Genomic DNA, 287373 nt, shown 5'->3' on the forward strand with positions numbered 1-287373 from the left:
GCTATACAGCATAAATCTTGCTCTCAAAGAGCAAATCATTTGGGATGATTTGTTGTCTATTCATGTATTCCACAGACATCACGTTGATTGTGGAGCTTTGATCCGCTGCTTCTGAGGTTGTTGGGAGAGATTTCCCTTTCTCTTCTTTGTTCTCACAGCTCCCAGGGGCTCAGCTTTGGATTTGGCCCCGCCTCTGCGTGTAGGTCGCCGGAGGGCGTCTGTTCTTTGCTCAGACAGGACGGGGTTAAAGGAGCCGCTGATTCGAGGGCTCTGGCTCACTCAGGCCAGGGGTGGGAGGGGCACGGAGTGCGGGGCTAGCCTGCGGCGGCAGAGGCCGGCGTGACGTTGCACCAGCCTGAGGCGCGCCGTGCGTTCTCCCAGGGAAGCTGTCCCCGGATCCCAGGACCCCGGCAGTGGCGGGCTGCACAGGCTCCCCGGAAGCGGGGCGTGGACAGTAACCTGTGCTCGCACACAGGCTTCCTGGTGGCTGCAGCAGCAGCCTTAGCGTCTCATGCCCGTCTCTGGGGTCCGCGGCCGTAGCCGCGGCTCGCGCCCGTCTCTGGAGCTCCTTTAAGCAGCGCTCTTAATCCCCTCTCCTCGCGCACCAGGAAACAAAGAGGAAAGAAAAAGTCTCTTGCCTCTTAGGTAGGTCCAGACTTTTCCCCGGACTCCCTCCCGGCTAGCCGTGGCGCACTAGCCGCCTGCAGGCTGTGTTCACGCTGCCAACCCCAGTCCTCTCCCGGCGCTCCGACCGATACCCGAGCCTCAGCTCCCAGCCACGCCCGCCCCGGCGGGGGAGCAGGCAAGCCTCTCGGGCTGGTGAGTGACGGTCGGCCCTGATCCTCTGCGCGGGAATCTCTCCGCTTTTGCCCTCCGCACCCCTGTTGGTGTGCTCTCCTCCGCGGCTCCGAAGCTTTCCCCCTCCACCGCCCGCAGTCTCCGCCCGCGAAGGGGCTTCCTAGTGTGTGGAAAGCTTTCGTCCTTCACAAGCTCCCTCCCACTGGTGCAGGTCCCGTCCCTATCCTTTTGTCTCTGTTTATTCTTTTTTCTTTTGCCCTACCCAGGTACATGGGGGGTTTCTTGCCTTTTGGGAGGTCTGCGGTCTTCTGTCAGCGTTCAGTAGGTGTTCTGTAGGAGCTGTTCCACGTGTAGCTGTATTTCTGATGTATCTGTGGGGAGGAAGGTGATCTCCGCATCTTACTCTTCCGCCATCTTCCCGGAAGCTCCCGACCTCCTTGCTTTTAGAAGAGGAAGCTTCCGGCTGCCATCCATCTCAGGCTTCTGTGCAGAAGGGAAACACACTTTACCTCAACTGACTACTTGAGGGTTTCTTTGATCCCGGGAACTGAGATGTGTGATCCCCTTCCCCATTTCTAATCAGAATGTTCTGTTTTTTAAATAGCTGTGAAACAACGGATGGCTACAAGGTAGAAAAAGAGAAACAAGTTGAAACTTGAACAGTGACGTTTCTGAGATTCTGATGTGGCAGAGAAATGGATCTGGTTAACCATTAGCCCAATCCCAGGCAGAAACCATGTGAAGAGATGCTTTCAGCCATGGACTTTGGGCATAACCACAGTGGGGGTCCCTGGTCCGAGGAGGCTGGGGTGGTGGAGGATGGTGTTGCCTGGTGATGGGAGACCAGGGTTGGAAGTAAGTGTGGTATCTGGACTGGCTTGAGCGTTCTGGCCAATCCTTTTCACCTGAAAGTTTCCCCCACTTGACCAGGGTTTACTGGTGTCTCTGAGAGCCTGTAAGATCTATGGATTAGCACAAACATTTCCAGAGAAGCCCAGTAATTTTCACATCATAGCATTAGTGAGGCATTACATGACATATACTGTAATGTGAGTTGAAAAAAGACCAGTCCCAAGAATGTGAAAGAGAAGAACCAACTGGCTTTTGTTCCTTCAGTTATGACTTGTTTCTGCATTTTCAAAATGTTCCTATTCAAGCTCATAAAGGTATCAACAAATCAAGTTTTTTTTTTTTTTTTTTGAAGGGACTATATTGGCCACAATTCTTCTTTGATTCTGTCTCCCATTTGAGTTCTCCTGGGCATCCCCACAACGTAGCAAGAGATACGGTTGTGCAGAAACTAACCCGTCAAGAGGCTTGTGGTGTGTGTTTTAAATAGCTATGAGAATTTTTAAGTTCCTTTTAGAAAATAAGCAGCTTCTGCCATCCACCTGTTCACTTTACAATTCCTTCCTCCTGTTTAATGTGTTACTCTCTTTCCTTGTTCCCCAACCCGTGGCATATAGTCTGACACGGAAATGCTTTACATATTTATTCTGTCGGGTTCTGTTTCCTCTGAGATTGGAATTTCATTTCAGGCTATGCCTTAAGGAAAAAAGTCCATCCCTAGTTCCTTCTATTTGAAAATTTCAAATAGAAATAGAAATTTCATTTCAGGCTATGCCTTAAGGAGAAAAGTCCATCCCTAGTTCCTTCTATTTGAAAATTTCAAATAGAAATTGAAATTTCATTTCGGGCTATGCCTTAAGGAAAAAAGTCCATCCCTAGTTTCTTCTATTCCTATTTATATCTTCTTTTGCCCCCAATGTACTTTTTCCCCTAGTTCTTCTTCCCTCTTCCTTGTGTCTCTTATAGTCTCTAGGTCAAATGGACTCTTACTGAGTTATTTTCTCCTTTATCCACCTTCCCTCTACTTCACTCATGTAATCTGTGAGGAAGATGAGTTATGTTGTGAAATGATACACAGCTCAATTTCTGACACCAAGAATTCCTTTCCCTTTTGAATCCAAAAGTCCAGAGCAAATATAGAGCATAAATTAACCATCTATCAACACAGACAACAGAGAAATTTCCCCCAAACACTGCACCAATTGTTAATTCGTTTCTACCTTGCATATTTGCACTGGGGAAGAAATTTTTAGGCCCATGGTTGACAGGTGAAAGAACAAGAGGGGCTTCTGTCCCCATCAGTCCCCTGAAAGGGCTCTTGTCAAGGTCTCCTGTGACCCTTGTGTTGCCAAGTTCAGTGGTTACTTCTGTGCCCTCATCTTACCTGACCTTCTACCTGTGTTGCCTTACTCATCTTCTCCTCCTGTCCTCCACCCTCCTGACCACTTCAGCTCAATCTTCCTGGCTGACCCTCCCTTCTTTACTTCAAAGGTCCATGTCCCAGTGTCAGGCCCAGGCCTTCTCTGTTCTCTATCAAAACTCTCTCCTTGGGGAATCTCATCTTTTTTTTTTTTTTTGCGGTACGCGGGCCTCTCACCGTTGTGGCCTCTCCCGTTGCGGAGCACAGGCTCTGGACGCGCAGGCTCAGCAGCCATGGCTTACAGGCCCAGCCGCTCCGTGGCATGTGGGATCTTCCCGGACCGGGGCACGAACCTGTGTCCCCTGCATCGGCAGGCGGACTCTCAACCACTGCACCACCAGGGAAGCCTGGGGATCTCATCTTTAAATGTCATTTGTATCCTGAAGACTTCTAAGTATAAATCACCAGTCCCAACCTCTCTCCAAAGCTCCAGACTTCTAACAAGAAGACATCTGGTTGCGCAGACATCTCTGAACATTTCTTCTTGATATTCCCAAGAGGTTACCTGACATCTCCTCTTGGTTATGCATCTCGAATTGAACCATGACCAACCCAAACAGAACTCTATTCCCACTGCCTCTCACCTCCCCAAACTGCTTCTCTGTCATCCTTTCCAGTAAGTGGCATCACCATCCACCCAGTTGCTCAGTCTGAAGTCACACCCCACCCTGACCTCTCACCCATCACCAATTAGCTCTACCTCCAGAATACATCGGAAATCCATTCACTTTTCACAGCTTTACCACCCTTGTCCACTCCAGTCTCTTTTATTGTGTGCATGGCTGCGATCATTTCCAAAGAGGTCTCCCTGTTTCTATTCCTGTCCTCATTGTGGTATTTTCTCCATACAGCAGCCTGAATAATTTTCAAAAATGTTAATCAGGGGACTTCCCTGGTGGTCCAGTGGTTAAGACTCCGAGCTCCCCATGCAGGGGGCCCAGGCTCAATCCCTGGTCAGGGAATTAGGTCCTGCACGCAACGAAGAGCCCGCATGCCGCAACTAAGACCTGGCACAGCCAGAAAAAAAAAAAATTAAAAAATTAAAAAAAATGTAAATCAGGTTGCATCATTCCCCTTCTTAGTCACCCCTCGTGCTGTCCTGTATGCCTGCTCCACCCATAAAACACCCTCTTCTTCTTTGCCTTGTCTAGTACTTTACTTCCATTGTAGTCCCTGACCTGCTGAAAAGGTTAAGTCTCTTTATGCTATCTGGTTCCTTTTTCATAAGTAAAATGAGGACAAGAATATTTACAGATCTGAAAATCCTTTAAAGTATTTATTAATGTACATGTAGAAAGCTTTCTAGGTAACTCTCTCTTTTTTTCGAAACATGGAGGGTGGAAACTTTAAGACTAGTGGTGTGGTTTGCTCCTATTATCTGACCAAGGATACTGGACAGAGTTGAGAAAAGTAGTGAACTTGGGGAGACACAGATGGAGAATAAAATGGGAAAGTAAAAGATGGTACAGGGGTTAGAAAGAGGTGGATGCTGAATAAAATTTATCCTTTATAATTCATATTATAGTAGAATTGTATAAATTGAGTTGCAGTAGAAAAAGGAGTAATAAAATGATATTAATTAGCATCAAACTAATAATTATACTATGTCTCCCTGAATTTCTATAATCTTTCTGCAAAGAGCTAAAAATGGTTTAAAAAGCTCTAATAATATTATATTATTGGGCAATGTGTCTATAATAGACACTAATTGTATGGTATTAAGCCAATCCACAGAGCTTTCTAAAGGTACAATAGACTAATAAAACACTAGAAACCTAATTGCTACTCTTAAGAATTTAGAATTAAAATTAGCTTAATGATAGGAAAAATTTTAATAGGGGAAAATTTCCACAGAACACTCGCTCGGATGTAGTTTTTCACTGTAAGGAAATTTAAAAAGATCAATAAAAGCAAAGTAAGTACTCAGACCTTGTTACACAAATATCACTGTTAAGTTCTTTTTCTAAGCTATCTTACTGTGTGGTTTTCAGAGACTTTTATAAGTCAGCCACTAGAGAGCAAACTTCTTCTTTCTATCAAGCTGTAGTTTTATTTAAAAAAGTACACACCACATATATTTTGGCACTCTTACTATAACATATTATCTCAGACTGTAAAATCTGATTATATAGCTTTTGGATGCCTGGGGCGGTGGGCGTGGAGGATGGAAGTGGGGAATTTTAAGACCTTTGTATTAAAAACATAAGAAAACACAAGATAAGGTGTAATGTTGAACTACTTTCATGGAGTGAAAATGAAACCTTCTGCTAATGGAGCAGAAAGTCTTAAGTTTCATCCATGTAATAAAATATGATAGGCATTGTTTGGTCTGACAGGCATCCTGGGCCTTTCTTCCAGGTGGGGGGTCTCTAGGGAGCTCAAAGAAATGGTATTGTTTCCAGGTGAAATGTGGATAAATTACATTGTCAGTTACCTTTACAGCCTTTAGTTCCAGAGGGCTGAGCCAGGCAAAAGAAAGCTGCCAGTTGAGGAAACTTCTCATCTATTGGACTAATTCCTACTATTGACATTACTTCCAAAGGTCAGTGTGGTCCCCAAAGATAAATATGCAGGAGGATCCATCCACTAAAAGGTTCCAGGGAACAGAAAAAGGAATCAAGGAACAGTGGGGAATTTACTGCACATAGAAACCCCAATTTACCAGTCCCCAGAAGGTATTTCTCAGCTGGCTTTTTGGCCACGACTGAGAAATAAAGTGAGTAAAACTGCTTTCTCTTCCGTTTTCTGTAAACAGTTGACCTTGCCCACACGACCCTAGGAACTCATGGCTGAACAAAGTCTCTGGAATCAAATTTCATCTCTGTTGTCTGGGCTTTGGGATTGTTGAGGATTTACAGTCTAGAATTTGGACTTCTGGGGTATTTTTACAAAATAACATTTAGTAACTACAGTTAGATTATAAAAGATATCCAAGAAGGGAGATTTCAAAACCTTCCAGGAAACACTGGGGTTTATAGGCCATTCCAGTTAGGTTATAAATATATTTTTAGATTGAACTGACTCATGTGAAATTGTCAATATTTGAACAATTTGGCCTATAAACCAGCCATTTCACAGGGTTTGACCTACTACTGTATACTACAAGGCCTTCTGTGGAGAGGCCTCCACCCCACTGCTCACCACTCAATCAGGCACAGCCACCACGTGCTCAGTGAAGTCCCAGCGTAGCTCAGCAAAAACAAGCAGGGAACACTTCCCTTGCCAGGCACTGCCATGAGTGCCGTCAGACATTAAGAGCAAGCAGACCAGTCCTGTCTTTGCAGAGCTTATGTTCTAGTGTGAGATGCAGGCATCGATTGCTCACTCTAAGGAGAATGAGACCGTGCTATGTTCTCTAGAGTTGAAGTACTGTGGGAATAGGAAAGGGGCTGAGATTTGGTCCTGACTGGGGGACTCCAGAAAAATTTCATGGAGGAGGTGGCACACCTGTTTGGGGGCTAATGCTTACCTGAAAGAGGCGGTTTGAACTGGAACTTGAACGATGCCTTAAGATCGTTCTTAGAATTTCTCTCAGATATTTGTGGCTGTCATTGTTATTATTACCAGGTGGTAAAGTCTCTGAGGGCAGGGGTCTCTCTGGAAAAACACGGAACCTGGCACAGTATGGAGGCTCTGTTTCACGCTCCGGAACCGGTGCATTGTAGTGGGTGAGAACATTTACCTGGGAACCAGACTGCCTTTAGTGGCTGTGTGACCTCGAGCAATTTAATCAACTTCTCTGTGCCTCAGTGTCCTCACCTGTAAAATGTGGGTAAATAATAGCACCCATTTCTGGTCTCCTCTGGAATGCAGAAACCACTGGGCATTTCCACAGGTCTGTGGGCAACCTAATAAAACTTTTCACGGACACAACAAGGGACCCCCCAAGGAAAGAACTCCAGCGAGCTAGACTCGAGGAAGAGGGAGTCAGACTGGCAGGTTGACTCACTAAAGCCACAAAGAGTGAGGGGAGTCAGGCCAGGACATCTGTCTCATGAAATGTTTTCCTTTGGTGCAGTTCTGTGCACTGATTCTTGCAGGGTGTGTGTGTGTCTGTGTCTGTAAACTTTAGGTTTACAAGCAAATAAATGAAATCCCAAAAGAGCTGTTTTTACCTAAATCTCTCTAAAACCCCAGGGCCTTGGTGGAATTTTTCATAGCCCTTAAGCAGTTGATAAGGGGCTGCTTAAGGGCTGCTATCAGGATGGGGGTAGGGTAGAGGGCAGCTTTCGTGGATTGACAGTTCCAGAGGCCACAGTCCAGCACTGTCACCTCTGAGACCCCAGGGCTTCTGCTGGGTGGCAGAGATGCCTGGCAGATCCTTACCCAGTGGAAGCAGCAGCCTTGTCTGATACCACATGGGATTGTTCTTGGACATATTCAAGACAGCCCCTGGGAAGGCCTAGCAATTTGGTGGCCCAGGGTGGTGGGGAGGTGGGAGCTCCTTGAAAGAAGTGTCCAGAAATAGCAGGGTGAAAGGGCAGGGTGAAAGTCAGCTGAAGGAAGGTTATGACCCAATGTTGCCCAGTTTGTATCTTTCAGGCCGCTGTGCTCTGGGACACATCAGTCACATGTGAATCCCTGCTTGCAGTTTAGCAATGTCAATTGTAACTGAAGGTCAGAAAAGATTTTTTTTTTTTAACATCTTTATTGGAGTATAATTGCTTTACAATGGTGTGTTAGTTTCTGCTTTATAACAAAGTGAATCAGCTATACATATATCCCCATATAGAAAAGTTTTTAAAAAGTTCTCCTTGTGCCTAAGAAAATAATATATCTTATTGTGGATAGTTCCAAAAATATAGAAAGCTACAAAGTTAGATTAAAATTTCCCTTAGCTTATCATGCAGTGATAACTACTTTTTTTCTTCCATTTTTTTAATTTTTTTAACATCTTTACTGTCGTATAATTGCTTTACAATGGTGTGTTAGCTTCTGATTTATAACAAAGTGAAACAGTCATACATATACATATATCCCCATATCTCCTCCCACTGTTTTTTTTCTTCTTCTACTTTTCTTTTAATATCTTTATTGGAGTGTAATTGCTTTACCAATGGTGTGTTAGTTTCTGCTTTATAACAAAGTGAATCAGCTATACGTATACATATGTTCCCATATCTCTTCCCTCTTGAGTCTCCCTCCCTCCCACCCTCCCTATCCCATCCCTCTAGGTGGTCACAAAGCACCGAGCTGATCTCCCTGTGCTATGGGGCTACTTCCCACTAGCTATCGGTTTTATATTTGGTAGTGTATATATGTCCATGCCACTCTCTCACTTTGTCCCAGCTTACCCTTCCCCCTCCCTGTGTCCTCAAGTCCATTCTCTATGTCTGTGTCTTTATTCCTGTCCTGCCACTAGGATCTTCAGAACCATTTTTTTTTTTCTTTTAGATTCCATATATATGTGTTAGCATACAGTATTAGTTTTTCTCTTTCTGACTTACTTAACTCTGTATGACAGACTCTAGGTCCATCCACCTCACTACAAATAACTCAATTTTGTTTCTCTTTATGGCTGAGTAATATTCCATTGTATATATGTGCCACATCTTCTTTATCCATTCCTCTGTCAGTAGACACTTAGGTTGCTTCCATGTCCTGGCTATTGTAAATAGAGCTGCAACGAACATTTTGGTACATGGCTCTTTTTGAATTATGGTTTTCTCAGGGTATATGCCCAATAGTGTGATTGCTGGGTCGTATGGTAGTTCTATTTTTAGTTTTTTAAGGAACCTCCATACTGTTCTCCATAGTGGCTGTATCAATTTACATTCCCGCCAACAGTGCAAGAGGGTTCCCTTTTCTCCACACCCTCTCCAGCATTTATTGTTTCTAGATTTTTTGATGATGACCATTCTGACTGGTGTGAGGTGATAACCTCATTGTAGTTTTGATTTGCATTTCTCTAATGATTAGTGATGTTGAGCATCCTTTCATGTGTTTGTTGGCAATCTGTATATCTTCTTTGGAGAAACGTTTATTTAGGTCTTCTGCCCATTTTTGGATTGGGTTGTTTGTTATTGAGCTGCATGAGCTGCTTGTAAATTTTGGAGATTAATCCTTTGTCAGTTGCTTCATTTGCAAATATTTTCTCTCATTCTGAGGGTTGTCTTTTCGTCTTGTTTATGGTTTCCTTTGCTGTGCAAAAGCTTTGAAGTTTCATTAGGTCCCATTTGTTTATTTTTGTTTTTATTTCCATTTCTCTAGGAGGTGGGTCAAAAAGGATCTTGCTGTGACATGTCGTAGAGTGTTCTTCCCATGTTTTCCTCTAAGAGTTTTATACTGTTTGGCCTTACATTTAGGTCTTTAATCCATTTTGAGTTTATTATTGTGTATAATAATACACAATATAGTGTGTTCTAATTTCATTCTTTCACATGTAGCTGTCCAGTTTTCCCAGCACCACTTATTGAAGAGGCTGTCTTTTCTCTATTTTATATTCTTGTCTCCTTTATCAAAAATTAGTTGACCATATGTGCATGGGTTTATTTCTGGGTTTTCTATCCTGTTCCATTGATCTGTATTTCTGTTTTTGTGCCAGTACCATACTGTCTTGATTACTGTAGCTTTGTAGTATAGTCTGAAGTCTGGGAGCCTGATTTCTCCAGCTCTGTTTTTCTTTCTCAAGATTGCTTTGGCTGTTCGGAGTCTTTTGTGTTTCCATACAAATTATGAAATTTTTTATTCTAGTTCTGGGAAAAATGCCATTGGTAGTTTGATAGGGATTGCATTGAATCTGTAGATTGCTTTGGGTAGTAGAGTCGTTTTCATAGTGTTGATTCTTGCAATCCAAGAACATGGTATATCTCTCCATCTGTTTTTATCATCTTTAATTTCTTTCATCAGTGTGTTATAGTTTTCTGCATACAGGTCTTTTGTCTCCTTAGGTAGGTTTATTCCTAGGTATTTTATTCTTTTTGTTGCAATTGTAAATGGGAGTGTTTCCTTAATTTCTCTCTCAGATTTTTCATCAGTAGTGTATAGGAATGCAAGAGACTTATGTGCATAAATTTTGTATCCTGGTACTTTACCAAATTTATTGATTAGCTCTAGTAGTTTTCTGGTAGCATTTTCAGGATTCTCTATGTATAGTATCATGTCATCAATGCAGTGATAACTACTTTTGATGTAAATGTATTTTGATGTATTTCCAGCCAGATTTTTATCCTGGTGAAAAACATGCATATTTGGAATTTGCTAAATTTGGTAAATTTATTTAAATACTTATATATTGCTATAAAAATTTTACCAATTTTTATCCTCGCTTTTTCAGTAAATTTATGTTTTGAATATTTTCCCACATTAACTACTATTGAAAATATTATTTAATACATATTTCCTTATATAGGTGGCTATAAATTTTTAAAGTCATTTTAATTTTTATTAAAGCATAATATGCAAATTTTACATGCAGATATTCTACAAAATGTAACATGGCTAAATGACATAAAGAAAGAACAATCCCTTCTCCAGTCACCTTTGGCCATTTATCCACACCTGCTTTGTCTCAAGAGGCACCACTTTCAATACTTAGATAGCAGCTTCTTTTGATATTTACCTCCATATTTACAACCAATATTAATATCCTATTATGTCTTTATTTACCAAATTTAATACTATAGTGAGGACTTTTGCCCTCTCTTTCTTCCTGATGTAAACATTTTAATTTTTAGCTAAATACAGATTCAGTGTTTTCATGATTAGTATGTGAATATTGTTCACTACTGACGTAAGTAAAGTGCTACGATTATTTTTTTCTTGTGTATTTTTTGTTTTTTCTTGGAGTTAATAATTGTCATTTTCATTTGCTTAAATTTCTTTGACATGTGTAAGTCTTCCTACTTTCCAATAGCCCTGTTAAATGGCTTTCTATACAATTTTCCACATGATTAAACTTGTCATATAATTTATCAGTTCTATTTTATCCTGTAAAAATTCCTTCTGAAGCCCTCTGACCTCCTGCTGCATTCTGGACTGCTTCTCCCTAAGCCAGCAGCCTCTAGATATTTTAAATGTTGGACTGTTATAAATTTTTAAAAAAGCATATACCTCCAATATTTTTATAATTTATTTGTTTATATCTGTTTTTCTGTAATAGTGTGTACATTATGAAACATAAATAAAGAAGAAATTTTAAAAGACAAACATTAAAATAAATAAAAAGAAGATATTATTTCCTTCTTGTGCCCCAAAGTTTGTCTTTTGCTCAGTGAGGGGTGAGACCTCTGCTCTAGGCTTACTCACAATAATTGTCCTGGGGCTTTCTTTTCCATCAATCTAGGAATTCCTTTTGGCTATTTCTTGTGTTGGACCTTGTTTCTTGGATTCCATACTTCGTCTCTCTGAGTTCTCTCTGATGTTTGGATGAAGCATATCTTCTGGTAGCTTTCTAAGAAAAGGTGCATGGGAGGTTAATTTCCTGAGTTTTTGCTTGTCTAAAAATGCTTTATATAAAAGAGTGAAGATACAAGCTACAGACTAGAAAAAAATATTTGCAAAACACCTACCTGCTAAAGGTCTTGTGCCCAAAATATACAAAGAAACTCTCAAAACTCAGTTTTCGGACAGCAAGTAATCCAATTAAAAATGGGCAGAAGATCCAAACAGACACCACAGAAGATATACAGATGTTAAATAAACATGAAAAGCTACTCAACATCATAGGTCATTAGGGAATTGCAAATTAAAACAATAATGAGAAGCCACTACACACCGATTTGGCCAAAATCCAAAACATGACAAGACCAAATACTGTCAAGGCTGTGGAGCAGTAGGAATTCTCATTCAGTGCTGGTGGGAATACAATATGGTATAGCTACTTTAGAAGACAGTTTGGTGGTTTCTCACAAAATTAAGCATAGTTTTAGTATACAATGCAGCAATCACTCTTGTTGGTATTTACCCAAATGAGTTGAAGATTTATGTCCACACAAAAATCTGCATAGGAATACTTATAGAAGCTTTATTCATAATTGCCCAAACTTGGAAACAACAAAGACAGACTTCAGTAGGCAAATGGACAAACAAACTGGGGAATATCCATACCATGACATATATTTAGCAATAAAAATGCCTATCAAATCATGAAAAGACATGGAGCTAACTTAAATGCTTACTGCTGAGTAAAAAAACTAGTCTCGAAAGCCTACATACTGTCTGATTCTAACTATACAACATTTTGGAAAAGGCAAAACTATGGAGGCAGTAAAAAAATCAGTGGTTGACAGGTTCAGATGGGAGAGAGGAAGGGATGGTAGGTGGGAGCATAGGAGATTTTTAGGGAAGAGAAACTATGTGATACTGTAATGGTGAATAGATAACAATATACATTTGTCAAAAATAGAAGTGTGCAACACAAAGAGTAAACCCTAATGTAAACTATGGGCTTTAGTTAATAATAATGTGTCAATATTCATTCATCAATTATAACAAATGTACTGCACTAATATAAGATGTTACTAACAGGGGAAACTGCGTGGTTGGGGTTGGTGGGGAAAAAGAGTATGTGGGAACTTTGTAATTTCTGTTCATTTTTTCTATAAACCTAAAACTGCTCTAAAAAATAAAGTCTATTAATTTAAAAAAGTCTTTATTCTCACATTGGATGTATGATTTGATTTGGATAGAGAATTTGAGATTAAAAAATTTTTGAGGCACTGCTCCATTGCCTTCTAAATTCAGTGTTGCTGTTAGAAATCTCATGCCATTTTATGTTATGATCTGTGGAATAATCTGCTCCCCCCCACCCCATTCCATCCCCCCAGAACTTTTCAAAATCTTCTCTGTTTTTAGTGATCTGAAATTTCGTAATGATGCAGGTCTTTCCTCCATTAACTTCATTGGCTTTTGTTTTTTTAAGTTATCTTTGTTGGGTATACAATCCTTGGTTTACATGTTCTTTTTAAAATATTTTATTTTATTTTATTTATTTATTTTTGGCTGTGTTGGGTTTTCATTGCTGCGTGTGGGCTTTTTCTAGTTGTGGCGAGTGGGGACTGCTCTTCGTTGTGGTGTGTGGGCTTCTCATTGAGGTGGCTTCTCTTGTTGTGGAGCATGGGCTCTAGGCATGTGGGCTTCAGTAATTGTGGCACACGGGCTCAGTAGTTGTGGCTTGCGGACTCTAGAGGGCAGGCTCAATAGTTGTGGCACACGGGCTTAGTTGCTCTCCAGCATGTGGGATCTTCCTGGACCAAGGCTCAAACCTGTGTCCCCTGCACTGGCAGGTGGATTCTTAACCACTGCACCACCAGGGAAGCCCTCATTGGCTTTTTAAAACATTTTTATTGAAGATAGTTGATTTACAATGTTGTGTTAATTTCTGCTGTACAGCAAAGTGATTCAGTTATACATATATTAATTATACATTCTTTTTCATATTCTTTTCCATTATGGTTTATTACAGGATACTGAACATAGATCCCTGTGCTATACAGTAGGACCTTGTTGTTTATCCATCCTATATATAATAGTTTGCATCGGCTAATCGCAAACTTCCAGTCCTTCCCTCCCCCAACCCTCTCCCCATTGGCAACCACAAGCCTGTTCTCTATGTCTGTGAATCTGTTTCTGTTTTGTAGATAAGTTCACCTGTGTCATATTTTAGCTTACATATATAAGTGATGTCATATAGTTGTCTTTCTCTGTCTGACTTTCTTCACGTAGTATGATAATCTCTAGGTCCATCCATGTTGCTGCCAATGGCATTATTTCATGCTTTCATTGACTTTTTAATCTGGAGACTCATGCCTAGTAGTCTTAGAAACTTTTAAAATATTATTCCTTTGATAATTTCCTCCTGCTTTTTCTCTTCTCTCCTATTAATCTGGACCTCTGGATTGATTCTCTAATTTGCTTATCTTTTCTCTTTCAATACATATCTCTGGTTTTTGTTACTATTGAACTCCCTGTTGTTTCCTAGACCTTATTTTCCAATCTTCTAATTGGATTTGTCATTTATGCTATCATTTTCCCTCCTCTGAAGCAATTAATGTAGTATCTTTGAAATTTTCTTCTGCTTTCTGCATTGTCTCTGTGTTCCCCATACCCCACTGATTAATTTTTGTCTCTTGTGTTGGAGGCTTTCCTCAAATGTCTGGTATAGCTTGTCTGTCCATTTGTGGTTAAGAATAGGGCACTAAAAAGCTGATTGGGGGGCTTCCCTGGTGGCGCAGTGGTTGAGAGTCCGCCTGCCGATGCAGGGGACACGGGTTCGTGCCCCGGTCCGGGAAGATCCCACGTGCCGCGGAGCGGCTGGGCCCGTGAGCCATGGCCGCTGGGCCTGTGCGTCCGGAGCCTGTGCTCCACAACGGGAGAGGCCACAACAGTGAGAGGCCCACGTACAGCAAAAAAAAAAAAAAAAAGCTGATTGGAACTCTGTGTGCCTATGTGGGGCTGATCAACTGGTAGATGGTGCATGAGACAATTGGTGGGCATAGAGATTTTTAACTGAACTCCCAACATGTTAGTATGTATTGTCTCTTCAGGTTCATTTCCTCTAGAGAAGGGTAATACCATCTCCTGCCTTGGGGTATAATACATGAGCCTGATGAGTTGGCAGTGGGCAAGGCTGTAGTTTCAGCATCCAGAATGCAGATTTTCACTTGGTCCCTCTGTTTTCACCTTAGTCCTGGGTCTGTACTGTCCTCTCTGCCTGGTTATTCTTGTCTGGAGAATGTCTAGTTCAAGTTCCCCAAATACTGTAGGGTAAAGATACTTAAATTTTCTCATCGTTGGCCAGTGGGAGCCTCTTCAGCACTACTTCTGAGTCTTTTTGACACTCTGCTAGTCTTTGGTAACATTCTTGCTTTCTGTTATGACAAGATGTTCCAACATCAACTTCTATCTTCTTGAGATGGAATTAAACATTTTCTCCAAGGATTCTTGGTTCCTGTTAGTCAAAAATGGTATTTGGAGACAAAGCCCTGGTGCTAGGATACTCATTGCTACCAAAATAATCATTGTGGTGGGTCTTTTCAATGGGCAGATCTATGAAATATTCATGTTTTTTAAGGTAAAATTAGGAACTCATAATGATATTTCCAATTCAAAATCAGGACAAGGTTTTACTTAATATATCTGATTTTACATCTATACTTTTTCTCTTCTACACTGAGAATCCTGGCTCTCAATGTCACTGGAAAGATAGAATCAGAATGTCATATAATTGCACGTTTGTTTTTTCTCCAATGTACACACAGAAGAGTGTCAGAATATAATACAAACATTACTACCAACACAATGATTATTGAAAATAGCTTAAGATATTTTTTGTATTTCCTTTTGTTTTTACAGTCTTTTCTACTATTTATGAACAGTCACATTATTATGCTTCAAAGTCATTTGAATTGGTTGTTTTCTATATGTCACCAACCAAAAACACATTTGGGTTCCTTTTTTTAACTTCAAAAAGTGCTGTTTTGAAAGTTAATTTTGTTTCATAATTTGTAAGATATTTACATGGTTCCAAAGTCAAATCCTACAAAGAAAGATATATTCAAAGAACTTTAGCCTTTATCATGTTCTCTCAAACCTATTCCCTCTCTCTGTTTCATAAGTAGCCACTTGTTTCTATTTTAGCATATATATGACTATATATTTAAATATATACATTTAAAATACACACATATTTAATATATGCATATATATGTATGAATCTATATGTTTGTGTGTATATGGACACACACACACACATATACATACAGTTGGCAATCCATACCCACAGGGTCTGCGTCTGCAGAGTCAACCAACTGTGGAGTTAAAATATTTGAAAAAAATGAAAATTCTAGAAAGTTCCCAAAGCCAGACTTGAATTTGTACAACAGCCCAGACCCTTGCCATCCTGTGCTTGAATAATATGACAGTTTTCTTCTCCCTTGACTTCCCTGCCTCCAACCCATTCTGCGTTGGGTTTTCACTGCTGAACGCGGGCTTTCTCTAGTTGCAACGAGCCGGGGCTACTCTTCATTATGGTGTGCAGGCTTCTCATCACGGTGGCTTCACTTGTTGCGGAGCACAGGCTCTAGGTGCGTGGGCTTCAGTAGTTGAGGCTCGAAGGCTCAGTAATTGTGGCTCATGGGCTCCAGAGCGCAGGCTCAGTAGTTGTGGCGCACAGGTTTAGTTGCTCTGTGGCATGTGGGATCTTCCACGACCAGGGATTGAAACCATGTCCCCTGCATTGGCAGAAGGATTCTTAACCACTGCACCACTAGGGAAGTCCCCTTTGGTAGTTTCCTTATTTTTTTTTTTATTTAAAATTTTTTTTATTTTATAATGGACTATAGTTGATTTACAACACTGTGTTAGTGATTATTAATAATGATATTTTATAAAATTCCAGCAAAGATGATTAGGTTATTTTTTTTGTTTGTTTTATTTATTTTTTTAATTGTTTAACATCTTTATTAGAGTATAATTGCTTTACCATGGTGTGTCATTTTCTGCTTTATAACAAAGTGAATCAGTTATACATATACATATGTCTCCATATCTCTTCCCTCTTGCATCTCCCTCCCTCCCACACTCCCTATCCCACCTCTCTAAGGTGGTCAAAAAGACCCGAGCTGATCTCCCTGTGCTATGTGGCTGCTTCCCACTAGCTATCTATTTTACGTTTGGTAGTGTATATATGTCCATGCCACTCTCTCACTTTGTCCCTGCTTACCCTTCCCCCTCCCCGTATCCTCAAGTCCATTCTCTAGTAGGTCTGCATTTTTATTCCCATCTTGCCCCTAGGTTCTTCTGACCATTTTCTATTTTTTCTTTTTTTTTAGATTCCATATATATGTGTTAGCATACGATATTTGTTTTTCTCTTTCTGACTTACTTCACTCTGTATGACAGTCTCTAGGTCCATCCACCTCACTACAAATAACTCAGTTTCGTTCCTTTTTATGGCTAAGAAATATTCCATTGTATATATGTGCCACATCTTGTTTATCCATTCATCTGTTGATGGACACTTAGGTTGCTTCCATGTCCTGGCTATTATAAATAGAGCTGCAACGAACATTTTGGTACATGGCTCTTTTTGAATTATGGTTTTCTCAGGGTATATGCCCAGTAGTGGGATTGCTGGGTCATATGGTAGTCCTATTTTTAGCTTTTGGAGGAACCTCCATACCGTTCTCCATAGTGGCTGTATCAATTTACATTCCCACCAACAGTGCAAGAGGGGTCCCTTTTCTCCACAACCTCTCCAGTATTTATTGTTTGTAAATTTTTTGATGATGGCCATTCTGACCGGTGTGAGATGATATCTCATTGTAGTTTTGATTTGCATTTCTCTAATGATGTTGAGCATTCTTTCATGTGTTTGTTGGAAATCGGTATAACTTCTTTGGAGAAATGTCTATTTAGGTCTTCTGCCCATTTTTGGATTGGGTTGTTTGTTTTTTTGATATTCAGCTGCATGAGTTACTTGTATGTTTTGGAGATTAATCCTTTGCCAGTTGCTTCATTTGCAAATATTTTCTCCCATTCTGAGGGTTGTCTTTTCGTCTTGTTTATGGTTTCCCTTGCTGTGCAAAATCTTTTAAGTTTCATTAGGTCCCATTTGTTTATATTTCCATTTCTCTAGGAGGTGGGTCAAAAAGGATCTTGCTGTGATTTATGTCATAGAGTGTTCTGCCTATGTTTTCCTCTAAGAGTTTGATGGTGTCTGCCCTTACATTTAGATCTTTAATCCACTTTGATTTTATTTTTGTGTATGGTGTTAGGGAGTGCTCTAATTTCATTCTTTTAAATGTAGCTGTCCAGTTTTCCAAGCACCACTTATTGAAAAGGCTGTCTTTTCTCCACTGTATATTCTTGCCTCCTTTATCAAAGATAAGGTGACCATATTTGTGTGGGTTTATCTCTGGGCTTTCTATCCTGTTTCAATGATCTATATTTCTGTTTCTGTGCCAGTACCATACTGTCTTGATTACTGTAGCTTTGTAGTATAGTCTGAAGTCCAGAAGTCTGATTCCTCCAGCTCCGTTTTTCTTTCTCAAGATTGCTTTGGCTATTCGGGGTCTTTTGTGTTTCTATTCAAATTGTGAAATTTTTTGTTCTAGTTCTGTGAAAAATACCAGTGGTACTTTGATAGTGATTGCATTGAATCTGTAGATTGTTTTGGGTAGTAGAGTCACTTTCACAATGTTGATTCTTCCAATCCACGAACATGGTATATCTCTCCATCTATTTGTATCATCTTTAATTTCTTTCATCAGTGTCTTATAATTTTCTGCATACAGGTGTTTTGCCACCTTAGGTAGGTTTATTCCTAGATATTTTATTCTTTTTGTTGCAATGGTATGGTAAATGGGAGTGTTTTCTTAATTTCACTTTCAGATTTTTCATCATTAGTGTATAGGAATGCGAGAGATTTCTGTGCATAAACTTTGTATCCTTCTACTTTACCAAATTTATTGATTAGCTCTAGTAGTTTTCTGGTAGCATCTTTAGGATTCTCTATGTATAGTGTCATGTCATCTGCAAACAGTGACAGCTTTACTTCTTCTTTTCCGATTTGGCTTCCTTTTATTTCCTTTTCTTCTCTGATTGCTGTATCTAAAACTTCCAAAACTATGTTGAATAAGAGTGGTGAGAGTGGTCAGCCTTGTCTTGTTCCTGATCTTAGTGGGAATGGTTTCAGTTTTTCACCATTGCGGACGATGTTGGCTGTGGGTTTGTCATATATGGCCTTTATTATGTTGAGGAAAGTTCCCTCTATGCCTACTTTCTGGAGGGTTTTTATCATAAACGGGTGTTGAATTTTGTCGAAAGCTTTCTCTGCATCTATTGAGATGATATGGTTTTTCTCCTTCAATTTGTTAATATGGTGTATCACATTGATTGATTTGTGTATATTGAAGAATCCTTGCATTCCTGGAATAAACCCCACTTGATCATAATGTATGATCCTTTTAATGTGCTGTTGGATTCTGTTTGCTAGTATTTTGTTGAGGATTTTTGCATCTATGTTCATCAGTGATATTGGCCTGTAGTTTTCTTTCTTTGTGACATCTTTGTCTGGGTTTGGTATCAGAGTGATAGTGGCCTTGTAGATCCTTGCTGGGTAGAGTAATCTTGGTTGTAGGTTTTTCTCTTTCATCACTTTAAATATGTCTGCAACTCCATTCTTTTTTTTTTTTTGTGGTACGTGGGCCTCTCACTGTTGTGGCCTCTCCCATTGCGGAGCACAGGCTCCGGACGCACAGGCTCAGCGGCCACGTCTCACGGGCCCAGCTGCTCCGTGGCACGTGGGATCTTACCAGACCGGTGCACGAACCCGTGTCCCCTGCATCGGCAGGTGGACTCTCAACCACTGCGCCACCAGGGAAGCCCAGCCACTCCATTCTTGCTTGCAGAGTTTCTGCTGAAAGATCAGCTGTTAACCTTATGGGGATTCCCTTGTATGTTATTTGTTGTTTTTCCCTTGCTGCTTTTAATATGTTTTCTTTGTATTTAATTTTTTATAGTTTGATTAATATGTGTCTTGGCATGTTTCTCCTAGGATTTATCCTGTATGAGACTCTCTGTGCTTCCTGGACTTGATTAACTATTTCCTTTCCCATATTAGGGAAGTTTTCAACTATAATCTCTTCAAATATTTTCTCAGTCCCTTTCTTTTTCTCTTTTTCTTCTGGGACCCCTATAATTCGAATGTTGATGCATTTAATGTTGTTCCAGAGGTCTCTGAGACTGTCCTCAGTTCTTTTCATTCTTTTTTCTTTATTCTGCTCTGCAGTAGTTATTTCCACTACTTTATCTTCCAGGTCACTTATCCGTTCTTCTGCCTCAGTTATTCTGCTATTGATCCCTTCTAGAGTATTTTTAATTTGATTTATTGTGTAGTTCATCATTGCTTGTTTCCTCTTTAGTTCTTCTAGGTCCTTGTTAAATATTTCTTGCATTTTTTCCATTCTATTTACAAGATATTGGATTATCTTTACTATCATTATTCTGAATTCTTTTTCACGTAGACTGCCTATTTCCTCTTCATTTGTTAGGTCTGGTAGGTATTTGCCTTGCTCCTTCGTCTGCTGTGTGTTTCTCTGTCTTCTCATTTTGCTTAACTTACTCTGTTTGGGGTCTCCTTTTTGCAGGCTGCATGTTCGTAGTTTCCATTGTTTTTGGTGTCTGTCCGCAGTGGCTAAGGTTGGTTCAGTGGGTTGTGTAGGCTTCCTGGTGGAGGGGACTAGTGCCTGTGTTATGGTGGATGAGGCTGGATCTTGTCTTTCTGGTGCGCAGGTCCACGTCTGGTGGTGTGTTTTGGGGTGTCTGTGGCCTTATTATGATTTTAGGCAGCCTCTCTGCTAATGGATGGGGTTGTATTCCTGTCTTGCTAGTTGTTTGGCATAGGGTGTCCTGCACTGTAGCTTGCTGGTCGTTGAGTGGAGCTGGGTCTTGGTGTTGAGATGGAGATCTCCGGGAGATTTTTGCCGTTTGATGTTACATGGAGCTGGGAGGTCTCTTGTGGACCAGTGTCCTGAAGTTGGCTCTCCCACCTCAGAGGCACAGCCCTGATGCCTGGCTGGAGCACCAAGAGCCTTTCATCCACACGGCTCAGAATAAAAGGGAAAAAAAATAGAAAGAAAGAAAGAGGAGAAAATAAAATAAAATAATTAAAATAAAACGTAATTATTAAGAAAAAAATTTAAAAAAATTAAAAAAAAAAACAAAAACGGACAGACAGAACTCTAGGACAAATGGTGAAAGCAAAGCTGTACAGACAAAATCTCACACAGAAGCATACACATAAACACTCACAGAAAAGAGGAAAAGGGGAAAAAATAATCTATCTTGCTTTCAAAGTCTACCTCCTCTATTTGGGATGACTCGTTGTCTATTCAGGTATTCCACAGATGCAGGTACATCAAGTTGATTGTGGAGCTTTAATCCGCTGCTTCTGAGGCTGTTGGGAGAGATTTCCCTTTCTCTTCTTTGTTCGCACAGCTTCGGGGTTCAGCTTTGGATTTGGCCCCGCCTCTGCGTGTAGGTCGCTGGAGGGCGTCTGTTCTTCGCTCAGACAAGACGGGGTTAAAGGAGCATCTGATTCGGGGGCTCTGGCTCACTCAGGCCGGGGGGGAGGGAGGGGCACGGAGTGTGGGGCGGGCCTGCGGCGGCAGAGGCAGGCATGACGTTGCACCAGCCTGAGGCGCGCCGTGCGTTCTCCCGGGGAAGTTGTCCCTGGATCCTGGGACCCTGGCCGTGGCGGGCTGCACAGGCTCCCGGGAGAGGAGGTGTGGAGAGTGACCTGTGCTCGCACAGAGGCTTCCTGGTGGCGGCAGCAGCATCCTTAGCGTCTCATGCCCGTCTCCGGGGTACACGTTTTAGCCGCAGCTCGCACCCTTCTCTGGAGGTCCTTTAAGCAGCGCTCTTAATCCCCTCTCCTCGCGCACCAGGAAGCAAAGAGGGAAGAAAAAGTCTCTTGCCTCTTCGGCAGCTCCAGACTCTTCCCCCGAGTCCCTCCCGGCCAGCCATGGCGCACTAACCCCTTCAGGCTGTGTTCACGCTGCCAACCCCAGTCCTCTCCCTGCGCTCCGACCGAAGCCCGAGCCTCAGCTCCCAGTCCCGCCCGCCCCGGCGGGTGAGCAGACAAGCCTCTCAGGCTGGTGAGTGCTGGTCGGCACCGATCCTGTGTGCGGGAATCTCTCCGCTTTGCCCTCCGCAGCCCTGGTGCTGTGCTCTCCTCTGTGGCCCCGAAGCTCCCCCCTCCGCGACCCATGGTTTCCGCCCACGAAGGGGCTTCTAGTGTGTGGAAACCCTTCCTCCTTCACAGCTCCCTCCCACTAGTGCAGGTCCCGTCACTATTCTTTTGTCATTGTTTATTTTTTCTTTTTCCCTACCCAGGTACATGGGGGAGTTTCTTGCCTTTTGGGAGGTCTGAGGTCTTCTGCCAGCGTTCAGTAGGTGTTCTGTAGGAATTGTTCCACATGTAGATGTATTTCTGATGTATCTGTGGGGAGGAAGGTGATCTCCGCGTCTTACTCTTCCGCCATCTTGAAGCTCCTCCCAGCCTTTGGTAGTTTCTTGAGGTACAAAAATAAAATCCATATTTCTTAACCTGTTCAATGACCCCTCCCTGCCACTCCAGTTTTATCACCACCCTTCTGACTCATCTATGACAACTTTTGGTTTCAATTACTGTCCTGCAATCACAGTTTTCACGTTTCCACCTCCAGTAAGCAATTTTATGTCCCTGAAATGCCCTTCTTTTCTTCTTTGTGCATATAAATTACATAGATTTTCAAGACTATTTTTGGTTATCTTGTAGAAGCAGAACAGGATGGACCCATCATCCAATATTTGGTTCCCACCTGAAATACGGTTTGGATGTCAAGACTGATGATGTCATGCATGCACCGAGAGGTATGTAAAGGTTTATTACTCATACACTGGAACTTTCTATGGGGAGCAAGACTGACTCTGCTTTTACTGTGATTAGGGAGTGGGGTTGGGATAGGATAAGGGATCCCACGTGGGCCAGGGCTTGTGTGGTTTCAACTTACGGGCAGCACCAAAGGAGGGAGCAATCCAACTTTCTTATCAGCTTGCCCAGATGTGGGGCAGAAGGGATCTGGAAGTGATGGGGCTTGTAAGCTCTCAGCTGTCATACATCAAAGATGGAGTCAGACTCTATTACAAAGACCCAACCCACATCCCTCCACGCTCCCCAGTCCACAGTCATCACTCTTCTTCTGAATTCCTAGCATTCCGCATTGCTGCCTCATACTGCTATTTACATTTCCTGATATTTGACTTATGGAAATAAGTCTAATTACTTTAGATTACCTCCAAAGGGTGAATCCCTCTTAATGAAAAAGAGTACAGAATAGGTACGAAGCCTTGGAAGGGGCTGCACTAGACAGGGGCCCTGAAGGTTAAGCTTCATCAGCTGCATGGTAAATCTGCCTCTGCATTCCTCTTATGCATTAAAAATAAACATTCAAAAATATGACATACTGTACATTTCACTTGTTATTGGTTACAGTTCTATGAGTCTGTACATATACATAGATTCTTTTTTTATTCATGAAGTTCTTTATTCACAGTAAGAATTAGTGAATAAATAAATATTGAATTTCTCACATGTAACCAGGATGTACAATAAATCTCTCTGAATCATATTCTATTTTGCGTTTAATGTCTAGTATAAATTTTTAAATGAGAATCCAAAACGAAAGTTTTCTATGCTAAACTAAATGGAAGACTTTGTTCATGAGGTTGGTTGAATGTTGATAAGTCACTGTCATATGACTGTTTTTAATGGACTACTTTGATAATACTTCTGTAACTTTCTAAGATGAGACACATCTTTCCCTCATCTCTCGCACTGTTGACCCAAAACTTGGTCATGTTGGGGGATGCATAGATTCTTGTACCGCCTGTGACAGGCAGGATACAGAGCAAGGCCAACACCGCAGGGAAGCCCTGTGCTGTCCCTCCTTATTCAGACCCTCCCCCAGCCCTTCTTGTATATTTGGATTTTGCCACTATGATGCCTTGCACCTGCAGGAGTTTGTTGTTGTTGATGATAATGGTGAGAAATGACATTCTGTTTTCCAGCAGGAATAGCTTATTAGTGATGAACAGGGGCATTAAGCATATTCTCTGATAAGGATTACATAGGAAGCCTTCTATTCGGCTAAGTAAGAATTCACGAATTTAAAAAAATGACGATGTTTTGGTTTGAGGTCCTCAGTGATGAAATTCATGAAATTCAACTAGTTTTAGATCCCTCCCTTTAGTTGACATTTGTCTCAATTGGTACAGCATAATGCCTTGAACATATACATGTTTAATAAATAGTTGGTGATTTAAATTAGTGGGCTAGCTGGCGGAATCAGAGGTTACCAAGGCTAAACTCCAAGCAACATTCCTTTAAAAGTACACCTTTTCTTAGTGTATATTTGTGTGTGTAAATACATTTATGAGTTTACAGACAGATATATTTCCTCTTCTTTTAGAGTTCTAGAAACAAGATCAGGAATCATGGTACTACAGATAAGATCCTTTAAGGAGTGCTGGCTTCTCAAATCTAGAGAAAGCTAGGTCTTTTCAAATGAAGCAAGTTGAGAAGGGAGAAGAAAAAGTCTTTTGCTGAGATATCAACTGAAATACATAACTCCTTTGTAGCCTAAATGCCCCAGTATCCCAAATGCTTCCGTGTAGTACAGATCACATCAGTTTTGCCCAAGCTCATCTGCAACTGATGAATACCTAATCTACTGTTTTGACAGAACTACTACTCCTGGACCCTAAATTGCCACTTAATCTGAAATCAAAAGTGGCTTTCCAAACCAGGAAGGAGGAAACAGAAGGCTCTTCTACCTTCCTTAATGCCTGATGATGAACTGTTTTCAGATATCACTGTGTACGTGGCCTTCAGCAGGAAATCATGGTGCCTGGGTTTGCTCACTGCAGAGCAAAGAAGGGTCACACAACTGGGTGTCCCAGATAAAAGTCCAGTTAGTCTCAAAATAGCGGCTCACAGAGTAAAGAGAAGAAGCAGAAGGCAAAGGCTTTAGCTTGCGAGCGTATCTTCCTTCCCCGTGATTAATTGTATTAACCAAAGACAGTTAATTCAGACCAAGAGGAAGGTCAGGAGTTGCGTTGCTTTCTGTCTCCCTGCCACGCCCTTCTGTCTTGCCATCAGAGTTTTGTCAACAACCAGGTAGTTTGCTTGTTTAGTGGGACTACAAACAGAAGCACTGCTAAGAATTTCAAAAAAGGCAGTCTTGGCAGCAGCTGGCAGCCAGCCAATGTAGAGTTCTCTGGAGAACCCAAGACATTTTTACGCCCATCTCTAGGCCTGGGGATTTGAAACAGTGTGATCATTCCCAGAAGAAGACCACAGGTTTACAAAATGCTGTCTTGTGTAATAGTGCCCTATTACGTTTTTTAAAAAAAATTATTTAATTAACTAATTTTATCTTTGGCTGCATTGGGTCTTCGTTGCTGCGCCCAGCTTTCTCTAGTTGCAGCGAGTGGGGGCTACTCTTCGTTGCGGTGCGCGGGCTTCTCATTGCAGTGGCTTCTCTTGTTGCGGAGCACAGGCTCTAAGTGCACGGGCTCCAGTAGTTGTGGCACGCAGGCTCAGTAGTTGTGGCTCGTGGACTCTAGAGCACAGGCTCAGTAGTTGTGGCGCACGGGCTTTGTTGCTCCGCGGCATGTGGGATCTTCCCGGACCAGGGGTTGAACCCGTGTCCCCTGCATTGGCAGGTGGATTCTTAACCACTGCGCCACCAGGGAAGCCCCCCTACTACGTTTTTAAAAGTTGGCTAACAGTTGTTTTATTCACCTTTCTGTGAAAGATTTATCTGTATAGACCAGGCTCAGCTGTGGATTATTTCCTATTGTGTCTAAAATGATAAGACTAGCTATTTCTTGTGTTCAACCCTTGTGGGGAATTAGGTGGTCATCCCTTTGCTTCTTTGGTTTCACTTTGCTTAATTCCCAGGCATTTACTATCGTCCAAATTGTGTTTGATTAGCATAAGCTATATTTCCCACAAGAGTTTTTCTAACACATTTCTTCTGCAATCCAGTCCCACTTGGACACAGTAAGCCTCTCTTGTTCATCCAGTATGTCATTCAAATAGATACCAAAGAGAGATGCATGCGATCCTTGGCGCTTGGTGATGACAAAGGAGTGAGTCTGCAGGATGCGGTTTAGAGACCAATGCAGGAACAGTAAACAAAATGGCAGGAGAGGCAGCAGAGCCCTCCCGACTGCTGACCTTAAAATCCATGAGGTCAGTGCTCTGTTTAGGGACAAAAACTGGTAACAAGGGAGTTGTGATTTTTTTTTTTTAAAGAACAAAGTGTAAAATTCGATCAAATAAAAGAAAACTTTATTGCGGCATTTAAGAGAATCTCTTGGTTATCCAAGGACAGAAAGTGCAGAGTGAAGGCAGTTCCTATTCAAGAGCTGCATGGCCTTTGTGTCTTGTGGTGCCTCTTTGTGTGTTTTGTGACTTTTGCCTGAGAGCGGCAGATTTTTCTGAAACTGTGAGAATCCTTTGAGATGAAAGTTGAAGTTGGGACTACCAGCCCAGGCACCCTAGGAATTGCAGCCTCTGTTTGAAGCTTTTCAGACTACATGGCAAGTAGGAATCTGGACTGCAAGCCATGTGAGGACTGGCTTAGGGCTATGAACACTTAACTATCCACTCAGCACCAAGATCCAGAGAGACGTCATCCTTGCTGCCACTTTCTGTAGAATGGGGTTTATTTCTCACTCATCTATATGTGCACTGAAGGTGTGGCCCTCTGGGGTTCCAACATTATGTGAGGGGTCTTCAATCAGATTGCCCACCTTAGGTGGGTCCCTAGCTCACTGCAGAAGCTCAAATGCTCCAGGGTTCAGCAGAAACTTTCAGGGTGAAAGCCAACTTTGGTATTCACTTACCAACCAGGGTCCCTGCTCTGATTGCATTTTGGGGATCCACAGAAAACTTTATTTTATGCCAGCTCATTTAAAGAAATTAAAAAAAAATTAGCTGCTCTTTCAGTTGTCTCAATCAGGGAGTGTTTTGGAAGATCAGGAATTAATCTCACAGTGTCTCTACTTCTCTATGAATATCTCTCTGTGTTCCTTTCTCTATTAGGTCAACTTCTTTTTAGTCTTCCAGAATTCCAGCTTATTGTGGTTTGGATAACTAATGCTTCTTCAGTTCTGGTACTACTTCCGTTTCTGCCCTCACTGCTATTTGCCCTGTCACTCCAGTTCCCAAAAGAAAATTAACAAAGAAATCTAAATTTCAAGTTGAGCCATTCAGGTTCATAGGTCGTTGGTCACTGCTGTTGGGTCAGAGTCCACCCTGATTTCTGTCAGGTGTGGTCAGTGTGTGTGTGTATGTGTGACGTGCGGGTGGGGAAGCAGTGGTAGGGCCGTGTGTTACAAAGCATGGCCACCATTCCTTAAAAGGGCTGTGGGCAGATGATTTCCCATAGAAGAGGGTATGGGAAGGAACCATAAAACATTTCTAGTATAAAACCTATAAGACCAATACTCCTTCCTCCCCCTCCCCTGCCTTAAAAACAACAACAAAAAAGATTTGTATGGATCCAGGGCAGAGATGATTTCTATCAAATCCCTTCTTAAAGTGAGATGGATGGTTTTTGCGAGGTGATAACATGACAGCCAAAGAATTCTGCCTTAGGACTTGGTATCAGTGCTGTGGCCCTTAGTATCAGTGCTGTGGCCCTTAAACCCAACTCTCTGTTGATGCCATTTGAAAGACCATGAAATTATTGCAGATACCCATGAGAACCAAAATAAACTCACCAAAAGCAGTTTAGGAACTACATTAGCAACTTTTATTAAGTAGTCTTTTCAAAGTATTAACAAATGTCCAAGAGCTCATATAAGATGCATATTTGTATTTCCACACTAGTGCAATAATGAAATAAAATAATGTACAGCATCCGTCCCATCTCTCCCTCCAGCTACTGCCACTTTACAGCTAAACTAGTTGAAAGAGTTGTCTATAGGCACTGCCTGCACTTTTCTACCCTCCCGTTTTCTCCTCAGGTCACTCTAATTTGCACCACAGTCCTTGGCAGAGCACAGCAACTTCATGCGAACAGGGACCCATCTGTTTCGTTCACTATTGTAGCTCCAGTGGTCTCAACAGTGCCTAACACACAATAGTCTCTCAATGGGTATTTGTTAAAGAAATGATAACTGTAATGGAATATTAACCACCCATTTAAATGAAGATATTTATGGAGGGTTTTCAATAATATTAGGAAATGTTTTGATAAAAGCCTAAATAGGAAAAAGGATAGAGAATAACATATTTCACATGATCTCAGCTTTTACAATGCATGGAAAAAAGACTGGAAGGAAATATGCTAAAATGTTAACAGTGGTTCTCTGGAGTGGGATTATACATGATGAGTGCTTTCTTTTTGTCTGTTTTTTTTTTTCCATTCTGCCAATCTCTAATAATGGTAGTGTATATCATTAAACAAAAATGAAATCTAAGCAACAACATAAAGGACATGGCTTAGTATTTCAATGTGCCTTACTTTCAGGCTCAAACAGCAAATACTATTGTACTTATTGAAGGTAATGTACTGGATAAGATCACATTTGAGGAGTACAGATTAATTGTTCAGGTGATAATGGGTTTATTGTTACCTATCATTGTAATAATTTCAGTCTCATCTTCTAACCAGACAACAACCACTTTACCTCAAGACAGTGGTCACAACAACAAACGTATATTTATTGGGTGGTCACTATGTGAGGCACATACATTATCTTATTTAACTATCACACTAATCCTCTACAGGAAGTATGATTATTCCCAATGTTCAGATGAGAAAACTGAGGCTAAGAGTGTGTATGGAACTGGTCCAGGATCACACTGCTAGTAAATGATCCAGATCTAGTTCTTAACCAGAGCTCTTGGGATCATGGCTTTTCTCAGCATCCTTCCGAGTAGTTTATCCTATGTGCGGAAAGAGGATGCCAAATGCAGCCTATAAACTCTACCCCGAAACCTACTGTTGCAGGAATTTTCAGGCTGCTGCACACATTGCTGTAGGTGTGTTATTTTCCCACCTCGGTTGGCAGAAGTGACAAAAGAGTTTATGGTTGGCTTGGATCAGGCTGGGTATTGGGCTAAAATGAGACACACTTAGTGCAAATGATTTGAAGAGTTGTCATAGCTGAGGAATGTATAAAGCCAAAAATATACTTTAAAAAATCTGCACTGCACACAGATAAATGGCAGCCACACAGGCTGAACTAGACCAGGACACCACATATGGGCTGCTAGGGGGTCCAGATGTGTGGGAGGATGTGTAGCATAGCAGCAGCGGCCATGACCCTTTCCCTCACAGTCTCTGGGCATGACATTAAAAAAGAATAGAACTTTCCTCTTTTTTTTTTTCCAATTGAGAAAGTTACATGCATATGGTAAAAAAAAAAAAAAAGGTACCAGAGAAAAATACAGTGAAACATCATCCTCCACCCACAGCGCTCATTTCTTCTCCCCAGAGGCAACAATTGTTACCAATTTCTTAAGTGTTCTTGCAGAAGTATTTTATGCATAAAAGTATATACTCAGCATTTATGTCTATGCTGTTTGAAACGCACACTCATGTTATCAAATATGGATATTTACCCTCCATAAATATCTTCATTTAAATGGGTGGTTAATATTCCATTACAGTTATCATTTCTTTAACAAATACCCATTGAGAGACTATTGTGTGTTAGGCACTGTTGAGACCACTGGAGCTACAATAGTGAACGAAACAGATGGGTCCCTGTTCGCATGAAGTTGCTGTGCTCTGCTAAGGACTGTGGTGCAAATTAGAGTGACCTGAGGAGAAAACGGGAGGGTAGAAAAGTGCAGGCAGTGCCTATAGACAACTCTTTCAACTAGTTTAGCTGTAAAGTGGCACCTTTACAGCTAAAGGTGGGTATGGGAAGGAATCAAACCTTCCATTTCTCCCCTTAATACATCTTGAAAGAGCTACCATGTATAATTGTGTACAAGGCACTTTGCTAAGGGGTGGGTGGGGGGCGGAGATTCAATAAACGGTGTTCTCTGGCAGGAGCCTGGGGCTGCCAGGAAGAGGAACCCTTTCCTTAATTCCTACACAGTTACTATCGTGAACTCTAGAACTTGTCTAGATCAGCACACATACATCTACTTTACTCTTTTTCGTCACTACAGAAGATTTTGCTGTACCAGATGAACAGTACTTTAACTAGTTTTCAATTGGTGGACATTTGGGTCCTTTCCAATTCTTTGCTTTTAGGAAAAATACTGTAATGAATTTCCTTGTCTAAACATTTTTGTGCACCTGTGTGAGCGCATCTGAGGGGTAAATTGGGTATGCCATTTTTGAGATTCTGAAGCATTTGGTTTCAAAGAAACAAAATACATTGATTTGAAAAGACCTGAACTCCAGAGGTATTTCTTCTTTAATTTTTGTAAACAATATTTCAAATTCTCATCCATGGTCAGCCTTGATAATTGACTTCCAGCTGCCAGGGGAGGAGTGTTTGATTTCTTCCCTTGGGTCCTAATCATCCACAGCAGGTGCCTTTTCTCTCTCGAACCTGCCCTCACCACCTCCAGAATTGTCCTCACCACCCCCAGAATTATTTCTGTCAGGAGGATCCTAGACTCCAGCAATGCTCTCTCTTGTTCTTACTCCCTGAAGTACAGAAGAATCCGAAATTTTCACCAGATTTTCATGGAAGGGTGTGGTTCATTCTCACACTTCTGAAGCCCTCAGTTTTCCTGCTATTAAATATCAATAAATCTTCTGACTCTTCAAAGTACAGACAGTACTGAAGTAAAGGGATTTACGTGACAGAATTTTTATTCTTAAGGACAGTGTGGTGTAGTAAACAGAACAGGGCTTTCCAAATCACAGAATGGGGACTAGAATCCTAGATCTGCCCTGCTTGATAATGGATGTGTGTAAGGCCATTCGCGTGTAAGTTGGCAATCGGTAACTGGAATTAACAATGGTGACGGTGATCATGATGATGATGATGATGATGGTGACGATGATAGCGATGTACTCTATATGAATGAATAAGGAAACAGATATGTCCCGAGCACTGTGCTGGGTGTCCTATAGATGTTAACTGATGTCCACTCCGTATAGTAAGTATCATACCTTCATATTAAAGACAAGGCCAGTTTGGGATTAACATATGCATGTTACTATATATGAAATAGATAACCAACAAGGACCTACTGTGTATAGCACAGAGAACTATACTCAGTATCTTGTAATAACCTATAAGGGAAAAGAATCTGAAAAACAATATATGTATAAGTGAATCACTTTGCTGTACACCTAAAACTAATACAACATTCTAAATCAACTATATTTCATTAAAAAAAAAAAGACAAGGCCAGAGAGGCAAAATAACTTGTTCAAGAATTCAGAGCTACTAAGGGGCAGAGCTAGTATACAAGCTGCACTCTTTCTCGTGTGAGCTGGTATTCCTTTCTAGATATGTGTAATACAACTTTTTTTTTTTAAGGGAAGTGAGCAATGTTTTAACGATGTTCTGAGTCATGAGTTGTATAGGTTCATTCTTTCTGCTTTCCAAAGCCTGTTTCTTTTCAACTTATTTGCATATAGCATTTGGATTTTAAGAGTAGTTTTGTTGAGCAGCAAGACAAAAGATGCATTGTTAGGGGGACAGGTTGACTAACAGGGTTTGGGGATATGAAGAATTAATAAAGAAGTCCTCGTGAAGGAACCTTTGACCTGCAATTCTATAAAAATGTATTGTCAGCATGGAGAAGTGCTTTGCTGATCTTCTCTGTAGCCTTGAATATTTTACTGTCTGTTTTACTTCAGCCCTAAAGAAACTTTCCTATTTTCTTTTATCCTCTGTATTCATCTTTCCACCTATGAAACATATCGGGTCCTTAATTCCTTTCTCCATTGCTAAGCTGGAATCTAGACAGCTTATTTCTCTTATCTCTTTCTAACTCCACGGTGGTAGATTTTCTTGTTTCTTACCTTTTTTGAGAAATATGACTTGTAGGATACGTTTTGGGGTGGCAGGAAGGTAAGGCAGCCTTGGGGAAAATGCAGACGTGAAGCTTTGCCTTTTGGAAAGTGACCTGTTTGGGCAACTGTACTCCTGACAGTGGCCTTGCCTCTGAACTTGACCATTGGTTATGGTGTTTTTGTAAGGCTGTTTGAGAGAATCACTTGTGTATGCTATTCAACGTGAAGGTGTTCTCATTTACACTTTCTGAACAATATCTTCCTTCTTTTTACATGATCTAGCCATGTTGTTTGGACTAAAAGATGAACATTTACCATTTTTGTCCTCCCTATTCTTACCAAACTCAAGTTCACGTGCCCGATGCACAGTGAGGCCAAATAATACTGAAACGTCGGTGTTTGGAGCAGAGAAAGGTTTATTGCAGGGCCATGCAAGGAGAACCGGTGGCTCATGCCCCCCAAAACCCCAGACGCCCTGAAGGGTTTCTTCAGCAAAGCATTTTTAAAGGCCAGGTCAGGGAGGGGGGGGTGGGTGTCACAGGATATGTGATTAGCTCATGCACAATTCTCTGATTGGTTGATGGTGAGGTAACAGGGCAGTTAACATTATCCTGAGGTGCCCAAAGGTCTGGGGGCTCATGATCATCAAGTAGTTAATTTCTTCCATTTGGTGGTGGTTTTTAGCATTTGAAAAATTCAGGAAATATGCATGAGATACTATTATCTGGGTAATTCAGAGAGGAGCTACAGCAGAGGATATGGGGGAGGGATCTGTCCTGAAAAGGCCCCATAGAGTCCTGTTCATTTACACTAATGTGAAAGTTTACCTTTCAGTGTGTATCCATCCAGAAAACATTTATGAGGTGCCCACTAGGTACACAGCATGGGTTGAGGGGGGTGGCACCAGAGATGGTCCCAGTTTATTTTGGGCAGGGTTGCCAGATAAAACACGGGATGCTCAGGTAAATTTGAATTTCAGATATACAACAAATCATTTTTAAAGTTGAAGTATTCTCATAGAAAATTTGGGACACACTTATACTAAAAAATGACTTCCTAGTTATCTGAAATTTAAATTTAACTGACATTCTGTACTTTAATTCGCTAACTCTGGCAACCTTAATTAATCACATGACAGTGGGATAAATGCTATGATTGGGATGCTCTAAAGCATTTCAGCCATTACCTCTGTGGTGTTTGCAGAGAAGAAACTGGCCTGGAATGGAGGGGCAGCCCGGAAGAAGGATATGTCTCCAGGCTGATGAGTCAGGGAGCTGGGATTCTCATAGTCTGTTTTTTTTTTAATATCTTTATTGGAGTGTAATTGCTTTACAGTGCTGTGTTAGTTTCTGCTTTATAACAAAGTGAATCAGTTATACATATACATATGTTCCCATATCTCTTCCCTCTGCGTCTCCCTCCCTCCCACCCTCCCTATCCCACCCCTCAAGGTGGTCACAAACCACCTAGCTGATCTCCCTGTGCTATGCAGCTACTTCCCACTAGCTATCTATTTTACATTTGGTAGTGTATATATATCCATGCCACTCTCTCACTTTGTCACAGCTTACCCTTTCCCCTCCCCATATCCTCAAGTCCATGCTCTAGTAGGTCTGTGTCTTTATTCCTGTCTTACTCTAGGTTCTTCATGACCTTTTTTTTTTTTTCTTAGATTTCATATATATGTGTTAGCATACAGTGTTTGTTTTTCTCTTTCTGACTTCACTCTGTAAGACAGACTCTAGCTCCATCCACCTCACTACAAATAACTCAATTTCATTTCTTTTTATGGCTGAGTAATATTCCATTGTATATATGTGCCACATCTTCTTTATCCATTCATCTGTTGATGGACACTTAGGTTGCTTCCATGTCCTGGCTATTGTAAATAGTGCTGCAATGAACATTGTGGTACACGACTCTTTTTGAATTATGGTTTACTCAGGGTATATGCCCAGTAGTGGGATTGTTGGGTCGTATGGTAGTTCTATTTTTAGTTTTTTAAGGAACCTCCATACTGTTCTCCATAGTGGCTGTATCAATTTACATTCCCACCAACAGTGCAAGAGTGTTCCCTTTTCTCCACACCCTCTCCAGCATTTATTGTTTCTAGATTTTTTAATGATGGCCATTCTGACCGGTGTGAGATGATATCGCATTGTAGTTTTGATTTGCATTTCTCTAATGATTAATGATGTTAAGTATTCTTTCATGTGTTTGTTGGCAATCTGTATATCTTCTTTGGAGAAATGTCTATTTAGGTCTCCTGCCCAATTTTGCATTGGGTTGTTTGTTTTTTTGTTATTGAGTTGCACGAGCTGCTTATAAATTTTGGAGATTAATCCTTTGTCAGTTGCTTCATTTGCAAATATTTTCTCCCATTCTGAGGGTTGTCTTTTGGTCTTGTTTATGGTTTCCTTTGCTGTGCAAAAGCTTTGAAGTGTCATTAGGTCCCATTTGTTTTTGTTTTTATTTCCATTTCTCCGGGAGGTGGATCAAAAAGGATCTTGCTGTGAATTATGTCATAGAGTGTTCTGCCTGTTTTCCTCTTATTGAAGAGGCTGTCTTTTCTCCACTGTATATTCTTGCCTCCTTTATCAAAGATAAGGTGACCATATGTGCATGGGTTTATCTCTGGGCTTTCTATCCTGTTCCATTGATCTATATTTCTGTTTTTGTGCCAGTACCATACTGTCCTGATTACTTTAGCTTTGTAGTATAGTCTGAAGTCAGGGAGCCTGATTCCTCCAGCTCCATTTTTTGTTCTCAAGATTGCTTTGGCTATTCGGGGTCTTTTGTGTTTCCATACAAATTGTGAAATTTTTAGTTCTAGTTCTGTGAAAAATGCCAGTGATAGTTTGATAGGGATTGCATTGAATCTGTAGATTGCTTTGGGTAGTAGAGTCATTTTCACAATGTTGATTCTTCCAATCCAAGAACATGGTATACCTCTCCATCTATTTGTATCATCTTTAATTTCTTTCATCAGTGTCTTATAATTTTATGCATACAGGTCCTTTGTATCCTTAGGTAAGTTTATTCCTAGATATTTTATTCTTTTTGTTGCATTGGTAAATGGGAATGTTTTCTTAATTTTACTTTCAGATTTTTCATTACTAGTGTATAAGAATGCCAGAAATTTCTGTGCATTAATTTTGAATCCTGCTACTTTACCAAATTCATTGATTATCTCTAGTAATTTTCCAGTAGCATCTTTAGGATTCTCTATGTATAGTATCATGTCATCTGCAAACAGTGACAGCTTTACTTCTGTTCCGATTTGGATTCCTTTTATTTCTTTTTCTTCTCTGATTGCTGTATCTAAAACTTCCAAAACTATGTTGAATAAGAGTGTTGAGAGTGGTCAACCTTGTCTTGTTCCTGATCTTAGTGGGAATGGTTTCAGTTTTTCACCATTGAGGACGATGTTGGCTGTGGGTTTGTCATATATGGCCTTTATTATGTTGAGGAAAGTTCCCTCTAAGCCTACTTTCTGCAGGGTTTTTATCATAAATGGGTGTTGAATTTTGTCGAAAGCTTTCTCTGCATCTATTGAGATGATCATATGGTTTTTCTCCTTCAATTTGTTAATATGGTGTATCACATTGATTGATTTGCGTATACTGAAGAATCCTTGTATTCCTGGAATAAACTCCACTTGATCATGGTGTATGATCCCATTAATGTGCTGTTGGATTCTGTTTGCTAGTATTTTTTGAGGATTTTTGCATCTATGTTCATCAGTGATATTGGCCTGTAGTGTTCTTTCTTTGTGACATCTTTGTCTGGTTTTGGTATCAGGTTGATGGTGGCCTCGTAGAATGAGTTTGGGAGTGTTCCTCCCTCTGCTATATTTTGGAAGAGTTTGAGAAAGATGGGTGTTAGCTCTTCACTAAGTGTTTGATAGAATTCGCCTGTGAAGGCATCTGGTCCTGGGCTTTTGTTTGTTGGAAGATTTTTAATCACAGTTTCAATTTCAGTGCTTGTGATTGGTCTGTTCATATTTTCTATTTCCTCCTGGTTCAGTCTCAGAAGGTTGTGCATTTCTAAGAACTTGTCCATTTCTCTAGGTTGTCCATTTTATTGGCATAGAGTTGCTTGTAGTAATCTCTCATGATCCTTTGTATTTCTGCAGTGTCAGTTGTTACTTCTCCTTTTTCATTTCTAATTCTATTGATATGAGTCTTCTCCGTTTTTTTCTTGATGAGTCTGGCTAATGTTTTATCAATTTTGTTTATCTTCTCAAAGAACCAGCTTTTAGTTTTATTGATCTTTGCTATCATTTCCTTCATTTCTTTTTCATTTATTTCTGATCTGATCTTTATGATTTCTTTCCTTCTGCTAACTTTGGGGGTTTTTTGTTCTTCTTTCTCTAATTGATTTAGGTGCAAGGCTAGGTTGTTTGAGATGTTTCCTGTTTCTTAAGGTAGGAATGTATTGTTATAAACTTCCCTCTTAGAACTGCTTTTGCTGCATCCCATAGGTTTTGGGTCCTTGTGTCTCCGTTGTCATTTGTTTCTAGGTATTTTTGGATTTCCTCTTTGATTTCTTCAGTGATTACTTCGTTATTAAGTAGTGCATTGTTTAGCCTCCATGTGTTTGTATTTTTTACAGATCTTTTCCTGTAATTGATATCTAGTCTCATAGCGTTGTGGTCAGAAAAGATACTTGATACGATTTCAATTTTCCTAAATTTACCAAGGCTAGATTTGTGACCCAAGATATGATCTATCCTGGAGAATGTTCCATGAGCACTTGAGAAAAATGTGTATTCTGTTGTTTTTGGATGGAATGTCATATAAATATCAATTAAGTCCATCTTGTTTAATGTATCATTTAAAGCTTGTGTTTCCTTATTTATTTTCATTTTGGATGATCTGTCCATGGGTGAAAGTGGGGTGTTAAAGTTCCCTACTATGATTGTGTTACTGTTGATTTCCCCTTTTATGGCTGTTAGTATTTGCCTTATGTATTGAGGTGCTCCTATGTAGGGTGCATAAATATTTACAATTGTTATATCTTTTTCTTGGATCAATCCCTTGATCAGTATGTAGTGTCCTTCTTTGTCTCTTCTAATAGTCTTTATTTTAAAGTCTATTTTGTCTGATATGAGAATTGCTATTCCAGCTTTCTTCTGATATCCATTTGCATGGAATATCTTTTTCCATCCCCTCACTTTCAGTCTGTATGTGTCCCTCGGTCTGAAATGGGTCTCTTGTAGACAGCATATATACGAGTCTTGTTTTTGTATCCGTTCAGCCAGTCTGTTTCTTTTGGTGGGAGCATTTAATCCATTTACATTTAAGGTAATTATCGATATATATATTCCTATTCCCATTTTCTTAATTGTTTTGGGTTTGTTATTGTAGGTCTTTTCCTTCTCTTGTGCTTCTTGCCTAGAGAAGTTCCTTTAGCATTTGTTGTAAAGCTGGTCTGGTGGTGCTGAACTCTCTCAGCTTTTGCTTGTCTGTAAAGGTTTTAATTTCTCCATCAATCTGAATGAGATCCTTGCTGGGTAGAGTAATCTTGGTTGTAGGTTTTTCTCCTTTATCACTTTAAATATGTCCTGCCACTCCCTTCTGGCTTTCAGAGTTTCTGCTGAAAGATCAGCTGTTAACCTTATGGGGATTCCCTTGTGTGTTATTTGTTGTTTTTCCCTTGCTGCTTTTAATATGTTTTCTTTGTATTTAATTTTTGACAGTTTGATTAATATGTGTCTTGGCATGTTTCTCCTTGGATTTATCCTGTATGAGACTCTGTGCTTCCTGGACTTGATTAACTATTTCCTTTCCTATATTAAGGACGTTTTCAACTATAATCTCTTCAAATATTTTCTCAGTCCCTTTCTTTTTCTCTTTTTCTTCTGGGACCCCTATAATTCGAATGTTGATGCATTTAATGTTGTCCCAGAGGTCTCTGAGACTGTCCTCAGTTCTTTTCATTCTTTTTTCTTTATTCTGCTCTGCAGTAGTTATTTCCACTATTTTATCTTCCAGGTCACTTATCCGTTCTTCTGCCTCAGTTATTCTGCTATTGATCCCTTCTGGAGTATTTTTAATTTGATTTATTGTGTTGTTCATCATTGTTTGTTTCCTCTTTAGTTCTTCTAGGTCCTTGTTAAATGTTTCTTGCATTTTCTCTATTCTATTTCCAAGATTTTGGATCATCTTTACTATCATTATTCTGAATTCATTTTCACGTAGACTGCCTATTTCCTCTTCATTTGTTAGGTCTGGTGGGTTTTTACCTTGCTCCTTCATCTGCTGTGTGTTTTTCTGTGTTTTCATTTTGCTTATCTTACTGTTTGGGTCTCCTTTTTGCAGGCTGCAGGTTCATAGTTCCCGTTGTTTTTGGTGTCTGTCCCCAGTGACTAAGGTTGCTTCAGTGGGTTGTGTAGGTTTCCTGGTGGAGGGGACTAGTGCCTGTGTTCTGGTGGATGAGGCTGGATCTTGTCTTTCTGGTGGGCAGGTCCACGTCCGGTGGTGTGTTTTGGGGTGTCTGTGGCCTTATTATGATTTTAGGCAGCCTCTGTGCTAATGGGTGGACCTGTGTTCCTGTCTTGCTAGTTGTTTGGCATAGGGTGTCCTGCACTGTAGCTTGCTGGTTGTTGAGTGAAGTTGGGTGTTGGTGTTGAAATGGAGATCTCTGGGAGATTTTCGCCATTTGATATTACGTGGAGCTGGGAAGTCTCTTGTGGACCAGTGTCCTGAAGTTGGCTCTCCCACCTCAGTGGCACAGCCCTGATGCGTGGCTGGAGAAGAGCCTTTCATCCATATGGCTCAGAATAAAAGGGAAAGAAAATAGAAAGAAAGAAAGAGGATAAAATAAAATAAGATAAAATAAAATAAAGTTATTAAAATAAAAAGTAATTATTAAGAAAAAAAATTTTTTAAGTAAAAAGAACAAAAAGACAAAAACGGACGGACAGAACCCTAGGACAAATGGTGAAAGCAAAGCTATACAGACAAAATCTCACACAGAAGCATACACATACACACTCACAAAAAGAGGAAAAGGGGAAAAAATGTCTTGTTCCCAAAGTCTACCTCCTCAATTGGGGATGATTGGTTGTCTATTCAGGTATTGCACAGATGCAGGTACATCATGTTGATTGTGGAGATTTAATCTGCTGCGCCTGAGGCTGCTGGGAGAGATTTCCCTTTCTCTTCTTTGTTTGCACAGCTCTCGGGGTTCAGCTTTGGATGTGGCCCCACCTCTGCGTGAAGGTCACTGGAGGGTGTCTGTTCTTCGCTCAGACAGGACGGGGTTAAAGGAGCCGCTGATTTGGGGGCTCTGGCTCACTCAGGCCAGGGGGGAGGGAGGAGCACTGCATGCGGGGTGGGCCTGCAGCGGCAGAGGCCGGCGTGACGTTGCACCAGCCTGAAGCACGCCATGCGTTCTCCTGGGGAAGTTGTCCCTGGATCCCGGGACCCTGGCCGTGGCGGGCTGCACAGATCTCGGGAGGGGTGTGGATAGTGACCTGTGCTTGCACACAGGCTTCTTGGTGGCGGCAGCAGCAGCCTTAGCGTCTCATGCCCGTCTCTGGGGTCCGCGCTTTTAGCCACGGCTCGCGCCCATCTCTGGAGCTCCTTTAAGCAGTGCTCTTAATCCCCTCTCCTCGTGCATCAGGAAACAAAGAGGGAAGAAAAAGTCTCTTACCTCTTCGGCAGGTCCAGACTTTTCCCCGGACTCCCTCCCGGCTAGCCGTGGCGCACTAGCCCCCTGCAGGCTGTGTTCACGCCGCCAATCCCAGTCCTCTCCCGGCGCTCCGACCGAAGCCCAAGCCTCAGCTTCCAGCCCCGCCCGCCCCGGCGGGGGAGCAGACAAGCCTCTCGGTCTGGTGAGTGACGGTCGGCCCTGATCCTCTGCGCGGGAATCTCTCCACTTTGCCCTCCGCAGCCCTTTTGCTGTGCTCTCCTCTGTGGCTCCGAAGCTCCCCCCTCAGCCACCTGCAGTCTCCGCCCACGAAGGTGCTTTTAGTGGGTGGAAACCCTTCCTCCTTCATAGCTCCCTCCCACTGGTGCAGGTCCCGTCCCTATCCTTTTGTCTCTGTTTATTCTCTTTTCTTTTTCCCTACCCAGGTACGTGGGGAGTTTCTTGCCTTTTGGGAGGTCTGAGGTCTTCTGCCAGCGTTCAGTAGGTGTTCTGTAGGAGTTATTCCACGTGTAGCTGTATTTCTGATGTATCTGTGGGGAGGAAGGTGATCTCCGCGTCTTACTCTTCCGCCATCTTCTCGTGTCTCCCATAGTCTGGTGAGGGATGGGAAAAATCAAGCAGAGTTTTGTGAAGACACTGTGTCGTCTCATATACAGATTAATTAAAACTCTTTCTGCTCCAGCTCCCACCCTCAAAGGCAACCCTCAAGAAAACCACTGGTGTTGACATTTGGGTGCCTCCTGGGTCAGGTATTTAAATGGCAGTTTAGTTTCTGTGGCCTTTGTGTCTGGCTATCAAAAAACTGGTGAACAAGTATTTATGTGTTTAGTAACTATAGTACTAAAAAGACTATTTTTTTAAATTAATTAATTAATTAATTTTTATTTTTGGCTGTGTTGGCTCTTCGTTTCTGTGTGAGGGCCTTTCTCTAGTTGCGGCAAGCTGGGGCCACTCTTCATCGCGGTGCGCGGGCCTCTCACTATCGTGGCCTCTCTTGTTGAGGAGCACAAGCTCCAGACGCGCAGGCTCAGTAGTTGTGGCTCACGGGCCTAGTTGCTCCGTGGCATGTGGGATCCTCCCAGACCAGGGCTCGAACCCGTGTCCCCTGCATTGGCAGGCAGATTCTCAACCACTGCGCCACCAGGGAAACCTAAGAGTGTATTTTTTGATGATGCAGGAAGGATGGGGGGAAAAGCAAGGGACAAAGGGTACAAAGTAATCAAACAGATTCCTGCTCTTGATAGTCTGTTGTGTGCATGTGTGTGTGCGTGTGTAGGGGGGTTGTGGGTAGGGTGGGGGTAGAGCAGGTGCAGGTGGAAGTAGGGCTTGGGGATGGGAGAACCAAGAACCAAAGACTAAAGAGCCATGCTATTTTAAGCAATGTTAAAAGAACCGAACCAAAGACCTGGAATTTGTTTGCACAGGGTTTGACCTTGGTACTTCAGTGTTAAGTGCCTTGAGTAGGTCTCATCCAGCAAAGTTGCCTGGAGAAGATGAATTTGAGTTCGGCCTTAAAGGTCTGGAATTTGAGTGGGTGTAGAGGAGGGAAAAAGGCACTGTCCACAGGGAGAGTCACACTCAACCGCATATTTTAGTCACTGTGAACGTGTGTGTGTGTGTGTGTGTGTGTGTGTGTGTGTGTGTGTGTGTAGGATCACTGGGGTGGGCTGGTATGAAGGTGAGAGGGTGAGGAAATCAAGATGACTCCCAGATTTGGAAGTGGAAAGGTTATTCATTAACTGATTAGATTTCAGACTCAAGGAGGAAGCAAAAAGAATTCATCACACCAAACAGAAAAACTGATAAATGGAGATTTCTGGGGCAGGTTGGTAAAAGTTGGGCAAAGCAGTGGTTTGAGTTGAGATAATGTCTTAGATAACTCAAGAGCTGTCCCACTTTTGACTGAATTTCTCAAGAATTAAGAAAATTGCTTCACAGAAATTATGTTCTTGCAATCATATTCTGCCAGAGGCTTCCAGCAGGTGGTATATTAGGAAAAATATTTACATAGAAGAAGATAAAGAGTCATTTTATTTTCCTCCTAATCCATGTTATACCTTAATTGCCTTATGGAAAAATCCTTTTTGTTTGGCCCTCTTTCTTGCACGGAAATACAGATCATGAATGCTGGAAAATTGAACCGCAGTCTTCTGCCGCAGCAGGAAAATGCATTATTGTTGGGTTGGTTGTTTTATTAGAGATTTCTGCAGAGGCTGAATATCTTTATCTAAAATTCACAGGAAAGCCTCAGGCCAAGATTCTAAAAAATGAGAATTACTTACCTGGAATCTCTTTAGTTTACTTTTTTTTGCCCCTTTTCTATCTCCCTTTTCTTATCTTGCTGGTTATTTTAATGTGGCTCTGTATAGTCATAATAATTTCTACCCATCTACTGTTTTAACCACGCTTAATTCAATAGAGAGAACTTGTTTGATTTTTTTTTTTTCTTTGTGGAAATCAGGAAGGGTAGAAGATTTTTCACCCAAATACACTTTTTCCTGAATTAAGAAGGAACAATGGTCCTGAGTTCCCAGGAGAAGGTAATTTGGAGTAATCCAGACTCTAAGGAGTGTTTCAGTGGAGGCATTTTCTCTGCATGCTGATTCCCGTTCTTGTAAGTTATCTCTTTATTGCAGAACCACAGACCTTGAAAGGGTCTCCGGAGGATGTGTTGGAATGGCTTGTTGCCTCCGGCAGGCACAGACCACAAGGACGGTGTGAAGTTAGATTCTTGGCCTGAATAAACCATTCCAGGAAGTACTCCATAAGCCTTTATTGTTCATAAATTTAAGAAGTTCTGTTAGAGATGGCCTGCTAACTTTTGCTGTCAACATTTATAGCCAGTTACTATATCACCCTTAAAAGCTCATCACAGAACCATTTCTAGAGATGTATGCTATCCAGCACGGTGGTTGTTTTAATCACATTCTACTTTTTTATGTACCCTTAAAGTACATAAAACCACATATTATGTTTCCAAAGATTTGCATCTTTGTGAGAGTTAAAATTGCACCTACGCATTTTTCTATCGCTTTGTTTGTTACTGTTTTTTTGTTTTTTTTTTGTGGTATGCGGCCCTCTCACTGTTGTGGCCTCTCCCGTTGCGGAGCACAGGCTCCAGACACGCAGGCGCCCAGTCGCTTGGCGGCATGTGGGATCTTCCAGGACCGGGGCACGAACCCGCGTCCCCTGCATCGGCAGGCGGACTCTCAACCACTGCACCACCAGGGAAGCCCTTTGTTACTGTTTAATACAAAGCTCATATTTACACAGGCAAAGCACATGTAATCACTGGTAATTTAAGCTTATAAGCACGTCACTTGACAAACACAAGTAACGGAGGAGAAATGATTTGGGGGAACTTGTAGTACCCAGAAGATTTCTTTAAGTCTTCTTTTTTAAAATAAGGAAATAGTTTCCTGTGTCCAGTCTGATTATAGAAAAAAAAAATGCTGAAGTTGGCCTTCAACCTCCCTAGCCTCTTCTTCTCTTTCAAGTTTCTTGAGACTCTCTTTTCAAGTATCCAGTGCCCCGGGGAGCTCTGTATTCCAGTTTTCAAATGAATGCCTGGCAAGGGTCCTGCCAGTAATCATTTACATCGTAGTGTAAATAAGGTGAAATTCAAAGAGCTGCTTTAAGGGGCTGTTGCTATTTCGAGACCTTCTATTTGTGGAATATGTTTAGGCAATTCTGGTGTCTCTGAGCAAGTGAGGGAAGTGCTCTGGGGGCTCCTGAAATCCCAACCCACAACTGGCCTTGCTTTCCTCTTTCTTTTCCTCTACTTTAAGCCACGAAGGGAAAACTATTTGTTGAGTCCTATCTACTAGCTCTAAGAATCTCAAAGCTATTTCTTGTTCTGTAGTAACAGTCCAGGTGTATGTATACTGTTTACTAGATGGCAGGCACACTGAGTTAACTCCACTGACTCACAATGATCCCACGGAGGATAATTATTATCACCCTATGTATGGGTGAGGAGATTGAGGCATGAAAAGGTAAGTAACTTGCCCAAGGCCAAGTAGGTGGAGCTACTAAGTGGGCGGAGCCAGGTTCAATCCAGACAGTCAGTAGGGCTCCAGAACACTTTGCAAGCTGCCCTTCCAGTAGCTATCTACTCTGATACCTTTAGTTTTTGCCCACAAGTGTTACTTTTATTATGTTGCATGATCTCCAACATTTTTAAAGTATTTTTCACCCAAAATAAATATCATCCTATAGTGAGTATCTAGTCTAGGATATACAAAGAATTAGTTCCCAGCCCTTGTATGTCAACTCCCATTACTAGAGTCCAGTGTCACTGGTTGAAATTTTCTTACAGAAGCCCAAGTTCTATTGACCAGAAACAGATGACATATCTAATTTTTAACTTTTCAGGAAAGGTATTTCATACTCCACTATGAGTTTGTGATCCATGATGACCCTTTCTGCCCAATCTATTTTTTTTTTTAAGATTGGAAAGCTATTTGTTAAATTTTTTATTGTAGTAGAGTTGATTTCAATGTTGTGTTAGTTTCTGCTGTACAGAAAAGTGAATCAGTTATACATATACACATATCCACTCTTTTTTAGATTTTTTTCCCATATAGGCCACTACAGAGTATTGAGTAGAGTTCCCTGTGGTATACAGTAGGTCTTTATTAGTTATCTATTTTATATATAGTAATGTATATATGTCAGTCCCAATCTCCCAATTTATCCTCCCTCCCTTACCCCCTGGTAACCATAACTTTGTTTTCTATATCTGTAACTCTATTTCTGTTTTGTAGATAAGTTCATTTGTATACTTTTTTTAGATTCCACATATAAGTGATATTATATGATATTTGTCTTCATCTGTCTGACTTACTTCACTCAGTATGACAATCTCTAGGTCCATTCATGTTGCTGCAAATGGCATTATTTCATTACTTTTTATGGCTGAGTAATATTCCATTGTATATATGTACCACATCTTCTTTAACCATTCCTCTGTCGATGGACATTTAGGCTGCTTCCATGTCCTGGCTTTCGTAAATAGTGCTGCAGTGAACACTGGGGTGCATGCATCTTTTTGAATTATGGTTTTGCCCAATCTATTCTTCTCTGGCTTTGCTTTATATCCCCAAACCTTATATGGCAGACTTGGCATTTGTGGAGATGACAGTAGTGGTATTGTCTCTGTGTGTGTGTGTGTGTGTGTGTGTGTGTGTGTGAGTGACCCAAACAGGAAGTCACTTGTCATTTTACTGAAGCAAATATTTGAGTTTCAAAGACTGCAAGGCTAGTGTCCAGAACCTGTCATGTAGGAAGTGCCTGTCCTGTCCTAGAACCATATCCCAGTGGGGATTTGTTTTATCTAAAGGGATATTTGCAAATTTGGGAATTTGAGAAGGTCTCAACAATCATCCCTCACTAATATCACAAGACACTGTACTGAAATCACAGTTTTCAAGTATATTCTGTTTTTAACGGACTATTTCTCTAATGTTTACCATTGCTTTTTTGTTATTGTTTTAGTCTGAGTAAACTTTACTGAATATAATATATTAATATGATCAGGCTGCTATAATAAAATACCATAGACTGGTGGCTTAAACAACAGACATTTATTTCTCATAATTCTGAAGGCTAGGAAGTCCAAGATCAAAGTGTTGACCCATTCAATTCCTGCTGAGAACCCTCTTCTTAGCTTGCAGACAGCCACCTTCTCACTATGTCCTTACATGGCAGAGAGAAAGGGAGACCAAGCTCTCTGTTATGTTTTCTTATAAGAGCACTAATCCCATCATGGGGGCCCCACCCATATGATCTCATCTAAATCTAATCACTGCTGAAAGACTCCATCTCTAAGTTCCATCACATTTGGGGTTAGGACTTCAACATATGAATTTGGGGGGAGGGGACACAATTGAGTCCATAGCGTATAACATAAAATACTATTGTAAGTATATGAATTGTAAGTATACAACTCAAAATATTTTCACAAAGTGGCCAGACCTGTGTAGCCAGGGTCTAGATCAAGAAACGGAATATTGGGCTTCCCTGGTGGCGCAGTGGTTGAGAGTCCGCCTGACGATGCAGGGGACACAGGTTCGTGCCCCGGTCCAGGAAGATCCCACATGCCGTGGAGCGGCTGGGCCTGTGAGCCATGGCTGCTGAGCCTGCGCGTCCGGAGCCTGTGCTCTGCAACGGGAGAGGCCACAACAGTGAGAGGCCCGCGTATCTCAAAAAAAAACCAAAACAGTGTTGTTTGCAATGCTTTATATTTGGAATATCTCTTTGTAAAAATATTGGTCTTAATATATTTTCATAACTTGCAAGTTTGGACTTCTCTTTGAGTTTTTGTGTTTAGATTTGCTATCACAGAATCCATGTTTTTAACGTCCAGGAGAGAACAACAAGTTGAATGACCCACGTGCTTCCTACCAGGTAGTTTTTTGGGTGTCTGAGATTTGAAAATGTGCTTCACTTCGATTAGAAGTGTGTTCTTGTATTTTCTATTAACCAAGTACCAGATAATTTTTAGACACATCTTCTAGGGGTGAGTGAGTTTTCTAGGAGTGGCTGATTCATCTTGGGATCCCTGCTGAGATGGTCCTTAAGAAATTGCAGCCAGTGAGGAACTGCTCTGTTTGGCATGGAATCAAGACCACTTTATTTCTCTTGGACCAAGAAACTAAGACCACACATGTGACACGCACACACCCACACCCACACCCACACACACACCCAAAACAACAACGAAGAGAAGAGAATGCTTGCCAAGCAGTCTAGGCTTGAATCAACTGCTTCTCAGTAGACTCCATGCCCTAGAAGGCATCTCCACCATACTCTGATTCTCTTGACCCATCTTGGTTCCATGATGGACAGCAGGTTTGCTATTAGAGCTCTGTTTTAGCTCTTGTTACTAACTTACACGTGGTTAATTTTGACTGTCCTGCTGATTGGGGCATGTGTGCTCAGCTGTGGTAGTCACATGCTTGTCAGAGGAATGGAAAAACAGGGCATTGAGTGGTGGTTTTCACTGTGGATTCAGAGATCAGAGACTCTTTAGGTAAATAATTGTCAAGCAACAGACAACTTTTGTGAGATGAATAAATATGGCAACTTAGATTTTTATGAGCTACTGTAAATCTTTTCTGCATTGTGCTTTGAAAAAATGTTTTCAGATTTTCCTCCTTCCCATAGTCCATTAAATACTTGGAAATAATTGACTTTAGATGAATAAGCATAGCTTCTCCAGCTTATTTGTTTAGAGAGTTGTCATCTCAAATCACATTTTTCGGTTTCAAAGAAATAAAACAAAATTTACATTTGGGAGTAATTTGTCATAAGCCAAAGCAATAGTCTGCTTGGGTTACATTTTTTTTTTCTCTCTCTCTCTCTCTACAGACCACCTGTATTTCCACTTGGAAATTCACACACTGTTTCCTCTCAGAAGAGTTTATCAGTAGGCAGAAGGTAAGAAGACAAATTAGCTTGCTTTGAGAGTATCTCTCAGTTACTGCCGGAGGGTGGGGAGAACTGGTTAAACCGTGGCCTCCTGATAGTGGATCTGAAACGCTAGTATTCATGAGAAGAACCTGATATAGAAAATGTGGTTTGTGAGTCCCACCTACAGAGATTCTGATTTCTTGGGTCTGGGGTGAGCCTTGGCAACCTACACTTTTTAGCAAGCACCCCAATAACTCTAATGTGCATGGTCCAAGACCACATAATGTGGAATACTGATCTAGAGCCTCTCATAGAACATGATGTCAGGGTCCTGAAGCAGGCGAGAAGACTGGCCATTGTGAATGACATTAATATTGTGATTAAGAGAAAAAATGTCTCTTTAGATCTAACTTTCTAAACTGTATCCCTCAGGCTGGATTCCCTAGGAGGAGAGCCTGAGACCAGCGTTTGGGTGTATGTGATTCATTGGAGTGGTCTCAGGAAAAAGAGAATAAGGGAAGTAGCACAGGGCAAGGCAGAGCACTAAGCAACAATGTGGTCTCAGCTGGAGGCCAGCTTTAACTTGATCCCACAGGGAGCTCTGGGCATGAATTGCGCCACATGGCTGATCCCACCTCGGGGAGAGAAGGCTAGCTTTTTGTACCCCTTGTCAGCCAGTCACTGGTTGTGAGCTACCCTGGAATGGGTGATATAATCTCTTGGATAAAGTGATTCCTATTCTGCAGAGGGCAGTTCTCCAGGGAGGGAGCCTCTGGAGCCATTAGTAACCAACACTCATGGCAACTAGGGAATGGATGCACCAGCCAGGTAAAAGGGATCCAGGAGGGGTACCAACAGCATCCATTACATTATGACAACCTGGAGTCACATGAGAGGCCTTTCACACTGTGGTTCCCATTCTTGGTCACCTTGGCTACTCTTGCTGTCATACCTTATATGCTTGCTACTCTTACAATGCTTTTTATAATTACAAGGGAAAACGTGGGCAGCAGATATACTTGGCTTTTTGTTTTTCTGATATTTTCCCTCTGGTGCTTTAGTAAAAATTGTCATCCTGCAGCAAAGTGGAGAAAATATGGCAACCTCCTTTGTCAGTTTTTTCTCCTATTCCCAATAAAAGAAACAATGACTTCAGATACTGAATTGTGAATCCTCAGGCTGTTGTGAAATCTTAATGTGTTTTACCCGAAACTCCATTTGCAGATGATTGTGTCTCATGCTTCTTGTAACAATATTGTTTGTGGAGGATGTTCCTTTGTTTAGGACTTTCAATGAGAAATATGCTGTTCTGGAGACGATTGAACTGGCTGTCGTTGGTTACTTGGCTTTATTAAATAAAACTGCCTCTTCTAAACTATGTTCTGTGGAACGTTAGTGTCTTTTGTACTGTGTTCTGTAGAAAATAAGTCCTATGGTCAAATAATTTAGGAGGCGAGGCACTCTATATACTATATTTCCTTCTAAGAGATTCGCAAAGCACTTTGGCCTGTTGAAGGCTCATATCCTGCAGGAAAGAAAACTACATTTGTTTGGCTGATTATTTCCCAAACCTATTTGCGCATGGAGCCGCTTATCATGGCTACCTCCTTCCTTTTTATTTTTTTGGAATACACATTAACCGCTTACAGAACTAATGTTCCGTAGAACGCAGTTTGGAGAATACCGAAATAAAACTTTATTCCTCATCATGTATTATCAGGGCTTTATAAGCAGCAAAGAACTGGTTCCACTCTTTCATCTTGTAAAACCAGCCTTGATATCTTATCTACATGCAAGGCGAGTGCAAAGCAGATGTGGGGATCAGAATAGTCTTTGGGGAAAAGGATAGGTTATTTGTTTGCTGTGCTGAAGGGGCCATAAAAACAGTAATATACTTAATGAGGCCTCACCATGGATATATTAGTTTCCATAAAACATTTTATTTAGCCTAACATACCAGTACATAATGGCCAGTGAGTTTCACAAACAGCTAGTCCCCAGCCTCTAATGTTTACGAAGCGTCTGTTCTTTTTGGAGTGACTTTGCCAGGGAGGGTCATGCAAGATTAAAAAGATAAGAGTATTAAAAATTCAGCCAAGACACACCAGGACTGCCCTGATGATAATAACTATGGTGTAATGTTTCTCGATTTATATAGATTCCCCATCCTGTTCTCAGTAAAAGATAACCCAGCCATTTCCCAACAATCTTTCATTTAAAAATTATTTGGATTGTCATGGGTATATGGCATTTCCTTTTTGCATAAGACAAACCCTCTGTGAGTTGAATTTTTCTAAGAAATTTTGAATTGTAAGAGACAGAAGTGAATGAATATTTATTTAAAGGAAATATTGTAAGTCCTCACGTATACAGTTTACAGAGAACTCCCCCCCCCCGCCACTATCACTTTTGTACTTAATAAAAACCCTGTGAGAATGGCGGTATTACAGGCACCACAAGTGGCCAAGGACTCTTGGAAAGCTGGCCAGAGCAGCCTTACAGCGTTCAGAAACTTTATTTGTATTCACCGTAACCATTATCCTAAGCGACAGACTCTCCTGGGTTTGATTTCTTGCTCTGTAAGAAAATTCTAGAAGGAAATCACAAGATTTTCTCTCATTTGCTCTTACTTCCTTCATGCTTAGTTATGTTCAACCAGCTTATCCTCTAGACTCAGCCACAATCTTACCGTTTCCTAATCCATTGCTTAGCAATAGTCACCTCTTGGATCGTGAGAGGTGGTAAGATTCTAGGGTATGTGTGTGAGTGTGCAAACATTTAGGAACTGGGGGGGATGAAGTACTCAGAGACCATATTTAGACAGAGTTCTGTATTCCCTGCCGAGGAATGTGGATTTTCTCTAATAGGAAGCCAGAGGAACCTAGGATTTTGGGTGCCTTGGGCAGGATAGAAGAGGGTTTGATAACACAGACCCCAGGGAGGAGGCTGTTAACATGAATACAGTGGACAGATGATGAGGATCTGGGAAATGGATTTGGCTGAGACAATGGAGGGGATTCCTGAGGTGGAATTGACCAGTCTGGGAGGTGAGGGAGACACAGAAACTAAGGATATAAATGAGATTTCTAGTACTGGTGACCTCTAATGCTATTATCAGAGAAAAGAATATGGGGGAGAGAACTGGGTTGGTACAGTGGGAGTGTGGGAGAGTCAAAAAGATAGAAGTCACTTTAGGATATGGTAAATTTGAAGTGAAACATTTAGAAACGTTTAGAAAGCAGCTAACACAACACTGTAAATCAACTATACTTCAATTTTAAACAATTAAAAAGAAAGAGAGCAGTTTGAAATATCACTTCAAATCACAGAGAAAGAAAACAAAACCTGATATTTAGATCTAGAGTTCGACAGTGTTAAAGACCCAGGACATGGACAAAAGCATCCAGGAAGAGGGTGGCTCCAGAATGAATCGGCCCACACAACTCACATAAGTTAGAAATGTCATGTGGTTTTACAGTTTGTAAGTCAACTTCATTTCATACTGAGCACCCCTCCTTCTAGTCCGGGGGGAAACTTAATTTCATTTATTTGAGTTTCCCTTCCTCTTACGCTGTGCTGAGGCACCAGGGTGCAGAGCAGTGATCTGGTCCTTTGTCATCTCTCAGGGAGGTTACTGCCGAGGCTGTCATCCTTCCTACTAGATCCGTTTTTCTCTGCCATGGCTATGCCGTGTGATGCTGCCTGTGGTTTTGTCTGACTAGCTTAACCTCCACCCAGCCCTTCCACTTGCACTTTTGCTGTCAGGATTGTGGGAGCATGAGGGAAGCATGTCTGCTCTGGGACCCTTTGGTATCTTTCTTCCTTCCTGTCCTTCCTCTAGCCCAGGGACATCTCTTTCTCGGGCAGAGAAGGAAGAAGGATGAAGCCCCCTTCTTCTCGCTTCTCACACACTCTCCCATCTTCTCCCCAAACCACCAAGTTCTCTTAAAGGCTTACACATGTTTTTGTGTGTTGGGGAGAAGTCAGAAGGACTTGCGCTATTTCTGCTTTTGACCCCAATGCATCCTTCTGGAACTTGTGGCATATCAAGACTGCTACCAGCCTAAACTGGAGGATGGAAACATACAGATACAGAGAGAAAAAAAGATTAATATCTGAAAATACTGTCTCGCCACAGCGTTCAAGTGAGAAAAGAAAACAAGCAGGCTGTGTGTTACAGAGTGTAGAGCCAAGAGAGAACAGAAAGATGACATCCAGGGAAGAAGCCAGAAAGCTCCCAGAGGGTACAAGAAAAGCACCGCTCTCGGGATGCCAGAACACAAGGCCTGGCCCCGGCTGTGTTATAATGGCACAGGTCAGAGGAGGGCAGGCGGGTTCAGAGCCCAGAGCTTTAAAGTATGCCTACAGCCCCGCCTGTGGTTGCGAGGAAGCGTCAGTCAGCTTGGGTTCAGATGGAGCCACGTCCGCCGTGTGCATAATTATGTCATGTCCCTTAAGTGTTTTGCTGCGCTTCTCTGTTTCTCCAGTGGTCTCCCTCCTTGGACTACAAGTTCCTCAGGGACAGAGCAATGCACATTCTTATATTCTCAGCCCTGAGCACAATGTCTGACACATAGTAGATTCCTTATTCAGATTTAATGAATGACTAAGAGCCAAGGTTTTCCAAGAGGGTCAGCATTTTATCTGCCCAGCCGTGGGGCTGAAATAAGCCAAGATCTCAGAGGAATTTCCCTCTGTTGCTGTGCTGGACTAAAGCAAGAGATCTGACTCCTACGCTGATGAGTCTAGTAATCTGTTTTCCTTGTGTCCAGAGATAATGGTCCCAAGGTACCCATTGGGAGCTGTTTGTTTAGGTCCAGTGGAGTGAAAGATAGAGTTTGAGCATTTACTGTTTTTACCCTCCCATTTGTATCCTAATGTAGACATTGGGATCATTATATATTTGAGAGAAAATTTAGATCATGGGTTCAATTCAGAAATAAAGAAATGTGTCACAGGTCTACATATTCCCTGCACAAGGCATGAGAGAAATTGCTGTAAAGAGAAGGACTCTAAACACCCAGGTCTTGTTTTTTAAGATCTTCCAGTCGAGTAGAGTAGAGTAAGGTAAGTCAAGAAATAGCTATAATTTTGGAAAAATAAATGTGCAAATGTTGAAAAAATAAAGTATTGGAGGACAGAGGGTTTCTACTGAACTCAAATCACAGATTACACAGAATTTCCCATTTCTTAGGTATCCCATTGAAAAGTTATTTCACGGAACCTTGCAAAGTAGAAAGACACTTCATTTTTATGGTATACTTACCCTCTGCAAAAAAATCTTGGAAGCACAAAATAAAATGTACAGGTGGGGTCTAGGTTATACCAATGGTTATATACCAACAAAGAAGAAAGGCATAAGGAAAGGAAGGAAGATTATTGAAGAGGAGCCAGGACTCACTGTTTCCATTTATGGTGAAGTGTATGATTTTTGCCAAGGGATTACACACAGCAGGCTGACTCATCTTTTAGCTTCTAAATCAAAGTTGGAGAGGTGCATGGTTTGGAGCCATTTCAGCTGTGTTTGAAGTTGCTCAGAGACCCTTAGGTGAAGGGTGGTATGTAAATCTGAATATTCTTGTTATTTCATTATTGTTGTGATGAGTTATGTTGTCAGGAATACCAGCTGTTGGAATCAGGCTGGGGCCACAAAGAGGATGCACAGTCACCTAAAGCTTGTATTTCACAGCTGTAACCACCCCGAAGAACTTCTGGCAGAGGATCTTCAGCTGTAAATTTATAACCTTCACAGGCATCCAAGCTTTGTTGAAAAAAATCCCTCAAAAATATGTTCTTCTAAATGTCTGGCTTCTGATAGAATCTTATTTATGTAATTTTAGTATGCATGGGTGTGGGGAAGGGGCTGAAAAGGAAGGAGAGAATATCAAAAGCACTTTGAAGGACCTGTAGATTTTTCTTTGTTTTTCTTTCCCCCTAACAAACCAATTTTTGGGTTGCTTATGAAACTAGCCTTTTGGGTTGAAAGAGCTAGTGAAGTCATATTTATTGAGTGCCGTCATATTTATTGAGAGCCGGCATATTTATTGGACCAGGGCTGGTGCTCTGGGGACTACAAAATAGATGTCTAAGGTTGACCCTTGCGATTTTGGAATGTCTAGCTAGAGGAAAAAGACCAAGCTGTGAAAAACAATAGGAGACCTTCCTTAGAAGAGGAACTATCGTTGAATGGTGGGATGTGATTTGGAGTATCTGTGCTAGAGAGGGCAGGGTAGGGGCTCAGATGAGGTCTCTGAGAGGCTCCCTGCTGTTCTAGAAATGGAAATGACCCTCAATGGGGAAAATCCCCTTTGTTCATTTTAACAACAGAACCGCCGGAGGAAGGCAAGAGGCACGGAAATGCTGCCCTGCCGCCCAGGAGGTGATGGGAGCCTCCTCCTTGGTACCCAGGCACCCAAAGCACACTGTGGCTTTGGCTGCAGAAGCTGAGGATGTGCCCAGGTGCCCAAGATGGAGGATCTGGCCATGGGGAAAAACAGACACCAAAGCTGAGAGCTCATTTCACTGGGATCCCTTGCTCTTCCTGGTGTGAAACCCAGACAGTGGAGCTGGCAACCATGGTCTTGTCCGCTGGTCACAGCCCCTTTCTCAGACTTAGTGGAGCTGTCTGAGGGGTGGCCGCTCATGAGTGGTGACCTGGGAGCTTTTGGGGGTGGGTTGGGCAGCATTATATTCTCTGATTGGCATCTGGGAAGACCGCCCATGGCAAGGGCACTCCAAAGTGATCAGGTTAACCTCTCTGCCCAAGCCGGCACATCTGGACCCTATCCAGGAAGATTTGTTTTGCCAGGTCACCAGCCTCTGAGGGTAACAGGGCCACGTGAGCACATTATACCTAACTTGCCCGTCTCGCTGCATCTGCTCACGCGGCTTACTGGGTGACTGCCAAATGCCCCACAGGGATCTTGGGAGTCCTCAGGAGGTGCCTGTCATGTGCTCATGAGCAAGGTCAGTCAGCAATCACTCAGTTTCTACATCGCAGACTCCTGCCCTGATCCAACCAGGGCAGTCACGGCCACTTCTAGCACTTGTCTTCCTCTGGACACCGCCCCACGTGCTGGAGCTCCCAAGATGCCCGGCTGCGGAGGGGTCTGCCCAGGGATCTCCCCACTTTCGGGGCACATGCTGTTAGAGGGATTCCAAGGTAGGACTGTCCTTGGGCTGAGTGCCCCTGCGGAGTTCTCAGTGAATTAGCTCTTGTGGTTTTCGCTTGTATTAATACTTCCCTTTGACATGGGCCTCAGACAGAGGCCAACAGGGATTTGGAGTGAGAACAGTTCTGAGGGGCATCCCGTGTGCTGTGCATCTGGTGTGCTCTCCTTGCCTTCTGAGGACCAAGGCTCTGCCATTGGGTCCAGCTGGCTGTGCCTGGGTCCCCCCCTCTTGGTTCAGATGTCCTACCCAGGAGACTCCTCAGCCCCTCAACCAACTAGTTCACTAGACAGCCCCTCTGAGGAGGACATAGCTGGGAACTCACTTTTTTCTTCCTGAGAGAGAGAGGACTAAGGCTACTTTTAGTTTTGAAAATTATTTTAAAAATTAATATTTCAAGTAAAGTAAAATGTGCATGATGAAGCCTTAAAATGAAAAATTAGTCACCTGCTCTATCCCATTCAATTCCAGATCCTAACCCCAGAGGTGACCATTGTCAAATCCAGCTGTTTCTTCTGGTATTTATCATCATGTTTCTAAGTAATATGTTTATATCACCCAGTTTTTTTTTTTTATTGAAGTATAGTTGATTTATAATGTTGTGTCAATCCCTGCTGTACAGGAAAGTGACTCAGTTATACACATATAGACATTCTTTTTTTATATTCTTTTCCATTGTAGTTTATCCCCATATTTATCACCATCAGGATATTGACTATAGTTCCCTGTGCTATACATTACGGCCTTGTTGTTTCTCCATTCTAAATGTAATAGTTTGCATCTGCCAACCCTCCCAAAAACCCAGCTCTTTCTAGCTTACTTCACCTAGTATGATCATCTCTTGTTGCATCTGTGTTGCTGCAAGTGGCATTCTTTCATTCTTTTTTATGGCTGACTAATATTCCATTGTATATATGTACCACATCTTCTTTATCTGTTCCTCTGTCGATGGACATTAGGTGGTTTCCATGTTTTGGCTATTTATATCACACAGTTTTGATTTCATAGTTTTGGACATCATCCCTTAATTTCTTGTCATAGTAAATGAGAGCTTACTGTTGTGTACACATCCCCAGTTCCTATTCCACCTGCCCCCCATGGCAGTATCACGAATTTTGCTTGAATCAATTGTCAGGGCTTAGAGTATTATGACTTGCAGTATGGCGGGCGGGGGTGATACAGGATTCCAATCAGGTTGTGTATAGATTTGGCCCAATGTCTTGTTTTCATCCCTGACATGCCCTCTGCCTCCTATAACCTGGGCCCCACGTCACACACGTCTGTAGTTCTGGGTATCAGGTGATCTCACTTCTTTTCGGTATTCCCCTCTGTGGAAGCTAAGCTGTGCTTTCCTCCTCTCTGCTGAACCAAAACCACACGTCCATCCTTTGACCGTTTTTCAAACATGCGTTGAAATTTCTCATCTGTTGACATCTCTTCGACTGATCATTTGTTCTTTTGGGCTAAAATCTTTTAAATGCCTTTACTGTCGTTTGCTGGAGCTTAGGATACAGTCATAGGTAGTATCAATCTGCTGTGTTTAGTCTGCTCTACTGCATTTTGGAGACCTCCTCTGACTCATGTTCTGTTAGAGTCCTAGTTCCTGCTCACTTCGAGCCTAACTGTGTGACATTGAGTAAAACTCTCGGACCCTCTGGGCTTCAGTTTCTCACCTGTATAGGCAGCTATAAAAACTTGTAAACAGCAAAGCGAGTGCCCGTTTTGTCAAGTCTGTGTTGCTGTGTGACTGAAATGAGATTGGGTACGTGGGAATGCCCTGGAAAAAACAAAAGTGGGATGAAAATTAAAACCATTGGGAGTAAAACTAAGAAACAGAGAGAACCTCTTTTTGCAAATGGCAAAGGGCCCCTTTTTCTCAGATATCCTGGCCTTCCCAGTGTTGATGTGCACCAGCATACGCATAGGGGTGTTCATCTAATAACGTTCCACTTGTTTTGATCCAAATTCCTTCTCTCACTTCGGCAAAGCTCACCTTACCATGGCTTTTTGTTTCATCCCCTCCATCATCCTTGAATACCTCGAGGAAGGTATAAGATGTCTCTAGTGTTCCTTGGTCCCAGTTTGATCCCTCTCTTAAAATTTTTTCTACTTAATTGCAAATTTATGTCCCAGCACTGTAACTCCATGTCCTCCTACATTGTCTGTTGGGTTATATTACTTGTATAGATCAAGGAAAACAGAGAGAAATAAAAATGAAATGTTAAACACAGCCGTAATTTTATAACATAAATTGCAACTTGCTAGAATCTACGGCATTAGAAGGCTGGACCTTCACAATGGATTACTGTGAGATTGAAATGCATAATAGGAGGAAGTGCTTTGTCAACCATCAAGGTCTATAACAAACGTAAGAAATTGCTGTCATCATTTTCCATTTCTCTGGGCCTTAGTTTGCTTGTCTGTGAGATGAGTTGTTTAGAGTCCTGGTTCTACTACTATGGTGATTTAAGCCCCCTACAGCTTAACCCTCCCGCTGATGGCAGCTAAAACCTCAGGATAAAATTTTTTTAAATAGCTACCTGAAGACTCTGAAAAGCCTTATATATAGTTGAACTAGGCAGTCAGCTACAGGGTATGATTGAAAAGGGACACCAAATACTCTGCAGCCCTACTGACCTGATCTATAGGTTTTCTGTCCAGTTCCTGAAAACCTGTCTTGGAGGTTAACTTTTAGGTATAAGGAAGCAAAAATGTCAATGTTCCTTGGAAAGGTAACACCTCTGGATGCTGCTATTAATATTTCATTATAAGTTAGTTCAGCAGAGAGGACTTGAATCCTGTGAACAAATCCAGATATGAGCTCTGTTTTACCTGTCCCATAGAGCAGAAGCACCACAAGAGGACACTGTTTATGGCTCCTAGGTGCGAAATGCAACAAGATTTAAAAGTCCTAGAAGTAATGTTGTCAATTACAAGTTGGTGACGTAGTTCCATCAAGTAGGCCTTTTCCTGCTGAAAATTAAAAAAAACATTTTCTGTGGTTTTTCCAAAATAAAAATTTTATTCTCTTGATATTCTAGCCTTGGAAAGTAGGGCTCCATTTAGAGAGAGAATTTAAGGAATCCCAGAGCTTCCAAACTTTAGGTGAGAATTAAAGTATTCTTTATAACAATGCCTAGTAACATTACTTTATGTTTTTGTAAATCCAAATGGTTTCATGCCCTCTCCATATTGAAAAATAACAATATTAGTCAGTGTTTCTCATCTTTATCTCTTATGTCAGAAGATGTTGAGGTGGCTTTCATTATATGTTGTTCTCATTGAATAGAATTTTGTTTCCCTATTTGTGTTTTAAAAAGCAAATAAAAGCTGATCCAACAACCAAAAATCAAAGTCATCCACCACATCAACAAGCCAAAGAAGAAAAATCATATTCACCGATAGGAAAAAGTGTTTGACAAAATCTGATACCCACCATGATAAAAGAATCTCTCGGCGAATTGAGTAGAGGGGAACTTCCTCAACTTGATAAAGCACGGCTACAAGAAATCTCCAGCATGACACGGTGTGGTTCATGGCTTGGCCGCGCTAGCTATTCCACCGGGAGAATAGTGTGTCGGTGCTGTGGTGGCAGGGATGGGGGTAGGGAAAGCACTGAGCATTGTTTTGGGGAGATGCTGAAAGTGGAGAGCAAAGCATTGAGACGGTGATGGTGAGCATTGGGTCAAAGTCATACCAGAGTCACAATTTTCCAGGAGCCACCTGGTAAGGTTGTGGTATTGATGTTGCCCTCTGGTCCATAGACATAGCCGTGCCTAGACCTGAAGAAATAATGCCAGTAAACACGTGAAGTGGAAGGGCTAGTCATTCTTCTAGGTCTATTTAGCTGTCCCTTTTCAGGATTGATTTGGCCAAAGGATTCTGCCTGTGTTGTCAGTATTCATAAGCACCAACTTGAAAATAATAGAGATTATATACTCAGTATTTGACACTGATACCACAGATATTGGCCTAACGGTGTTCAATTGTGATACGTCTGATACAGTTAAGCCTTCCCCCTTCATGGTTTGTGTTACAGTAGCTGTTGAATGTTTTCCCTAGATTTTGCTGAACCACACCTCTTGTCCACCCTTCTAAAATCTTATCCTCATTGGTCCAGAGGGATGTTTTCAACTCAGAAGCTCCATTTTTACATGAGACTAAAACTTCACACCTTATTCTTCTTCTTTAGTGTGATTCACATACTGGCTTCAAACTACTGCTGTGTGATGATTTACACCAAAGAATGCTTCATAAAAATCAATAATAATATATTTTATAGCAAGTAGACTCTTTTAACATATCATGTCTGTAGGAGAGCATCAAGGTAAACAGGGAGTGTTGACATTACCAGAATTTTAGGAGATCTGCCAAAATATAAGCATAGAAACCATAGGTGGGGCAAGTTTTCCTTGTCTGGAAATCAATTATGTCACAAGAGGAAAGAGTAGATGGCTTTTTCCTATCACCTCCAAATTTAAGAAGACAGCGTCCCAACTCTACATACTCCTTGGGAATTCTCAGCATGACTGAATTTCAGGGCTTTGGTTTCATTCGTGCTCCATAAGTCACTACCAAGATTTTAATATCCCGAGTATGAGAATCAGCTGTAATAAGTTGGAGCTGTGTTGTCTGGCCGCCCATGTCCCCAAGATGGCAAAAGCAAATTGACTTTCTTCTTTGCTATTATTTTACTTAAGGCAACCTTTAAAAATATGTGTTAGTTTTACTTTAGCCTTTGAAAAGAAAAGAACATAAACCAGAAACTGCACTTGCTACCAAAAGACATATTTAAACTAAAAGGAATATGGAAACCACTGATTTAAATCTGATACTCTCTCATAAACACACCAGATGTTTTATATACCAAATTATCTCTGGGTGCTGAAATCTAGATCTTCTGACATCCAAATATTGCTATTGCAAGTGTTGAAATACTCCCAAGTTTAACATGTGTAAGGAAACCAAACCTTTCTCCAGATAAAACTATGCAATCTCAAACCCTCCGAAGAGCTATGCTTTATTTAAAGGATTGTAAATGTGCAGCAAGGCATAAAAAAACGCCGTATGACATAAGGTGTTTAGGTTATAGTTAACATGTTTATTTTCAGAGGTTCTGCAACATTAATCCATGGCAGGTGTGCGGCCTATGATTTAAAACAACTTTATTTCAAGCCATTCATATCACTGCTTAAGAGATGACTTCATTCTTCCCAGTTACCATATGTCTTAACCATGCAAATGAGAAGGAAAAGAACATCTGGTCAACCATTGTTGTCTTGCCTGTCATATAGGACATGTGGCATTGCATGTGTTTCTCATCGACTTCCTTCGGGACGTCAGCATGGCCAATGGTTTCATATTTTACACAGCTGGTGCATTTAGGACATACCGTCAATCTTAGCTCGGTAGCATCCTTACACCTTTGAGTTTTTATTGGGCTTTTGGTGATGAATTCCATTTTTAGATGCTGCAAACCTCTCTCCTGGAGCTTCAAGTGAGAGTAGCATATTTGTGTAACGAGATCTCTATATAATTTGACAGTTTATGGGTAGAAATGTGGCCTAGGAAGAGACAATTCTCTGGAAATTATGAATTAGGATTGCAATATCTTAGTGTTAATACTAACTTTATTTTAGCATCCTTGGGAAAAATTCACTGAGCTCTGTATATCTTTATTTGATCCCTTGTAAAATGTAAAATAGTCACCAAATCAACCTGACATTGTGCTAATCATTGGATGAGGCTATAATACCCATGCATGTCATTATGTACAAAGCAAATCCCTTCTTCTTTTAGGGTGCATGTTTGAATGATCATCTTAAAAAGCATGATTTGAGAATTACAGCACAAATTTGGTAACATATTTAATCACTGTGCTACCTCCCATTTGGCCAATTTGGTTATATTCTTGCTTGCCCAGGGCTTTGACAGCAAGTCTAGGCATCTGAAGTTAGAGTTTCTTGGGATCAGTGACTCATTCTTTGCCACTGCTAAATCCATCACGTGAAGGAGTGTTTATTCAGGTGAGGAAGGCTTAGTCCTAATCTAAGAAAAGCACACAGGTCATCAGGATAACAATTAATATCTCTAAACTTACATGTTTTTTACTTTTCTGAACTGAAGACAGTTTTATTGCTTATTTTTTCTAAGTCCGTGTCTTTCTTGAATCATGCCCAAGTAGAGTCATTTCTACAATGTGAGGAATAACTAAACTGGGAGCTTTATTTTCAGGTACAGATACAAATATGGATATATATATGCATATATACATCTCAAAAATTAATTTAAAAGTAAGCAACAATGCAGATATTCAGAACATGTTTAAATCATGGCCAATATAAGTATAGCATGCATTTTCTTTGTTATCTCTCTCCCATTAATATTCACACGATTGAACAAAAAAGGGGTTTTCTTTTTTTCTTCTGCGTAATCAATTCTTTAAGAAGCTGTGAGAGCTGGACTGTACTTTCTTTAGCGTCTGAATTCCAACCAGCACACTGGGGGCAGTTAAATAATAAATAATAACAAATACTGGGTTTATTGACTCCTGAACCCTTGAATCAATCAATTAATCATGATATTATGGCAAGATCAAAGGGATAAAATTCCAAAACTGACTGCAAGATGCAAATGGATAAATCTCCCAGCGGGAATAATTGCAAACCATTTTGATCAAATATAAAATGATGATCAATTATGCTCTTTAGGGTTCAGTAACTTAGGTTTATTTAAATGCTGTAAAGTACATCCCTCCAGGATCTAATGATCTCCTAGACATCACTCGTTAGGGTAAAGCATTGTCGTCTAATCACCCTAAAGACTGAAGCTACAGATTCACAGTGGTGAGCACCATCTATATTTTAAAGGATAATTTCCCTGAAAAATGTCCCCTTGCAATATACGATTTGGATTTTTCAGTAAGTCTTACAACTTGGTCAGTTTCTGTTGTTTGCATCAAAATTAACTTTCCTTTTCCTAGCCTCTAATCATTGGCTAAGTACTAAAGGAAGAGATTTTATGTGAGCATTTTGATCAGTCTACAAGAAACAATGTAGTTGGTACTAAGAAAAAGAGTGAGTCACCAGACAGAGAAAGTTCTGCCCCAGGTCAGAACTTGCAATATACAGTAATAACACTCAGCCACAATAATGTGCCCCAAAGGTCTCTCCTATGGCCACCAGACTCCAGAATCATAACTGCTGGAGGTTTATGCTGGCTGCTGTGGATTTGCTTTCTGGGTTCACTCGCTCACCCCTTGAGGAGTGTATCAGACGTGTAGTCCTTACCCAGGGGAGATTCCTCTGAGTCCAGAGAACCCCGCTGTGTATTGCCAGGGGATGTACTCTTTCCAATAGCCTGCTCAGAACACGAGCAGCAACCCTAGAAAGAGAGTTTCTTCTGGATAACTGAGATGCTGCCTTTAGGAAATCTATTGCCCCTATGATTCTGGGGTTGCCTTGTTGGATAAGGACCTCTGTGGGAAGTCTTATTTTCAAGGCCTCAGGAAGTTAGAATTCAGGTTAAGATCTGGATGTTGTATTCTGGGGTTTTTCCCTTTTAAGGGCTGGATTGAATTAATTCATTTATCAACAGACATTGCTGAACGTCTACTGTGTGCTGGATAGTATAGATTCAAATAGGAATAGGATTTGATCAGTGTACTTTGGGATTTATTGAACCATCTCTTAGAGTCGAGCGGTACTTTCACATCCATTATCGCCTTTAATCAACCGAGCCATTCTCTGAAGGATGTATCATAGTTTAAGATAAGGACAGTGAGGCTCAGTGAGTTGACGTAGTTTGCCTAAGGTTGATTAGTTAGTGTCAAAATAGGGACTTCACAGAGTTCTGCTTCTTTGTCTGGTGTTCTTTCTTCTACATTATAGCACAGATTTCCCCTCTGAGTCTTGGTTTCTTCTTCCATAAATTAAGGCAGAGAGATATTTTTTGTCAAATTATCTTCTTTCTAAACATTCTGTGTTTTATGCATAACCAGTATTTGGATGTAAGGAATTAGGACTTTAATCTCAGTGCCTTGTCACCTCACTCAAACACCTTGGGGCTTCATTGTGCCAGCTGGCACAATGCCTTCCCAATCCTGCGTTTCCTCAAGTCCGGTGGTGTGTGTATCCCTGAGAGCTTCTTGGTGTTCGTCTCCCATGACCTGCCAGAAGACTTCTTAGGAAGGGGTCTGGTTCTGAAGACCTTTCCTCCCCTCCTTTTATAGTCTGTCCCTTTCCCAGCTCACAAGGATTGGGTGGTTAGTTGATGGTGTTTGCTAGGGATCTCCTAGCCCTTCTCTTCCTGAGACATCAGAACCACAGCTCTCTTCTCTGTGAGTTTCTCGTATGCCATCCCAAGATGCTGGGAGAACAGCCTTTCCTGGGGTGAGCACCATCTAATCTCTTGTTATAGGTTGAATTGTGTTCCTTCAAAATTTTATATGTTGAAGCCCTACTCCCCAGTACTTTAGAATGTGACCCTATTTGGAAATAAGGTCAGTGCAATTGTAATTAGTTAAGTTAGGAAGAGGTCATCCTACAGTAGGATGGGTCCCTAATCCAATATGATGGTTCCCTTATGAAATGGGGAAATTTGGACACATACACAGGGAGAGTGCCATGTGAAGGTGAAGGCGGAAATCAGGGTAAGGCAGCAGAAGCCCATGAACAACAGAGATGGCCAGCAAACTCGAGAAGCTAGCAGAGAGGCATGGACCAGATTCTCCCTTACAGCCTCAGAATGAACTGATTCCAGATGCCTAGCCTTTAGAACTACGAAGCGATAAATTTCTGCTGATACTTTGTTAATGGCCGCCTTAGCAAAGTAATATACCCCTTATGTAATAGAACTAGCTTGGAGAGAAAGCACTTCTCTTGGCTCAGAATGATATATCCCTTAATTCTTACCATTAATGGAAGAATGTCCACTCATACCTTTCTACCTAGGCCATCAGTTGTCCTCAAGTGACCAAGTAGCTGCCCAAAGCCTTATGCAAATGACCCAGAGCACTGGCCCTCGCTTCCTCTTGTATGTCTTCCTAAGACCTGCACATAGCGTTCCCTAAGGCCTTTCTGTTATGCTTGGACTCCACAGGCCTTTGGCTCCTTGCAGATTTAATGATGATAGTGCTTCATTTAGTGATGACTTAATTCTCAGTGTGCTTCTCATAGGAGAAAGAAGAAGGCTATGCTTTGATTTGTAAAATCTGTTACTGTTTGAGATGCTACTTTCCTCTCAACTACAGAACACCAATGAGTGTCCTTCATTTCCCTCCCAAATGAGCCCAGGGCACCCTGCCTCCAGCTTGATTAAACTTTTCATTCATCCATCCTTTCATACATCAAACATTTACCAAAGATCAACTACATGTTGTCAATATGAAGAAGTGAGCAAAGACCTGCCCCTGCAGAGCTCCCAGTCTAGTAGGAGAGACACTCAAAGTCTCGCGGGAGAGTCAGACACAGAAGGACTTGTTCTGTAATGACCCTGTGGTAGAGTATTTTACCTTATGAGGCAAAAGTGGCTAAATATCCTTGGAAGAAAAGGTTTGGAAGTCTTTACAGAGGACGTGACTTTTGTAGAATGAGGAAAGGATTGATGGCAATTGGAGGAAAGACAGGAGGGGGCACAGGATGGGGAAGGGATCCGAGGTCGAGACAACATGGGGAAGGCTCCCTGCCTTGAAAATTCTGGCTCTGTGTGGCTAGAGTGTATATAGGACGCATAGACATAGGTTTGGTAGGAGAATGGGGCTCAAAAGTGAATGTGGGGATCAGTAGTGGATGGTTTTCCACACCTTGAGTGGAATTTGAAATAATAGGAAGCTCCTGAAGGTATTTGTGATTTGGAGCAGTATCATCAGATTTGTTTTTTTTAAATGATCATTCTGGAGGCAGAGAAACACATGATTTAGAAAAGGTAGAGATTGGTGGCTGGAGACCAGTAAGGAGGCTGCATTTCTTTTTTTTTTTTTTTTTTTTTTTTTGGTACGCCGGCCTCTCACTGTTGTGGTCTCTCCCGTTGTGGAGCGCAGGCTCCAGAGGCGCAGGCTCAGTGGCCATGGCTCACGGGCGCAGCCGCTTCGCGGCATGTGGGATCTTCCCGGACTGGGGCATGAACCCATGTCCCCTTCATCGGCAGGCAGACTCTCAACCACTGCGCCACCAGGGAAGCCCGAGGCTGCATTTCTTGAATTAAAAAATTAGAACACGGTTCAACAAGTACTAATGTGGTTGTGGACACAACGGGACAAAGTAGTTAAAATCGGCATTATTTAGAAATACTTACAGAAGCTGTACCTAGGGGCAATGCAGGAAAAAGAGAATGAAAGTGTAAAGCAGGGCAGTGCAAGTTGGAATGGAGAGAGAGGGAGGCATTTATGAGTTAAAAAGGACAGAATAGATGATATTTAATTTTGGAGTAAAGAAGAAACAGGAGTCAAAGGTGGCCTCCAGATAATTTATTTGTCCATAAAGATAATAGCAGATGGAGATACTAAGATAAGAAAAAAAGGAATGAATTTCCTGAGAATGCTAATGGGTTCCGTTTTGGAAATAGTGAGTTTGAGGTACTTACAGAGGATATCTAGGGAGAGAGAACTCTAGGTGGTTGGAAATATTGGACAAGAGCTCAGAGGGTGTGTTTAGAAATAATTATAACAATAACAATAAAATAATATCTACACTTTATTGGACTCTTATGATATGCCAGACACTGCTGCTCGGTCCCTTGTGTTCATTATTTCATTTAGTTCCTTCGACAGTCCAGTGAAGGATTATCTTCTTTCTATAGGTGCAAAAACTCACAGTAGTCAAATAGCTAGTAGGTAACAGAATTGGGATTCCAACCCAAGTCTGTCTGTGTTCTCAACCCCTCCCTCTATAGCCACTACTGCATGCATGTCTGTGATACTGTCCAGATAAGGCCATGCAGTGCCCGTCCATGGAAGGGAATCCAGAAATATCTGCTAAATAACTGAACGAGGCTCTGGGTGCCACCTAGGTGAGTTCCAGGAAGAAAAGGATTGCACAATTGATTGAAAGACACCAACAAACAACAGACACCTCTAGTGAGAACACAGAGTCAGCTGCTACTACATGCAGTGGGAACACAACAGCCTTCTCCCTGTCAGAGGGACAAGTCTCCCTGGCCCTTACATCTCACAGAATACCCCACTGAAGATGGTTCCACCTAATGGGCTGAGGATCCCTTTGGATGTGGAGTCCTCCAAGACTCCCTTTGTGATTCTCATGAAGTGATGTGTACTGTCTTGCCCTCCTAATCCCCAGCCATCCAGAAGATCCTCTACAAGCCTGTGGTTCCAGGGAAAGCAACAATTAACAACCCCAGCACTTTTCTGGAGAATGAAAAAACTGAAATTAGGTTTTCCAGATCAGTTTTCCTGAGGTGTAATCCCCTAAAAGGCCCAAGCTTCAGCCCTGCCTGAAGTCTATTCCTACTTCCTTAACCTACCTATGTTGCACCAATAGAGGTAAACACACAATACCACATTCCTTTAAAAGGGCCAATTTATTAAGGATGCAGTGGACCAAAAAAACCCAAACACGGCACCAAGTTTTGCCTCTCTTCCAATCTCTCACCTTTGATATGAAGGTATAATAGCCAACTCTCTGTGTATCTTTGATCAGCTGGATGTAGCTGGTAATATACATGATAGTGAATTCTCCCACTGACTGTTCAAGGGGATAGCAAAAGAGGCAAGTTAGTCTCCAACTGTCATCATCTGAATAGGCAGATTTAGATGCACATTGTGGCAACTCTCACTTGGGATTCAAACCTTTTTTAAAAAATATAATTAATTTTTTTTATACAGCAGGTTCTTATTAGTCATCCATTTAATCCACATCGGTGTATACATGTCAATCCCAATCTCCCAATTCATCCCACCCCCACCCCCCACTTTCCCCCCTTGGTGTCCATACGTTTGTTCTCTACATCTGTGTCTCTATTTCTGCCCTGCAAACCGGTTGATCTGTACCATTTTTCTAGATTCCACATATGTGTGTTAATATACAATATTTGTTTTTCTTTTTCTGACTTACTTCACTCTGTATGACAGTCTCTAGGTCCATCCACGTCTCAACAAATGACCCAATTTCATTCCTTTTTATGGCTGAGTAATATTCCATTCTATACATGTACCACATCTTTATCCATTCGTCTGTTGATGGGCATTTAGGTTGCTTCCATGACCTGGCTATGTAAACAGTGCTGCAGTGAACACTGGGGTGCATGTGTCTTTTTGAATTATGGTTTTCTCAGGGTATATGCCCAGTAGTGGGATTCCTGGATCATATGGTAATTCTATTTTTAGTTTTCTTAAGGAACCTCCATACTGTTCTCCATAGTGGCTGCACTAATTTACATTCCCACCAACAGTGCAAGAGGGTTCCCCTTTCTCCACACCGTCTCCAGCATTTGTTGTTTGTTGATTTTCTGATGAAGCCCATTCTAACTGGTGTGAGGTGATACCTCATTGTAGTTTTAATTTGCATTTCTCTAATAATTACTGATGTTGAGCAGCTTTTCATGTGCCTCTTGGCCATCTGTATGTCTTCTTTGGAGAAATGTCTATTTAGGTCTCCTGCCCATCTCTGGATTGGGTTGTTTGTTTTTTTAATATTGAGCTGCATGAACTGTTTATATATTTTGGAGATTAATCTTTTGTCCATTGATTCGTTTGCAAATATTTTCTCCCGTTCTGAGGGTTGTCTTTTTGTCTTGTTTAGCGTTTCCTTTGCTGTGCAAAAGCTTTGAAGTTTCATTAGGTCCCATTTGTTTATTTTTATTTCCATTTCTCTAGGAGGTGGGTCAAAAAGGATCTTGCTGTAATTTATGTTATAGAGTGTTCTGTCTATGTTTTCCTCTAAGAGTTTGATGGTGTCTGGCCTTACATTTAGGTCTTTAATCCATTTGGAGTTTACTTTTGGGTATGGCATTAGGGAATGTTCTAATTTCATTCTTTTACATGTAGCTGTCCAGTTTTCCCAGCACCACTAATTGAAGAGGCTGTGTTTTCTCCATTGTATAATCTTGCCTCCTTTGTCAAAGATAAGGTGACCATATGTGCGTAGGCTTTTCTCTGGGGTTTCTATCCTGTTCCATTGATCAATATTTCTGTTTTTGTGCCAGTACCATACTGTCTTGATTACTGAAGTCTGGGAGCCTGATTCCTCCAGTTCCATTTTTCTTTCTCAACATTGCTTTAGCTATTTGGGGTCTTTTGTGTTTCCATACAAATTGTGAAATTTTTTGTTCAGGCTCTGTGAAAAATGCCAGTAGTAGTTTGATAGGGATTGCATTGAATCTGTAGATTGCTTTGCGTAGTATACTCATTTTCACAATGTTGATTCTTCCAATCCAAGAACATGGTATATCTCTTCATCTGTCTGTATCATCTTTAATTTCTTTCATCAGTGTCTTTTAGTTTTCTGCATACAGGTCTTTTGTCTCCCTAGATAGGTTTATTCCTAGGTATTTTATTCTTTCTGTTGCAATGGTAAATGGGAGTGCTTTCTTAATTTCACTTACAGAGTTTTCATCATTAGTGTATAGGAATGCAAGAGATTTCTGTGCATTAATTTTGTATCCTGCTACTTTACCAAATTCATTTATTAGCTCTAGTAGACATGTTTAGGATTCTCTATGTATAGTATCATGTCATCTAGAAACAGTGACAGCTTTACTTCTTTTCTGATTTGGCTTCCTTTTATTTCTTTTTCTTCTCTGATTGCTGTGGCTAAAACTTTAAAAAGTTTTGCATATTGTTGAATAATAGTGGTGAGAGTGGGCAACCTTGTCTTGTTCCTCATCTTAGTGGAAAGGGTTTCAGTTTTTCACCATCGAGGATGATGTTGGCTGTCGTTTTGTCATATATGGCCTTATTATGTTGAGGTAAGTTCCTTCTATGCCTACTTTCTGGAGGGTTTTTATCATAAATGGGTATTGAATTCTGTCAAAAGCTTTCTCTACATCTATTGAGATGATCATATGGTTTTTCTCCTTCAGTTTGTTAATATGGTGTATCACATTGATTGATTTGCGTATATTGAAGAATCCTTGCATTCCTGGGATAAACCCCACTTGATCATGGTGTATGATCCTTTTAATGTGTTGTTGGATTCTGTTTGCTAGTATTTTGTTGAGGATTTTTGCATCTATGTTCATCAGTGATGTTGGCCTGTAGTTTTCTTTCTTTGTGACATCTTTGTCTGGTTTTGGTATCAAGGTGATGATGGCCTCGTAGAATGAGTTTGGGAGTGTTCCTCCCTCTGCTATATTTTGGAAGAGTTTGAGAAGGATAGGTGTTATCTCTTCTCTAAATGTTTGATAGAATTCGCCTGTGAAGCCATCTGGTCCTGGGCTTTTGTTTGTTGGAAGATTTTTAATCACAGTTGCAATTTCAGTGCTTGTGATTATTCTGTTCATATTTTCTATTTCTTCCTGGTTCAGTTTCGGAAGGTTGTGCATTTCTAAGAATTTGTCCATTTCTTCCAGGTTGTCCATTTTATTGGCATAGAGTTGCTTGTAGTAATCTTTCATGATCCTTTGTATTTCTGCAGTGTCAGTTGTTACTTCTCCTTTTTCATTTTTAATTCTACTGATTTGAGTCTTCTCCCTTCTTTTCTTTTTTTTTTCATTTTAACATCTTTATTGGAATATAATTGCTTTACAATAGTATGTTAGTTTCAGCTTCACAACAAAATGAATCAGTTATATATATACATATGTTCCCATATCTCTTCCTGCTTGCGTCTCCCTCCCTCCCACCCTCCCTATTGCACCCCTCCAGGCGGTCACAAAGCACCGAGCTGATCTCCCTGTGCTATGCGGCTGCTTCCCACTAGCTATCTACCTTATCCCTTCTTTTCTTGATAAGTCTGGCTAATGGTTTATCAATTTTGTTTATCTTCTCAAAGAACCTGCTTTTAGTTTTATTTATTTTTGCTATCATTTCCTTCATTTAGTTTTCATTTCTTTCTGATCTGATCTTTATGATTTCTTTCCTTCTGCTAACTTTGGGGTTTTTTTGTTCTTTTTTCTCTAATTACTTTAGATGTAAGGTTAGGTTGTTTATTTGAGATGTTTCTTGTTTCTTGAGGTAGGCTTGTATAGCTATAAGCTTCCCTCTTAGAACTGCTTTTGCTGCATCCCATAGATTTTGTGTCGTTATGTTTTCATTGTCATTTGTTTCTAGGTATTTTTTGATTTACCCTTTGATTTCTTCGGTGATCTCTTGGTTACTAAGTAGTGTGTTGTTTAGACTCCATGTGTTTGTATTTCTTACAGATTTTTTCCTGTAATTGATATCTAGTCTCATAGCGTTGTGGTCGGAAAAGATACTTGATACGATTTCAATTTTCTTAAATTTACCAAGGCTTGATTTGTGACCCAAGATATGATCTGTCCTGGAGAATGTTTCATGAGCACTTGAGAAGAATGTGTGTTCTGTTGTTTTTGGAAGGAATGTCCTATAAATATCAATTAAGTCCATCTTGTTTAATGTATTGTTTAAAGCTTGTGTTTCCTTATTTATTTTCATTTTGAATGATCTGTCCATTGGTAAAAGTGGGGTGTTAAGTCCCCTACTATGATTGTGTTACTGTCGATTTCCCCTTTTATGGCTGTTAGTATTTGCCTTATGTATTGAGATGCTCCTATGTAGGGTGCATAAATATATACAATTGTTATATCTTCTTCCTGGATTGATCCCTTGATCATTATGTAGTGTCCTTCTTTGTCTGTTGTAATAGTCTTTGTTTTAATGTCAATTTTGTCTGATATGAGAATTGCTACTCCAGCTTTCTTTTGATTTCCATTTGCATGGAACATCTTTTTCCATCCCCTCACTTTCAGTCTGTATGTGTCCCTAGTTCTGAAGTGGGTCTCTTGTAGACAGCATATATATGGGTCTTGTTTTTGTATCCATTCAGCCAGTCTATGTCTTTTGGTTGGAGCATTTAGTCCATTTACATTTAAGGTAATTATCGATATGTATTCCCATTTTCTTAATTGTTTTGCGTTTGTTATTGTAGGTCTTTTCCTTCTCTTGTGTTTCCTGCCTAGAGAAGTTCCTTTAGCATTTGTTGTAAAGCTGTTTGGTTGTGCTGAATTCCCTTAACTTTTGCTTGTCTGTAAAGGTTTTAATTTCTCTGTCAAATCTTAATTAGATCCTTGCTGGGTAGAGTAATCTTGGTTGTAGGTTCTTCCCTTTCATCACTTTAAATATATCGTGCCACTCCCTTCTGGCTTGTAGAGTTTCTGCTGAGAAATCAGCTGTTAACCTTATGGGAGTTCCCTTGTATGTTATTTGTCGTTTTTCCCTTGTTGTTTTTAATAATTTTTCTTTGTCTTTAATATTTTTCAGTTTGATTACTACTTGTCTTGGTGTGTTTCTCCTTGGGTTTATCCTGCCTGGAACTCTCTGTGCTTCCTGGACCTGGGTGGCTATTTCCTTTCCCATGTTAGGGAAATTTTCGACTATTTTGTCTTCAAATATTTTCTCCGGTCCTTTCTCTCTCTCTTCTCCTTCTTTGACCTCTATACTGTGAAGGCTGGTGCATTTAATGTTGTCCCAGAGGTCTCTTAGGCTGTCTTCATTTCTTTTCATTCCTTTTGCTTTACTCTGTTTCACAGCAGTGAGTTCCACCATTCTGTCTTCCAGGTCACTTATCCATTCTTCTGCCTCAGTTATTCTGCTATTGATTCCCTCTAGTGTATTTTTCATTTCAGTTATTGTATTGTTCATCTCTGTTCTGTAATTCTTCTAGGTGTTTGTTCTTTAATTCTTCTAGGCCTTTGTTAAACATTTCTTGCATCTTCTTGATCTTTGCCTCCATTCTTTTTCCGAGGTCCTGGATCATCTTCCCTATCATTATTCTCAATTCTTTTTCTGGAAGGTTGCCTATCTCCACTTCATTTAGTCGTTTTTCTGGGGTTTTATCTTGTTCCATCATTTGGTACATAGTCCTCTGCCTTTTCATTTTGTCTATCTTTCTGTGAATATGGTTTTCGTTCCACAGGCTGCAGGATTGTCATTCTTCTTGCTTCTGCTGTCTGCCCTCTGGTGGATCCAAACCTTCTAGTAATCTTTTTCCTGACCCCTATATTCAGAAATGGGGCCTGGAAGTTGACTGATCAGAAAAGAGGGCTTTCTTCTTACAACTTTATTTACTCATAAGGTCTACTTGTTAGAAGTGCACATGCACCTTCTTGTGATTCAGTTGCTTTCTAGGGTGGAGGGGCTGAGCTACTCAAGTGGGGCCTCAGGCCTCAACATCAACATCACCTGGGAAGTTGTTAAAAATGCAGAATCTCAGGCTCTGACTCAGACTTGTTGAATTAGAATCTGCCTTAGAATGATCTCAGAGGATTAGTATGCACATTAACATTTAACAAGCACTCGTTTAGAGAATCCAAATTCAGAGATATGAGAAATTAATACACTCTAGCAATCAGGAGTGGCCAGCACAAGCTCATTAACTTTGTTTCATCACTAGATCTTCTATCCATAAAAACATCAGTGTACATTCTCCTTTCCTCACCTTTTAAGACAAGATAATCACAATCAGAACTTTATGAAACCCTCTACACAAGCAAGTAACTAGAAATGAGATTTTCATTTTGAGGTTGTGAACATCGATATCCAGATTCGTTGTTTCCTATTCAAATACACATGTCTAAAATTCTATCAGAGTTACCCAGTGTTTCTTAAAAACCAAGGGCAGATTGTCTCTGAAAAGAAAATAATCATGTTTTATTGTTAAGCAACTAAAATCCGTTAAGCAACTAAAATCCGTCCAGAGCCTGTGCTCCACAACAGTGAGAGGCCCGTGTACTGCAAAAAAAAAAAGGATGTTCCTTTTGTAAAGCCCCATTAAATATATATTTCCTTTTCTTGACCTTTGTACTCATTTCATGACTGAAATAGGATTCTATAAATGAATAATTATAATGTATTTCAAACAACTTTGAACTATAATTACTATTATCTCTTAGCTCCCCAGATGATTAATTTTGCCTTGAATCATAGTGACCTGAGATTTTAAAAAATTAAACTAGTGTTTTTTTATAGGCTTTGTAATCAGAAAAGCATCAGCACACATGTACAGATTACATATATAGCCATAAAAGTACACAGTATGTGGCTTATGTCAGAATTTCCCTGAATAAATATTTATTTGAACTTGTAAGTTTATGGTATTTATGACCCTCAGTCTTTTAGGAACAAGTATTTATATGGTCATTGGAATCATTCACTTACTTTTGGTGAAAATAACAGGAAACTCTGGGATAATTTTGTGATCTAGGGTATTGGTTCTCAAATTTCAATGCGTATATTAATCATTGTCCAATCTGGAGAGAGAAACAACACATTCATTCAAACAGAGAAAGTTTAATATAAAGAATTATTAACTAGTAATGGGACATAACTACTAAGGGGCAAAAAGAACTCTAAAGAAGACAAGAATGACAAATATAGGGGCAGTCAGTAGCTCTAGGGTTGAGGCAGAGTACACAGGGATTGAACACATTCCCCCATCACTAAGGCTGAGGGTCAGACTTCTCTGAAGAGGGTGTAACTGAGGTCCATTGGATGGTGGAGAAGTTCACTGAGGTATCACAGGCCAAGTGAGTGGAGTGACAGTTCCACTCAAGAGTATCTGCAAAAACTTCAAAGTGGCTTGAGAACTTGCATTCATATAAATACTAGAACATTTAAACTGCTTCACTAACTTCTAGGGGTTTGGGGAGCTTTTATCGATATTGGAATAATAGGAAAAATGTCTTACATTTGTGTAAAACTTTATGCAGATTGTTCCATGTATGTTTTCTCATTTAAAACCCACAGGTCTATATACTTTGATAAGGATTAGGGCCAAATTTCTTAGAATGACTGATATGCCTTCAGAGCATGAATTTAACATATTTCTCTAGACTCATTTCTCATCAATTCCTACGCTCCATTCCTAAAAGTTATAACAGATGCTTTCTTAATTCCCGTTTAACCCCCTCATTGGATTTGTAATAGTCCCCATTCTTTCTTTAAAACATACTAACTGATGTTTATAGCCTGCAGAACATACCTGGCTAGCAGGAAACTCTCTAGTATGCGCTAAACTCCTGCTTCTACCAGTTGGAGTTGTATACTCACGAAGAATCAGATGAGTGTGTACATGTGCTCCCAAATCTGTTGATTTAAGTTAAACTTATTATTATAATTATGTAATTCAGTGAAAGTGAATGTAAAGCATTATAATATTAGTACAAAAAGAGAGTATAATATTAGTACAAAAATATTAGTACAAAAAGCATTATAATATTAGTACAAAAAGAGAGTTGCGTGTAAGAAGTACAATTGAGAATTTCTGGTTCCAGCAAGCTGGCAGGCAAAACAATCGGAAAATTCTCCTTCTAACAGCTTCTATACATGTTGGATAAAATACAATAAAAATTATTAGATATGTACAATTGCATTTATGAGAAAATGTAACCCCAGTTCCCAGGGATAAAGAAGGAACTGTTAATTAAATAAGATGAGTTTGAGCTGATGTTTATTCTTTTTTGGAGGCTGGGGAGCATGGCTTTAATTCCTACAAGGGAGAGGAAATGAAGCTAGTCCTGGATAACCAGAGAGTTCAAAATAAAGCCCTTGTATAAAGCCTGGATTTTGAAATCCTGCACCTTCTGTGTAAAAGTGGACTAAAAATCCACACACCAACATAAAGAGATGATGAGAAAGCTATCTGTCTTTAGTGAAGGAAAGAAAGGAAAATCTCTGAGAACCTGGTTTCAAGGTTTGAAATGATAATATCCACATGTTCTGGGCACCCTCAAGCCGAGAAATTCTGTGAAAATTTTAAGAAAATTGCTGTGAGCTAATGATGTCCCTGGGATACTTTAGAGAAGCAAACACAAAACCACTTTGGAGAAACATACTTTCACTCCGTGGAAGAGGATTTCAACAGAACTTGCTGAAGATGAGGTCACAATCCAAGATCACAGAACAGATGAGAAAACAACAAACCATGAATGAGAGCCACCCGGCACAATAAGTAGAATGAATCTCCCAAACCTGGAATGGGAATGATAAAATAAGTACATTTAAAATAATTACAAATGCAGAAGAATGCATTAAAATCACGAAAAGTAAGATACAATGAAAAGACCAGATATGTTTGTAAATAAATCAAATAGACCCCCTAGTAATGACTACTATGGTCATTGATGAAAAACCCAGTGGCTGAGTTGTGAAGGGAATGCTTATTACAGTATTACTCTATCTGTGGATCGTGTGCCAGTATAGGCCTGTTAGTGAACCCCCAAGTGGCATCTTCTGCTTTCTTCTGCCCTTTTTATGTTCTGCATATTGTATGAGTACACAGGGGTATAAAGATTATTCTAGATAGAGTGTGTTATTTAGGTTTTTAAGCTTGGTTCCTTAGCGTTTGGGACCCAGACATCAGAAGATGTATGCTAGCTGAGAAGGAGAGTTACCTTCCCATTCATGGAGTCCAGTGCTGAAAAACCTAGAGATTCATGCCTATATAGGTTGTACCATGACTAGGATCACTGTGGTGCTAAGATTTTAATTGATAAAGACATAGTGAGACCCAAGACTATTGGTTTGCCTACAGTGAATGAAAAGTTGGACCTGTACTGTGTCCAACCTAGCTCTGTAACTTAGAGAAGACATTGAAGCTCCAGGTGCTGTCTCATCCCATTGGAGTATGGTTGTTTGGAGTTTTTGAGAAAGTATGGCAGCTGTTTCCTACGGGCACTTGAGGGATTTTTGTGCAATGCAATGTTTAAGCAGTTGGCTTTTCCTCAGAGCATACACGGAATTTTTTTCAAAAAGTTTACCATAACGCTATAGCACTGAATGAAGCATGAAATCTTTACTTGTCATTCTCAAATGACAATGGCTGAGAAGTTGAATGTAAATAACATAGAGTTAACTACAGTAGCTAGGCAAGAAGTTTCAAATGGAAAATATAAAAGAGAAATTTTAAAATATTGAGGGTAAAATGAGAAGGTCCAATATAGGTCTAAGAGTTCCAGAAGGAGAAAAGAGGGAGAATAGTAAAGAGGCAATATATAAAGATACAATGGCTGAGAATTTTCCAGAATTGCTATAAGAATATGAATAATGTCAGAAGCACAATGAATGTAAGACAGAATAAATACAAATAAATCCACAGCCATACACATTATGATGAAGCTTAACTCTACAAAGAAAACATGGAGATTTTATAGGCAACTAGAGAAAAAGTCAGCTTACAAGAGGAATGACCATTAAACACACAGCTGAATTTTTAATATCAACAACTGAAGTCTGAAGCCAGTAGAATGATATATTAAAATGCTGAAAGAAAATAATTGTTATCTAGAATGACCACACTAAACTGTCACTCAAGAGTGAGGACACAATTAAGACATTTTCGGAAAAACAAGATGGAGTGAATCTAGCACCCATAGATCCTCACTACAAGAACTTGTTAAGGGTATATTTTAGTAAGAAGAAAATTTAACCCAAACGAAGGAGGGGGAAACAAAAAGCAATGGTGACCCAAGAAATTGATAAAATTTCAATAAAACTAAACAAGTGCTGACTGTATAAAGCTATAATAATAATGTTGAGTATAAATGGTGGTGAGGCAGTGGGGCAGCAGAGTTTAAAAGCAAGGTTGAATTTAAATACAGGGCAAAAATAACAAGTAAGATTGAAAGTGATCTCAGAGTTAAAATATTCTAAGTTTCTTTCTTTCTTTGGGATGAGTGAAGACATATAGATTAATTTTATAGTTAATATTCCCATATATATTAAAATATGAATAATCATTAAAATAACAATAGATTGTATAGCTTCCAAACTAATATAAAGAATAAGACAACCAATTCAACAGAAGTTAAGAAGGGAAAAATAGGAAGTTCATCAAAACTTGTTTAATAGAAATTTGAAGATAATAGAGTAGAAATAAATGGAAATATTTCAATATTACACCAAATACAGATGAACTAGCTTAGTAACTAAGAGCAGAGAATCTTGGATAAGGTTTTTTGTTTTTTTTTTAATGCAGCTCTGTAATATTTAAAAGAGACTCACCTAAAACTTGACACAGAGGGCTAAAATTAAAGGATAAAAAAATGTATTCTAGGTCATACTAAATAAAATTAAGTTAATATAGATACGTTAATAACAAACACTGTTTAAGAATTAAGAGCATTACTCTTTAGTTATTAAGAATTAAGAGCATTTTACATGATGATAAGAAAGAACATTTCACTTGGAAAATAGGTCAATTCAAGACTTGTATGTACCCAATATCATATAAATGGGGGAAAGGTCCCCAACTCATTTTTTGAGGCTAGTATATTTTTGATAGCAAAATTAGAAAAGGACAGCATGTAAATAGGAAATTATAGGTTATGTTCACTTATGAACAGAGATGAGTATAAAATATATAATAAATAATCAAATATAATTATCTCAGGAATATTCAATATATAAAAATTTTACTGTAATATTAAGGGATAACAACCATTCAGTACCTCAAATATTTGCAAAAAAATTCTGGAAAAAATATCAACACTCATTTATGGTAAAATCTCTTAGCAAACTAGAATAGAACAAAACTTCTTTAATCGGATAAAGGTATCTAACAAAAATATATAATGAATATCATTCTTAGAAGTATTCTGGGTGAGAACAGGACAAAGATATCCTCTATTCTTGCTCGTATTTAGCATTGTATTAGAAGTCCTAATTGGCACAATAAGAGAAAAAAGAAGATTGATTGGCATTTGCCATTGTTTTCAGGGTCTATATAGAAAATGCAAGATTTTACAAACCATTAGAATTAATCAGTAAGGCAAATATACTGTTTGATTTATCAACAATATCAAAACATCAGAAGTAATGCCTTTATCTCATCAAGTAATAATTAGAGAATATAATTTTAGAAGTATGTTATTTGTAATTGCAAGAAATACTCTAAAGAACCAAAGAATAAATATAAGAAAAGTCATTCAAGACGACTATAAAGAAAATAATAAATTTTATTGAAAGACAACAAGGGAACCTAGATGAATGAAGAACCATATCATGTTTCTGAATGAATAGATTTGGTATGATAAAGTCTCCTCTAATTAATACCTATATTCAACATGATTACAAAATGAGCAGGATTTTTCAGGGAACTTGGCTATCTGATTCAGAAACTCACATAGAAGAGTAAATGAAAAAGGACAGTCAAGACAATTTGGAGGAAGAGGAATAACTAGAGGGAGGGATATTATCTGTTATCAAGATTTATTGTAAAGCTCTAGGAATGAAAAGAGTGGTATTGATATATGGATAAAAAAATTAGACCGTTAGACCTCGAAATAGACTTAAGTATATATGAGTTTGGTCATTGACATTAACAGCATTACAAATAAGTGAGAAAATGTTAATTCTTAAAAAAAAGTGGTGCTAGGACAACTAGATATCTACATGAAAAAAATTACATCTCTATGTCATAGCACACACACTCACACGCACACTCACATGCACACACACAGATGGATTAAAGACCAAAATTAGATAAGCAAATATTAAACACTTTAAGAAAAACATGTAGAAGAGCTTCATAACTTTGGTATAGGAAAGATTTCTTGAATAAGACACAAAAAAATACAAGCCAAAAAAAGAAAAGATGGTTACAATTGACTACATTAAAAGCTAAAACAAAATTGAGAAGACAACCCAGCATCTAGGAGAAGATATTTGCAGTGCATGTAGAGATTAGGATCTAAAGTATATTAAGAAATCATAACTCAATAAGAAAAAGACAGAAAATAACTATGAGAAATATGGAGAAAAGATATAACATGTAATTCACAGAGGGTGAAACCTGACAGGCCAATAAACGTATAAGAAATGTCCAACTTCTAATTACCCGAGAACTTTAAAACAAACAGTGATATACATTTATGTTATTACTGAGATTAACAAAAATGAAGAAGTCTGATAACTCCAAGTATTTGTGAGGTTGTGGGACCATTGCTGGTGGAACAATAAATAGGACAGCTACTTTGAAGAACTATTTGGAAATATCAAGAAAAATTGGAATTGCATAAACTCTATGACTCAGCAATTCTACCTCTAGGTATGCACGAGGGCTACGGCACAGCAGAAACCTTGGAGCTGGGCAATGGACAGCCCTTCACGTCAGAACAGATCTCACAAATGTGCATAGAGACGATTCTAAAGAACTGGAGGAAAAACTAGGGATTTGAAGCTCATACTCATTAGAAATTGTTCTTCTGCTTCCACTCAGTTTTAAGAAGTTGAAACTGGAAACTATAGACATATTTTGATATTTATGTAAGAAATAAAATCTATGACCCCTATCAAAAGGCATATACTGAAGAAAAAAGTTTCTTGCCCTATATCAAAAGAATGAAGAATACATATACCTTGATATGTTTATATAAGAATGTAAAAGTTCTGAACAAAACAAAATGCAATGTTCCTTTGTTTTACAAGGTAGTTGCATTCCTGGAAAATTAAAAAATATTCCTGGATATTTGAATGATACCAAAAAAAAAAAAAAGAAGAAAACATATCCTTTGTGGTTTATATGTAAAACCAAGTTAAGATCAAGGCTCAAATAATTATAAACAAGTTTTTTAGCTCCTAAATGCCTGGCATGATACTTGACATTTGAGTCATGTGAGAAGCAGTACACTTCTTTGCGTGGGGAATTGATCCAGGGTAATGATGGTTCGCTTCCCTGACCTCTACCCACTAAATGCCAGTTGTGCCCCAGTCACTGAGATAATAAGCCCCCTAGACCCAGCTCAAGCATTTTCTCCTTCCTGGAGAGCTCTTTTATTAATAATTTCTCTGTGCCCCTGAAGTGCATGTGACCACTATAACACTGAACCTTTTGTATAACAATGAGCTATTTACATATCTATTCTCTCCTGCAGACCATGGTTTCCCAGAGGACTGGGACCACATGTTATTTTATATATCCAGAGCCTAGAAGTGCACAATAAATGTTTGTTGTATGAACATAATTTAATCAAATCTAGCCTTTTGGGTTTGAGTTTCCAGCTTGTCATTGGAGTGCTTGCTGCCTGTCTTTTTTTTCCCCTTCCCAAGTTTTTAATCTATAAAAAAAGAGTCATTTAGCAGAAGCCGTCTTCATTTTTTTTTTTTTTAAAGTCTATCGTGTACTGCTGTACCTCAGATCAGTCCCTATTAACTGAATGTCTTCATTTACAGAGCAACTAGGGTAAAGAGTGTGGTGGCTCTTGTTAGGGAACTATGTAAATATATCTGGCCGACATTTGAGAAATACTGGAAGACCTAGATCTTGCATGCATTCTTTACTCCTCTGTAGGGCAGACACCCTTTATGTTTCCCCCTTCTCTTGGCTATATCTTTGTCAAACAACTCTCATTTGGCCAGTTCCGGTCCAACATTCGTCATAAAGATATACCCTGTGGATCTAGACAAGACTTCACATTCTAAGGTACATGGATTGATGGGATGGTCTTACTAACGGAAATAAGATTTTTCACAATCTTTAAATCATAAGTGGCATTCATTGAACACAAGAAGAAATCAAGGGGCTTCATGAACAGATTTATAAATTTTCTTCTTTCTGCATTTTAATTATACTGGCATTTTAATTACATTGTAATTGCATTTTAATTGCATGTATTTGTATAAATTAAAAAATAATTAGAGCTCTGCAGCACTATGGGAAACTAATTTATGCATATAGACCTTTAAAAATGTACACGTGAAGAATGATTTCATAGCTCTCACGATGTTAGACACTTTAAAACTGTCCTTACTGAAAGGTCTATAGCTATCTAGATGGATGTGCCTTTCCTGTTCTTTCTGTGACTGAGAGAGAGAGAGAGACAGATCTAGAGCTTGAATGGAGGGCAGTTCTTGATATTTATGGGACTCCCAGCTTGGAAAGTCCTTTACATATATATGTTTTATGCAAGAATTACACTGTATGACTCCTGTATGAATATATATATTCTGTTTTCTGCTAGGAGTCAGACATTGTATTTCTTACATAAATCGTATATATATTGAATACATTTATATATATATATATATTATTTTTTCTAGCTTAGCCCTGAGAAGTTTCTGTGCTCTGATTGCATGTGGGTGGTAAGGACAGAGGATGAGTCACTAAATGAGGACAACAGAACCAATGAATTTTTAACAATACTCCTGACACAGGTTATCATGGCAAAGCATATGCGAGATGTACGGGCTATTCATTCAACAGGCATTTAATGAACGCCTGCTGGGTGTTTGGCACTACTGAAGTATGGCCCCATCCCATTTCATAGGTCATTTACCCCAAAGCAATATGGATTTTCCAGCTTTTACTTCCTTCTCCTTACTCAATGTCTTAGCTTCCATCAGAAACCTGAGCATTACATGATTTTGGCAAATTGTGGATTGGGCTCCCTTATATCCTAGTTCTCTGCTGCTTCAGAGAGAGCCCTCCCTTCATCTACCCAATATCCCAGAGAGTTCTTAGTGGCAGGTTTATTGCTTAAAAATTGCATTTTTATCTTTTTGGAAAGAAAAAGTCTAAGAAGGCTAGTAACTAAGATTGTATTATTCCCTTGCCTTGAGATAATGGCACCAAAAGCTCTTGTAAGCAAGAGGACCCAAAGTAAGTAAACTTCCTGTCCTCTCCTATCTCATGGTCTGTACTTGAGTTGTTTTCTCTGCCTGCTTCTGGGCGATCCTCCTACACAAGCAGCCTTCGTTCCATCCCTCCGAAGAAAACTTCTGAGTGCCCCATGTAGAATTATTCCTTCCCTGTCTTTTGTTCTTATAGCACATTCTGCATCCTTCTCTTTTGTAACACTTAGGTTAGAGTTATATTTTAATTGGCAGTACCTGGAGGTCAGGGACGGTGTCTAATTTCTTTTTAGCCACCTGAAGGATTCAATGTTTGGCTTTGTCTCTGATAGATATAACCTGAGTTTGGGATTCAAGGGTCAAATATCTTCAGGGGTGTGTGTGTGTGTGTGTGTGTGTGTGTGTGTGTGTGTGTGTGTGTGTGTGTGTGTGTGTGTGTGAGTGTGAACTACAAGCCCCTATTATAATTTTCTATGATCTTTTATCACAGGAAAACACAAGTCAGTCAACATTCTCAGGGAAATTTGTGGGCTCTCTTCTGGGCTGTAGCTGGGTTTCCTGGCCTTGTTTGTTTTGTTTTTGTTTTTTTAATGGGGCTGCTCTTTGCAAAAGGAAACTCATCAACTCTTAAAACATTTTGCAGCCAGATGGTGTTCCAGGCCTTGGAAGCACACCCCTCTCTAAAGGGCATATGATGGGGAGAGAAATGGAAGGGAGTTATATCTCCTTTGGAAGTTATCGTTGGGCGTGTCCTGGAGAGAAGAGAATCCAAAAAGGAGTACTTCCCATTCGAGCTTGGTAAAGCTTATCACAAGAGCCTTCTGTCCCTTGCAAACACCAAGTCAGAGTAAAGCAACTCCAGGCTCTTGCCCTTTGAACTGAACCTTATTCAGATCTCTGAATAGATACTGGCCCTGAGCTTCAGAAAGACTGTGTTTACCTTTGGCCTAGCTAACTACATGAGTTAGGGTAATGCTAGTTGCTATTACAAATAGAACCCAAAATGTGTTATATCCCAAACCAACAGAAGTTGATTTCTTGTTAAGGTAGTACCAGTCCCAAGCAGTGGTTCCTTGTTGATCCATGACTCCTTTATGAAGTGATTCTGACCCAGGCTTCTTCCATCCTGTGGCTCTGTCAACCCATAGGGGTTGACATCTTCCAGTCCTATCCAGCCAATGGAACTGGAAAGGGAGTGAAGGTACAGTAACTGCTTACAAGCCTTGGTCTGGAAGTGAGGCACGTCATTTCTGTTCACTTTATATGTCTCCAGATGCAAGAGGACTGGGAAACTAGTCCCTGATTGGGCAGCTGCTCTCCAGAGACCACTCACAGCTCTGTACCCTAGAAAAGGGATTCTGAGTTTAGGGTACAGTTAGCTGCTGGGGTAGATCTGCTGCTTTTTTAGGGCAACACCATTTGTCCAGTGGCCCAGATGCTCATCTTGCATCAAATGGTTGTCTGCTGCTCTCTGCCACCTCATTACCGTTGAACCACTGAAGCAGCTTAACTTCTGCTTTCTAACAGATAGTTGGAAAGTGTCCCAAAAGTACTTCCAGGTCTGTCTCCACCTGTATTGAGCAGAGTGGGGAAGAAAGCTGACCTCTCTAATAGATACTTAATAACGGGGCTTGGTGGTGCATTTCTCACCCTTATACCAGGCAGTGCTCATCCCTCCCCTTCTCATAAGGGGCACAGCCCAGTACATCCACTGGTTCTCCCATGGCTGAGACTGTGGGGCGAGACACTTTCTAATAAATTTCACCAAAGCTTATGGTGCCTCATTTAAAACAATTGCCTTGGCAGAAGGCCTCTGCCTGTCTCCTCCAATCAGAGCTCAACACTGTGGACCCTTTAGTCCTGGAGTTTTCTTGAGCAGACTTCTTGTGAAAATGATCCTGGGGCCCCTGGTCCTGATCTCTCTGTCCCTTTTCTCCTTAGGCATCCTCTTTTTACAAGTATTGGACCTCACAACTTTCAGCCTCTCTTGGAGGTTTGATTTCATTGAATTTTAGAGTCTTCTTGAGAACAGGAACATGTTTTGTGGTACAGAAAAGAACATATTTCATAAGAATTTTACTGAGCAAATACTATGATCTATGTGGCATGAAAAAGGCTATGGGATATATGAAGAAACATAATTTATGGTCTCTGCTTATGAGGTTCTCATAAGTTAGTTAGCAAAAACTGCTAATCACCCAGGAAACAAACAAACAAAAAAAATAGTGTCGTTGTTAGGGAAAACACTGACTGAAACCACCCACACTGGCCAGGCACCACAGTAACCATTTGCATGAGTTATTTTACGACAGGAGGTCCTGGTAAGGAACACGGAACTAACAAGCCACCACCAACCCGAAGAATTCGGGAAAGGTCAAAAGGAGACGCCAGTCCATATGTCCTGCCAACTTCCCAGAATCCTTCTCGCTGGAACCCATCTTGGCTGAGCGATGAGTGCGCCACCAGGAAGGACCCTGAGTCAGAGTGATTGGAAAGTAACCCCATTACAATAAAACACGAGACTGCGAGCCACGTGGCAGAGCAGTTCTCCTGGGTTCCCTTACCCCACTGCTCTCCACCTGGGTGCCCCTTCCCAGTAAAGTCTCTTGCTTTGTCAGCACATTTGTCTCCTCGGACAATTCATTTCCAAGAGTTAGACAAGAGCCCACTCTTGGGCCCTGGAAGGGGTCCCCCTTCCTACAACATAGTAACAAGGTACGAATTCTAGGGTACCACCCAGGTATAAGATGAACTGAGGGGAGGCATCTTTATTAAGTATCCTTCTGACAGTCTTCCTTGCCATCCTTACTCTGATAAAATGCAGAACTAAGGCTGTATTTTGCCTAACCTTTCCAAGTCTGATTGAAAAAGAAAAATTTAAACTATTGCTGTTTTTTATCTTTCAGCTTTATAAAGAGTGTTCATTTTTTCCAACTCTGAGAAGTGTACCAAATTATTTTGCACTGAAACAGTTTTTTCAGGATTACATATACGTATTTATTTAATTCTTGCTCATGGTAAAAATGCAAACTGAATTAAAGAGTTTACAGTGAAAAATAAGTTTCTCTTTGACCCTGTACCTCAGAGTTACCCAGACTCTCACTCCTTGAGTATAAATGCTGGGCCCTTCGTGATTCATTTTTTCCCAACTTCTTTCTCTCCATCTGCTAGGTCAGTAGTTCTCAAGTTTTATTGTGCAAAAGGAATACCTGGGGGAACTTCTTAGCAATGCAGATTCCCTTTTTCCAGAGATTCAGTGGGTCTGGGTGAGTTCAAGGAATTTGCTTTTGTACCCTGGTAATTCTGAAGCGGGTGGTGCATGGACCCTACATTAAGACACTTCTAGAAAAAAATTAGGCTCTCACTGTATCAGGGACTAATCTGGTGAAGTCACAGGCTGTGGTAGATTTTACCTATTCCTATCATAATGCCATGTTCACTTTCCCAGTCTTTGACCTTCACTGGGGTTACTTTCCCTTTGGTTTCCATAGTGATGCACAGAGGTCTTCCATGTGTAATTAGCCTAAGGATGTTGATTTATTCCATTGCCTCTCTCTGACTGCCTCACTGCTGAGCTGTGGAGTGTCATTAGCTAGACTGAGAAAACTCAATTAGTTTTTGTCGACGGAAAAAAAGAAGTGCACAACCTAAAAGTTGAGATTTATGTTTTATTCGGCGGACAAAACTGAGGACTAAAGCCTGGGACACAGCATCTCAGATAACTCTGAGAGACTGCTCTGAAGAGGCAAGAGAGAGGGAGCCAGGATGTACAGGAGTTTTTGCAACAAAGACCAGGTAGTTGGAACATCAAACGATTACTGGGAATTCAGGAAAACCGGATTATCTCAAGTTAAGGAATTTAGTGCTTTTCTATGTACGGGAAGATGCAAAGTCTGGGCTCATTGAAGTCATTCCTTTTATATGCACCTCAGCTATCTGGGGCCAGTATCCCGTGCTTCGCGTCCTGAGTGTCCTCAGCATGCACTGTCGGGTGTGGCTACAGCGGCTGTCCGCTAGATGTGGCGGAGGGCATCCTGCCTGCATCCTGAGTTGCCTCAGGGCTCACCGTCAGGGCAGCTCTAATGTGATGGCTTGATGGCTGCAACATCCTTTGTTTACTGATATGACAGGTGGCATTTTTAGTTCACATCTTCTCTCTTCCTCCAGTTATATGATTGCTGTTAGCATTGGTTTTCTCATATCTCTGATGAACAGGTAACAGTCACAAAACCGTAGACTTTGGCGAGGTTACAGTAACTTGGACATTGTTTCAGCCAATCTGTAGGTGGGGAAAAACTGAGGCCCAGAGAGATTAAGAAACATAACCAAGGTCACAAAATAAATTAGTGGCAGAGCTGACCAGAAACCTGGTTTACTAATTCTGAATCTGGTGCTTTTTTCTCATCTTAAAAAAATCTCTGCTAAAATCACAGGGTCCCTGAGAAGCATTCAGACGGTTCCTGTTCCCCAGTCCACCTACCACCTTGAAATATGTCCTTCTGTACCCTGTCTCTCCCCCACCCTCACTATCTCCTTGAGCCACACTAGCCCTGGTTGGGTTGTCTCATTCAGGAGGGCGATAGTGCGAATTATTTCCAAACGCTTGAACATGGCAAAATCTCATCTAGTTGAACCTCAGGTCACCAAATACAGCAATTTTGAGTGGAAAGAGCTGTGGTTACGTTAAGTCTCTGTGGGAACGCAGGAGCTCATCATTCTTATTCTCAGCTTCCTCCAACAAAGAACCAAGGAACAGTCCTTATTACTTTTCAGAGGTTGCGGGAGGGTTGAGGTCACACAAAGGTTGCTTGGCTTGCAGTCTCATCCCGCCTCTCCTGCTATTGACAAGGCATCGGGTGGTTTAGAGACGGCTGCCTCCCTTTAAGGCCTATTTGCTGATGTTTTGAGACATTTATCCAATCTCAAGAAACTCAAGGGACCCGATTTCAACTTTGAATTATATATTATCCATATCTGGGATGGAATGGGCAATTTTAATGGAAAAATCTCATCAGTCAGGCCAGGGACTGGGCAAGGCTTTGATTTATATGCTTGTTGAAAGCATCTATATGGATGTAAAATTTTTACAGTTCTATGAATTTAATAATATTTTAACCTGAATATGATTCTTGACACACACACACCCCACACACACACACACATCCGTGTATTCTTCCTTCTTTTTTAACCTTTGGTGAAATATTAACTTACTCTACCATACATTTGATAACATCCCCAGAGATTAGCCCAGAGAAATATCAGGATGCCCTTGGAGGAATGTCTGTCTTGATGAGAACAAGAAAGATTCCAGGAAAAAAGGCTCAGTTCCTGAAATAAATTACAGTAACTTCAGGAAGGCAATTAAGTATCTGTTGAAAGATACATTTACTAGACTAGTGACTTTTCCCACACTTCCATAATTCAGATACAGGAAATTTCCATAATTCAGGAAAAGGAAATTAACTGGGGCTTTTGGATAGAAACAGTGAGAAATGGGAGTTAGTTAGCATTTACAAGCCTATAGGCACATATAGTTTTATGCTTCTGTAATTAGAGCTGTTGGTGAATCACTCCAATACCCTGATTGCTTTAGTTGCAGTCTTTCAAACAGGTATTTACCTTAAGCTTGAAGATAGGTATAGGCATGAAAACAATGCTGTCTTATTTAATCTGTTGTCACATGTAGCCGGTAAATCAGCTTCTCTCTAACTGTAAGATAAGGATCGATGCTATTTTGTTTGTGTATGTTATTCTTGGAATTCTGCACCCCTGGGAAAACGTTGTCAAAGGTTGCATTAGCCATGCAGTGAGGCGGGGACAGCGAATCCAGGCACACACTCAAGGTAGAAAACCTGCCATAAATGTCTGCTGCCATTACTCTATGCATCAGTGCTTATAATTTCTAAGGAGCAAAACTGTCCATTGCTATTTTTAGTCCACTTACTTTCCTTTGAGGATAATGGTCATTATTCTGGCATTTTGTTTCTTAAATACTTCCCCCTGCTCTGGAAATCCAAGTAGACGATTAGTTTTCCATCCAAATGTTTTCATACCTTCTGCACAGTTGGGCTGGGCTCATGTGCATTTAGTTTTCTTGGGAGGGCTAATGATTTGATTTTCAAAAGGTCAGTTGCTGACACACAACCTATAAAATACTTAGCTGTCCAAGGTGTTTTTCACTCATTCCTCAAACACTGAGTTTAGTTTTGGTCTTTTTAATTCACTACTGAAGATCAGTTGCCTCAAGGAATTTCAATATTACATTACAGCATAACAAACTGTCCAGTATCACACTAATGGCCTATTTAGGAATTAAATACTTTTTTTCTGGTTTTAAGCAATTTCTAATTTTGATGCGGATCAGTCACCCTCTATAAGGATGGAGTTAATAAGTCCCTGAAGGGACACATCACTAGCCAGGTCATAAACATCATGCACGGCTTGCTCTTTCAGCCATAAGGCAGGAGGAGAACAAATGCATCTATTTTCCCCCAGCATCATATTTGTGGTCTGAAGGTGCTTGAAAAATTACAGTCGTTATATTATTGTTGTTGTTGTTATTTTTTGCAACGTTTCTGAAATCTGGGTCGGTCTATCTATCTATCTCTTTGGTACTTTTCTCTTTATATCTCTTCCCCAAGAATTTCCTCTCTAAGATGTCTTCTCTCAAAATGATATCCAAAACAGAAGGCAAGTGCTGGGGGTGAATATAATATACTATTTGAAACTTGGCCATGTAAGCCATTGTCCGGAAAATTCAGGCAAAAGAACTAGTTAGCGAGGGAAGAAGTTACTCAACATATTTGTTTTGGCTGCTCACAGCGATCAGGTTTGTGGAATAATAGCTTTAATTCCTTGTGATAAAACATTCCAGTCCTCTCCTATTTCTGTATTGTAAATGTCCCCCAGTTTGACTAAGACAAAATTGATCTAAACGCAAATGTGTTTGCTTTGTCCTTGTAAAATGTGCATGTGTAATGAGCACCTCGGGGATGGATGGAGAGAGCACAGAGCAGCAGAGGAGGACATAAGAGTGGGGTGGGCTGAGGGCAGGATTTGGGATCCCACCTTGAAATCAGATGATGGGAAGAAACTGAAAAAACATCTTAGTGCTGGGAGAAGAGAAGGCCAGAGAGTGAGGTGCAGGAGACTTGCTAAAAACTAGAGATATAGGTGGGGAGGGGGGCACATGGCCTAAAGATGTTCTCCTCTGCAGGAGGAGGGAGGGGCATGTATGATTAGGTGGCTGCAGGGAAGCACCTTGGATTCAGATCACTTAAAACCCAAGCAGATTCAAAAGATGTTCAATGTCGCTAATCATCAGGAAAATGCAAGGCAAAGCCACAGTGAGATATCACCTCACACCTGTCAGAATGGCTATCATCGAAAAGTCTACAAATAACAAATGTTGGTGAGGTATGAAGAAAAGGGAACCCTTGTACACTTGTATTCCCTTGTACAAAGGGAATGTAAATTGGTTCAGCCACTATGGAAAACAGTATGGTGGTTTCTCAAAAAACTAAAAATCAAACTACCATATGATCCAGCAATCCCCCTCCCAGGTATATTAAAAAAAAAACCCCAAAAAACCCCAAAACACTAATTTGAAAAGATACATGCACCCCAGTGTTCATAGCAGCATTATTTACAATTGCCAAGATATGGAAGCAACCTAAGCATCCATCAACAAATGAATGGATAACAAAGATGTGGTACATATGTATATACAATGGAATACTACTCAGCCATAAAAAAGAAGGAAATTTTACTATTTGCAGCAACATGGATGGACTTGGAGGGTATTATACTAAGTGAAATAAGTCAGACAAAGAAAGAAAAATACTGTATGATATCACTTATGTGTGGAATCTAAAAAATACAAGAAACTAGTGAATATAAGAAAAAAGAAAAGGACTCGCAGATATAGAGAACAAACTAGTGGTTACCAGTGGCGAGAGGGAAGGGGGAAGGGGCAAGATTGGGATAGGAATTAAGATGCACAAACTATTATGTATAAAATAAGCTATAAGGATATATTGTAAAGCACAGGGAATAGAGCCAGTATTTTATAATAATTATAAATGGAATATAACCTTTAAAAATTGTGAATCACTATATTATACACCTGTAACTTATATAAGGTTGTACATCAACTATAACTCAATTTTAAAAATCCCAAGCAGATTCAGAAAGGACTTAATTTTCTCCAAGGAGAAAGGAATTAATGTTTGCTGAGCTCCTACCAAGGAGCCAGGTCTTCCACAGATATTATCTCATTTAATTCTGCACAGCATCCCTATGAAGGGAATTACAATAATAATAGCTAGCATTTTTTACGTGCTTACTATGTGCCCCACAAAGTGCTAAGTGCTTGTTTTCCATTGCTTCTTCATAACAGTCCTTTAAAATTGGGGAAACAGACTTCAAAGACGAGGATAATTTACTCAAGGATGCACAGTTAATCGAACTGCAATTGATATCCAAATACGTCTGGCCCAGGGCGCAGACTTCCTGGTTGACCATGACGCTTCTTCAGTGAGTGGAAAATCCACTGGAGATGGAAGAGTTTCTATCTGTTAATTTGTGATACATTGTTTCTTGTGGGTAAGCTAGGTACCTGCCATTTACTTGGTTATGCCAAGTCTTTACCTAAACTCCTCAGAATGAAGTCAAGGTAGTAGTCAAAGGATGTTCTTCAGTAGGGTTTCTGTGGCTTACGAAGAGGCAAGGGCAAGGAGTGGAAATATTTGGCCAGGCTCTAGCCCTCAGTTACCTCCTAATGATAAATAATCAAACACACAAAAACGAAAGACTCCAAACCTTTAACCCTTTGAGTGGTAGTGATGAAAGGAATGTTAGGAGACTATGGAAACCCTTGACTAGATCATACTTTGGAAAATGTTATTTCATTCAGCATCCCGTGATGCCTCTGGACTTCATAACTGCCATGTAATGATTAGTCTAATTCTGCTTCATAACTGTCTCCAAATGTGAGGAGAGGGTCTGGGCCTCTGAAGAGGAGGGCTTTTTGGAGCATATCTTTGTGTCGAGCTTGCAGATGGATTGGCCCTTCCACACAGCCTCCCAGGCTACTACAGCAATATTGGGAGATAGAGCCTGCGGGGGAGAGAGTTCAAAGACACCAAAACCCGTGGGCTTGAGCAATGCAGCCCTGCTCCCCCCTCCCCATAGATTCCTGTGGGATTAAGAAAAACTTTCATCACTGGATTTCCTGGGCTTCTGATGATCCAGGATGTGGTTGCGATACGGCAGAGCGTGGTTATTTTGAAATGTGAGGTTTATGCTCAACTACCTCCAGGAATTCTCAGTGGGTGGCATTGCCTGTGCCTTCTCAGACTTATATGGGAAAAGAAGTGCGTTCAGAAAGAAGCTTTGTCTAGAAAATGCAGTCTTTTCATGATTAAGTTATAATTTTTACAAATGAGACACAGTGTCGTCAAGCTATAGTATGTAATGGTTTTCAGCTAGAATTTTGTGATGTGCTTTTAAAAACAGACAAACAAACAAACAAATATATCAGGTCTATAAAATGAACTTGCTAAATCCTGAACTCTTTCCACCTTTGTTTCCCCTTCAAAATGCCTCAAACTTCATGCTATACTTTTAATTTATGATAAAGATTTTACTGCTTGACATGTTGGCAAAAAGAAAGAGGTGGCGTATGAGCTAAGACTTCCGGTTATCTGGGCATTAATTTAGGCTAATTTTCTAAATTTCAAGCTGTACCTAACGCCCCGTCTGCCACACGAAGTGGGAAGCCACAGATGTCCTCTGAACAATTATTTAAAGGTAAGGAGTTTCAACACCTCCTTAGTTGAGAGAACATGAGAAGACCACCTGGGCATATAGAAACCATCTTCCATTTCAAAGTGGAGTTTGAAAACACAAAACACTCTAAAACATACCCTGAAATCATGCAAGAAAAGTAAGTTTTACTTCAGAAATAATTAAGAGTGAAAATAAATATGCCCCGGTTAAAACCAAGGAGCTGGTTGGCAAAGGAGACGAGTAAACTGCTATCCAGCTCTTAGACGTGTTTATGAAAGTGGGACAGGGCAGGACAATGCCAGCGAAACTGGGCCAGACTCTAGCTTCATAACCAGAGGTTGTCTGTTGTGACAATCTTTTTTTAATGAGGGCTCAAAAGTGTAGCAAAAAATGATATTGGAGGACAAAAGAAAAAGCCTCTAGAACCATCTACGTGGTAAAATGCCAGATACCGTGGCTTTGGCAATAATAGGAATTTTTTGTTCTGCCACTTTCTGAGTTAATTTTCTTCTCCTCTTGAAATCAGGAGGAATTACAAAAATCTTTTATATCAGATTTGCAAATACCAGTAAGTTACCCACCCCCACTCTTTCTTTATCAGCTTGCACGGTAAAATGAATAAATTCAGCATATTTTCCTGTTCAACAAGCATAAATTATTACTAACTGTGGAGAGAGGCTATTTGAAAAGCTGTTTTATTTTATAGAGGAGGCTTCTTTTATCTATACAGGATTCTGTTTGAAATCAACGTAGATACTGTGTCACCTTTGTGACCTCAGGAAACTGAACTATGATGACATATTTCCATTCTAAAGAGGGCAATGAGAAGATTCACGTGTAAACTGAATAAACTCTGCTAATCTATTCCTGTTCTTGGATCAGATTCCCAGTCTTTGAAATACTAGGAGAATCACCAGAGCATTTGTATGTGATATGACACCATCGCAAATTATCTGAGTGGGTTCTAACTGGCAGACTTCAGCCCTGGATGGGGGGGAGCCCTTCCAACCAAAATGCATTACATGTCTTTCATACCATAGCCCTTTAGTAATGGGCCGTTGCTCTGTTATTTTGGCCAGCCTTTCAGCTCTAGTGCGGTAAGTCATGACTTCCTTCAAAGGCGCTCTGTGATTCCCACACCTGAAAGGGTTGTAGCAATTTGGTAAAGTATCAATTTGAAGTAGCATTAACAAAATGTGTATCTGTCCAATCACTATAGCTTTTATTCGCTGCCAGACGGCCAGGAAATTCACAAATAGTTTTCATGAGGTAGCACATTTCTTCAGTCATTTAATCTGATGCCTGTCTTCTGCCTGGTGCTTTCATCATCAGAAATTGGGCATTGAACCACTGAGGCTGGCATTTAGCATTAACATGCTATATTGTACCCCTCACCATTTTGCTATTTCTTGGTTGCTTTTTCATTTTTTCTATTTATTTATATTTTTATTTTGGAGGAGTGCAGAAAGCATCAATGATTTCTGAAAACGAACATTTCTTTTTACTGAAGTATAGTTGATTTACAATGTTGTGTTAGTTTCAGGTGTACAGCAAAGTAATTCATATATATATATATATATATATATATATATATATACCCATACATATATATTTTTTCAGATTATTTTCCATTAGTTTATTACAAGATATTGAATATAGTTCCCCGTGCTATATGGGTCCTTGTTGGTTATCTATTTTATATATAGTAGTGTGTATCTGCTAATCCCAAACTCCTAATTTGTCCCTCCCCCGCTTTCCTCTTTGGTAACCATAAGTTTGTCTTCTATGTCTGAGTCTGTTTCTGTTTTGTAAATAAGTTCATGTGTATCCTATGAAAATGAACATTTTTAGTGAAGCCGCTCTGGACTCTGACTTCTAACTATTTGGGCATTTGTGCTAAAGAAAGGAGATTGGGCATTTTGAACCTTGTGTGGTAAGGCAGACGAGAATCCTGAATCAAAGCTTCTTGGCTGTGAGCAGGGCTGACTCACACCCTTGGCTCTTCTACTCAGCAGGAAGCAGCACTCGGGGGAGCCTGACTCACTTGCCAGGCGGCACGTGCATGAGGTTGAACAGTGAGACCAACTGCCGTGTTGGTTGTTCTCTCCGTGAAGAGAAAAGCGTGTGAAAATTATTCATCCTCATATGTTAGGTCTTAAAATAGTTTGCTCTGTTGATCCATTTATAAGAAACGTGCAACCACTTTTCTCAGCCCGCCTGGGTGAAAGGTCATATGACCGAAAGCACTTTGTGGTAGGAACACATGAAGTTTAAAATGTTGGGGTCGATTTTGACTACTCTCCCTTTCTTGCCTGGAAATATCTCTTCAGTCACAAAATAGTTACCCCTGAACTTCCTTATTGTGGAAGCCACCCCATAACTCAATTTAGGCCTTTATAACCTCTCACCTGTATCGCTGCCATGGCTTTTAAAGGGCATGAAGTGGTTAGGGTTCCTTGGTTGCAAGCAACGGAAATCAATTCTGGCTAATAGAAAGGAATTACGGGAAGGATACACAGAACCAGCAGGAGATGGGCAACTGGGTTTGTGAATACGTAGGAACAAGGCATCCCTGGAAGCCAGGAATCAGGAAGCACAACACATGCTTCACAGCAGGTTGAATCTGATTGGGGTGAGGACGGCCGTGGCCATGGATGACGTGCAGCCATTCCTGCTGACCTTGCATCATTGGTTTAGAGTCCAAAGGACACCTTTGTCCCTGGATGTGTTGGGGAGAGAAGAAAGAAAATCTGATCCCATGGCTTCCTGGGTCCCTGGAATTAACGTCCCTCTAAGAGGACACGTAACACATGCTGGGATGAGGTAAGGACCAAAAATAAAACTGGAGGGTCAATAGAAAGTGGGAAAGGATACTAGGTGACAAATATCCATGAGAAGGCATTTTCTCCCTCCAATACCTCCACTCTCCAACTCCTTTCAATTTAACAAACATTTACTAAGTATCAACCCTGCACAAGGTGCTGTATTCGGTATCAAGCATTCTGGGAAAAGGAGTCTTCTACACTTTGCTACCAGTTGTGTTGGCGTTTAATGGGGCCAGTTACTCTGATGGCTTTTTTTAAAGACTATTTTTTTTAGAACAGATTTAGGTTCACAGTAAAATTGTAAGGAAGGTACAGAGATCTCCCATATAATCCCCGCCTCTGTGTAAGCACAACCTCCCCAATATCATCATCCCCCACCAGAGTGGTACATTTGTTACCACTGACACACTTACATTGTCAAATCATAATCACTCCAAGTCTGTAGTTTACATTAGGCTTCTCTCTGGGTGTTGTATATTCTGTGGGTTTGAACAAATTAAAAATGACATGTATCTACCTTTATAGCATCATACAGAGTATTTACACTGTCCTAAAGATCTTCTGTGCTATACCTATTTACCCCTCCCTCTCTCCAACCCCTAACCACTGAACTTTTTTTACTGTCTCTACAGTTTTGCCTTTTCCAGAATGTCACATAGCTGGAATCATACAGTGTGCAACATTTTCAGATTGGCTTCTTTTACTTAGTAGTACGCAGTTATGTTTCCTCCATGTCATTTCATGGCTTGACAGCTCTTTTTTTAAAGTGATGAATAATATTCCATTGTCTGGATATACTACAGTTTATTACTCCATTCCCCTACTGATGAGCATCTTGGTTGCTTCCAAGTTTTGGCAATTATGAACAAAGCTGTAAACATCCACGGGCAGGTTTTTGTGCAGAGGTTAAGTTTTTAATTCCTTTGGATAAATACCAAGAAGCTTGATTGCTGGACCATGTGTTGGGAATATGGTTTTGTAATCCCATGGTTTTCATTGAGGAGAGGCGATAAAGAACTGGCCACCTCTGACATGCATTCCAATGCTGTCTTCTGAGATTATCTGAAGGCTTCCTCCTGTGTTTCCCATCTGCATCTCTCTCTGGAGTTCTTTCACCCTCTAAAGTGCACTCCTCCCCTCCCTTCCCCTGTGTCTTGGTCTTACTCTCAGCTACCTGTCAAACAATATCATTAAAGTGTTAGTTGAAGGCAGACGTAAGGGATCTCACTGGGATGCTGTAAATGTTCTGTATGTGGATTTTGGTGATGGTTGCCCATCTCGGTAAATTTACTACAAATCAATACATTTTACATTTAGAACAGGTGAATTTGACAGCATGCAAACAATACTTTATTTCAGTTGTTAAGGAAAAAAGATGTCAAGAGATACTGAAGACTGGAAAGTGCACTCCCTTGCTTGGAAAAACCTTTTGGAGGGGAAGCAGGTGATGGAGAGTGGTAGAATGGTGAAGGCGGGGTTTGACAAGCCCGGCCAGGGCACAGATGGGGCTGGGACTAAAGACAGACTCACACAGTGTTGGGGAGCAGCCTAACTGGTTACTTCGTGATCATTCTGCTTCAGGGAACTTGGGGCTCAACAGGTGTTCACAAGAGGTACCTTGATGCGGGTCCATGAGCTGAGACTGGGCATCACACACTGAAGGAGTCTCTCAGGAGGGGTGCAGAGCAAGAGGTGTGGTCTATCTCTTGTGAGAGAGGACTGCTGTTTTGTGTCCCCCCTGTTTCCTCCCAATTGTGCCCCCCTTATCTCTGGAAGTTCACATGGGAGGAGAGGATCAGTGGAGGTATGGCATACTCCCCCTCCCCGCAGAAGGTTTCCAGTCCCTGAGGTCTGTCATAAGAAAAGGAAAGATAAACTGCCTTGTGGGATTAGAAGGTTTGCTCCAAGGACTCTAAATCCCAGAGACTCCATGACTCTGACTTGGAATCCTCTTCTCCACATGTTGTTTCATGGCCCAGAGACCATTCCATTGGTAGGATTATTTGTTTCAGCAGATGTCTCTGTGCTAGAAAGTCTGTCAAAATCTACCGTGCTTATCACAGCCAATCTTAATGATTTTTCCTGGCTTTTGGGGTCCCCAGCAACTATCTCCATCTTAACTCTTGACATTGGCTTCTCTGCCCGTACCGGGTTTTCCCTCTTCCCTCTTATACCATGTTCAGCCTTCACTGTTATGCTCTTCCTTGTCTGTGATGATTTCCCTTTACTTCCTTCTCAGGCTGGGTGAGGTGCCACTTCCTCTAAAGATCTTTCCCTGACTATTTCTATCCCACAATATTCTTCTATTCCTCTCAACCTAACAATGATTATAATCTGTATCACACAACTTGAACTTGATTATTCTATTATTCTGTATTTTTCTTATTTTTTTTCTTGTTAAATCTTATGCAAGTTGATGTCCCACCCTACAGAGGTAGGAACTCTGTCTCTTATTCTTTGGTATCTCCCACAGCATGCAGAGTTGTGTTAAGACCTTAAAAATACCCTGTTATTCTCTGCTGGGCTCCCTAGATTTCACTGAGCTGTTACCCTGGGGCTGTGTGATAGCCTTTCTCAAAGGCCACTCTCTACCTCTATGTTTACAGTGATTTCGGGGAGGGTACTAATTAATGACCTCTCTGCCATGGTTTAATGGAGAATACAGCTTCTCTCTTCCCCAATAGGTCTGCATCACAGTCAACCCTTCCTGATTTTCTCCACTCTCCCACCTGCTCCTCCCCTTGGGTGAATGAATGGCTAATAGAAATGGACAAAGCTTGATAATCCTTTCGGCAAATTATAAGAGGATGGACTTGTGTTCCTCAAAAGAAAATGGACATAGGGACGTCCCTGGCGGTCCAGTGGTTAGGACTCCACGCTTCAACTGCAGGGGGCATGGGTTCAATCACTGGTTGGGGAACTAAGATCCCTGCATGCTGTGCAGCATGCAGCCAAAAATAAATAAAATAGTAATTAAAAAAATGGGTATATGTCCATGTCTCTCAAACAACAACAAGAACAGCAAAACAAACCAAAAAGGAAATGGGCTCCAGCGTCTCTCTTTTCATTGCCTGCCCCTTGCTCAGTGAGAAAGGCCACTTCCCACTTGCTTTCTCCACTCAAAGCAAGGTCTTCCTATACTGATGATGGTGTTGGAGGGAGATGGGCATTTTCACTTTCTGTTCCAGCGTTTCTACCTACAACTAACTAAGAGTCTAGTCAGAACTCCCCTTTCCCATCGGCTCTGCCTGTGCTCAATTTGGAGTAGGAGATATGAAGCCAAACTACATGCTCCAATCCAGCTGTTCCCAGGAAGCCTAAACCTCCAGCAAGGGGTTATTTAGGTGGTTGCTTAGTCTATTAATAACACCGATATTGGATGTTAATGCTTGAATTCTTGTTCAGATGTCTTTTCTGGCATCTCCACAGCAGTGGAGTGGAAGATGGGTGACTGTTAGTTTGGGAGCCCTAATGCTACCTTAAACCCTAATATGAGATAAGTCCAGGAACTGGGTTGACCAGATGGTCGTGTAATTTTAGCTGAGAATGGCCTATCATCTTAAGTAGGAGTGGTCCACATGGCATTGGAGGATGCATATATGTGTGCGTGTGGTAGAGCTCTCTTTCCCATAGCTATTCAGAGCATCTGTGGGCTGAGATTCTCAAGCAGGCCATCAAAACTGCCAGACCATAAAAGCCTGCATTGGCTTTGGGGGGACCCTGCCAATTTGTGCAACATCTGATAAGATGTTCCTGAATTTGTGGTCATCTATGCTATTTAATTCCCTTCCAAACCTCTTGGCCAACATTTGAAACATCTTCCGCATCCTGATCTCCCCCAGCCAGTGTGGAAACAGCTGACAGTGACCTGTCGTTAGCAGCACAGTGCTGGAGAAATGAGACCCAAGGTTAGCATCCTTTTCAGACGTGAGGATGCATTTCAACATACATGCACAGGCAGTAGAAATACACCCAAACCGGTATTGTCCCAAATCTCACCCCTACCCATTTAATCTTTGGAAGTGGGGCCAATACCTCTCTAGCTTAGTGGTTTTGTGTCTCGTGGCAGTCATTTCCTATACTGGAAACTTCTCCGCCTCTCTCCCTTTCTAGTGGCAGACACACTAATGACTGGGATTGTTCAGGATTTCTGTGAGGCCCCTCTGAACTCTGTACCTTCTCCCGACCCCAGATGGTTCTACCTGTAAAAGAGAGAGACGGTGGGATAAAGCATGGACCCCGGAGTGCCTTTCCAGCAGGAAACACATTACCAAGCTTTGTCGGCCTCCTGGCTGAGAGACCTGTTTGTTTTCATTACTAAAACTCCATATTCATAAGCAGAAACATAACAACAACAACAATCACAATAACACAAGACTGTGCGCAGCCAAGTCTTCATTTCCCGATATGGAGGAGCAAAATGCACCCTCCCGCGCTGGCCCCCTGCTTGCATGGAGGTGAATGAGGTTTGAAAGCCCTTTGATTCTGAATGAGCAGCAGAATGAAAGGGGCTGCACTGGAAGTGGGGAGGCTGAGCCAGCTTGCTGGCCCTCCAGCATCCTCACTGAGCCCAGCGGTGAACCTTTTGGCTCTGCCACTGGCCTGCTAGTTAAATGCGACCACTGAGCAATCACTTGACAGGATTTCCAGCTTATTAAAAATGGAGCGTGGCCACCAGGGATTTAAACAGAATGGTAATAAAAGAGAACCTAATAAAAACTTAAAAACGTGCCCGTGCACATTTCAAGGGAGTGCAGTCTTAACACCACCGCCCTCCCCTGCCCCCCAAGATTAGGAATTTGAAGACCCGGGATGAAGAAATGAAACTAGAGCTATAACACTGAATTGTTCTCCCTGCGCTTTTTTTATTTTCCAAAATTGTTTTTTCAGTGAAGGAGCAGTGATCGCTTGTTAGGTTGCTTATACCTAATTTACATTTTATATATTTCGAGATGTAGGCAGGCAGTCGTATAGATCAGTAAAGGAATATAAACATTCAGACATTCAATAACCAAACTGTGTCTTCTAATTTTAATGAATGAAGTATGTGGCACATGTAGGAAAATCATACTGTCAGCTTCTATAACCTTGGATGGCATAGATCTTATGACAGGATACCATTTATCTGTCATTGCCCTCACCTGCTAATGAATAAAAATATAAAAAATACTTTTTCTGCAAACCTCCTGATACTGTCTTTTTGCTACTTCTCTGGTTTCTTCGTAGGTAACCTTAAGAGATCTGGTTTTCAGTGTAATGATTGAAACATGTAGGATGTCCCCCAATTTTATTGTATAAGTGACTGTTTCTTGCTGCCTATTATTCAGCTACCTTTTATACATTTTCACATTTTCCTCTGGAAGAGCAGTGCTGGCTCCCCTCTTCTGGAGCACTGAGAGACTGTTGGTGCCGTATTTATTACACCTGCTTCTCAATGTGAGTAGGGTTACAAAGAGGTCAGCATAGTGATTATTGAGTCACCCTCAGATTGGCCGGTGGTGACTGGTAGCTTCAGCAGAACATCTAGGAGTCAGATTCCAGAAGCCAGATTTTCCTTTCAGGCAGCAGGATGCAGTGGAGAGAGCGGAACACCAGCAGGCATGGGACCCACCTCGCTCTCCCTCTTCTGCTAATAACTGTTTCACTTTAGACAAGACCTTTCATGTCTTTGTCCTTCTATCTCTCCATCAGGGACATGGGGGTGGGTGAGGGAGGGCTTGATAATCTCTAGGCTCGGCTTTGACACTGATCATTTGATTAGAGAATCAGAAAAACCTGAGAGGCTCTCCCAGGCTCGGCTAGCTCACTGCCTCATGTGATAGCAATTCTGTACCCACAGCACTCCAGATAAAAGGCAACCTGGTCCAAATCAATGATAAAATGATAACTCATTTAGGGAGTGCTTTGTATGTGGCGACTAACACATATAACTGAAAGAAGGATCTCCACTTATTTTCTGCCCAAAGACTGAGGAAGAGGCTCCGTGCCCCTGATGAACCTAGGGGCAGGACAGGAATAAAGACACAGACGTAGAGAATGGACTTGAGGACATGGGGAAGGGAAGGGTAAGCTGGACGACGTGAGACAGTGGACTTATACACACTACCAAATGTAAAACAGGTAGCTAGTGGGAAGCAGCCGCATAGCACAGGGAGATCAGCTCGGTGCTTTGTGACCACCGAGAGGGGTGGGATAGGGAGGGTGGGAGGGAGACACAAGAGGGAGGGGATGTGGGGATATATGTATACGTATAGCTGATTCACTTTGTTATGCAGTAGCAACTAACACAACAATGTAAACAATTATACTCTGATAAAGATGTTAAAAAAAAAAAGCAAGGGGCTGCGTGGAGGTTTGTTCACCGTTATATTCCAAATGCCTAACAAGGTGCTATAGGAAGTGGATAAATATCTGTTGAATGAATGAATGAATGAAACATTCATAGGGTCTTTGTGTGGTTAAGGATATTTAAGAAATCTCTGGCTTCCTAATGGGTCAGTTTCTGATCCCAGGAAAAGCCCAGTGAGACATAATTTGTAAATGAGGGAAACAGCTAGGGAGGGAAAGGGAAAGGAAAGGAATTAACATTGCTCTGAATAATAATATGAATCTGGCTGCATTGTGAATTAAGACTCAGGAAAATATTTCTCTTCTTCACCATTGGCAATTTCTGAGAATGAATGTTGTGTGTATGTGTGTGTGTATGTGTGTGTGTGTGTGTGTGTAAGGAAGAGAGAGACAGAGGCAAAGACAAACAGAGATCCAAAGTTACCTGCTGACAGCGGGGATAGGCGTGTCTTCAGCTTCCCTCTTGAAGGGGAAGCTACACCTATGCTGTGTTCTGTTGCATGGCTTAAGCATGTCAAAGCCCCGACAGACACACACCTTGGGACAAAGACCATTGTTCTCAGACCCGGGATGTACTGCTGCAGGAGAGGGGAATCCTGTGTGTAGAGAATGGGGTTTCTCAAAAGGTGGTCAGGGAGGAGAGCAGGTTAGAAGGAAGTTGCCTTTGAAGACAGGGGAACATGGGAGCAAAGTTAGGATCTAGGATTTCCTGAGATGTCACCGTGAAAAGCTGAACTTCTTGCGTATTCTGGAATATCAGATAATTTATGTTTAGTGCAAGGTTGAAACATGTTCTTTTCTTTCTGGTGAAAATTTCTCTTAATTATTCTAACCTTTCAAGAGATTCTCACATTCCCACTCCTGCCATTTCAGGAGATAAGGAACAGATTAGGAAAGAATAGAAAAGTGCATTTTTATTAAAGAGAGCTTTCTTATTTGTTTGCTTTATTACTTACTTACCAAAGAAGCAGAATCCTACAAACTCAACTTTGATACTTACGAAGGTCCAGGGAGGCCCAAATGCAATGAATCACTGTGCCCAAAGAGTGCCTGGGTTGGTTACCATTTTGATCACAATACTCTTTCAAAATCAATGCCTATAAATGAGTTTCACCAAATTTTTGAGCACCTAACATTTTCATGGTGTAATTAATGTTATAGTTGTAGGAAAAGCAGCTGTGGCTTCTTCAAGGACCATGCGAACTCAAGCAGTTACTATTACTCGAGGATCATTACTTGCCCAGATAATCCTGAATGCCTCTTTGGCCGTAATTGGTTATTGAATTGGACCAGAATTAACAACAAAAACAGCGCAGGAAAATAAAGACCAAAGATTTTTTTCTCATTTGAAAGGAAATATTTTGGAAAACAGGAAGATATTTCTGGTGTGTCTTGCTTTTCTGGTCTCCTCATTCAGTAGGTCATCCTGAGCGCCACAATAATTGCTGCTCACCCATGGATTATGAAGATTTGGAGAGGAGAAGCTGCCAGTTTAGAAAATTCTGCTCTTGCCTGGTAAACCAAGGAACACACAGTGCTGGTATCTTAGAGTGCCATTCAGGCATGAAAATAGAAATTAAGTGAGGCCTGGACACTAAAAGCTGCTTTTTCCATCAGGCAAAACCATTCTTCTATAATGGTTCAACTTCTGAAGCCAGAAGTTGTTTAAGTTAAGAAAAACTGGTTTGGGTTGTTTCTTGATTTTTGTTGGCGTTGCTGCTAAGATGGCTTTATATTCCTTTAGAAGACATTACAGCCCCATCTCCATAGCTTAATTTGAATATATTTTTTCAAAGGAATGAATTAATGCCCTGTTTTGTTTATAATTATAAGGATCAATGGCTGCCCCAGGGCCCCATAAAGCCAGGGGTCTATTTATTGAGGAAAAGAAAACAGAAAAAAACAAGCTGCTTTGCCTGGAGGGCTTCCACAGGCTAGTGGTTTGAGAGTGGCTTCTCTCTCTAATGAGCATAATATTAAACTTAGGTGGCTTCAAGAGGTTTTATTTTGGCAGTATTTGAACTATATATACAGACATCTGCAAATGCTAATCATCTGATTTTGTGGGCACAAAGCACTGTTTGTGCTCATACATATGCTGACAGAATTGGTTTTATGTACCTGCTGCTTCTGTCTCAGCTTCCTTCTATCTTTTTATTTTGTTTTAATGTGCAGGCATTTGCTGAAGTGTAACCACTCAGAAAGCATCTGGGCTCACATGGACTTTAAAACTGAACGCACATTTTAAGTTTCTCACCTCTCAATCTGGATTAGAAAAAAAACGAATCCATCACAGTAACCAATATTAATGGTTCTTTCACATTCCAAAATGCTTACATGTGCTCCTTGATTATAATCCTCAATTGGGAGTTTGGCTCCCTGCTTTGTCTCAGATTCCCAGGGGCCTTACAATAGCGCTGCGCATTTGCATAGCACTTTTAAAGCTCCTTTCAAATCATTAATTAATTCATTCATAAGATGTCTTTTCACGACTCCCATTTAATGCCTCCATAAGCAAACGGGGCCAAGCAGAGGTTAAGTGACTGGCCCGGGGCCACCTGCGGATTTGGTTAAGTCCTTTCATTCATTTTTTTTTTTTAATTTCCAGGAAATTAAAATACATTTTAATTCCAGTGTTCATCCAGATTTGCAACTTCAATGTGACACTATCAGGATCAGTCAATGAACTTGGACAATCTGGGGAGATAGTTGCTCTTTGGGGAGCGTTAGGTTTTCAAGTAGAAATGAGAATGCTGTGACTTCTTAAGGACATGGCTACCTTCCTGATCCACAGGCTCAAGCCAAGCCTTAGAACAGAGCTGAGGTCTCCAACCTTTTCTTGATAAGGAGCTATTTTTTGAAACGTTAAGAATTATTGCCCAGGAAGGAACTGGGATGCTGATAGTGCAAATTGAAGACGGGCCAGGAAAGGCTTTGCGTCTTGGTCTTCTTCCCAGGAGACCTTTCCAAAGAAGGGAAAACCGGGGTGGCAGCTGGAGTGCAGAGCAGGAAGGTAAAAGTTTAAGATTGATAATATGCCTTTTGCCGCTGGTGAAAATAGGAATGAGGGAACGCAGGCTGGGAAGGCTTTCCCAAACTCTCACCAAATGCCTAAGAAAATCGTGCTTTTCCTCTCTGTGTCACCCCTGGGCTCTGCCTGCGGTACTCCACGGGGCTTCAGTAAAGACCTGCTTCATTGGCTGTTACCCTGAGCTCAGAATAGCGTCTGAGTTGGGAAGAAAAGCTGTTGCTCTGGAAAAAGAGCAAAGAGAAGGAGGAAAACAGAGACCCAGCTCGAGGAGGTGCGTCTATGCTGGGGAAATGGACCGGAGAGAAGAGGCCAGCTCGCAGCGAGTAATAATCACTTCTGAGATAGTCACTAGGCGGCCTTTACCCTAGTGTCCTGAAAGTACTAATTGGGACGTCGTCTTGGTTTCCTGGAGCCTGCTATAACAAATTACCACCAATGTGTGGCTTAAAACAACAGACATTTATTACTTTAAAATTCTGGAGACAAGGAACCCCAAACCAAGGGGTAGTCAGGCTCAGAGGGAGAATGGGTTCCATGCTGGCGTCTGGTGGCTGCCGGCAGCCATCTTGGCTTCTGATGTATTACTCAATCTCTGTCTCCGTCTTCTCCCCGGCTGTCTTCTCTCTGTGTCTGTGTGTCTCAATCTGCCTTTTCTTTCTCTTATAAAGACTCTAGTCATTGGATTTAGGGCCCCCCCGCAAGTCCAGGATGATCTCACCTCTCCTTAACTTAATTGCATCTTGCAAAAATCCTATTTCCAAATAGGTTTCCTTCGCAGGTACAGGGTGAGAATTTGGAGGTATCTTTTTGGGAAACAACAATTCAACCCAAGACAGACGTCGTCCTTCAAACCTTGGGTCTGGGGAGGACCTGAACATTCTCTAGATACTGCACACCTGGGTGTCTCCTGTGACTCCAGACAGACTGACAATGAGATTTTCTGGAGGCAGGGCTGACAAATGCTTCCTTCTGCTTCTCTCCTGTGCTGTTCTATCCACCCAACTCTCCAACCAACTAGAGGGAGGAATTGCTTGGAAGCTCCCAAGAATCCTCACTGCATCTCGTGTGCACAAGAGAAGGGGCTACTATGTCATTCTGTTCACGAGACCAGGCAGACACCTTCCCTTCCTCCTGGCTCTAACTCTGACTTTAGGTGCGTGGTCCAGCAGGGAAGCTAGCTCTATGATTCCTGGATATAGGGGCCTTGAGGTTAGAAGATCATTCTTTCTTTGACCATGGTAATGCATAGGACACCAATTTGGGTCCTCTGGAAGTATCTTTGTATTGTCCTGATCCTCCTGTTTCGTCCCCAAATACCCCAAATCTGCTCTTTGGGGAGTTCCACAATCCTCCCAGCTACCCAAGTTAGTAACTTAGTGCTTCATCCTGGGATTTTCCTTCTCTCCTGCCCTACATCGAATCAGGCCCTGGGTCATGTTGAGTCCCCAACTTTCTATTTCCTAAGCCATGCCCTCCTTTTCATCCTTTTCATCCTTTTCAGCCCTATTATCTTTCAGGCTCCCATCACAGTCTTGTGAACTATTAACTTTGGCTGTTCATCTGGCTGGCTTGCCTGCAGCCAACCCTTCCTTTCTATCCACCTGCTACTCTACTCTCCAGCAGTGTTGACGCTTCTGCCGATTTTCAGGTATTCTCTTCCTTTAAATCTTCCAGTGGCTTCCCTGGCCAGATTAACGTCCAAACTCTTTAGCAGGCTACAGAGTTCTTTATGGCAAACTCGACTGCTATCCTCGAACCAGACATGCCTTCTGCTGAAAGGACCTCTGGGTGCTCCAATCTAGGTGCCTATGTACATAGCTGACAATGCCTCCACACAGCCCAGCACTTTCTCCGTGTCCTTTTGCTGCTAAACAATCAGCAATACCCAAGAGACTTTACTTTTTAAACCCAGGGCATGAATATTTTGTGACCTATTTGACTTTTAAAAACTTACCCTCTTTTTTCTTCCCCTGAAATCTCATCTCCCAGAGCCTACAGTGTGTGCTGGACTGGGTTTCCTGCTTGGCAGTAGAAATCTTTTCCTCTGAGTGTTCAATCATTGGTCCCTTAACCTTTGCTTATTTGAAAATTTATCTCTAAACCCTTATAGTTCTTCCATTTTCCCCAAAGCTTTCTGGGTTCTACGTATTCAAAATTTTTTGGAGTTCTCTGAGCATTCATGCTTTTATTCCTCCATGCCTTTGCCCATGCTGTTCCCTCTTCCAGGAACACCAAGTGCCCTGTGCATACCTGAGTCTCCTTCAAACTTAGGGGTTAGGTCTTCTGACTCCCCCAGGCAAGCTGAGGACCTCCTTATGTGGCATTCCCAGAGAAGACTAGGAAACACTGAGAACAGAACCTAGAACATCTATCCAACCTTAGAGTGGAGTTTTTAAAACTGTGTGTCAATATCCCATTAGTAGGTGGTGAAATCAATTCTTAAAATGCGATAGCACAGAAAATATCAAGTACATTGCATTTAGTAAGGGTCTGGTGTGTGGACTTTTGCCGTTGCTGCTACTGTGTGTATGCGTGTGTGTGTGTGCGCATGTGTGTTCTGTGTCTAGGAATATTTCTCACAGTAAGTCATGGGCACTAGACAGTTACTTGAGTGGCAGGATCTCGCCTGCATCATCTTTGTATGCCTTGGCCCTGGTCCAGTGTTTGCAGAGGGTTGACAGTCAGCAAATGTCGGGTGAATGAAGTGACTCAGTGCAGCTGTGAGAATCCTGCACAAAGTTCTCAACGCATTCTCAGGAGACCAAGAGGAGTCGTGACAAAACACTGAGGATTCTAGAACCACTTGCTGGCCCTACCCATGTCTGCAAATAGTCAAAGCCAGAGTGTGGAGTGAGTCATGCCTGTGTCTTCTGCGGGTTACAACTCAGCTCGTATTTATTTAGCATCTACCTCTTTGCCACATGCCATCTCATTTAATCTTCGAAAAATGCTGCAATCACGAAATTCCTTCTTTTAGTGTGTGACACTGCGGCACAAAGAGGGTTAAATGTTGCTTCGAGCTGTACCACAAACAAGGGCTGCTTGAATTTGCACCTTCTATCACTGAGGTGAGAGTTTGCTCTTTTGTATCAGGAGGTGTGTAGGTCAGGAGTGTGGCAGCTTCTGGAAGGCTGTGGAGGAGAGTTAGTGTGGAGGAACAGGGCAGCAGGGCCACTTACTCAGTTGCAGCGTTGAGGAAACAGCCGCGCAGAGAAGGAAAACATTACCACACATGGGTGACAAAGACTCGTAAGGCCTGCGAAGAAGTGGTGTGAGTAGGCGTGTCAAAGGACCATTAACCAAAAAGCAGAAGACAGGGCTCTCTAAGTGCGACGGGAGGGATTTGTCATACGGTTGTACTGTCACGGATGGGAGCCATCGGCAGCTGTGCCTGCTGATCATACATTAAACACGCTGTTGTGGGGAGTGATTTGGGAGCCTGGTCCCTGAAGCTGTCTCCTGCCTGCCTTCACCTGCCTGCTCCCTCCTCCCCCCCTCCCCCGCCCCCCAGCCCGCTCCTCCCCCCGCCCCCCAGCCCACCTCCTACTTCCATCTGGATGCCTCCGAACAGATGTGGACAGAGCCATATGCTCCACGGCTCTGACTCACGCTGCTGTGCTCCTAGGTTGGCTCATGTTGGCTTATGCTTAGTGTTTATTGTTATCATCTCCAAGTCAGATGGTGCTGATGGTTACCGACTTGCCCAGTACAAATCTCTGTCCGTCAGGAACCTGCATGCAATGAAGGGAATTCACTGAAAGACGAATACAAAATGCTTGTACTTATTCATCTAAAACAGGCAAGTACACACCAAAAAGAACGAAATAATGCCATTTGCAGCAACGTGGATGGACCTAGAGATTATCATACTATAAGTAAGTCAGAAAGAGAAAGACAAATACCATATGATATCACTTATATGTGGAATCTAAAATTTGACACAAATGAACTTATCTGTGAAACAGAAACAGGCTCACAGACGTAGAGAACAGACTTGTGGGTGCCAAGGGGAGGGGTGGGGGAGGGTTGGATTGGGAGTTTGGGGTTAGCAGATGTAAACTATTATATATAGAATGGATAAACAACAAGGTCCTACTGTATAGCACATAGATCTATATTCAATATCCTGTAATAAACCATAATGGAAAAGAATATGAAAAAGAATATATATATATATATATATATATATATATATGTGACTCACTTTTTTCTTCACCAGAAACTAACACAGCATTTTAAAGTAACCATATTTCAATAAAATAAATTTAAAAAATAAAATGGGCAATTATAAGACTGTGTCCTTGGCTCTGTCCTGTTGAACATTTTTATCAGGGACTTGGATCAAGACACAAAAGACCCGCTGATCACATTTGCAGTTGGCATGAAGCTGGGGAGGATGGCTAACAGGCTAGCTAAGAAGACCAGATTTTTAAAAAGATCTTGACAAGTGTAGCAAAAGGCCAAAACCAACACAAAAAATTTAATAAAAGAAATTTAAGGTCCTGCACTTAGAGTAAAAAAAAATCTGCTTTAAAAGCACATAGGAGGGAAGGAAGAGATCTATCTTTGTAACAGTTCTAAAGAAAACAAGTAAGGACTATAGCCCCAGTATGAATTAACCACAAAGGGGATGAAAGTTAGGTGTCCAAATAGAAGCACAGTCAGCGTCCTTCCCAATGAGCCCTGTGCAGGTCCAGCCACATCTGCAGGACTTTGGGTGTCTGCCACATTTAAAATAAGAATCAGAGTATATGTCACTTATTGACTGAAAATTCTTTTACCAAATTCCTCTTCAAAAATTACCCGAGTAACAAGGGTTAACTGCAGCTAATGAAACATGATTAGGTGTATTTGAAAAACCAATATTTTCTCCTTCCAACATCCCCTAAACCAGGTAACTCATGTAAATCGCCTCTGGAGCATTTTTCCACACTGTTATTCATGCTGATGTAAATACATCAAAACAAATCCATACGCATATGAGATTTTCAAGGGAATTGTTTTTTGTAAAGCGGATCTTGCAAAACCCATTACTCTCCAACTTTCTTTCTTCAACTAAGGATACACCATCAACACCTCTCTGGGTTAATATGTATAGATAGATCTAAAGTATTAAAAATAATGCTTGATAGTCTATGATACGGATGTGCTACTATTTATGCAGTCTTTCTCGCTGTCACATTTTAAGAGGCATACTGGCAAGTAGGGGAGGGGATAGCTCTCCGGGGTGGGAAGATGGAAGATGGGGCTAGAAGCCATGACATACAAAGAAGGAAGCATCCAGAGATATTTAACTGGGAGAACGGTAGGTGGGTGGCTGAAGGGGAGGGTGGGTTGAGGTCATTCATTAACACTGGGGTTTTTCTCAACTGAACTGGTAAGTCAGAGATTCCACGTTTAGTGTTGGGTTGCTTGTCAGGACAGGGCTAAGGAAGGGGAGAGGGCAGGGACCTCCGGTGGTTGGAGGGATGCACAGAACAACAGCTTTGGGGTTCACAGGCCGGCCCACCCCCATCCCCGGTCCCCAGAGAGCTGGTGGGCACGGAGCAACCTCCTCAGTGAGCACATTATAAAAACATTAGGCGACAATAATAAAAATAATGACATTAAAGAGAAAAATCATTGTAGAAAGCAAACAAACCCAGCCCTAGAGCTGAGACGGGCACCGGCTGGGATGTTGGCATGCTCCGGAGAAATTTGATTTTGATGAATTTCATTGTCAGTGTAACGGGGGCATGAATCACCCTCCTCCGCCCTTTCTCGTCACACCGCAGATTTAGGGAACGTGGCATTAGAGAGATAAAGAGGTTCTCAGACAGCATCAGCCAGGAGCCCCCTGGGCCCCGTGGCAGCGCTGGACGCAGGCAGGAGGCAGTTCTCAGCGGTTATGGGTCCATAAATCTGAAGGCAGTTGAACCCCTGCGGGGTCTGAAGCAGTCAAGCCTGAGACCAGAGCCGGAGCTTTTCGGGCTCCGCAGCCTCCCTTTCCCCCCTCCCCCCCGCCGCCCCACAGACCACCTGACTGAGGGCTGAGGAATGAGTCTCTCACTGTGAAGCAAGGGGGCCTGGCAAAGCCGGTGCTGGAGAGAGGCAGCTCCCAGCGGGCTTCCAGGCTGCATCTCCTCATTCCCCGAACGTTCTCTCTCGAGGTGCGGGGAAAGCCACTTGCCCCGGCAGAGGCACACGGCCGGTGCCAGCCTGGGTGCTGCAGGCGGCCCTGGGCAGATGCTTCCAGCCTGGTGGTCGGGAGTCCCTGCCACTCCTGGAACCATGCTCTTGCTTTATGTTTTAATGAGCATGTAGTTGATCCTTCACTGGGTGCCAGGCCCCATGCCAGGCTCTTCACGTGGGTAAACTGCTCCATCCTCCCGCCCATCTGGCAGGTACTGCTATGGCGTCACTCAGCTGGCCAGGCCTTGAACTCCAGCATCTGTACCCTTTCCATGAAGAATTGATGATGGCATGGATGCAACTAGAGATGATCATACTAAGTGAAGTCAGAAAGAGAAAGACAAATACCATATGACATCACTTATATGTGGAATCTAAAATATGACATAAATGAACCTATCTATGAAACAGAAACAAAATCAAGGATATAGAGAATAGACTGGTGGTTGCCAAGGGGGAGAGGGTTGGGAGAGGGTAGGAGTGGGATTTGGGGATTAGCAGATGCAAACTGGTATATATAGAAAACAACAAGGTCCTACTGTAGAGCACAGGGAACTATACTGTATTCAATATCCTGTGATAAGCCATAATGGGAAAGAATATGAAAAAGAATGTATATATATGTATAACTGAGTCACTTTGCCGTAGAGCAGTAACTAACACGACATTGTAAATCACCTACACTTCAATAAAAAATAAATTAAAAAAAGAGTTGATGATGGCATTTCTAAGTGAAGTAAGTCAGACAAAGGTCATAGGATATCACTTACATGTGGAATCTAAAAAAAATGATACAAATGAACTGATTTACAAAACAGAAATAGACCACAGACATAGAAAACAAACTTATGGTTACCGAAGGGGAAAGGGGAAGAGGGATAAGTTAGGAGCTTGGGATTAACAGACACACTACTATATATAAAATAGATAAACAACAAGGACCTACTGTATGGCATAGGGAACTATACTCAATATCTTGTAATAACCTATAAGGGAAAAGGATCTGAAAAAGCACGCATATCTGTCTATCTATCTTGATATATATCTGAATCACTCTGCTGTATACCTGAAACTAACACATTGTAAATCAACTATACTTCAATCAAAAAAAAAAGTGTTGATGATAGCACATTGTAATGGGAAGGGTCCATGAGAAGTGAGCCTTCTTAAAGCCCCTGCTTTCTTTCTTCTGATTATAAACCCAACCAATTTCATATGTTCCACTTCAAAATGCTCAAGCTACCCTCATTTACCTAGAGTTCATCACAACCCTCAAGGTTGCTTAGGAAATGGCGGACCTGTTTTGTTCATACCAGTGCATCAGACTATTACTATCCACACAGGTAACTGAAACAGGACCTGGAAATTAGAACTAGAAAAATCCACAGGGTGTATGGAGGGAGGTTGGCTGCCTCATGGTGGCATTTTTCAGATAGCAGGTCCCACTGATGTTTTTTTTCATGGAGAGGCAGTGAGGAACAGTGGCCAGGAATAGTCATTCAACTTGAATTCTGGAGTCTTATGACTTGGTTTTACCCGTGACATTGAGTTACTTAACTGTGTACAAGATAGTGATAATAACAAGATGAAATGAGATCTTGTCTATAGCGTGCCCAGCCCAGCGCCTTGCACCAAGTAGGTTCCTGTAACTGTTGTCTACTGTGGGTGTTATATTGTCCTTGGGTACAGAGATGACACTGCAGAGGCACTATCATTAAGATGTGCACTTGGAGTTGTTTTTCCTGTTGTAGGAATGTGCTGTAGTCAATCCATTTTTGCTCATAAATCTGGCATCTGTTGGGGAATCATTTGGAAACTGCATGGCCAGGGAGGAGAGAGGCATGTCAGGTAGGAAATGATCCCAGCCTATGAGATCCAGGAGAGCTGGTTCCCAGTCCCGACTGGGAAGGATGGATGCTAAAGAAACAATAAACAAGGTGCTTTAACCTACTGTAGTTCCTCTGTCCTCACCTGTAACGTGGGGATAATAAGTATTTATCTCATATGGTGTTGTTTTTTTTTTTTTTTTTTTTTGTGGTATGAGGGCCTCTCACTGTTGTGGCCTCTCCCGTTGCGGAGCACAGGCTCCGGACGTGCAGGCTCAGCGGCCATGGCTCACGGGCCCAGCCGCTCCATGGCATGTGGGATCCTCCCGGACCGGGGCACGAACCCATGTCCCCTGCATCGGCAGGCGGACTCACAACCACTGCGCCACCAGGGAAGCCCTCCTATGGTTTTATAAGAATGAAATGTGATAACCCTGTTTAGTACAGCGCACCACAAGTAGTCATCACTCCATAAATGTTAACCAGCACTATATATTATTATCAACATCAAAATTCCAACTTTGGTGTCCCCATTTTAAAAACAGAGAAACTGAGATACAGAAGAAAATGGCTTGCCCTCGATAACCCAGAGGGCCAAGTACAGTGCCAAGAGAAGAGCTGACATTTTCATTTCCTGTTCAGATTTTTAGCTACAGCATTCACAGAGGCTTCTGTCTGAGGGCCCAGGGGTTTAGACATTGTTTCAGCCTATTTTCAGCAGGCAGAGTTCGGCTGGGGCTCAGGCAGCCGGACAGTGAGGAAGAATTGTCTGAGATCCTCGGGAACGAGCTCTTCTAGCCTTTGAGGAAGAAATGAGAAGCACTCTTGAACCACTCTTCGACAGGGCTTCCATATACAACGTCTTTGAGCCTGTGGCTCAGGAGAAGAGAGCAGGGGAAGCTATTCAGGAGGGAAATGATTTTACATAAAAGTCATGTTTGGCAGCTATCACAGTGTGCAAGAAATAAATACTTCTTAAAACAGAAGGCGAAGGCACGTGTCTCTGGAAGTTTAGAAATGTTCCTAAGAGTGATCTAGACGAAGAGTCTATGGGAGGAGACATGAGAATACTCTGTACAGAATCATTCATGCTGAACGTGAGCTCAGAAACCCGAACTTGCTGAGGTCCTGATGCGCGCGCAGGAAACCGCTGAAGAAGCCCATCGGATCATAGCTACGAGCCTAGACTTGTTGCCCCCAGATTGATACCAGTATCCCTATAGGTAGTCCCCTTACGTCTTGGTGATTGCATCTACTGTTTAATAAGCTAGTAATCAATGATTTTTAGGGTTTATTATTTTCATATAAAATTCCAGAAAGAAAAGAAGTAAAAAAAAAAATCCTCGACATTTTTAGCTTAGAGAGTGTTTGGAAATAAATGAATGTGTATTAAACAATATTTCTGATAAAAGTATTTTTCCTCTCCTTTCATCCTTCTGTTCCTCCTTCCGTCCCTCTCTTTATTTTATTTCTAGAAAGAATGGCATAGTTTGCCTAAACACCCAAATAACCCTTTCTCACTTTATCTGACCTATTCATCTCATGCATGTGTTTATTATAAGTATGGAGAATTTTCCTGCTTTCTTTCTTCGAAGCGTCCTTTTGTGGGTGTTTGGAGGATTGCGTGGTTAAAGAATGTTTTGAGAAGGACTAAGGAGTCCGATGCAGAGAGTATGGCCTTGGGGAGGGACTTCTCTGTGCCTCAGCTGCCTCGTCGCCACCACCGACACGTGGTAAGAATGAGCTAGTTCACATCCCAGACTAGATTCCTGGGTCCCTAGGAACGTCTCCTGTGAAAGGCCTCCTCCTTCCCTTTCTCCAGGCACAACACGGCACTCCTGAGGCACTTTGGAAGCAGTGACTTGGGAGACCAGCAGGTGGCACACGGGAACCAGAATACACACGCCTTGGCTCAGGACAAAGAGACGGGCAAGGAGGTGGATGTAGTGCGAGGTCAGCTGGCTGACTTCCTCAGTCTTGAGGTGTTGAATGCTGTCCACGAAGACCACAAAATCATGCATGACTGCAGGACCTAAATGATTGAAAGGCAGGGAGGACAAGATAAGAGCAACACTAAAGGGTGGGGACGTTATAGTCCTTCTTTTAACCTCTCCTAATCCTCTCTCTTAGCCTGAGTTACCTGCTACGAGGATTGTCCTGCTAAAGGACAAAACATGATTGTCCTGCTAAAGGACATGGGGTAGATAAAGCAACACGCCTAGTGTGAAGAGCTCAACATCGGTAGCTGTAAAATAATTATAATCTGGTTGGTTTGAACACAATCCGGTGGTATTATTTAGGCATTTCTGATTATATAGTGGTTGCAGTTAGGTGTTTCTGACTCATTGATCTGTTCATTCATTTTTTTCGACCAAAGACTGTATGTGGAACTCCTACTCTGGACCTGGCACAGGGCTTGGGCACATGAAGGTAAATAAGACCCAGGTTCAGCTCTCCAGGAAAATAAAGCAATTCACTTGGCTAAATTGATAGAAAGGTGGGTGGTGGATTTCATTTAAAACCAGCAATTTAACCTGATAACCAGTACACTTAACTGAGTAGGTCAGTGTTGGGATAATGGTTTGGACGGTGGGAAAGTTAGGACAGGAGCATGAGGGAGAAAAGGACCATGGGGCCATTTATAAACCAGAAGATTCAGTTATACATATACAGATATATGTTCTTTTTCAGATTCTTTTCCATTATAGGTTATTACAATATATCGATATTGTAGTTCCTTGTAATATACAGTAGGTCCTTGTTGTTTATTTTATAAATCAGTTAATCCCCAACTCCTAATTTATCCCTCCCTCACCCCTGCTTTCCCCTTTGGTAACCCAGAATCATTTCTTATATTAAAATAATCAATATGTTCACACATTTTATTCAACCCTCCTCCTTTAGTTGGATTTACTGTCAACTCTTTAGCTTGTAGAAAACAATATTTTGAGGAGATCTAACCTTTTAAATAATATACGTGGTACATGAAGCGTTAATTTTACAGAGAACAGTGCTCAGTTTTTCCCTGTTTCCAGAGTAGGAGAGGAGAGGAGCCTTAACTAGAACAAGGGGAATAGAAAGGATTTGTTGGCACTGAGAACTGTGAATCGCCACGTGCTACCCCCCACCCAGAAGATGGGCATTGTTTTGGTTGAAGGCCTTTCAGAAAGCAGAGATTGCCATCTATCTGGGTGAGTTGAGATGTGGGTCTCTCAGGGAGAAAAAAAAAAACAGATAAGAGTGATGTTTCAAAGACTCTGTACATACTCATGATGAACAGAAACTGTATCAGGAAGCTAGATACAGTTGGCCCTCCATTTCTACTGGAATCCCCATCCGCAGACTCAACCAATCGTGGCTGGAAAATATTAAAAAAAAAAAAATTCCTGAAAGTTCCACAAAGCAAAACATGAATTTGCTACATGGCAACTATTTACACAACATTTACAACTATTTACATAACATTTGCATTGTGTCAGATATTATAAGTAATGTAGCCATGATTCAAAGGATGCTGGAGGATGACTTTAGATTATATGCAAATACTGTGCCATTTTATATAAGGGACTTGAGCATCCATGGATTTTGGGCATCCAAAGCGGGGGAGGGATCCTGGAACCAATCACCTGCAGGTAACTGAGGGACCACTGTATGGTGATGCTCTTGGGGTAAATAATGAAAAATTATGGAATCTATTTAATTCAAGGGACATAGGTACTGAGCACATTTTCAATGTGTGCCTATAGAGCTGAAATTTAAGGTGATTAATAGAAATATTAGTTTCATTTTGTGTTTTATAATCAGCAACTAAAATCTTTTATGAAATATTTCAAGCATTCATGAAATACTATAACAAATCTCAAACATATCAAGTATCAAATAACCATGTTCCTACCACACTATTCTTTCAAAGTTTTAAACTTGGCTATATTTCCTTTAGGCATTAAAAAAATATAACTTTACAGATTATATGGATACCCTTTGTGTACCCCTAGTCTGGAAGCATGTATAGATGCTGGTAACCCCACTATCAGGGATAGAGCAGAAGGAATTCCTGAGTGAGGTGGGATGTAGACCAGATCACCTCTAGTTGGCAACTTCTCACTGGTGGGGTAGATGACCTCATGTCTAAGCTGGTAAAGACGGTGAATTCCCAAATGAAATCTCTGAAATATACCAAGTTCTTACAGGCTCATCACAAGGCTAAAACCAAAGTTTGCACAAATCATTTGGAAATGATGCATCCAAACACAGGTGATGTTCTTAAGTAAAAGTGGGCCACCTCGTACATGCTGCCTTTGCAAGCCTACACCTAAAGTGGCAGAAAATCTCTCAGACGTTTTATGATGTACAGTGTGGATGTTACTTAGAGAGCAGAGGAAAAACTGCATGGGACTTAAGGATCACAAAGTGATTTTTAGTAAATATTCAATGACTGTGAGAGAATTCTGATAAAGATTCAAGGTAGAGAACTTGGTGCCTGAATCCTAAGACGGAAGCTTCCTTCGGATGGAATTATATATGCAAAGATCAGTAGTGTGGGAATAATAACCAGATTTATTAGTATCTGAGCAAACTCATTTATAGCATTACCACCCCATTTGCCCTGAGCAAGATATCTTTGGCTAAATTGAACTGGAGCATGTGACTTAGGCTGAAGGCCAAAACAGGGCCAAAGATGACTTCTTAACAGGAAGGGCCTGCCTGTCCCAATTCCCGCATAGAGTTGGGAGAGCAGGAAGAGGGTAAGGAAACCCCCCAGGTCTGCCCTTGAAGGCTGGGCCTTCCTCAGCTGCAGCAAGCAGAGCTCGCAGCCACCTAGCATGTGTCAATGCAGTGGCCCTACCCAATGGTTTAGCAACTCTTCCTCCTTCGTAAATGAGCGAGTAACACGGGGTGGCAATAAGGACTGTGTATATAAGTCAAGACAGAAAAAAGGGGATGGGAAAAAGTTCTCCCAACCAAATGTCCCCCTCGACATTCCTATCCCCATTTATGTAATCCAGAGCACTGTCCATCTGATTAATCTGAACATAAACTAATAATAATAGCTTCATTTTGGCAGCCTTAAATGAAAATGGACTCTGGATGGAGAATTTGTGATGATTATCCCTGATTTCCTCAGTTGAGCTTTAAAATTCTCAAGTTGGATCCAATTTCAGATAAGGACTGAGGGTGAGAAGAGAGGTTCAGAAGTCATAAGGCTCCCTTCCTATTTCAGTGCAGGTGCATTTCCTCTCCAAGCATGGTGGAAAAGTACAGGCCAGAGTGAAAATGTGAAATATTAGAAACCCTAATGGCTAGGAAAACAGGGTAAAGTACTGGGCTGAGAATTCTCTCTCAATATGACCTAGACTCGCAGTGATTGCAGAAATAAGTTTCAGGAAAGGCAAACAAGGTTTGTGTCATGCATATGACCATCCACCAAACCATCAAACATTTGCCTTGCCTGTGATCATGGCATTCAGTCATCCGGGGAGAGGTGCATCTAACAACAGATTGACAAGAACAGAAAAATAATTTTAAAAAGTAGTCAAGGGAAGCTAACTGTCTTTATGAAAACAGGGGCTTCCTCTTCTCAGGTCATGTTGCCTCTTTTCAGTCTAGACACCAGATGCCACTGTAGCAATGCTGGGCCCGCACCATATTCATTAGCACCCTCAAACCCTGGACTTCATATGATAATCAGTAGTGCCTCTAAGTTACTTAGAGTTGATGGTAACAGGAAAAAACGTTAGTCTAGAAGCAAACAAAGCCACCCGGAAGGAAGCCAAAGCTGGGGGCTCTCTGTGATTGATCTACCCACCCCCACAGATCTCAGGACCCCTAGGCTCCTGCAGCTGACCACAGGCACCCGAGCATCACCCCACAACCCCCGGCTTTCCAGGGCTGGCTTCCTCTGAAGGCAGTCATCCACATATCATCCCCCCTCTGGTCCCCTACCACCACTGTGTGCCCTATCCTTGCCCAGCCAGCTTGCCTGGTCCTCCCCCCACCCTGCCCTCTGCCTCTTGACACTGAATTTCCTGATCACACACACCTGCTTCCACCCCAGCAGACATCGTAGGAGCAGAAGCATCATAGCTTCCCTCCTCCTCTCCACTTGGGCTCTGAGTTTTTCTTCTAGAATAATTTCCTTAGAGCAGTATTTTTGTGGATTTGTTATAAATGCAGAAGTCTCCTGACCTACTCAGAATCTCTGGTGGTGGAGCCTGGGAATCGGCACTTTATCCCATCCTCCCAGTGATGTAAATGTGCACAGAGGTGGGAGAAGCCTGGCCCTGGGAACAGTTGGGGTTCCCCCACCCCAGTCCCATGTTCCATGATGCAGGCTGTACCACAGTGACTGCTGTCAAACACATTGGTTCGTTCTGGAGCTGAAGGGCTGTTCCAAAACCTGTTATGAACCTCCCCAGCCTAGGAGACAGATCATTTCTTGAGAGAAATATTTCTTGTGACTTCTTTGACTCTCCATTCTCTCCTTGGCATTAGCTCTGAGTGTTTTTCTTATTCAGGTGTTATGGACTGAAATGTTTGTTCCCCCCCATACCCTGAAATTCATATGTTGAAGCCTTAACCCCCAGTGTGATTTCAACCAGAGTGGAGATGGGGCCTCTAAGGAAGTAATTAGGGTTAAATGAGGTCATAAGGGTGGGGCCCTGGTCCAATAGGATTAGTGTCCTTATAAGAAGAATAACCAGAAAGCTTGTTCTCTCTCTTTCTCCTTGCCCATACACAGAGGACAGGCCATGTGGGCATACAGGAGGAAGGTGTCAGGAAGACAACTCTCACCAAGAACTGAATTTGCAGGAACCTTGATCTTGGACTTCCAGCTTCCAGAACTGTGAGCAAATAAGTGTCCATTGTTTAAGCCATCCAGTCTGTGGTATTATTTTTGGCTGCCTGAGCAGACTAGCACACCGGGTATATTCCCAGTAACATTTATTGAGCACTTGCTATGTGCCAGACAATGCATTAAAGGCTTTCCATGTATCAATTTATTTATCCTTATAACAGCCCTATGGAGCTACTACTCCATAGAGTAACTACTATCAATATGTCGACTTTCCAGATGAAGGAACAGGCTCAGAGAAGAAAACTTGCTCCAGGTAACACAGCTAGTGGTGGTGGAGTTGGGATTTGAACCCAAGTCAGTCTAACACCACATTTCTTACTTTACTCTGTTCTACTCTCTCTCCCAGGAGATCTGGATCCTAAACATTGAGCCAACCAAAGCATGGAGTCCTATAATTTTCAGAGTACTTTTAAACCTTTTCAAACTAAAGATTCCTTTTATTATTTCTTCTCACCTGTCATTCATCTATGTGTATTTTGATAGATTACTAATCCGGAAATTGATAGGAAATCCATAACTTTCTATGGCTTTTTGAAATATTGAAAATAACTCATGAGCTTCTACTATTTCCTTAAACTCCCAGGAGTTTGAAAACCTAATTATCACCCTCATTTTACAAATAAGGAAGCAGAAATCCAGAGAGGATAGTGGCTTGCGAGTTACAGAGTCAGGAGCAGATCTCGGGTTTCCTCCTATCCAAGAGCTCAGTATCCGATATCATGCTAAATCAATCAGTTCGTCATTTAAGTTGTCACTGAGCACCTACTTATGCCTGGTAGACAAGACTATGTGAAAGGTACAGAAAAATTATAGCGATAGCTTCTGTATTTGATAAATTTACAGTCTATTTGGGAAAACAAGGCTTAGACATAAAAGGCAATTACATAAAATCACAAGAGAGCGTGTTTCTAGAGACGTGTTTCTCATCCTTGGCTGTACACCAGAATCACGCAGGGAGCTTTCCAAAGCTCCCAAACTCTCCAGAATAAGGATTTTCCAAGGTAAGGGCCCAAGGACATATATTATTTAAAAATACCCCAGTCAGGGTCAAGAACCACAGTTGCAAAGTAACATATCCTACAACAGGGACTACAAATGCTCCAGCAGTAAATGCAAGGTCAAGAGCAGCTAGAGGATCAGGGGACCTCTGAGGAATAGAGGAGCTTTGGGGTGGGTGGAAAGGGTTTGGCTAAGAGGATAGGAGCTGGGGAGGGAACCACGTGAGCAATTCTAGGAAGGAGGAAGGACGTGAGAAGAGAGAAGAGCCAGGAGGGCTGGGGAGCGGCCGCTTCAGACCTGGGCTCTGGCAGGCAAGGGTGGAAAGGGAGGGTGCAGTCAGAGTAGGGGGGCTTCAAAGTTAGCCAGAGGCGCTCATTTTCTAAATTAATAAATGTCCATGGATTCTTTTTTTTAAGCTTAAATTTTATAATTATGAATGTTATAATTTTATATATAGCCATGAGATAAGAAAAATAAAATGTGTAATTTCCATACAAAGAAAGATTGAAAAATGTAATACAAGAAATAATTACTCTAAAATGAGGCAAGGAATGGAAAAGGAAACAAGAAATGGGTGAGGGCAACTAGAAATGATAAGATGTATGGTAAAGCTATACAACAGATATTTTGATAATTCTGGTGTGTGTAAATGTTCTAATGATCTGATTAAAAGGTGAAGATCATCAGGCTGGATTTAAAAAATCTCACCTTTATCACAAATTCATCTAAAACATTCAGAAGTAAAAGAAATGATAAAGATATCATGTACATATACCCATATATTTTTTTCTTTTTCAAGTTTTATTGAGATGTAATTGGCATATCACATTGTATAAGCCATGGATTCCTGAAGAAAGATCTTGTATAACAGATGTGTAGCATTAACCAATCAGGGAGGAACTTTCCTTCAAACGTCCAGGTATCTGGGTGATCTTGGAGAAGCTACCCCTTGAGCTGGAGGGAGCCCAGGCTGATCAGCTTATAAGGCAAGTCCTCACTCTCTCTAGAAAAAAGGGAGGGCATTGGATTCTCAGATGAGATGAGACTGGAGTGGGGAGAATGAACTTAAGAGAGCACAGGAGGCAGGGCGACTGCTCCTCGGCCCCCCTAGTCCACAATGCCCCAAGGAAGGAAAGTAGGTGCAACAAAAGTGCTAGACACAGAGAGCAAATGGCGGCTTCTTTGGGCTGTACAGGGCGGGTCTCTGCTTGATAGTAAGTGACCAGGGTGCACTCATGAGGCAGTTCTTTTTTTTTTTTGTAATTTTTTGGCCACGCCACGTGGCAGGTGGGATCTTAGTTCCCCGACCAGGGATCGAACCCGTGTCCCCTGCATTGGAAGCATGGATTCTTAAACACTGGACCACCAGGGAAGTTCAGATCATAAGGCAATTCTGAACTAGATCACATAGGGTGGATCTCCCAGGCCTCTCTGGGGTGCAGGGCTGTGTCTCCTTCACCTCCCACTGGTGGGCTCCACTGAAATGTGGCTGGCTTGGCAGCAACAGCAGTAGCAGGTGTGGATTCCCTGGGAAGCAGGCATATTCTTCAGGGGTCCCAGTGCGGTGCTGGCCACTGGGGAGCTCTAGGCAATGGAGGAACAAGGGAGATGGCCCAGGTATTGCCCCATCTTTTGAACCAGAGGGAGATATTTACAGGGGTGGAGATTTATTGCTTTGCACCCTGACTGTATCCCTTGGCTGGTGGTTGAGAAAAACTGTTGTAGAGAGTGGGTTTCGGGAAGGTAAGTTTTGGTGCGGAATGAGGGTGGTGAGACCAGTCTGGATGCTGGGAAGTGATGAGATGAGAGCCTGGATGAGGGCAGAGGGTACTGGGTATGCAGGAGTAGGAAAAGAATTCAAGCTATTCTCTTTTAACATGAAAAGTATCACTGAATAGATCAAATGAGGTACACAGGCATGCACAAGCCTCATGTCAGTATACGCATATGTTTACAAATGCATTATAGTTTGTTCAGAACTTCTGAACCCCACTGGCTTTTAGGCCCCGGCAATGTGATAGAGACTCAGGATTAAGAGTCTCCTCTGGTCTAACTCAGAAGATCTCTGAACAAGGATGGGGCAATAAAGAGCACTGGGTCAGCTTTCCAAGGCCACGCCCAGGATGAGCAACCCATTCTGCTGCCCATGTTGGGAAAAGGCTGATGCTGGAGGAAAAGAGCTGGGACACTGGAAAGGAAGAACATGCTGCACCTACAGAGGTGGATTTACCATGAAGCCAATAAAGCTCAGACTTCAGGTTCTCTCACTTGAACAGGCCTCATCCATTTGCTTGTAGTCAATTTTCTATTTGTAATTTTGCATTGTTTTTTAGAAAGAAGGTCCACAAATTATACAAGCCTCATTGTCCCCCCATATCCGGGATTAGTCCCCCAGTCACCTGTACAGCCCTGTGCCAGATGCTCTGGGACCTCAAAGTAGGTTTTTACTGCCCACTATGTTTGGTGTCCTGTATTGCTGTTAGGAAATCAGCTATCAGCTTGATCAGGGCTCTCATCTCACACAACTCCAGGAGCCCATTTGCATTCTAGTGTACATCCAGGGTCCCTGGAGGTGTGCTATGTCTGTGTGTCTCTGTTGCTTGCACGTTAGTTTTTTTGTCTTCAGTTTCACGATGTGGATCTAGGTGTGATTTTCTTTTTATTTATTGTACTTGGGATTTGCTGAGCTTTGTCAATCAGTAAACTGTCTCATCAGTTCTGGAAAATTCTCAGTCATGTCTTCAAATACTGCTTCTGCCCCATTGTCTTTTCACTTTCAGGAACACTTGTTTAACATGTCGGACATATTTCTGTCTTCCTTGTTTCTTAACATCTGTTCCTTATTTTGCCCATGTTTCTCTTTTCTAGGCTTCATTTTTAGACTCTAGGGGTTGGCAGACTACTGCCTATGGACCACATCTGTCCCCCTGCCTGCTTTTGTGGATAAAGTTCTGTTAGAATACAGCCATGCCCTTTTGCTTACACATTGTGTGTGACAGGGTAGTTGTGACAGAGTATACGTATTTCAGGACTAAAATATTTATTCTCTGGCTCTACAGAAAAAAAACTGCTGTCCCCTTATAGATAACTTCTTATCTTCTGGTTCACAAATTCTCTCTTCATCTCTGTTTGTTCTACTGTTAAAATGGTCCACTGAGTTTTTCATTTTGGTTACTGTATTTTTTTTATTTCAAATGAAGCCTTATACATCTGGCTGGTCACTTTTTACAGTTTCCTGTCCCTGATGTTATTTTCAAGCTTTTCTTTTATGTGTTTAAATACAGATTCCATAGTTTTGAGAGACTGAATATATCAATGTTCTGAATGTCTAATCTCTGAAGTCTTTACAAGTCTATTTCTGTAGTCTGTTTCCTATGTGTTTTTTATTTATATTTTTACTTTATTATTTTAATTGTATATTGCTCATTGTTCTTGAAAAAACTATCTGTAGAGGTTCTTCGAGGCTCCCCCAAAAAGTGTTTCTCTAGAGAGGATTTACTATTGTTCTGCCTGGTGTCTAAACCAAAACCTTTGAAGCTCCCTGGGCCACCCAAGCTGCAAATCCATGTCAGGGCAGGTCCATGATGAGAATCTCAGGAATTTTTTCTTTGCTTATTTTCCTGTTGCTAAAAAGATTAGTTATGTGTTGCAGAAATTCTGCACTAGACTATACAATCTTTAAGAGCAGGGACTGAGTCCTTTTCATGATTGAGTTTTTACTATCCTGCACAGTACCTGGCCTAATACTTGTTGAATGAGTAAATGAATAAATAAATAGATTCTGTTGATTACATTTATAAAATAGTTCTCAACTCTGTCTCTTCACCTCTTTCCTACTCTCATGGTCCTAGTTCAGGTCCTAGTCATTTTTATCTGGACTAATATAATATAATTTTCCAATTAGTGGTGCTTGGCCGAGGGTATATTTCAGAATCTCTGGAGTGTGTTAAAAAATGCATATTTTTAAAAAAAAATCTGGGGTAAGTTGACGAAATATAGAGTTTAAACTATTCTGCAGATGATTCCAATATGTAACACCAGTGAGAGGTACCCTGTGCCAACTTGTCTTGCCTCTTTTAAATCCATCCTCCATCTCAGTTAGGGAATCCATCTAACGTGGGACTCTGACTACTCTGCTCTCCTACCAAGTCCCTACAGTGGTTCTGAAATGGAGTAGCACTCTGTGGTCCTTGTCCCCCATGTCCTCCACCTGCCTTTGTCTGTGGAAAAACTTTAGCCAAAAAATAAGTTTAATCAGAGAAGTGAGAAAATGCAGAAGCAGGAAAAGCAGTCAGACAGGACAAAACAATAATAGTGTAATGAGTAAGCCAAGTCAAGGACCTTTAGTTCCTTCTCAAGAGCTACAGATAATATTCTGAGCCACATCCTGTGAGCTTGTGAGCTGTTTTATAGAGACTAAAACTCCCACCAGGTGGAAGAAGTTAACTACATGATGACCAGACTTAAGCTGCCACAATTCTGAGAACTCGCCTCAAGGAAGTGGGAACAAACCGACCCTGGAACTGAAGATTAACTGTACTTAAAATAATCAAGATGACTCTGGTCAGACCACCGCATGACCAATTTCAAGATGACTGTCAGAGCTGACTGCGCTATTTCTACGTGCAGCCCCTCCCTTAGCCTATAAAAGCTCTTGCCCACTGGTCGTAGGCAGGGGTTGGGGGTACGGGATGGAGAGTCGGCCTTTGGACAGGAGTCCACCCCCCCAACCCCCCGGTTGCCTGCATTCAAAATAAAGCAAACTTTCCTTTCCACCAACCTGGCCTCTTTATTGGCTTTTGAGTGGTGAGCAGCCGGACCCTACTTTCAGTTACAGTTCTCTGCTGCCCACAGAATAAAATCCAAGCTACTTAGCACTGTTTACAACGTCCTACATCCCCGTGTTGCACTTATGCGCTGGTGACACTCAACTTCGTGTATTACTTATCGAGTACCATTTTGTCACCCATGTCTTGCTTTTGCTCACACTGTTCTCTGCAGTGCCCTTTATATCCTCCTTTACTGACTCATTTCTACTTGTCTTTAGGGACCCAACTCAACTCCAGGCAGTCTCCCCAGACTCGAGGGCTGAGTTTAGTATTCCCCCTTCATGCTCTTCTGCATCATCAATTGTATAACCAACTCTGCTACGTTGAAAGTATAACCTCCCACCGAGTGTGAGTTCCTCACCTTTGTTAGCCTAGCATAGTTTTCAGAATACAGTAGGAATTTAGTATATTTTTATTGCCCAGAGTCTAATACAGACTCGTTATATATTTACTGAGCTGAACTGTCTAGGTTTGCCCTTTTAAAATCAGGTATATCTGGGAACATGGGCAATGATACCATACCTCTGGGCCTCTTTAAATTCATAATATTAGTGATTTTATTCTCTAAATAAATTCAGTTGTTTCTAGTCGTATTAGGGAAAAGACGAGATATAACCTGGGGGTTAAAATATACATCCCAGCTGAAATAATTTTTAAATGAAGAGGGAGAAATGAAGCAATTAATCATCTGGCATCTGCTATTCCAGGAACGGGTATTGTGCAAAGACTGATTTCCTTGCATGCGTTGCTCGGATAAGGAAGGCTCATTCTTTCTGTAGAAGTCTGGGTCCCTTTCCCATCCCTCAGAGCTGCCTAACTTCTTGGCCAGGGCTCCGGGGAGATAATGAATACCAAATCTTCCCTCCTGGATGAGACGGTGCTGGAGAAACCACCAGGAATGACAGGCTTGTGTGCGGGTCCCAGGGAAAGCAGGCAGAGAGTGGAAGACTGATAGAGGTTTTGCTTCCTGGGTTAGAGAAGATGTGATGCTTCCTTTCGTATGAAACTGGGCGTCAGTTTCCTGATGTTCTTCACTCCCTATTCTCTAGGATTAATCCAGCCTTCCCCAAACAATCCCAAGTGAAAAAGCTGATCAAGTCTTCTGAGGTTTCACTGGGTAGGGTCAGAGGGATGAGAGCCGGCCTTGCCGTAGTTCGCTGCCACTTCCTTCTTGGGGGCATCTTGCTCAGAAGTTGGGGTTGTCATCTCATGCTGGCGTCTTGACTTCCTCCTCAGTTTACAGTTTTACAGCCTTCTAACCAGCATCAATCTCAGAGCTATAGTCCCTGGAATAGAACGGAAAACAAAGTCTGTTTGGTATCATGCATCAGCAAGTACTCAATAAATGTTCATTGGTAAGGTTAATGATCGCGAAATGAAAGAAAACATGTTTTTCTGGCACTGCCTCAAATGGCTGTAATCTCCATCCTCTACTAGAAAATAATCACAACAACAATAATACAAGGATTCTCGGAGAACAAAGAGGTGGCTGAGATAGCATCTCATTCAGGAACCTGCAAACGGAGACAGCTGCTGCGGAACTCCATTACCTTTGCAAGACCTGTTGCCCTTGGAGACAGATGACGGCTAATGTCGGTTTCAAAACCATGACAAGGTCAGTTTGCCAGTAAAAGGCTGGAAAGGGAAAGGGAGGGGAGCAAGAGTGTCCTTGGCAAAAACTGATCTGACACACTGATGAATCAGCAAAGGCTTCTATGTACAGAGCTGCTCTTCTACACAGATTCTCTTTATTCCTGGAAACTGCTAGACACCAAGTTGAAAAAAAAAAAATCTCCCTTCTAACAGGACCCATCCCTTGAGATCAGGCTGCTAACTGGTAATATTCCATCGGCATGAAATCATGGAGGGAGGATTACTAAACGGAAGAACTAGGTTAAGTGACTGTACCACTTCGGGCTGTGTGATCTTAGGCAAGACAGTTAACCTCCGTGAGTGTAGCTTTCTTGTAGATAAAATACAGGGAAGATAGGCAAGATAACAGGAACACACGCCAGTGATGAGAATTAATTGCACTGATGGATGTGAAGGTGTATGTTGCCTCTAGATGATCATGCCGTCTTGGACGTTCTGTCTTTGAACGGGCCGAGGAGGAGAGCAAAGTGCAGATGCCGCTGCTAATAAGTCAATCTGTTTCCAACCACACCCCGCCCGCCAACACGCTAATAAATTCAGACTTACGCAGGCTGGTGTCAGGGTCTGCATTCATTAGGCAATTTAAATCATTTCATATCTTAAAATAATGATGGCATGTGCAGTACTCTCTCCCAGCACGTTCGAGGTCTAAGGCGAAATGCCCCGAAGACAACCACATGTAACCGTCACATTTATTTTACATTTTTAATGAACTTCCGTGTTTCCAGAGCTCTCTTGGCATTCTCCAGCAGCCTGGATTCTGTTTTGTGGTCCTTCATGGGTACAGAGGGCAGCCTGCCTGTTTTTTTGTCCGCACGTGCATTTTAACTTCATCAGAAGTCAGAGGATATGGAGAAGTTATCTCTTCTCAGAAGGTTTTTCTTTCTTTCCCAAATTACCAGCCACTAACATCTGGTAAAAAAAAAAAAAAAAAAAAAAGTATACATACAGTGAAATAGCTATATGTGGTTTGTTTCTCCGCTAAAGTAAGCCGTGCAGTTTTTGCCCTGTACTTGCTTGTGATGCCTTTAGGGGTAACATCCCTTCCATGAATGCCCCATTCTTGTATTGCTCTCTATATGCAGAAAACAGCATCAGAAGGAAAAGCAGGGGCCACATATCCCTGGCTTCATCTAGATTGAACCCTAGGGTAAGAGTAATTTAATAAAGATTGTACATACATGCCACTGATAAAGACGTGGGCAAAAAAATGGGGAAAATATAAAACACTGACAGGACCTAGGATTGCACCACACAATCTTTGTCTAGGCTGTAGCTGTTTTAAGGACTTTCCTTCCCATCTCAAGTGTAATCCAACCAGAGCTTTACAGTAATGCTGTCATGCTGTCGGGTTAGGAAGGCAAACATTATTACTAATGATGGCCTGTAAGCCCCACAGGATCTGGCCCTGCCATCTTATACCACTCTTTACCTTGCCTATTCTGCTTTCTATGTTCTATTCATACTGACCTCCTTTCTGTGTCTTGAACACATCACTAGGGTTCCTGCCCCAGGGCCTTTGCATTGACTGTTTCCTCTATGGATTGCTTTCCCTCTGACTGTACTCTTCCAAATGGCTATCTCCTCACTGTACAGCTCTCAGCTAAAATGCCTTCTTCTCCAAGAAAGCTTCTCTGGCTACTCTGAAGAATCACTGCCCTCACCCTATTCCTAACCCAACACATGCTCTAAAATACTTTACTTTGCTTATTGTCCTTAAAGGTCTTACCATTCTCTGGAACCCTTACGTTTATTTATTTGTTTATTGCTTCTGTTCCTCTGTAGCATGAAAGGGCCATGAGGGAAGGGACCTTGTTTGTCTGGTTCACTGCTATATCCCCAGCATCTAGAATAATACCTGGCACAGAGTAGATGCTAAGAAACTATTTATTGAGTGAATTCCAGCTTGTTCAAAGAGGAAAGCAAGACCACAAAGATCAAGTGACTTGCTGGGATCTAGTTAGGGCAAAACTTGGACATCTCTTAGCTTTCAGACCTGTGCTTTTCTCTCTAGGCAAGGAAGCTCATTGCTGGCCCTTTGAGTAGCCGGAATTAACATGTTATCCTTTGGCGTGACACAGGAGGTTGAGATTTCTTGTCTTCAGAGACACGCAACATGCCTCAGATCAATCCAGAGGTAGGAATGGCCATTCCCACTGTTGAGATGTATGTGTATAAGAACTCAACCCAGGGCTCAATGGTATTGTTCTGCCGTAGTCTCCCAGAGTTTGGGGGTTTGGGTCTCATCTGGAGTGCACTAATTTGGAGAAGCAGCCTGAAGGGATGGAGAAGACACAACCCAGCTTGAGTCACGACCAAGTCATTTACTGCTAGGTGACCTCGAACATTGACCTTGAATTACTGACCTCTCTCTGAAATAGGGATAACTTAGGCTTCATGGTTGTCCTGAGTTGAATGAATGAGCACACATAGAACACCCGACCCAGGATTGACTGGGGTTACGGGACAGGCTCAGTAGATGCTTCAAAGTTTTTCTTCGTCCAATTTTTTATTGAAGCTTCCTCCTTTAGGATGTGGGTTGAGTTTCTCTCTGTCTCTTTTAAGTTGGCCAAGTGTCTAGAAACCCACCTTACCATAAACACAAGTGGTTTGTTGACTTGTGTTTACACAAGTGATTAATAATGACAGAAAGGAAGGTGGTGAATCTCAGGGGTGACTGCAATGTTTATACTCGGTATTTATCACGTGGAGTTGATTTATATGACACCAGGGAAAAGATGACAAAAAAATGTGACTGCCTCCGGGCAAGTCACAGATAGAAGGAGAGCCCTTCACATCACCAACACCGGCCTCATGCCTACGGCTACCAGTACGGAGAAGATCAGTCAGGACGGGCCAGAGGCTCTGTCATCAGGCCAAGGTGAGAGGGCAGAGCTAAAGCAGTGCCTGAGAGGCAAAGGAGAGATGTCCAGGAGGTGAGTTCAAATCCCAAGTCCCCTAAGTCAAATTTCGCAGGAAAAATTTATTCTGAAGTTCTCTTTGTACACCCTGGGGCTTTGAAGCATGGCAGATTTGGGATACAGTTGCCACAGGGGAACTCTGGAGGTCCAGGATGAGAAAAGAGACAGCATTTAAGAAAATGATGCTCTGGATAAACAACAAGTTCCTACTGTAGAGCACAGGGAACTATATTCAATATCCTGTGATAAACCAGAATGGAAAAGAATAGGAAAAGGGGTGTGTGTGTGTGTGTGTGTGTGTGTGTGTGTGTGTGTGCGCGCGCATATATCACCTTGCTGTACAGCAGAGATTAACACATTGTAAATCAACTATACTTCAATAAAATAAATTTTAAAAAATGACGCTCTTTCTGAAAAAGCTTGATATATTATCAACACGGAACAAATCCAGTAGTTATGGGTGAACTCCACCTGCAGGCTTCCAACCATCTATGAGAAGGTGACCTGCTTCCTCACAGAGTTATGGGGACAATTGTTATGGGAAAGTGTGTGTTAAACTCCCCGAATCCTAGATGTTTTGATGATGGTGATCTAGTTGTGGGGATGGCTGACGCAGGAAAGCTGTCAGAACAAAGTGGGCTGTTCTTCAAACGCTTGGCCCTGCATTTGCTTCAGGCTCTCAGAGCTCAGTGACTTACTCGGTTGTAAATAAACTGAGAGGCACTGGCTGGGCTCCCTCCCCTCTCGGCCCCTGTCCCCTCCTTGAAAATGTCAACAAGGTATTGAATGGAGGGAGACAAACCATGAGGCGGAAATGGGCTGAAGAGGACAGAGACTTGTACAGTTGGAAACCGCCTCTGAACAGTACTGCTCAGAGGTAAAGCAGTTAAAGAAACATCTGAGTATTAAATATGCTGAATCGAACAGCAGAGAATCTACTGAGATTCTCATTGAGGTGATAGGGATAGGCTTCTTTCCTCATTAACAAGCATGAGCTATGATGAAAGCATGGATTTGACTCCATGGAATTCGGGGCAGAGAAATAAAAAGCTTCTCAGTGAGCTGAAGGAAGGCAGCAAAGCTTTGTTCTGACTCAGACCACGTTGCTTGCTGGCAGCATGTAGACACACGAAAATAAAGATGATCCAACAGAAGAGTGTGATAGACGGGCTCAAATGTTGCAGGGGAAATTCTGTCCCGTTCTGGAAAGAGACGACTGTAAACACTCCAGGTGCTGCCGCAGTCCACATGTCATGTAACTTGACATCTTCATGCACCGTATCAACCGTCTCATCATTTCCTCTTCATCGCCTGTTCTGGGGCTTACTTCCTTGGCGGACATTCTTATTCTCTTTACTAACAGGCAGTCAATATTACATCATCCAGTCCTCTGTGATTCCTCTCATACGATGAGATATATTTACGCATGTTCCACTGGGACTTGTTTTTCAACTCCCCGATGCCTGGCAAAGTGAGGCTGTAAGAATGCCATGCAAAATACTGAAATCTGATTGGACGGCAGCCCAGATAGCTTTAGTCCAACAACATTCTTACCCTCCTTTCTGTGAGCTGGTAGCATCCATGGGTGGTTACTTGTGCTTCCACCCAAGAGGAATAAAGAATGAATAAGGTGGGGTGGGGAAGATAACAAACTAATTAGAGTTGTCCATTAATTAAAAGGGTTTGATGTGGCTCTCTTACATTCAATGGATCGTGCCGTTGTCAACATATGAGTTCATTATCAAGAGGGCAGCATTTGGGGTAAAAAAAAAAAAAAAAAAACAGAGTCACAGTAGCACAGGGATTCTCCGTCTCGGGGCTGTGTATATATTTTGGGTTGGATAACGCTTGGTTGAGGGAGTGTCTTGGGCATTTTAGCGTGTTTAGCTGCCCTGGTCCCCACTGACTAGATGCTAGTAGTACTCCCCGCCCAAGTTGTGACAACCGAAAATGACTCCAGACATTACCAAATGTCCCCTGAGGAGCAAACTTTCCCCTGGTTGAGGACCACTAACAGTACAGTAAATAAAACATAGCCTACGGCCCCCTTTGTGACTTGCATCATCCCTTTCCCCGTGACTGCTTGACAGAAGCTTGTTTTCAAGCTACAGTGAGAGCATGACATTTGACGGAAGCTGAAGGCAGTTGGTGGTTTAAGAAATTGAATAGTGTGACACTTCTTCAAATCATCGTGACTTAACCATGTCCTTTGGAACTCAAGGCTGTCTTCTCTGACTCTGAATGTTAAGGGGAGAACGTGACCTGGACGAAAGCCCAGCCAATGCTTCCGATGGAAGGGTTTTCGGTTGTTTCTAAAGAAAAACTGACCTTTAAAATAAATTTCTCTTCCAGAATTTTTTCCTTCTTGAATTAGTCCTCTTTACGTTGCCTTTCACTGCAGCAAAATTGCACTTAATGGATCTTTGACATTTAATATAGTTTCCTATGTTGCAAGACTTTCTGAAGTTTAATAATAACTCTTTGAAATGATTTGGAAATAGGATGTGAGAGGAGAAAGGGCTTTAGTTTTGTTTGTGTTAAGCATTTTCTCTGCTATTTTAGTGGCTGAGCAATCTCATAGGCTTTCCTCTCTCTCTTTCTTCCTCTTATTCTTCGTGAAGGACGATGGAATTAATAATGTTACAGAACTTTACAGGCACTTAGCAATTTATCATCCATAACCAACTAATCCACAGGAACCAGGCAGCAGGAGGAAGGCTTGTTATTGGATCCACAGGAATGATCCCCAGATCTTCCATTTTTACTTCTGTAAACAGACTCTTGAATAAATGATCTTTTCAAGTATCATGACATTCCTCCTAGTTCTTACATCAGCAGACTCACAGAAATCCGTGCTGACTTGCAGTATTTACACTAGCCCTGTTTCCTCCTCTTAAGTGAGGGCTGGACACAGAGTTGGGACGTAAAAACCATTTCTTGAATGCAGTGAAACAGAATGCAAGCAGCTGCTCTGACCACCAGACCCTTCATCAGTACCAAGGACTCTCCCATGTGTTTTCTTTACAGCAACTTTTCACTAGGGAGGACAGAAAAAGATGTCGATACCTCATTTTACAAATGCAGAAGCAGCCACTCGGGGAGGCATGATAATTTGCCTTTATTCATAAGCAAGTTCGTGTCGAAGGTGGAATATAAACATCGACAAGTTCGTGTCGAAGGTGGAATTTACACAGAGCTTAAACATCGCTGTTCAAAGAGAGACCAGGTCTCTCTTCTGTTGTGGTTTTAAAATAGCTTATCAGCATTTTCTCTGAACACATCCCTTAACACAATTTCGTACTTTTTCCTCTGATTTACTAGCCCACAAGGAAGCTTATAATTATCATTTTGACCAGATTGTACCTTCCAAGGGGGCAGAAATCATTCTGTCTGCTATGCTAGCATAGACCCTTGCACACAGAAGGCACTCAATAACAATCTGTTAAACAAATTTGTTAAAAGAATTTGTGTGTTGACCAAACCTCAGGAACTTTGATATCAAGAAAGACGTAGCCTGGAGAACAGATATAAATATTCAGGCCCTGGAAGGCATGTTGCTCACTTTATATGAATACAAAGTGTTGACCCGGCTCTGTCCTCTCTCTCACGGGTGAGTCTGATTAGTTTAAATTGGTCGTCCTGAATTGCTTTCACTTCAGGAGCACTGACAAATTTATTTTGCCAGTGAGAAAAGCTGAAGACGGATCATGGACCTTGATAACTTTATGAGGCTCTGAGGAACCAAAGCGTCATTCATCTTTCTTCTCTCTTACATTCCACACGCACATGCTAAGGTGCAGATGTCAATTGCGGTTATTTTGGTGGCTATACTCTCCTTACCCCTTATCACCTCACCTCGGCCTTGGAGCCCAGTGGCTTGGAAACCCTTGGTATTCCTGGGAGCAGAGCAAAACCCCCGATGTAGAAAGAGCCCCCTGAGGCAGATACCTCCCTCCCTCACATGCTGGGCCTTCACGAGTGGATGATGGACTTTGGTGCCTCTTTCCCAGTGAAGACTGTCTCCACTCATGGTGAGTGGGGGTCAGAGTGACTACAGCTCTGGCTGTTGCCATCAAGCCAGGAGGAAAAGGAGGGGGGCCACTGCCCATCCTGTCATCCGGGCGTTTCCCCGAGTCTGTCTCCGCCTGGTTTGGACTGGGAAGTACAGGTGGTATCCTTCCACTGGCAATCCTGTTCCTTGCCCAGGTCCCCATTTTCTAGGGTCTGGAGAGCAGCACCTTCTGTGAAGAGATGAGTTACGTGGAAAAGAAACTGAAGCTGAAATGTGGGACCTGCTTTCCCTTAAGGATTAAGATTAAGCATCTATAAAGTTGTGTGGTCACTCTAAAATTGTGCTTCTCTTTCATGGGCGACTTTTCCCCGCAGGGGACGTTTAGCAACGTCTGGAGAACTTTCTGATGATCACAGCCGGGGCAGTGGGTGAGCTGCTGATGTAGGTGGCTAGAAAGCAAGAATATTGCTAAACACCTTCTAGGGCAGAGCTCAGCTCCCACGGGATGCAAGGCAGAGGACAACAAAAAAGCAGGCCCACAGAGATCAGAGTTTGTCTAGGTCTGCTGAATGAAGTCTTTTCAGCATTAACCAGTTCAAGCAGCTTTCACTTAGAGGTCTGTGGTTTAAACTGAATCCACAGGACCGTGGGTCAGCTAGAGCAGGGCATCCAGGACTTGGTCACTGGGATTTTGCCAATATCTGTAGTACGATGCCCGGCACATGGGGTGCTTCATAAATATTCGCTGAATTAAGTACCATAGTTGGGGCTATTGTGTCTCTATTAGGAAGTGACTCAGTTGATTAGCTGGCAAGGAGGGAACGAGAAAAAGTGATGTCAAAAGAGATAAGAGTGGGGCAGAGCCAGGAGGCCAGCTAGGCCGCTGGACTCCTTGGCTTGGCTGTCCAGAGAGTAGCCACGTGTCTAGGGATCTGAGGACCAGAACTTCAGCCACCTGAGGCAGCTCCTCCTGAGACGGCAGCGAGGTCTAGGTCCCAACACACACAAAACTGGCCCTGACACCCTCCCATCCCTTCCTCTGTGGAGAGCCTCGTGCACTAAAGATTCAGTGCCCTCAGTGGCTCTGGGGTTGCTGGCAAGAGGGCGAGTCACCAGTGCTTCAGAAGCCAAGGTCTCAAGATCAAAGCCTGGTCTGGATGGGGCCTTTCTTGATATTCTAGAAAGTCCTTCTTTCTCTTCCAAACTCTCTACTCACTGTTTCCAGGTTAGTCTTCTATAGTTGGTTCTGATACATCAAGCCCTACTGTAAAACCGTCAGCCACTCCCCATGTTGTACCAAACTAAGTCCAAACTCTGCTCATAGAGTATACGGAGCTCTCTGTATTCAGACCCCAGTGCCCCTTTTCTTGCCGTTATTTTTTCTCATTACCATGTCTCCTTTGATCCTTTCGTTCCTTTTCATTCTATCGTGACTACTTCTCTGCATACGCCCATAACTGCGGGCAAACTGGACTATTTGCCTTTTCATGAACACGCCCGTGCATTCTCTCCTCGGTGCCGCTGCCCCAGGGTAGACGAACAGTGTCATCTACTGGCCACCACGTGGCCCTAACGGCAGCTGACCTCGGTCCTGCATCTTTCTCTTTTCACTGTGTTCATTTTCCAGGGGTCCTTCTGCTCCCATAAATATGTAAATCATTCAACACTAATAGAGTCAGAAACCCAGAATAAATACCTACTTCCTATCTAGTGCTTGCATAGGGGATGTGTGTGACTTAAAGAGATAATGCTGTGTGCAAAGTGCTTTCATCTTCCCAGAATGAGCTATATTCCTTCAAAGCATTATTCAGATTTCACACTGGCGCCCACATGTGCTTAGCATAGCAAGGAAGACCCAGCCTGCTGACAGCAGGGGCCTTGGTGCTTTGCTGAACTGAGGTCTGAGCTAAGGTAGATATTTACGTCCTTGCAAATGCTCTCGAGTTTCTTATTTACCTCACATTCCAGTTTTAAGTTTAATGGAAGCCTTTCTCTGTCATGAGGCTATCTCATGGCAGACACATTTCCACCTTTAGGAGGTAGAGACTTTGAGGGTGCTAATGAAACCCCAGTTTTATGAAGGGTTTGATTAAATATATCATGGCTCTTTTCCACTGTGGAAATACACTTTCTTTTTAATATGGTGAAAATATATTAGGAAACTTGAGTCCTCAAAGGGAAAGCGTGATGGGGGTACAGGGTGGACAAGTTTATAATATGATCAAGGTCTGGGTGGCCTTGTTCATCAAATCCAAGAACAAGAGAGGTGGACTGAAACTCCTCAGAGATGGGAGCACAATTAAAAGGAAACCTTGCTTCCCACACAGAATCCTTGCTTCTCTGGACGCACAGCCTAGGGTTAAAAAACAAAAGTGAGAAAGAGGAGATCTGTCACAACAGCAATTAAAACAAGTGTTCTTCTACTTTCAGTGCCCACCAGCCAATATGGGATTTTCAAAAAATTTTTGAAGCTCCCTTTCCAACCCCTCTCCTACCGCTGAGCGTTTCTGGGGCTCTCTCATGGGTGATCATGGACTCAGTTCTTACGGCTACCATGTTACATTCTCTGTTCCCCCCATGGCCTGCAGGGGGTTGCTGACGCCTGCCACCGCTGGAGATGCCTGTCCATGTGGGCCACCAGTCCGCAAGCTGTGGCCACAGATATCTGTCCAGAGAGCTCTAACTACTGTGGCTAACCTTGACCCTTGTGTGTTTTGCTAGATTTTCTGCTGAAGCACTGGGAAGAATCCCTTTCCCTAGGGTAGGAATTACTCAATGACTTGGATAACAAAATAGCAATTTTTTTTTTTAATTTAAAGGTTTCTTTTAATACGCATGTTTAGAAAAGATAAAAAGAAATACATGGAGTTAATATTAATACTGTATTTCATTTAACCTAATATATCCAAAATTATCATTTCAGTGTGTAGCCAATGTCTAAAAATGCAGGAGATATTTTGTATTCTTTTTTTTTCTTGCGGTAGTGATGATTTTGTACCCCCAAATTAGAGGCTTTTTTGTTTGTTTGTTTTTTGGTTACTGTTGTTTGCTTGCTTTTTGCATATTTTTGGAAGCAGGCCTTCATTTCAATCCCCTCATGAGAAGACTCAGGATGGGTTTTGCCTCTATTACAGAAATAGTGAAGCACTACTGTACTAAAATGCTCTGCATTTCCTCTGTCCTGGGCATTGTTTTTGGACCAAACTTATATGTCTTAATTGTCTTTTACCTTAGGATGAATTCTTTCCCAGGAGGCAACAAGGTTCCTTATGCAAACAGATACACAGTAGGTTGGCCCCGCCAGACATCTTGGTACATTAAGCTGAACAGGGAGTAGGCCTAAACTGGGACTCACATTACATACAGCAGAGAGCAATCCTTGGACCTTTCAGTTCCGGACATAGCATAGGCTAAAAACCTCAGGTCCTGAGGTTCCATAGCTTTAATCAGAACTTGTTTCATCAACAGGAACAGGAACCCCCTTAAGCCCACAAACCAAGTTGATGTCACTGATACAGGTAAAGAGGACAGCTAGAATTCTGGGGAGCTCTACCTTGGCAACCTCTACACCCAGAAGCTGTGCTGTCTCTTACAGGCTGTATGTTCTCCTTTCTGCTCTTACAATCTCCTCTCCCTCTGGCTCTCTATTTACCAAATGGCCAGCAGCCCAGGTCAGTGTATTTTTCACAGGTCCAGCTAAATCCAGCCTCTGCCGATTATAACTTTCATGGAAGAGAATGTGATTAGGCACCAGCTGGCCATTGAAAGGGTTGGTTTGGGTATGGGTGTCCATGCTGCTTGAATCAGAAGTTTCTGGGGGTATGTCATACATATAGACATTACTCCTCTCTCCCACCCTCCCCCACAACAGGGTTTTGAGAATGGGGCCATGGGAGGGATGGTTACTATACTCTGGAAGGGCCGGGCTGGTGCTACAAAGCATTTTCCCAAAGCAGATACTCAATAAAGGATTATGGGAAGAATGGTGAGTAAAAGGGTCCCTGTGGTCTTGGACCCTAGGACCCAGATGGGAATTGGCTGTGTTATAAATTAGGTTTGCTTTCCTATGGGGTAAGGACACACCCCTAAGCCAGAAACCTGAAAACCTTTCTAATGACAAACCTAAAAAAAATAATAAGGTGGCTAAGGGTGTATCCCACTCCTGTCAGTACTGGGTCAACAGATTTGCAGGCAGAATCTTCTAATCCTTCTGGATATAGACTCTTTCTCAAGAGGGTTTAGGCACTGGAGGAATAAATAACACTGAGAAACTTTGGGTTCTCTTCAGCTGGTTCTCTGGCTCCACTGCCTTTTAAAAGCCACTGTGATTAACAGCTTTGAAATATTTTTAATGAGCATTTCAGTCTGGGTTTACATATCCTTGAAAGAGTTAAGATTTCACCCAGGAGGTTTCAGAACTGAATTGGCATGTGTGCTTAGTATCGCTTGAACCTACAGGAGCAGACTTACTATGTTTTTTAGCTGAGAGGCAGGTGGCTGTTAGGCTTAGGTCTCTGAGGGATTTGAGTTGATCGGAGCCCTGGCAGCTCTGAAGACAATAGTGATCTCTGTTGGTCCAAATTAGGAGGTGTGACATTAGCACCTGCTTGGCTTCACAGTATGGGCATTGAGCATCCTACAGTGGGCTGATGTAGAGACTGAAGTGGTGGGCACTCGGGTGGGGAGATCTGATACATGCCAGGGAGGTGCTTTTTATCTCTTGATGGACATTTCTGCCACAGGGCTTCCAGGAAACATAAGACTCCACTGTTAAGAATTAGTTTTCTGGATGTAAACATTCTCTCTCATTTTAAAACTATAGTCCCTGCCCATTTATTAATTTACTTTGGAAATACCTATATAGTGTTTGCTGTGTTCTAAATGCTTTAGAAATATTGATTCATTTCATCTTCATGACTAACTCGTGAAATAGGTACAATTATGCTTATTTTACAGATGAAGACACTGAGGTTCTGAGTGGTTAAGGAACATGCCCAAGGTTACACAGCCAGTTAGGGATGGAGCTGGGATTTGAACCCAGGCAGCCTGGCTCCAGCAATTATGTTCTTGAACCCTATGCTAAGCGTAGTGATTCACATTGAATTACAAATATCTTAATCAGACTACATTTATCATATAACTTTTCAGTGTCTGCCAGAATACTCAGGAGTGAGTGCATTGGTGGAAGCATGAAAGCAGTGGGTCTTGATTGGAGGATAAGTAAGGATATAAGGGGAGGGAGAGTAATATAGAAAATTAGGGAAGAGACACCCAAAGAGGGGAACTGAGGAACACCTTAGATAAGATTTATTCACCTCACAATTTTGCTATGGACAAGCTCCTCAACCCCTAACATTTTTACAACAAAGTTTGACATACATACCTACCAAGAGAACCCTCCCCAGAGGAAAGCTATGTAACACAGCCAATTAGCCACCATTAGTCCAATGTTCCCTCCACTGGACTATAGTGCTTGTATAACATGGTGCATTTTGAGATACAAACTTAGGTTTATTCCCCTTGTGAATATCCTTGTATACTTTACCCTTCCTTCATTCAGTTGGTGGTATCCCTTGCCTTACAGAAGAGTTAATACAGAAAAAAGAGAGGGAAAGAGAGAAAATACAGTTGAGTTTCAAGAGTGAAGACAATTTAAAACAGCTTTATTGACATAAATCATACATATCTAATGTGCACAATATTGTGAGTTCCGACATACGTGTGCATCTATGAAACCATCATCACAATCAAAATCGTAAACATATCCATCACCCCAAAGTTGCTCTGTGCCTTTTTGTAACCCCTCCTTCCTCCCTCTCTCCCTGCTTTGTTTTCATAGACAGCCCCAATCTGCTTTCAGCCACTATAGATTAGTTTGCAGGTTTTCAAGAATTTTATATAAATAGCATCATACAGTACTTATTCTCTTTGTCTGGTTTATTTCACTGACCATAATTATTTTGAGAATCATCCAGGTTATTGTATCAATAGTCCATTCGTTTTCATTACTGAGTAGTCATTTATTGTATGACTATACCATGGTGTGTCCATTCACCTGTTGATGAACATTTGGATTATTTTCAGGTCTTGGCTAGTATAAATAAAGCTGCAATAAACATTTGTGTACAAGTGTCTGTAAACACATGCTTTTATTTCTGTTGGGTCAACACCTAGGAGTAGAATGAATCATGTAGTAGGTGCATGTTTAATTTTTTAAGCAACTGCCGATCTGTTTTCTCAAGAATTTGCCCATTTTACATTCCCACCAGTGGTGTGTGAGAGTCATCATTGTTCCCATGCCAACACATGGTATAGTCAGTCTTTTTAACTGCAGACATTATAATAGATGTGTAGTGGTAACTGATTACGGTTTTAATTTGCATCTCCCTAATGATCAATGGTGAAGAGCATCCTTTCCTGTTTCTGCTTGCCATCTGTTATATCGTTTTCAGTGAAGTGTCTGTTCAAACATTTTGCCCACTTAAAAAAATTGATTATTTTTAAATTGAGTATTGAGAGTTCTTTAAATATTATGGATACAAGCCCCTTATCATCTATTCAATTGGCAAACATTTTCTCCCAGCCTGTGGACTGGCTATCTTGCATCCTCTTAAAAGTGTCTTTGGAAGAGCAAAAGTTCTTAATTTTAATTAAATCCTATCTATATCGATCCTTTCTTTTATGGATAGTGTTTAGTACTGTACTAAGAAATTTCTGCCAACCCGAGGTCACAAAGATTTTCTTCTGTGTTTTCTTCCAGAAGTTTAATAATTGTAGGCTTTACATTTAAGTCTATGATCCATTTTGAGTTAATTTTTTAAATACATCTTTATTGGATTATAATTGCCTCACAGTGCTATGTTAGTTTCTGTTGTACAACAAAGTGAATCAGCCATATGCATACATATATCTCCATATCCCCTCCCTCTTTAGCCTCCCTCCCACCCTCCCTATTCCACCCCTCTAGGTCATCGCAAAGGAGTTAATTTTTTAATTTAGTAACACGTATAGATTGAAGTTTATTTATTAGCCTATGGATGTCCAATTTTTCCATTACCAGTTTTGGAAGAGAGTATCCTTTCTCCACTGAAGTGCCTTTGTCAAAAATTATTTGTCCCTATGTGGCAAGCCTATTTGTCTATCTTTACACCAATACTGCAATGCCTTGATTCTGCAGATTTGTGTAAATCTTGAAATCAGGTGCTATAAGCCCTTCATCTTTATTCTTCTTTTTAAGTTTTGTTTTGCTTTGTTATTCCAGGTTCTTTGTGTTTCTGTATGATTTTTAGAATCAGCTCGTCAATTCCTCATCAGTACTCATCAGTACTCAGCTAGGACATCTTCATACCTCTTGAGTTCTTACTCTGTGTAGCACTCTTCCCTGCAGTCTGCTGCCCCGTGAATTCTAACATTTGGCCTTCCTGAACTCCCAGCTCCATCTCCTCAAGTTCTGAAACTCCTGGGCTCCACGTGGATCTCTATGTGCTGCAGCATGTAAACTCTCCAGGTAGCAAGCTAGTGCAATTGTGGGGGTCATCTCACTTGTTTTTTGTGTCTCAGGGGTTAATTTTCTTTTTTTCCTGATATTCTCTGCTTCATAACTTTTGTCCAGTTTTTCAGTTGTTTCAGGAAGGAAAATAGATCTGTTTCTGTTATTTCACCTTGGTCAGAAGTAGACGTTTAAGAGCCAAGGTTTTTGATTTAAAAGAGCTGGTGTTTGACTTTCAAATACTAAGCCTTGAAAGACTCAGGGAATAAAGTCCAAAGTGCGGATTTGGGAGTGTGCTTAATTGTGTGAGTCATATTTCCTTTCCCAGATGAGTTAAGAATAACTATGTGGGAGAGAGGAAGATAATTAGAGGGGAAGGAGAGCCTTATATGCTGGTGAATGTCTCTAGAAAGAGGTCTTACTCTTTGTCTCCTACCCTCAAAACTGAGTCTTCAGTGGTGTAACGTATAGTGGAGGAGTGCACTTGATAGAAACCTCAGTTAGGTTTGTAGGAATTCAGAACAGAATGAGCTTGTGTGTCTTTTCCTGGATGGAATGCAAGGAGGTGCAAACCTCATGAATTGCCCCAAAGACCAGAAGTAGAGTAGAGATCACTACTTAGAAGGTGTAGACAGACCTACCCAAGACCACCTTGCAGAATTTTTCCATACCTAGAATGATACAGGTAGAAAATATTCATCAGCAGTCCAAGATGGGTATTAGAATAGATGAGAAAAACCCAGACCCGGAAGGATCTCATCTTTGGGCCAGTTCAGCAACAATTGTATAAACCATAACCGTATAGGTGCATGGTAAGACGTAATGTCTCCATGGAATCTAGCAGTGGTAAGTGACAACAATCAAGGATCAGTTGTCCCTGCACCATGTCTTGACCCTACGGTGTCCACTGAAACGTAAGTGATACACTAGGGATAGGGCGGAAGTTGAGGGTGGGGAGGTCTTGATGGAGAGGACCTGAACTGACTGGGATGAGAGTCTTAAGTAGAAAATAAGTCGAGTTTTAGAAAAATAGTGTCATTTATTTGTACTTGTGTTTGTGGACTAAAATTTTTGCCCATTACACATTTACTCTCTGGTCAAGGGCTCACAGTAGGGTAATCATGGGGCTTGTTTGGGTTTGATTGCAAAACAATTGACTGAGTTTTAAGTGAGTACACCAAAATGTAGTGAAGATTGTTGAATGTATGTCAGAAGAACTTTACAGCATGTATTTTTCTTACCAAATAGAGTAAGTTAAAACTGAAAAGTATAAGTGCTTCCTTCATGAAAAAGCATAAGTGGACCCTTCAAGAAAGTTACTTGTTACAGGGTAACAAAGTTGGGTTAAGATCGTTCACTCCCCATATGCCAGTGTTACAGAGTTTTTAATTCAAATTCAGACGTTATATTACAGACTTTTGGAATTTCTCCCCAATTAAAAAAATATGAATGTGAACAGTGAATAATGAGGATCTTCTCTCTGTTTACTATTGAGTGCTACATCTTTCAGGGTATTTATCTTGAGGAGTTATGCTCTTATTTCAAAAATGATATCTTTGCTCAAAATATTTGCAGAATTCACCTTCTGGAATCTTCTTCAGAGGCTACAGCTCATTCTATTGAATCTTCAAATTAATGACTAATCTTTATTCTTTGAGCAAAGATTTGATTTCTTTGGTAGCAGTCAAAATCATTTAGAGTTAAGTCTAACGAATAAAGAGGGGAGTCAAATTTGGTAATACCATTTGTGGTCAGAAACGAAGTGTGACTAAAAAAGATTAGACTGAATTTTCTTGGAAAAGATAAAAAAAACTAACAGATACTCTAATAACCACTTTTTACTTTTTTAGAACTTAGATAGCCTTTCTTGAAACAAACTTTATATGGAATTTTAAGTAAATGAAACCAATAAAAACAGGGCTTCTCTGATTAAGGTCCTATGTGGAACGCGTGCCTCTTTTCTCAGACCTTCCCACATTCTTGGGATGCCCTTGACACTCCACACAAGAGTACAGTTAGAAAACCATTGCTTGAAATGATGGCATGTTGGGGATACTATCAAAAAAATAGATTCAGGCAGGTCACCTACAGCCATGTCAAACAGAGAATAGCTATTATGAAAGACTTTTCTGAATCAGAAGTAGAAGGAAATACAAGGTGTGACTTCTAAGTAATAACTGAGTTATTTGCTGTAATTATAATAGAAAGAAGGCTTTCAATATAGCCATCCAGGATAGCTAAACTCAACACACTTCACTTATACAGACTGCCACTGCAGTCTCCTAACCTTCACAGATGATGTCCCTTACCCCTTTTCTACCCTCCTCCACTCCTGTCTCCACAAGCATAATATTAGACTCTAGAATCGGTCCATACCCTCTGCCCCAAGCACTTAGTTCAAAGGCTTGGCATTGATTCAGTTTTGCTCCTGGTCCCACTAACTTTTGGACAACCCATTTCCCCCTATGACCCGGGTTTAGGCAAGGACTGCATGAAAGTCAGAATTCCTGCTCTCCAGTTGCAGTCTGCTATGATATGATGGTCACTGTGTGGACCTCTGATCTTATCTGTTTGGCCCCAGTTCTTGTAGATTTTGAACTCGGTTTGGAACCTTAGCTCCAACATTGAATTCACCTTCTTCAAAATCCCTACCCAGTCCCAACCAATGGTTTTGTATTTTTTTTCAGCCATGAAAACCCTTTATTAAAATAAAAATCTTAAACAAAAGTGTAATATGTAAAACAGATTAAAAATGGGGGTGCCCTGGCTGGAACAAAGGTGAGAATTCCTAATTGCACAGTGCCTTGCCTGGGATAGACTTAGCACTCAGTAAATGCTAACTCTTAAATAATGAGAATAGTAATAACAAAAACGACAACCAATAAAACGCTCAACTCAAATGCTACCTTAAAGGAGACTTCTCAGACTCCCTCCTCCTTTTCTAAACTTACATAATATTTTATTTTATACTGCTCTTGGTAGAAGTTTCCACATTATGTCTTTTTTTTTTAAGATTTTTTTTTTGGATGTGGACCATTTTTAGAGTCTTTATTCAATTTGTTACAATATTGCTTCTGTTTTATGGTTTGGGTTTTTGGCCACATGGCATGTAGGATCTTAGCTCGAACCTGCAACTCCTGCATTGCAAGGCAAAGTCTTAGCCACTGGACCGCCAGGGAAGTCCCCTCTACATTATGTCTTATATTAAAGTTATTTTAACTTTTCCTTCTGTACTTTACGTTCTTGAGGGAACACTCCCCGGTGATTTAATCTCTGTACTTTCCCTAGAACTTCATATTATGCGTGCTACAGACAGATCCTAAAGTAACGCCTAGTGATCCCTGCCTTCTGGTATTTATGCTCTTGTATAAGCCCTCCCCCGGCCCCTTAAGCATGGGCAGGACTTGTGGCTTGATTCTAACCAACAGAATATGACAAAGGTGAGGAGATCATTCCCATGGTTATGTTACATTATAAAAGACTCCATTTTGCCAAGGTTTTGGCTCTAGAGATGCTTTCCATTGTTGGCTTTGAAGAAGACAGTTGTCATGAATCCTAAAGCCTCAAGGAAATAACTTCTCCAAAAACCTGAGGCAGACCCTTCCCATTTGAGCCTCCAGATGAGACCCCAGCCCTGGCCAACATCTTAATTGCCGTCTAGTGAGACCCAGTGCAGAGGACTCAGCTAAGCCATGTTCAGACACCTGAACCAGAGAAAATTTGAGATAATAAATGGATATTGTTTAAAACTGCTAAATTTGTGGTAATTTGTTATGCAGCAAAGAAAACGAATACAGGCCTAATGTAAAATTTTAAGTCTCCTTGGTCCAAGAGGAGAGACACCAATTCTGTGATATTTTATAATTATTTGGTAAGTAATTTTTAAAGCATTTAAGCATTGTAGCATTCTAGAATCCTACTGAAAGATCAAAAATTTGTGTATAGCAAAAACCAATAGAAGTTGATTTTTACAGAAGTAAAAGGGCAGATAAGAACCTGGGAAAACATTTTAAAAGCCTATCTCAGCGAAAGCATGTTTTTCCTGATGTAAAGAACTAATTAATCAGTAAAAGAAAGACCTAACTCCATTGGAAAACTAGCAAAAGATATGAAGGCAGTTGACTGAAAAGGAAGTCCAAACAGCTCTACAATACATGGGAAGGAGCTCAGTCTCACTTATGTTAAGAAAAAAATCAAAATAAAATTACAAAGAGATATCAATTTCCACTTATCACATTGGCAAATATTTTAAAAATTGATAATACACTCAGATAACACATTCTGTGGTCAAGGGGTGGATAACAGGCACTGTCCTGTGCTGCTCATGTTGTTACAACTTTATGGAAAGCAATTTGCAATATTTATTAAAATTAAAAACCGAATACACCCTTTGACCCAGAAATTTACTTCTAAATATTTCTCCTACAGTTATACTCAGCTTCTGTGAAGTGACCTATTTATTCCAGTATTGTTTGTATTAGCACAAGGTTGGACACAACCTAAATTTTTTAGGTTTTTTGTTTTTTAATCAATAAAGGATTAATTAAATAAATTTCGGTATAGCCATAGAAGGGAATGTTCTATAGCAGTTAAAGAGAACGCACTGATACGGAAGGCTCTCTAAGGTATACTGTTAAATGAAAAAAGTAAGGTATAGAACACCTTGTATAACATCCTACCATTTGTGTTAAAAAATCTACTTGACAAATCTGCCTGGAATGCATCTAGAAGCACAACTAAAACTTAGTAGCAGTAGTTGCCTCTGAGATTGCTTGATTGGGGGACAGAGGAGTAAAGAGACTTACTTTTCCCTATACATCATTTCATACTTTTCGAATTTTGTACCAAGGACATAAAATATCTACTTATAAGAATTAGACTAAAATTCAGATCAAAGTAAAAAAGGTTATGAACACATATTTGAAACAAAATACTTTTTAAAAACATGGATGGAGAATTTAATAAAATGTATTCTTCCCAAATAGCAAATAGCAAATAAGATGCCCTCAATCTGAGGTTTTTGAATAGCCTATGTGGGTTTAGGAGTGAAAGAGACGAATCTCACAAGCCTGTGATAGATGAAATTTTCACAGTAGTACACTTCTTCCCAATCAAAACCACCCAGGGAAATCAGTTGAATACCTTAGACTGTATTTTAATTTATCATTTCCTTGTGTAAAAACACCCTAGGAGGTCTGCTGCAAAAAGGAATTCCCTGGGATTTTAAACCAGCATGGTTTAGAGAAGTCCTAACTTCAAAGTTAGGTTCCCTATGTACCTACCCATGGGTGGTATCCTTCAAAATGAACTAATTGGAATTTGGTGGAAGTAGTGGCAACCACACCTGATGTTTGGTGTTGAAATAGGCAGGAAATGTAGTCTGACACCCGGCGACAGAAAGCTGTTACAGAGAGCATTGTCAGTTGAGTGTGTCCTTGATCAATCTGAAATGATTTTAACATCAAATCTAATATGTATATGCCTTGAGACCAAGTGTTAGGAATGATTTCACAAAGATACGGGGGAAGGGGGAGGGCACCTTTCCCATGGTGCTGAGTGGGTCGAGGGCAGTGCCTGCCCACTGCCAGCAACTCCCCTACATCCCACCCCCTCCCTGCAAAAAATTCCATGATCTTGATACGGAGGAGAAGGTGGGGTGAGCTTCTTATAACATGCCTATTCTTGCAGAGTTCTCTCCCTTCAATTCTAGCTGCTGGGGCCATGCTAACCTCATCTACATGGTGGAATTAAAGACCAAAATATCAGCTCCATTGCTTGTCAGTTCATGGTTCTACCCTACTTGGGTCTTGATAGTTTTCTGAGTTCACATTTTCCCTTCCCAGGAGGGATCACACCTTGAATTCTAACCACCTTGGTTAAGAAAAAACTTTGGAAAGACTCGTTGACATCAGCCCAGAACACGAATGCAGGAAAATCTGGGGAGGGACTGAAGACCCCTTTTGCTGCCTCAACGATTTGTCAAGATGCGCCCTGTCTGAGTACTGGAAAATCATCTTTTATACGAGTCGTCTTGGCTCAGATGCTAGAGGACCCTGACACAACAACTGGCCTGTTTCTGAAGCGCCTAGCACCCTCTGGGGCTCAGTACATTCTTACTGATGAACTCTATTCTTAACTAATTGACCCTCTTTAAAAATGGCCATAATTGGTTTTCAGGTTCTGGAGGGAAGTTGTCATAAAGAGTTCTGTTTACAGGGAGAGACAGCACTTGACTTTTCAGAGGCTTGCTTCATCCTCTACCCTTTACTAAATTTTTGCCCCGTTCATTAGTACATCTTGGAGGAAATAAAATAAGGGGGCAATGGAGGAAACTCACCTTTGTCAAAAAAGTTCTGGTAAAGAATTTTGTCAGCAAGTATTTATTACCACTGGCTTGAGATTAATTTTGGATTTAATTTTTCTGAGCTATATATTTCCCAAGTCCCCAGTAAATGACCAAGAATTGATTCTGGGTGGTGACAAATCTGATCACCATGACATTTGGTGCCCCTTGGGGATTAGCCAAGGCATTTTAATACCGAGGAACAAAACAGGTTCCTGCCCTGCTGCTTGCTATGGCTGGCTACGAACACACACGCTGAAATGAAAGAGGTTATGATGTGGGCCAAATAAATGCCTGACACAATCTGTGCTCCTGACCTGCTGAGGCCCTTCAGCCACAGCACGGTGGTCCCTAGTTCTCCTGGAATTTACCCCATCAAATTCAAATGCGGACATACCTTCCGGTACTTACACCAGTGTTTGTGAAGAGTCGACATCAATGCCTGGCTTGTCAGTGATGGTCAATACCTCAGAAGACAGTGGTGGAGACGTGAGCCGATCTGGAGACAGAAATGATGAGCTGCTGAAAAAGGGCCTCTTTGCAAAGAGATCGGATCCCTCTAGGCCACTTAATCCCTATAACTAACCATGGATTTTTCTCTTGCTCATATTGGGGCTCACTTAACATCCTCGCCAATAGGTCATGTTTAACGGCATTCAAACGAACACTTTCCAGCATCAACGGGGATCAGCCTAGAAAAGCTGACCCCTCCCTGGTGGTCCAGTGGTTAAGACTCTGAGCTTCCACTGCAGTGGGCACGGGTTTGATCCTTGGTCGGGGAGCTAAGATCCCACACGCCATGTGGTGCAGCCAAAAAAGAAAAAGCTGACCCTGCTTTCAGGTCCCCAAAGGTGCTTTCCTCCTGACATTCCCCCATTTCCTGTGCCAATTATTTCAGCCTCCTCTCCTCAACCTCTTCACTCTTCTTTCTTCTTTCTAGTCTAGTCCAATGAGGCAACTTTCGTTTTCTTAAATACTCGTGCAATGAATACTTCTAGCAAGTCTCAGTCTAGTCCCACGGTCTTTAATGGGATTTAGCCATTCCTCATCTTCAGAGCTTGGCATGGTCTCACACTCCTTTTATCTGTGTCCAAGGCACCTTTCTACTCCCCAGCTTCATTCGTCATCTCCAAATCTAGATGGTATAATTGTGCTCATGTCACTTTTTGTAACCTGGAATAGCTTTCAAATTAGCATCTTGGGCACGCTTTAGAACCTTACTTCCAGATCCCCTTCATAAAGGTCCTGGAAACCCATCTAGCATCAAAATTCCACAGTTCAATGCATGTCCTTGTCCTGTGAAACCACATACGGCAGCAATGAGCTGTACCTTCAGTGCATTTACAGCTTCAACATGGCACATTTCTTGAGTTCACTCTGACACTCATAAAGAGCCTGGAATGGAAGGCAGTGGGTCTGTGGAGCTCCAAGTAGAGAAGAGGGCAGGCTTTCTGTACATTCAGACAGAACAGGATGCAAGTGAAGTGGCTGTGTAGGTATTTTAATCCCACTAGAATTTTTGCCCATCAGTCAGCAATTTTAGGCAGTCAAAATTTCAAGTTTAGGAAAGAGGCAAGGATTTTGTAATGCGATGCACATGTCCATTTTGGGCAGCAAGTCTGTTTCAATTCATATGTTACCTATTTCTCCTTTGAAAAAGCACACAGATAACTCAGAGGCATCCAGGGTTTTTTCAAGGGTACAAAGATTGGGAGAGTGTGACAGAAGGTACAAGACAGGTGGAGATTTACCCTAGACCTCCATGCCCCAAAATAGAGAAAGCCATAGTGCTGTATTATACAGCACTGTGTGTATGCGTGTGTGTGTGTATGTGTGTGTGTGTCTGGGCACACACACTGTGACTCGTGACTTGAAAGTAATGCAGCAGATTGCAGACTTGGTTTTTGGAATCTTTCTTATTACATTAATATCTCAGCCTGTACATATGGGAGTGCTATTCGCAGAAGTATACATGTGCCCAGACACATAGCTCACACTACAAGATCCAAAGTGCTAACATTAGAGCCGCTGCAGTGAGATGATGAAAAGTGGGCTTTGAGTTCTGTGCGGTGTATGTTTACATCAAGATTTTGCGTCCGGTTGGAAAGCTACTTTCCCTGGGAGACAGGCCCCCTCATGAATAGGCATTGAGAGGATGCTCCCCCGCCCTGGAATCTTCTCTCCCTTTAGAAAACGTGTGCCTAACTTGTAAGTGGAGTTTCCAGTGCCGCTCAGAGTATTTTTGTTTTGAATCACAACCCGGTTCTTTTGCAGAGCGAGGCGCGCTGGTGCGTAGCATGGCGCCCTTCCCGCCGCATCCTCTACCCGGTGTGAGGCCGCGCCTAACACAACCGGCTCCGAAGTACGTAGTAAACATAGAAACATAGTTGTTCTCACATTACAAAAGAGGACGAAAACAAGCAGAGGCGCAGATTTGTGCAACAGTTTTCGCGCCACCGTGGGGAGGCTGTGATGCGCAGGGGTTGGAAGCCTGCGCGGGGAGCCTGGGGGTCCCTCTCACCAGCTGTGGACCTTGAAGGAGCAGCTCGACCCCTCTGGGCCTCAGTGTCCCCCTCTGTACGGTGGACTTCATATGACTGTTGGGCAGATTAAGTGAGGTAATCCATTAAAAATGCCTGGAATACTACGCGGTGCACAGAAGCTCTCAGTACTGCCGCTGCTGTTCTTGGGGGGACTTGCACCTGCCGGTTCTCACGGAGATTTAAGCATCAGCACTCCTCAGGAAACGCAGTACTTTTTCTCCAGATCTTGGCCTGATTTCCTTTTTCTAGTCAGTGCTAGTATTTTACTTTTTTTATTCAGAATTAAGCCCATTATAAGAAAATTCAATTTAAGAAAGTCAGCCCCTTTGCCCTGATTAAAACCCTTTACCAGCTCCCCATCACCTATAGGAAAAAAAAAAAAAATCCAAACCCCAGAACAAGGTGTCAAAGGCTGTTTGCACTGTGGCTGCTGATCACTTAGCCACCCTCATCCCACGGGGCCCCCTCGACCTGTATTTCATGTCGTAGCAATACTGAGCTGGCCTCGGTTCTGCTACACCACCGTCTTATTTCATGTCCCTGGGTCTTTGCAAATGCTGCTTTCTCCACAGGGATTGTTGTCTCCCCCGCTTTGCTCTCTGGGACTATTCTGTCTGGCTTCACCTCTGGCAAGTCTTCTACCTCTTCACTGCTTCTACCGTCTGTACCTTGGCCATATTTTTAGTTTTGTACTTATTACCTGGCATTGCAATGTGTTTATTTATTAGTCTCCCGCATTTGATGATGAGTTTCTTTTTCTTTTTTTTTAACATCTTTAGTGGAGTATAATTGCTTTACAATGGTGTGTTAGTTTCTGCTTTATAACAAAGTGAATCAGCTATACATATACATATGTCCCCATATCTCCTCTCTCTGGCGTCTCCCTACCACCCTCCCTATCCCGCCGCTCTAGGTGGTCACAACGCACCGAGCTGATCTCCCTGTGCTATGCGGCTGCTTCCCACTAGCTAGCTATTTTACGTTTGGTAGTGTACATATGTCCATGCCTGATGATGAGTTTCTTGAAGGCAAGGATGAGGTCTGATTATCTGTATGCCAACACTGAACAAACAGCATAGGCTCAGTGACTCCAAAAATGTTTATTTCACTGTTAAATTGAAATAGAGAGTAACTATTTCCATTGTTAAAGCAGACACTGTACAGTCTTTTTAGTTTAATTTTTTGTTGCTTTTTTCTTTTCAATACTGAGGCCAGCTATTATAAATATTGTGTAGAACAAGGCACATTTATATAAATGAAGGATAGTTGAAGCAACAGCAAGGCTGGGATTTCTAATTTTGTTCACTTCAACAAGTATTGCTGTAAGTCCTATGGGAAATAACGACGATGGAATAAGATACACTCTATTTCTTCAAGGAGCTTTCCATCCAGAAGCAGGTAAGTAGGGAATAGAAGGGGATGAGGGGGTAGAGTAGAAGCGGAGCAAAATTCGTGCCATTTGAGAGGAACCAAAAAGAGTTCTGGAGGTTTGAAGGAAGATCAGCCAGCGCAGCTGGGGATTAGGAGGAAGTGTTGTGTGGAGGTGGTGACGCTGGAGATTGGCCTTGGTGCATACGGGGTGTACGGGCAGAGACCGGCAGGAAGAGCCTTCCAGGCAGCAGGGACAGTGTGTGTAAAGACCTAGAGGGCACTGATGGGTTATCCACCTGGAGACAAGCAACCATCCACCTGTCTCCATCTCTTGCTCAGTGTAGGGGTATAGTGGGAGAAAAGATGAGAAAGCAAGTCTGTAGACATTCTGGAAAGGTACCTGAGTCCCAGAATGAGGAATTTAATTTAGTACGTGTTGGGGGAGTAATCAATCTTTTTGAGCAGGAGAATGATATAGATAGAAGGCTTAAGAAAATTCTGATTGTCACTGTATGTGGACTGCACTGGAGAAGGAGAACTTTAGCCATAGAGATGGGAGATAAGAGACCACTGCAAGCATGGGAATGGGCGGGGCCAGCCGTGGGACGGAGCACTGAGGGGCCTTGCAGAATCAAAATGAAGAGGACATGGTGGTCGTTTTGATATGAGGATGAGTGAGGAGAGAGACTCCCACATGATGGTCAAAGGTTTAAAGCCTGGGTTCGAAGGGAAATGGTGGTCCTATTAAGAGAACTTGAGAGATTATGCTGAGGAAGTTACATTGTCAGAAAAATGGTGAGTTTGGAGGGGCTGTGTTGAGTTCGAGGACCTCCAGGTAGGTCTGACTCTGAGGATAGAGGTCAGGGTGAGAGCTGTGCACTTCTAACAGTCACTGCCATTGGGGGAGAGAAGTGGTATTGAGGAAAGGAAGGTAAAGAGAGAAGAAAACCAAGTGTAGAACCTTAGAGAATTGCCTGCCTTTGAGAAACTGAAGGGAAAAGAGGGGCTGATGAAGGAGAACAATGGTAGTAATAGAACTAGGATAGATGTGCGATATGGAATTTAAGGAAGAGGTTTCAAGAAGGAGGAAGTCATTCCTGGAGGGAACTCAGGTATTCACTTCCTGACACATAGTTTAGAAATTCATCTGGGTTTCCATAGCTCTTTGGAGTGTGAGATTCCTTTGTAATTCTTTGTGAATATGCCTGTTTCCCCTTTCCAGACTGGGAGCTCCTCCAAGGTGCAATCTTGTCCTACTTGTGTTTTTATCTCTAACACTTAGCAGAGTACCTGGAATATAGCTCAGGCTCAATGAGTGTTTGTTGAATGACTGAGTAAAAACCCAAAACGACAGAGAAGATGAAGACAAGAAAAAGCCCATTGTACTTGAAGAAGAGGTATAGCTTTCAAAATAAAAGAATGAGTGTTTGAATAATTTTCTGCTCTTGAGAAAGGAAGAAACAGAGTCTATGAAAGGGCGGTTCAAATGTTGAACACTTGAAAAATTCTGAGTCCTCCACTATGGTGTGAAATTCATCATTCAAATTCTCAGATTGAAGCTTCATGGTTTGTGAGGTATTGCAATGAAATTATCTAGGAAGCTAAGAGTTCTATAAGTGTCCAGCTGCCTGAATTCAACTGGTTACATGATTAATGACATTGCGAGGCACATCCCAGGGCCTTCCATTTCCCAAGCACTTTAAAAACACTGAGTAATCTCACAATGCCCTTGTGAAATATTATCATGTTCACTTTCCATATGGTTAACTGAGCCAAGGAGGTTAAATGGCTTGCTCAAAGGCCACACTGGAAGTCAGTGACATCAAATGCTCAGAACGAAGGTGCTCCCAGGTCCCACACCTCCCAGTAGATTGCTGAAGCGAATCCCACTCCTTGCACCATTAAGAAGCCTGACTGACAGGCTAGTGCTGTAATAGATCATACTTTACAGCAGAGATAAGTGAGGATTAGCGTACTGTCTCACGCAGGTCAGGGCTGGCCCCTGGAAAGAGAAGATGATGCTCTGCAAGACCACGTGACAGAAGATGTGCCTGGAAAAGGACGAGCAGAACTAGACATGGGTGAAATGTCTTCTGTGAATTTCCAAAGATCTTTATTTACCAAGATGGGAGGGTGGAGTGCGGGTGGAGACGGGCAGGCTAAGGGCAGGCTTTGGTTCATGAGCGTCTCCAGTCTGAACTATGATGCCTTTACCTTTCTGACAAATATTTGCATTCTTCTTTGCTATTCAGTTTTGTTTTTTTTTTTTTTTTGTGCAGTACGTGGGCCTCTCACTGTTGTGGCCTCTCCCATTGCGGAGCACAGGCTCCAGACATGCAGGCTCGGCGGCCATGGCTCATGGGCCCAGCCGCTCTGTGGCATGTGGGATCTTCCCGGACCGGGGCACGAACCCGTGTCCCCTGCATCGGCAGGTGTACTCTCAACCACTGCGCCACCAGGGAAGCCCCTGCCATTCAGTTTTGATTTTAATTGTCTTTTCATACTTCTCCTAGCTCCATATTTCTCAAGCTGATGCTCCTTTGGTTTAAAAAATGCCGAAATACTGTCATACTGTCAAATCCTATGCTCATGGCCTTTAAGAAGACCACAGGCTTCTGATGAATTGATTCATATAAGGTGAAATTTGACAGTCTTTGTAATTGAGTAGCTCACTAGGTTGGGATATATGTCTTTGATTTGCAATTGTATATTTTTAGCTGAGTCTTAAAACTTATTTGTGCCTGAGTTTTATCCAGATGAATATAAGAGCATGGAGAGGATGCTGTGGGTGCCTTGTGCATATTCCCCTGGCCTTCCCATATGGGAGCGTGCAGACCCAATGACTCCTACACCATGCCCCTGTGCCTCTTTGCCTGTGGGCTTTCTCTGACTGCTGGAGCAGGTCAGAAACATGGAGAGCTAGCGCCCTAAGAGCAGACCTCAACCAAAGACTGATGGGAACTGGAGCAAGGCGGTCGCTTCCTCACCACTCAAGTGTGTTGTATGCTGCCTCCCAGAGGTCCTCACCAGAACTGCACCTCTGTTACCCACAGCAGCAGTAACTTGTTCGGTTCAGACGCACCCATATTGACTATCTTCCCTTTCCAGTCTCACTTCCCAACTCTCCTATTAGAGCTTTCTGGGATCACTGTCCAAACAAACCACTTGCACCCAAATCCCTGTCCCAGGGTCAGGGCCAATCCAACCTAAGGCTTATAGCTATGAGTTATAAGCACATCAAAAGATAGTGAGGCTCTGAAGTCCTAATAATAATAATCACTCATGTGTATATAGCACTGATTACAAAGCACTTTCATCTCATTTTCTCATTAGATTCTTACAACTACTGGTGAGTTATGATGACTAGTATTTATCCCCATTTGATGTGGGGGACATTGAAGCTCTGGGGGGGTTAAACGCCCTGTTAAGAGCTAGGAAGTTGAGGCTTTGGCCTTTAATTCAGACCTCTGTCTCCAAATGGCCACCTGCTTCCACCTCTTCACTGTATCCTGGGGCGCTGCTAGCCAAGAAGTCTTATGACTTCCAATGCTTCTGCCAAATGTAGATTCCATTAGTGTAGCTGAATAGCTATTTTACTTCTCCTTACATGTTAAATTTCATTGAAACATGTTAACTATATCCATTTGAGAACTTTGATTAGCCACTATTGTGTTTTAAGGTAAATTAAACATTTAGATTTCAACTTCAATTATATCTTGATTCTCTTTAGAGAAATAAACATCATCACATCCTTTATATATTTGTATGAATTATTTTTTATAATTTATGTGTTTTTTTAAAAAAATCATAGTTTCCTAGAGTTGGAAGAGATATTAAAATTTAGAGATGCTGAAACCTCATCTACAGCATCTCTGACAGTCACCCAGCCTCCACTGTCATGTTTCTTATAATGGGTAGGCCACTGTCACACAAGGGGGTTTATTTCATTGTTGAGAAGTCCTGGTTGTTTAAAATTTCTTCCTTTCATTGAGCCAAATGGCTTTCTCGTCATTTCCCTCTCATTAGTGTGGTTGAGACCTCTAGAAATACACAGAACAAGTCTAATCATGTGTCTGGGCTTGGGCCTCTTTCCACATTAAAATAGTTCTTTAAGTCCATCACCTTTCCTGTGTTAGCATCTGTGTGTAATTTTGCTCTGCTGGGAGCGGCCGTGCTGGTTCCTCTAATACATAAGTAGTTCTTTATGCTGCTGTGGTGGGTCTCTTTATAGGTGATGTTTTCATTCCTCTGTAGGGGTCCCAGCATTCGTGGAACCTTTTAGTATGTTGATATATTCTTTTACAGTTATCGTTTCCCCCAGGCCTCTTTTTAAACCATGAGTATGTTAGTTTATTCTTGCTGTGAGCTTTGTGCTTGTTATTAGATTTCTTCTCTTCGTTCTTGCTAATTTGCTTTTTCTCCTTTGGTTTTAAAATTATATGTATTAATTGAACCCATATTTAGTTTGAGATTTGCTCTTTGAGGTTCGTCTTTCTAGGTCTTGTGGTTTCTTCTTCTTGAAGTTGCAGTTGGGGGGACTGATTTATTTAGAAGGTATAAAACATTCTTATTTCTCCATATTTCTGCCCTGGATATCCTACTTAAAGACAGTTTTTAGCCTTATCCCTCATCCTCAACCTTCCCCCTACTCCCACAATCTTCTTTCTTTAGGATCTCTGGAATACAAAGAATATGGATTTTAGAGTCTAGCAAATATGGGTTTTAACTTCGCCTCCAGCACTGTATTGGTTTCCTTGGGCTGCTGTAACAAATTATCACAAACTGCGTGGCTTTATGCAACAGAAATGTCTTTCCTTACAGTTTTGGAGGTTACAGTTTGAAATCAAGGTATTGGCCAGGCTGCACGACCTCCAGAAGTTCTGCCAGGGAATCCTTCCTTGCCTTTCCTGCTCTGGGGGCTGTTGACATTCCTGGGCTCATGGCTACATCCCTCTCTGCTTTGTATTCAGTTTACCTTCTCCTCTGTGTGTGTGATGTCTAATCTCTCTCTGCTTCTCACTTACGTGGACAGTTGTGATAGCATTTAGGATCCATCCTGGTAATCTCAGATTATCTCCTCATCTCAAGATCCCTAATTTAATCACGTATACAAAAGACCCCCTTTCCGAATAAGGTAACATTCATTCACAGGTTGCAGGGATGTGGACCTGATTTTTTTTTTTTTTTTACTTTCCATAGTGTATATTTTTTTAATTTTATTTTTAACATCTTTATTGGAGTATAATTGCTTTACATTGTTGTGTTAGTTGCTGCTGTATAACAAAGTGAATCAGCTATACTTATGCCTATATCCCCATATCCCCTCCCTCTTGCATCTCCCTCCCACCCTCCCTATCCCACCCCTCTAGGTGGTCACAAAGCACCGAGCTGATCTCCATGCGGCTGCTTCCCACTAGCTATTTTACATTTGGTAGTCTATATATCTCCACGCCACTCTCTCACTTCGTCCCAGCTTACCCTTCCCCCTCCCCGTGTCCTCAAGTCCATTCTCTACATCTGCGTCTTTATTCTTGTCCTGCCCCTAGGTTCTTCAGAACCATTCTTTTTTTTTTTAGATTCCATATATATGTGTTAGCATATGGTATTTGTTTTTCTTTCTGACTTACTTCACTCTGTATGACAGCCTCTATGTACCTGATATTTTTGATGGACACCATTCAGCCCATTACAGCCACTTATTATTACCATGATTTTAAGCAAGTATATGAGCCTCAATTTTTTCATCTATAAATTGGAACCAACACTGACCATTTTACAGTATTGTATTGAGGTTTAAATGAATTAATATATAAACAAAGATACATATATATGTCCGTTTATATACATGTATTTACATATAAAGACTCAGTGCATAATAGGTGTTCAATAAATTTTAGTTCCCTATCCTGCCTTCTAGTTTATTGACCTCTTGGGTTCTAGGTGTGTTATTCAGAAACAGGCTCTTAATCTTTCCTAACTTTAGTTTTCTGAACCTTTATACTTAGGGATTAAAACACTTATCTCACATCTTCGGGAGGATCGAATGAGATAATATAAGTCAACCAAAGACTCCTATAAAATTGTAAATTGCCACCCTCTTACTGTCATTATCAGTTTATGTTAAAGTTGTGGCCAAGTATAAGTCTCATATTCCTTCCAGTGAATGGCCATTTAGTCAAGTCTCTTCCAGCCTATATTTGTTTAACTGATTTTTTGAAACCAAATATAGTATTTTATAGCCTGTTAAATTTAGTCTTGTCTGTCTTGGGCTGGCATCTTGTCTGTCAAGTTTGCTTTGAGTCTGTGTTTGAGAGTTGTTTATTGCTTAAGCTGTTCCTGAAAGCTCTGGGGCTCCTGCTGGCAGGCATATGTTAAAGTAAAATGCCCTGAGCCCTCAGAGTTCAAGTTCTCTACCATCCCCACCTCACCTCTTCTCATCTCCTGACTTTCTTCAATTTCAGAAAGCCATAAAACTTCCCAATGTAATCTCATTTTTGATTGAATATACATAATAGAGCACTAACTGCTCCCACTTCACCAGAATTTGAAGATTTGATGGCTCTATATAACGGGCTTGAAATTGAAAATAACCCCCCACCAAATTGAAAATAAACTGTATATATACATATCCAGGGACAAAGCAACCAGAAAATTGTCTTTTCATTTTTCTAGCGGAGGACCAGAAAAGCATTTGTTAGTATCAGATGTCTGGATTTTTAAACACTTCACATACACACACACACAAACACACACACACACACACACACACACACGTGTGCACAAGCACAACCTTGATCATGTACTTAACATGTCATGGGGTCTATAATGTTTGAAAATTCCTGTATGTTACAACATTTGATATAAATAGTGTTTGAGGACCTCCATTCCTTTTTAATACCATCCTTTTAATGATCATACACATACAGACAGAACATACACACATACATACGCAGAAGCAGAACCCTATTAATGCAGTGTCTTCAGCAAAGATGAATTTATAATTCAGGGATGAACAGCAAAAGCTCCCATCACAGCTTGTCACATTTACACGGCAACAGAAACTATAATGCTTCTCTCTGACCTGGGAGTCTGGAAGCATTACAGTTTATTAGGCAAAGCTTTTACGATACCCTCATTTGCAGAGGTGTTTCTGTCAGAGCAATACCAAAATGTCCTCTGAAAGAAGAAAATGGGAATAGCTGTGAGCTTGTCAATCTTCAGTCTTTTAAATGGAGCATTTCACAATTTTGTTATCTGCTGCAGAACCTTAGAGAGGCAAGAGTCTGATGAATATCTTTCAACTCCTATTAGGATCAAACCCAGCCATGGACTGGAGAACACGGGGAGGGGGAAGGGTAAGCTGGGACGAAGTGAGAGACTGGCATGGACATATATACACTACCAAGTGTAAAACAGATAGCTAGTGGGAAGCAGCCGCGTAGCACAGGGAGATCAGCTCGGTGCTTTGTGACCACCTAGAGGGGTGGGATAGGGAGGGTGGGAGGGAGACGCAAGAAGGAGGAGATATGGGGATATATGTATATGTATAGCTGATTCACTTTGTTATAAAGCAGAAACACACCATTATAAAGCAATTATACGCCAATAAAGATGTTAAAAAATAAATTAATTAAAATAAAATCTAAGCAAAGTGTTTGAATGTAACAAGTGCTCAATAAATTGTATTATTGTTATTACTATTACCTTTGGGCTAAGTATGGTGGTCCATGTTCAGCAAAGAGTGTAAATTAGTATAAGAAACATACAGCAAAGTTAGAATGAGCAGATCAGAGTTCAACTTTGCTCACAGGTATAGATCTTATGACCCTTATAGCTGTCATCTTGCCTATTTAGACCTATTGTACTTACTTGCCCCTTCTTAGCTGACCTCCTTGGAAATGACCCTTTGCTTTCTTAGGGAGTCTAGCAGACCTTTAATTTCCCTGGTTCTCCCTGCCAGAGCTATCTAATTGTAACTATCACCTGGAATTCCACAATGTTCTATATTACATCATCATAGGATCATCAGAGATCTCTAGTCATGAGAATGTTCACATTGTATGACAGTCACTGGATTATCCTGTTTTAAGAATAAAGAATATTTCCTACCAAAAAAAAAAGATCAAACTCAGCAGTCTGTACCTCGTCAACCAGCGCAATAGCTCACCTTTGAAACCGTGGAGATTAAGTAAGATGGTGACTAGATAAGGGTTATTGTGTGGGAGTTGAATATATAATGGACTCTACTGGCAATTTAAAATAATGTGGCATTACAATATGTTCCATTTTTTTCCCCCAGAAATGTAGACTGAGGTTGAGAATATAGTTGCAGAGTTGTAATTACTGCACTTAAAATTGATGTGGATATGAATGCAAATGAAAGGAAAAATGAAAGATTTTTTTTCTCCCCAGAAGAGATCCCTCTTTGCCTATCACTACATATCAGACTGGAGAAACAAGGATACCGCTTCCCCAAACTTAATGCCATACCTTATCCAGCTAGTAATACATTCATTCAAATTAAGTTTTAAAGACTTAAAACTCCAATCAGCAATGCCAGTCAAGGTGTTATTTCAATCAAAAGATTTTTTTGAAGGGCGGATTGATTAAGGAATGGGTTTATAAATGCAAATAAAGAAGTAGGGTAGTAAAGTAAAAAGTAATCCCTCTGGGACTTAGAATTGATACTTTTAGGGCTAAGAACAAGGAAAATTTTTAAAGATCAAGTACTCCAAGAGTGCAAAATTCTTAAAGACCTTAACAATTAATATGGCTTTACTAGTTAATTTCCCCTTGGACCGGCCCTGTTCTCCTCCCTAAGAGAATGATTGCTTCTCCTAACTGAAGGCAAACTGATGTGGCTTTTGCGGGTGAGGAAGAGAATAAGCCAAAAGGTATCACCCCCTCCCTAAACAAGATTCCTCAACAGTCCTTGACATTTTAGCCTTTACATTTATGTTTTGAGTCATTTCATCTCACCAAAGTCTCAGTAAAAATGGATCAACCCAGAAATGCTGGCACTCACTGACCAGAAATGCTGGCACTCACTGACCAGAAATGCTGGTACTCACTGACCAGAAATGCTGGTACTCACCAGAAATGCTGGCACTCACTGACCAGAAATGCTGGCACTCACTGACCAGAAATTCTCAGACCAGAAATTCTCAAACTTTATTATGGAGCAGCTTGGTGATGGGGACCTTGATGCTGGTACAGAACCTGGGGCTCAGCCTCAGACATTCAGACTTGGTCTGTCTGGGGCAGGTTCTGGGGTTTTGCCATTTAAACAAGCTCTTCAGGTGAAGCTGATGCCTGGACCACAGTTTGAGAAACCCCGCCCTTGTCTACTTTAGCAGGCCACAGTCATAGCGTATTTTAGAAAGAGGAAGTAGAGAAGTAGAGAAGCAGGGAGGGGATAGGAAGGAAGAGGGAATAGGAGGCAATGTGGAGGGCCTGGCTGGAGTGGCAGGGATTGATTTAGGGCAAATAAGGAAACACTTGACAGTTTAGAAAATAGACCAATTTTTCAACCAGATTTTTAAATAAAGGCTATACAAATTTTCACCCACAGACAAAAAAAGTCCACGGATTTATGAATCAGAAAATTCCATCTGCACTCATAGTGCTTCCCCACCTCTACCTACCCCCCCCCCCCACACACACACACACGTCATTCATTGCAGTTGTTTGGCCTACTAGATTTTAATTTTCCTTGTCTGTTGGAGGGTCAACTATGTGTGAGGCTGTTTTCAAATACTGTGTCTACATAATACTTCACATCCAGCTGAAAGTGAGAAAAAAAATCAATAAAACTAGTTACTTGAAATCAGGTGGACAGCTCATCCCATATTCCTGTACCCCTGAAAGTTTACAGATTTCAGCCTTTTTTTGCCACTGATCTTTGTTTAAGGTTCATGGTAGTTGACCTTAGGCAACAAATTACCCCGATATTGACATGCCCAAGGGAGCAATTTTTCCTTCTCCTGGTCAGTGTTCCAGCTGCCTTGTGTTGATGCTCTTGATGTGGGGATGGGGGGGAGAGGCATTTCTTACCCCCGACCTCTATTCAGCAAGAGCATCTTTAATTTTACCTGCTTTATTTGAAATTATGTAATTTTAAGAAGTGAAAATCCTTCCAAATCATAGGGAATGGGAGAACTGCTTATTTTTCTTTCTAAAAAACCTATAATTACCAAAGTAAAATAGCTTTATTGTAGAAAATTCAGAGATGAACAGCAAAGAAAATAAATATCAGACACAATAGAAATAATTCCTGTTAACCTTCATGCATATTTCCTTTTAGGCTTTTTCTTTGTTTCTGTGCATGTATTACCTATAATAGTTAAAAAATCAAAATGGCATCGTACTTCACTTACAGTTTTAAAACTTTATATTGTGAGGATTTCCCTATATTGATATGTGTTCTCCTATGATTTGAAATGGCTACAATTAATTTCCCAGGCTGTTGATGAAATATAATTTATTTAACCATTTTTTTCTTCTAGCCATTTCGGTGGTATTTAGTTGATATAATTTCTCCATATTGGAAATAATGCTCCAGTGAGCAAGGTAGTGTACCTTGTGCAAATCTATGATTACTCCTTAGGGCAAATTCCTAGAAGTGAAATTTCTGGAACAAAGGTTATGCAGTATTTTAATGCTTTGGAAATGTATTGTCAAATTGCCCTCCAGAAATAATGTACTAATTTACACTCACAGCAGCAGTGGGTGAGAGTGACCATTTCCTGTACCCTTGCCACCACTGGAAATTGTTATTTTAAAACATCTTTGCCAATTTCCACTTAATATATAATGATGACAATTAATTCACTGCAAAAAGGTCTTTTTTAGACCAACTAATTGACTTCTAGCACACATTGCCCTTGATAATCAAATACGAAATGAAGTCGATTCTTGGTTTATGCACTAGACTAGTGATTGACAAACTTTTTCTTTTAGCAGACAGTAAATATTTTATACTTGTGGGCCATATAATCTCTGTCACAGCCACTCAATTGTGCCACTGTCGTGCGAAAGCAGCCACAGATAAGACAGAAATCAATGAGCGTGGCTGTGTTCCGACAAAACCTTATTTGCCAAACAGGAGGAGGGTGGGATTTGGCACGGGGGCTAGAGTTTGCTGGCCTCTGCTCTAGATATACTGAAAACTCATTACGGTTAGCAGCTACTGTCCTAGAAATTGTAGGAGAGGCTCTGGTGAGCAGAGATGATAACAGAGTATGACAGTGACAGCGATGACAAACAATGCATCGGTGCTGAGTCAGAGAACAGGACAGAGCAGACTCTTGAAGGCCAGGTCAGTGTTCGTCAAATGAAAGCAGGAAGGTTTGGAAAGTGGGGGTGGAGAGCGGAATGAAGGGCATCCAAGGGAGCGAAAACAGTATGTGCAAAGGCCCGGAGGAATCAGAACAAATTCAAGAAACTATGTGTAGTTTCCTGCAGAAGGTGTGGAGAGCTTGGGTAGCGTATTAGAGTTCTGCAGAGAAATAGAACTGTGGGCGTGTGTGTGCATGAGATGTGGGGAGGAGGAGCTTATTATGAGGAACTGTCTCACCTGATTATGGAGACTGAGAAGTCCAACTATCTGTGGTCTGGGAGCTGGAGACTCAGGAAGCCAGTGGTGTAGTTCCAGTCTGAGTCCAAAGGCCTCAGGAGTGCCAATGGTATAAGTCCCAGTCTGAGGGCAGAAGAGCAATGTCACACCTCAAGCAGTTGTGCAGGGAGAGTGAATTCTCCCTTCGTTTGCCTTTTTGTTTGAATCAGGCCCAACAGATTGGATGATGCCCACCCACAGTGGGGAGGGCAGTCTGCTTTACTCAGTCTACAGATTCAAATGGGACTCTCAAACACCCTCACAGACACACCCAGAGCTAGTATTCAACCAAATAGCTGGGCGTCCCGTGACCCAGCCAAGTCAACATAAAATTAACCATCACAGGTAGAAAAGCAGGGAAGCTGAGCGGATCGGATTGTGAAGGGCAGTGCAGTCACACCAAGGGATCTGCACTATCTTGAAGGTGCTGAGGAACCATGGGAGGATTCTAAGCTAAGAAATGACATGATTAGAGTCTGGTTAAAAAAAATTCTTTGGTAATTGTACTCTGGTCATAGATTAGTATTAAGGGATGCTGGCTGAGTGGTATACAGAAACTCTGTACTGATTTTGCAACTTCTCTGTGAGCCTAAAATTATTTCAGCATCAAAGGTTAAAAATATCCTTCTGGCAGCAGCATGGAGGATTAAGTAGAGAAGTAGGCTAGAGGGGGGGTATGACAGTAATCCAGGATGAAGAGCGTCTGAAATAAGCCAGCAACAGTGGGCACAGAGACAAGGGGGTGATGAGAGAAATTAGGAGCAAGTAGAGGCAGGACTCAGTGACTGGCTGGATGAGTTGGACACAGAGCCACCACAGGGACCAAGCTAGCATTGAGTGACAATGTGCCTTCCGTGGTAGGAGAAAAAAGGCTGATTTTTAGGTGAATGTGGAATAAAACCAAATGTTTGTGAATGTCCAGAGAAACTGAATGGCTTCTTTCTAGCTGGATAAGATTTTCAAGTGAATGATAAATTGGTCCCTCACCCTTTATCACAAGGAAATACACAGCATTACTACTGCTTTCAAGAGCAGAGATGGCCAGGCTGTTAATGTGCGCACCATGGATTTATGTCTGACTTGGAAAGAGTACGGGGGAGTCACTAGACCCTATAGGAATGCACTATTAGTCAGGCATGTGATGTCTCATACTACTCTGAATGCTTCTTTGAAAACAGTTGAGTTTATAGAGCAGCCTTAAGAAAGATTCATGAAGTGTGTCGTGTTATCCAGTCTCAAGTGTAGTTCTCAGTGGCTCCCAGCCTTGGGTAAAATCCTGTAATGTTTTTTCCCTTTATCATTTCATCAAATGCAGCGACCCTAAAGATATCAGCTAGATTGAATAGAAGGTTATTCTTCCTCAGGGAAGACATCTAGAAATATGCTTTATAAAGCCATTTCTGGGGGGTTATTTTTCTTCTCCTTTAATTCATGGCTGGCCATACGATAAGATGACTGGCTGAACGTGAAATATTCAGATGTTTGTTCCATATAATATTCCAAACTGGCTCATTTATAGGCTGCATTTATTGAATCAATCAATTATGTTGCTCTCATCCAATTATTTTGCGGTCACCCACTCTAAAAGTATCAGCTTTTCAAATAACACTCCTAATTCCTTTGAAAAGTTCAATGCAGTCATAATAGCTGCGTTAGACTAAGCAGTAGATTTTGATCTTAGCAGACCAAGAGGAGGTTTAGTTGTACACTTTTGACTACTTAACTCAAGGCTTTCAAAAGGAAAACATTCAAAAGAACCCCCAGTGAGTCAGCAAAGACTTTAAAAAGATTGTGTATATTTTCTAAAGCATATTTTAGAAAATCACGTACAGGGGAAAAGTGTATAACATGTACCCACAAGAGCTAAATTTAAAAAATGTGCGTAGCAGTGAACACATGCATAGCATATGGATGTGGCTGACGGAAGAGTTCCTGGCTTCCAATCAAGACACCACTCAGAGCAGATGTACCGTCATAAATTTGAGCTACACAAGCCACATCCTCACTGGTCAGTTTCCAGTCAGTTGTCTTCGAATCCAGTATGACTGATGTACACTGGAACTCCAGTTTCCATTTTGGTTGGAGGGAAGAGAAATGACTCTATGAAAAGGCCAAAGCATACACATGCCATCCCAGACAAATAAATACTCTTTCATTCCTTACCTCTCCCAAGACATTGGCAGGTCAAGTCCCTGGCAACTTTTCGTTTCAGCTTTTTTGCCTAACAGATTTTGCCCAGCAATCTGTCATCCGATTCCAATAGTAGGGCAAGGATGAACAGCAGTCCTCGGTAGTAACCTCTGCAATTTTCTAGGATTAAATTATACTTCTCAAGCAGATTAAAAATTTCTGAGTAGAATGTCAGGGTAACCCTTATCGCTCTTCCTTTCATGGCTAAAAAAAAAGGACTGCTTTTATTTATTTGCTGGAGGGGATGCTTGGACGTTCACTTGAAATCTTGACACACTTTTAACATATTTACAAAATATGTAAAAATGTTACAATTCAATATTTTATGACTCAAATAAAATATTTAAATCACCTCTATATGGACCAACGGGTGCACTAGTTTGTTAGTGTTGACTGATTCACTAACCAAGAATCTTATGATAAAAGGTGCAGGATGTAGCTGGACCAACCAGCAACGGGCAAAATGTCCCTTCTCAACAAATCAAATAGACGGTCATTTTTGGTTCTTTGCTGGATGGGTAGGTAGAGCAGATGTTGGGAAGGAAGAGCCTGCTTTGCAAAATCCTTTTGACAATAATTCGATCGCTCTGGCGGAACTGAATCTGCTAATTTGATTCTTAGATTTCTAGGTGGTGGAACAGTACCAGATGCCTCGCAAAATATTAGCATCCCTGTTTCATGGTTCCTCATCACATCCTGTTCACTCCTCTTCTGGGAGCTTCATATTAAATTAGATGCAGCTGCTGAGTGAAAGATTTCTTTCATGTTCCTATTTAGTATGAAAACAATAGCAAAAAGAAACATTCAATTTCCTAACTTTTAGGAATTCTTCCTTTTGTTCTTTCTTTTTTTTTTTTGGATGGAAGGGTGGCGGTTTGCTCAGGGTGCTGTTTTAGAGACAGACCATCTGACTAAAGGGAGACAAAAATTCCCAGGGAATCTATTCACCACCTCCACCCCTCCAGCAAAACTCACTAAATGCGCCTGGGGTGGTACTTCTTGCAAACAATTTGTCTCCTCTCAAAAAATTACATATAAGTATGTTATTTTCTCTAACTCTGACAATTTTGCATCACATGCTTAGTCATCTGATGCATTTTAGTGAACTGGACATTAAGACTAATGACTTAATTTCCATTGCTCAAGGAATTAAGTTATCATTTGTGGGTTACTAGGTTTCAGAAGAAAAGAGAAGACACTTGGGAAAAAAATGGAAGTTTCATCCCTGGTCTGTATTACAGCTTCTGACATATTTTTAGATGCCAACAAGTAGTGGCAGAGTAACAGCTGTTAAAATGACCCTTATTTAACGCCCATAAAAGAATGAAGCTTTCCACAGAGAGCTTTGTGTGCACACTTGGTTGATAATCAGATCATCTGATTCCCTTTTCTCCTCTTCCCTGAGTTTTCTTTTCTTTTATCGCAGCCTGGCAAGTGGCAAAGAACTGCTGTTTTTCAACTCAGTGCAGTGGAATAATGGGCAAGAGGAACATACCCTATCAACAGATCAAACAGACAGTCATCTTTGGTCCTTCACTGGATGGGTAGAGCAAATGTTGCAAAGGAGACCCTGCTCTCTTTGTGTCATCAAGCCTGTGCTCAGATGGCCCAGACTCTGGGATAACTTAATTTGGAGTCTGTTTCCCAAGTTATAGTTGCCTGTAGGTACAAAGTTCTCTAAAGGGCAAACCTGGAAGGTGAAGCCTGGAATAAGGTCTTTGTTTTGGGGCTTTTAAATCTCTAAGTCATTAATACTTCATTGACTACCTGTGGAATAAGAAATGTTTGGGTAGGCTGGTTCCAGCAAAAAGTATCTTTTCCCTTCAGATTGGTCTCAGTGGCGTTGCCATTTCCTGCTGACTCCGAGAGACAAGACAGAGTGCCAACCTGTCATTTAGTTTAACTCCATGGAAATGAGGCGAGGGAATCTGACCATGACTAAACCTTTGTATCCAGCAAAAGAACACAGGGCAATCAAGGCAGCCTGCTGCTGTCCTAGGAGGACGGACTGTTGCTGGGTTTGCAAGGTGGGCTAGGCAGGCAGAGAGGGAGTATACAGACACACGGAGGTGACCAAAACTCTTATAATTCATTCATTTAGGCCTTTCCTTATGCCAGCATTGAAGCACTTCCTTGAAGGAGGCTGCCCTAAAGACAGCTGTGGCTAGCTTTCATCACCAAGAAAAGGTAAACAGAAAAACTGACCCACCAGCCAGTGGACGAATGACTACAACTCTCCAGGGAGGACTAGCTCAATTGACTATTCCAGCTGCTTTCCTTTCCCAGTTTCTGTGTGGGTGTTGTCCACACACATACACACACCTTCGTCCCCATAGGTATTGCAATTCTCCTGCTAAGTTGCCCTGTACAGGACTTAGAGGAAAAACACAAACTAGCGTCCAAATAAACTGAGCACTCTCGCTCTCTTTCCCCACCCGCCCCTCCCTCCCTCTAGTTAATTCTTAAATTGCCTAGTTTAAATGAACTTATTTTAAAAGGTATCAATAAATTTATTTCGAGTAATAACGGTAACACTTTTTATTTTCATTTCTAAAACAGATTCTCAAGTCCATTATAAAGGCACATTTCATATGTCAGTCTTGCAGATAGATGTTAGAATTTCCTGGGCTAACAAAAAACATTTTTGTTAGTCTTCTCACATTTACTATAGTATGAGTAACGTGTGTCACAATGTGGACCAGTCATCACGTGCACGCAGCCCTGAAGGTGTAGAATATGGCTCTGGTTTCATGGGCTAGATTTGAAATTCCCAGAAATCTCCTTGCTCACAGTCCAATTTGTATCAAGCACCAATTTAATTTCTTTCAGGTCTCAGGCCTGTGGCTTCACGCTAATTTGCCAGGCTACTGGTGTTGTATTGATCAAGTAGTTATATTCTTAAGGACTTTTCAACTAATAGCAAATTTATACTTATTAGTTAGCTCCATGGGGTAAGAATACTCAGCGTGTTGCTCAAGTTTCAGTTTAGCACTTCATTTTGCAAACTCTTTTACGGTGCTATCTTTAGAAATTACTTCTCACAACAGTCCTGGGAGATGGGCTAATGCTGTTGGCCGGCAGCTATTTAGGTTTTAGAAAGGGTCCATGATGTGTCCCGAGACAGCGTCAGCGCCAAGGTTAGAACTCGCAGTTCCTGGGGCTCAGGCAGCCAGGCCTTGTCACCCGTCGGACATATACACCCCCTTCCTTTTTTTTTTTTAACATCTTTATTGTAGTATAATTGCTTTACAATGGTGTGTTAGTTTCTGCTTTATAACAAAGTGAATCAGTTATACATATACGCATGTTCCCATATCTCTTCCTTCTTGCGTCTCCCTCCCTCCCACCCTCCCTATCCCACCCCTCTAGGTGGTCACAAAGCACTGAGCTGATCTCCCTGTGCTACGCGGCTGCTTCTCACTAGCTATTCACTTTACGCTTAGTAGTGTATATATGTCCATGCCACTCTCTCACCTTGTCACAGCCTCCCCCTCCCCCTCCCCATATCCTCAAGTCCATGCTCTAGTAGGTCTGTATTCCCATCTTACCCCTATGTTCTTCATGACCTTTTTTTTTTTCTTAGATTCCATATATATGTGTTAGCATATGGTATTTGTTTTTCTCTTTCTGACTTATTTCGCTCTGTATGACAGACTCTAGGTCCATCCACCTCACTACAAATAACTCAATTTCATTTCTTTTTATGGCTGAGTAATATTCCGTTGTATATATGGGCCACATCTTCTTTATCCATTCATCTGTTGATGGACACTTAGGTTGCTTCCATGTCCTGGCTATTGTAAATAGATGCAGAGAAAGCTCTCGACAAAATTCAACACCCATTTATGATAAAAACCCTCCAGAAAGTAGGCATAGAGGGAACTTTCCTCAACATAATAAAGGCCATACATGACAAACCCACAGCCAACATTGTCCTCAATGGTGAAAAACTGAAACCATTTTCACTAAGATCAGGAACAAGACAAGGTACCCCACTCTCACCACTCTTATTCAACATAGTTTTGGAAGTTTTAGCCACAGCAGTCAGAGAAGAAAAAGAAATAAAAGGAATCCAAATCGGAAAAGAAGAAGTAAAGCTGTCACTGTTTGCACATGACATGATACTATACATAGAGAATCCTAAAGATGCTCCCAGAAGACTACTAGAGCTAATCAATGAATTTGGTAAAGTAGCAGGATACAAAATTAATGCATAGAAATCTCTGGCATTCTTATACACTAATGATGGAAAATCTGAAAGAGAAATTAAGAAAACACTCCCATTTACCATTGCAACAAAAAGAATAAAATATCTAGGAATAAACCTACCTAAGGAGACAAAAGACCTGTATGAAGAAAATTATAAGACACTGATGAAAGAAATTAAAGATGATACAAATAGATGGAGAGAGATACCATGTTCTTGGACTGGAAGAATCAACATTGTGAAAATGACTCTACTACCCAAAGCAATCTACAGATTCAGTGCAATCCCTATCAAACTACCACTGGCATTTTTCACAGAACCCTTCCTTTAATTATGTTAAGTTCTGGTGCCATTGCAGAGTCACAGATTAAGATAAAATCACACTGTCTAAATGGAAATGGAGTCCAGTCCATAAAGGCAGCCTGGCATTCAGAGGCCTGAGTGGCACCTCATTGGGGTGGATGCTCCCATCCCTTCAGGGTCTCTGAGACAAATGGCTCTCCCAGAAGCTATTTCTAGTCGTCTTCTGAGTCTGGCTGTTTGAACTGCAAGATCATTTAGTTCAAACCCTTGTTTTGCAGAGAAGGAAAGTCAGGTCTGGAGAGGCTGACTCGTCCGGGCCTCAGGACAAAATCGGGTATCCTGATGCTGGCTTCAGCACTCCACCCCCTAGACACCCCGGTTTCTCAAGACTGGCTCCCAAGCCACTGTCCATGGAGTTAGAAAGTGAAGAGCGGTATCAGTCAAGGTCCATACAACATGAGTTTGGGATGTTTCCTGGTTCAGGTGAAACCCAGAGGTTGACATAGCTTGTTGGTGAGATTAAAGTAAATAAACTGGGGAGTAATGGTCTCTATTTCACCAAGTAATGCTACTTGTTGTGTAACTAGAACTAAGTCTACAAAACTCAAAATGAGATGGACACTTCAAATTGTTACTGTAGATAGCCAAGCCAAACCAATTATCCAGGCCTCCAGTGGAACTTTGTGGTCTGAATGCCAGGGATAATAATTTGTTTTCTAAGCAAATTCTGCTTTTTCGTATCGTTCATATGTAAAAATGTTGAGTGAGACGACCCAAGTTAGAAAAAATAAGCCTATGCAATATACACTTTTGAAAACATATTCTGGGAACCAGGATTTCCCACACTTCAGTCATTCACATACAGCCATCACCATTTTTGTGTGTTTCCATTAAACTGATTTTTAAAAATATAAATAAATGTATGAAAAGAGGAAACTTTATAAAATTATAAAAAATGGTAAGCCAGTATCATTTGCCATAAAAATTTTAAATAAATTTGGAGTTACAAAATATTTTAACGTTTACCTGTGCTCCCATTAGAACCATCTCATGTATGATCAACAGTGTGTCTTAGGAAACACTGAACTACATCAGCAGTTAACAATATTTGGGAGGATGGAAAGACATGACTCAGGAGCCATTTATACTCTTTAAAACAATTTAGAACTCTTAAAGAGATCTTATTTATATGAGTTATGCCTATAAATATTTGCTATATTAGAAGTTAAAACTGAGATGTTTAAAATATATATGTATTAATTCATTAAAAAAATAATAACCCATCATGTGGTAACATAAATATCATATATATTAAGAATCATAGCATTGGGACTTCCCTGGTGGTCCAGTGGTTAAGACTCTGCCTTTCAGTGCAGGGGCCGCGGGTTGGATCCCTGGTCAGGGAACTAAGATCCCACATGCCTCAGGGTGAGGCCAAAAAATTAAAAATAAATAGATAAATAAAACTAAATTGCACATCTCAAAAGAAAAAAGAATCATGGCATTGTTTTACATTTTTGTAAATTAATGTCTTGCTTAATAGACACCTGTATCTGCAATCACTGTTGTGATACGTTGTTTTGGTTGAAGTATATGACAAATATCTGACTTTACACAGATATGTAGCTGGAAAAGAGAAGTGTATTTTAATAGTGTTTTCACATAATTGTAGATATTCTTCTTTGATACCGCACCAAAGCTCAACAAGATACAGAATCTGAAATCAAATCAATAAATTCTTACTTTAAAATCTATTGGTTTACCTTCTATCTTGAATGAATTTTTTACCCATGCATGGTTTTGAAAGCATACTTTGGTCATTTGGAAAATATTATTTCACTAAGTTATGCAGATCTTCCAAATCTTGGCACATTTCCTCATATAATACTTTAAAAATTTCATTTTAAAATATCATCTCCAGTCACATCAGGAAAATCTCTCAGCCCTGAAAAGCTGTTAAGCTCATGATGGCAGATACGAGTTTTCCAAAATTCCAATTTTTCCCTGATAGTTCCAATTTTATTATTGGCAACAAATACTGAAAAACATAGTTTTTTTCCTCTTGAGTTGAGAGGTCTACTAGTTGATTTTCAAGAAAATGTCATCAAATACCAATGTCCCAATAACCATTGTTTGTCTGTAAGTCAAACTTCATCAAATCAAAGTTGGCAAGTGTGTAAGCTGGTGTTCCATGAAAATGGCCACCAGGTCAGCTCACACCTTAGCCATACAAGACAACCATCGTACTTTAGTACGAGGCATACATACTTTATGTGTGCATATCCCATTTCATCACACAAAATATTAAAAATGCATATATTCAAGATTTAACAAAATTAATAACTCTGACTTCTTCATCCAGGACATTCTTCTGAAGGTGGCAATTGTTTTTACCATGAATGCATGAAAAATACAATGACTACAAGCAAAGTTTGGTGCCACTGCCTTGACTGGTACTAATGGGCTGATGGTTTTACCTACCATTGCTTTAATACCATCAGTGCAAAAGTCAACACTGAAAAAAAGGCAAATAATGTCTCCAGTCTTAGTATTACTATGAAAATAGTTTTGATCTCACAAATGCCCTTGAAAGAACCTTGTAAACTTCAGGATCCATGGCCACACTTTGAGATCTGCTGATCTAGAACAACTCCTAATTTGTGAAGGGTAAGGGGACAGAATCTGATATTTATTAAGTACCTTATAGACACTGTGTTATGGACTGAGTTGTGTCCCCCCAAATTCATCAGTCGAAGTCCCAACTCCCAGAATGTAACTGTATTTAGAGATAAGGTCTTTAAAAAAGTGATTAAGTTAAAATGAGGCCATTAGGTTGGGGCCCTAATCCAGTATGGCTAGTGTCCTTATAAGAAGAGAAAGAGACACTGGTTGGTGATCCACATGTGCCCAGGGGAATGACCATGTCAAGAGGCAGCAAGAGGATGGCCACCTGCAAACCAAAAAGAGAGGCCTCAGAGGAATCCAGCCCTATTAGCACCATGACCTTAGACTTCCAGCCTCCAGAACTGTGAGAGGCTTCTCTTGTTTAAGCCACCCAGTCTGTGGTATTTTGTTATGGAAGCCCTAGCAAACTAATATGCGTTGCTATTTAGTTATCATAAAATCTTTGATGTACATATTGTCATCCTCATCTTACGGAAGAGACAGCAGAAGCTCAGAAAGGATGGGTAATTTCCCAAAGCTCATGCAATTAAGAGAGAAAAGAGCCAAAATTTGAATCCAGGTGTGACCAGGAAGTCAGTGGCCACAGAGCCAGTGCATGAGTGAGCATAGAGGACCCATGGTCCAAGGCTCTGTCTATGACAGAGGGCTGCCCTGTAAAAGTGAGGATGTTATTTCCTACTAATGATCCTAATAAACAAGAAACCTGAATTGTAATGAACAATTTCTACTACTAGCTCAATATAAATACTGCCCTAATTAATGAGTTTGCAAAAATTTTCTCTGCTCTATGGACGCTGTAGATTTTTTAAAAATTATTATTAAAAATAGATAGAGACTAACGTGACACAAACACAGGATCTTACTACAACTAAGAACTACAAAATCAACCAAACCCTACTTCCTCTAATAAACATGTCTGTAGGAGCTAACACCGACAACCCAAAGAAATAAATAAATGATCTAACACCTCCTCCTTGAACCTGTGGCCTCTTTCTGCCTGTTCCTGTAATGTGTTATCGATTGGTGAGTTGGAAGGGACGCTGGTTCAGCAGCCTGCTGTCTACGGGAGGATGACTTCTTTCCCCACTTGGTGTCTCTGTTGACCCCTCAGGAGGTGTGGCTGAAAGTTCAGCATCAAATGGCTTTTAACACCTAGGTTTCATCCTGCAATCTCCCTCATGTCTAGCAGTAATGAAGCAATTGGGTGTCCTGCCATAATAAATCTGAGTCAAAGTAAAGCTGATGCTCCCTTCCTTCCCGTGAGCACAGAGTGCAGTGGGGTTTAGATGATGAGGAGGTTTTTGTGCCGTACCCTGATCGGAGGACCAGAAGCTCCATCCTCTGGCAGAGAGCATCTCTAAGTGCTTTCCCTGTGCTTCCTTCCATTTGCATTAGAATTCTGACTGCCAAGGATTTTAAGCTTTGTCCGTGAATTTCTAATCCCTTCTTTCAAAATTCCTGCTTCAGTTAATGTCTTATTTGATGCATTTTGAATTAATTCGACAACGGTTAAAGGGGGAAGAAATGTGCACACCTACCAAGTACCAAGCATAGCATTAGACTCCAGGGGTCTTAGGATAAACAGGACACGGACTTTTGCTCTCAAAGAAATTTTACTGGTTTTTTTTGTTTTTTCTTCACACACACACACTGTATTTTATTTTTACAAGATAAATAAACTGACACCAAGCATTGTAAATGGATGACCACAACAAAAGCAACAATGATTGCAATTACCAAACACGAAACACACTCATACTATGTCATAATATTGACATTCAGTCCTTTACTGGTTTTTTTTTTAAGGTTCTTTTAATTCAGAATACCACTGCATTGCTGTACTCTATTTTATTTATAGTATTTATGAGTATCAAATAGTATTTATTTATATGCTTACTGTCCATTTCCCCTGTCAGCGTGAAGCTCCACGAAGGCATGGATCTAGTCTGCTTTGCTCACCACTGTGTTACCCGACCTGAAATAGTGCCTGACACATTGTAGACATCCATAAAGACTGAGTAATCTATAGCCAACAAGCATTGGTACAGTGTACTGAATAGGTCTGAGAACATTACATCTTTTTCCTCTAAGAATACTAGTCTAATGACTGAGTTCAAAAGAATGGACAAAAGCTCACCTTGTACACTTAGATTTTCTTTTCTTTTCTTTTCTTTTTTTGGCTGCATTGGGTCTCCATTGCTGAGTGCGGGCTTTCTCTAGTTGTGGTGGCTACTCTTTGTTGTGGTGCGCGGGCTTCTCATTGCGGTGGCTTCTCTTGTTGTGGAGCATAGGCTCTAGGCACACCGGCTTCAGTAGTTGCAGCATGTGGGCTCAGCAGTTGTGGCTCGTGGGCTCTAGAGCGCAGGCTCAGTAGTTGTGGCGCATGGGCTTAGCTGCTCTGCCGCATGTGGGATCTTCCCGGACCAGGGATCGAACCCACGTCCCCTGCATTGGCAGGTGTATTCTTAACCACTGTGCCACCAGGGAAGTCCTGCACTTTGATTTCTCTTAAAAGAGATTTTGGAATATCTGTTGAAACCCATCTGAAGCTGCAATGGTTTAATGGTTGGAGTGATTTCCACAAATTCTCAGTGGAGTAAAATGCTTTCCCAAGAATCCTTCTGACTTAGTTCATTTGGGCTGCTATCACAGAATACCACAGACGGGGTGGCTTAAACAACAAACATTTATTTCTCACAGTTCTGGAGGTTTAGAAGTCCAAGATTAAGATGTCTGCAGATTCTTTGTCTGCTGAGAGCCCACTTCCTGGTTCACAGGTTCTTTTCACTGTGTCCTCACATGGTGGAAGGAGCAAAAGAGCTCTCTGGGGCCTCTCTTATAAGGGCACTAATCCCAACCATGAGGGCTCCACCCTCATGACCTAGTCACCTCCCAAAGGCCCCATCTCCCATCATCCCAAATCACATTGGGGTTTAGGTTTCAACATATAAAATTTGGAGAGACACATTCGATTGCACCCTTTGTACCACCTCCTTGAGTTGAAAAAGTAGAAAATGTTTTCTTGTGGGTTCCATACCAACTCTTTATAACCTGGTATCCAAAAACATCTGCTATGACACTCTTACCCTGAATGACACAGAATTTAAACAATTTGTCAAGTGGTTCTTGAGGAAAACCTCTGTGGAGATTATCTTTACCATTTTGAGAAATTCTACAATCAGAATTGGCTTCCACCTTGCACATGACTTCTGTGGTAAAAATTCTGTCTCCTGAGGCACCTCCTCTTCCCTCTGAGGAAGATTCATCTCCCCATGATTTATGGTCTTGGAGTAAGAAAAACATCTGTGTCGAGTGGCTTGATTCTACACTCCTGGACCTTTGATGTATAGCCTTGAACGCACACAGAACAGGCACGTGCACGTTTGTGTGCGTGTGCACGTTGTGCGGGTCGGTGGAGGAGTGGGGGCTGGCCCTTTGCAGAATTTGAATCTGCACTGTCGTTTTCCTGTGTTTGGCTGACCCAGGTGGCAAGAATACTTTGCATTCGTGATGGCTTTGATTGCTGAGAATGTTACTGTTGAGTTTTATTAACTATGCCCTTTTCTTAGACTGTTATGTGTGTCAAATTTGGTGTAGTTAAGAGGCACTCATAGGAATTTTTTTAAGGTCTCTTCATAGAAGAGGCTTCCATAGCATGTCATATAAAGATTTCCCCAAGTTTCAGTGTTGACAGATGGTGCTGCTCTGCAGTATAAGCAGCAATGTCCTCACGAGACTATTGATTTTTGTTTGTGAAATATAAATCCCTAAACAGTGACGGATGGGCTGGCGAGAAGTGCTTCTTTAATAATTCAATAATTTCATTAAAAGATCTGGTCCTAAGTGAAACAGGAGTGGTGACAGGCCTGACTGTGGACTGCATTTTAGTCTTGTATAAAAAACAAGACCATGGTTTCCTTTGTTCATGCTTAGCTATGTTGTTTGCTTGAAGATAAAGTCGTTCAGTATATGAATTCCAAGAAACAGCGCAAATAACGTCAGTTCTTCAGTGTGTCTCAGGGCAGCCATTTTAAGCTCCATCTGCCCCAGTTCAAAGCAGTGGCTTGGTTCATTTGCTTACTAGGTAGACTTGAACATTGATCTATTTTGCCTGCTGCTCTTTAGTCTTCTTTTTTCTTAGCAGGCTCTCACTTCAATAGAGAATGGATTGTTTGTAGGGAGTAGAAGCCAAGATGATTCCAACACAGAGCTTCGTTACAGCCAAGAAAGACATATTAACCAAAGTTGTCTTCCTCTAATGTGCCAGAAGCAAAGACCAACAGAAACTCTAAGAAACAAGTAAAGAACCTGTAACTAAATCATGGAAACTCCTAGAAACACAATTAACACTAACCCTAGAGTATCTTCCTGCATTTTTATATTTATTATCTAAGCAAGACAAAGTCCTACAAAATCAAATTGATTTATTGTACCTTTATTTACTTCAGAAGAGGTTTAAACCATCAGCAAATTCATGTATTATGCTTATATTTACAAAGGAGTTACACACCTAATGTTTTGTACACGTTGTTATCTTATTAGGGACTCCCTACATCGTCGTCAAACGGATGTAATGCCTCTTAAAGTAATACAATTAAGAGTCACAGAGTAAACACATGTACAATTTATTCTTTTTGTTGAGTCTCAGAAAAAACAATTTTGATATGTTAATGGATTCTCATGGGCAAGTAGCTATTAATTAAATAACCCATGAGACTGAGCAGTGAAATGTCAATGCAAGGACAGTCTACTAACATTGTTGAAGAATGGTAATTAGCTTACAGTCTTTAGCAGTGGCATAGATATTTGTATTTCATTTTGTAGATATCTGTGTCAGCTATACCAAATTAGTTAAATTAAATCAGCAATTATTTAGTAAATCTCTACAGTTTGCACAGTGCTGGGCTAAAAATTTGGGTTAAAACAAAAAAGTGGAAGACATGCTCTAGATTCTCAGAGAAAATATAGTGTAGTTTGGAGAGGTGAGATATAAGTAAATTTAAAATATAACTGTTGTATGTGTCAACATATCAGGAGTGTTTTAAGGCATTACATCCTCAATTATTTACTATTTTTCTCATGATCCATCATGACTTATGATCATTTGTTAAGAAATATTAGGTAGGGAAAAACAGTGCTGGGGTAGGGCCTAGGGATATGAAGGTGTAAATCCTGGCTTCTACACAGGAAACCAATGATTTAATTTGGTAGATTGATTGTTAAGTGAAATCTCTGCCAAAGCAGAAAGTCCCACGAATGGGAAAGGGAGGGAGAGAGCGCTGAGGCCTAGGAGGTTCTGACAAGTTTTGTGGAGGAGGAGAACTTGAAGTACAGGTAGCATATGACTACACAAAGGAGGGGGAGGTGATGGCTCAGGTGGTGACGAGGCTGGAGCCAACATCATCCCGTGGTGTGGAGGGCGAGGCTGGAGAAGAGGTTATGTAACTGGGACCACATTACGTAGATTCTAACAGCTGAAGAATCTGGACTCAGCTGTCCTGTGGAGCATAAGAACAGGATCAGAGTAGTCTTAGGAAGACTGATCAGGTGGAAGCGCACCAGTGGATCTATGGTAGGGAGCAGAGGCTCGAGGATGCAAGTCTGGCTGGGAGGCCCTTATGAGGGGATAAGACACCCACATGCCTTCCCAAACCAGATCACAGACTTCATCAGGGACAGGACAGCACCTTGCTTTTCGTTTGTTTGTTTTCTTGTTTGCTTTTCCTGATACATGCAGTCCATAAAGTATAATGCAATGTAATAACCCCTTGTAGGGTCATTAACTTATGAGCCATCTAAAGACAGGTGCTGTCTTTTGCCACTGAAAACTGTATTTGGCCTCCTGGAACAAGAGTGCCTCGGGCTTCCCTGGTGGTACAGTGGTTGAGAATCTGCCTGCCAATGCAGGGGACACAGGTTCGAGCCCTGGTCTGGGAAGATCCCACATGCCGCGGAGCAACTGGGCCCGTGAGCCACAACTACTGAGCCTGCGCGTCTGGAGCCTGTGCTCCGCAACAAGAGAGGCCGCGATGAAGAGTGGCCCCCCCTCGCCGCAACTAGAGAAAGCCCTCGCCCAGAAACGAAGACCCAACACAGCCAAAAATAAAGAAAGAAAGAAAGAAAGAAAGAAAAAGAGTGCCTCGTGAATAAGGCAAGTCAGAGAAGCCTAAGGAAATTGAGCAGAGGTCACTCACTAGTGAGGCGATAAATTCTGTGACTATCAGGGCCTAGTCACAAGCAATCATTATTGAATTACCTGGTAATAACAACCCGGGGAGAACAAAATACACAGTCTAAGCACAATGCAAATGCAAATTACTGGCTTCCTGGAGAGCAGATCAAAGAAAACAGGTTTTAATTAAACTGTGACCAAGTTAATTGAAAGTTACTGCATTGTGTGATAGATAAAATTATCAACTAGAACGGTATTTATTTTGCTGCAGTATTCTGACTTCTTTATCTCCTTTTCCTTTTCAGAAAATGTACAAGTCCTTTTAACCTTTTAGTTACAGTCAGGCCAAAAAATTATGTTAGCAGAATGTATTAAACATTCATTTAATTAAAGCACAATTGGGGAAGGCTGAATTCTTTTTTCTCTAACTATATTTCAAATTCTCAAGATAAGTTTTACTGTGGCACATCTACTTTTTGTTTTCCACATTTTGTAAAATGTGATAATAATAGTAACTAATGATGGTAACAATAGTAACGATAGCTGTCATTTCTCTCCATCGTCTCAGGATCATTTTGTGCTGAGTGTTCACAACTGAGTCATAACTGTCTATGCGAAAGGATTGTTCCTAGGTTTTATTTATCTTGTTCAGCAAATAAAGAAGCCTTTTAATTCGGTTGGGTTCTTGGCTGATCTGTCTCTCAGTGTGACTAATCAATGGGAACTAGGGGCCCGATTTGCATTTTCATTTAAGTCGATAGAAATGTTGAGCACAACTGTGGTTGTTTAGAAGGGGTTAAAATGGGGTCACTGACTTAAAGATGATTTCTTCTTGTTTTTGTCCCTTAACTTTATTTTCCCCAGCAGGCTTTCTGGTAACTGATTCTCCTGGTTATGAAAGCGTACAGGGAGCAGAGAGGTAGGTAGCAATTTCTCTTCAGTGGACAGTTTCCATTAGCTTTGTTATTTCTCATCAACTACTGATGTACACCCAAAGGTGATCTGAGTGAAGGTAAACGATTAGCAATTTGTTTCACTTCATGTCTAATACTTTCTCTTGTGACCAGTATCTAATAGAAGTTTAATAGACATCTAAAGTGGGAAGAAAATTTGGGGGCTACGCCGCTTACCTCCCAGTCCTTCCCTCCAACGCCCATCTAGCATTAGACATGATGGTACCACTTCTCTCCTTCAAGGTGTCCAAGCAGGAAGATCCTGCAACAGCCTCTAGGAAATTCATTTCAAGATTAATATCCCTCCTGGCCAAGAGAAGTCATTTGGTTCATATATAATCTGGTTCCTCCTCCTTGTGTTGAAAGCCCTTAAGGACCACACGTCTTCCTTCAGCAGGGCTGAGAGTATTCTGGCAAGATGCCATGATGGATGATACACTTGGTGACCTTCTGGGACTTTTCGCAAGGCAGAGAAAGTACAATGAACGGATGGCAAGGAGGCAGGGAATACCCCTATTTGCCACGCCTGCGGTGGGAAGAAGGCTCGGGGAGGAGATGCTGAGTGATGCTCCCCCCTCCTGCTTCCCCATCCCCACCCCCAGGGCCCCTTCCTCCGGGGAAGCAGCAGCCAGCTGACACTGAACTTGGGGCAGTGCTGGTAGCGGGGAACTGTATCCTCCACTTTGAAATCTTCACAGAAGGAGAAATCATTTAGGGAAAGAAGGAAAATCTCTCTCCTCTGTGCTTAGGAGTCTTTTCAGGACTCTGACCTCATTCTTGCCCATTGCCTGAGGTACCTCCTCTGACACAGACATGATACAAATTAGGGTACACTTCGTGTTAAATACTTGTGGGCATTTTTCTCATTTGTGTGTTTCCCAAAAAAGTTAAAAAAAAAAAAAGAACTCACTACATTTAAAGGGATGTAGTAAGAAGCTGTGACAGGTGCTGGCTCACCTGGAAACTGCTCAGGTGACGGGCAGTTTCTCTTCACTGTAAAGGAGCCTTGCTTACCAAAGCCACCCCCGTAACAAAGGCCACTTTCAGTTTGTGCAGAAGTGACCTGAGAATCACAGGCAGAGGAGGGCTGCAAGCAACACTCTGTAGCCAGAGCCCAGTCAGCATTTGTAACACGTGTATCTGCAAGACACAGCGCCGCCGTCAAGTCAACGAAACAGCATAATTTAAATCATTATAAAACTTTTAAGCTTCCATGTTTGTGCCATCTTACACTGATGTTCCTATCTGTGAGGCGCCCTAACTACAGTGTACTGTGCGTCCTATCTTCCCTTCTAGGCTGAAAGCCGGATCACGCCACTCCTCAGAACCCCCAGCCCCCGACAGGGTGTGTGGAAATGACAAGGCACTGGTTAAACAACTGAAGAAGGAATAACAGAGAAACTGCCTCTTTCCAGTAGGTTTACCTAGAAAGACTAGTTGGTCCTTCTTTATAAGAGTTTTTACTCTAGTGGTTTCTTGGAGAAAAAAAATGAAGAAAAAAAGGTATAGGTTTTATTGAAGACTATTTCTAATGAAAGCCATAGCAATTTTTGGACTGAGAAAGGCAAGAAGGCGGGATGAGAAATATCTCATAAGGAAAAGAACATAATGAACCTCTCTGGGGTTTCGGGGGCTTTTATACAGATTGGTTTCTGTTGGGCGCTTATGAGCCAGTGTTTGGGTGGGTTGCTGAAAGAGTCTAGAAAGAAGCTCATTTCACTGCTCAGTGTCCAGGAGATTAGGGGTGTGAGGTACAAAGTCAAACCAAGGGGAAAATGCAAATGAAAATCACGTTTCCTTGAACACATTCTATAGCTCTTCATTTTTCTGGCCGGCTTACACTTACGGCAGTTTTCTCTCTGGACCAATATGTCATTTATTTTGGTTCTACTAAGTCACACGCCACTGGAATGCGAGTGGTATTCTTACCAACTGAGAAGCATCTGCTCTCTTCTAGACAACAGCTATTCTGTTCTGTCTCTCTCCACCTCCTGCTTCTTTCAGTTTTCTCCTATATTTTCAATCGTATGCATTCTTTTCTCTGTGAATAAGAGACAGTAAACGCCTGAGGAATTATCTCTTTGGATACATTTTTTTTCTCAGGCATTGGAATTTTTTTTTAACATCTTTATTGAAGTATAATTGCTTTACATTGTTGTGTTAGTTTCTGCTGTATAACAAAGTGAATCAGCTATATGCATACGTATATCCTCATATGCCCTCCCTCTTGCATATCCCATCCACCCTCCCTATCCCACCCCTCTAGGTGGTCACAAAGCACCGAGCTGATCTCCCTGTGCTATGCAGCTGCTTCCCACTAGCTATCTGTTTTACATTTGGTAGTGTATATATGTCCATGCCACTCTCTCACTTCGTCCCAGCTTACCCTTCCCCCTCCCCGTGTCTTCAAGTCCATTCTCTAGTAGGTCTGCGTCTTTATTCCTGTCCTGCCCCTAGGTTCTTCATGACCACTTTTTTTTTTTTAGATTCCATATATATGTGTTAGCATATGGTATTTGTTTTTCTCTTTCTGACTTACTTCACTCTGTATGACAGACTGTAGGTCCATTCACCTCACTACAAATAACTCAATTTCGTTTCTTTTTATGGTTGAGTAATATTTCAGGCATTGGAATTTTAAATTGTTGTTTGTTCCCTTTCAGTTTTGATCTTCTATATGTAAAATCAAATGTTTATCTGTATGCCGGCAAAGGCAAATGTAGTCTTCTGGAAAGTCTCTCCATATTCCTTAGATAAACCATGAGTCACTTTTTAACTGCTGACCATTTCCTGTCATATTCCCTTTAGTTGTCAAAAAAATCAGGTAAAAAGTGGTAAATAGTTTCCAGAGAACGTGACAGGTAACACACGAGAAAAACAAAGCAGTTTTAATGTAAACTTACTGTCTCACCTCTGCTCTGAGAGCCCAAGGATAGACTCCTCAGCAAAATTCAAGGCATTTTCAGTTACAGCTTTGGAGGCGCAAATTCATTCCTGGGCTGCTGGTGTTTACTTGGAGTTTGTGGCTTTGACACCCATGTTCAAGTTTCGTTTCTCATTTATTTGTCCATATGTTTTAGAGGAAACTGTGCGGGACTTAACAGGGTGTGGGTTCAAGTGCAACTCCATGGCAAGTTATAAACCTCCGTGAACTTGAGTCTCCTGATCTGTAAGATGCAATTGATACCTATACTACAAAGGTGTTAGGAAGATTAGCTGAGACAGCATATGGGATACCTTGGAATCAGCTGCTGTTCAATAAATGTCAGGTGAATTTTAACCTGCAATTACTAAAGCAAAGTCCAGAAATGAAACCCTAACCAGGATAATTCATCCTCGCACATCAATTTTTTGGATTCCTTGCATAAAGAGAAAGTCTCAGGATTCAATTATCTGCGTAACAATTCAATTTGGCTCTGTATCTTCTAAACAAGCTTAAAATTTAACAGGCAATCACATTCTTTCTGTAGGTAATTACTCATAGGGAAAAAGGGGTTAAGGAACTGCTTTTCCCATTTTATCCAAAGATGTTTGTTTTAATGATGCCATTAGAAGAGACAGAATCTAAAGTAACATGTCAGCCCCACATCAGAATAAACCTGCTATTATTCCAAAATTCTCTGGGCTTATTAAGATGTTATGAACTTAATTAGCAAAATTCCATCACCTCTCACTCTATTTGTAGACACCAAAGCATAAAACCGTTGTTAAAACCATCTATTAATCGATATGCTCTTCTACTTTTTTGGTAATTGAGTTTCCCAGATGAAACAGTGTATCAACTTTAGCCGTTTTCTATTCAATCAAAGCCTTTATTTTACTAGCTGGGACCATTTATGCCATTTTGTATTAAGACTGTTCATGCTTATAATGTTAATCATTAAAATAATTTTACAGATTTTGAATAGCATCCTTTAGTTTCCAGACTCTTTAAAGTCTGCATGCCCTAATAATTCTTGGAGTCATCTAAGGTCTTCTGTAATCTCATAATCGAGCATTTTAATTCTGATATATATATTTGCTATTAACTTATTAGTGACATAAAGGTGAATTATAAAAATGCCCCCCTCCCCTCCCAGCATCCATCATCCATAACACATCACCAATTTTCCCGGCCTTCAAACAAGTTCCCCTTTGGCCTAATTTCATTACTTCGTCAATTTTAGGTATCATGATCCACTGAAATTAAATCCATTTGGTTGAAATCAATAAAATGCTATATAGCTGCTGTCAAATTTTCTTTTAAAATGGCATCTTTTATATTTAAAAAATTTAAATGGTATATTTCATATCTTTGCTTTTTCCCATGTTTATTGTAAAGTCTCTTGAGGTCCAACATTGTAGTCTTTTGGAAACCCAGTAGAAAAAAATAATAACACTCAAATAAGGTAACTGAAAGAGTTTCAGTAAATGAACTCATAAAAAGGTGCAGGCAGCGTTGAGGGAGAAAAAAGATTTGGGAATGCATTCCAGGGCTAGCCATAGTGGGAGCCATCACCATCACAGGCAGAAGGACGCAAGGCAAGGAAACAACTACTGAAGCCTGAAGAGCGTAACTGTGACTAAGAGACAGGACTGACTGACAAGAGCTTGGTCTTTGTTGGGGACACATTCAATCCAAGGTGACCTTGCAGGGAGGGATTTGGGGGAGTATATACCACATTCTCCTCCTGCCCTTCCAACTCCTACCGGGAGTGGCCCCCGACCAAGGCCAACTAGAGGCAAGAATGCCTTTTGGTGCAGCTCATACAAGTCAGCCTCTGGGGCACAAAGTGAAACACAGTGGCGGAGCATGACTCTGAAGGGGCCAAGGGGCAATACCAGATACAGGTGCTAAACACATAGGTCTCAAACACTTTTTGTTTGTGATCCTTTAAATTCTATTCATTTTAATGGAAAAAAACATTGGTGATCTACTAGACGAGAGCCACCCTAGCGGGTTCTGAGGATATAAAGATAAATAAACAGGACTGGATGGGGGTGAGGCAAGCAAGGCACCTGGGACACCTGCATGAACATGAGCGTGAGTGCCTCCTTAAATTTTGCACCCGAGGTGCTTCAATTGCTTCAACCTAGTCTAAGCCCTATAAATAAGACTCCATCCCTGCCTTCAGAAATTTTTCAGACGAGTCAAACAAACACGAACAAAAAGAATTATAACACAAAAGGTTCAACTCCAAGAGCCATGCTTAAAGGATAAGTATTATGAAAGCCCAGATGCCTAAACACTAGATCTCAATTCCAGGGATCTGGTATGGCTCCTCTGAAGGCTGGGTAAGCTGGATCTTGAAGGACAAGTAAGATTGTGAGAGATTTATTTGCTCAACTTGTATTTACTGAACTTCTACTATCTGCTAAGTGCTGTTTTAGACAGTAGGGGAAAGAGCAGAGACCGAGCAGAGAAGGTCCCTGTTCTCAAGGAGCTCATGTTCTGGTGGGAGCAAAAGACAATAAAAAAGTAAACAAATAAGAGAATACTGAGAAGAGAGAGGTACTGGATGTTGGGAGGCAACTCTCCATGGGTGTTTTTCATGTTCTGCATTTCTTGTGAGCAGAGGCACATTTGCCCTCCTGTTCTGAACTGTCTTTTCAAGCATGTGTGTATAGCAAACAGCCTCGGAAGAGAGTGCCCTCTTCTGGAGCAGAGGGGATTTGCTTACTGTCCAATACAAATGCTCAGGGTTCTTCAGTTCTAACACCACCCAGCGTGTGTGCAGCATTCACTGGGGCCCCTCCGCGATGTTCTCACTGGATGCGAGAGGCAGGGAGAAGTGACACCAACATGGAGCTCATGCCATTTGCTGCGCTGTGAGTATAGTAGTCCCCCCTTATCCGAGGTTTCACTTTCCCTGGTTTCAGCTAGCTGCAGTCAACTGCAGTCTGAAAATATTAAATGGAAAATTCCAGAAATAAACAATTCATAAGTTTTAAGTTGCATGCCATTCTGAGTAGACTGATGAAATATCGCTCCATCAGCCTGGGACATGAATAATCTCTTTGTCCAGCGTATCTTGCCCTTTAGTTACTTAGTAGCTGTCTGGATTATCAGCACTTTTTAAATTGTTTTCGATTTCAAAAGAGGTCCTCTAATAAATTATGTTTTGCTTAGTTCCAAACTACTGCTGTTCTTTCAAGGTTAATGTCACATTCTTTTGCGTGGCTTAAAAGAAAAGTGTATTTTAGCTACATTCATTTCTATTTAATGCACTCATGTTTACTAATGTCCATCTACCAAAATACTTTGGCCAGTCACATACTTGAGGCTCTGAATACTTCTTAAATTTCCTGTGGTATCAGATCCCTGGCTTGGGTGAAAAATATTCGCTCACCACAATGAGGTGACAGTCACATTAGCTATGTGTGGCAAGGGCCATCTTAGCCTACCCCAACCTCAATGTCCCTTTGCTCCTGATCCATCAGAGAAGGCAATGTGCTTAGCTATTTCCCAGCCTCCTTGCAGCCGGGTGTCGCCATGTAACCAGTCCTGGAGGATAAGTGTCACCTCCTTGTGGGAAGTAAATGAAGAAAAACAGGTAATATTTTGTTGTTGTTGTCAGCATCTTCAGGCTTGAGACAAATGCCAATGGTCACCTTACACGTATTTAAAGGTATACTAGATGGTATGTTTTTGTTCTTCCCTTTGTCCCTTCACCCTTCTCTCTTCTCCTTTCCTTTCCCTTCCTACCTTCCCCCTCTCTCTCTCTCCTTCTTTCTCATCTCTCTTCCCCCTTTCTCCAAAAAAAGAGCTTTATATTTTAGATGTAAGCTTTTAACGGATGGTTGGACTAGAGGTAGCCAGCCGGTCTTGAGACTGGGGGGTGACGCAGCGGAGTAGTTTCATGTTCATGGAGAAGTCTCCTTCAATTTCCATTCTAGGTTCTTTTTTATATCCTCTCTGGCACTTCACTTCACTTGCTTTTAATAATCTACTCTTCTGTGGTTTTGACTTTCCATTGCCTCCTACACATCTGTTTGGATTGATACTCTGCTCTTCATCACACAAGCATGATTTCACTTTGAAAATGATTTCCTTTCGATGGATGCTCTGGTTGTTCAGGCAAGCGTGGTCTCATGTTCTTAACATTCGCTGTTAGCTGGTCTCAGCACTACAACCGTCGTCCCTCCGGGTCTTGGGCATTCACTCATGCTCGCTCCGGACTTCCTTGTAATTGAATGCCAAAAATGTTGTATTCCTTGGATTAATCTATATCAGGGCTTGGCAAGCTACAGCTGGTGGGCCAAATCTTAGGCCTGCGAGCTAAGACTGATTTTAACCTTGTTTAAGTATTGTAAAAGCAAAAAAAAAAGAAGAAAATGTGAGAAACTGTATGTAGCCCACAGAGCCTAAGATATATATATATATCCTATTTGGCTCTCCATTGAAAAAGCTTGCCTGTGTCTGACCTATATTAATCAAATAGTTTCTATGTGACACCCACCCCATCATGTGAAACAAGTCATATGTCCTTCCAAGGCTCTTTTAGGTACGATTTGACTTTAAGTATAAGCCATGTAGACTATATAAAATACACCCTAGGGAGATCCCAGGGAAGATATCAGGAGATAGATAGTGACCTCCCAAGGCAGCCAAAGCTGAGATTCAGTGAGAGATTGTGCATGATCGAACAAGACGTACCAGACAAACAATGGTTGTAAATGTGAGCCCCAAACTGAAAATAACAAGAACCAATGCCCCAGATTATATGAAGACTGAGCTTCTTCTCATCTGGCCTTCTCTACAGTGAGCTGCATGGGGAGTTGTAGCACCAAGGGCTTGTTTACCTGATGACAGGCAAAAATTCGCCCAAAAAAACTCAGAGGGAGGTCAGCCAGTATTAAACAACCCTGTCCCTCATTCACACCATTCACAAGTCACACTGCTCATTATACAGCAGAAAGGAACAAGCCTTGGTTACTTGCCTTTTGTACTATGACATTTGCAATAAACCTGAACACAATACTAGTTATTTTTACATTGAAAAACTTTGACCCTATGGTCTCCCTAATCTACACATTTCAGCAGTTTTTCTCACTCCACCCACTTCACAAACTCCTTGCCTTATGCCACGTGCTCCCTCCTGTGCCTCTGTCCTGGTAGGTCTCCACCTGGACTGGCCCTCCCCTAATTCTGCCTATTGAAATTCCATTTATCCTTCGAGCCCCGACTCAAACACCTTACTAGGAAACCTTCCCAGATCCCCTCAGTTGGAACTCCTTCCTCTGGGCCCTAGGATTCCAATGGCCCTGGGCCAATTATAAGCTTGTTTCTTGGCCTGAGACTTCCCCATCATGCAGTTAGTATAAATCCAAGTTGTACACCCAAATGCATCACAGAACTTGGGTTTTGATTTCTGGTGACTGTTTTCCAACCCAAAGCCCAAGGAGGACAGCAACCTTCGTCAAGGTTTATTCAGACTAGTGGGGAGTTTTCCGGGCCCCTTTTCCCTAGAGCAGGCAGTGCTTCAGGGCTCTGACCTTCATGCCCAAGGTCCGGTTAGGTTCCCAGCCTCATGGGGCCCAGGCTGAACTTCCTGTCCATGAGTCAGCAGTGCCTAAGGCCTCCATCCCGTCCAGTCTCTTTGGGCTACTGCTAGAGCACACTATCCATTGCACGCTGCTCTGGTTTTGGTTTCTTTCTTTGGATATGCTTCCTACATTTTTAACCTTTCTTTTGTGCTGGGCTTGTATTGTGGTGGTGTCCTATGTTATCCAGCATTTCTGTTTGGGGAGCTGTAAGTGAGGACAGTGATGCAGGTTGGAACCCTGCTCACGTCAGCTCATTCTGCATGCTGCCTGATGGTCACGGAGCAGTGTAAAGTTCTGTTTAATTATGGAAGCTGTCGTGATTATTCATTCCACTTAATTTGAGCAAACAGAAAGATCCTGAATACGCTTCTTATGTAATATCACTACTTCTCTAACATCTAGCTATCTAGGAGTCCCACACAATATTGTTTCTGACTTTTTCCAACTAAAGGAATAGCTCCTGCTGAGGAAAGGTTAAGTGGCCAGAGATGGCTGGGAGAAAAGGAGCAGGCCAAGAGAAATGTCAGACTAATGAAAATACGGGGGCTTCCCTGGTGGCGCAGTGGTTGAGAGTCTGCCTGCCAGTGCAGGGGACACGGGTTTGAGCCCTGGTCCGAGAAGATCCCACATGCCGCGGAGCAACTGGGCCCATGAGCCACAATTACTGAGCCTGCGCGTCTGGAGCCTGTGCTCTGCAACAAGAGAGGCCACGATAGTGAGAGGCTCGCGCACAGCGAAGAAGAGTGGCCCCCACTTGCCACAACTAGAGAAAGCCCTCGCACAGAAACGAAGACCCAACACAGCCATAAATAAATAAACAAATAAATAATTAAAAAAAAGAAAATACAGTCAATTTTCAATTGCCTGGGCAGATGGCACTTTGCCACATGCAGATAACCAAGGATTCACCTAGCAGCACAGTCAACTCTATGCCAAATAATGTTTAAATTATAATTTAGCATTCTGAGCCCACACTTCGAGCACTTTTCATATAACTAAAGTGACCGTCGCAACCAGTCAAACAAAGAATGGTTTATACTGAAAATAGTTTGCATTTTAAAGGCTGCATCTTATTTTACAGGTCAATGGACTAACTTCATGCCATTTCTATCAAGTCCACAATGGGGGAATCATATAGGACTGATGGCTAGAAGCCATATATAGCTGGACTTGATTTTATTTCTAAGTTTAGATCTATAGAAAATTAAGGCAACTTGATCAATTACTTGACAGTGCTCACTTGATAATGTTATATATATAACATATATGTATATATACATGCATATACACTTAACGATTGAAAACACAAGTGTCCTCTCTGAAGTTATAGCTCCCAAAGTGAATTCCTGAATTTATTCCTACAATATGTATGACTGGGAAAACACTGAATTAAATCTTTTTTAAAAAAATTAACTTATTTTTGGCTGTGTTGGGTCTTCGTTGCTATGCGTGGGCTTTTCTCTAGTTGCGGCGAGCGGGGGCTACTCTTCATTGTGTTGCAAGGCTCCTCGTTGCGGTGGAGCACGGGCTGTAGGTGCGCGGGCTTCAGTAGTTGTGGCTCTCAGGCTCTAGAGCGCAGGCTCAGTAGTTGTGGTGCACGGGCTTAGTTGCTTCACGGCATGTGGGATGTTCTCGGACCAGGGCTTGAACCCATGTCCCCTGCATTGGCAGGTGGATTCTTAACCACTGCACCACCAGGGAAGCCCGAGCCATAGAGTTTTATAGTCAGATGGGAACTCAGAGATCGTGAAACGCAGCTTCATCTTTTTCACACATGGGAAGCCCGGCTCAGGAAAGGTGAAATGACTTGCTCAGGGTCACACGGCTGGAAGCAGGGCTACAGCTGGAACCCAGGCCTCTTGTTCCCCAGCTCCTCAGAAGCACATTCACTACTGGGTTAATGTGAGGAGCTCTGTGCAACAGCACTTGAAGATGATGGGCTCTTCTGGAATAAGTATCTACATCTTGACATAATAAGCACTGCCCATGTATGTGCAGCTTTGTTACAAAAGGAAGCAGACACATAATTGGTATGTTTTTTTCTTCTAGCTCTTGATTCTGAACTATCTGAATGTTTCTAAACATTCTGTAATATAAGGAATTGCAACTCATTTCTCATACTTTGTGCAGGGGGCATGTGGTACTTATGTGGTATTTACGTGGACAGGTTGGCAATTGTGATGGGAAGCTAAAGATGAATAGGACAACGAAAAAAGAAAGATATTTATTTTCCCTATGTGAACTAACCACCATAATATGGCACATATCAGAGTGTGCATTTAAGGGACAGCAGGGATCCGGGCTCCTGGTACAGTCGGCACTGCATTTTTCTAGATTGGCAGAGCCAAAGGCTCTGCATTTGACATGTTGTATTTTAGTGCCTTGCACAGTCAGTCCTCTGCTTGGGAAGCATTCACAGGACACTTGTTGGTTGACTGACTCATTCTTCACATCACAGAACTGGCCAGTAGTGAGGAGTGGCTCAAATCCTTTTTTTTTTTTTTTTTTGTGGCACGCGGGCCTCTCACTGTTGTGGCCTCTCCCGTTGCGGGGCACAGGCTCCGGACGCGCAGGCTCAGCGGCCATGGCTCATGGGCCCAGCGGCTCCACAGCATGTGGGATCCTCCTGGACCGGGGTACGAACCCGTGTCCCCTGCATCGGCAGGCGGACTCTCAACCACTGCGCCACCAGAGAAGCCCAGTGGCTCAAATCTTTATTCCACAGTTGAGCAAATAAACAAGAGTGAGGGTATAGCTTTAGACTCAAATTGCATAGCATATTTAAGATACTTTCTGCTGTTCTGATATTGACCTAGGAGTGTTTTTAAAGCATTACTATGGCAACAATTCCCATTCAGTAGGGGAAAGCAATTCATTATCTATGCAAAGGAAGAAGCGAGAAGAGTATTTCAGACGCTGCCTCTTTACACCCTGCAGATGGGCCCTGACCTCTCAGCATTATATTTGCTGAGGACAGTGTCTGGAAAATAAAATTTGTTGATAGTAACTCACTGACTCTGGAAGATATTATCAATTCAAGCACTATGTCATAGAAAACAGAATTTCACTGATTTAAGATTTTCTACAAAATGAATACTTTCATCAGAGTTGATGTCGATCAGGTTATCATGTGAGAACACCGTGAAGAAAAAAGAAGATAATGTTTTCAGCCAGTAGCTGAAAATTACTGCATGGGATACATTACAAAGACATAGCTGTAGGTGTTCATGCATTTGTTCATGTGGCATTCACTGAACAAATATTTATTGGGCATAGTCTATGAGAAAGAAAAGCGCTAAATGTCAATTTCATCAGCAAGCGTTACAAGTCTACTGATGCTTTTTGAACATTTACAACCAGATTTTGCTTTTATCACTGAACGAGTCAAGCCTCTGCCAACAATGATCTAACTCCACAACACTCCTTTCTTTCTTCCACAGAATTCAGGAATGGTAGGTAACCCACTTTTTATTATTTTTGTTTCAAAAATGACAAAACTAAGGATACTAGGCTGTCTATATAGCATACATTACAGTGTAAATTGGGCAGTTTCCAAAATTTGCTTGATGTTGATGGCCAAACCTGACAGAACGCTTTGAATATGTGTCTGTGTGTGTGCCTATGTGTGCACATATATAAGTACATGAATTATCGGGATTCACTAGATAAATAGATTACTCAAATGCTATATGATTGTTTACTCAAGTATGGTTGTTGGACCAGCAGCGTAGGCATCACCTGGGAGCTTGTTAGAAATGAAGAAGCTCAGGCCCCACCCACCCTAAGCCTACCAAATCAAAGCCTGCCTTTTACTAACATCCCCAGGCGATTCCTATGCAATTAAACTTTGAGAAGCATTGCTGTAACAGATTGTAACCAGCAGCAAAGTGAGTTGAGAGTTGAGACAGTTTTATCTAAAGGAAAAAAAACCTGTTTTAATTTTCTGTATGATTTTTAAAAAGTGATAATTTTGGGGGTGGGGTGTAGAGAAGGGGGTCGGTCAGGATGTTGAATTAGGTGGATAAGTACCTAAATTCTCAAATTTTTCTGCCAGTGTAGGTACTGCCATGATGACTGTTCAAGGGTGATCATTCTTAAATCCCTACTGAATTAAAAGAAGCGTAGCACTGCTAGTCATTAAAAGATCAATTATTTATTATACAAACAATGGTAGGAATTTAAAATTTAAAAAAAGGAAATCCTAAATCTCACCATGTGGCTTTTACATTTCAGTGCCTTGCCAGAATCTCTGTATTCGCATATGATGTTTACGTAGGTGTATCTGTACACTGATCCATTTATTCCAAGTTAAGGAGCGAGCATGGACAAAACTGTGGAGGTCAAAAGGAAAGAATGTAATGTTTGAAGCTTTTGTATTCCATCGTTTTCACAGAGTGCTATGTTGAGCTAATTGTAATCACGATTATTAACAGCAATTCAAACTATAACAAAACTTCCTAATCATGATTTGTAATGGCTGCATCACATCCCATTGAGTTGATGAACAAAGATTATTCAATCATTCTCCTATTATATGGATATTCAGAGTTTTCATGTTTTGTTATTATAAATAATGTAGTAATAAACATCTTTGTACAATAATTTAATTCATTAAGTTCATTTCCATAGTGTAAATTACCAATAATAAATTATTGTATTCAAGTATATGTAATACTATAGGGTTTTGAAAACTTATGGCTATGTTGTTTTAGAAAAACTCTGTAACAATTTATTTTGAAACCCACATTGTTAGAGCATTCCAATTTCACCACATCAGGCCAGCAATAGAAATAACTATTTCCAACTTGCTAATTAGTCGGTATACAGCTCATGATTTTTCACAATGACAATAATTAAAACTACCATTAAAATTCACTTTTTCTCTCTTGTTTTCTTAGAGCAAAATCTCCCAACAGGTGTTCTGTAGCCTAACCTGTAAATGGGCTGCAGATATGTTGCTATATTGTGCTCTGTAATCTTCCGAGTAAGTCTGGAGGTAGCTAAAGCCTGGATGGTCACTTCCCACCACGAAATAGGTTGAAAAAAGTTTGGGAAGTGTACCCTTCTGCTCACTGTTTTCCCTGCTTCAGCTCTCTTTCTTGCTCTTTTTTTTTCTTTTAATTAAAAAAATTAATATACTTTATTTTTTGAGCAGTTTTAGGTTTACAGAAAAACTAAGCAGAAAGGAGAGATTTCCTGTACGGTAAATGGACACCTCCACTCTTTCCCCTGCCTCCCTTCCCCAGTTTACCCTATTATTAACATCTTGCATTAGTGTAGTACATTTGTTAAAACAATTGATGACCCAATATTGATACATTATTATGAACCAAAGTCCATAGTTAACATTAGAATTCACTCTTTGTGTTGTACATTCTGTGGGTTTTGACAAACTATGACAAAATCTACTATTACAACAACATACAGAACAGTTTCCCTCCCTAAAAATCACCTGTGCTCCGCCTATTCATCTCTCCCTTCCCCAGACTTCTATCACCATTAATCTTTTTATTGTATACATAGTTTTGCCTTTTCCAGAATGTTATATAGTTGGAATCATACAGTATGTAGACTTTTCAGATTGGCTTCTTTCACAAAGCCATATACATTTAAGGATCCTCAATGTCTTTTCATGCCTTGATATCTCATTTCTCTAAAACTGCTGAATAATACTCTGTTGTATGGATGTACCACAATTTGCTTATCCATTCACCTCTTTGTTGCTTTCAAGTATTAGCAATCATGAATAATGCTGCTGTAAATATATGTGTGCACGTTTTTGTGTGGTCTTAGGTTTTCAACTCATTTTGAGTAAATATCAAGGAGCTCAACTGCTCCTTGTTTGACAATATGGTAAGATACTGTATGATAATATGTTTAGTTTTAGAAATACTGCCAAATGGTCTTCTTTGCATTTCTACCAGCAATGAATGAATTTTAGGTATGTAGTGATATATCGTTGTTTAATTCACAGTTCTCTAATGATATTTACTGTTGAACAGGTTTTTTTTTTTTTTTGCGGTACGTGGGCCTCTCACTGTTGTGGCCTCTCCTGTTGCGGAGCACAGGCTCTGGATGCGCAGGCTCAGCGGCCACGGCTCACGGGCCCAGCCGCTCTGGGTATGTGGGATCTTCCTGGACCGGGGCACGAACCCGTGTCCCCTGCATTGGCAGGCGGACTCTCAACCACTGCGCCACCAGGGAAGCCCTGAACAGGTTTTTGTATGCTTATTTGCCACCTGTATATCTTCTTTGATGAGGTATCTAGTCAAATCTTTGGCCCATTTTAAAACAGCTTGTCTTATTACTGAGTTTTAAGAGTTCTTTGTATATTTTGGATACCAGTCCTTTATCATATATGTGTTTTGCAAGTATCTTCTCCCAGCTTGTGGCTTGTCTTTTCATTCTCTTAACATGTCTTTGACAGCAGAAGTTTTTTATTTTAATGAAGTCCAACTTATCTATTTTTTCTTTTGTGGATCAGGCTTTTGGTGTTGTATCTAAGAACTTATTGCCAATCCCAAGGTCCCCTAGATTTTCTCCTATGTTATCTTCTATTAGTTTTATAGTTTGTATTTTACATTTAAATATGGAATTAAGTTGTTATTTTTGTTGTTTTTATTTTTGCATATGATGACCTGTTATTACAGCACCATTTGTTGAAAACATTATCCTTTCTCCACTGCATTGATTATGCTCCTCTGTCAAAGCTCTGTCGACTGTATTTGTTTGGGTCTATTTCTGGGCTCTCTGCTGTTCCACTGAACTACTTATCATTTTTCTTGGCAGGAGGAGGGGCAATATCACATTGTCTTGATTATGTAGCTTTATATTAAATCTCAAAGTCAGGTAGTGTCCTCTGACTTGTTCTTCTCCTTTAAATATTGTGTTGGCTACTCTGATTCTTTTATCTTTCCATGTAAACATTAGACTCAGGTCGTTAATATCCACAAACTAGGATTTTTATTGGGACTGTGTTAAATTTACAATCAAGTTGGAAAGAACTGACAAATTGAAAATATTGAGTCTTCCTATTCATGTACATGGGATATCTCTCCATATATTTAGATATTCCTTGATTTCTTTCATCAGAGTTTTGCAATTTATCACATATTTTGTTAGATTTATACTTAAGCGGGTTTTTTGGTGCTAATGTATATGATATTGTGTTTTTATTTCAAATTTCAATGTTTCATAGCTAGTATGTAAGAAAGCAATTGACTTCTATATATTAACTTGTCTCTTGCAACCTTGTTATAATTGCTTATTAGTTCCAAAAGATTTTTTGTTGTTTAGTCTTTCACATTTTTTATATAGGCAATCATGTCATCTGCAAACAAAGATAGTTTTATTTCTTCTTTTCCAATCTATATACTTTTTATTTGCTTTTCTTGTTTTATTGCATTAGCTAGGATTTCCAATACAATGTTGACTAGGAGTGGTGAGAGCAGACATTCTTGCCTTCTTCTTGATCTTAGGGAGAAAGCATCTAGTTTTTCACCATTAAGTAATGTGTTAGCTGTAGAGTTTTTGTAGATGTTCTATATCAAGTTGAGAAAGTTCTCTATTCCTAAGTTTTCTCAGAGTTTTGTTTTTCTTTTTTTAATCACAAATGGGTGTTAGATTTTGTCAAATGATTTTTCTGCATCTATTGATGTGATCATGTGATTTTTTTTTTTAGCCTGTTGATAAAATGGATTATACTGATTGATTTTTGAAAGCTGAAGTAGGCTTGCATACCTGGAATAAATCCCACTTGGTCACAGTGTATAATTCTTTTCATACTTTATTAGATCTGATTTACTAATACTTTGTTGAAAATTTTTACATCTATCTTTATGAGAGCTATTGGTCTATAGGTTTTCCTTTCTTGTAATGTCTTTGTCTAATTTTAGTATTAGAGCAATTGTGGTCTCACAGAATGAGTTAGGAAGTATTGTCTCTGCTTCTATTTTCTGGAAGAGATTGTAGAGAATTGGTATAATTTATTCCTTAAATGTTTGGTAGAATTCACCAATGAACTCACCTAGGCCTGGTACTTTTGGGTTTGGCAGCTTATTAATTATTATTAATTTTCTTAATAGATATAGGCCTGTTCAGATTGTCTGTTTCTCCTTGTGTAAATTTTGGCAGATTGTGTCTTTCTAGGAGTTGGTCCATTTCATCTAGGTTGTCAAATTTGCAGGCATAGAGTTGTTCATAATATTCCTTTACTATCCTTCTAATGCCCATGGGATCAGTAGTGATGCCCCCTCTTTCCTTTCTGATATTAGTTGTATCTTCTCTCCTTTTTTCTTAATTAGCCTAGCTAAAGGTATGGATTTTATCGATCTTTTCAAAGCTTTTGGTTTTGTTGATCTTCTCCACTGATGTCCTGTTTTCAATTTCATTGATTTCTGTTCTCGTTTTTATTATTTATTTCTTCTGCTTTCTTTGGGTTTAATTGTTTTCTTTTTCTAGTTCCCTAAGGTGGATGCCTAGATTACTGACTTTTTAGATCTATTTTATCTTCTAATACATACATTCAATACTGTAAAATTCCCTCTAAGCACTGCTTTTGTTATATTTCACAAAATCTTGATAAGTAGTGTTTTAATCTTCACTTAGTTCAAAATATTTCTAAGTTTCCCTTGAGATTTATTGCTTGATTCATGTGTTATTTGGAAGTGTGTTGGTCAATGTCCAAATATCTGAGTGATTTTCCAACAATATTTTACTGATTTCTAGTTTAATTTGATTGTGGTCTGAGAACATACTTTGTATGAATTCTGTTTTTAAATATCTCTTAATGTGTGGCTTATGGCTCATTATATGATGTCTTGATGAATGTTCCAGGTTAGCTTGAGAAGAATGTGTATTCTGTTGCTGTCTGATGGAACATTTTATAAATGTCAGTTAGATCCCATTGATTGATAGTGCTACTCAGGTCAACTGTATCTTTAAATTTTAAATTCTGCTTACTTGAACTCTCAGTTACTTCAAAGAAGGGTATTGAAGTCTCCCACTATAACAGTGGATTTGTCTATTTATCCTTTCATTTCCAAAAATTTTTTCCTTTTATATTTTGACACCAAGTTGTTAGGTGCATACAGGTTTTGGATGGTTATGACTTCTTGGATACAAATATATTCTAATTAGTAAGTCAAGAGTAACTGTGTAAGACTGATTCAAGATTTAACAAATCAAATATAAGATGACCTTTCATCTATAACCTCAAAATAATATTCACAATTCCATCGACTGTATACTATGGATAGTAAAACAGGAGATGTGCCACTATTTGAATCAACTGGTCCTAAATTTGGAGTGAAGACTTTCTTATGAAACACTTGGAAAGAAGGGATAATGATTCTATCATGATACACAATGCTCTGACAGGTTGCACTGATAGGGTAGCAGCTGGTGCTATTTACAAATAAAAGCATTTTTATTAAATCAACTATTAATTTAAAACTCAGGTTGTAAGTGTAAATGATTCATTTATTTTAAAGGTACTTAGAATTAGTTATCACACAGTAATTGCATGAAAGCCTGTACAACCCAGATATACTGGGGGAAAAGCCATCTTAAACTTGGAAAGCTATCTAATGTCTAGAAATGATGACTAATAGTGATGTCTATTGGATACTTCCCCCTAAATACTTGGCTCTTATAAGGAAATTATGCTACCTACTAGTCAATTAATGATAAACATTCACAGAAGAAGCTCTAGAAGAGTTGTCTGAGGTGTAGAAAATGTGGACTCAGAGGAGCTACAAAACTTGGCTCTCAAGAGAAAGTCCCAGAGATCTAACCTTATCATTGCACTGTAATGTAAAGTTAGACAACACCTTATTCATAATTAATTGGAGCTTTCTGAAGGTCTGAATTTCCTAGATAGTCATTTAGAGAACAGAAGCACAGAGAATGAGTCACTACATCCAATACTAATAAAACTCATATTGAGACTTTGGCTTACACCAAAGATAGAATAAGAGGGGCCAGTTTTACCCTGCCATCTCTAGCAATTCTTCCCCCCAGCCCCCGCAAAAAAAAAGAAACAAATATATGAAACAACAGTTTTCAAGACACGGACAATCAGGCAATGAAGTGCAGTCATTCCTGAATGATGAAAAACAAATGAAGTGAACCTACAGTAGCCCCAGTATATTGCCTTGAGAGAGTTTCCAGTCTGTGGCACAGGGAAGGTAAAGCCAGGCAGAGCCTGATGGACTCTCTGAGTTGAGGAGATGGAGCTGACATTACATAATGATAAACAGGTCAATCCACCAAGAAGACACTACAATTCTAAATGGGTAGGCAGCAAACAAGATTTACAAAATGTGTGAAGCAAAAACTGATAGGACTGAAAGGAGAAACAGATGATCCAAAATTATAGCTGGAGACTCCCACAACACTCTTTTAGCAACAGATATAACAACTAGGTAGAAAAATCAGCAAGCATATAGAAGAACTCAACAGCACCATCAACCAACAGGAAACAATTGACATTTATAGAATGTTCCACTCAACAACAGCTGAATATAGATTATTACCAAGTGCCAGTGGAACATACCAAAAGAAACCATATCCTGGGCCACAGAACAAATCTCAACAAATTTAAAAGAACTGAAATCATACACTATGTTCTCTGACCACAATGGACTTAAATTAGGACTCAATAACAGGGAGATAACAGGAAAATCTCCAAACATGTGGAAACTAAACAATATGCTATTAAATAATCCATGGGTCAAAGAGAAAACCTCAAAGGAAATAAAAAATAATTTAAACTAAATAAAAATACAATATACCAAAATTTCTGGGGCACACCTACAGCTAAGATGAATATTTATAGCACTAAATGCTTACAGTAGAAAAGAGAAAAAGTCTCAAATCAATAATTCAAGCTTGCACCTCAAGAACCTAGAAAAAGAAATGGAAAATAAACCCAAAGCAAGCAGAAGAAAAGAAATAACATATGAATAAAACTCAATGAAATTAAAGACAGAATATAGAGAAATAAATGAAACAAAAAGCTCACTCTTTGAAAAGATCAATAAAATTGATAAACCTCTAGCAAGGCTGACGAAGAAAAAAAAAAGAGAAGACACAAATTATCAATATTAAGAATAAAACAAGGGATGTCATTACAGACACTTCAGACAGCAGAAAGATAAGGGGATACTACAAAGAACTCCACACCCATAAATCTGACAACGTAGACAATATGGACCAATTCCTCAAAAAGCACAAACTACTAAAACTCACCCAACATGGAACAGATCATTTGCATAGCCCTACAACTATAAAGAAAATTGATTTGTAATTTAAAAATTCCCTCAAAAGAAATATTGAGGCCCAAATGGTTTCACTAGAGAATTCTACCAAGTGTTTAAAGAATTAACACCAATTCTATACAATCTCTTCCAGAAAATAGAAGGGTAACACTTCGCAATTCATTCAGTGAGGCCAGCTTTACCCTGATACCCGCCCCCCAAAAAAGAAACAGTACAGAAAAAGAAAACTACAGACCAATATCCCTCAAGAATTTAGATTTTTAAATCCTTAACAAAATACTAGCAAATAAGATTTAGCAGCATATAAAAAAGAATTACACACTGTGATCAAGTGGGTTTATTCCAGGGATGCAAAGCTGGTTCGATATTCAAAAATCAATCAACGTAATCCATCACACAAACAGGCTATCAAGAAGAAAAATCACACATGATCATATCAACTGATGCAGAAAAAGCACTTGACAAAATTAAACATCCATTCATGACAAAACTACCAGAAAAATAGCAATAAGGAGGACTTCCTCAACTTGTTTAAAGAACATCTGCAAAAACCAATAGCTAACATTATACTTAACAGTGAAAGACTCCACGCTTTCCTCCTGAAGTTGGGAAAAAGGCAAATATGTCTGCTCTCATCACTTGTATTCAACCTAGTACTGGAAGTTCTGGCCAGTGCAGGAAGGCAAGAAAAGGCAATAAAAGGCATTCAGATTGGAAAGGAAGAAATAAAACTGTCCTTATTTACATATGACATGACTGTCTGTGTGGAAAATTCCAAGAAAGCTGCACAAAGTCTAGAACTAATAAGTGAGTTTAGCAAGTTCATAGGATACAAGATAAACATACAAAAATCAATTATATTTCAATGAACACACAGAAACAATTTAAAATACAACACCATTTAAAATCACCAAAAAAAGAGAAAAATACTAAGGAATAAATCTAATGAAATGTGTACAACACATACGGTAAAAGCTACCAAATATATAAATAATAATTGGAAAGAATACCATGTTCATGATTGGAAGATTCACAGAGTAAAATCGTCAATTCTCCTCAAGTTGATATACAAGTTTAACATAATTCCTATCAAAATTTCTTGTAGATACAGGCAGATTATTCTAGAATTTATATGAAAAGGTAAAGGAACTAGAATAGTTATCAATTTTTTTGAATAAGAAAAGGAGTGGAAGAAAACAATCTACCCCATTTCAAGATTATGTGGCTACAGTATCAAGACTCTGTAGTGTTGGCAAAGGGATAGACACATAGATCAGTGGAACAGAACAGGGAACCCAGAAATAGACCTACACAAATACGACCAACTAATCTTTGACAAGGGTGCCAATGCCATTCAAAGGAGGAAGAACAGCCTTTTCAACACACTATGCTGGAATAACTAGATATCCATAGGCAAACCCTGCCCCCTCCAAAACCAAAACAAAACCAAAACTCTAAGTCTCACACCTCACACAAAAATTAACTCAAAATAGATCATAAACTTAAGTATAAAATATAAAACTGTAAAACTTTCAGAAAAAAGCATAGGACAAAATCTTCAGGATAGGGCCAGGCAAAGAGTTCTTAGACTTGACATCAACAACCTGATCAATCAAATGAAAACTGTTAAATTGGACTTCCTTAAAATTAAAAGTTTTGCCCCATGTAAGACTTTGTTAAGAGGCTGAAAAGACAAGCTACGCACTGGGAGAAAATATTTTCAAACCACATATCTGACAGAGAACTAGTAGTTAGAACATAGAATACACCATCAAAATGGCTAAAAAAATTTTTTTAAGTGACAATACCTAATGTTGGTGAGGATGCGAAGAAACTGGATCACTCATACGTTGCTGGCAGGAACATAAAATGGTACAGTTACTCTGGAAAACAGTTTGGCAGTTTCTTTAAAAACTAAATGTGCACTTAGCATACAGCCCAGCAACTGTACTCTTGGCATTTATTCCAGAGAAGTAAAATTTATGTTAACACAAATATCTACATACAGGTGTTTGTATCAACTTCATTTGTAATAGCCAAAAACTAGAAACAACCCAGGTATCCTTCAATGGGTGAGGTTAAACAAACTGTGTTACATTCATACCATGGAATACTAAACCATAAAAAGGGGCAAACTCTTGATATACACATCATACTGAATAAAAAACGGTAATCCCAAGAGATTACATACTGAATGATTCCATTTATACAGCATTCTTGAATTGACAAAATCATAAAAATGGACAACAGATTAGTGGTTGCAAGGGGTTAAGGAGGAATTTGAGTAGCAGAGAGTGGGTGTAGCTATAATAAAAGGGCAACATGAGGAGTCTTTGAGATGAAGCAAATGTTCTGTATCTTGACTGTGTAAATGTTAAATCCTGGTTGATATTTTACTACAGTTTTGCAAACTATTGGGGAAAACTGGGTAAAGGGCACATGGGTCTTCTCTACATTACTTCTTACAACTGCATGTGAACCTACAATTGTCTCAAAATAAAGTTTTATTTAACAAAGAGCAACTATATGTTTCCTACCAAAGCCACAATTTAAATATAAAGCCACAATTGGGTTAAAAGTGAAAGGACAGAAAAAGATATACCATTCTAACATCAGTCAAAAGATAGCTATTTTTTCCACTCTATCTTGGATTAGCTATTTTACTGTAAGAAAAAGTAGATTTCAGAGAAAAGGATATTACCAGGGATAAAGATGGTTATTTCAGAAGATAAATGGGTCATTAATCATGAGGACATAAAAATCTTAAATATGTATGCCCATAATAATGGAACTTCAAAATACACAAAGCAAAATTTGATAAAGTTGCAAGGAACAATAAACAAATCCACAATTATGGTTAAAGATTTTAATACCTCTCTTTTAATAACTGATAGAGTAAGTATACATAAAATTAGCAAGGATATAGCTGACTTGACATATATGATCAATCAACTTGACCTAACTGACATTTATAGAACAAGCACCAAACAAGAGAAGAAGGGACTTCCCTAGTGGTGCAGTGGTTAAGAATCTGCCTGCCAATGCAGGGGACATGGGTTTGAGCCCTGGTCCGGGAAGATCCCACATGCCGCTGAGCAACTAAGCCCGTGTGCAACAACTACTGAGCCTGTGCTCCAGAGCCCGTGAGCCACAACTACGGAGCCCACATGCCACAACTACTGAAGCCTGTGTGCCTAGAGCACGTGCTCCGCAACAAGAGAAGCCACTGCAATGAGAAGCCCACGCACCACAATGAAGAGTAGCCCCCACTCGCCACAACTAGAGAAAGCCCGTGTGCAGCAACAAAGACCCAACGCAGCCAAAAATAAAAAAAAAACGAGAAGAATACATATTCTTTTCACATGCACATGAAACATTTACCAATACAGATCATATTCTAGACCATAAAACTAATCTTAATAAAAGGTTTGGAGTCATAATACAAAATATCAATATGTCCCCAACTGTAATCAACTAACTAGAAACCAATAGAAAAATATTTGGGAAGTTCCCAAATATGTGAAAACTAAATGTCACACTTCTAAACAATCCACGAGTCAAAGAAGAAATCAAAATGAAAATTAGAATATATTTTTAATTGAATAAAAATGAAACAACAGCAAATTAGAAACTGAGCTAATGCTAAAGCAGTACTTAGGAAGAAATTTATAGCACTGAATGCCTATATTAAAAAGTAAGAAAAGTCTCGAAACAATGACCTCATCTTTCATCTTAAGGAACTAGAAAAAGAAGAGCAAATTAAATCCACTAGACACAAGAAGCAAATAAAGTTCAAAGCAGAAATCAATGAAATAGAAAGTATAAAAACAACTTAGAAAGTCATTGGAATCAAAAGCTGGTTCTTTGAGAGTATATCAATAAAATTGATAAGCTTTTAGCCTGACTGAGAGAGAAGATATAAATTATCAATATCAGAAATGAGAGAGGTAACATCACTGTGGATTCCACAGATAATAAATGGATAATAAGGAAATTTTATAAACACTGTTATTATAAACACTGTTGTTATCCCTCTGAATTTGACAACTAAGGTGAAATTCCTTAGAAGACACAAACTACTAAAGCTCACTCCGAAAGAAACAGATAACCTGAACAAACCTGTATCTATTAAAGAGATGGAATTTGTAGTTAAAAATCTTCCCATGAAGAAATATTCAGGATGATAATTTACAGGTGAATTGAACCAAATATTAAAAAGGCAATAATGACAATTTAAACAAACTTTTCCAGAACACTGAAGAGGAAAGAATATTCCCCAACTCATACTATGAGGCCAGCATTGCACTGATACCCAAACAAGACAAAGACATTACAAGAAAACTACAGACTAATATCCTTCATGAATATAGATGTAAAAATTATAAACAAAATATAAGCCAAATGAATGCAACAATATATAAAAAAGATAAAATAAATCATCAGGACGAAGTAGATTTCATCCCAGGAATGCAGGGTTGGGGTAACATTAATCAACCAATATAATTCATCATATTAATAAACTAAAAAAACATCTCAATAGACACAGAAAAAACATCTGAAATAATCCAACATCCATTCCTGATTAAAAACCAAAACAAAATGAAACTAAGAATAAAACCGGAGCTGGAGTTGGAGATGCTTACTGCCAGGCAGGGTGAGGAGAGCTGAGTGAACTGAGGCAAGGAGGTCAGAGGTACAAATCAGGGATTGAGGTTGTAATTCCTGGTACTTGGTACCTGTACGGTCAGAGTAGGGTCAACCTCTCTTGATACTATGCCCTTAATGTTTGTTTCACTTATTTATGCTTCAACTAGAAGTACTGTAAGTTTGTTGAGTGCAGATACTTTTCTTATAACTTATGTGAGGAACACAATATTTTATAAGGGACTAGTATTGCTGCTATTACAGATATTATTTGAATATTCTTTATTTAAGAGTAAAATCTTTCAGCTCCTCTTTGAGGCCCTTAATTTCCATCCGGATTCTCTTTGGAGCTGTTTATTTAGTCATTAATGGTTCTTTGAATTAAATCACATGTCTTAGAGTTCACAGGACTTCCTCTTCAGGAAAGAGGATACCAAAAGATACCATCTTCAGGAAAAAGATGTGTCCTAAATATGAAGAATTCAACAATGTTGCCATGAAATACTACAGATGTTCTTTTTCAAGTTTGTGCTTGAAAGCATAATGGGTGACTTATTTTTCTTAGCATTTAAAAAAGAAAAAATTTGGACTCATTTGGCCATGAAACAAACATCTTTGTGCCTCAAGATCATCTCTTAATTTCTCATTTTAATATCCCTCACAATCTTTTGAGTTGCTCTAATATTTTATGGTATTTTAGTTGATATATTATTATGGCCTCCTTACCAATACCAATTTGAACTTTAATACTGATCATTCTTAGCAGTTCTTGTCTCACTATTTTCAAAACTAAAAGCATTTTTGAAAGAAAAATTCAAATAAAAATTTCATTTTTGTTTCAAGTAATCTACTTTTGCTACAAATAAGTGGCTCTGAAGACCCTCCTAATAGGTTTCTCAGTTACTTGCTTTGCTGTTAGTCTGCTGAGGCTGGTTGTACATATGTTCCAAAAGCCAGTTTATCGTAAGGTAGATAGCTAGTAGGAAGCAGCCGCATAGCACAGGGATATCAGCTCGGTGCTTTGTGACCGCCTGGAGGGGTGGGATAGGGAGGGTGGGAGGGAGGGAGATGCAAGAGGGAAGAGATATGGGAACATACGTATATGTATAACTGATTCACTTTGTTATAAAGCAGAAACTAACACACCATTGTAAAGCAATTATACTCCAATAAAGATGTAAAAAAAAAAAAAAAAAGCCAGTTTATGCCTGAAGTTCACTCTGTAGTAGATTACTCTTCAGCCCATGTGTCATATGAATTTAGACATTAAACCTCAAGGTAGGGGATAATATTATATAGAAACATAGCCAAATGAGCTTTGTTTCAAACCCGAAACAGAAATCCATCAAACCATCTATTCATCAATATTTTCTTAATACCACATTATAGCTATTAGATCAAGTCAAATGTGGAATAACAAGATAAAAAAACTTTAACCCTAATTTGTTTTCAGTCCTTGAACTCTTGACTACCCACTGACTGCTTCTTCATTGTTAATTTTAAATCATATGAAACACTAAGCATTGAATGAGCATTCAGGAAATGTGGTTGTGAGGCCCTGCACTACAGATAATTTTCTGGATGATCTTGGGTGAGTCATTTAATCTCTCCAGTTCTTTTTATTTTATTCTTTTATACAGCAGGTTCTTATTCATCAATTTTATACACATCAGTGTATACATGTCAATCCCAATCGCACAATTCATCACCCCCCCCACCCCCGTCTCTCCAGTTCTTAATCTCTTCACCTAAAAATAAGGAACTTGGAGTGTTAGATTATTTCTAAGCTTTCTTTGACTCAAAAAGCCTATGAGTCTATTCTTCAGGAAATTTTAATTAATTAGAGCTGACCTCTTGAAATTAACACCATTAACTGAAGGAACCTGACTGAATTTCATTTCTTTCTATGACAAAATTGGACACAGTGATACTACTAAGTACCATCAAGAGGACAGTGGGGAGTTACACTTACCTCTAATATTTTCTACTGATTCAAGTGGGAATGCCAAGGTATTCTAGCTTCCAGTCTGATTCAACCTTAGTAAAAGACAGAACTCTTTTTTAGTAAAAGAATTGATTCTTGGGTTAAATCAACGTGTGGATTAGTGGATCATTGTCAGAGACTGACTTCTTAGTGCTCTATTCTTGGCCTGTTGCCCTTTTAAACATTTTGTTAGTGATCTGAAGGAAACTTTTTCCAAATCAAACTTGGGAGAAATATTTAATATATTAAGGCAACAGAATCAGATTTCAGAAGAATCTCAATGAGACCTTAAAAAGTAGGCCAAAAGCACGAAGACAGACATTCACAAGAGACAAAGGTTAAGTCCGACATTTGGTTCCCAAAACATCAGCTATCCAAGTAGAGAAAGGAGAAGAACTAGTTTGACAGTAGTTGCATCTTCCCCTCTCCTTTCCTTTACCCCCACCTTGCAACGAAGCCCCACGCGGAGCTGATGGCACTGCACAAATTCTTAAAACGTGAGTACATGCCTGAGCTGCAACAGCAATAGTGTTCAGATCAAAGAGAGAAAGTGCACCCCTATATCCTCTACAAATCAAGCCTCACCTGCAGATACGGATCAAGTTTGGGGCAACCTACTTAACAAGGCCATGGTGAATCATTCTTGATACATGCCGAGTTGGCTATTGTGCATAAGTAATTTGAAGCCAAGTCATATAGAGAGTGCTTGGGCTCTAGGGAGTCTGGTTTGTTGAGGCGTAAATGCAGGAAGGACGAGCACCTTTTAGCACAAAGCAGGGTGAGGGAAAACGGCCACCCCCAGCAGTTGGCTGGCAGCTCGCCTAATGAGGAAGTGCGAAGGCATGGACCCGCCCAGCGTGCCGGGTTGGCCTAGAACGCCGGAAGGGGCGGGGTGTACCCGAGCGCCGACGGAAGTGGCCCTTGGGACCCCTGTGGTCAGGCCTACGCGCGTTCAGTGGGCCCAGCGCGATGGTGACGTTCCGTGACGTCTCAGTGGTTGCCGGGGCACGGTGTGGGCGTTCGGAGTCGGGCTTCTCCTCTCTTCGAAGCACCTCTCATCTGGAGCGGGCGGCTGCGACTGCACCTTGGGCGGCCGTCCGGGCCGAGAACCATGGGCCCCGGGGGCGCAGGCTGCTCAGACAGGCTGCTGCTGACAGTCGGCTGGCTGCTCCTGGCGGGCCTCCAGTCAACGTTCGGGATCGACGTCACCGCGGTCCAGGATCCCAGCTTGGCCAACGAGGTCGAGGGCGAGGGCGAGGGCGAGGGCGAGAACGAGGCCGAGGAGGAGGCTGAAAACGACAGCGAGGCCGAGAACGAGCCCCCGGCTGAGGCCAGGACGGATGGTAAGTGTGGGAGGCTCCTTGGCGGGGACCCGCAGGCACCCTTTGAGGGTCAAGCCTTCCCTGCTCTTTGAGGACGATGAGAATTATCCAAGTTAACATCTGTAGAGCTCTCTCTCAAAAACAACCCCGAATTTATACATTATCGCACACCTCATGGCCTTAAAAAAAAGATGTGCTAATTCTCCAAAACCAGAGCAAGATAAACGAGCACACGTATAGAAATTGCTACAGAAATACTGCAAAATATTGCTCTGGACAAGGGAATAGGTGATTATTTTTTTAAGCATCAGAGAGTAGCTTCCCACCACGGGGACCGATTTTGACTCCCCTTGCAGTTATGTTTTTTCCTTTCCATTGCAGATTTTTTTTTTTTTTTCCTTGAAGTTCCAAAGTGCCTGAGGTCTTCCTCCGTTTTTCACATTTGCACTTTGGGTTAGAACTCAAGGGAGTTCCCAATTCCCCTCACGGTGACACATCTAGATAAAACAAGATGCTGACAAAATTCCCTGGAAGCCCCGTGTCAGCTTCATGCAGCCTCCACCCTTGAGCACCTCTGCAGTGTGATAGTGTTTTATTTGTAAGTTCAACTTTGAGTCACAAAGGAACGGTGGCAGTAGAAAACACCAATAAAGGGATCCAACTAGAGGCTTTGTTAGATGATACAATACATGTTAACCAACAAAGACTGAGCCTGTGTTTGATACATAAATTTGCCTTATTCTCCTGGCTCACTAAGCAATAAAACTTGACAAGCTGTGGTACATGTTATATTGATTAGTAGCTCAGGTGCTTGTAGGTAAAAGGTCAGTTGCAGGTTTTCAGCCATCTAAAGGAGAATACTTCTCTTCCCTCCATAAATTGACCCTTCTGAGAGTCTTTTAAATATCCTTGGCAGTCTTATGTCTCCTATAAGTACAAAGTAGGTGCTGTATTTATCAGCCATTCTTTTGCTTCCTGATGACGGATAGTGACCCTCAGCGACATAAAGAAATTGACTATCTGATGTTAATGGTGGAATTGAGGTTTGTACTGCCTTGATAACATTACATTTCAGAGAGCTTGGAGAAGTCCTTGACTTTGGAAATATGAAAAAGAGGACTAGGGTAGAAAAGAGCATGTTCTAAAGCGTAGTGGCTATTGCTTCCCTCTAGTTTTAAAAGTAATTAACAATTTAAACTGGTCAAGGGATAGTTCTATCTGTAAATGCTAGAGTTCAGGCTAAACCCAGGTGATGGAGTTATAATGTCTTAGATTCAAATTTATGTTTCATAATGTACTAGCAGAAGGTATCCAAGCGTTTCAAGCAAAAATGTCAATTCATAATTGATGAGAGTCATAGTCCAAATTATTTCACGAAGTCAATATTGATTTACTTATATATACATCAAGTGTATATTTGCTTGCTGTATATTCAAGGCACTGTATTTGGTGCTTATAAGTATAGAAGTGTTTATGAAAAATTACAATAATCAAAATAGGAAAAATTCTTAGAATTATATGAAATTAATAAGTGCAAAATGAATGAAGTGTGAATGAGGTTATGCTCTCTTAAGAATGCTGGTAGGGCTAAACAAGTTACAGAATGCTTGCATGTACTTTATCATGTTTAATTCTTATGATAATCAGATAGGTTCTCCTTTCCAAATTTTGCAGAGGGGTTAAATAGGCCTGACACAGTTGAAGGAATTTGCCCAAACTCAGAAAAGCTAATTAGTGGTAGAGTAGCAATTTGGACTCCAATTTTGATGCATAGTCCCATGTAATATTGTTGCCTCAGGACATAATGCCTTTTAAAAATTACCTTCTAGCACCTCATTTAATATTTATTTTTATTGAGCTTTTAGTCCTAATCTGAGTTATGAAGAATTGATTATATGCTACAGCTAGTGGAATTCATGTCAGATTTCAGAACAATTAGAAAAAGAGAAACTTGAGATTTAAAACCAACAATATTTAGCTACTCGAATACTTATATATTCCTAAATTATCCTGCTAAATAAAGTGTCGAAATAAATTCTTAGGAATAATTTACCATCTTAACCTGAGAATGAGTAGAACCAATCTATAACATAATTTTAATGAACACTTTGCATAACTACTTCTTTTTGGGTAGAAATAACACACTCAAAGTTTTTTGGAAAACAGAGAATAGAAAAAATTAGGCCCTATAATTGGCAGGCTTTTTTGTGTTTTTCTGACCTCCTATATAACTTTAACTCACCATGTATTACACTGATGAAAAACATTATTTTTAAATTATGTACAAGATTTAAACATAAATCTTTGTAAGTTATTTCCTAATTTAATTCTTCAAAGGTTTAGTTTTCTTTTGATTTAAACAGTAATAGAAGATGTACTAGGAATGGCATTGCTTTTCTGATTTAATAAAACTTTAAAAATGTCTGCTTCCCATATGATAAGTGCTTGTATCCTCCATCCCCAAGTAAGAGTTCTTCACTTAGAAAAGTTTTCCTATGATTAAATAATGTATTTTTGCATTTATGTTTAGTTTCAAATAGGACAACAGTCAAAGAAGTAGAATTTGGGATGTGCACCGTTACATGCGGTAAGTAGCATAGAGCAGATAAATAACATTGTATTGGGACGGGGCGGGGGGGTAAAAACAATGTGTACTCTCATTCATCTCTCACTGATTTCTATTTCTAATATCTATGATTTACACACAAAACTCAAACTGATTGCTTTACAAGGTAGGGTATTTTCAGTTCATAACCTGTAGGTCTTACTTTAAGCCAAATCCCTATATGTATATATTTTGGGAGGAGGGGCACATAAACTGCTTTCACCAAAGTAAAACTTTATCTCACAGATGTTCAGAAGATGAAAGATCTTCTGATGCATCTCACAGATGTCTTCCACATACTGTGCTGGCAAATCTATCAAGAAATTTACTTTATTTGTAATAGTCTATTCTTAATGACACATTTTCCCAATTTATATGTCATGTTTTAGAGAAAAGAGGTATTGGCTTTGTGGGGAAAATAATATTCAAAAACTATAACTTATTTTGATCATTCCTTGAATAGAAATTGGACATAAAAATCTCTTACGTGGGGGTGGGATTAAGACTACACATGCTATAATAGACCAGTGTTTCTCAAACTTAAGTGTTCACCCTAGGTGCCTGCAGGGCTTGTTAAAACATGGATTGCTAGGCCTACTTCAAAATTTCTAACTCACTAGGCCTTTGAAGGGGTCTAAGAATTTGTATTTCTAAACAAGTTCATAAATGAAGCTGATGCTGTTTTTTAAAAGACCATCTTTTGAGAACCACTATAGACTAGTGTGCTAAGAAGACAGTAGATAATTCACAATGAAATTAAGTTTATTCTAAATAGAATCTGCCTTGGAAAAAAGACAGTGACAGGAGGGAAGGACAAAAACCAGAGGATAAGAAGACAGAAAGTCCATGCAGGTATGGATCAGAACAATATGTACGTTTTTTATTTTTTGGTCAAAAATTGTGCCTGAATTGTTTTTGAGATAGCATTTTTTAAATGATGTTAAAATAGACTTAACAAAAAATTTACTACTTTAACAATTTTTTGAAGGTACAATTTAGTGAAATTAAGCACATTCACATTGCCATGCAATCATTACCACGATCCACCCCAGAACTTTTTCATCATCCCAAACTGAAACCTCCGCACCAATTCAACAGTAATTCCCCACTCCCCCCAGCCCCTTGCAACCATTATTGTACTTTCTGTCTCTTGAGATAGTTGAAACCTGTTTTTTACTTTCACTTCTTAGTGTGTCAGAGTCAGAAAATTAGAGAAATTCTGTGTAATAAACCTGTGTTTATTCATTTGCAAATTACATCTTCTGGCTGCTTACTTGAGAAATTTTCACAGGTAGAGAATTATTTTTATGACAATTCTAGTAATTGATACTGTCCTACTCTATTATTTAAAGATGTGCTTCAGGGACTTCCCTGGTGGCGCAGTGGTTAAGAATCCGCCTGCCAATGCAGGGGACACGAGTTCAAGCCCTGGTCCGGGAGGATCCCATGTGCCGCGGAGCAACTAAGCCCGTGCGCCACAACTGCTGAGCCCACGTGCCACAATTACTGAAGCCCGTGCGCCTGGAGCCCGTGCTCCGCAATGGGAGAGGGCCCCGCTCGCCACAACTGGAGAGGGCCCACGTGCAGTAACAAAGACCCAAAGCAGCCAAAAATAAGTAAATAAATTTTTTTAAAAAAAAGGTGTACTTCAGAAATTATATATTATATTTGTTTATTCAGCAATTTTTTTTTTGTTTTCTGTTTTTTTATTCTTGCCTACTCTGTGTCAGGTATTGTTATAGGTGCTAGGAATAAAGCAGTGAACAAAGAAGTGGAAACTCTCTGCCTTCAAAGAACATATTTTTTGGTAGGGGCAAAGAGATTAAAAGTGCCTTCGGTTTTTTACGTAAAAATAAAAGGCACATTTTTCATTTTCACCACGAACTTTATTGAACAACATATTCAACCTTTTGCTCCAATACCTTCTGCCATTTTTCAGGCAACTTCATAATTCCATCTTCCCAAAACTTTTTATCTTTTTGAGCAAAGAACTGTTCCAGGTGCCTTTTACAGTCTTCCAGGGAATTGAAATTTTTTCCATTAAGAGAATTTTGTAAAGACCGAAATAAATGGAAATCTGAAGGTGCAACGTCTGGTGAATATGATGGATGAATCAGAACTTCCCAGCCAAGCTGTAACAGTTTTCGCCTGGTCATCAAAGAAACTCACAGTCTTGTATTATCCTGCTGGAAGATTATGCGTTTTCTGTTGACTCATTCTGGACACTTCGTCGAGTGCCGCTTTCAGATGGTCTGACTGGGAGCAGTACTTGTTGGAATTAATCGTTTGGTTTTCCCGAAGGAGCTCATAGTAGAGGACTCCCTTCCAATCCCACCGAATACACAACATCACCTTCTTTGGATGAAGACCAGCCTTTGGTGTGTTTGGTGGTGGTTCATTTCGCTTGCCCCATAATCTCTTCCGTTCCACATGGTTACAACGTCCACTTTTCATTGCCTGTCACAATTTGTTTTAAAAATGGAACGTTTTCATTAAACGAATGTTTTCATTACTTTTCAGTAGAGAATCGCATGCAGAAATATGGTCAAGAAGGTTTTTTTTGCTTAACTTACCTGGAACCCAAACATCAAAGCGATTCACATAACCAAGCTGGTGCCAATGATTTTCAACGCTTGATTTGGATATTTTTGAGTATGTCGGCTATCTCCTGCATAGTATGACATTGATTGTTCTCAATTACTGTTTCGATTTGATTGCTGTCAACTTCAACTGGTCTACCTGACTGTGGAGCATTGTCCAGTGAGAAATCTCCAGCACAAAACTTCACAAACCACTTTTGACATGTTCAGTCCATCACAGTACCATCTCCATACACTGCACAAATCTTTTTGTGCGTTTCAGTTGCATTTTTACCTTTCATGAAATAATATAGCATTATATGCCAAAAAATGTTGCTTTTTTTCTTCCATCTTCAATATTAAAATGGCTACACAAAAATTCACCAATTTTGATAAGTCTTTTTTTAAATGCACGCTGATATGATAGCTGTCACATACTATCTAACAAAATTGTTTCGTATGAAGTTAAAGACAACTAAGTGCTACTAGAACCATCTTACGGAAAAAATCGAATGAGCCTTTTGGCCCACCCAATAATATGTAAAACATGTAATATGTCAGATGGTGATAAGTTCTAAAAAGAAAATAAACCATAAAAGGCAATATTTCACATCTATAATTTTAAGTGTTAAGAAATCTTTTCAATTTATAACAACTATTTAAAGGAAAAAATGCCTTAGTGAAAATTCTGTTGAACCCCAAAACAGTATTTTAGCAGTCAAAAAGTTTTCTTTTCTTGGAATACACAGGCAGATTTTTAAGTATGGACTTACAGAAAATCTCACATCTACACACATCCTTGCGATAAACTGTATCTGGCTAAGTAAATGCATAAAATACCTGCTTGGAAAATATGCATTTCAGAATAAGGCTATGCCTCTAGAGAAGTGCCATTCATAAATTCAAGGGGAGCCATTCTGCAGCCATTCTTAAGCATCTCTTTTAATCAAGAGACCTTTCCCCCTCCAACCTTCCTTCTCTTTATCTTATATGGAGTACTCTCCTTTGTGTCTCAAAGTTTGGTCCACAGACTTGCTATATCAGCATCGACTGAGACCTTGTTAGAAATGCAGAACCTTAGGACCTACTGCAGACCTACTTACTGAATCAGAATTCACATGTTAGTATGTCTCCAGGTGTTTTGCAATCACTCTGAAGTTTGAGGAGCGCTGTTATAAGCCATCTCTAGACTTCAACTTTCCCTTGCCTTAAGAATGGGTTTTATGATTATCATCTTGCAGGGACTGAAAGAGGGAATCTGGTAGAAAGGATATCAAGATGGGCTATTCCTTAGCCTGTGACAACAGAGTCTTAATCACAGGTCATTTATCACAGGACATGTTCAACACGTCACTGAACCAGCTTTTATCATTTCCTTCAATTTTGGTGATGGTAGGGCAAACTCAGTGGAGATCTGAGATCAGTCAGTAAAGACGTGATTTCTTGCTCTGAAATGTATTGCAATTCTAATGAGAGTATCTTTTTGGAAATGGAGATTTGGTCATTAATAGTCTATCCTGATGTATTTAATACAGGGATTTTTACCAATTTAGATATTAAAAAGCATCATTTATGTTAAAATCTAATTTTTGTAATTTCCTCTGCAAGCTCAACCCACCCCACCCCCCCAAAAAAAGTTCCATGGTCAAATAAATTTAGAAGATCCTGTGTACTACTGTATTTCATCAAATCTAAGACTTTCTTGGCTGTGATAATCACATTTTATGCATCTCTAAAAAAGGAAAAATGCTGCCATTCTTGACACACTGTCAATTCTAAGATGCATTCTGATTTCAAAGATGTTAAAATGTAAAAATTTTACATCTTAGATCAATGAAAGTTTCCACATAAAAGCACATTAATTTACTAGCATATTAAAAGTTCCCCTAAAATTCTGAGGAAAGAGGTTCCTTTCATTTTAATGTAATGTATAATTTCCAAATGTATATAATCATGGAATCCTTTTTCTTATGGTAACAACCAGAGGAAATAGTGTTTCATGTAACTCGCTTTGGAAAATGCTGTTTTATGAAATAATTCAAAATGAGGGACCTAAAAATATCTAAATGTTATTACCCTGAATTTAGGAATTTAATTTCTGAAATTAGGAGAAAAGTCTCAAAAAGACCTAGGTGCAAAAGTAAAGGAACTCTGGAATTATTATTTTTAACATTTGCTGATTTCTTTTACCAAAGGTGTTGGTATAAGAGAAGTTATATTAACAAATGGATGCCCTGGGAGTGAATCCAAATGTATCCTACGGGTGGAAGAATGTCGTGGACCAGTAGATTGTGGCTGTGAGTTGGCCTATGTATTGGAGGGAGACTGAGGAAGCATTTACTCTGGGGAAATATCCTTAACCTCAGGTTGCCGTGAGTGGAAGGAGGTGATCAAATGATATACTGAAAGGAATTCATAAGAAAACTTAAGCTTCCGCTTCTCTAGGCAGTTACAACTCTTTCTACTTTTGCTTCACATTTTTTCAGTGATGTGTAAATTTAACATATATTCTCTCTAGTACACTGGAACCATATTGCACTCAGGGTCTGTGGTGGAGGCTGTCCTCAAGTGAAACGCTTTTGACACTTTGGTCGTGACAGCTTATCAGTAGATTGGTAAACCCTACATTGGGAACTTCGAGAGCCACTCTATACCACCTTTCACTAGTCAGATTCCATTATCTTTAAACATGGAAGGGGCGGAGTGTATGGGGCGGGAGGGGGGTTCTGACCCTAACCAGTAAATTGGAAGCCACTAGTAGATCTCAAAGTTTAATAGATCACTAAGTAGTTTGCCCTTGCTATCTCTTCTTCACGATTTATTCTGCTGAAGGAACAGACAGGTATGGTGTTTTCTACCTGCCTCTTTTGGCGACTTAATCTTTGACGCCTCTCTGCTCCTCTACAGTCAGACTTTCAGTAATACATTTGCTAACTTCCAGCATGTAATTGGTTTTAAAGTTGGAAGTGACTTTTAAAAGTAGTATTGTGTATAAAGCGGTTTACAGTGCCCATTGGTATATATGTATTTAATTTTTCTTTATTTCAGGGGGTAAACCAATTTCAGAAAGTCTTGAAAGTGTTAGGCTAGCATGTGTTCATACATCTCCTGTAAACCGTTTCAAATATATTTGGAGACTTCTAAGGCCAGACCAAGTGAGTAATGAATGTATGTAATTTGGTGCTTTCTAGTGAGTGATAAAATTTGTTTCCCAGTGCTTGATGACTCTCAGAAAACTTTCTCTTTAAAAGCAGTTTGCAAAAATGAAGTTAAAATCATGCAACTTTATTATTATTGGGATTTAAATTTTTTCATTGCGTAGGGAGGCTAAGGCTTTACATATGCCTTAGGGCCAGCTACTATCAGAACTTAAAAACACCTATTTTATGTAAAGTGTCCTATTTTGGAAGCAGTAGTTTCATTTGTATATATAGTACAAACAGTACTGATAACAGTAGCTAACATTAATAGAGGACTTATTCAGTGCCAGACATACACAAAGTGCTAGAGTTTCTTTTACTCACATAAAAATCTATGAGGTAATTCCTGTCATTATACCCATTTACAGATAAATACAGTTGTTGCTCAGTATGCTCAGGGGATTGATTCCAGGACCCCTTCAGATACCAAAACTGGGGATGCCCAGTTCCATATGTAAAATGGCGTAGTATTTGCATATAACATAAGTACATCCTCCCATATACTTTAAATCATCTCTAGATTATTTATAATACAATGTAAATGCTATATAAATAGTTGTAAATAAAATGTAAATGCCAAGTAACTACTAGTGTGCAACCAATTCAAGTTTTGCTTTTTGGAACTTTCTGGAATTTTTTTCCTGAATATTTTTAATCTCCGGTTGGTTGAGCCCACTGACATGGAACCCAAGGATATGGAGGACCAGCTGCAGCTGAGATGCAGAGAGTAACTTGCCCTGCTTCACACAGGCAGGAAGTTGGTACTTGTTATCTGGATTATCTGACTTTAAAATACATGTGCATAATTAATTACTGTACTAGAATGAGAGAAAGTGACTCTTATTTTGTTACAAGAAATAAATTGTTTCCTGATCTTAAGTTTTCATGAAGAATGTTGATACCTTTTTTTTTCTTTTAAAATAGCAAGCCATTATACTTGGAAATGATTCAGCAATCCTGGAGGTTCACAGGGATACTCACCCCAAGGCTTTTGAGTGTGAAACGTTGGATAATAATGAAATAGTAGCATCTATTAAATTCACAATCTATACAACAACTGGTAAGTACCCAGCAATGTTTTGGTTTGCTTATATCTCAAACTTCAAAGCACATCAAAATCACCTGGAGGTCTTGTTGAAACACAGATCATTAGCCCAACCCCTATAATTTCTGATTCTGTAGATCTTTAGTGGAGCCGGCACAAGAATTTCCATTTCAAACAAGTTCCTAGGTGCTGTTGGTCCAGAGATCACATTTTGGGAACCACTAGTTTTATACCATTTAGACTTTTCTACAAGGTAATACTTAATTCTTATTTTTTTCCACAAAGAGAGTCAGATGTACCTCACTTTGGGAAACTGGTGTATTCCTGAAGTATCTCCAAAGAACAGTCCTTTAACTTGAATTATATTCTTACTTTTACTTCTATCACAGAGGTGAAAATGGATACATAGAATTCTAATGGATGCTTAACAAAAGTTTTGATACAGTAAAATAAATAAAATTAAGAAACGTTATGTCAAAGCACATCTTTTTAAAAATTATTCATTCGAAGACATTTTTTTATGAAACAATACAGTCCTCAATATATGTCACAAAACACAAATCTTGACCCGAACATAATTTTACATGTTAGAAACTGTGCTTCCCTTGCAAAAAGGATCCATGTGCATGTCTTTTCAATTTAAACTATGATGTCTTCTATATCCAAATAATTATTTCCTTTTGTTGAGTTGCTCTTAACCATTTTTATTGTTGTCATCTGTGTTTTTGGGTGTGTGAGGGGTTTGGTCACAAGTTCTTTTGAGAATCCAATCAAGGCTCAGGAGGCTTTTCCCAGAAAAATACCCACATATACTAACATGCCAAAAGTTACCCATAATTTTAAGAGAGTTCATGGATTTCTTGAAGCTATTTCTCAATCCCAAGTAAAGAACTCAAGCTGCAGTCTAGAGATACCATGAAACATAACACCCTTTATTGAACTGGAAACAAGATAAGGTGTTTTGGGGGTGATTTTAAAAAATAAACTATAACTTTCTTTGATGTGTTGCTCAGTGTCCTTAAAAAACCATCTTTATGGTGAAAGCTAATAACCTTACTCCTATGTTGGGATAACAGGTGTTATTAAAAGGATAATTTCAATCAAGTGCTATAAAAGGCAAAAAAGGACCAAACATCATCAACTAAAAAGTATCTCAGTGAGTCATAGTTCAGGATATTAAAGGATTCAAAGGCCATTCTCAGTTATATTCCCCACAGCTTGGTCCCTGTTAGGACAGCTTAGTAGTGGTTAGCTCTTCCTATGTTAGAAGGCAACATGTGTAAGCTAAGGGCTGGAGCACAGACCCCAGTGTCAGCAAGTGAGACAAAGTTGATTTTTCTCTCTTGTAGCTGTCCAAGGCTGGTGGGGTAGCTCTGCCATCTCAGCACATGCACCGGTTAAATGACAAAATGTTTTCAGAAAACTTTGGTATTTATTAGTTTCTTTTAAAAAGGACAATTGGGCATACCGCTGTGACAGACCCTTTTGGCTCTTTAGACATCAAACAAGTATTTTGGCTATAAATGTTCACACAATATGGTACTGGCTTGAAACGAATGCATGATTGAAATATTTTCAGGGTAAATATGGTTTAATTAATGAAAATGTCCCATCCATTCTCTCATATAACAGGTTTTTCACTTCCACAATAGTTGTCTTTCATAGTTAGGCATGGTTTTGATTGAATTATGTCCCCCTGAAAAGATACTTTCAAGTCCAAACTCCTAGAACTTCAGGAATGTGACTGTGTCTGGAAATAGGGTGGTTGCAGATGTAATTAATTCAGTTAAGACAAAATCATACACACTAGAGGAGAGTGGGCCTTTAATCCAATATGACTAGTGTCCTTATAAGAAGAAGGAAATTTAGACACAGCCACACAGAGAGACAGGAGAATGTATGTGAAGACTCAAAGACACGCGGGGAGAAGACAGCCATGTGAAGACACACGGAGATTGGAGTTGTGCTATCACAAGCCAAGGAACATCTGGGGCTACCAGAAGCTGGAAGAGGAAAGGAAGGATCCTTCCCCAGAGCCACTGGAGAGAGCATGGCCTTACCATCACCTTATGTTCAGACGTTTATCTTCCAAAACTGTGAGACAATATATTTCTGTTGTTTTTAAGCCACCTAGTTAGTGGTACTTTGTTATGGTGGCCCTAAGAAACTAATATAAACATAAACTGAGTTTTTCTAAAAAGTGAGAGCATTGAAATTCAGCCTGTTTTTTATCAGAAAATTTCAGTAGAAATGCAGACTATCTTTTTATTAGATACAAAAGTAATCTAAGGGACCCTTGCAAGAAGACTACCATTGAAATGAACCAAAATCTTTATACCTCTCATTCTCCATCTTCTCTTGGCTAGTATTGCAGGGTAGTAGATAAATGGAAAGAAATTTTGCATTTCTTCTCAAGTTTTAATCCTAAAAGGTTTTTTTAAATTTGAGCTTAAAAAATCCCACTGCTTCTATAAATCTAAAATTATCAAAAATAAAAAGATTTTTAAAATCCAACAATGTTGGAATATAAATATGATATAAATTGTCTACCATACTTGGAACTATTTAGCGAGATTACTAAATTGAGTTTATAGCTCTAGAATTACCAAGGAAAATGGAAGATTATACTGCATGGTGTTTAAAGAACAGGAAGAAAATCCAGATGAATAAGCAGTTGGGATTGCCCATATATGAGACTAATTCTGTTAGAGTGGTACTTACCAAAATACTAAAATACATAAAACATAGCTTGCACAAATCATTATGTCTCCCTGGATGTTGGTTTGCTTATCTGTATAAAAGTTGTATAAGATGACCTTTCTGGCCCTTCCCCACATGAATCTTTTATGAGTCTACGATTAAGGGGCCAGGAATAGCCAAAAGAAAGCTACATAATTCACTAAGTAAGTAATGCTTGATATAAATTGAATTTTTATCAGTTTACAATGTAGCAGTGTTATAATGCATATGGTAAACTGGTCATGTCTCCGTAATAGCATTATTTTCAGGAAGAACAGAAAGATATGGGAGAGAATGCTGATTTAAAAGTGGTGTTTGGCTATTCGTATGAAGAAAAATGAGCTTCAATTCCTACTTTACAATGTATACAAAAATTAGAGATGTATTATAGTCCTAAATGTAAAAGCTAAAACCATCAAGCTTAAAAAAGGAAACATAAGAGAGTATCTGTATGATTCAGGAGTAGGCAAGTTTCTTTTTAGACATGACAAAAAACAATCACCATAAAGGAAAGATTGCTAAATTAGGCTTCATCAGAATTAAAAACTTCATCTTCAAAAAATGGTGTTGAGAAAACTGGACAGCCACATACAAAAGAATGAAAGAAGGTCACTATCTTACCTCATACACAGAAATTAACTCAAAATGGATTAAAGACTTGAATGTAAGACCTAAAACCATAAAATTCCTAGAAAAAACATAGGCAGTAACCTTATTGATATAGGTCTTAGTGATATTTTTGTAGATCTGACTCAAAGACAAGGGAAACAAAAGGAAAAATAAACAAATGGGACTATGTCAAACTAAAAAGCTTCTGCACAGCAAAGGAAACCATCATCAAAACGAAAAGACAACTTATGGAATGGGAGAAGACATTTGTAATGATATCTCTGATGAGGGGTTCATAGCCAAAATATATAAAAACTCACACTAATCAACAACAACAAAAAACAAACAACCTGATTGAAAATTGGGCAGAAGATCTGAATAGACATTTTTTCCAAAGAAGACATACAGATGGGCAACAGGCACATAAAAATATGCTTGACATCACTAATCAGGGAATTTCAAATCAAAACCACAAAGAGATATTACCTTACACCTGTTAGAATGGCTATTATCAAAAAGGACAAGAAATAACAAATGTTGGAGAGGATGTGGAGAAAAAGGAGCCCCTGTGCATTGTTGGTGCAGCTACTATGGAAATCAGTATGGAGATTCCTCAAAAAATTAAGAATAGAACTACCATAAGACAGCTATTTCACTTCTGGGTATTTATCCAAAGAACATAAAAACACTCATTCAAAAAGATAGATGCACCGCTATGTTCACTGCAGCATTATTTACAATAGCCAAGATATAGAAACCACCTAAGTGTCCATTGGTGGATGAATGAATAAAGATGTGGTATATATACATACAATAGAATACTATTCAGCCATAAAAAAAGAATGAAATCCTGCCATTTGCAACAGCGTGGATGGACCTTGAAGGTATTAATCCTAAGTGAAGTAAGTCAGTTGGAGAAAGACAAATACAAAGATTTCACTCATATGTGGAATCTAAAAAAACAAACAAAATAAAACAAAAACACACTCATAGGTACAGAGAACAGATTACTGGTTGCCAGAGGGGAAGGGAATTCAGGGGTGGGTGAAATGGGTGAAGGGGGGAGTGCAACTGTATGGTGATGGATGGTAACTAGACTTGTGGTGGGGATCACTTTGCAGTGGATACAGATGTCAAATTATAATGCTGTACACCTGAAACTTATGTTAGAAAGTTTAGAACTTCAGTTCTTCAAAAGGAATCATTAGAGGGCTTTCCTGGTGGCGCAGTGGTTGAGAGTCCGCCTGCCGATTCAGGGGACACGGGTTCGTGCCCCGGTCCGGGAAGATCCCACATGCCGCGGAGCGGCTGGGCCTGTGAGCCATGGCCACTGAGCTTGCGCGTCCGGAGCCTGTGCTCCGCGGTGGGAGAGGCCACAACAGTGAGAGGCCCGCGTACCGCAAAGAAAAAAAAAAAAAAGAAAGAAAAGGAATCATTAGAAAAATGAATAGGCAAACCAAAATCTGGGAGAAAAAAAAATTATAAAACAAGTACAGCAAGTACAATCAGTTTGGGAAAAGATCTTGCAGTTTCTTGGAAAACTAAGCATACCTCTACCCTATGACCCAACAGTTCCACTCATATGTATTTACCCAAGAGAAATGGAAATGTATGTTCACAAAATGACTGGTGTGAGAATGTTCATAGCAGTTTATTTATAATAACCCCAAACTGAAACAGCATAGGTGTCCATCAGTAGGAGATAGAATAAACTAATTGAGGCATAGTACCCAGTAATAAAAAAGAAAAAAACTATTGATACATTCAACAATATGGTTGAATCTCCAAAACATTACACTGAGTAAAAAAACCTTACACAAAAGAATGCTTAATGTATGTTTCCCTTCCTATGAAGTTCTAGAACAGGCAGAACTAATCTATGGTGGAAAAGAAAATCAGGACAGTAGTTGTCCCTAGAGGTTGGGGCAGGGATTAACTGGGGGGGCTCGAGGAAACTTTTGGGGTATAGTAATATTCTGTGTATATTCAGGGGTTTGAATTATATATGTCTGTTTGCATTTGCCAAAACTAAATAAATGCACATTTAAGATCATTGTGCAATTTGGTGTTCATAAATTTTACCTCAAAAGAAAAAATATAAACGAATGTTGAACTCTAGTTAATGATTTGCCTGTTGAAGAATTTTGTAGGAAGTGTGCAGACATCAGCAAATTATCTTGAAATGCATCAAAAAATAAGATGAATCAATGGATTGAGAAGAGTATGGATAGAGGGATAGTTAAAATGTTGATGGTAGTGTCTAGGTGGTGGGATGTTTATTGTCAAATGCTTTCAACTTTTCTGTGTGTTTGAAAAGGACACTTCTAACACGCAGAGCAAGTTCATTAATAACTTTGCTTCCATTAATTCTTTCTGTATTTTTCTAGAGTTTTTCAAATATAAAGTTTCCATTTAGATATCCATTTTCTTTTATTTTCCAGTAGTAATAATCATCAGGTGTTTTTTTCTCTAGAATTGCAGATGAAAAGATCAAGCCGACCAGACATTGATGCAGTCCTAGTTCTGGTTCTGACCATGGGAGTTATTATGTGTATATTTGTGGTCTTTGTACTGATCTTCATAATTATAAACTGGTAGGTGAAGGACTGAAACTAAGCCATCACCCTTGATTGATGTCCTCCTTGTCTGCCCCTCCCTGTCTGTTGAATCCAAGGCCCTGTCCATGATGCTTCTCACATGGGTTTTGAAACTGTCCAACTCTCTTCATCCCTCCTGAGACTCTCCTAGTTCAAGCTACCTAATCTCATGACTTGATCCCCAACCATGAGAAAGCTTTTCAATGCAATTTTTACAATTTTACGTAGTAGTTGCTAAAGAAAAACGTTTATTGAATTAATATTTGTGTTGTCTAGTTGTAGTTATCACAACTTTAAAAGTTGGTTATTGTAACCTACTAATTCATTTATATGAGAATATTTCTGATACCTACATAAGTATCACCCCCTGGTACATCTGAGGGCTCATCTACTATCACAATGCAGCTGGTGCACCACACAGTAAAAATAAATCATGACTAAGGAGGCACTTCTATATATAGAAAACTAAATATAAATCTATTTAGTTTTCATTTCATAAAAGATTTAAAAAATGTTTTTCTTCCAGGGCGGCAGTCAAAGATTTCTGGGGGGCAAAAGCCTCGACACCTGAGACACAGTCTGAGCTGAGTTCAGTGAGATATAAAGATTTATCCAGTCTTGACCAATCACCAACTTCAGAAATACCTGGACATGAAGATGATGCTTTAAGTGAATGGAATGAATGATGTATGGATGATGTATAGCAAACCAAAGGAGATTAGAGCATATCAGATTCATTATTATAAAAATAAAATATATAGTGAAATACTTTAACAATATTGTAAGTGATTTATTATAGTCTGAAGGTAATGTAATATGAGAAGGGGCTGTTTTAATCAGTGCATCTTTGTGGTGGAGTTATCAAAAAGTTTTAAATTTGTTCTCAACATTTACCATTTCAAGTAATCACTTGGTAGCTTTTATCTAGAGGCACACACACAAAATCTTTTAAACACATTTTTGATCACTTTGATCACTTCTAAGGTGATTTGCCTGTTCTGTCACAAACAAGAAAATAATATATAGAAGATGCCTTGAATATTAGACTTTCTCCCTGCTGGGAGCACTGGATTGAACTTGCTTAAAGCAAACCATACTTTAGAATCTCTGCAGGGCATGTGACATACAAAGTATCACTTTTAGCACATGAAATAATAATCATGATAGCAACCGACACTTAGTAGCTACTATGTGCCAAGCATTGCTCAAAGCAGTTTACATGTATTAAGTGATTTAATTATGATCGCGCATAGGAAGTATATAAGGAGGAACTGAGGAGGAACTTGGGGATGGCTGAGTAAATGACGTGAATTCAACATGCCCTGCAATTCTCACAGAAACAGTGAATTAAGGAGTTTTGCATGACCACTGGTAAGTACCTTCATTGTGTTTGGTATGCGGGCGATAACATCTCAAAACTTATATCTGGATATCATCACTGGCTTTTTGTGCTGTGTCATTATGTGATACAGTTGTGGTCAACTATCAGACAAGATAACAAGACATTAGATAATTTGATTTGGTAGACTTCATCAGAACTTAATTTTCAGAGTCTATGATAGTAGCACAAAATACACTTAATTTTTTGTTTAGATGAACTGTATGCCAACTTTATTGCTATCACTATGGGATTTATCTGATGAAAGCGTTAACTCTGCACATCTGTGAAAAAGTCATTGTAGATGGGCATTTATGGTATACCTCCCTATGGTAGCCTAGACAGAGGCTGTGTTGTGGAATTATCCATGCTTTTTGTTATACAGCATTTGTATTTGAGAGAAGCAATGAAGAATTGGGTGGAAAATTATTTTGTTATCTGTTGTAGGAATTCCACTAGGGATTTTAAGTGAAAAGAAATTGTTTTCATAAAATCTTTCAAAAGAATTTGTGTGTGTGTGTGTGACACCCCTTCTTCCCCCCATATAAGTGTGGGGGAAAAAATAAGCCTTCTTATTCCTGATTAAGTATGGTCATGTAACTTCAGCATAGATGCTAGACATTCTTGAATAGTAATTACTATCAATTCTTATTTTTAAAACCATGAACAGCGGTCGTTTCCAACTATACTTCAATGACCACTAATGTTCAGTCAGGTTAACAGGTTTAGTTGTCAGTGCTGTTCACTGGATGTTCCTGGCTGTCTGCTTACCAGCCATGTGCTAGGGCAGTACCTCCTCCGCCCCTTGTGATTGGGTGGGGTCATGTGACTACTTCTGGCCAATGAGTTATGAGCCCAGATTTCAAATGTCACTTTCAGTCTAGAACATTTCACTGTGAAAACATCCAGAGCTCACCCTTCTCTCTGCTAGAACAACCAGAAATGTTTAGATGGTGGCTTCTTTGACACCTTGGATCCCAGAGGGAAGGCCACATGGCACAGGATCTCCAGTCAATAAACAGTGGATATGTAATGTGAGAGAGAAATAAACTGTGTTATTTTAAGCACTGAGGGTTAGAGACTGTTTGATACAGCAGCCTTAGTAAGACTATCCTGAGTGACACGTGTTTTCTGAAAAATAAGTTTTCATGGTCAAATGAGTCAAAGACCTCTTCAGTACAGGACTTCCCATCAAGGTGTTATATACATTGTGACTCTCCAACAAGGGGATATAGGTGCAATATTTTCCTAACTTATTGGTGGTCTGTGGAACAAAATTGAAAGCCTGCCATCCCAACTCAGAAACACACTTTTGAGCAGGACTCTCTGGCAGGTCTGTCTACGAGGAGTCAAGGCTCAGTGAGGTAGTCTTTCATAATGTATAACACACAACAAGTCAGCAATGCAGCTTGACAACAGTAGCACCTTCCCTCTTAGATCTTTCAGTGTTACTTAGACCTTTCACTCATCCAGACCCACCTTGATGGACTTTCTTGAAATCATCCTCCTAAGACCACAGCTCCTCTCTCAAGTCCTATGACCACACTGCATTAAGTTCAAATAATTGACAAATCTTATATTGAAGTGGATTATAATATGTTCCAGGTCTCCATGAACTCACTCCAGGTCTCATGAAAACCCTCTGTCTTTTGCCACTTGGTCATAGTCTGTGTGTAAGGGGATCTCTCACTGCCATGGGCCATGGGGTCTCTGTTGCACATCACTAAAGATTAATGGGGCCAGTCACTTTCCTCTCCAGGCAGACCAGGCCAGAGGCATCTTCTAGTTCCCATCTACTCCTAAATTCCAGACATCTGTTACTTTTCCTGGTCACCAAAATATCCCCCAAAAAAGCCTTGAACTTTGCATCTGGATCCAGGAGGTAAAAAAAATGTAAGCAATTATATACCAAAAAGAGACCTTCCTTTTGGACCCCAGGACATCGGTCTCTGCATATGCAGCAGCTGGATTTTGTGAAGCATTCAAATAACACCGTACTCACCAAGAGAATCTTTCGTTTGTCCTTCCAATCAACTAACATTCATTGGGCCACCCCATGGGCCAGATACTGTACTAGGCACTAGGAATACAGTCTGTGCAAAAAAAGCAGAAAAGATCCTTCTTCTCTTGGAGTTGGTCGATTACCCAAGACAGCCATTAAAATTAACTAAAACTGGGATGAATAAATTGAAAGAAAGCTGCACATTTCTATGAAGCTGTAGTAGGGGAAATGACATTTAAAGGAGCTGTAAATGTACACACTGCTATATTTAAAATAGATAATCAACAAGAACAGGGAACTCTACTCAATACTCTGTAATAACCTAAATGGGAAAAGAATTTGAAAAAGAATAGATAACATGTATATGTATAACAGAATTATTTTGCTGTGTACCTGAAACTAACACAACATTGTTAATCAACTATACTCCAATATAAAATAGAAATTAAAAAAATAAGGGAGATGTAAGGCCCCCATAGGAGTTACTCTAGTTAATGGGGAAGAGGGCCTAGGCAGAGGGAACAGTAGTTGTGAATGCTCTGAGTCAGGAAGGAACATGACACATCCTGAAGAAGGGTTAGCTGAGCTGGAGTGTAAAGAAAGAGGAAAAGAGTGGTGGGAGATGAGGCTGGAGATGTATGCAGGAACTGGTGATAGTGTGTGTGTGTGTGTGTGTGTGTGTGTGTGTGTGTGTTTACAACACACATGAAAAAATATAGCTAAGTGACCTGAGAATACAAATCAAGGGAGTCATTGTTGAAATTGGCACTCCTGATTTTTTTTTGCTATACTGCATTTGCCTATGCCTTCCTGGAATTCATTTATTATCGGCCTTTTAACAAACAATGACTATTGATGCTCACCTAGATAGGGTAGTCTATACTATTTGGGTTCCTTTGAGTCCTACTGAAATGCAAGATCTCATTAATCAGACCTTAATTCTTATCCATAACAGTTCCTAATTCACTCTCATATTATGAAGCTAAGAGCTAGATAGAGAAGATTAAGAGTTCACAACAATGACCAGGGCTGGTGGGTATGCCTCGGGGCCAGCAGCAAGCGATAAAGTGGTTGATAGACATAGTAGGCTGCGGTTTTCTGCAGTCTTGAACATGACCTGTAATGACTCATCCTGTTGAAACACATTTGAATTTTCTTTAGTTAACATACGCAAAATGTTTCAATTCAAAATGGTTTTCTTCCCAGAGTGTTTCTAGTATAATCCATATATTCTCTGTTTCTGTCTCTTGATCTCTTGAAAATTGACGTGCTTTTTTGTTGTTGTTGTTCCACTTTACATTTTAAATCTACCTCCCCAGTCATTTTTGGTTATATTCTGGAGGACAATCTTTTTGGAATTCATAACCCATCACTGTTGTGATCCACCATCTGTCTCAAAAAACATATAACCCATTCACATGGTTATTTAGGCTTTGAGGTCTGTGCAATTTTATTATCTGTGATCAAGTCATTTGTGTGATGGAAAACAATTTGCCTTTGACAGTTTTCTGTTCTTGTTGAAAATGAAACTAGGATGTTGAATATCAAGGGCTTTTTCCTTCACCATTTAAAGGAAATAAATTGCAAAAGGGAACGCATCTTTCTTTGATGTTCAACTTCTACATTTTGTGAAAATACCCAGTGTATTTAAGTACATGATAGGTATTCAAGTTTTTTTCTTATTAAGAGGAAAATTTAGGATTAAGCAACAATTATTTAAATCGTGTTCTTAGAGACATGTGTACTAGTTGGTTATTTTTTGTACCTGTCCATGTATTTATAAATATAGACCTTACTTGAAATAACAAGAGCCTCTAGGCTCTGTAGTGAGTACTTTCACTACATGAAAGTACACGACTATCTTTGCTAAGTGAAATTTGCATGAGAAAAGGTCCAAAGGTGGCAATGTAAATGGTTGCTTTATGTGATGATAGTAGGATATGTCCTTGAGGAATGTTTCCATCACTGTAGAGAATTTATCCTGAGCTACCTACAATGCCCACTGAGTTTCTTCTTCACTCAGATATATTTTTTGGGGGGTGTGCATTATTTGTTGAGGACAATAGGAACATCACAGCTTCCTTTCTGTACATTAATCTTCCTCCCTTTTCTGACAGATATGGTTTTAGGTATTCCTGAGATAAAGCTCAAGGTGATTTTGGACAAACTGGTTGGGTTTAAGCCCTCTCATTAGAAAGGCATGTGAGATTTGTATCTTTTACGCAGTACCCCAAGGTAACACCAATAAAGTGATTTACAAGGAACAGAAATCATCTGACAGTAATGAAATCATGTTCTTCCAGAGCAAACAATATAAAACCCTAGAGGTAATAGGGACAGGAAAGAGTACAGTACAAGCAATACTCTTTTGTATGCTCTGGGGTAAAGCAGCACACAGCATACAGTTATTAGCGTGAGCAAGCTTCATAAAGGAAGTGGATGCTGGGTTGCTTTGCAGCAGGAATAGGAGTTGTGTCGATGTGCACGAGTTGGGAGCTCTGTGGGGGAGGATGACGTAGAGTGTTGGCCTGAAGTTATGAGTGCCTGAATCTGATGGCTAAAGATGCCAGAGGAGCTAACAGGGTCAGAGGAAGGAGTGCGGGTAGGGTGCGGCCTGGGGGCTGCAGGAAGGATGAGAACGAGTTCTAAGCAGGTGCAGAGTCGTGGGGAGGCTGGAAGGTGAAGAGAAGCCAAAGCAGAGTGGGAGAAACAGAGTCTGAACAGCAGGAAAGGAAAGTGGACTTGGCAGTCACAGTTGGCAAAGACTGGAGTAGGGAACCAATGAGAAAGAGGCCAATGAGAAGGAGTTTGTGTAAATCAAGGCAGGATGTGATGAGTGTCTTGGCAGCAGAGAGAAATAAAAAAGAACATTTTAGGGAAAAAAAGATTTTAAGTAAAGCTAGATATGAGGATATACAGAAAGAACATGAACACAGAACTTTAATCTCTCTATCGTTACCTTCCCTCTCACCTACTCCTTGTTAATTAGTCCCTATTTTATCAAAAATCTCCTTTGACCTTCAGTAACACCGCTTTCCATCTACCTCCCTGTCATCCCCTTTCTTATGGCTTAATATCTTAGTCTTCCTTATCTCTTTTTTGGATGCCTCTAATTATATATCTCCAACCTGAACAGATCCCCAGCGCTTTAATTTGTATTTCTGCTGTTGGATATTTCCTCGTGGATGCACTGCTATTATCTTCAGAAATTGAAGTTTTCTTTATATACATATTTTTTAAAGTACCTCCTCTGTGATATCACTATCTTCCAGTCATTCAGTCTCAAAACCTCACCTCTACATATCCAAATATTTTCCAAGGCCAGTAAATGTCTCCCTAGAATCTGTTCTTCCTTTTCATCCAAGTTCAGACTCACCTTTCCCTAACCCTCCTAGGGGATTATCTCTCCCAGCTGTCTCTGGCCATTCAGTGCCCTTCAGGCAGGTTTTCTATTAATACACTGGTCCTTTTTCCTACGTGAAGAATTTTATTTTAGTTATTCAAGTGCTTCCACAATTCGGCCCAAAACCCAACTTGAACTTTGTCTTTTATTCCTCCTATATGTGTATCTTTAGCTTCAACAAGATCAATCCATCAACTCCCCCTCAAGCATGCCGTGTGCTACATCCGCAGCTTGGTCCTTATTCTTCTTCTTCAGGTGGGAATTTTCATTTTCTTTCTTCCTCCATCTCTCATTTTCACTTCTCTTTAATCTAAATCTTAGCCACCCTTTAAGCCATTCCATCACAAAGCTTCCCTTTTACACTGTACATATTAAGCCCCCATATTAAAGAGACCAAAGTATTTAACAACTAAATAAGAGGTTTATTTTCCTCTCCTACGTAATAATCTAGAGGGAGGCAGGCAGTTGCCTATGAGTTGATTTGGAGATTGTCTATCTTGTTGCTCTACTCATTCCCGTGGTGAGAGCTTCAGTAAGGGCAAAAGGCACAGTTCCAGACTACAGTAAAGGCAAAAGAGAAAGTTGAGGATAAAGCAGCTTCCTTTGGAGGGTGTGACCTGGAAGTTGCACACACCATTTACATCTCACTGGGTGCCCTTAGTCACATGACCACGCTTAGCTGCAAGGGACGCTGGGAGTCTGATCCCAGTTAAAATTCAGAATCGTATTTCTAAAAGGAAGAATGTAAAATAGGGGGTGGAAGTTGCAGAGAACACTGGGGGGAGGAGAGGAGGAATTAGCATCCTGTGCTACAACCACCAACCCCACAAGGAGCTCTACTGCCTCTAATCGTCTGTACTGATCTGCTTACATTGAATTTATGCTCTTTTCTTTATTTCTTCTTTTACATTTTTCTTAGCACTCCACCTAAAATACAGGCTCCTTGAGGACTCCAACTGTGTGATATAATCTTCGTGTCTGTGTACCTAACACAGTACTTGGTACACAGAGGGTGTGTAAAAATGATCATTCTTGCAAATTATGGTGATGATGATGCCTTTCGGATCTGAACATGATTGGAATTTGTGGTTCAAGCTGAGAGAGAAGAATCTATGCTACATTATTCTTTTTTTTTTTTTTTTTTTTTTTTGGCGGTACGCGGGCCTCTCACCGTTGTGGGTTCTCCCGTTGTGAAGCACAGGCTCCGGACGCGCAGGCTCAGCGGCCATGGCTCACGGGCCCAGCCACTCCGCGGCATGTGGGATCTTCCCGGACCGGGGCACGAACCCGTGTCCCCTGCATCGGCAGGCAGACTCTCAACCACTGCGCCACCAGGGAAGCCCCGCTACATTATTCTTAATGCTACATTAAGACTCTTTGGTAGGAAGAGCATTACAAACTCCAAGAGAGCTGAAGACTGGGTATGCTGCTGCTCTCTAGAGCTGAATATTCTCATACAATGAGGCTTAAAATGGGAAATTGACTTACTCAAAATTCTTTGTGTGCTTCTCAATTTCCCTGTGTTCACAGGGAAGGTTTTCCTACACACTTAGCAAGTGCAAACATAACGCATTCTTTTGGCTGCCATGTCCAAGGGCTGCCTTGGGTGGTCTGTTTAATGGCTGTCTTCACAAAGTAGAGGTGAAGACCTCTTTTCTATCCAACGGGTAGTAGAACCAGGGCAAGACTCAGGGTGGGGAGGGGTCCAGTGGCACTTTAAGATCCTCATAAACTTCACAGTCTCATCAATTCTGTGATATGAAAAATAGAAGACTTCCAAAGTGTGCAAATGTAGCTTTCCTGATCCCCCCACCATACTAGAATGCTGCCCCTAATTTCTGCTTTTGCAGAAACACTAGAGTTATTATGTTCAGATAAGCAAGGTATTAGAGCTTTCTCAAATGCAATGGATGGGAGGATAATGGGACGACAAAGATCTGATTGTATAACATATACTTTGTGCACATGTTCAAGTTTTACCTAAAAGTGCTTCAGCATCACTTGGCTAATTTCCCTCCTTCCATTGAACATATTGGGAATCAACAGGCCCGAGGAGTTTACGTCCAGACTCACGATCTCATTGAATCCTTATAACATCTGGGTGAGGTCATTATTAGTCTCCTTTTAAATATGAGAAAGTGAAGGCTTAGTGAAGGTTGAAGAACTTACCCAATACTATGTGAGTGTTAAGGGATAGACTGTTAACTCTGGTTTTCCTGACCTCAAACCCAGACCCCTTCCTACATACAACCAATTTATGAGCATGCTACATTAAAGATGGCAATAAGATAAGCAGGCATTCTGAACGTGAACAGGGGCGATGTTTCAAAGGAGGAAGGCAAAACTTAATAGGTAAACCCGTGGAAACCAATGAGATCATGCAGCTAACTGTACTTTTAGGTTAGAAATTGGGTGACACCTCACAGAAGCCATGCTGTAGTATGTTAATGCAAATAGAGTAAACATTCTCCATCACTTCAGAAGGTTAAATGTTGTGACTCCAGATACTAAACTGCTAGAGACAAATTTCAGACCGGTTCATTGACTCTGTCAGCTATCAGAAAAGCTAAAATGAGCAGTGCAAGGTGGCCACGAGAGCAGGGTGAGCGTGGGAGGATTTCAGAAAAAAAGAGGAAAGGGATTACATGTGAATAGTCAGGAAGCTGTCATTGGTAACGGACTAGGTCAAGATGCAAAATCCTACAAAGAAAGGACAGGGTGTGTGTAAAAGGAGTCACATAAATAGAAAGAAGTGACCTTCTCAACAAGGGAAATGGAAGCTAGGAGCATGAGAAAAGAACTACAGATGGCCAAGAAGCCATTGACGTCAATTATAAACACTGCCACACTGAATGAGATTGGCAAAACCGAATTCTAAGCTCATTTCATAAAGAAGTAAAAGAAACATGGGTACAGAGATAATCACTTAATAATTTAAAGGCTTCTGGCAAATGGAGGGGTCAGAAGAGGATGGGTAACTAAAGAAGTTTTTGAGGTAAGAATTTTAAACACTAGACCATGGCTTCAAGTGATGCTAATTTCACTGAGGGGACACAACTGGATCCCAGTTCTTCTGAAGTGTGAGTGGGAGCACCCACAGCCTTCCAGTGTGTGTGATTAAGAATGATTGAAAGTATGCTTCAGGGCTTCCCTTCCCTGGTGGTGCAGTGGTTGAGAGTCCGCTTGCCCATGCAGGGGACACGGGTTCGTGCCCCGGTCCGGGAGGATCCCGCGTGCCGCTGGGCCCGTGAGCCATGGCCACTGAGCCTGCACGTCCAGAGCCTGTGCTCCGCAACGGGAGAGGCCACAACAGTGAGAGGCCCGCTTACCACCAAAAAAAAAAAAAAAAAAAAAAGTATGCTTCAGTTTTTTTCACTAGGAAAAAAAGTGCCTTTATGTTATTAAATTGTTTATTAACTTATTGATATAATTCCATAATAATGTCGGAAAACTGACATTATTCTGGTCCAAAGGATCTCCCACGAAGATTTTTCTTTCCAGAAAGGAGAATATTGGGAAAAATGCAACCAACAACATTTTTTTTAAGAAAATTTGATAGGATCAACTGCCTTTTGTCTTAACAATGGAGATGATAACTTATATGGTAATGTTGACAATATATTGTCTATGCCTCATCTTACAGGATGTTGTACCCAACACTGGACTCTCCATATTTTTTGACAGAATGGCGGATAAAAGTCCAAAACTTCAACTAGAAGCAGAGATATGCATTCAACTTTAAGAGAAAATTGTCCTTTATTTGTATTAGGAAAACATCTATTTTAGCTAATGGTTAAACAAAGATGAGCAAAAAAAATTTTCTTTTAAGTCAGGGGGCTGAGTTCCCTATCCCAATGACAAGTTTGTCCCCTTACAACAGGAATTATATTTCAGCAGACACTGCTCTGAGCCTGGGGGTGAGAGGAAGCTTCTGAGGGGTTGAGGGCTTGGATTGGGTGAGAAAGGAAATTCAGGTTGGCACTGGCACCTGGAGAGAGGTCATGGGCTAAGGAGAGAGACACCAATAAAGGCTCCTACAGGGGCATAATCTGGAGACCTTAGGCAAAATCTAATTTTATATCAATTTTTAAGTTTTCTGTACTTTAATTCCCTTCTGAGATTTCTAAACCAGCAATAAGATTTGGTTAAACATAATCATCTGGTCGAAGCCATGCTTTGGAGGACTGAGGGATAGATCTATAATAAGGTACAGCTGGGACAGGTTTGTAGAACTTGCAAACATTCCTTGTAGGTTCTAGAAATAATCAGTGAGGCAAGCCTTGTAAAGGGCTGGACTTCTGCAGTAAAATAAATCGAGAGTGGAGCCATGGTTGTCCAGGCCTTAGAAAGAAATGCCACCATGGCCAAAAATGTTTCCTCTCTGTAAAAATTCTAGGCATCAATTAAATAAATACTAATAATTATTTGTTCCTGTTGATTGGCTCACACAATGTCTTGAGACAGCTCATGTCCCATTCTTTTTCTTTATTCTGCTCTGTTCAAACCAAAGCACTCATTCAGGCATTGGCTGGAGTCAGTCATCTCCTTCTCTGCAGCCTGGAGTACCTTCTCCTGGAAATGATGGGTTTCCTTGAGGTTAAAACAGACACTAGCAAGGCTGAGATCTCCCAAGCCTGGTTCCCCCTTCACTATAATCCCTAAACTAATATAGCCCCTTATCTCTCCTTTGCCATTCTCTCAACATCCTAGAGGGCAATCAGACATGATCAACAAGGGAAGGTAGTGCGGGAAGTGGGCATTCAGAGACGTATAACCCAGGGGAGATGGAGTGGGAAAGTGTTGCAATTTTAAAGACTAATCTGTCACTTAGTAGTCATGACCCTTTATGAGAACCTGGGTAAACTTTTATAAAAGATAAAGCTTCCTCGGTGAGTTAATACTTGGGAAATTTTACTGGCCAGATGGCATCTTCCATGTGATGTTCTAGTTCAAGGGCAACTTTAAAAAGGAAGATCTTCTAAAGGAATTGTCAGCCAAAAATGTCACCATATTTTGCCCTGATGTCCCAGTTCCTCAACCCATTACCAAAAGGGACCAGCAGAGGGGGGTTGTCTGATGCTACCGAGGTCAGGAGCTTCTTTCTTTGTGATCATCTGTGGTTGATAGCATCACAGATGGGTTCCTCACTGTGCTTTGGAGAAATAAATTTCCTAAATTTTACCCACCAGTGGGACTAGAAATCTAGAAAAGAAGAAAGTCATTCTAGAGCAATTAATTGGGATCAGCTGAAAGAACAAGATGATGAAAGGAAAGTCATTATGGAAATATCAAGTAATCCAATAAACGTGAGGTTAAAAACAAACAAACGAACCCCATCTTGGGGAAGGAGGCAGTCTCAAAAATTTTTTAACAAAAATTTACTTCCTATGCTATTATTGCCACTGCTGTTGCTTTTAGTATTTCCTGTTCTCTATGGATAATAGAAAATAACAAGCTTCTGAAACCTTATTAACATTTATCAACAGAAATGATATGGGATTTGAGGTTAGAGAGACATGGAAAGGTATTGTGTCTCTGTCACTTATTTTGTGTGTGACCTTGGGGAAGTTATACACACTCTCCAAGCTTATAATTATCTATAATTATACCTACCTCACTGGCTTTTGAGAGAAGTAAAAGAGACCCAAGTATAGATCACTTAATGGGCTCTCTGGTACATACTAGACACAATAAATGGCAGGTGTTTTTATTACTACGACTATAATTTTTGTAACTAGGGTAGCATAAATCCCACACTCACAAAAGTAGAATGGCAGATACATAGCATAATAAAATCTTGGAACCATGTTTGCCTGTTATAGCAACTTGTAAGTTACCAATTTTATTTGCAAGTTCCTAAGGAGTACCAGAATTTCCAAGACACAGTACATAGACATTCATATTCACAACACAACTCTCTGCTACAGACAGTAAAGTAGGAGGATGGCAGCTCCTGACCCCCAGGACCTGGCCTGGCACTCACAACTAGGCTATGGCATTCCTGCTGCTGAATATAAACAACTTCATAGAAAACCATTTTCACACAAAAACATGAACATTGTCCAAACCACAAAAATGATCCAACATCCACCTATTCTGTAAAACAAGAGTGATTGTTGATTATTTACCAATCACAACATTAGCCTTGCTTCATTCTTCTCACCTTCACTAATTATTAGAGAAATGCAAATCAAAACTGCAATGAGATATCACCTCACACTGGTCAGGATGGCCATCAGCAAAAAATCTACGAACAGGGGCTTCCCTGGTGGCGCAGTGGTTGAGAGTCCGCCTGCCGATGCAGGGGACACGGGTTCGTGTCCCGGTCCGGGAAGATCCCATATGCCGTGGAGCGGCTGGGCCCGTGAGCCATGGCCGCTGAGCCTGCATGTCCGGAGCCTGTGCTCTGCAACGGGAGAGGCCACAACGGTGAGAGACCCGCGTACCGCAAAAAAAAAAAAATCTACGAACAGGACTTCCCTGGTGGTGCAGTAGTTAAGAATCCGCCTGCCAATGCAGGGGAAATGGGTTCAAGCCCTGATCTGGGAAGATTCCACATGCCGCGGAGCAACTAAGCCCATGTGCCACAACTACTGAAGCCCGTGTGCCACAACTACTGAAGCCCACGCACCTACAGCCCGTGCTCCACAGCAAGAGAAGCCACTGCAATGAGAAACCCATGCACCATGATGAAAAGTAGCCCCTGCTTGACACAAGAAGAAAAGCCTGTGCGCAGAAACGAAGACCCAATTCAGCCAAAAATAAATAAATAAATAAATTTATATTTAAAAAATCTACAAACAATAAATGCTTGGAGAGGGTGTGAAGAAAAGGGAACATGCATGCACTGTTGGTGGGAACGTAAATTGATACAGCCACTATGGAGAACAGTTCCTTAAAAACTAAAAATATAGCTGCCATATGACCCCGCAATCCCACTACTGGGCATATATCCAGAGAAAACCATAATTCAAAAAGACACCTTCACCCCAATGTTCATTGCAACACTGTTTACAATAGCCAGGACATGGAAGCAACCTAAATGTCCATCAACAGAGGAATGGATAAAGAAGATGTGGTACATATATACAGTGGAATATTACTCAGGCATAAAAAGGAATGAAACTGAGTCATCTGTAGAGACGTGGATGGACCTAGAGACTGTCAAACAGAATGAAGTAAGTCAGAAAGAGAAAACACAAATATCGTATATTAACCCATCTAGAAAAATGGTACAGATGATCTTATTTGCCAAGCAGAAATAGAAACACAGACATAGAGAACAAATGTATGGATACTAAGGGGGAAGTGGGGGGTGGGAGGAACTGGGAGATGGGGATTGACATATATGCACTATTGATACTATGTATAAAATAGATAACTGATGAGAATTTACTGTATAGCAAGCACTGGGAACTCTACTCAGTGCTCTGTGGTGACCTAAATGGGAAGGAAATCCAAAAAAGAGGGGATATATGTATTGTTGATTCCTTTTACTGTACAGTAGAAACTAACACAACATTGTAAAGCAACTGTACTCCAATAAAAATTAATTTAAAAGAAAAGAATTATTAGGTGCCCAACCCCAAAGTTAATGCTACTTCCTACTTCCTGACAGCATTCAATTCAAAGAAAAGCCCCACTTCCTCTCAACCTCCTCCAATTCTTGACTATACTTTATCTCCTTTAGAAGTTTACAGGCACCGATCGGCTATTTACAACATTAATCACTACTGAAGAGAAGTCTCTGGGATCAACTGAATTATTTCTGCCTCTGGAAACTTATTTTTCTACTTGGGATAAAATTAAAATTCATTGTTGTTGTTGCTGTCGTTGCTGAAGGTCAGTAATCTTATTGGGATACAGCTCGGTATTGATTATTCTGTATCATTTTTTCTGGGTTGAGGTTTTTCCTTCAATCTGTAGATTCATTTCTATCAACTATTTCAGAGTTTTCTTCTATTGTACTGTTGAGTGTTTTTCCCTGTGTCACATGTTCTGTTCCATTCTTCAGAAATTCCATTCATGGGTGTGTTGGGTCTCCTCAGTTTGGTCGTTTGGCTCTTACATCTGTTAACCTCTGTCAATCATATTACCTGCTTTTCCTGCAGCCGCTCTCAGCTGTTAGATCTTGCTCTAATCACAGCATCCTTGGATGAGCCTTTTCGGAAGTGACACTTATTTTTAGTTCATACGTGTTTTGCCAGTGATCTGAGGACGTGTTATCTTTCAATGTCCTTATTTATCTTGATCCCAATTGTATAATATTTTGCAGATATTTTATAGTATGTGATTTGGGATTGTTGCCCCAGTCCTTGTATCCTCTTTGTTATTTTGGGTAAGTTTCAAAAGAAAGAGATGCCATCTTTATCTAAAAGCTTCAGAGTTGTTTTAATAGTTGTTATATAGTCCTGGCACAATGATGTTGTGGTTGAAAATGATGGCTTTCTCCTTGATGCCTGTTTCATGCCTCCACTTTGTATAGAAGTCATGTGACTGGGGGGATGACCTCAGTTACAGAGCATGATGGCATAATCCCTGAGTAAGAGGTTGGTTCAAGATGGGCATGTGACAGTGAGATGTGAGATAATGTTTGCAAAACTTTTGGAAAATATTTTTTCCATCTTAAGAGAGGACACAGAAAAGGACAGATTTTTGTTCCTCTGTTACTACCCTGCATGGATTTAAGGCCCAGAAGTGATGCAGCCACCTTGATTTCATCTTAAGCATGGGGCTAGCATACAGTATACTTGGAGACAGAAACCTAAGTCCAAAGAAATTGGATCCACTAAATTATGCTATTTCTCAAGCTGCCCTACCTTTGGACTTCTGTATTCCAGCCAATGCCAACATATTTCCTATGTTGAATATGTTGAATTTTCTGGCACTTCCAGCTTGAAACCATCCTAACTAAAAGATACAGCAATGTGGTTCTTGTTCTCCCTCAACTGGGCATGCATTGTACAACTGGTGTTTCAACTCTGTAGGAAGTTCACCTGGAAATATGCCAAAGTAGTTCAGGTAACTACAGGGCAACAAATGCCAAGCTTACCATGGAAGCCTTGGACCATGGGCTGTGCACTGAAATGTCCCAGTGAAATTTTTGTATTTCTTTTCATTGTAACAATTACAGGCAAAGTAATCATAGATCAAAGCCCTAGTTGGCTCTATCTCTGTGACTTTTTGTAATAGCTGTGATTTTCTGCATAAGGAAAGTAATACTTTCAGAGGCAAGGCCTTCGGATTAAAGTACAAAGCAACCTACTGACTAGAGTTCTTGCTCTCCTTCTGGAAATGTTTGAAGGAAGTGATGGTATATAATAGAGATATCTGGGAACCACAGAATAGTTGAAGAGTGATAGAATGGGCCACCTAGGGCTGGAATAGGGTCTTTATCCCAACCCATTCCTTTCCATGACAGCTAACCTTATACTGGGGATAATTTTGCTTAAATAAAAATAGTTCAGAATAAAGTTGATTTTTTTCCCTGATAAAGAGAAAAAAGCTCTCTTGTAGCTCCACCCTTGAATTTTTGAATCAACTAGCTCTATTTTATATTTAATATTAATAATTATTAATTATTTTGTTCAACAGCTATCTATTGAGCACTATTTGCTTGTCACATTGGCAGACACTAGGGCGTTAAGGGAAAGTAGAGACAAGAGTACATAAGGAGATTCTCTGTCTTTGAGGAGCTCCCATTCTCTGAAGACACCAACACAGGACAAAAACTCTTTAGAAGGTAGTAAAAGCCATAAAACAATTGAAAACCCAATGGTGAAAATAATCACTAATCTACTGCCAACTAATTTATGCTCATGAGTTAACGCTTCACAGTACTCACTCTCCCAAGTAAATCTTTTTTTTGTAAAACAAACCGCTTGGATCCGATGTTTCAGTTCTTAGCAATGATGAATAGTGAAGAAGAATTTTCCTATTGCAAAACTTTGCTCAACCCTTAGATAAATTTGGAGGTTACATTCATTTCTTCATGTTATTCAAATGCTAGTCATTAAATTAAGGCTGCCTTGTACTCAAACACCAGGGAGCCAAAGATGTTCATTCTGCTTCAAAAGATGCCTGACTTTTATTCAGGAAGCAGCTCATCATATCTAGTTCATATTTCTGCATATGGTTTGGAACTCTCTTTGACAGGTTAGAATATATCTTCAAACTCTATTATCCTGAGCACAAGTGGCTCTTAGAATGGAATTTACAGGACAAGGATTATTATATGTCTAGTTTTCGGATTATTTTTATCTTAAAAATGAACACAGCTTTCCCTCCCACCATTAGCAATGAGCATAAAGCAGTAATGTTCTGGAGAGGAATTAGCATATCTCTTGGTAACATCTTATAATGGTAACAGGCATTCAGGGCAATGAATTCATCAATAAGTGATTTGTGGGAATTTTACCCCGGAGAAGTTGTTACAGCCATGATTTACAAGTCACAATGCCCAGCCTTTTTAGATGGTGATTGTATGCTGTTACAGAATTTTCAATCCCAGGTTCAGATTTTTCTATTGAAAATGAAAACCCTCAAAAGGAACATAGAATTAAAGCTTGGGATAACCGAAGAATGTTTTGGTGGGAGTGCTGAATTTCCCTTCTCTGTGGCTAGGCTTACATCATTCGTTGCTTCTGTGAAATTAGGTGCAAGGGGAGAGGGAGCTCTATGTTGGAGGTTTAACAACTCTATCTGCTGACATATTTTTCAGTCTTGTCTACTAGATGTGACTTTCAAATGCTTAATAATTTCTGTGCAAATCCAGAAGCAACTCGAATCTCAAAACCACACAGGAGTTCTGTTAAATGTATTCCCTTTCCCATAGAAGGTGATCTGACACAGAGCTGTCTCCATCCTATTAGTAAGTCTCAAGGGGACATTAACTGAACGTGGTCTCCTAACTAGGCTCCACACGGAACACATTTGTCTGACTTTCAAACCAAGTGCTCCCCAACTTCTTAGTCTTGGCCCCCAAACTCTTAAGAGGCACATGACGTTGAGACAATTTGTTTCCCCTTCAACACCTTGAGTCAGGCTGTCCCTGGGAATCTCCATGTTCTGCTGAGGAATGACTCCCTTTGACTACCTGGAACCTTATTTCATTAACAGACGCCTTCCTCCCCACTCTTCATCGGCCTTTTGATAGACCAAAGAAAACCTGGAGTTTGTTTGAAAGACTGCGGAGTACAAACAAAAGAGCCTCTCCATCCCACCAGCTAGACTGAGCCCGTATACAGAAAGTCACCCACATCTTCTGGTTTATGTGGGAAGCATTACAGGTCTGACTTTTGAGGTGAGCAAAGGCTTAGGAGTAGTAAAGGAATCATCTATTGGCTGGAAGAGCCATAGATATCACTGTTTCATGGTTCATGCAAACATACAATATCCACCAAAGGCAGGGGATGCAAGATGTGCGTCCTGGTCCTATACTGCCCTATCTCCTTATGTTTCCTATGTGTTCCAACACTACTAGGCTTTTGATGCTTCACCAAATACACGAATGACTTTCAGAATGTTATCAACTCTATGCCTTTGCTTTCAGAAAATCCCCATTCTCTTGTTTCTACCTGGTAAAATTACACTCAGTGTCAATATTGCATTCTCCTTGGTGAAAGTTCCTCTGCTTCAACCCCTGGCAAAACAAACTTCCCTTTTCTCTGTGCCCCCTGTAGTACTTTTGCCAAAGCTTACTACACAAATGATCTTCTTCACTGTCTGTAAAGTTTTGGTGGAGAACATTATGCATTGAATGCATTGAACCACGCCCTGCCTCCTAGGCAATGTGCAGGTAAAAAATTCCTTTCAGTTCAATAGAAAGATAAGCTTTATCTCTTATGAATAACTGGTATGCTTCCTCCTTCCAAGTATTTCCTCCTTTGCCTTTGCTGCCAGGAAACTTAAAGCTAGGTATGATATTCCTTCTCAGCGATGGTTAAGGGTTTTAATAATCTGCCAGGCTGCTCATAATCTATGGGTTCTCTATTTTCACTTCCATTTTGTTAATTTTTTGTATTTATCATTTTTTGTGAACAAACATATTATTTTTAGAAATAGGTAGGGCATAAACAGAGACAAGATCAAAGTGTTATATTAGAATGATTCTTGGAGAAGGTATTTAGGTGAAAGAGTGTAGGAATTAGGTCCAAGTGGACAACCTCCCCAGGACTGAACTTAATCCACTGATAGAGCTTAGAGTGCCTAGGGAAGAGGGCGACGATCTCTCACATTGTTTTCCTTACAAAACCATTCTCTCAATCAGTTTTTGGCTAAAAGCTAAATACCAGACCATTTAAACAAAGGTATTGGGAGTTAAGCAAGTTGAGTGGAAGAGAATGTGAATCTGCGACTTTGGGCCAACACGGGGAAAAGAGACCTAATTAGGGAAACTGCTGGACCCAAGTGGTTCTACACTGAAGCATCCCTGGATGAACCGTTTTACTCCGTGGGGAGAGCGGCTTACACTGTGAAATTCTTCCTGCATTCAATTCAGCAGCAGGTGTCAAGCCCCAGGTAAACTGGCCACAGCTCTCACATCACCCCATCTGGCCACTACCACCTCATCCCTTCCAGCCACCAACAAATCCTCTAACATGAGAACTTGGAGAAGGGAGAGTAGAGATGAAAATCTAGGGGACTCCTTTTCTCTTTCAGGGCTGCTGTGTCAAAGGGAAATGGAAAATAAGAGGCAGGAAAAGGAGAGGCAAGCCTCATTCTTAGGAATGCTTTACGATTAGGCATAAACGCTCCAAATTACAATAATCTTCTGAGAACGCCAAATACTTCTCAGAAAAGTGGGCAAAACTATTTGATTTTTTTTCACAACTTTCCTGGCCAAGACAATGTCAAAAGAAGCAGCTTTAAATCAGGGGACTCCCCAACCAAGGATGTCAGTTTCTCTATGTGAAACTTTCATTCCCCTTTCACCATCCATGACAGAACTTGCCAGCCTCCTCATCTCTCAATTTCTGTTTCAAGTTCTTGTCTCCATAGGGGACCCCAACACTCCGTCTGCTCATATCTAATTCTGGAGGGGAGATTCTGTCAGAGAACGTGGTTGTTTCAACCCCAGCTTCCAATGGAGACGGTGATGATGGTACCATGGAGGACTGCATTTCTGACTTGTCTACCTTTCTTCTGCCTGTCCATCAGTTTATCTCTACCACCAGCTATATCCCCTGTCTCTGAAAGCAAGCCTTTCCTTGACAGCTGCTGGACTTCTCATCAAAGGACAAGTGAGTCATCTTCATTTGCCCAGAGGGCACCTGGAAATCTCTTCTGTTCTTTTCCATCCTTTCCTGTCCTCAATATCCATTAATATTTAAGTGAATTGTTTCCAAGATCAGCCCAGGTAGAAAAACCCTATAAAGCATTTATTTTCCCAACGAGGTATATAGTTCAGGATCAACTTTCATCATTCACCTCACCTTGACTTGCTTTTTAAAAAAGTTTCCTGAAATATTTAAATCAGAAATATTTCCTAATTAAAATTTACATAAGTGTTTATTTCCTTAAATTAGCTTTCATATTTACTTCAGATAAAAGAAAACAGTAGCATCTTGAAAATGTAACATAATTGGGTACCCAGAAGACAACACTTTGTCCTCTTCCCTATTAAACTCAGCCAAAGCAAGAAACTTAAGATGAGAGGCTAGATAAGAGAAGAAATAAGTCCTAATTACTTAAAAGGCAGATTGGAGGTCATCTTCAAATCTTCAAATCAGATATTTATTGCCCACTCTTTGTTCTCTACTCTGTTTTTTAAATTTTTTTCCTAAATTATGTCTTGACATTTTGGCCCAATATGAACGCAAATAATAGCAATGAGGCATCCACATAGTAATGCTCAAAAATGTCACCAAAGGACTTGGTCTGAAAAGCAAAATACAGACACTGAAGGAAAAGAACCAAATTTGTATTTATTCTTTGAATCATTGTACATTTCAGTGGAGGCTTCGGGATGCCTTGGGTCTTCCTCTGTTAGTCTATTTGTTTTTCCCTGAGACTATCTATGAAGTGTTATTGTAGATTTTAGTGCTGAGAAGCATATTGACGTCAGTGGAGTTCACTTTGGATATTAAATAAAACTGAAGTGTAAAAAGACCTGAGAGGAAGGAAAGAAACATCTAATCCTTAAGTATATATTTGCAATGTGTCTCTGACAACATGATGGGCAATTAGATAAGCTTCATTTCTTTTCTAATATTGAAAAACATTTCCTCCCCAACCACTAGTATGATTTTGTTCTTTCTCATATAAAGTTTCCCACAGTTTTAGCATACAAAACTTTAATTAAATCACAGAAAGACATTTAGAGAGACTAAGAATCTGCTGTCCTCAAGTTGTTCCACTGAGCATGACAAGTCATTTTGTAAACACTCTGGTTTCATAAACATGAGATCCATTTACTGCACATTCAGTTTGATTAAAGTCCTTCTAGTTATAAAGCAATACTATTAGCCCACACTTGGGTCACTGGCAGGATACATTAATGTCATATTATGGCAGAAAGAAGGATATCAGGAATTTGGGAAATATGGATTGTAGATTTGTTTTTGCTTATTATTTAGGGTAGGTTTGAAGTATTTTAATTTGTTAAAAAATAACTTCTCAGTTGCTCCTCTTTTTAAAAAATGTTTAATTAAAAAATTTTTTTAAATTGAAGCATAGTTAATTTACAATGTTGTGTTAGTGTCAAGTGTACAGCAAGTTAATTTAGTTATACACCCTTTTTTATAATCATCTGGGGTTGGTAATTGGACTGGCAATCATCTGAGGTTGTTCAATCCCATGGGAAAGTCAGGCATAGCCTGGTCATATACATATTTGACATTGGGTATGAAGTGAGAAGAGGGAGTTGGACATGAAGGAAGAAAGAAGAAAACTTGCCTACTATAGTGGGGATGGCCATATTCACTACTACTAGTTCTATGTATTATTCCTACTAATGTCTTGTTAGTGAACAACATGCGTATATCACTTACTTGATATAAGGATGGAGTTTACATATTCTGCAGAGAATACAGGAACCAGTAAGAAAAACACCATCTTTCTTTAAATCTAGGGTGTTCATCAATTACTTTGCTTAGAAAATATTAAGAATATTACATTAAATAAATGCATGGATTATAAGATATATCCTTGTTTCAGAAATGTTAAAAAGTAAAAAAAAAATGTATTTCCGAGTTCAAAAAATATATTATAAATGATATGGGAATATAAGAAACAAAATCTATTTGAGTAGATAAGATATAAACAATGAATCAATTAGAAAAACAAAAACTCATCTGGCTATTATACCAAAGAATCAGTTATACAGGTTCTATGACTGAAACTCTGTGATTAGTGAATAAAATGAAAAGAATTTGAGGAGTATTTGGAAAAGCAAAAGATAAGAGAAGATATTTACATTTGAAACGGTAAATCAAGAAAACCCAACCCACTGAAGTATCTTTAATTTATCTGCTTACATATTCCTTGACTTTGAAATTTAAGGCCCTTTTGACATAACTTTAGAGAAAACATTCCCCTTAATTTCCCACTTATATCAGGAGAAACACTTAGTTCCTCAGTCACATGGTGAGTCTAATAAGACATTCTGTAAAATAATTTCAGTCTCCAAACAATCTTTAAGGCATTGAAAATAAGATTTAAAGGGAATATATTGAATAATAAAAACTCATTACTCTGTCTCTCTTTCTCTCTCTCTCTTTATAAGAACTGATTAATTTTCAGGGCTTTCTGATGGTTCATAATAAGTATACATCTACATATGTTCCCTTGGGATTAAGCCATCTGGGAAACTCACATATGTTCTTGGGATACTGTATCTCAGCTATAGCCTAAAGTATTTCTGTTTTTCTATAACCCACATTTTAAAGTTATAAGTGTTAAACTATTCAGCATATTGCCTAATGGTTTTGAAAATTTTACACTTGGCAAGGCAGCCAGGTGGCTGGGTGAGATTGTGAACAATAAATCTGCCAGATGAACTCCATTTAAACTTAAGAAAAAAAAAAATAACTGAAGGCACCAAAATTACAGTGTTTAGTATTAGAAGACAATTTGAATTCTTCTAGGTTAGTCCAATATCAACAGATGAGCTCTCCAAACTTCTGGAGGTAGGCTCTGGGCTTTGGTATTTTACTTTACAAATGCCTGGATGCCTAGGTGACTCTAAAATGCAGCCAGGATGGAGAATAACTGACCTAGCTCAATACTCTTCCCTGTGCATGAATTTTTTCTTTAACATCCATGATAAATGATCTTTCATTCTTTTGTTGTCATTGTAGTATTGATGTATAATTAACATATAATAAAAGTTACAATTTTAAGTACACTATTTGATGAGTTTTGACAATTGAATGCAGATGTATCCATCACCAAGATCATGATACTGGACATTTTTATAATCTCCAAATTTCCCTCATGCTCCTTTGCAGTATGTCCCTTACAATCTTCCCTGGATCTTAGAACCACTGGTCTACTTTTCACAGAATTGACAGTGAAACCACCTGAGCCAAAAGTTTTCTTTGTAGAAAGCTTTTAAATTATGAATTCAAATTATTTAATAGATATAGAGCTATTAAAGTTCTATTTTTTTTTAAATGAACTTTGTATCTTTCAAGGAATTTGTCCATTTCATCAGAGATTTTGAATTTATGGACATAAGATTTTTTTATGTTTCCTTACTATTCTTTTTTTTTTTTTTTTTTTTTTTTTGCGGTACGCGGGCCTCTCACTGTTGTGGCCTCTCCCGTTGCGGAGCACAGGCTCCGGACGCGCAGGCTCAGCGGCCATGGCTCACGGGCCCAGCCGCTCCGCGGCATGTGGGATCCTCCCGGACCGGGGCATGAGCCTGTGTACCCTGCATCGGCAGGCAGACTCTCAACCACTGCGCCACCAGGGAAGCCCTCCTTACTATTCTTTTAATGTCCGTATAATTTTTAGTGATGGTCCCTGTTTTATTCCTGGTGTAAGCAACTCATAGCTCTCTCTCTCTCTCTGCTAATAATTCTGACTAGAAAGTTAGCAATTTTATTTATCTCTTCAAAGATCCATTTTTGGTGTCACTGATTTTCTATATTACTTTTCAATTTCAAATAATTTTCTCTTATTTCATTATTTCCTTTCTTCTGTTTTCTCTGGGTTTAATTTGCTCTTTTTATTCTAGTTTAGGTAAAATTTTGTTTCATTCATTTTGGTCTTTTTTCTTTTCCATGTAAGTGTTCAAAGTTATACATTTCTTTTTTTCTTTTTAAGAAATTTTGCACTTTTTTATTTTTAAGTTTATTTATTTATTTTTGGCTGCATTGGGTCTTCGTTGCTGCACTTAGGCTTTCTCTAGTTGCGGCGAGCAGGAGTTACTCTTTGTTGCAGTGCACAGAATTCTCATTGTGGTGCCTTCTCTCATTGCAGAACATGGGCTTTAGGCATGCGGGCTTCAGTAGTTGTAGCATGTGGGCTCAGTAGTTGTGGCTCACGGGCTCTAGAGTGCAAGCTCAGTAGTTGCGGCACACGGGCTTAGCTGGTCCATGGCATGTGGGATCTTCCTGGACCAGAGCTCGAACATGTGTTCCCTGCATTGGCACGTGGATTCTCAACCACTGCACCACCAGGGAAGTCCTAAAGTTATGGATTTCTTTCTAAGCACTGCTTTAGCTACATCCCATGCATTTTGATGTTGTGGTTTTTTTTCATTTAGTTAAAAAGTATTTCTTAATTTCCCTTGTAATTTCTTCATTTCCCTTGTAATTTCTTCTTTGACCTAAGGGTTATTTAGAAGTGTGTTACTCAATTTCCAAATATTTGGAGGTGTTTTTAAGGTATTCTCTATTATAGATATCTAGTTTAATTCCTGTGTGGTCAGAAAACACACCTACTGATCTACTATGATTTCAATTCTTTGAAGTTTATTGAGATTTGTTTTACCCCCAAGAATATGTTCTATCATGGTGAATATTCCATATATACTTGAAAAGAATATGTATACTTCTGCTGTCAGGTAGAATAGAAATCCTTAAGAAACTATTAGCAAGTCAAATCCAGCAATGTATAATAAAGGACAAAATATCATGAGAAAGTGTGATTGATCCCAGGAATGCAAAGTTGGTTTAAGATTCCAAAAGGAAAAAAAAAAAAATGATAAGGATGTTGGTTGAGAGTATTGGAGAAGTCTTCTATATCTTTAATAATTTTTTAACTCTATCTGTCCTATCATTTACTGAGAGAGGAGTGTTAAAATTTACAGTCTTTTAAAAAAATAATTAATTAATTTTTGGCTGTGTTGGGTCTTTGTTGCTACTTGTGGGCTTTCTCTAGTTGAGGCGAGTGGGGTCTACTCTTCGTTGAGGTCACAGGCTTCTCATTGCGGTGGATTCTCTTGTTGCAGAACATGGGCTCTAGGCATGCAGGCTTCAGTAGTTGTGGTATGTGGGCTCAGTAGTTGTGGCTTGCGGGCTTTAGAGTGCAGGATCAGTAGTTGTGGCACACAGGCTTAGTTGATCTGTGGCATGTGAGATCTTCCTGGACCAGGGCTTGAATCCATGTCCCCTGCACTGGCAGGTGGATTCTTAACCACTGTGCAACCAGGGAAATCCCAAAATGTTCAATCTTATTTGTAGATTTAAAAAATTTTTCTTTTCTATTCTATTAGATTTGGGCTCATGTATTTTGAAACCCTGTTATTAGGTGCATACACAGTTAGAAATGTTATGTTCTCTGATGAATTGAAACCTTCACATTAGAAAGTATCTTTATCTCCATTATATTCCTTTTTAAAAAATATAATTTGTATGATATCAATATCTTTTTCTAGACATTCCTTTAGGTTTCCCTCCAGGCTATTAGCAATCAACTTAAGTAAAGCCTCAACATTGGATACAATGCTACATGTCTGTTCTTATCATATCTCAGCAGAGTAGGATTGTCTTTTTCCATATTCCAGACTCCAGTCACATGTAAATATAATTTAGGATTTCATTACTTTTTTCCCCCATCTTGTCCTACCATGAATCACATTGCACTCGAAATAAATCCCCAGTGTCTATGAATGTACAAGACACATAGTATATGCTCAATAAATGTTGATTGTTTACAAATCCTAAACGCTGAGTCATTCAAGGCAGGGGAAAATATTATTCAGAGCAGTTAAATTCTTCTTTTTGTGTCTATTTGCTTATCTTGGACAGCAATTCCTTCTTATCAATGTTAATTTTGCCCTTTCCCACTAGACTGGCATTTCTTCCTGACAGAGAGAACAGAAGCAAAATAGGAATTGAGACATTTTACTTTCCTTCTATCATTCATCCACTTATTTCATGCCATTCATCCAAATCAATGAAACAATGTGTTACTTTGTCTTCTTGCTCCAAGTACAACTTAAAAAAAAGTCTTTTTGGTTGTCATGAACAATATCTGCAAGACTCAACTTATTCCAGTATTTTGCCTTCTTTATATTTGTGGTAGTTTAAAGATGGCTGTAAATTCTTTGTCACCCCACCAAGATGTGGGTGGGAATTTCTTTCATAAGCACCTTGAAACTGGGCTAGACTTGTGATTGCTTAGATCATAGGGTCCCCATGGTGATGATGGACTTCAAAACTGGAGACAGCATGGGTTCCCAAAAATTTTATGGAGCAGACTCATATGCTCTCAAAACTTTTGAACTTCTATTAGAAGTTTAGAGTAAAAAGTTCTATTCTGTTAAAACTGAAACCGAGCAGGTCCCTGTGGGTCTCCTGGGCATGAAAGCCTTTCTTGTTTGTAGGGAATAGACTCCAGCGTCCATGACCTTCCCTGAGTTCCAAAGGGCAGATTCAAACAGTTGCTGATCAGGGAAGAGAGGGAATATAGGGTCCTGGTTCCAACTCAAGGGATACACATAAAAATATCTGTCAGCTCTTCTGCAGAACTAAAACCCACACCAAAAGGAAGATATTCCAAAGAGAAAGTCACAGTTTGATAACCTCAAGAAACTCATCAGGAGACCACCTGAGACCAGATTAAAGGCATGCAGGTCCTGCACACACCCAGATCCTTTTCAGCAATCCCAACCTTGAACCATTGCTATAAAACTCCTCACCAAAACCCTCCGGGTTGGGACACACAGTTTTTGAGTCATGAGCCTGCCATAACCCCCTTTGCCTGGCAAAGCAATAAAGCTATTCTTTTCGACTTCACCCAAAACTCTGTCTCCATGATTCAATTCAGCACTGGGACACAGAGACCGAGTTTTTGGCATCAAAACCATTAATATTTTCAGTCTCTATTACATGGAGCTGAGCCTAACCTCATGGATAGAACCTCTCTGTTAATTGACATTAGCTCCATTAGCAATTTCCAAGTAAATTTAAAAATTTTAAATATTGTTGTTCTTTTATTTTAACTTGTCATTCAAACTTTGATAAGGGGATGGAGGTGAGTTGTAGAATTGACTTAGACAACAGCCTGGCAGGTATGCCTCTGTCACACAGGTCTTGAAGTTTACTCTAAGGGTTCTCAGGGTTTCCTAATTGTCTTATGAGAGAATTATAATTTTTATGTTTTATTTTCTTTTAACGTTTCTCTGAAAACCATTGTCTTACGTAAAGCACTAGACCAAACAGGACAAGAATTCATTGTTACATTTCCCCCTAATTATTTCTTATGTGTTAGCCTTGTTTCTCTAATATTGTAAGTACTATGAGGAAGGAGAACATAACTTATACTTTTTGTCATATTCATAGTATTGAGCACCCTGCAAAGTACATGATAAAACTGAGTTATGTTCAAAGTTCTGATATAGAATCATTGGAAATATCATCATTAAGTTAGCTTGTGTTTTCCTTTATGTATCTCTTTATACTGCTCAGTGATTTTTGTTTATCATCTACTCGTCATTTGTAGGAATCTTTTTCAAAGGGCATCGTACATTTATTATCCATTTGAATATTTTTCTGTGATAGTTACTATCATTTCTTCCCTCTAGAATTGTGAACATTGTAAATGGCTATATACAAGGAAGTCATCATACTATTTTGATTAAAAATTATATTTCCTTGAGAGAGGACTTACATTTATCCAAGAATTTTTCTTTTAATTTCATATAAAGTCATACACTTTTAAAACATTAAGCAACATTAGTAATAATCAAGTCTAACCTCTGTATAATAAAGACAGGTAAATGCAAACTCAGTGTATTTTCCTCCAGCAAAATAAAATATATAGTTAAGAATATGTGCAAATCATGTCCTAACAAAAATTATGAATCATTTAAAAAATTTTATGTATTTTTGTATGTATTTTATGTATGTATTTCTGAATTCATTCAAAATCTTAAAGGAAACCTCAGTAGAATGAAAAAAAGAGAGATCTGAAAAATAAGACCATAAATGCTTTGTGGTGCTTCTGGCAAATACTAAATAATCAGGTTGTGCCTCATGTTTAATATGTTAAAATGTACTGCAGTAATGTTATGGCAAAAACAAGCTTAGCTCATTTTCCTGGTTATTATTCATTATTTTTAAAAAATCAGCCTCACATCAATAATTGGTGATGTAGAAGGTATTGTGGAAGGATATATAGTCACTGTGTTTGAAGTCAGAAAAAACAAAAGTCGTCTACAGATTTAAGCCTATTAGATCTAAATGATAAAAGTCAAGTTCATAGAGATAAAAAAAGTAAAAATGTTTAAGCTCTAGCCACCTTTTCCCTTTTACATAAAACATTTCCCTTTATGATCACAATCTTAGGAATTATTGGATCATAGTTTGGGAGCCCATTCAAGCAACAAACTGCACCTGAGGGCTGGAAGGTAAAAAAAAAATTAGGTTACTCTTTTCCCTTCACTTCTTTTGAGGCCACAGGGATTCTGGACTTAACTTCTCTCTGTGCCTCTACTTAATTTCCACTGAGCTTCACCTCCTGCCTCCCCATCACCACCTTCTGGCGCTTCCCCATTCCAATTGCATAAACCCCGTCCTGGCTGCTCTAAGACGTGTTATCCTGACCCTTGAGTTTTTGTGATCTGTCAGGGACAGTGCTTGTAGCTAACTTAAGAATCTATGTTGTGACTGCTGACAAATTCTGTTCGTTAAATAAATAAAAGTTTAACATTCAGTTTCTGCCTCTTTTATTCCCTTTTCTTCCTCACTGATATTTCGTCTAAGCATATTACCTCCTCCAAGAATTGGGGTCTTCAATCTTCCTACTGTAGAGACCCTCCTTCTATCCAAATAGGGACAGATATCAAATTATTTACATCTTGACCATCTCATTCACACCAGTGGTCACATAGTTCTGCATACTAAATCCTTTATCTGTGGAATAAAAAATTTTGGCCTTGGTTAAAGTAATTGCTGAAGTGTCTTTTCAAGCCAATCAGTCTTTCAATTGGCTTTGAAAGTTGAAGCATTTTACAGGGACCAAGGAAACCAGGTAGAATGGACCAATCGGCTTCCAGTCTCTCTCTTTCCTTGAGTCATTCTGCTTATTGTTTTTAGCCTATGTTCAGTTTCAACTTCCAGGTACCCATACTCCCAAGCCCAGGCTCACTGACCCTCCTGGCCTTCCTTGTGCCATTTCTGGTCAGCTTCTCTCCATGATCTTCCCTTCTCCCATTTGAGATCACATTTCATTTTTTGCACTGTTCTGGCTGGAACACTAGGTTTATATCCTCTAACCCCCAAGCCTCCCTGTAAGGCTTAAGCCAAGAAGGTGGCAGAGTCTGTTAGGTTGGGAATAAGAAAAAGAAAAGTCCTGGAGAAAGGGAAGCACAGGGCCCTGTATATGCCCATATGCCAACGGTGGTGATGGTGATAGGATGATAATGATGACCATGATTGTGTATAATGATGATCGTGATACTGGAAAACCAGCATATGTAAACACTGGGAAGCTTGTAATAATAAGGCAAGATAACCTACAACGTGAGACAAGAAAACAAAAACTAAAAAACACTATGGTGTTATAAGAATACAACAAAAACTCAACTATCTAGAGCCCTTAAGAATTAACAATAATAACTACTTAGTGAGCACTTGCCAATGGGCCAGGCATTTTGCTATCTTCAGGATCAAACAGTAAAGGTTAACTTGCCTCCCTATAGTAGCTTCTCTCTTGTTAATAGTGCTAGTAGTGTTAATAACAATAATAATAACAATAATAATAATAACAACAATAACAAATATAATAATAATAAACAACAATAATAATTTACTGAACTTTTATTATGAGATTAAGTACTGTGCATTGTCTTATTTAATCATAGTATCATCATCCCTATCCACCAGTAAAGCAGGTACTATTGTTATCCCCACTTTGCAAATAAGGAAACTGAGGCTTAGAGATGTTTAATAAATTATCTGATGTTGCACAGCTAGTAAATAGTAGTCCAGAACTTGAACCCAAGGTCTATTTGATTGCAAAGCACATTCTATGCTACTTCCAATGGCCACAAGGTAATACATAAACCAGCAGGCTCCAAGTGAGTTACACTGGGGTTCAAGAACAGGGGTAAGGGGATAGAAAAGGTGGAGGGTAGGAATGGGATGTGTGGTAGAAACCTTGGTCCAAGGCTAAGTTCTCCAATTAAGACAAACCTTAATTCTAACCTTTCTGGCAATGAAGTAAAAAAGAAGTCATGATTTTTCTTTGAGGGGGAGCCCTCTTTATTTAACTGACAAAAGTCCAAAAAGCACATTAAAATTTTCATTCATCCAAACACGTTATCTGTGAGGCTGCACCAGGCCTATTATGTTGTGAGGCTGTGGGATTATAAAAAATAGGACCAAGTTTCTTGCTTTTAAGGAATTTATAGATTAAGGAAAAGATAGCTATGTGAACAGACAATATTAATATAGCGCGATAAGGCAAGCGCTGGTGTTTAGGGTACATGGAACAGGAGGTCATAGGCCATCCTGGAGGACTCAGGAAAGTTTTCAGGAAGAGGTCATTCCTAAGTTGAATTACGATGACCAGTTGGATTTTCTAGGCAAAAAGAGAAGGAAGAACATTTCAAGCAGAAAGGCCCAGGTGAGAAGGCTTGCATATGAGACTGTAATTTATTCTAGAATATGGCAGAACCAAAGGGTGAGATGAAGAGGTAGGTAGATAGCAAAGAGCTTTTAATGTAATCCAAAATGTTTAGATCTTACCCTAATGGCACTGGAAGAGCCATCGAAAGGTCACAAGGGAGGGAATAATCAGGCTTTTGCTTTAGAAAGTTGATTTTGTAAATAGTGTGAAAATGGATTAAAGAGAGTGAAGCCACTAAAATCCAGTTATAGGTTTTTTGCAAAAACCCAGATGAGAAATGATGAGCCTGAACTCAAGAGATAGAAGCTGGTAGAGAAAATGGTGGATGTGAGAGATAGCAAAGAAGCAAAACTTAGAGACCCAATTGGTGGGGGGTGAGAATGTGGAAGGTGTGGAGGTCGAGTCCCAGGTTTCTGTCTTGGGTAATTGGAGATTCCATTCACTGAATCAGAAGGAGCATCAGATCCAGGAGAGGAGGAGTATTAACAATGGGTTCAGTTTGCACTGTTGTACTCGAGGTGACAGAGATGCAACCAGGTAAAGCTGTACCATAGGCTCAGGAGAGAAATCTGGGCCCAGGATATGCATTTGAAAGTCATCAATATGCAGTTGTAGTTGAAGCCCTGTGAGTGACTCCTGGTGAATTCAAGCTGTCCTTTGGATAACCAATATTGAACCACATGATGGACAATATTGTCAAAAATGGTTTCACAGATGATATAAAACTGTTGGTCACACTTGTAGTCCTACTTTTCCCTTCAAGGAAAGGCGGCAGCCGAACATGTAAATCATAGTTGTGTTAATATATTTCTCCTAGGAGCTAAAATAATAGAATTTAGATATATAGTTTTCTAGTCATTTAGAAGTATTTTGAAATAGCTGGCTGCCCATTAGAATCACCACAGGTACTTCTGAAAAATTCCCAGATGTTCAAATTTAGTTTGGAGTAGAGACCCAGTTAATTTTATACACACACATACATATATGATGTAACTCTACCATGCAGCTAGAAATAAATGATTGGCATGGTGTCCTTAGATAATTCTTCCTGAATATCAGCTGTCTCAGCTGGGTTGTAGACAGGAGCTCTAAAGCAAACAGTTCAAGACTGGGTGAGTCATACACTTTAGATTCCAAGAATCTTGTTAGCAAAGATGATATTTTTGCATAAAAATTAAATTTCTGCCATCAGTTCTTGTTTAGCCAGATGGAAGGTGTCCCTCTTCTGCATAAAAGTTCTGGAGTGCAGAGAGAAAGACCAAGACATTTAAGAAGCAGCTTTAGACTTACTCAAATTGACAGGAATATTTTGAAGGAAATTCTCATATACAATGTTCACAGATTACCTGTTGAATGAATTAAAGCTCATTAAATATCTTAAACACTAAAGTTATTCTAATTTTCATTTAATTTTTGATGATTCAGAAGGCATATTAGCATCAGAATGGCACAAGGTTGGTGTTATGATCATCAGCTATTATATTGAAACTGCATGACAATGCTGGTTTTAAATGTCTGTTAACAAAGTTTGCTGTATAAATACGACTAACATTTTTCTTCTGGCCACAAGGAACTAGCTTGCAGTAGATCAATTCTTCCACCAAAAACAAGTAGAAAAGTTGAATAAAATAAAAAATATCTATTTGAAAGTCACCAGAAATTTACCAAGTCAACCAGGGTTTAGGGTTCAAGATCATGGAGACAAGAAAAACTCAAGGTGAAATCAACATTCTGCATTGTTTTCCCCTTCAGGAATTTGTTGATTCATAGGTGGCATTGGTGGAGAGAATGAAAAGATAAATAGAAAGTAGCTGCTGAGGGTCAGAGAACATGAATAGAGTTTTCAGCAGTTTTACAAGTCTAAGAAGATTAAAATTGGTGTTCAAGGCTAGCTAGGAGAGAGAAGCCCTGGAAAACACCCATCAACTGACCCTGAAGGAGTATGACCCATGAGTACAGCCAAACTGGAAATAGACCAGGCCTTATAAAGGGTAAAACAAAGCCTCAATTAACTCTGCCTTTGATTGGATTAAGGTGATTGTCTCCCACCCAGTTTACCACAAACTGAAAACAAACAAACAAACAAAAATCCTCCCCAGATGTATATAACATCATCTAAGTTTGCAGTGTCAATATAAAATAAATATAAGGGAAACTGCACTTAAGCACATCACAATAAGACTGCTGAAAACCAAAGACAGAGATAACGTTCAAAACAGGTAGTACAGGCCAATATCCCTGATGAATATAAATGTAAAAATTCTCAATAAAATACTAGCAAACCAAATTCAGAAACACATTAAAAGGATCGTTCACTACAGTTAAGTGGTATTTAGCCCTGGGATGCAAGGATGGTTCAACATATGCAAATCAATGTGATACATCATTTTTCTGACACAGAAAAAGCATTTGACAAAATTCAACATCAATTCATGATAAAACCTCTTAACAAATTTGGCATAGCAAGAATATATCTCAACATAATAAAGGCCATGTATGACAAGCCCACAGCTAACATACTCAATGGTGAAAGGTTGAGAGCATTTCCTCTAAGGTCAGAAACAAGACAAGGGTGCTCACTCTCACCACTTTTGTTCAATATTTTACTAGAAGTCCTAGTCAGAGCAATTGGGCAAGAAAAAGGTATAAACAGTATCAGAATAGGAAGGAATGAAGTAAAATTATCCCTCCTTGCAGACGACATGATTTTATATATAGAAAATCCTCAAGATTCAACCAAAAAAGCTGTTAGATCTAATCCATGAATTTAGTAAAGTTGCAGGATACAAAATTAACACATAAAAATCAGTAGCATTTTTATACACTAATAATAAATTTTCTGAAAAATAAATAAATCAATCAATTTCACTTACAATAGTATCAAAAAAATAAAATACATAGGAATAAATTTAACCAAGGAGGTGAAAGATCTCTACTCTGGAAACTGTAAGACACTGATGAAAGAAATCAAAGAAGACACAAATAAATGGAAAGGTATCCCGTGTTCATGGGTTGGAAGAATTACTGCTGTTAAAATAGCAATACTACCAAAACCCAGCTATATATTTCATACAATCCCTGTCAAGATTCCAATGGCATTTTTTTTTTACAGAAGTAGAAAACACACTCCCAAAATTTATATGGAATCACAAAAGTCCTGGAATAGCCAGAGAAATCCTGAGAAAGAAGAGCAAAGCAGGAGGCATCACACTCCTTGGTCTCAAGCTATACTATAAAGCTGAAGTCATCAAAACAGTATGGTACTAGCATAAAAACAGACATGTAGACCAATGAAACAGAATTAAGAGCCCAGAAACAAACCCAAGCATCTATGGTCAATTAAAAATAAACAAGTGGGACAGCATCAAACTAAAAATTAAAGCTTTGACTTTAATTTCTCTCTCCATTTTGCCACATAGAGATTTTACTTTCTTTTTTGAGCTCAGCTCTCATAGTAAATGTTGTTGGCCCACATCTTTTCAGCATGGGTTCCATATGCAAAAGGCCACATAATACCCTCACCTCTGACTTTCCACCTGGGAGCTTTGTATAGGTTGTGAGCACACTCACCTTGCAGGCAGGGCAAGCTAGAAATGCCAGGAAATTGATGCCACAAACACATCTCTCAACCAATGATAGAGATTTAGTAGATAAATATCCTAGATTCCTCACCCCTCAGTTGGGATAACTCAGATATTTTTTATTAAGCTCTAGTTGCTCCCAGGGGTAACTTGTTTGATACCCACCCTTTAAGGCTTTCTTTCATTTCCTGTGTCTCCACTTCCACTATGAGTGCTTCCTGGGATTACTGCCTAGACTAATGGCACTCAAATCTTGTCTCTGGGACTGCTTCTGGGGACAGCTCATATGTAAAGCTGTGACCTAGCAATTCCTATCCTGAGTATATATACAGTGGAAATGCATATAAATATATGCCAAATAACATGTACAAAAACACCTATAGATGTATATTCATTATGCTCCAAGTTGGAAACAACTGTTCACCAACCATAAGACGGATAAATAGACAGTGGTATATTAAAAAAAATGGAATACTACACAACAAAGTGAACGGATACATTGTCACTAACTATAGCATAGATGAATCTTGCAAATATAATGTTGAGTTTAAGAAGCCAGACGCAAAAATATACACCCTGTTTAATTCATTGGATTCCTACATCATAGTATTGGTATTGTATTGGTATAGGGGGCAGTAACATGCAGCTCAGAGTATAAACTATGTAAAGAAATGGAAAATGAAATATTTTGTAGTATCATTTGAAAAAATAAGCAACAGTTAATTTGAGTTTTCATCTCCTTAAACATGATATAAATTGTTAGGTGATCACTTCCATGAGGATATTTATTATTTTACAGTATGAGGCTTAAAAATCCAGAATATTCCCTTATTCGCTGATGCGCTTTATAATGTTAATATCTTAGTGGCCTTTTTTTCATAGCTTCTGATTAATTACAGGCACACAATGACATTCATGCTATGTATGTGACTCTTATTTTAATTGATGCAATTAAAAATAATATGGCACAGATTTTTCAAGTTTAACAAGCTGAGATTAATAAATGGATGGTTCGCATTTTAAGTCATCAGCATGTTAAAAAGCAACCAGGGCAACTGCAGGTAACTTTTGGTTGAGATAATTGGTTTGCTGCTTCAAATGAACACTTTGAGGTCAACAATTTCTTCAGTAACCATATTAGCTATTTTAATACCTGTTGAATCTAGAGACACACTAATATGCTTAGTAAATGGAACTGCTATTTACAGTTATTACCATATTCAATCTTCATCCTAGCTACAAGGCTCTGAAAGCATCATTAAAATCCCATTGCAGTAACAGAATCTCTGTGAGTGTTTAAGATCATTCTGTTATAGAGCAAACAGGAAAATATAAGCTCTCCTTCTGGACAGAACTTTTCCTTTTAGGCATTGTCTCCTGTGTGGGCTTCCTAACAGACAATTCAGCGTGGGCTCTGGGTCACATTGAATGGCTTTGAATTCTGGTTCCATTACTTAGTCATAGGGTAGCCTTTGGCCAGTTATTAACCTCTCTGTGCCTCAGCCCCCTCATCTGTAAACTCAGAATAATAACAGTACAAGTTTTGGTGAGATTTAAATAAATGCCATGCTCTTTGAACTACACCTGGCATAAAGTTAGGTACTTTCATTTATTCAACTAATATTTTTTGAGCACCTACTATGTGCCAGGGGATATCTAGGCACTTGGGTACATCAGTAAATAAAACAAAGATTCCCGGGAATTCCCTGGAGATCCAGTGGTTAGGACTCAGCACTTTCACTGCCAGGGCCCTGGTTCAATTCCTGGTCAGGGAAGTAAGATCCCGTAAGCTGTCCGGCATGGCCAAAACAAAAAAAAACCCCAAAACCAAAAAGATTTCTGCCCCAGTAAAGTTTACTTGTATTCTAGCCAAAGAGACAAGCAATAAACATAATAAATGAGGCCAAGTATAATAGTATGTTAGAAGGTGATGGGAACTATAGGAAAGGGCACATGCAGAGTAGGATAAGGGAGGTCTGAGTGCCAGCAGGTCCCAGGCAGTTTGCAGCAAATAAAGCAGTCAGAGTGGGTCTCACTGAGAAGGTGAAATTTGAGCAAAGGTTTCAGGTAAATTTGAGCGGAGGCAAAGGGGTTTAGCTATTGGATATCTGGGGGAAGAGAGCTTCAGGAAGAGGAAACAGCTGGGCCAAATGCACTGGGTGTATTCAAAGTACAGCAGGAGGACTGTGTACAGGGCAGATTCTGTGAGGTGTTGTATTCGCACGGGTGAAGGGGCCAGGTCTTGTAGGGCATCATAGGCCATTATAAATGTTTTGCCTTTAAATCATTGTTTTTGTTAAATATCATTACTCTTTCCAAGACGAGACATCTTTGCTATTGATGTTGTTCGAAGTATTTCTGTCCCAGGCCCTTGGTACCCAAGTGACAGTCAGTGAATGATGTTCTGAGATTGGCCATGGCTCCTTTCAAGGTGCCAGGACTTGCCAAGATTGCCAAGGATAAAAGTCATGAGTTGTTTGCGTAATCAAGGTAGTGTTAGATCCAGTCTATGTGAACTTGTGTCCCAGGACATGATCAGTACTAATGCTTAGGAGCAGAGGCAGTGGTGGTGGATGCTGCGTGAATTTATCACTCTTCAGAAGTACTTCTTTACTGGTGGGAGTAGGGCAGTCACCAGCCCTGTGGTTAGCAATAATTCAAGGAAGAAGATCCTCTAGACACTTCTATGCCTCCCTAAGCCACTTCCTTAAGCCACATTAAGGTAGAGATAGGACATTCACTTATATGGGGAAAAAGGGATATGGTGTAAGAAATTGGAAGAGAGCCCTTTGTTCTGTCTCCTTTCTGTATGTTCCGAAACCCTGCCCCATCTTTCCAAAGCATATTTCTAGCAAACCTACAGTGTGTGTAGGTTGCACGCGTGTGTGTAAACTGGTGTGTGTTTGTATTCCTGTGTGTCTGAGTATTAAGCCATGTCCACTGTTGGAGCTGTCCATGGTCAGTTATAAATGAAATATGTTAGCAGTGGTTTCAGCAAATTACAGGAATAAGTTAGCCAAAGAGTTCACAGGAGCCTCCAGAGGGCAGAGAAGAATTTAATTGCCTCTTTTTGCCTGTACCTGGCTTTTGGAGGATAACATCAGCTGCTTTTTGAATAAGAAGCATTTCTCGCTTCATGATTCTCCAGGTAACCGGCCAGTTTTCACTGCTGGATTGATTTTGTTCCAAGTTTCCCGTGCATATTAAATAGGATGTGGTGACTCATTGTCTCCCAAGTTCTCTGAGGTTCCTAACCAAGATAGATTCCTCAGCTTGAATAGATGTGCCTCTATTCCCTGTCTCTCCTTCCTCCTCATGGTTACATTGTCTTGTGTTGCCTGGGGGCCACACGGCTGGAGGACTGTACTCTTCTTCTTAGCCCTCCCTGTGTGCATCCTTCCCTCCTTCAGAAAGCTGGGCAGCGTTTGCCAAATGTGCATGAACTCAGGCACCAAAACACTTTTGTTTTCTCAGGCATTTACAAATAATTTAACAGCCTGCAAATTATTTAAAAGCGATCTAGCCAGAGTTCTCAGAACCTCCAATCATATTTTAGTATCTGCTGCTCTGACAATCTTTGGGCATATTTTTCCACTCTTCTGGGCACTTCGTTGGAGTTTCCTACACACCAAATGTAAGTTTGCCCACCCTAAATTTTGGGAAAAACATGGCCTTTCTTTTCTTTTTTTCCTCTGGCTTTCCTGTCCCACCAGCAGAATTCCACTGAAGATAGCTTTCCTATGGTAGTTCCTTCACCTGGCTGTCCCCCCCAGCCCACCCCAAACCATAATGACTGTGTACTAGGTGATCTCTCTTCCAATCCTCAGAACAAGACTTCAGGGTAAGCATTATTAACCTTTCACTGACAATGAGGAAACGGAAACACAAAGCAGGCAACTTACTGGCTCAAGTTTCCACAACTACCAAGGCAAAAGGCCAGGATTTGAATCTAGATCTTCTGCTCCATAGCCACACTCCATTTCTTGCCTTGTCTTTTCTGCCAGATGGCACCTTGGTCTCAGAACATCCTCTATTCTATATCCATAGGCTGTCTCCATTTGCTTTACCTAGATCTCTAGACTTGATTCTGCCAGAGTCTACTCTAGCCCATCCCAACATATCTGTGAATGGAATAAAGGAGAAGCCTGACAGATGCAGCTCCAATCAACCTCTCTCTGGTGACTATTCCGATCCCTCTTGATGTGGGATCAGGACAGGATTCCTTTACTTCCTAAGCCAAAGTTGTAGGACTTCAGTCGTGCTAAAGAACAAGAGAGAGGGAGGGTGGCATTTATACCTGTGGAAGGTTGACAGCAATGTCTTTAAATGAAGGGAACTCAGGGAGCCAGAAATCGAATTTCTCATCTTGTACAACCAGCTGCCAAAGCGCTCCCCATTTGAAAATGACTTACTTCAGTTTCAGTGGGAGCTGATCTCTGTGGCATGTGTGTATGTCTATAGCAGAAGCTCTCTTCCCCAGAGAGTGGAATTCGTGCAAGTCCAACAAAAATTGGGAAAACTCAGAGCAGGTCTGCAGTGCCCACCCCTCTACCCATGTTCTTCATTTTCTGTTGACTCAGATGATGGAGACCCTCATCTTCAAGGCACCCTTCCTTCCTCCATGCTCTGGCTAACCTTGCCTCCTACTTGAATTACCCACCACTTTTTCTCTCTCTAGGACTTTCATTTCCTCTGTCTTCCTTGTACATGTCCTTCCTATCTTGAAAATGCCTTTATCTGTGTCTCTGTCCCTCCCTCTTACCACATTCTCTCTCGCTCTCTTCATAGCTAAACTTAAAAAGAAAGCTGTTTACACCTCACCACACCTCTCAGCTTCCTCCTCCCAAATCATCTGAAATTGTTCTCTTAAAGATTATTGTAAGTTCCTAGTCACCCACCTGTTGGTTTCTGCTCATTCTTCCTGGGCTTTCTGCAGCTTTCCGCACCTTAGCAGTGTTCTTGCACTTGTTTTCAGAGTCTCTTCCTCCTGAACTTCTAAGCGTCTCTTCCTCCTCAACTTCTAACACTCCCTTCCCCACCTCAGATCCTTCTGTCTCCCTCTTCCATTCTCTGAGACTCTGGCTCTATGTGAATCTCGCTCCAAGAGACTCATCCCTTCTCAAGAATTCAAATAGGATGGGCTATTCAGATGGCTTTGAAATGTCTATGTCTAGTTCTATCCTATCCTTCCTCTAGACCCTAGCCCTATGTGTATACCTATTAAATATTCCCACCTAGACATCACATGATCTCCCTGAAGTCAAAATGTCAGAACAAAAACATCATCTTTTTATCCAGCATTATTCCTTCCTGATGTCTTCATATTGGGTGATAGCATCATAATCCTATAAATTACTACAACATAGAACCTAGGGTACTTGGTGTCTCTATCTCTTATATGTTATTACATGTGTTCCTAGATTCCTCCCTCCATGGTCCCTTACATTGGTTATTTGTACATTGTTTTTCTTCCCAACTACACTGTAAGATCATATTTACATTCTCCATGACACTTAAGATAAAACTTATTTATTGAATAAGAATAGTCTCTTCTGTGTGTGTGTGTGTGTGTGTGTGTGTGTGTGTGTGTGTTTACAAAACCAAGCACGTCCACGTTGGGGTCTTCCCGGTGACAGACCCCTCTGTGTTCCTGCTTATTGTTGACTGGAAAAAAAGGCTATGGAAATACACTGTGACCTCCTGGGCCTTCCATGTAGATCAAAGAACAGGCCCTAGTAGTCAATGTTTGGGGAAGTAAAGAATGCAAACAAAGATAGGACAGTCAAGCAGGAGAGAGTAGCCATAACTTAAACAATAAATCAGTCACAAGGACCCCCGGTTCTGTTTCAAAGGTAAAGGTAAGTGAAATGCACATTCCTAAGTTGTTTTGCAGGTACTACAACCCCCACCAGGTGGAGGAAGCTAACTCTATGATGACCAGGAACACATAACCCCCAGACTGGCTGGAGCCTGAGGATTGATAATGTTGATCTCTGTGATATCACCCTGTTACATCACCATCAGCCAATCAGGGAATTGAGCATGAGCTGATCACACACCTCACAACCCTCTCCCTCACACTGTCTTTAAAAACCTTTCCCTGAAAGCCATTGAGGAGTTCAGGTCTTTTGAGCCTGCCTGTGTTCCTTACTTGATGCCTCCAATAAATGCCATACTTTTCTTCACAACCTCGTGTCAGTAGATTGGCTTTGCTGCACATTGGGGCTGGGGGGGGCGGGTGGCGGGGGTAAACCCAAGCTTGGTTCAGTAACATGTGTAAGGGTAGGGGGAGAGGTTGCACAAGACAGTTCATTGAGGTTTGGAAAGAAAATATTAGAACTTCAACTTACATTTATTTTACATTTCTATTTTGTGAATGTTTTGCAGTGAAATAATATTTAACAGTATCCATATAGTCAACATTTGAATACAGTATTCATTATTAAATACACCTGAGGGTTGTCCTTGACTGGATTCACTCGAAACAGACTTGGAGGTAGAAAGTTGCATTCAGAGGTTAATTGGGAGTGGTCATGGGTGATACACCTGCTAGAAAGAAAGGAGGCAGGATCTGTCACCGAACTGAACTTGGGTCCTGTCGCCTGCTGCGCAGCAAAGCCAAATTACTAAAATCAGGTTGTGGTGAAGGAAAGTCAGTGTTTATTGTGGGGGACCCAGCAAGGAGTGTGGGCAGCTCAAACTCAAAAGACCTGAACTCTCCAATGGTTGTCAGAGAAGTGTTTTCAGGGTGATCTAGGGGAGCTTCAGCCTGCAGTGGCTTGAAGAAGGATTTTGGTTCCTGGCCAGGGATCGAAGTCAGGCTGCATCAGTGAGAATGCTGAATCCTAGCCACTAGGCCACCATGGACCAGTGGCCAGTGACAAGGTCTTGGCCTGTCAGCTGTGTAGAAATGAATTTCCACATAGAGATGGAAAGTAGTGAAGCAAATAAAGTGTTTATTAGGAGACAAATAGTACATGTGGATAGACACACAGGTGGACTCAGAGAGAGAGTCGCACCCTCGTGGTACTTTGAATCACTTTTATGGGACATTTTTTCCGGGTTTCCTTTGGCCAATCATCTTGCTTTGCCTGGTTCTGAGTCTGTATTTGGTATATCTTAGGGTCCTCCTATGTGTGCACACGCATCTCTTAGCCAAGATGGATTCTAGTGTTGGATTCACTTACTATTCTGTGAGGCCCCCTCCCTTTTTGACCTTCAAGGAGCCTTTCTGTGCATGTCTATTGCGAAGGTCACCTTGACTTCGAGAATGAGGAATATGTGCTTTTATCTCTTATCTGGGCAGGGCTTAGCTTCTCATCTCTCCTGCTATTTTGGAGTATCTGTCCCTAGGGGATGAACTCCAGCTGCGCAGCCTGGGGCCCATCTATCTCCCACCTCAAGGAGAGCATTTTTAAAGGCAATATTTGGGGGTGAGGGCTGCAGAGAGCATGACTTTCTTCTGATGGACTGGTGGTGAGGTAACAGGGTACTGTTTGGGGAATCTCAATCCTCAACCTTCTGGTTCCAAGCAGCCTGAGGTCTACTGCTTGTGCTCAGCATGTAGTCACCATTCTCCACCTGGGTGGGTGGATGGGTTGGTGGGGTCTTAGTTCCTAAAGAACAACTCAAATATATCCCTTGAGGAGGAACTAGGACTCTGTTTTTTATTTTTTTTAACATCTTTATTGGGATATAATTGCTTTACAATGGTGTGTTAGTTTCTGCTTAATAACAAAGTGAATCAGCTATACATATACATATATCTCCATATCTCCTCCCTTTTGCATCTCAAAGCCCAGATTCCAGGAATCTACAGGAGTTTCCCTTTTGTTGTTATTGTTGTTGGTGTTGTTTTTTGTGGTACGCGGGCCTCTCACCGCTGCGGCCTCTCCGGTTGCGAAGCACAGGCTCCAGACGCGCAGGCTCGGCGGCCATGGCTCACGGGCCCAGCTGCTCGGCGGCACGTAGGATCTTCCCGGACCGGGGCACGAACCCGTGTACCCTGCATCGGCAGGCGGACTCTCAACCACTGCGCCACCAGGGAAGGGAAGCTCCCAGGAGTTTCCCTTTTGAGCCTTCCCAAATTATCAGCAGCTCAGAGTCACTGACAAGACTTCCCGTCCTCCTGGTGCACTTATTAGAATTCCTGTCAGTTTCATTCACAGGCTGGGCAAGAGATAGAAAAATTCCAACGTGAAGAACAGCTGTTAACCAGTTCTCTCTGACCCCTTGTGGCCCTCTCTGACCCCAGAACACAGTCCAGAGAGATGCATCCTGCAGAACTAGCCTATGCATTTGTCTTTCTCCCGGAGGAGATTTTCAGACCCTTTGCAGCAGGAAACAATCATCTGTATCTTTTTTTTTTTTTTTTTCTTTACATGGTAGTTTTCTCTTACATGCATTCCTGTGGAGGATGTATACCCTTTTCATTTGTGGTCATTTTATTAATAATCAGTGCTGTAATAGAATATAATTTCATAGCACTCTTCATCCAGGAATCTCAGTGCACTTTATAAACAGTAACTAATTGGAGAGGGACTGCTGTGTATTTATTTAATGATATAGTTGTATCTCCGGTTTTAACAAAATGTTCGGTTCTTTGCTGTTTACTGTCAATGTAATTTCCTTCAAATAATACAAATTAATGAGGAGAGAAAAAAGCAAATTTGTTTTTCATTAGTTACTAATTTAAGGGTTTCCAAACTGATTAATCAGAGTTCTAGCCCACCCCCACCCATGCCCTCAACTGATCAGCCATTTTTCTTCCTAAGAATGTGATCTGTAATGAAATGTTTGTTTTGATTCCTTAACCTACACTAATTTTCCATTTGCTTATACATCTGCATTTTTCACGTTTCTCCGTTCTCTTCCTTCCTCTCCCACAAAACCCACATGCACATGATACAGATACATGCACACTGTCTCATTTCACCTCTCAAGCAACTCCTTCTTTTTCATCTACTCTCTCAAAATTATGCCTTTCTTCTTTTCACTTTTTTCCACTACCTTTGAATTTAACTCAGTGGCCTCAAGGGTACGACCTTTCAATTTGGAGTTATCTCCAAATACACACGCAGACAGAGATGATAGCTTTCTGCAGCTGGCGAGATTATTAACTGCTCAAATGACTTTATCGCAGATTTTTTGTGTGTGCCTGACAGTTGCTTGTAAAAATTATATTTTTCCTCAAGTTCTCCAACAGCATTTCTATCATCATCACGTCTTCACCTTTACTGGGCCCACTGGCCAAACCTCAATTATTAATTGTGAAATAAACAGCTCTCCAGCAGAAAGAGACCCTGTCTTCTTTCATAGGAATCCCCCAGTAGGGCCATCTTCATGGGCGTGTGAGTTGTGAAGTTGTGCAGCGTCCTGTACCTAGAAGGGCCCCTTGCTGTATTTCATGCTTTGTCATCACCATCTTGAAATTCTTAATAACTTTGTAACAAGGGACCTGCATTTTCATTTTGTACCAGGCACCACAATTATGAAGTCAGTCCTGCTTCCTCAGTAGTACTGGCTTCCTCCTTCTTTTTACAGGTCCTGGGACCCCTTGTGAAGTCAAAGAGGTCAGATTGGCCCTTTGGGGTGTATTGTTATCAAGGAAGAGAACACATTGGGAATTCTCTCACCAACAGGAACTTTCCATCACCCCGATCACCTCCACTGAGAGAATCTCCTCTGAGTGTCCTAGGTCATTTGGTGACTATGACTCCAACACATTCTTCTCCCCAGTCTGAGACCTCAGTTTTTCTCTTCCTAGGACTCCTCACCTGAACTTTGTCTCATCCTCTTCCACCTTCAGGCGACTCATCCTCATCAGGTGATTGGGGCTGATGCAACTCAGTACCTCAATGGCAGAGACACTGAACCTGGTACCTAGACACCTCAGGACCTGAAGTCTGGGCTCAAGTATTCAGAAAAAGGTTTTCTGATAGTGATTGGAATGCTCTCTAGAAGCAACAACCAGCAAGAGGTGGGCTGAGGTGACAAGAAGGACACAAGTGCTTTGAAAGAAAGGGGCTAAAGGATGGTAAGAGAATCAACAGGAATCAAAACAATAACTGGGTCTAAGGAAGAGGCACGTGTCCATCCCTTATGAAGATATATGCAAACAAGTATGCAAATGAAGGGAGAGAAGGCAGGGGAGGTGTCCCGTGAGTATCAAACTGATTGAAATGTCAACTGTCATCTGCTACTTCAGGGCCCATTGTGGAGGAAAGGCCAGGACTCTACTGGAAAACAAATCTGACAGGAACTGGACCACGCCTTTCTCTTTTAAACACACACACACACACACACACACAAACACACACACACCACCACCACCACCATCAGTCATGACAATATTATTTTATCGCACCTGACTTGCTCTGTCAGACAGCTGCTCTTAGGGATCAGGATTTTTATCCTTTTTTTTTTTTTTTTTGTAAGGCACGGCTGTTTGTCACAGGATCTAGGACTTGGTGTGTGTCTTCAAAATACCAGCTCAATTTACGACCCTCTTTCTTTTAAGCAGCTGTGTGTTCTGCATCAGGGATGATGACATTCAATGCAGATTCGATCAGATTTGAAGAGTCGGGAACATGAAGCATACTGCTTGGAACCAATTCTCGTTCTGCTGTTGCCAGCTCTGTAGCCTTAGACACATGTCTAAACTTCTCTATGCCTTGGTTGCTTCATCTAGAGACAGGATGTTGTGAGGATTAGATGGGTTGATATACATAAAGCACTTACCATGCCTAAGCACTCAATAAATGTCAGCAATTATTATTGTTGTTGGCTTTTCTCTCTGCCTTGGGAGGAAACAGAACTGGACTGTGCAGAGTGTGCTGTGAGGCCCTGCTTTCTGGAGCCCTGGGGCCACATTTCCTGCTCCAAGCAAAGGCTGTCATCCTTCCAGGGTATCAGAGCATCCTTACCTCTTATGGCGGCAGCAGGGCTTGATTCAAAGGTATCCCTCTCTTTAACCTCTGGGCAAAGGTGACATATTCCATGTTTATTTCCTGAAGAAATTTACCAGGAAGAATATTTCTGACCATTCACATCCAGAGCAGAGCACAGAAATATGACTGTGCTGGGTGGGTAATGTTATTTCCAGATATTGGTAAATCTGGTGCAGTGGTAAATGAGACAGCAAGATGAGGATGATCTCTCCAATGCATAAGTAAGAACAAAACATGTGACACTTGGGAAAAACCTCTCTGGGAAATCAGTGGGTCCAAGGGGTGGAAATACTAACAAAACTGATGGGACTACAGTACCTGATGAAAGGCAGCTTCTTTCTCACCACATCTCTGCAGCCCATAAAAAGCAATAAAATCAAACCAATTACACAATGAAATATTTCAACTACATTATTCAGTTTATCCTGCTAACACAATGCTAGACCTTAGCATTTTCCATTGCTTCTAGCTTCTTTGTGGAAAGAATTCACCCCATTAAGGTGATAGCTGTCCTTGATACTAAAGTAACATTCAATCTCTCTTCTTTTTTTTTTTTTTCCAAATGCAAACCAGGGACATTTGTGACTTGATTTCAGAGACTGTCTCAAGCACTTGGGGTTTTAATTGATTATTTTTTTTAGCTCAGCCAAGCTTGCCATTGGACAATGCTTTGAATTTTCAAACAAAGCCCAATACCACAGAAGCCCTGCAGCATCTCAGAATAAAGCAATGTTAAATCCCAGAGAAAGCATTTGATTTCAGGAGCAGCCATATCCTTCACGGCCCCCAGTAGATGCACCTAATAGCCTTCTGCTAGATGAGACTGTCATATTCTGCAACCTCCAACTCCCTCTCCACTCAAGTATCAGGTTCTGTGGTACTTGCATTAACTGACCACAGCCAGAGATCCCCAAAAGGAGTCCAATGATCAGAAGGAAATCACTCTGGATAGGAGCCAAAGGAGAAGAAAAACAACCTTATGCCCCAAACTGGTTTCCTTAACACCTTCCGTCTGAAGGAAATACGTACATGAGATCATCGGGGAGATGACGACAACAGGGACATCTAGGTCACCTTTGCCCCCGAACACTGTATATTGTTAACAGTTGAATTGTCAGTTGCTTCATCTAAGCTTTTTGAGTGCTTTGCGCTGGTAAAGATAATAATGATGATAATAAGGTAAAAAAAAAAATAGCTTCCTATCCTAACATTTCTTCAGATTCCACCTGGGTGACACTTTCGTTCTTTTTGGCACAGCAGCCCGTGAAAGGGCAGTAAAGGTATAACATGCTAGGAGGATATATTTAACCCAACACACTGTGACACTAATGAAAAACATCTCAGCCATGGTCCTATGAAACTATTTGCATGAACTCTCCCTTGTTGCTGGCAGTCATGCTGTGACAACTGTCATCTTCAACAAGAGGACAACCTTAAACATCAAATTTTGGCAAAAACATCTTTTACTAGCAATGAGTAATTTCAGGAAAACAAGTGCTTCTACATAGATTTCCCTTGCATACACTGACCTAATGTAAGGAGACAGTGAAGGCTGACTGATCAACAAGACGCTTTGAAGCAAATACTCAGGAATGCCTATCCTTCTGATTTCCATTCGTAAATATTTTCTTTTTCCTGTGCTTGTAATGAAATTTGAAGCTAGTAGGACTTTTTATTGGCTTTAGGAGGTTTTTGAGGTGGCAGAATTTCTCAGTCTAGTGTGCAGATCTGACATTTGCTCTTAGTTGATTCAGAATATGTAATAAAATGTTTGGTATAGGATTTACGTATACATTTGCACTACCTGTTCTGTTGGTATTCCATTGGTGCTCAAAGATCAAAAGGGTTTGATCTCCCTTCTTGTGTGGAACAGGGGGTTGAGGCCCTTTATGGTCCAGCTAACAGAATGTTTCGTATTGTCACTTGAGGTTTTCAAGATGGTGAGAAATTTCTAGAATGTGTTCCCAAAGGGATGGTAGTCAGGACCAAGGAAAACAGCTGGAAGCAACTCACTAACCTAAACAAGTCTAAATGAAACAAAACAAAACAAACAACAACAACAAAAAAACCAAGATGCAAAACCAAACATTTAAGGAACCAAGAGAATTCAGCTAGAGAAAAGACATGAAGGAGAGGGAGGGAGGTGAGCCAAAGTGAATTCTCTGATTTAAGGTACCGACCCTCACTCCTGCTTTTTTAGGGTACCTCCGGCCCCTGAGCTATTTGTATTGGAAGGGGCCAATTCCAAGTGGACAACCTGACTGTCTTCCATATATGGGATTTGTTATTTTTTCATGGGACCCAGGCACCTCAGAGCACGCTGCATTTGAAGACTGTTTTCACCCCTTGGAAGCCTAGAGTATAATAATACTGTCAACAAAGAAGGAAAAGGTGCATGATTTCTATGATGGGCACGTAATTCTTCAGTAGACCCACAGGTCTTAAAATCATTCTTTTGCAGATTAAATGTGACCTATCTTCCTAATTTCCTTCTTCACTGGATGGAGCAATGATGTGTGTGTGCAAAAGGATGAAGTTGATGCAGAAAAATATAGGGTGAAAGTGAACCTCCCCACTGTGATTGAGTAAGGGAGAGTGATTCCTGTGGTCATAGAAGGCTTTGGGTAAATTCATGAGGTTTGAGAGACAGCTCAGAAGATAGCTGGGTGGCAAAGATCACTTAGTGTATTTGAGAATGGTAGATATTCATCAAAATACTCAGGAGAAACGACGAAGATGCAGGAGAGAGGTGTGGAGCAAGGTGAGTTCCGGGGGAATAAACCAAGGTCTAGAGCCCATGAAAAAGCAAGTTGGTGGATTTTTAGGACCACCTACCAAAAGGCCACCTTTGCCCTCACTGGATATTGATTGAATTTTTGGGTCTCAGTTTGAACAGCATCAGGTTAAAACTAGAAGCCTTGAGTTTTTCAAACTGGCAAGGCACCTTATTCCTCGTGAGCACTTAGGTAAGTCTCTTACACTATTTCAATCTACAGAGTTGCCTAGCGTAAGAGGGCCTACCACCCGGCTAGTCTTTCTTAAGAGTTATTCGTGGATCACATGAGAAAGCATATGAATGTGTTCTAAAAATCTAAACCGGGACTTTCAATAAAACGGTAGATCAAGAAGGCAAGAATGCAAGTTCAAGTGCTGGAAAAATATTTTTCCACCAATTATTCAGTACAGAGCTAAGCTCAAAAAATGAAATGGAAATGCTGTGGCAGAAATTGAGAGAAACCAAAACCAGAGCAGTAAGTAGCAGCTGACACCACTTGTCCAAGTGGGTTTCAGATCAGATACGTCTCTAGATTCCAAAGGTTGGGGACCCAAGACGTGGCTTTGGATCTTTGTGAGGTCTGGGGGGGCGGTGTGCTGAAAAAGAACTCCACGCATAGAGCCTGGAGTCTTAAAAGCTGCCTTGCTTGTTGAAAGAGATCTAGAAAAACCATTCCTACCAGCTCAGAAAAACAGAAATCAAGCTTATTATTTGTCCAATGCTTTGGGGGTAAAAGGGGAAGAGCTGCTTATGAGAAATGTAAAGCCACATGTGAGTTGTGTGAAACGTAGATGTGGTCTGCATTCATTCTACTAGGCTGGTGCAGACAATGTAAACCATGACGTTAGCATCAGAAGCTGATTCTGGACTACTGAATGACTTGAAAGCCCTGGTGACAACACGTCTGAAAGGACTCAGAAATGCTTTATTCTTTTCTCCCACGTTCAGAGCGATCAAGACCTCCTGGGAAAAACAGGCCCTGCAGAAGATGAGCTCACAAATTAAAAAATTGCAAACCGGCATGAGGAAATGAATCATCGTGAAGGAGAGTCAAGGAAGGCATGAAAACAAATGAAAACTAGCTACCCAAGTTTGAACATAATAAATTTGAGACCATGTAGTTTTTGAAAGAATTGCATAGAACTTCTGGAAATGAAAACAATAGAGATTAAAATGTTTAAATGCTAAAAAGGATACATATGAGTATGATGAGAGGTTATGTATCAGAAATAGATGTTTTTATATTATACAATAATGATAAATATTATGAGAATAAGGAACTTTTATGTAATATTTATTAATGCCCACTATGAAGGTCTATATTGAGTTCTGAAGATACCAAAACCAGTTAAGATGCAGTCCTTGACCTTGAGGCACTCATATTCTAGGACAGACCACAATAGTGCAAAAAAAGCAATAAAATATTACAGATGAATAGGCCACAAGGAGGCTTAAATGAGGGAGTGAGCAAGTCTATCTACTGTGGTTGGGTGGAGGGCAGTCAGAAAAGCCTTTGTAGATCCTTGAATTGAGGCCTGAAATATGGGTGGGTATTTTCCAGACCCATAAAGAGGGAAAGCCATTAAAAGTAGAAGGTGCATGGTAAAACAACACGGTAAGTCTGGGCCACTGGGTGTGAGGTGAAGGAAAAGGTAGAGAAGTAGACAAGGGTAGGTCGTGAATAGCAATAGTGATTTTTACAGAGAGGTAGAAGGAAAGTACAATCGTACTACAGTTAGGAACCGGGAGTCAGACTTCGTGGTTAAATCTTGGGTCTGAAATTTACTAGTAATATAACCTGTCTCAAATTACTTAATCTCTCTATAGCTCAGTTTCTTCAACTGTAAAATAGAGAAGAACAATACGAAATCTTCAGAAGATTGTTGTGATCATTAAATGAGATTATGTGTGTCAACACCTGGCACAGTTTCTAGTATTTATTTATTTATTTATTTATTTTTGCGGTACGCGGGCCTCTCACGGTTGCGGCCTCTCCCGTTGCAGAGCACAGGCTCCGGACGCGCAGGCCCAGCGGCCATGGCTCACGGGCCCAGCCGCTCCGCGGTACGCAGGATTTTCCCGGACCGGGGCACAAACCCGCGTCCCCTGCATCGGCAGGCAGACTCTCAACCACTGCGCCACCAGGGAAGCCCTCTAGTACGTTTTAATGAACACTGGCCCTTGTTATTATAACTACCATTCTTATTAAGACAGGGAGGATTTTGAGAAAGATGGATGCAAACAGCAAAGTCATAAATATCATGGTATTTATTCAGTCAACAAATACTTGAGACCCTGTGTAAGGAACTAGGGTTATTGTAATGAACAAGACAGACTCAGTTCCTTCCCTCGAGAAACTTACATTCTAAAAGGGAGGACAAATATCAAAAGGAGGCAGAGAATATTAAAATAGGAAAAGGAGGCAGAGAAAATGCATAGTGTTGCGAGGCATCTCCTGGGAACGTGTTATAAACGCCACTTCTCAGATTCTATCCCAGACTTGCTGAACCGAAAACTGTGAACAGAGCCCATCAATCTGTGTTTGAACAAATACTCTGATTCTGACGCAAGCTAAAGTTTGAGAATCACTGCCCTAGGCTTTTATTTCTTTAAATTTCACGGCAGGAGCTCTTTATTGTAGTTGGAAACAGCCTAACAGCACCTGGAATGGAGCCATTGAAAATTCTGGGTACTCTTCTTGTGCTTTCAGTTTTTCATGGGTTGTTCTGAGGACTGATTTAAGTTTAAAAGACCTTGTTTTTTAAATAGAATTTTGGTAAGAAAGAAATCAATAGCTAATTACAGTCTCTTTGATTTCGCCTCTTTACTACCCTCAGGGAAATAGAATACGAGCCTGTTGTCCCCGGCAGAGGGCTCCACAGTCATCCAAAGGAGCAAGGAGAGGGTCCCTACCCAAGACCAGGAGTGAGGGCCAGCCATACACAAGGGCTGACTGCCGAGAATTCATCCCACTATCTGGCCTCTTGTAAGCTACTTGAAACACTTAAGTGGTCGGTCATAAAGTACCTTCTAAAGAAGGTAGATTCAGTTAATTGCAGGGCTTTTAGTTTGTGACTGGGAATACAAATTAGGACAATACTACCTGTGGCCTTCCTGTCTGACCCTCCTCCCATAAGTGATGCTCAACCTTTATCTTGAATATATGTTGAAGAAATACGTAATGAAAGTTGATTCCAAGGAAGGCCGAATGATTCACCTGCCCAGGGTTCCCCCAGGTCCAGGTCAGGCTGGAGCAAATGGACAGTTCTATGTCACAGCTGTTGAGAGACAGAGTGGTGGCTTGTTCTTCATCCATGACTGGGACCGTCCACCTCAAAGGCAAGTCAGGCTGCTGACCTCACTGGAAATTTAAGCAACAGTTCCAGATAAACACAGCACGTTTGAGGCTAAACACATAAACACAGCATCTTTTTAGTCTAGAGGAAATTTTCATCCCTCAGGTTGGTTTGTAAGGTGTTCAGCATTTGGAGGAAGTTTTCCTATAGACATCTTGTTATCACATTAGCTTATTTTTTTTTCTTTTGGCCATGCTGCATGGCACGCGGGATCTTAGTTCCCCAACCAGGGATTGAACCCCTGCCCCCTGCATTGGGAGCCCAGAGTCTTAACCACTGGACCACCAGGGAAGTCAACATCTTGTTATCTATGGTCATTGGGTAACCAGGTCAAGACATGCTGTGCCCGTAGAGTAGCATTAATAGTGCTGATTTAACTAGGCATAATCCCTATCTATAAAGGATGAGAAGGAATGCATTTGGATGCTAAGACTACATCCATCTCCTATAACGGTAGGGTCACTGAAGGCAAAGTTTGGTCATGAGCAGTGGGTTGGGAGAAGGATGCAGAAGGAGAAAGGAAGATGTATACCTTCACGGAGTGTAGTGCTTTTATACACTCTACATCCCTAGAATGGAAGAAAATGCTCAGTAACCTATAAGAAGGCCTCTCTTAGTGTTCTGCACTGGGGACTCCAGGCGTTTTGATGGGTGGGCAGAGGTGGAGGGGTGGATCGGGCTCTGGGTCATTTCAAAGCCAACGGGTGGGGGTGGGGCTGTCTGTTTGGCAGCATTTATATGTGGTCTTAAAGTACATTCCCAAGTGGAGACATTGACCTTTTCTTTAGATAAAGAACAAGAAAGTGATTGACAGATGGAAAACCTTTTGTGTGTGTGACCAGAATATTGGAATGAATATGGGATCCCTAAGATTCAAATGTAGTGTGCCTGCGGTTTGTTTTATTTTTTATTTTTGTTTGTGGTACGCGGGCCTCCCACTGTTGTGGCCTCTCCCGTTGCGGAGCACAGGCTCCGGACGCGCAGGCTCAGCGGCCATGGCTCACGAGCCCAGCCGCTCCGCGGCATGTGGGATCTTCCCGGACCGGGGCACGAACCCGCGTCCCCTGCATCGGCAGGCGGACTCTCAACAACTGCGCCACCAGGGAAGCCCCTAGGGTTTGTTTTAGAACCAAATCAAAAGTGCTCCTGATGACATGACAAAGTGTCAGTGGAAATGGAGGATTCCATAGGTCCACGGTCCCACTTGGTATTTGCCCAAGGTTTGAACCCAGGCACTCTGATTCCAGAACCTCTATTCTTAATCAGCTAAACTTCCATAAATTTAACTGCCTCTGAGTCTCTGGATTTGTGGACAAAAGGACGTACCAGCCTTTTGCAGAATAAACTGTCACAGGTGGAGGAGCCTTTGTTCTCTAAAATTTGCACTTAACCTCAATTATCCTGCAAGGTCAGATAGGCATGCAGTGAGATTGAGGGAATTTTCAATGTACTGGTTTAATCTGGAAGAATTCCATTAGACTATTTCTCTCCCCTCTAGTCTCCACTCACTTTCCCCATCTCACCATCTCTGTATCTTTTTAAAAAGACATTAATATGGCTAGAACACTTTAATTCCCAGATCTACCATGTATTTGCACATGACTTTAAAGGGAGGGAATTCTCCAGTGATTCTCCTATAAACATTTGTAAATTGCAGTGTCTACATGTGTAAATGGCAGGTAATGGCCATTGCTTGATGGGCTTTTAAAAAGCAGTGTGTTTGTACATGGCTTCTAGCTTCCTTGGGTCAAAGAATTATATCAATTAAAACAGAAAGATTCTGACATAACACCAGTTATTACTGGGAAATAGAAGAACATGCCTACAGTAAGAACCATGGAGCTCAAAGGGCAAATGCTTTCAGTTGAGTGAAACTAATAAATTATTGGAAAACACTTTTCTCAAAGAAGAAAATGTCATATATATAAACAATAGCATTATTATTAACTTTAGAAAGATACAGAACGTCTCTCGTTGCAGCCTATCAAAATCATCTTTCAAACATCTTATTCAGAAACAATGACCTACTACAATGTTTATTTAGAAACTGAAATTCCCAGTGCAGAATAAACACTTATTTCATTGATGCAACTCTGGAAGCTTAAAAGGCATTATTAGATGGAGGTGGTGAAAGCAGCCTACTGGCCTTCGTACAAATGAGATCAAGACATGCCCAGGAGAATTACCAGAAGTGTCCATGCCTGATCCGAGGGGGAAATTGACAATAGATCAGAATCTACATGGTAGACATATATTATTGAAAACATAGGCTTTACAGTATAGTATCATAGCCCATCATTTACTATTATCATTTAGGATGGTAAATTATTATTATCATTTAGCCCACCCAGCCCAGGGTAAGTGAAGTAAAAGTGATTATTAACAAATACATATAATTGAAGCTATTATTTTAGAATATTTACACTAAGGTATAAATGATGATGAGTTCAATATGTCATGAGGACATTTGCAGTCTAATAAAGGATCTTGTTAATCTGAATTCATTTCTAATTGGAGAAATCACAGCTTCTCTTCTCCTAGCAGCCACTCAATCCCTTCATCTCATCTGGGGAGTCAACATCCTCCACCTTTTGCTGCCTTGCAAACTAGTCCCGTACGGTATAAAATGCAGAGAATCAATACCGTTTCTTAGCAGGAAGTCTCATGTCGCCTAGACTTCTCTATCCTAACATCTTTACAAATGACTTCATATCTCATGGGACTTGGTAAAGAGTCATTTTTGGAGGGAGAAGTGAATGTTGGCTCAAACCTAATAGATATTCAAAATCCAAGGAATTGTAGACCTCTGAGTACAGGGGATCACTTACGTACTATAAATTATCACAGAACCATGTAACCTCCAAGGGGCTTTGAGTTGTTTCCCCAGTGTAGGCAATAGATTTGCACAGGTGTTTGTTGAATGAATAACATATAAATCAACAAATAATCAGATTCTGTCTACTATCATTAAGGAACAGAGTAAAACAATTTGATCTTTGCACAGGGCTTTAGCCTGGCTAAAAAATCAAGAACAATGTAGCAATAAGCAATTACTCTAAAACATCATAATGGGATAGTTGACAGCTAGGAATCATGGTACAATCCTGTTTTTGAAAGTCAAATGGACAAGCTAAGTTTTTCAATCTGTATTCCCAAAATTGATTCCCCAAATTGGATCTCAAATCAATACTGAAATAGTGTTATCAATTACATGGAGAAGTTTCAAGTATAACCCTAAGACCACTGGGAATCATCTATTTTATTTATTTTCAGTGTCTACAGTTTTTTGCATGTATATGATCTTTGGGAGAAAATAATATCTATTGCAAAGAGTTTGACTTTATATGTGAATTCTGTGCACGGAGATTGACTGCTACTGCATCACCCGGGAGGCTCTGGCTAGGTGGCATTGAATTTGATCATAGAAGACAGAATCATATTTTAAAAAGAATTCTCCCAGCAGTTCAGCTACATAGCAGAGGTTTTCCCCTTTTCTTTTCAGTGCTGGCTACAAACACCACACTCCCCTTCAGGCTGTCAGAGCTCTTGGAAGTAGGTAGAGAAGGTGAGACAGAACAAAAGGATTGGACCCTATTGGAAGCTTGTGGGAAGACACCCAGTCCCTTTGACATGACTTGCAATGCCGTCTCATTTTCTAAACCCTCCCGAAAAAAAATCTTACATGAATAGAGCATTTGACAGACTTAACATGTAGCCACAGAAACGATCCCATTTAATCACAGTTCTAGCCCACTGGTTCTGCAAAGCAGCCAGGAAGACAAGTATTGGGGCCTCATCTATGGGGCAGGAAAGAAGTACAGCCAAGCTCAAACTCAGCTACTAAGTCAGGCTTGAACATGGGCCTGCCCTCCTTTCCAGGACAGCACAGTGGTTTCACTGAGTCTTTGCAGCTTTGGGGAGCCAGGGAGACAGGGGGCTGCCTGATGCTGATGGCCTTTCTGGAGAGGCTTGGGAGAGGTCCAAGGCCGAGCACTCAGCCTCAGCATCCACTGGACATGGACAAAATCACCGTTAAATGGAGGTAAAATCCCCTCTGGCTTGCCCCTGCCTTGTTTATGGTCTTCTCTCTGTTACTTTGGAGCTAATTATGTGGTCTGCCGAGTGTCTCCGCCCCCAGACCTCGTGCTGTCCTCCCTCTGACCATTTGCCTGACTGTTACTTCTGTCAGCAGACAGAGGTCAGCGAGAGAAGGCGCCAGGCTTTAATCAGCCTCCTCCCCCACTTGTTAGCACCAGTGGAAAAATCTTTACAGAATGTTTCATATTTGGCTCTCAAGGATCTGGACAGCCAGGGATTATTTATGGATTTCATTATTCACTTGATTCCATTCACTATAATTGTGAAGAGCCGAGGTTTGCCTACATTCCTAACACAATTTCAAGTTTGCAGAGGGGTCTTATGCCCTGAGGAATTGAACATATTCAGTTTATTATATCTATCCATGCAAACTATTCCGTGTTACAGAATACAGAAGGATGCAAGAAACACTTGCGTAGGATTAGAGGGTTGGAAGGGTGAAAAGTTTTAAACTATAGGAACATTTCCCTTTGAATAATATTGCTACTTCTGAAAAGTTATTAAAAATGGATTTATGCAAAACTGCAATGAGGTATCACCTCACACCGGTCAGAACAGCCATCATTAAAATATCTACAAATAACAAATGCTGGAGAGGGTGTGGAGGAAAGGGAACCATCTTACACTGTTGGTGAGAATGTAAATTGGTGCAGCTGCTATGGAAAACAGTATGGAGGTTCCTCAAAAAACTAAAACTAGAGTTGCCGTATGATCCAGCAATCCAGAACTGGACATATATCTGGACAAAACTATAATTAAAAAAGATACATATTCCCCTATGTTCATAGCAGCACTATTCACAATAGCCAAGACATGGAAACAACCTAAATGTTCATCAACAGATGAATGGATAAAGAAGATGTGGTGCATCTATACAGTGGAATACTACTCAGCCATAAAAAAATGAAATAATGCCATTTGCAGCAACGTGGATGGGCCTGGAGATTATTATACTAAGTGAAGTAAGTCAGAAAGAGAAGGACAATTACCATATGGTATCACTTATATGTGGAATCTAAAATATGACACAAATGAACTTATCTACGAAACAGAAACAGACTGAGAGACATAGAGAACAGACCTGTGGTTGCCAAGGAGGAGGGGTAGGGGAGGGAGGGATTGGGAGTTTGGGATTAGCAGATGCAAACTATCATATATAGAATGGATAAACAACAAGGTCCTACTGTATAGCACAGGGAACTATATTCAATATTCTGTGATAAACCATAATGGAACAGAATATGAAAAAGAATATATATATGTATAACTGAATCACTTTTCTGTACAGCAGAAATTAACACAACATTGTAAATCAACTATACTTCAAAAAAAATAATCTTTTTAAAAAATGGGATTTATGAACATTTAGTTACATTTGAAATCCAGCAGAGGAGTTGACAACTCAAGGCACACCCTGCTATGAGCTCTTTTGCAGTTGCAAAGTATTTTTGTGAGGAAATAATTCCCTCCCCATTTGTCTTTTTTATGAACTTGAATCTATCAACTTGTCTTAAAACACCTGTATAGCTAAATCTGCCAAGATGCTTTTCACTGACTACCTGATAGATGAATGAACTCATCCTCTTGCGGGAACATGAGAAGCTGTGTGGCTGTTTCCACGTTCAAAGGTGAGATGAGCCTGTCATAAATTTGACATAAGGCTTTTAATGGGCCACACCTGGTTAGGTTCCTACAATTTTTGAACACTCATTCTCTGCCTATGGGAGAAAAACAAATGGACAAATTTATACAGCCAGATTTACAAGCTTCCGCTTTATGTAATGTTAAATCTGTTGGTTATTGTGTTTACATATATTTGGATAAGAAAGACCTGTTTGTTTTTAAGTTTCTAAATCTAATATCTTTGCAAATACTTTAATCACTTACCTAGGGAATTTTCATTAGGCCCAAATAGTTATATAAGCTCATTTTCCTTCATAAATTACATACTCTTTTCTGCTCTTTATGCCTCATTTTTACTCTCCTAGCTACAGAAAAAAACTAGTGGTTTTAGCTCCCATTTTCCAGATAATTGCTGTCTTTGCTGTCCTTTGTGCAAATGGCTTCGGAGTTCCAACACAAACATATAGCACCATGAAAAATAAGCCAAAAAATTTGTAAGAGTTTAAGGTAGAGTAAAGCTGATTTTCCCCAGAGTTTTCGTTTCTCTTGGCCCACGGCCTATCATCTGAATATTCTAGCCCTGGACACAAAGGAAAGAGCTTGCTCTTTAGACTGGTTTGTTCCATTTACTGTCAGAGATGACAGCAATGAGAATAATGGCATTAAGCCTTGTTGCCAAGTCCCTTGGTTCACGACTGTTCCCAGGCATTGGTATACATTCCCATCTTTGCAACTAAGATGAGAGGTCATACATTGGTTACATGCTTAGTCATCCTTAGAAGCAGCCCTGGAAGTGCTTTTGGTTGTCCTTCAACTTTAAGAAGGCCAGGCTCTCCATCAGGAGAGCCATGGAAGCCGATTTCATTGGTGGCCACTGCATTTTAACCGTAGTGTTGCTTGTTTCTAGCTTCACACTATCAAAAGTGGTCTGTTAGTAGGCAAATAAAGTCTCAAGAAGCTTCCTGTTCTATTGCAGACATCTCCTGAGGCCACCTTGTTAAAGAATTTACTTTCATAATCAGTTTCTCAGAATCAATATTTCTTTTCCTGTTTCCCTCCACTTGGACATAATGTGATTAGAACAAAGAACACTCATGCTTTGGGACATACCAGAATTTCTGCTAAAGAAACACTGTCCAGCTGTCCTTCTCTCACATGTGAACTCAGCCGTCCTCTTTCCATGTAGACATGGCAATGGCTGTGAGAGCGGAGGAGTTCAACCCAGCAGGCTTGGGACGGGGGCTCTAGAGGAAGCAAACATGCTCCCATCTTCTCGGAGGGGCCTCAAGAAGGGAAAACTTGTGCCAATATCTGTGTTGATTCATATTTGCTGTAGCAGCAACGTGCTCCATCTTGCTCGTCTCTTCCTAGAGGCTGTCCTTGGGAGACAGTGGCGTTTTGTAGTAAGTGTGTCCTATTCTGGGTCATTCAAAGGGATATTTGGATTTATCTACTGTCAGTGAATAATGCAGCAATCCATAGGGTTTTTCCCTTTGTTAGGAAATAGAGGGCATTTTCTAAGGCTTTCTATCTCTAATTCCTCAACCAGTGGGAAAGGATTAATACTTGAAAATATTTGCATCGGATGACGAAGTAAGACAAATTGTTCAGAGCCACCCATGTTAGAAAGAGAGAGATTTAACAAGACAAGCAATCAGAGGCTGAATTGAACTGCTAAAAGGTCTCTGTCCCTTTTTAGAATAATCAGAGGTTTGAATGAGGCACAAACCAGAAAAATCGCTGTTAGTTTTATAAGTGCAAGTAAATAAAAGCTATCAAAAAATGTATGGCAAGTTCCCCCCACCCCCCAAAAAAGATGCAACATTTCTTTGAGTAGATTTTGTGAACACTGGTAGAGTGAATCTTGACAAAAACTGTGAAGTATGCAATTAAGCTGGAAAAGGATTGATGGCAGGATATTTTAAAGCTTTATTCCCCTCCCCACAGCATAACTCAAAGATGTTTTTGGTTTTTTTCCTTCCTTTTATAAACTCAAACTCCTAATTGAAAAACAGTCTGTGTTATTCGATATGAATGAAATAATTATATTTGCATCAGGTGTAAGGTTGGGTTGCTTTGGACAGTTTTAAAAGATTCTCCCCCTTAGTCCTTATTTATTTGCTCCCCGAAGGATTTCTGTATCTCTTTGGGCAAACCACACAGTAGCAGCAATAATCTTATTTACAAAGAGGGCAATAGGGCAGAGGGTTGGAGGCCCCAAGGGCTGGAGTTCAATATCATCCCTGTCATCCTGAGATCAGAGGGTTTGCCCCAGCCCAGGTGACTAACGACCAGGAACACTTTGTGACTGATGACCACTCTGTTTGGGGAGCTAATTGATGTCCCCCAGTTCCTAGTGAATAATGCTCTTTCTAGCAGTGACAGTAATGTCATCAGGAGGGAAAATATGTGGCTGGCTAATGAGGAAATAGGATACAGAGCCCCCACCCCCCACCCCCAGCCCTGGGTGCTCTACTGGGCCAAGCAGGAAGTCATACTTTTACATATATATGCAATGCTTTGTAAAAAATCTCTTTGAACCAGCAGAACTAGGGGAAAAGCTACCTAAATTCTGATCTTTTTTGACTGAGATTATGAATCTGCTCAGGTCTCTGTAAATCACAGTGAGGTGCACAAAGAACGATGAAATCTCCTTAGCATCCGTGGCTCTTGGTGGTCTGGCCCTTGGCTCTCATCCTCATTACTCTCCTATGGGTACCACATCCCAGTCACATCAGTCTATGTGTCATTCTCTGGACATATCACGTTCTCTTAAATCTCTCACCTGTCTCTCCCACCCTACCCTTATTTTTCTCCCTATAACATCTTTTATGTCTATTTTTTCCCTTTTCTTTTTTTCCTGGCTAGCTCCCTCTTGGTCTTCAATGTTCTGCTCAGGTATTACTTCTTCTTAAGTCAGTTTCTTGTGCCCTTTCTGGTTTCCCATGGCCTCGTCTATTTTAGCATTTGTTGCATTGCACTGAGATTATCTGTTTAAGTGTTCACCTTCTTTCATTAGATCTTAAGTAATCTGAGGACTTGCCATGGTAGATACTCAATAAATCTTGCTTGAATTGAACAAAATAAATGCACACTACAGTTTGCTAAATAGAGCCTGGCTTAAGGCTATCAACTCAGTAATGTAGGGGCTAAGAGCAAATCTCAACTCTACCACTTACTGGCTGCGTGACCTTGGGCAGTTTACTGTCTGCCAAATGGGGATAATGATACTTCACAGGCTGGTTGAGAGGTTTAAATGAGATGTTGCATCTCCAAATCAATGAGATAATGCTAACCATTATTGTTAATGCTAAGTACAACACAGGTTCTCAGTAAATACTTGCTATATTGTATTTTACGATTCTAACAAATTATATTTCATTGACTAGTAGAGTATTATTTCCTAGATGCCTTGTTCTATATACAAGTTAAAAATAAAGCACGTGTTTTTTTTAATTAAGAGAATTAAAATGAAAACTTTGTGGTAGGAAGTGGCCAAAGAGGTGGAAAAATAGTTACTCTAAGTGAGATCAGGAATATATTTGTAGCACCCAGCTCAGGGGATAAAATAAATCAAACTTCTCAGCCACTGTTTCAGCTACCCAAGGTGAGTGATGATTTATACTAGGCAGGTGATGAAGAACACGGATTTAATTTATTTTGACATCCAGAATGGGTTGGATAAGGTTTCAAATTGCTGCTGTCTGGAGAATGAAGGAGGGAAAACACAGGTACCTGGCTAGAACCATGCACCTCAGCACATCCCATGTAACACTGCAATGTTGTCAGGGGGAAAGATCCCGAGCTGGGAGCCCAAGGACCCGGGTTTGAGCTCCAGAGATTCAACTCACTACTAACTATCCATGTAAACTTGGGCAAGATCCACACCTACATATGTGGAAATGTGCTGTAAAACACAAGAACTTTGGGTGTTATCTGTAGCAGGCATTCTGGTAAGAAAAGGTAAGTTTCCATCTTTGCATTTCCTAGTGCAGGGGAAGTTTTTGACACGTACTTGTGGAATATATGGCTTTAAATAAATAATGGATGAATGAGTGGAGGCACTGCGGTTTAATAAAATTAATATGGGCTTTGGAATCAAGAAGGCCTGGGTTCTAAGCTTAGCTATGTGGTCTTTACCTGACTGAGCTTTTGTCTCACCTATAATATGAAGGTAATGACACCTACATGATAGCGCTGCTGAGGAGATATATATATATATATATATATATATATATATATGTATACACATACACATCTGTACACACACACAGATATATATGTGTGTGTGTGTATATATATATATATATATATATATAGTGCCCATATAAAGTGCTGGTACGATGACTGTCACTCATAAGCACAACAGAATATAGCTTCTTTATTCCTGATTATTAACTAAAGCAGCAGTCCCCGACCTTTTTGGCACCAGGGACCAGTTTCGTGCAAGACAATTTTTCCATGGACAGTGGCAGGAGGTGATGCTTTAGGCGGTAATGCAATGATGGGGGCGATGGAGAGCAGCAGATGAACCTTGGTTCGCTCGCCCGCCCTCCACTCACCTCCTGCTGTGCGGCCCGGTTGCTAACAGGCCGCGGACCAATAGCGGTCTGCTGCCTGGGGGTTGGGGACCCCTGAGCTAAAGGACTGGTATAGACATTGGCTGAATACGATAAAATGAATTATTTGAACACGGGTTAATTCCAATACTTACATTGGTGTAGCCCTTCATAGTTTTCAAAGCTCTTCAAAACACTTTACATCATCTGATGCTACTGACATTTTCAGAACTGGCATTTTTACTGATGGGAAAAGCAAGTCAGAGTTGTAGCTTGTCCAAGGCCAAATAGCTAGAAAGTGACTGATCCAGAACTACATCCTGGGTCTAATAATTTCTTCTCCAGTGTTCTCACCAGCACAATATCTTTGTGGGTATCTTTGACATCTGTCATGATTCTGATGTTAGCCAAAAAGATTGTGTGCTAGGTAGTAAACACTTAAACATTTTCAAATGGATCAGGCTTACCCAAAGATGGGAACAATTCTGTTATTCTTATTATTAAAATAAACAACTGAAGTGCTGCATTCGTCATCTAATTTCTTAGAGTTAAAAGAAAAATTATTCCATTATTCTACAAATATTTGCGCATCCATGTTCAAAGCAATGAATAAGGTGCTGCAGTTCGTACTGGGGAGTCCCAGAATTCCATTTGGTTCTTAATCCGAGATTGCAACTGTATACTTTAATTACTCATCCCATTTGTCATTCCTTCCTGTCACTCTCTTTCCCTTTGGGTATGTCACAGGGAACTATATATCCTATAATCCTCTATATTCATTACTCAGCCTTACCCAGAAACTTGTGAAGTAGTTCACAAGTAACCCAACCTGTATTTTTGAGATGTTCAGAGACCCACCCATGCTGCACATTTCATCACCTCCTAAACTAATCAGATATGTACACTCCAAACTTCCCTTACCAGCATTCCAGGGACAAGGAGTTGACGAACAAAGATAATGTGTATTGCTCACCTTCTATATTCCAAGACTGTACCAAGAACTTCACATGTTATCACCTTCAAACCAGGAGAAACACTTGCCATAGAATATTCTAAAGAGGATGGTGACATTTTTCCAGTTGGAACCATGTGGGGGCATACTCTGGCGCTTCTTGCATACCTCAATTGGTTTTCTGTTTCTACATCATTCTTAATGTATATTTCAATATAGATGGCAACATGTATTACTGATTGGTATCAGTTTTGAGTTTCAAGATGTTTGTGAAGATATTGAAATAAGTATCTTATTCCCTTCAAACCCCAGTATAAAATTTAAGAATTAAGAACACGTCATTTGCTCTTTGTTAGAAGCATTTATCTCATGCAGTTAACTACAATGTTCAATAGAAGAAGAATGAAGAGTTTTAATTATAGCTATTAAGAAAATAAAGATAATCTATTTTCAAATATTTGTCAATTCATCATTTGAAAAATTTAAAGTCTTCTTTCAAAATTGACTACGAACATACTTTATTTCAGACAGTAATACTGTGTAAACTTAATTGTAATGCTTTTTTATTGATACTTCATTATAACAATTTCAAAATATTTTCTCATTGTTCAGATAAAAATTTGTTTTTATAAGTTAAGGTGAAAAGTAATTATCTTTTTCACATGGTTCCAAATGTATGTTATAAATTCTTTAAATTTATATATTTTACTGTCTGCTATGTTCCAACTTAATTTATACATTGAGAATAGTACATTTGCTTTAATTTACTTCAAAATCATTAAATGCTTTAATTAAATAATGACATAAAAGGTATGGCAGGCTTTTGTCCTTTATTATGTAAATGATGGTTTTTTGCATGTTTTTCCTATGTTAAAAATTAATATATTAATCCAGTCTATACCCATTTCTCAAATAAAGTCTTCATTGCTTTTGGGGAACAAATCAATCTTTTAGAATTTAAACCCCAAGTGTTTTAACAGCAGACTGTGAAATAAGGCAGAATTCAAAAACACTGTATGTTCTTTGTGATAATCTAGAATTTTTATTTGATTCCAGGTAACTTCGGACAATAGACATGATGGGATGTTTTCTCTTTGAATAAATAACAATTTAACTACATCATTGAACTAAAATATAGCGTGGGCTTAATACATTGTAAATATTACATTAGTACTACTTCACTATAGTAATCTAATGACTGAAGCTACATTGAATAACAATCTTACTAGTACTTGTGTACAAAGTTTTATTACTAACAAAGATATTGCAGCGGTTGCAAGGATGTCACCAGCTCAACAAACATCTAACAATACAATATTCTTCTAAGAGGAAAAGTAATCATGTTTGATTTACAGACAATAAAGAGCTTTGTTTTCCACTTGAAACATTGGAAATAAGAATCCAGATCATCTGGTATCTTAATTCATATTATTACAAGGAAAGGTTTCCTTTCTTGAGCACTCTGGATCCTCAGCAGGCCTGGTACACTAAGTTTACGTGAAGATAGCTTTTAGGATGCCACGGCAATGTAAGGAAACTCTCCTATCTGAAAATTACTGATTTGTAGGCTACTGCTTAAACATCTGACTTTTTAAAAACCTATTTACATACATTCAGCCCAAACCAGTAGATAAAATGTTTTGTCTATATTACAATAGGCATTGTTAACATTTCATCAGAAGGCCAGTGCAAGACAATTGTTAATAGCCGTTGCCCAGCATTTAGGAGATTTTAAAATATCATACAAATATACAGTTAGAACACGAGACATCTAATTTTGCTCATGATATTGGTGGTCTCTTTTACAGACATGGGATGGCAGAAATCGATCAAGAGGACAGTAACTAAAATGCCACTCATCAAGGGCCAAAATTCTCATCTGGAGGTTGGGCTTGTCTCCTGCAGTGTGGGTTTAGACGGCCAAAACTCCATGACACTTAATGCCACATAGACCTGACTCAAAGTGACGGGAGGCTTGGGGATCATCTCAAGTGTAGGCATATGTCTGTAGCTTCTTCCAGATCTGTGTTTCTTTTACATTTATTTCATACGGAGTGGAAAATTAGGGGTTCTTGGAGACAGCCCTTCTTTTCTAAAGAAAACTGTTAGTCTGGGATTGAAAGGCTCATCATTACTCTGAAGAAATTGAGCAGGTTGGCATTTGGCCCTATCTAAAGACATATAGGATGGTGAAATGCAAGATCAGGACACATATGTCAGCCTCAGAGGAGAGCAGATAACTCTGCAGGTAGACCTTATAAAGCTTACTGCAATCTAAATTATATGTCAATCAGTGGGTCTCATTAAGGGACTAATTAATGAATGACACTATTGAATAATAATGCTAATGAGTATATTCATTGGGGAGAACATTTGAGTCACTTGGGTTAGGAAATGATATTAAAAGTATCAGAGTGAATCAAACTCATTTAATTGTTTTAAAATGAAGGTGGTGTAACACATACATGATGATATTTCACAGATATTTCTTAGAATATCAATAAGCACCAAGTTTAGTGCTGTCAGCCCCGTTGTCCCTTAATTTATTATATATGACTGAGATCTTATAAGCACAACACACTATAAAATCTACATTGCATACACACAAATACAGTTTCAAAAATGAATCCTGGAATTTTTCTACCAATAACAAGAATTTCCTCTTCACCAGGTCTTCATAGCTGTGAGAAGAGCGTTGGTATTGCCTAGTGAGCTCTGAGATGTGTGGATTAATCTTCAGGGTAATTTAGAACAAAAGAGTGGCAATTCTTCAATGGAAACTAGACCCTGGTGAGTTTTTTCATAAATAATCTTTTCTTCTTCTAAAGAGATCTTATTAATCCTCTAGCACACTGAGCATATCATCTGCATATCACAGAGAGGTAAAGTGAGGGAACCAGCAGGCAGGTTCGAGCCGTACAGACAATTAAAGGCATCTCAGCTTGGCCCACAAGCCACATTCAGCCTTACACTGCAAGAAAGGACATTGTTCCATCAGGCTGCTTGGGCACCACATAGCTAGCAATCACCAGATAAATGCTAGCTCTCTGCTTTACATCAGGCTATGCAGGCCTCCTGGTCCTGCAAAAGCCATGCTTTACCTGTTTAGGGAGAAGATAGTTTGTAAGTAAAATCTGTCAGAGTCAGGTGGCTTCTTAAGCATTATCAGTGCTTACCGGGAAAGGGCCTAATTCAGAGCACCCGTGGCACCATTAAGGAGTATGAAACGGGGCGTAAGAAGAAAGCAAGCCATGCTCATGTTTATGCTTTAGCACCTCTTGTTAATCAGGAACAGAGGAGAGGCCTGTTCTTTAAAGAGCCCAAACCTACACAGACAAAGCTGGGCGCTGGGCTGTCACCAAGGGCATCTGCACGAAGCGCAGAAGCAGCCGTAGGACATCCAGGCCTCAATCACGAGTGTGTCAGGTCCTCACTGCCCTCTTCTGTCTCACCCACCGTCTGATAGGTCTTCTTACCACATAAGCCGGATCTGGTAGTCCCACTGCAGTGAGCAAAGTATAGTGCTACTTAAACTGGGATCACGCTGCCTACACACACAACTAAAATATGTTACCACTGGAGGGTTTTATTTCAGAGCTACTTCCCTTATAATGACTTACATCTCCGTGGACTTGATCAATATTAGGTGCTCAGAAACCAAAACACTCCCATTTCCCGACATGAACACTGTAAACACAGACCTTGACCTGAAGGCTCATTATAGATGACTCCTTGCTAAACGCTGGTCTTGTGAAATACCTAAAGGTCAGTTTAGTACTACTTGACCCAATTTCAAAGGGAGAGGGTTCTGAAGGCTTATGGTCAGTATTTTTATCAACTAGATTTCCGGAAGAACTCAATTTTAGAAACTGAATTCATGTGCAAGAGTGCAGCAAGGGGAACAGCTTACACGTGGTCA

The 287373-nt window shown here is 40.5% G+C and overlaps 1 protein-coding gene and 2 long non-coding RNA genes across 4 annotated transcripts; 2 read left to right on the forward strand and 1 right to left on the reverse strand.

The window, feature by feature from the left end:
• The first annotated feature begins 321 nt into the window (after positions 1-321).
• Positions 322-117425, forward strand: LOC307195007. 2 transcript variants are annotated; one of them, XR_013830694.1, is made up of 4 exons: positions 322-645; positions 22329-22423; positions 46588-46656; positions 117227-117425. It is a non-coding gene; the product is annotated as an uncharacterized lncRNA (long non-coding RNA). The 2 variants fall into 2 exon arrangements; XR_013830695.1 differs by lacking the exon at positions 322-645 and adding an exon at positions 21257-21666.
• An 81817-nt stretch (positions 117426-199242) lies between these two features.
• Positions 199243-204769, reverse strand: LOC307195008. The gene is made up of 3 exons (XR_013830696.1): positions 204646-204769; positions 204049-204113; positions 199243-199315 (listed from the first exon to the last, which is right to left on the reverse strand). It is a non-coding gene; the product is annotated as an uncharacterized lncRNA (long non-coding RNA).
• Positions 204770-205158: 389 nt separating this feature from the next.
• On the forward strand, positions 205159-221530 carry SPACA1 (sperm acrosome associated 1). The gene is made up of 7 exons (XM_079939460.1): positions 205159-205403; positions 207913-207969; positions 212762-212863; positions 213615-213721; positions 214691-214826; positions 220633-220753; positions 221283-221530. The coding sequence occupies exons 1-7, from the start codon at positions 205172-205174 to the stop codon at positions 221440-221442; spliced, it is 915 nt and encodes a 304-aa protein (XP_079795586.1). The 5' UTR covers positions 205159-205171; the 3' UTR covers positions 221443-221530.
• Positions 221531-287373: the final 65843 nt, after the last annotated feature.

The sequence above is a fragment of the Stenella coeruleoalba genome (genome assembly GCF_951394435.1).
Source record: "Stenella coeruleoalba genome assembly, chromosome: 12".
In the NCBI taxonomy this organism is placed as follows: Eukaryota; Metazoa; Chordata; class Mammalia; order Artiodactyla; family Delphinidae; genus Stenella; species Stenella coeruleoalba.

Coding starts and splice junctions, on each gene's coding strand:
- SPACA1 (XM_079939460.1), top strand. CDS start 205,172: ATGGGCCCCGGGGGCGCAGGCTGCTCAGACAGGCTGCTGCTGACAGTC. Junction 207,970..212,761: donor GATGTGCACCGTTACATGCG/GTAAGTAGCATA, acceptor CTTTTACCAAAG/GTGTTGGTATAAGAGAAGTT. Junction 213,722..214,690: donor GACTTCTAAGGCCAGACCAA/GTGAGTAATGAA, acceptor CTTTTAAAATAG/CAAGCCATTATACTTGGAAA.